General features: G+C 40.1%; 1 protein-coding gene across 1 annotated transcript; it reads left to right on the top strand.

The window, feature by feature from the left end:
- Positions 1 to 49,531: 49,531 nt before the first annotated feature.
- On the top strand, positions 49,532 to 276,281 carry LOC127633161 (BMP/retinoic acid-inducible neural-specific protein 1). The gene is made up of 8 exons (XM_052112045.1): positions 49,532 to 49,850; positions 100,654 to 100,921; positions 188,085 to 188,275; positions 210,057 to 210,226; positions 228,294 to 228,399; positions 252,334 to 252,570; positions 261,791 to 262,013; positions 274,116 to 276,281. Exons 2-8 carry the CDS (start codon positions 100,704 to 100,706, stop codon positions 275,254 to 275,256), a joined length of 2,286 nt encoding a protein of 761 aa, XP_051968005.1. The 5' UTR covers positions 49,532 to 49,850; positions 100,654 to 100,703; the 3' UTR covers positions 275,257 to 276,281.
- The last annotated feature ends 12,077 nt before the right edge of the window (positions 276,282 to 288,358 follow it).

The following is a 288,358-nucleotide window of genomic DNA, read 5'->3' as shown; positions in this document are numbered from 1 at the left end:
GCTTACTGCCGAAGAAACTCTTTTGCCTGGGAGAATTATGATGACCTGTGTGACCATGTAACAACAGTCTCAGCCAAAACCAAAATACAACCCCATGTCATGTTGTTCACAAAGGAGGACTAAAACCTTTGATTAATGCATTTCTTGGACTGGTCTCTGCAGAAATTAGTTCATAATCAATAAGAGAATGGTCTATATTGTTTTTCTATCGTTGTTAATCTACATTATCTCTATTCACTTTATGCCTGTTTTAACAGTTCCATGATTTTTTGAACAGAAGTTCTATTTTTCTTTAGTAAATGTTCTGTTATGTTATTTGTACCCTTATCTATTCATTTTAACACTTCTCTTACATTAAGTCAAAACATTTTTGTAGTTCTCTTATTTTATGGTTCTTTAAAAAAATATTTGTAAATTCTCCACAGAAATTGCTCTGTTATTTTTACATTAATTTGTTTGGATATGTTGTCTGTTCAGCTGAGAGAGCGTGAGAGAGAGAAAAACTTTAACCAGGTGGTTTGCTGGTATTAAATGAATACTTCACCCAACAATTAATAAAATCTCTATGACTTTCTTTGTTTAGTATGAAATGACAGAATCCTAAACTGGTCAAAGCCGGGAAGACGTTAAACCAGCTAAGAACAGCAAACTAACAAGTAACAGTCCTAGATTATTTGCTTTAAAAACATTTTAAACAAACAGAAACACTGCTCACCTGTCCTTGGTTCACTTCCTCCTTCAGAGAAAGATAAAATGCTCAGATTATTTTTTTATCATCTGCATTATAGGCCTAGATAAGGCCAAGGCCAAGATAATAGCCTACACATTTAAAACAAACTACAGTAGCCTAAACTTCCATCTGATAAATTAAGCTCGATTGGAATAAAAAACATAATAATATAACAAAGGAGATTAAGCGACAGACAACAACACATACAAACGAAGGGCGTGCGCAATGTTCCGACATGCTACAAAGTTTTCAAAAAGCAACGTGCATTTTTAAACAAGTGATACGCGTCAATCAATCACATACTGTTTTTTAATCTTGAGCTTGATGAAGGCACTGGCAATAAAACATTTCCTTATCTAAAGAAGAAAAGACAATGACAGAAGCGGCCATGTGCGAGCACAAACGCTCCAGACAGGTTTGTAGACGAGATGGATGGAGAGCGCGGCTTGCTTGCGTGACGTCACTACTCCTCCAAAGATTTTGTGATGTCTGAAGAATGGAATAATTTATGATGGTTCTTTCTACGGCACAAATCGAGCACAAACAAAAGGCACCGTTTTGGGGCGATTTAGATGAGGTGGGGTGGAGAGTGACATCACTGTCCCGAATTATATTTGTTATTTCTAAAGGAGGGGATATAGATACAGTGTTAATTTTAACGGCACAAAACAGCACAAACCGAGCACAAACGAACGACACAGTTGTTGTGCAATTTAGAAGAAATGGGGTGGAGAGTGACGTCACAGCTCCCGAATTAAATTTGCTATATCTGCGAAAGGAAAATAGATACAATGTTTGTTTTAACGGCACAAAACAGCACAAACCGAGCACAAACTAATGACACTGGTTTGGAGCGATTTGAACGACATGGGGTGGAGAGTGACGTAACACAACCAAAACAATAATGTTCAATATCTCAAACACCAAAACAGCACAAACGTTCGTTTTTGCTGCACAAATCAGCACAAACCGAGCACAAACGAATGACACCGGTTTGGAGCGATTTGAACGACATGGGGTGGAGAGTGACGTCACAGCTCCCGAATTAAATTAGCTATATCTGCAAAAGGCAAATAGATACAATGTTAATTTTAACGGCACAAAACAGCACAAACCAAGCACAAACGAATGACACCGGTTTGGAGCGATTTGAACGACATGGAGTGGAGAGTGACGTCACAGCTCCCGAATTAAATTAGCTATATCTGCGAAAGGCAAATAGATACAATGTTAATTTTAACGGCACAAAACAGCACAAACCAAGCACAAACGAATGACACCGGTTTGGAGCGATTTGAATGACATGGGGTGGAGAGTGACGTAACACAACCAAAAAAATAATGTTCAATATCTCAAACACCAAAACAGCACAAACGTTAGTTTTTGCGGCACAAATCAGCACAAACGCAGCACAAACCAATGGCATAGTTTTGGAGATTATTTCGTTTTATGGGGTGCCAACTTCACGGAGGTAACGCCCACACCTGCGAATGCCTGCCACTGCTAACGAGCCAACGCCTGCCACAGCCAATGAACCAACGCCCACGCCTGCCACGGCCAACACCCACACCTGCCATGGCCAACGAGTCAATTCCCACACCTGCCAATGAGCCAATGCCCACACCTGCCACAGCCAATGAGCCAACACCCACACCTGCCATGGCCAGTGAGCCTATGCTAAATCCTATAATACATCTTTAAAAAATACTTTTCTCCAGCCACATAAAGGCAGCTTAAAAATAATCCATAAGACTCCAGTGGTTAAATCCATATATTCAGAAGTAATATGCTTGTTTTGGTTGAGAAACAGATAAATATTTAAGTCAATTATTGCTAGAAATTCTCCTCCCTGCCCAGTAGGGGGCATATACATGAAGAATGTGAATCACTAAAAACACACAAAGAAGAATGTGAAAGTGAAAGTGGAGATTGACAGAGCAGGGAGGAGAATTTATAGTAAAAAAAAAAAAGACTTAAATATTGATTTGTTTCTCAGCCACACCTATCACATCACTTGTGAATATATTAATTTACCACTGGAGCCATATGGATTACTTTTATGCTGACGTTTGGAGTTTCACAATGTTGGCACCCATTCACTAGGCTTGTATGTACAAACAGAGCTGAACTATTCTTCTAAAAATCAAGTCATACTGTCACGATTGACGGTGAAGGCAGACACGGGACGAGGATCTACTTGCAGCGATATATATTTATTTAAATAAAAAGGCAACACGAAAAAACATGAACAAAGGAAACATCCACGATGGGAAAAGGTAAAACAAAACACGGAGGGCATACAAAGGGTTAACGAAACACGGAAGGCATACAAAGGGTTCGACGGGAAGTAAATAAAGACAGAGAGCACGGATAACAGGCATCCACATACATCAAAGACCGACAGGGGAATGGAGAAACAAACGGGGTTAAATACAGCGACACAGGAGGATAACAAACGATATTCAGGTGCAGACAATAATGCTGTGGCAGTGGTGATGAGGGCCGGAAACCATGGGAAATGTAGTTTGTACACAGGCAGTGAAACACGGGGCGGACAACAAGGAAAACGTGACATGGAACGTGAAAAGTGGCATGTGAAACAGAAAACACGGGGCAGACAACACAGGAACGTGACACATACACATCTGGGATATTCATTTTTGGCTAAACTATACCATCCATCCATCCATCCATCGTCAACCGCTTATCCTGTGTACAGGGTCGCGGGGGGCTGGAGCCTATCCCAGCTAACATTGGGCGAAAGGCAGGGGACACCCTGGACAGGTCGCCAGTCCATCGCAGGGCCACACATAGACAGACATACGGCTAAACTATACCTTTAAAGAAAATTAAACTTACGGTTTCCGATTTTAATTTCAAGATCTGTCTGTATTGACAGCATCTGAAATGTAAATGTTTTTACATACGACATACTAATGTTTATGAATTCTTATACTGAATTCATAGAATTAATACGTTGAATTTATTTGATTTATAATCAATGATGTTAATTATATATGTTTTATGGCATCACATTGTACACATTTACCTACAATAAATTGACATTATAATGGTTTCATTCTATTCTATGTGATTTCTGCTGCTATATTTAAATTGTTTCAAATGATTATATTTAAAGTGTTGAAATGAATTAAAATTCTATAATTGTTTAATTATCACTTAAGCATTTCATTTTTATTTTGTTTGCTGTGGGACATGATATTTTTTTTCAAAATATACTGTGCCTTAAAGCCATATAATAGCACTTAGAGAGGAACAGGCCCAAATTTAAATCTTTATTCACTGGTCGTCGTCCAGCTTATTTTACCTAAAATTGCCATAATACAATTTTGAGGGAACCCATAGCTGGAAAACGCTCCTTCTCTATTGGGTTTAAGACTACAACCTGAAAAGCTCTATTTGGCCACTGAGTGAACTGACTGTCACAAATGAAACCAGGTAAATTTGTTGTTGGATTGCCTTTACTGGTAAATGTATCAAATCTGTTATTCACACGCAACTGTTTCCATCTTTTATCTTTTTTGCTACCATTCAGCAACAAAATGCTATTAAACACTGAGATGTAGTTATTTTATCAGTCAAAACATTTTTCATCTGCCTCTTAGAAGCACTTTAAGGCTGAATTACACTAACCCATTTCTTAAAGGAACAGAACATAAAAATACTAATAATCATACACTTTCCGATTATGTAAATAGCTGCATATAAAAACTGGGCATCACACACCAAACGACTAAGGGTCACTGCGGCTGTGCAGTTGATCCGATCACAAACTCACAAGTAAACACACGCACCCATTCTAGGAGACAGATGTGAACAAACATAAATGTATGGGAGTGCTGCCGAACACTATTTTGTAACGGCACCTAAAACATCCCATGATATTTTGTGCACTGTGGTGGACCGTAACTACGTTATTTCTCTTTCTTTTTTTATCTCTCTTGCAGAAAAAAGACAGAGCCGCTCACATGTCAAAAACATGGCCTCACTTGTGATTTGAGGTAACCCCAAGGTCTCTCACCTTATTGAATATGATGCGTTGGCGTCCAGTCGATATATTACTTTAAGCAGATGACTTAACCTGTGAGCGAGCACTGCAAAGTGACTGATGCCCTCAGTATTGTCATTCATGCAGTCCCCTTAGGTCAAACACTTGCTCGTAATTGGCTGAGTGGTAAAGAGAGAAGCTCAGGTCTGGACCGCATGAGATACATTATCACGACAGATTCCTCATGAAACACCAACGTGCTGCTTTATATATACACTGCTTGAACAGAATGATTTTCACAGGTATCACATATTTTGGGTATATATATATATATATATATATATATATATATATATATATATATATATATATATATATATATATCATAAAAATAAAATTGTTATGTTGCTGTGTCAAGTTAAACATTTTAAACTTGGGGGGCCTGGGTAGCTAAGGTAAAGACTCTGGCTACCACCCCTGGAGTTCACTAGTTTGAATCCCAGGGCGTGCTGAGTGAATCCAGCCAGGTCTCCTAAGCAACCAAATTGGCCCAGTTGCTAGGAAGGGTAGAGTCACATGGGGTAACCTCCTCGTGGTCACAGTAATGTTGTTCGTTCTCAATGAGGCACGTGGTGAGTTGGGCGTGTATGCCACGGTGGATGGCGTGAAGCATCCACACGTGTAATGTCTCTGTGGTAACGTGCTCTACAAGCCACGTGATAAGATGTGTGCATTGCTGGTTTCAGACGCGGAGGCAACTGAGATTCGTCCTCCGCCACCCTGACTGAGGCGTGTCACTACGCCACTGTTATGCTTGAGTAACGAGGCTGACGAGGAGATGCGGATCCAAACGCAGTTTGAACTTTATTTAGTCAAGAAACACAAAGTAACAACCCACGATGGGGAAAAGAAACATAAACTAGTTAAGGAAACCACGGTAGACACAAACAGGGAACTGGGGAGAGAAGCACACACCAGGCTAACATCAAACGACGATCGACAAAGACTGAACAAAGACACGGGGTATAAATACACAAACATGGGATAGGTGGCCAATGAAAGAACAGAACTCAAACAAGATAACAAGGTGATTAACAGAAACCAAAGGCAAATTAACAAGGGCAGGTGTAAACAATGAACAGTGAACACGAACGCTAACAAGGACTATGGAGTTACATAAGGGACTAAAGTGAAAACTAAGAAGTGCAAAAGTGACAACAATGGTAAACAAAAGGGCAACAGTGAAACAAGACAGGGTATTCATAACAGAGCCCCCCCTCAAAGGATCGGCTTCCAGACGATCCTAAAAGACAAAAGACAAAAAACCCACAGAGAACAAAATGATGGCAGCGGGGCAGACAGGCAGACCAGGGGGGCACAAGAACAAGGAGGCAGTCCAAGGGGCACAGAGGGCAGGCAGGAAGTCCGGGGGGCCACGAGGGGAAATGAGACAGTCCACGGGGACACAAAGGGAGATGAGACAGTCCACGGGGGGCACAAAGGGAGATGAGACAGTCCACGGGGGCACAAGGGACAATTAAGCAGTCCATGGGGGCACAAAGGGACAGTTTTAGGAGACCGGGGTGGTATCGACCGGGCAGGGACAGGTTTCGATGGTCTGGGAGCTGGCCACCGGGGAAGGGTAGGTGCAGGAGGCCTGGGAGCTGGCCACAGGGCAAGGACAGGTTTGGGGGACCTGGGAGGAGGCCACTGGACAGGGACTGGGTCGGGAGGCCTGGGGGGAGGCCTCAGGACGGGAACAGGGTCAGGAGGCCTGGGTGGAGGCCACCGGACAGGGACTGGGTCAGGGGGCCTGGGAAGAGGCCACGGGACTGGGACTGGGTCAGGAGGTCTGGGAAGAGGCCACTGGACAGGGACTGGGTCGGGAGGCCTGGGGGGAGGCCTCAGGACGGGAACAGGGTCAGGAGGCCTGGGTGGAGGCCACCGGACAGGGACTGGGTCAGGGGGCCTGGGAAGAGGCCACGGGACTGGGACTGGGTCAGGAGGTCTGGGAAGAGGCCACAGGACAGAGGCTGGCAGAGCCGTGTGAGGCGGAGCCAAGGAGGACTTCAGAGGCGGAGCCGTAGAAGACTTGGGAGGCGGCGCCAAAGGAGGCTTAGGCTGGGCCGTGGCAGACTCAGGCGGTAAGGCCTTGGGCAGGTCAGGAGGCGGAACAGTGTTGGGCGGAGCCAAGGGAGGCAATGGTGTAGAAGGCTCAGAAGGCGGAGCCACTGGAGGTGGAGCCGAAGGTGGCGAGGGCGAAGATGGCTCTGAAGACGGAGCCAATGGAGGCTTCAGAGGCGGAATTGAAGGAGGTTCAGGAGGCGGAGCCGAAGGAGGCGAGGGCGATGAAGGCTCTGAAGGCGGGGCTGAGGGAGGCTCAGGAGGTGCAGCTGAAAGAGGCTCAGGAGGCGGAGCCGAGGTAGGCGGCACCGTGGGAGGCTTTAGGAGCGGAGACCAGGAAGACTCTGGAGGCTCTGGGGGCAGAGACGTAGGAGGCTCTGAGGGTGAACCCATCGAAGGCTTGAGTGGCTCGAGAGGCGGGGCCGGAGGAAGCTCGGGAGGTGGAGCCATAGGAGGCTCGGGAGGCTCTGAGGGCGGAGCCGTCGTAGGCTTGAGTGGCTCGATCGGCGGAGCCGTAGGAGGCTCGGGAGGCTCGGCGGGCTGTGCCGTCAAAGGCTTGAGTGGAACGAGAGGCGGAGCCATAGGTGGCTCTGGAGGCGGAGCCGCAGGAGGCCCCTGGGACGGAGCTGCAGGAGGCTTGAGAGGCGGAGCTGCAGGAGGCTCGAGAGGCTCTGGGGGCAGAGCCGTCGAAGGCTTGAGTGGGTCGGGAGGCGGAGCCGTAGGAGGCCCTGGGGGCGGAGCCATAGGAGACTCAAGAGGCTCTGGGGACGGAGCCCTGGAAGGCTCGAGAGGCCTGGAAGGCGAAGCCCTGGAAGGCTCGAGAGCTTCGAGAGGCGGAGCCCTGGGAGGCTCGAGAGGCTTGAGGGGCGGAGCCCTGGCAGGCTCGAGAGGCTTGAGGGGCGGAGCCCTGGCAGGCTCGAGAGGCGGAGTCCTGGCAGACTCGAGAGGCTTGAGAGGCGGAGCTCTGGGAAGCTCAGAGGGCAGAGCTCTGGAAAGCTTGGGAGGCTTGAGAGACGGTGCCCTGGAAGACTCGAGAGACTTGAGAGACGGAGCCCTGGAAGGCTCGAGGGGCGGAGCCTTGGTAGGATCGGAGGGTGGAGCTCTGGAAAGCTTGGGAGGCTTGGGAGGCTTGGGAGGCGGAGCCCTGGAAGGCTCGAGAGACTTGAGAGGCGGAGCCCTGGAAGGCTCGAGGGGCGGAGCCCTGGTAGGCTCGAGGGGCTTGGGAGGCGGAGCCCTAGAAGGCTCGAGAGGCTTGAGAGGTGGAGCTCTGGGAAGCTCGGATGGCGGAGCTCTGGAAAGCTCGGGAAACTCGGATGGCGGAGCTCTGGAAAGCTCGGGGAACTTGGAAGGCGGAGCCCTAGAAGGCTCGAGAGGCTTGAGAGGTGGAGCTCTGGGAAGCTCGGATGGCGGAGCTCTGGAAAGCTCGGGAAACTCGGATGGCGGAGCTCTGGAAAGCTCGGGGAACTTGGAAGGCGGAGCCCTAGAAGGCTCGAGAGGCTTGAGAGGTGGAGCTCTGGGAAGCTCGGAGGGCGGAGCTCTGGAAAGCTCGGGAAACTCGGATGGCGGAGCTCTGGAAAGCTCGGGAAACTCGGATGGCGGAGCTCTGGAAAGCTCGGGAAACTCGGATGGCGGAGCTCTGGAAAGCTCGGGAGGAGCTGACTCTAGGATGGGCACGACCACTGGCGCTGGCTCTTGGGCGGTCACGGTTACTGGCACTGGCTCTTTGACGGTCATGGCTACTGGCACTGGCTCTTGGACGGTCATGGCTTCAGGCTCTGGCTCTTGGACGATCGAGGCTACTGGCACTGGCTCTTGGACGATCGAGGCCGCAGGCGCTGGCTCAGGGACAGTCGAGGCCGCAGGCGCTGGCTCAGGGACGGTCGAGGCTGCAGGCGCTGGCTCAGGGACGGTCGAGGCTACAGGCGCTGGCTCACTGACGTTCGAGGCTACAGGCGCTGGCTCACTGACTTTTGAGGCTACAGGCTCTGTCTCACTGACGTTTGAGGCTACAGGCGCTGGCTCACTGAGGGCAGAGCCAAGGGGGGTTCAGAGCATGGGGCTGTGGCAGGCGGTGGCTGGAGTGCAGAGACCTCTCCCTTTCTCCTCTTCCTCCGGGCTGATGCGACTGGCGAAGCTGGGATGTTGTTCCTGGTCAGCGTGGCTTCAGGTTCGCTGACCGTGGCTGGCAAGGGCTCAGGCTCGCTGACCGCGGTTGACGAGGGCTCAGGCTTGCTGACGGTAGAGGCCGTAGGCGCTGGTTCGCTCACTGTGACATGCGTGGCCGCTGGCTCGCTCACTGTGACATGCGTGGCAGCTGGCTCGCTCACCGGGGCAGGCGTGGGCTCTGGCTCGCAGACCGGGGCAGGCGTGGGCCGGGAGGCGGAAGCCTGTCTTCTCCTCCTCCTCCGGGCAGACGAAGAGGGCCGCGCTGGCTCGTTTACAGGCGTGAAAGGACGAACCACGGGCGAATGGAGGGTCAATACTGTGGGAGGCGCTATGGGGTTCTCCTCGATGATGTCCACTGTTAGAGGAGAACCGCAGGCCTGTAGGGTCTCCTCTACGAACGCGTGGAGCGTCCAGTCGCGCGTTGGCGGTGGCAACCGCTCCTTCAGCCCGTCACTCAGGTTGCCTCGGAAGAAGACCACAAGGGAGGAATTAGGGAAGTCTGAAACGTTTGCCAGGACAAGAAAGTCGTGGATGTGGTCTTCTATCGGTCGGTCCCCTTGCTTCAGGCAGAGCAGTTCATGATTCGCTCTTTGGACTGCTGGATCCATGGGTGGTCGATCGTTCTGTTATGCTTGAGTAACGAGGCTGACGAGGAGATGCGGATCCAAACGCAGTTTGAACTTTATTTAGTCAAGAAACACAAAGTAACAACCCACGATGGGGAAAAGAAACATAAACTAATTAAGGAAACCACGGTAGACACAAACAGGGAACTGGGGAGAGAAGCACACACCAGGCTAACATCAAACGACGATCGACAAAGACTGAACAAAGACACGGGGTATAAATACACAAACATGGGATAGGTGGCCAATGAAAGAACAGAACTCAAACAAGATAACAAGGTGATTAACAGAAAACAAAGGCAAATTAACAAGGGCAGGTGTAAACAATGAACAGTGAACACGAACGCTAACAAGGACTATGGAGTTACATAAGGGACTAAAGTGAAAACTAAGAAGTGCAAAAGTGACAACAATGGTAAACAAAAGGGCAACAGTGAAACAAGACAGGGTATTCATAACAGCCACCACGAGGACTTAGAGCGCATTGGGAATTGGGCATTTCAAATCGGGGAGAAAACAAACAAAAAAACATTGATTAACATGAACTAACTATTAACAATATTTTTACAGCATTTATTAATCTTGGTTAATGTTAATTCCAACATATACTAATTAGGGCTGTCAATCGTTTAAAATTTTTAATCAAATGAATTACCTGGTATGCTGATTAATTAATAGAATTTATCGCAATTAATCGCATACATATATATTTGCTGAGAAAGACCCTCAAATAACAATAATTCAATATATAATGATTAAATAATTATAAATAGTTATATTTAAATTATGTGATAAGATGCGTGGGTTGACGGTCTCAGACACGAGTCAGCTGGGATTAGTCCTCCACCACCCGGATTGAGGCAAATCACTATGCCAAAACGAGGACTTAAAAGCACATTGGGAATTTGGGCATGCCAAATTAGGAGAAAACGGGGAAAAAAATTCCCTCAAAAAATCTAAACAAAAAAACATTTGAAACTTAGAAAAACACGTCTTGAGATCCCTGCCTTCGAATTTGTGCTCCATCAAGCTGTGTTTGTTCTCAAGGACGTGTTCTCATCTAGTGTTTTCTGCTGTCATTAAGTGTGGTTTGTTTTCTATATAAGCTGTGCATTGCCTATACAGCAAGTTTCGGTAACTGCCCCCTGGAGAAAACAGGCAGTACTCCATGCTTTAATTGCTCATTTGGAAGGAATATTCCTTATTACGGTCCGGGGACATAATTAATTGCGTAAATTGTTTACATAATTAATAACAATGAATTAACATGTTAAATTGACAGCCCTAAAGCTAATACATTTTCAAAATTAAAAGTTGAATAGCCTATATTTATAAAGCAATATCACGTGAGCAAAAGTGCTGTATGTCTATCTGTGATTCAGCTTTAGTGACGCAGATAATCACAAGTGCTGATAGATGGACAAAACAGGGCTAATGGTTTCTACGATCTACTTAGGCTTACAATGTTTTTGGGAAACAATACCCTGAAAAATTGTGCTTGTGATTTTTATTATACAAAAGCTCAACAAATAATAAATAAAAAAGTAGGTAAAAACTAAGGAATGCCTCAAAAAAATATCAAAATCTGCCATTGCTAGTTTGAAAGATGCACCCAAGCCTCCATTACTAATTTGAAAACCTCACTTTAGAACTAGTAACGACAGTTTGGTCTGTTTCTAACAATTTATTGTAGAAACAAGGTTGTGCGTGTTTGTATGTGTGTGAGAGAGAGAGATGGAGACTTAGCATGTGATTAACTTGCAGTGATGAAGAATAATCCTGCAACCGTTAGTTTAACTCTAATCCTCAGCTGTAGTGTGGTAGTAATCTATTTAGATTGTGGAGTTATGCTGCCAAATGTGCAATTGAAATTATCGGAGCATTTCACTCATGTTCAAGTGTTTTCTTGTTCCCCTTCTGTTGCTCTCTCCACGTTGTGTCGGAGAAGCGACACTAGGGGTCTCTTTTGAGCACCGAATATACCTCTGATCTATGAAAAAAGGCCAATGAGAAGTTGGCAGCTAGTATTTGCATACCCCGCCCCCGGACATACGGGTACAAAGGCGAGGCAAATACTAGAGTTCATTCAGAAATTTTCTTCGGAGCGCATGGTTGCACATGCGGTTCGCGTGAGATCACACCAGTTCCAGTATTCCTCTGACGCTCTGCATGCTGTTGGATTGATGGCGCATTACAGCGCCGATTTCATCTTCTTGCACGGCAGTGCAATTGCCCCTGGACGCTTCGACAGTGCAGAAACCCAAACTCTAAGAGAGTTGTTTAGAAGAGTGATTTTCTCTAAAAGAGCAATACACAGCAGCATTGAACGTCCTTTTCAGGACGCGTCTTTTTTCGGGACGCACCCTTGCCTCCCGACGCCACACTACCTGCTTTGCCCCGCTGCGAAGCCCCTGCCGGTTACGTCCAAAATACTCGTCCCCTTGGTACCCCCAGCACGGAGTTTGGAGGCGTAGCTTTCACTGCCCAACCAGTCACGCTGGCTGTACCGGACCATTCAACTCGGTAACGCAATTCACCCCCTTCGAGGGTGTCCGTTTCCGCAGTAGACGGAAACATGCCAAATCCCTGCGTAAAGACGTGATAGGGCCTGTTCCCCCAACCAAAATGGAGAAGGGTCTCTACAGCCCTTACTTCGTTGTACCCAAGAAAAGCGGCGGCTTACGACCAATCTTGGACTTGTGAGTTTTTCAACCGAGCACTGCTCAAACTCCCGTTCAAAATGCTCACGCAAAAGCGTATCTTAACATGCGTCCGGCACCTAGATTGGTTCGCAGCAGTAGACCTGAAGGACGCGTACTTCCACGTCTCAATTCTGTCGCAACACCAACCCTTCACGAAAGTTGCAGAGGCAGACCTTGCCCCGCTCCGAGAAGCCGGCATCCGCATACTCAACTACCTCGACGACTGCCTCATACTGGCCCACTTCCGGGATTTACTATGCGCTCACAGAGACCAGGTGCTCAAACACCTCAGCTGCTTGGGGCTACAGGTCAACCAAGAAAAGAGCAAGCTCACTCCGGTTCAGAGCATCTCCTTTCTCGGCATGGAGTTAGACTCAGTCTCAATGTCTGCACGTCTCACCAACGAGCGTGCACAGTCGGTGCTGAAATGCCTCGCAAAGTTCAAGCCAGGCACAAAGGTCCCTCTAAAACTCTTCCAGAGGCTCCTGGGGCATATAGCATCCTCCGCCGCAGTCACACCACTGGGGTTGATGCATACGAGACCGCTTCAACACTGGCTTCAGACTCGAGTCCCGAGACGAGCATGGCGCCACGGCACGCACCGTGTGATAATCACCCCCGCATGCCGCCAAACACTCAAACCCTGGACAGACCTCTGCTTTCTACGGGCAGGATTGCCCCAGCAGCAGGTGTCCCGATGCGTCCTGGTCACTACAGACGCCTCCAAATCAAGTTGGGGCGCCGTTTGCAAGGGGCACGCAGCTGTGGGCCTTTGGAGAGGGGCCCCGCTGCGCTGGCATATCAATTGCCTAGAGTTGTTGACTGTTTTCTTTGCCCTGCGACAGTTTCTTCTGTTAATTCGAGACAAACATGTCCTAATCAGGTGAGACAGCACCACTGCGGTAACGTACATAAATCGCCAAGCGACTCAGGTCACTGCGTGCCACTCACATCCCCGGCAAACTCAATGTGGTAGCGGACGCACTGTCACGACAATGCTTGCCCAGTGAAGAGTGGAGGCTTTACCCCCAGTCGGTCCAGCTGATTTGGGAACGATTTGGCAAGGCCCAGGTAGACCTGCTTGCCTCCCGAGAGACCTCCCACTGCCCGCTCTGGTATGGACGCAAGTACGCATTTCCCCCAGTGAGCCTTCATGCACAGGTGCTGTGCAAGGTCAGGGAGGACGAGGAGCAAGTCAAACTAGTGGCTCCATACTGGCCCACCCGGGCTTGGTTCTCGGACCTCGTACTCCTCGCGACAGCTCCTCCCTGGCGAATTCCCCTGAGGAAGGACCTTCTTTCTCAGGGGAATTCGCCAGGGAGGAGCCTTCCCTGAGGAAGGACCTTCTTTCTCAGGGGCAGGGCATGCTCTGGCATCCGCATCCAGACCTCTGGAAACTCCACGTCTGGTCCCTGGACGGGACGCGGAATATCTAGCTGGCCTACCACCTACTGTCATAGACCCGATCAACCAAGACAGAGCCCCTTCCACCAGGCAGCTCTATGCCCTGAAGTGGCGCTTGTTCGCATATTGGTGTTCTTCCCGGGCTGAAGACCCACAGAGGTGTGCAGTTAGGTCAGTGCTCCTATTCCTGCAGGAGAGGTTGGAGGGGAGGCTGTCCCCATCCACCTTGAAGACGCAGTAGACGGCAAGTCCCTTGGTAAGCACGACTTAATCATCAGGTTCCTAAGAGGCGCCCGGAGGTTAAATCCCTCCTGGCCAAGCCTGTTCCCCTCCTGGGACCTCTCGGTAGTCCTCACGGGCCTCCAGAGACCGCCCTTCGAGCCGCTAGAATCAGTTGGACTCAGGGCTCTCTCTCTCTTAAGACTGCCCTGCTGATCGCGCTCGCCTCCATCAAGAGGGTTGGGGACCTGCAAGCGTTCTCTGTCAGACACTTGCCTGGAGTTCGGTCCGGCAGACACTCATGTGATCCTAAGACCGCAACCGGGCTACGTGCCCAAGGTTCCTACCACCAGGTAGTGAATCTGCAAGTGCTGCCCCGGGAGGAGGCAGACCCAGCCCCATCGTTGCTGTCCGGTACGTGCTTTTCATACCTATCTGGACCGCACGCAGAGCTTTAGACACTCTGAGCAGCTCTTTGTATGCTTTGGGGGACAGTGGAAAGGAAACGCTGTCTCCAAACAGAGGCTTTCCCACTGGGTAGTAGATGCCATTTCATTGGCTTATCACACTCATGCCGTGCCCTTCTGGCTTCCTTCTTGGTTTACTGCCATGAACATGATGCCTGTTTAATGTTTTCAATATAGTAGACTCATGAACAGAGATGTAAACAGTTCCAATAATTCCTTAATTCTTTTAAGGAATAAGTCTTTAGCTGTCACACTAGGGTTCCATTTACCATTTATAGACAGTTTGTCTAACTGTGGACAGATGAATATCTAAGCTCTTTGAGATCACTTTATAACCCTTTCCAGCTTTATACAAAGCAACAATTCTTGATTGTAGGTCTTCTGACATGGTCCATGTCAGCAGATGATTCTTGTGAATAGCAAACTCAAAATGTTAGAGTGCTTTTTATAAATCAGTAGCTCTAAAACCCACCTCCAATCTCATTTCATTAATTGGATTCCAGGTTTGCCAACTCCTGAATTTAATTAGCTTTTGTCCAAACATACAGTAAACACCAAGTTATGCATGGCAAAAATTACAAAAAGCTACAATAGCACATTTCAAATAATAAATTGGACTGAATAAGCCAGTATATAAACAAGAAGCATAGCATTGCAAAATCCATCCAATATGTGAGAGAAATTTCAATTTATATGGTGAAATAAGGTTTGAATCAGTGGTTTATCTAAAAATGCATTACTGTACCCTAGAAAATGTATTACATTTATTTATCATGCTTCCTGCATATACTACTGATGACTGCTTAATTGTTAACATTTTGGGACGATTTGTTTAAAATATTGGTTTAACCTTTTAACGTCTTTCATAAGGTGAAACAATATGGCGGAGGACCTCCAGAAGGCAGAGATGTAAATTTGATTTATACAGATACATGTTTTCTGCTAATATATGTTACAAGTAACAATGCTATGAATGTGTATTGTTTTGGATGCCTAGTATATTACTATTAATTATACATGTTATTTTATTATTCTACAAGATTCTTAATAAATCTTTTGTAAAATAAAATTACAACTTACAAAAACTTTACCATTTTATCACATTTGTTTACAACATGGTTTATTTTACAACTGAAAATACTAACCAATTATGAGATAAAATGAAGCCAGCATTCCTGTAAACATGCACCAGCATTTGGGTTGGATAAACAACCCATCATTCTCACTTAAATGAACAACCCAGCTTACTGGTTCGATTAACCCAATGAGTGTTCTGTCCTTTTATTTAAGCAGCATATGGGTCCAAAATAAACAAATTGAGTTTTTAACTCAGCATTTTTAGTTTGTGATTAGAAAAAGTTGGAACTGATTCAAATGAAATATGTGCATGCAGTTTTTTCTTCAATGCATATTAGACTATTACATCATTAGCTTAGCAATTTGGAGTTGAAGGCCGCTGACTTTTTAGACAATTCACAAGATTTCACTAGGAACCTGAGCTGATATATTCTCCCCCATTCTCTCTCTCTCTCTCTCTCTCTGTATGTCTTCCATAATCGGTCTCAACCCCTCGTTCTTTTCCCATCTCTTCACCCCCTCCACCCCCCTCAGTTTTCCCGGCAGTATTCCGCGCGGGCTGAGATCCAGACAGTACAGGAAAGGCCGTGACGTTCAGTGACTTTAATGAGCAGAGAGACAAATTTATATTCTACCATCTGCCTCTTTATATTCATTGTTTTGAAAAGTTTCCCAACAAGACAATTGTTTGATTACACAACAATTTATGCAAGAACAAAAACCATGCTGTGACACTTGTATTTTGTAATTGTTTTTGCGAGGGCATATTGTTTGAGTTTCTTTGCAAAATGCATTGAGTTGTAGACACTGCAAGGTTGAATGCAGAAGTTATCACAGGACCCATGAGGCTTTGATCGCACTGCATATTTGTTCTCGTACTGATGTGCATTTGTTTATCGTAAAGCTTTATCTTTTGAGTTTTAAGTGTGGCCATTTTGGAAAGCACATTCATCATTGAAACACACAGATAAAGTCTAACATCTTACCAGCAAAATAGCAGCAGCTACAAAATATTAATGGATATTAAAAGACAAAGGCTCTAGTAAAGACGCAATCCCTTCAGCCGAAGTGTTTGGGGAGAATCAGACTGTTTGCATGGGTATCAAACCGGATTTGTCACAATACTCAACTGGACTTAGAAAGCTGCTTTAAAAACTGTGGCACAGTTCACAGTTGTGATGTGTGAAGCAAAATAACAAAAACATATAAATCAAATCAATCAAGTGCTAAACCTATTAAAACAAAAATAAGTCAACAAACCTGGAGTTTCTAACATGTATGGGTTTATTTTATTATAATTATTTAGGTCTGCATTATCTTAATTGTGTGTCCAAATCACGAGAAACTAGAACACATAGTGTAAGAAACAAAGTCACAATTATGAAAAATAAAGTCACAGTTATTGAATTCACAGAATTAAAAATTCTGTTCCAACATTTTTGTCTGATTTGATCACTTTTTTGGTGTTAGCGAGCACCTATGAAGGCCGGAACGGTACACAAGGGGGTGGGTGGCCAGCACCACGCCCAACCACCTTTGTCTCCCCAGTGGCAATGTTTTTAGGCTGAGTCGACCTAGGGGATTCAAACTCGGGTCACCAGGTTCGTAGCACAGCGTGCTAACCGCTACACTACCTCTCCACATTGTAAAAAGTAAAATTCTCTCATAATTTACTCACCCCTCATGCCACCCAACTTTCGTGTTTCAGCAGAAGACAAAATGAAGATTTTTAGAAACTCGGTTCCCTCGTGTGATGTAAGCGTGCTGGCATGTTCAAATGAAAGCAAAACCAATGAATATCGTGAACAGCATTCTCTTGTAAACAAATCGAGCTGCACTTTCGGTTGTATCAGGTCAGTTCTTGCATGAACACATCATGAGTAGTGGAGGAAACCAAGTCCCATTGTGGACAGGCACTGACAGGCACTACCGGAAGTAAACAATGATAGTGAAAAGGACTTAAATATTGAACTGTTTCTCACCCAAAGCAATCGTATTGCTTTATAAGTGTTGTGTGGATTACTTTTACTATGATTGTCTGTGCTTTTTGGGGCTTTAAAGTGCTAATCACCATCCACTTGCATTGTATGAACCTAAAGAACAGAAATACTCTTCTAAAAATCTTCATTTGTGTTCTGTAGAAGCAGTAGCAGTTCTAGATTATTTGGCGCCCTGGACGAAACCCCCTTCAACACGTCCCCAAATTTGTTGATGGGTGTTGGTGCTCCCACTGTAATCTACACCTAGTTTTAATTATAATTACAATTGGTTTCTGCATCAATTCCATACTTTCAATTTGTGTTTCCATATTTTGATGACTTAAAAATAAATAAATAAATAAATAAAGTCTAAATAAGCTACTATATTAAAATGTTTTTTCATAAAAAAGTCATTTGTAAAGGTCTGCTGCTTTCCGCGGTGATTGGTGATGTTGCACGACCTGACTCGTAAAATGAGCGTTCCCCCTCCCCATCTCGTACTTATGAGTGGGACAACTTCCCAGGTAGTAGCCTGCCTAGCTCACAAAAAAACTAGAATCAGGGCGCCCACTCCGACAAGGTTAATTGACCCACAGTCCCACACAGTGATATGATATTATTGACATGACGTGCAAATGAGTGATAGAAAATTGATTGCACAAATGTCACCATTCCGAATTTGTTTTGTGCGGGGGCCCCGTGATGCCCCCGGCATTGCCGGCAAGATGGGCACTTGCCTATGTCGCCTATACCTAAATCCGCGTGTGTAGAAGAGAGAAAGTCATAAATATCTGGGATGGCAAAAGGGTGAATAAATGATGAGAGAATTTTCATTTTTAGGTGAACTAACCCAAGATCTACACGCCTGACCCCACTGTGGAAAGAGTTTTCCCTTCCAGTTTATTGAATGGTGCTGAGTGATTAAAAAAATAGCTACACTTTGACAAAAATGTATTTTGTAATGCCTCAATATATATCCAAATGTATAACTTGTGATAATATCTACAAATTAAGTTACAGTATTGGGCTACGGACACCATTCAACATTAAGGTAACGCTGAGGCCACCTATAGGCTATACTTGACATTGCTAGGAAATGTAGCAGATGGCAGCAGACACTCATATCACATAGCAGCCTTTTCATAAATATTCAACTTTGGTTTTTACTGAATTGGATAATAAAATAAAATAAATAATTGCTTATTTTATATACAAATTAAATGGTGTAATTTTAACTATTCTAGTTCTAAATTCATGAAGTCCCACAAATGCAAACAAAATTGTTAATAACTATGAAAGCAGTTAGTTTAGAGGTGAAAAACAAAAAAACATTAATAAATGTATCGTTGTGTATTTTGGAGAAGACAGGTTACACGATGGCTGCACAAGTGTTACTCAAATATGAACAGAACAAAAGCGTTCATCATGTTCTATAATAAGAATTGTCATACCATTTGAGCAATCTGATCTTAAAGTACTACCTTAATAGAAAAACGAAATAAATAAAACAATGACAGCACTAAGCCCAAAGACATCTGTCCGACTCTTGTGTACATAGACCAACCATTAAAAATAACGCAGAAAGACGCAAATACGTGCCAGTGAGAACACCCCGAAAGTCTAAATTGGACCGATTGACAAACGGAATATAAAAATGGCATGCTCTGGACGGTAGGCCAATTGGCTTATGTTTAAAGAAATGGAAATGTCTTCTCAAAACACTTCTAAAAAATGTACTTCTCTTTATATGTCTATTCAATTCTGTTCTTGTCTCCCACAATAATGTTATTATGCCTGTGAATGAATTTCATTTTGGGGCTTTTCTCAATAAAAATTGATTTGTGATTCTTTGCAATTTATAAGCATATCATGTAATTCCATTGTTTACATTTTGTAATTGATTGAGAGCTCTATTTAATCCACGTACATTGTAGTGGTGACAACAGTGTAGACTACACAACATTAAAGCTGCACTAATGCGTTCAGACTATTAGTGAAGAGGAGATACCTGAGACAGATAACATTTCTCACTTATTTAAATTATTATCACATTGTGCTAACAGTAATTAGCACACACGCAAGCAGTGTCTTGTTTTTGGGTGTCAGGCCACTGCAGACTTCTCACTGACCCGGTCCAAGTCATTCTTGCACACACCTTACATAAGTCTTCATGAGCTACATTGACTCCTTCCTGGACCGCCTGTTCACACATTAATTGGTTGATCAGGCAGAACTCGCCCCTCTGAAGCACAAATAAATGGAAAGAACTCTGTCTGTGGCTCTCAGGTGGATTTTGTGCTTGTTAGTGGTGTAAATTGTCTGGCAGTGCCTCCAGGGAGTTTTGGATGAAACAGGTGTTTACTTAACCCAAGTCTGCAAATTGGCTTAGAGAGGACATTTTTTAGTGTAAAGTGTGTGTGTGAGAGAGGGAGAGTTATAGATAGTGCAGCAGGTAGTGAGGAGGAACATTTGCTTTGACAGGCAAGTCAATTAAGCAAATGTCCTTATCAAACAGGTTCGGGAATATGCCAGCGTTCACAGCTGTGTGCTGCATTCTGACGCTGCCATGAAAGTAGATTTAAATCACATTTGGCCCACATGGGTTAAGCGTGTTATCCAAACCATAATCGCTTACAAATCATGAATATGCTAATTGCTCCAGTGCTATTGGTTGACATGTATTACTGTAATTTGAGTTATCATTAAAGCCTATAACTTCATAAGCTTCTTTATAGTCCTGTTTTTATTTTTCTTCTTATATGGGTTTCTTTGGGCACTTTTAGCACTGTGGGTTTCTAGAAAGTCTCTATAAAACATTTTCACATCTCAAATTCTGTGTTTTGTTTAATATAATTCTATGCTGAAAAAATGACAGATGGAAATTACATTTCTAAAGTTTCTAATAAAATGGATGACTCATTTGTCTTGCTAATGCTAATTTCATAGCTAACATTTTATTTATCCTAAATACACACAATTAAATAAAAGATTTTATATAGACTCATCAATCGGAAAAAAAAGACACAAGGTTCAGTGTACATATTCTTAACTAATTTGATGATAATCTTGTTTGTAGCTCAGCCCAGAGCTCTGGAATCCTTATATTTTGTGTGAAAGGAGGTACTTAAAGCTTATATGTAATTGTTTTTGATGTTAAAATTATTTCTAAAATATAAAATTAATATGTAGAATGAATTTGTCAGTTGATTTCACCTAAAATTGTAACAATGTAACCTTGTGGTGCTATTAAAATACTCTTCTGATTGTTTGAGTGGCACGTCCAGGAGTTTCCCAAGAGCATTGTTAGCCAACTATGATCGCAAGTTCCATCATTTCCAACACAATTAAACAATTTGGTGTTTCCCAAAACCATTCTTCCAACCACACAACTTTGCGATGCTGTTTGCAAATGTTCGTTGGAACTACAGTTTCAGGAAATGCCAAATCATTGAATTGTGTTGGTAATGATGAAAAATCTTTCCGCCTGTGGTTAGAAGCATAGTTCCTTGATGCCGTGTGGACATCATTTGACTTTGCTGAAGCTTCTATTTCTTTATTCCATATATATAATTAATTCTGCTAAGACTTTGGCCACATTTACATGAACTTTTGAAAATGGCTTACTCTGGGGTTTCGCTGAAAGCTGCGTTCTGTAATGTCATGTAAACGCAAATGCAGCCATTTAATGGTTAAAGGCTGTTCAGATAAAGCGCTTTAACACACACAGTTTCACACTGGCTGTTAAACACCTTCTAACTACCATTGGTCCACGTCATGGGTAGTCAGAAGTGGACTGGTCATCAGGAAAAACTGGACTTTCTTGGTGGGCCGGTAGCGAAACTGTGCTGCGATATGCCAAAGTGGGCAGCGATATGATAAAGGGGTCCATGATAAGCTTAAGAGGTGCCGCTAAATGCCAAAGGGTGCGGTGATATGCAGAAGGGACAGCTAACCACATTGCCACAACCCCCCACACCACAAGACAAATTTTCTCCAGAGCCGATTTTGGTTTCTAGTCCACTCCTGCTGCTGGGTGTGACCTGAATCTCCACCTACATTGAGGGCGAAAACTAATTCTGTTTATCTTATTCAGTCAGTCAAAATCAGTCAACAAGAACATACTAGTGTTATTAACGAGCTGGTGCAAATTTACCTACATCAGTACGATCGTTCAAACAGAGACATTTTCCAAGACCTTGTCATTTGATTTTTTTGTTTAATTATTCTACAAAAGGAATCAAATCTGAAATAGGGGGCCTGGGCAGCTCACGCTGTATTGACGCTGACTACCACCCCTGGAGTCACGAGTTCGAATCCAGGGTGTGCTGAGTGACTCCAACCAGGTCTTCTAAGCAACCAAATTGGAGTAGTTGCTAGGGAGGGTAGAGTCACATGGGGTAAATCCTTGTTGTCGCAGTTAGGGTTCTCGCTCTCAGTGGGGCACGTGGTAAGTTGTGCATGGATCGCAGAGAGTAGAATGAGCCTCCCGTGCTGTAATTCTCCACGGCGTCATGCCTAAAGAGCCACATGATAAGATTTGTGGATTGACAGTTTCAGAAGTGGAGGCAACTGAGACTTGTGTTCTGTACTCCACCACCCGGATTGATGTGAGTAACCACACCACCATGAGGACCAACTAAGTAGTGGGAATTGGGCATTCAAAATTGGATGAAAAGGGGATAAAATATATATATATTTATATTTTTTAAATATACTCAATTATGTGCCCATTCACTCATTTTTGCAGTAGAATCAGTGTCATCATACATTACAATATCAGATTTCTCATAATGAAATGCTCCTCTTAACGCCTCCCGCAGCGGTGTGTGAATGTTCAGGAACAATATACCATTGCTCAGCTGTTTAGAACTTCTTTTTACCTCTGAATGAAGAACAACTTCTCCGGAAATATATCGGGGCATTTAGTGCTCAAGTGTGTCTTATGTAAAGGGAAGGATAAAGTGATGCTATTGCAATGTATCTGTCGCATTACACAGTGCACGCAGCTTTCGTGTCTTCAGCAGCTTTTGTGCATTAAACAGCTTTCTGGAGTACCTGTAAATGAGCTATTACAAATTCATTTAATTTAATAAAAGAAGTTATTACTCCACCCCCTGCATAACATCATTAACAAAGTTAATGTTTGTCTGTATTGTTGAACCAATGTGGTTCAAACGATAGATTTGCATCATAGTTACTACGGTTTTGGGAAACAGTTGTGATTAGCTAGTTAATTTCTCCAACGATGCATCATACTGTGGTGGTTCAGAAGTGAGTTACGTAGTTGTAAAAGAAACGCACCCCAGCCCGATACAACAACATTGGCTCAACCAGTGGTATGAGTTTGGTGCAGGACAATTTTTTATTCAACCAAAGGAGGGTATGTGTAGTTTTCTAAAATCTGTTTAAAAACAGTGGTGCACAAATCACACAATTCACCTTTAACTTATTTTTTTTACCCCCTTTTCTCCCCAATTTGGAATGTCCAATTCCCACTACTTAGTAGGTCCTTATGGTGGCGCAGTTACTCACCTCAATCCGTGTGGCGGAGGACAAATCTCAGTTACCTCCACTTCAGGGACAGTCAATCGGCGCATCTTATCACGTGACTCATTGTGCATGACACCGAGGAGACTCACAGCATGTGGAGGCTCATGCTACTCTCCGCAGTCCGCGCACAATTTACCACATGCCCCATTGAGAGCGAAAACCACTAATTGCGACCACAAGGAGGTTACCCCATGTGACTCCACCCTCCCTAGCAACCGGGCCAATTTGGTTGCTTAGGAGACCTGGCTGGAGACACTCAGCACACCCTGGATTCGAACTCGCAACTCCAGGGGTGGTAGTCAGCGTCAATACTCGCTGAGCTACCTAGGCCCTATTTTAGTCCAGTTCTTTCGCAAAACTGACTTTGTTACTTATACATAATACTTAGCATTAGGTTTGTCCAAATAGTAATAGATATGCTTGACAGAGCAAGCTCCACTAGTTATAAAGTTTAAATAATTGATATTGTATTATGCATTATTTTGGCTCTCAGTTTTAAACTCAACCCAGCCTTTGTCTAAGATGTCATGTTTACCTGAATATATAGTCGATGCACACACAACAGACGTCAATTTCCACTGTTCAGTGGTTGAAACATTTAATTATGCTATTTGAAAATGATTGTGTATGTTTAATTTCCTCACAGATTTGTCAACATAGGAATTCCTTGAATTATTCAAAAGGATAAGGGCTTGATAATGTTTTCTCTATCTATGCAGTTCCACTTTGTCCTCTAATTTTCAGTATGCAAATAGAAACAGAAGCTGACCTTCTGAACAATGACCATCTCTGGAGTTTGCATTAGTTTATGATAGATACAAAACTAAAAGTTATTTTAGTGCAATAAATGCAATAAGGCCACAACAATGTTTATTCCCAGTATGAAAACATCTTATGTCCACCACAGCTGAAGGTCTTGCACTACAAGTGTGCTTTCATGATTTGCATGAAAATATTACACTTTCATTTAACAATTTTTTCTTTTTAACTAGGTCTGTCAAATAGGACAGTTTCTATTTTTGTAAAAAAAAAAAAAAAAAAAAGAAATTATATATATATATATATACACACACTCACCTAAAGGATTATTAGTAACACCATACTAATACTGTGTTTGACCCCCTTTCGCCTTCAGAACTGCCTTAATTCTACGTGGCATTGATTCAACAAGGTGCTGAAAGCATTCTGTAGAAATGTTGGCCCATATTAATAGGATAGCATCTTGCAATTGATGGAGATTTGTGGGATGCACACCCAGGGCACGAAGCTCCCATTCCACCACATCCCAAAGATGCTCTATTGGGTTGAGATCTGGTGACTGTGGGGGCCATTTTAGTACAGTGAACTCATTGTCATGTTCAAGAAACCAATTTGAAATGATTCGAGCTTTGTGACATGGTGCATTATCCTGCTGGAAGTAGCCATCAGAGGATGGGTACATGGTGGCCATAAAGGGATGGACATGGTCAGAAACAATGCTCAGGTAGGCCGTGGCATTTAAACGATGCCCAATTGGCACTAAGGGGCCTAAAGTGTGCCAAGAAAACATCCCCCACACCATTACACCACCACCACCAGCCTGCACAGTGGTAACAAGGCATGATGGATCAAATTCTGACTCTATCATCTGAATGTCTCAACAGAAATCGAGACTCATCAGACCAGGCAACATTTTTCCAGTCTTCAACTGTCCAATTTTGGTGAGCTCTTGCAAATTGTAGCCTCTTTTTCCTATTTGTAGTGGAGTTGAGTGGTACCCGGTGGGGTCTTCTGCTGTTGTAGCCCATCCGCCTCAAGGTTGTGCATGTTGTGGCTTCACAAATGCTTTGCTGCATACCTCGGTTGTAACGAGTGGTTATTTCAGGCAAAGTTGCTCTTCTATCAGCTTGAATCAGTCGGCCCATTCTCCTCTGACCTCTAGCATCAACAAGGCATTTTCAGCCCACAGGACTGCCGCATACTGGATGTTTTTCCTTTTCACACCATTCTTTGTAAACCCTAGAAATGGTTGTGCGTGAAAATCCCAGTAACTGAGCAGATTGTGAAATACTCAGACCGGCTCGTCTGGCACCAACAACCATGCCACGCTCAAAATTGCTTAAATCACCTTTCTTTCCCATTCTGACATTCAGTTTGGAGTTCAGGAGATTGTCTTGACCAGGACCACACCCATAAATGCATTGAAGCAACTGCCATGTGATTGGTTGATTAGATAATTGCATTAATGAGAAATTAAACAGGTGTTCCTAATAATCCTTTAGGTGAGTGTGTATATATATATATATATATATATATATATATATATATATATATATATTGTGGCAGCGGGGGAGTGGTCGAGCGCCCAAACAAGTTGGCAGACAGAATTTGCAAGCCCCGCTTCGGACATACGGGTATAAAGGGAGCGGGCGAGCGAATGCCAGACAGGTTTTCACTGAGGAGCTGAGAATACGGTTACGGTGCATTACAGTGGTAGGGATATTGATGTGGCAAGGGGAACACAACGTCTCATTCCTTCCATCGGGAAACAGAGTATACAACAGTAACCATGATGTTCTGTCACTCACTTGACATGTGTCGATTGTAGTGACACAAGGTTTCCCACTTAAAAATGCCATGCACTACCTAGTGTTACGTGGCTGCCGAGCCAGGTGCAAGCAGGCTGTTGGCTTGCCCCCAATAAAAGGTGTCATATACCGCTCTTAGGCGACATGACTTGCATGGGAACCAGCTGGCCAGCCGCACCTTTTCTCGCTCTATGTTTCTCATCTTAGAGTTAAAAGCGAATCTTAACACTATAGATGCGTCCTTTCCTGTTCCTATTCTTTTAGGGGAAAAGGCCCTGCGGAGACCATGACCTGGCCATACTGTGGGGAGGTAACATGTGGTTAATACACACGGGGGTTGTCAAGCCACCCATGGACATGGTGCGGTGGTAGATCCTGCCTGACAAGGGAGGAGTTGCTACAGACACGGCAACCAGGGTGCAGAGAGGACTGCCCTAGAGAGACGTGGGTTCTTCCAGTGGGGGGACCGTTCCGTGGAAATACGTCACAGGGAGTTGCCTGAAGCGGGAACTATGCCTGTGGAGCCCAAGCCCAACACGGAGCACTCGACTTGTGGTGGGTGATGCACTGGATCAGCTTGGTGAAGGGCGCAAGGTGCAAGCGGAACACCCTGTTGGTTGTTCCATATTACCGATTTCTACCGGCTCTGACCTGTCAAAACATGGGACGAGACAGACTCAACCCTGAGGTTGTTGAACCTAGCAACCTAGCAAAGTTTTGGGTGTTGCCCAGCCCTGTGCGTACTTGTGCAGCCCCCAGGACCAGCTGTGTGACAGTACGTCTGTGCCGAGAGGGGCCTCCGTTAGGGAGTACCAGAGCGGGCAGTGGGAGTTGTCTTGGGAGGCAAGACAACTTCTGGGGGTGGAGCCTCCACTCTCTGCTGAGGGAGACCTGTCGCGATAGCGCGTCCGCCGTCATGTTGTGGTCGCCAGGGATATGAGTGGCAAGCAGTGACCTGAGTCGTGGCTGACTCCAAAGGAGGAGATGGCGGGCGAGTTGTGACATGACGGGAGCATACTCTGCCTTGGCGATTTATGTATGCTACCGAGGCGCTGCTGTCTGAATGGATCAAGATGTGCTTGCGGGATGCTCGATGTTGGGCCCAGGTTGAGGTGGAGCTGCCGTTGGCTTTTTCGCAGGGGGATGCCCACGGCGAGCAGACGGGGGACGGCCTGCGCTACGACGGTGCGGCATGATGTGGGAGATGGCCTCCGTCTGTTACTTCACCACCGAGAACTGCTATCCAAAGTCATCGACGGTGATGCCGAAAAGACCGAACTGGGAGATGGGGGCGTTGAGGAAGCGGGCTTTGTCAACGTTGCGTATCTCGACCAAGTTCAGCCATAGATGGCGTTCCTGTGCCACGAGGGTGGCCATCGCCCGGCCGAGTGCTTGCGCTGTGACCTTCGTAGCTCTGAGAGCGAGGTCGGTGGCAGAGCGCATTTCCGCAGCACGTCAGGATCGAGATTACCCAGGTGCAGATCTTTGAGTGCCTTGTCTTGGTGTACTTGCAGGAGAGCCATGGCATACAAGGCGGAGGCGGCCTGTCCAGTGGCGCTGTAGGCTTTTGCAGTCAGTGACGACGTTGTCCTACAGGCCTTGGAGGGGGGTACTAGATGGTTCCACCAGGTGGTGCCATTATCAGGACACAGGTGGATCGCAACCGGGCAGTAAAAAGGTGCCCTCCACGAACTCGTCAGCTCGTCATGCACTTCTGGGAAGAAAGGTACCATGGGCGAGTAGCCGTGAGGGGGCGGAGGTTTCCAGTCCACCTTGCGCTCACGGTGGCCCGGGAAAGCATAGTGGCCATCCGTGCGTCAGGCTCAGACTGGGCGTCAGCACCAGACGCCGCTGTGATGCTCTCCGATGCAGCCTTCCAGTTCCTGGGGCTCGAAGGAGAATGCCGGCTGGCCGCGAAGCGAACCGCACTCATACCGAGATCGTACGGAAGCAATCAAGCGTGCTGGGTGGCGGGTGGTTTTACCCAGCGAAACTGAGCCTGTCGTCATCCCCAAATCGCCTTCAATGCCAGCCGGGTCATCCTCAATCCCGTGGGAAGAAGGAACAACGTGGGGGGCAGCTGAAGTGGCTTTCTCTCGTGGGAAAAGAAAGCCGCGACCGCAATGTTGCCATGGCTATGTTCTCGCACTGAGAACGCAGCCCAGGCACACGAGACAGCTTTTATGACCGTCAGAAGTGGAGAGAAATCGACCACAAAAGAGAAAGCCACTGGAATGCGCCATCAGATCCAACAGCAAGCTCTCTTGCAGAGGTGGGTGAAGCAGTTGTGTGTCACACAGCTCACTGATCACACAACCGTTCGGCTCCGAAGAAAAAATCTGTCTGGCATGTGCTCGCCCGCTCCCTTTATACCCGTATGTCCGGGGCGGGGCATGCAAATTCTGTCTGCCAACTTGACATTGGCCTTTTCTCAAGTTCACGTTCAGAGGTACACAACGTCGAGTGAGTGACAGAAGGGGAACTGCATGTCTTTAAGAAGATATGTTTATGGAAAGTTTTTGTTATTTGTAAAGCTACCTGAGTGAGCTCAGAAAAACACTAAGAAGAGTGTACAAACTGTGCAGAAGGCAGAGAAGGAAAGCCTTAACTTGACGTTGTCTGTGCTTCCCGACTCATCCTTTCCATTACATATCTATAAATAAATAAATAAATAAATATATATACTGCATATATTTTAATGGAATAAGATTATGTATTGGTTAGCTGTAAAGACGCATGCACAGACTGACCAAATTTCTTTCACTGACCGGCTGTTGCATATTACACACACACATCTGGAAAGCACTTCCATAAACAATCAAAATTGAAATAATCAATAACTATTACTTTTGGATGGGCAAAAATACTGACCTCTACACAAATATTTTGCAATTTCTGTTGAGTTATACCACCGATTGCAGAGATGTGTGCGTTGTAAAAACTAACGACATCTGTAACTAATCAATGCTTGCAATCTACCATTGTATAAGTGGGATAATCAACAGCTCTGCTTAGCTTCGGGTGGTTCTTCGCCTTTAACTCTTTCCCCGCCAAACACGGAATTTTCCGTGTTTTATGAAAAAACGCTTCCCCGCCAAACACGGAATTTTCCGGGTTTCCGTGTTTTAGGTGTTATACGGTAAGGAAGACCCCTCCGCATGTTTTGAAAGAGTACGCAACTCTTTGATCAAAGAAACAGACTGCGATCGTCTCAAACATGAAGAAGTGGAGTATTGAGAAGCTCAAAATATCAGACATAAACATGCCTTTTTATCAGCTTTTTGTCTGAAATGTTGTTTTTGACAAAACCGACCTCTGTTCAAGTCGCAATAAAAAAGAACAAATGAAGATAAAATAAAATCGTTTTTGCCTAAAAGCAGAGGCTCAGATCTTTATTGTGATATATAGCATCTTCATATATTCATGGAAGAATATATTCTGCGGGCCATTAAAGTTTAGCGAAAATCGTCAAAAACCCTGGCGGTGGCTGGCAACTTTTTTTTTAAAACGCTGGCGGGGAAAGAGTTAAGGCATGTATTAAAATTGTTTAATACAATTTGTTTAACCTAGCCGTGGATTATCCCTAAAATATTTCATATATATGTAAACTATAAAGGTAGTAGAGCACATTTAAAAACAAAAACAAATTTAAATAATTCCAAATACAGATTACCAGTAACCATTTATGTTTTGGACACTGCAAACAGAGTCGATAAACGTATTTACGAGTGGTGGTGGTGTAGTGGTCTAAAGCACATATCTGTTAATCTGAAGGTCACTGGTTCGAGCCCCACAGCCACCACCATTGTGTCCTTGAGCAAGGCACTTAACTCCAGGTTGCTCCAGGGGGATTGTCCCTGTAATAAGTGCACTGTAAGTCGCTTTGGATAAAAGCGTCCGCCAAATGCATAAATGTAAATGTACGTATATTTTGGTATGTTGATTACACAAACTTCCAAACAATTGTAATATAGTGCATGAGTCATGTCAGGTATTTTAACTGTGGTTTTATGGTGTTTTGTTTTTTGTTATGGTGTTTCGTTCATACAGGATTGGAGTGACATTAAAGTGATTAAATGATGACAGATGTTTGGCTGAATTATTCTTTTAATGCTGACTGTAATATTTTAGTATCATATGTATTACCGTGATGATGTTGCTCTTTGTGTGTGTAACACTAGCTATGTTTCCATCAACGTTTTTTTATGCACATCTTGGGATATCACATAAAAACTGCTGGATGGAAAAACCAAGATGCAAATATATCTCCAAAATGTGCATAAAAAAAAAAAAATTATACGCTGGCTTGAGGTGGATAAATTATTTATGATAAGAAGAAATGTGCATAAACTATGGTGGAAACACATTTACAGAATTTAGATTTTCTTAGGAATAAAAGATATGCATCAAAAAGGTCATGTGACAGAAAACGCGTTCATTACTGGACTAACCAGCAGGCCAATCATCGCATCTGAAATGTTGCTTTTGTCAAAAATCCAAAGCCTACATAGCCATAGAACAGCTGGGACATGGCATGGTATTTAGTATTTGAACAGGTAATGTGGTGACAAATTATAAATAGGTAAATGTTTCAGTATTTGAGTTTAAGGGAAATAATAATAATAAAAAGAAAACTTTCAGTTATCCTGTGGCCTTATATTGCACCATCTGTAGTAATAGTAGTTATCAGTATATATATTTTTAAGAGTACAAATCAGATTTATTTAGTTCAAGTTATATTCAGGGTATGTTAACAAATGCCAACCCACAATGCCTAAATTGTTTTAAATAGTTTAAATACACATACATTTGTTTACAGTGTACATTGAATAAAAAATACAAGAAACTAGCCCCTGTTACTCATCAGGATAAGTTGATGTGACAGTATGATCACACTAGCTCACACTGCACATCTGCAGTGTTTAATCAAGATTTATCAGAGCAATTACACCTCAAATGCTCCATCACTCCACAGCTGTGTGTGTGTGAGAGAGAGAGAGAGAGAGAGAGAGCTGCCATGTTCATGTATCCCAGTTTAACAAGGTGCCAATCATAAGGACGAGGATCTATGTTCAGTGCTAAATATGCTACTATACAATTAGTTGTGATAACCTGACAGCAAACGCCAAAACTCATGAACACAACTGGCAGCCCTGTTCTGACGTTTGGGTGGATGGTTCCCAACAATAAACACCAAAATCACCAATAAAGCCTTCTATACAAGCAAAAATATATAAAACCACTGATGGAAACATCGCTGATATAAATGTGTCAGTGGTGCATTGACAGCTGTGATGCATTTTCCATCTAATTATTCACCCGTCCGTGAGTGTTCCAGATCCACCATGGAGAGCAGATCTGCTCCACTCTAATGGCATTACAGTAATGGAGGAGTTACACCCGTGATTGAGCGATCTGGAGGCTTGGCATTCTCTTATTTGTCTATCTGTCTGCTGGTAACAGAGATGGAGTTAAGACCACAAACCCCAAAACAAAGACTAATACCAGGCGCCATAAGACCAGATCCAGAATGATACCACAAACTCTAAGACCTAGACTGGTGCCAAACACCCAGACTCAGACTAACTGAGCAGACTATTTGCAGACCCTCTAAAACTACCAGATCAATGTCAGTTCCCCAAAGATGCAGACCAATACCACTCCCTCTAAAATCCAGACTAGTACCAGACACCTTAAAGTCAGATTCGGACGAATAGCAGACCCCTTAAAACACAGACCAATACGACCACCTCTAAAACCCAAACTAGTACCACACACCCTAAGACCAGACCCAGACCATTACAACACCCCTTAAGACCTAGACTAATACCAGACCCTCTGAAATCCAGACTAGTAGCAGACACCCTAAAACCAGACCCAGACCAATAAAAGACCCCTCAAGACCCAGACTATTTCCAGACCTTATAAAATCCAGACTAGTGCCAGACTCCTTTAGACCAGACCTCGACCAATACAAGACCCCTTACGACCCAGACCAATAACAGACCCTCTAAAAGCCAGACTAGTAGCACACACCCTAAGATCAGACCCAGACCAATACAAGACCCCTTAAGACCTAGACCAAAACCAGACCATCTGAAATACAGACTAGTAACATCCACCCTATGACCCGAACCAGACCAATACAAGACCCTCTAAAACCCAGATTAGTACCTGCCACCCTAAGAACAGATCCAGACCAGTATCAGACCCCTTAAGATCCAGACCAACACCAGACCTTCTAAAATACAAACTAGTGCTAGATACCTTTAGACCCAGACCAATACCAGATCATTGTAAACTTAGAACAACACAAGACCCCTAAGGCCAGATAAAGACCAATACCAGATCCTCAGAACTATACCAGATCCCCAAAGACCAAGACTAACACAAGACTCTCTAAAACCCAGACTTGTACCAGGGACCCTAAGACCTGACTCAGACCAATACCAGACCATCCAAAACCCAAACTAGTACCAGACCCTGTAAGGCCCTGATAAAACCAATCCTAGACCAATACCAGAACCCCAGAAACAGATCAGTGCCAGATCTTGAAAGACCAATACCCTCTAAGACCCTATCCCAGACCAATACCAATGATTGTAAATAAAAATTAAACATGGTGAACTTTGACCAAACATTTTTCCTAATAAGCACAAACTGAAAACTCTCTTACAGATGTGTACAGGAGCTGTGGAAACACCTTGGGACATAAAAACATACAGTATCGAAATGCAGTTTAAATAAAATCCAGTCTTGTCTGAAATCATAAGCTGAGACCAGGATTCAGATCAAGACACAGAGTAATGAGACCCAGACCAAGGCTATGTTTCTGTGGTGTCGAGAGATCTCAGGATCAAGACTCCAACTCTGGTTGGAAATTAGATCAGACTTCTGTGTTACCCATGAGACGATGATACACCCTGTGGACCCAGAGAGAGAGGATTTCTGCTGAAGAAAAAGAAAATGTGAACTAAAACCAGAGAAACAGGGCATGTGGAAGCTTACATAAAACGTCATCATAAATGTAAAGATGTATGTACTGCTAAGGGATGGATCTATTACACATAGATACATGGTTGTCTAGCAGTTCTGTGGACATACAATAAAAAAATGTAACTAACATAATCTCTAAAACACCTACACACTCACCTAAACTCGAATGTGCAACGTTTCCATAGAATTCCCCAGGCGACCAATGGAGGCCACTGAGATTCATTAACTCTTTTCCACACTCTAGTGAGCTGTCTAACTGCAGGCAGCATGAGTACACCTTTCTTTTGGCCAAAATCTAAGGAAGCATTGCATGTATCCTTAATCAATAAGGCAGTCCCAAAATGCATTAGATAGTGGACCAATCAACATTAGAAAAACATTTCACTCAATATGTAAAATTATCGATAAAAATAGTTCATTTTAATTGAAAATGGACCCAATATCTGTATGTGCTATTTATTGTTATGTTTATCAGATTTTTGTGTTGTATACTTAGCAACATGCTAATGTCAGACTATCTGTTTCATTTGACGTCATAGGGAACTAGGGAGTGTAACGAAACACTGCTTATGTTTGCATTTGACATCTACACCTAGTGTTCACTCAGTGTTTTGTCTGGTCTTTTAAATGTCTGCCAGCAGAGTCTTTGTATCTTTGAAGTCTTTCACCCACTCTTCACTCTTTATGTTCTTCTACTTTTTTGCTCGAAATAAATCTGACTCAGGCGGACATATGTCATGTGAATCTTACTGTAGGTGTGAATATCCAACAGTTGCACATCTCCTTTATCAGCCTGACATCATTAAAAGCTTAACGGCAGTTGAGTCTTTAGGGGCTGTCAGGGGGTGAAATGTACGGCGTTTCGCCAAATAGAGAAGCCTCTTTACTTTCACTGTACGCCTTTTGAAACATGACTCAACATCTTCAGTTGACACAAAGAGTTGTTTGTAGCTAAACTTCACAGGGGTCGGAGAGTACTGGGGTGTCGCATAGACGTGTCACATCCTGGCCCTGATGTCTAGATATTTCTGCCTAGAGAAGAAGCAACTGTATCAAGCATCTGCCTTAGATTAGGATCATGGCAGTGTTGTAATTGGGGTAAAAGTGGGTGCTGGGAAATAATGTGTCTGTGCACTCAACAACTCGAAAGTGTTTAGACAATGCAAGATTTGACTGACAGACTGTGATGTCACACGTCGCATTACGGTACACTGAATGAGAGTCATCTATCTTTTAACGCAGGTTATTTAAAAGGAAATTGCACTCCAGATCTAGAGAGCTGCCATCATGTAACCACGGTAATATCCTTGCAGTAAATAGCACTCTAACAGAAGATTGAAGCTGGAACAGCAGAACTGCAAAAATGGCTCTTGTATTGGGAGCTCAATCGTAGCATTACTGGATACATTTTTAATAAGTCCAGTGCAGTTAAACCCAAAGTGAATAGCACTTCATTAGGATGCCTAATTTCGGATGTGAATTCAGCAGCATGGACAGCTCACAGAGGGGCCGGTGCAATGACTGAGCATGCACATCTTTGTTCAGTGTTTAAAAGCAAAAATGATTATGCAAATATATGCATTGAAAACACATAGCCATCATGCTACTCTGATGTTTTTCATCCATACTGTGCATACTTTCATCGCTGTACATGTACCATCAAACAGTGTAGGTTCCTCATCACATATTTACTGCACACTGGAGAACATTCATCCAAACCCTGATGCAAATCAGCCCTTTCAACAAGGAAGTGAAAACCATCTGTCCATAATCGGGGAGTGTAGCTACGACTCAAAGCTCATTTATTAAAGAAAAATGGAGGATGCTGGGTTTATTAGTGAGCTCTACAAAGTGCTTCTGGATCATTCATACAATGCAAATGCTATTGAGACCTTTTTTATTTTATTTTATCATTTATTTACCTATATGACCTTGAGCTTGATCTTGAAAATGTACTTTTCTCAAATCCTGAACCAATCCTCATAAATGATGTACCGTTTGGAAGCTCAAGAATCAAACTGTATAAAAAAATGATTATATAAACCAGATGAAATTACAAGTATAAACACTAGATGGCTGCAGAGAGCTACTTATTCATCATTGGTTGAAGAGATGATTTCTAGATTTTGTTAAGTTCTGCATTTAGATATATATTTAAACATTATCAAAGACTACTTTTGTCAAAGTTTAGCATTTTGTTTGATTTGTTTGAGGTTATTTTTGTCCGTTTTTGCATACCTTAAATGAGTAGAATAACAAGTAATAACCTCATGTATCCCTCGTTGTAACGATGAATTGTATTGTAGCGTTGTAGATGTGTTATGAATTGTTACCAATACATTTTGGGGTGTGTGTGTGTTCTGCTCTGTGGCTTAAGGTTTAATAGTCTGACCGGTTCTGTATTGTATGTTTGTGTGTGGTTGTGCTTTGTACTCTTGAGGTTTGGCAGTCTCACCCCTTCATGTCTGTGTGTTTGTTCTGCCTTGTGGCTGTTTATTACCATACCACTAATAATAGTAATAAAACTAGTCACCTCTGCAGCGATGAGATTTCAAATACAGCTGCTGAGAGAGCAACAGTAAATTTAGCATCTCTGTCTCTTCTTACTTTTGTAATTCATCTCTCTCTCTCTATTTTCTTTCCTCTTTTAGAAAGCCATTGAAATGTAATAGTTTTTTCTTTTTCTGTTGTCACAAATGGGAATGCATAAATAATATTGAAACGTTTAGCCTGCTATAGTTTGGGCTACTTCTGCATTCCAAACCTGGAAATGTGAAAAGGGACTATTTGTTAAAAAAAAAATCCATGTTTTTCTATTTTCTTTGTCAAATTGATTAATGTTGCAAATAAAACGTTCCATCCTGTTAGTCTTACTCATCCTGTAGTCACATCACTTTTAACCTCTTCCAGTTATAGAAATCACTTTTGGTGGGGAAAACAAAGAGCACAAACCTCTGTAAATATTGTAATGCATTTTGATGAACTCTGAGAAAAACCAACTAATTCCACAGAACATCACACTCTAAACAATGTCATCCTGTTTTGATAAAGTATGATATTATCCGAATTTCAAAATATGGTTAAAAACCATTAAAATATTTCAAGTTTACACTGAAATTGTCACTCCATTACTGAGTGGCTGACTTTAGCTCTTTATTTGCATAAATTCATTTATGCTAATAAATGTAAATAATGTTATAATGACAGCTGTAAGTGCCTGAACTTGACCAAAACATAATTCTTGAATACAATTTTATTGAAATACTTCTTGAAGTACTAACCATCTAATGAAGTTGTATACAAAGCTAAATATCCATAAGCAATACACTGTACTCTAGAATGGATTTGAAAAGTGTAGATCACATTTCATAGTGTGTGTGGATGCAGAAACAAAGTAAAATCCCCAACAAAACCACAATGCAGTGCCATTACCAGAGTCATGAATTACAGTACAGTAAAACTGCCAGTGTACAGAATCCTTACTGTAAACCATCACAGATCGCATCTCATTGCATCGGATCACACACAGAGGGGCATTGCCCTGCACACGACATCACCAGACCATTGAGTAAAGCTCCAGCTGGTGTTACACATTTGATTGCTACCCTCCTCTGATCTTAGCACAAGTGCCGCTCCTGTTCTATTACAAAAGTCATCCACCAGTACAGTAAAGCTGTCTGTGAACAGCCATCAATCAAAATGCCATCATGTCTATATGGCAATAACAGTGGCTCTGACAAACTGCTAAATTCATTTAGGCTGATGCCACCGATTCCTGCCGCTGACATTGAACTGGTGTCAATGATTTACTGTTCTTTCAATCATTTCTTTTTCTCAAAAACCTGATCACTGCTGCTCTTAGAACAACTGCTGTTTGCATATAGACATCAACCGAAGGGATGTATGAAATATTTCACATAATAGCAGCAAAGAATATGAATCATTTCAATTGCAACTCCTCCTTGGTAAGCAACTGGAATTATTAAGACATTTTGAAGGCATCCCTCTGTGCTTTAATCTAAACAATTACTAACAAATTGCTATAAACAGCGGTAATCACAGTCACATGTGGAGTAGGGTTTGATGGGTTGGCGTTGTGCTGTAATCTTGATGGATAAGCTAACGTGTTGGATAACCTCTGCAGATGATATTGACTTTCATTAATGCACAAAGGAGGCCATTCTGTGCTGGCACTGCCATTTATTTCCAGGACTCGTTGACTGTTCCATATTCATTCTCAAACTCATCTCAGGATAGAACTGTCATTTCAGTTCAGTGATGGATGCTCCTGCTGGCTGTTTGAACGTCTGTCTGTTCGCCTGCAAATCCATTGTGATGTTACTGGGGAAAAAGTGCATGCCAGAGCAACAGGAAATAACACCGGATGGAGAATCATCTTCCCAAGTTTCAAACCTGAGCTTCTGACAAACTGCCATTAATAGAATGGCATCATTACCAATGCTTTGAACTGAGAGTGAAAATGGATGCCTGAGTATTTTTTATATCTTCATGAAAAAAAAAAAAAACATTTAAAGCATTACATTTATTGTCCTAAATTGATGAATTGACATTACTGACATGCACAGGTTTGGACATAGATATAATGCACAAAGTCATTAGTCCGTAGTGCACATAGTGTGTTTTGATTAGAAAGTTGCTGTTTTCTTAATAGCTTTTCTCATAAAAGGATGATTTCTGATGTGCTAAAGGTGGTAATTACCTCAACCACAAGCTAACACTGTATCCTCATTATTACAGATAATTCATAAGAAATTCATTACTTTTAATATATGGCCTTTATTTCAAACTCTGTATGAATTAGTCATTTAAAATGGTTCTTGAACAGACATTACTTGATTTCATCCCAGGTCTTGGGGTAAGATTTTTGTCTTGATCTGGGTCTTTAGAGTTCTGGTATTGGTCTGCATTTCAGAGGGTCTGGTCTGGGACTTGGTCTTAAGAGGTCTGGAATCCATCTGGTTCTTAAGTAGTTTGGTATTAGTATGGGTCTTGAATGGTATTGTATTGGTCTGGTATTTTTTCTGGGTCTTGGAGGGTCTGGTATTGGTCTGGGTTTTAGACGATCAGGTATAAGTCTTGGTCTTGTAAAACTTGTTATTGGTCTGGGTTTAAAGAGGTCTGACTTTATTTTTGTTTTAAGAGGTTTGGAATTCGTCTGGTTCTCAAGGGGTCTGGTATTGGTCTGGCTCTTGGATGGTCTGGGTCTTAAAAGGTTTGGTATTGGTCTTGTATTGGTCTAGGTTTTAAAAGGTGTGGTTTGGTCTCGGTCTTAAGATGCCTGGAATTCGTCTGGTTCTAAAATGGTTTGGTATTAGTATGGGTCTTAAAGTGTCTGGTATTGGTTTGGGTCTTAGAGGGTGTGATATTAGTCTGGGTTTTGAGAGGTGTGGTTTTGGTCTCGGTCTTAAGATGCCTGGAATTCATCTGGTTTTTAAGTGCTTCTGTATTGTCTGGCTCTTGGAGGGTCTGGTATTTTTTCTGGGTCATGGAGGGGGCTGTTTTCAGTCTTGGAGGGTCTGGTATTGGTCTGGGTTTTAGATGATCTGGTATAAGACTCTGTCTTGTAAAACCTGTTATTGGTCTGGGTTTAAAGTGGTCTGATTTTGTTTTTAGTTTTAAGAGGTTTGGAATTAATCTGGTTCTTAAGGGGTCTAGTATTGGTCTGGATCTTGGAGGGTCTGGGTCTTAAAAGATTTGGTATTGGTCTGGATCTTGGAGGATCTGGTATTGGTCTGGGTCTTGGAGGGTCTGGGTCTTAAAATATCTTGTATTGGTCTGGGTCTTATAAGGTCTGGTATTGGTCTTGGAGGGTCTGGTTTTGGTCTTGGTCACAAAAGGTCAAGAATTGGTCTAGTTTTTAAGTGGTCTGTTATTGGTCTGGGTCCTGGAGGGTCTGGTATTGGCCTGGGAGGGTCCAGTATTGTTCTGGGACTTGGAGGGTCTCATATTGTCTGGGTCTTATGAGGTCTGGTATTGGTTATGGTCTAGGAGGGTCTGGATTTGGCTTCTGTCTTAAGAGGTCTGTCATTGGTCTGGGTCTTAAGTGGTCTAATATTGAGGTCTGTGTCTTGGAGTGGTTGGTATTTGCCTGGATCTTAAAGGTCTGAAATTGGTCTGGGTTTTAGATGATCTGGTATAAGACTCTGTCTTGTAAAACCTGTTATTGGTCTGGGTTTAAAGTGGTCTGATTTTGTTTTTGGTTTTAAGAGGTTTGGAATGAATCTGGTTCTTAAGGGGTCTAGTATTGAGGTCTGTGTCTTGGAGTGGTTGGTATTTGTCTGGATCTTAAAGGTCTGAAATTGGTCAAGGTCTTATTAGGTCTGGTCTTAGTCTGGATTTTGGAGTGTCTGGTGTTAGTCTGACCCTTAAGTTGCCTGCTATTGGTCTGGGTTTTAAGTTGTTAGGTCTTGGTCTTGGAGGGTCTGGCATTGGTCTAGGACTGAGATGGTCTGGTATTGGTCTGGATTTTAACAGGTGTGGTTTTGGTCTCGGTATTAAGGTACCTGGAATTCCTGGAGGGGCTTTTATTGGTATTGTAGGGTCTGGTATTGGTCTAGATTTAGAGAGGTCTGATTTTTGTTTTTGGACTTGAATTCATCTGGTTCTTAAGGGGTCTGGTATTGGTCTGGGTCTTGGAGGGTCTGGTATTAGTCTGGTCCTGGAGGGTCTAGGTCTTAAAAGGTCTGGTATTGGTCTGGGTCTTATAAGATCTGGTAGTGCTATTGGTCTTGAAGGGTTTGGTTTTGGTCTCGGTCATAAAAGGTCTAGAATTGGTCTAGTTTTTAAGTGGTCTGTATTGGTCTGGGTCCTGGAGGATCTATTTTTAGTCTGGGTCTTTTGAAGTCTGGTATTGGTCTTGGAAGGTCTGGTTTTGGTTTCTATCTTAAGAGGTCTGTTATTGGTCTGGGACTTAAGTGGTCTTGTTTTGGTCTAGATTTGGAGGGTATGGGTCTTAAGAGTTTAGTAATAGTCTTGGTCTTGGAGGGTTTTGAAGGATCTGTTGTGCATGGAGTGCTGCATTTTGATTAGACAGTGAAGTCGCTGTTTTATACAGGCTGTTTTATAAAAGCTTGCTTCACCACTTGGTGACATTTGTCTTGTGTTCTTAATAGATTGAGTTCAGTATGTCCCTATATAAACCTTGTTCGGTAGGTCAGCAAAGGATTCCATACAGTTCCTGAAGAGAGCAGAGACCTGCCTCCAGACCAGAATTTGGCATCTTAAGAAGAACACAGTCTGTCAGTAGAGCTATCTGAACCCCACTGAGATATTTCTCTCTGTAATGTTATCTCTGCTCAACCCCGGAGATATTAATGGCATGACAAATCATAGCAGTTAGAATTTACAACATATTGAAGACGATCTGCAAGCCAAACCTGTGGCGAATTTTCATGAATTGTCATGTACATGTTGTCTGTATTTTAAACACGTCAAGGACTCACACACATGCAGCTGTGCGTAGTATGTTGTCATGTCAGACTGCTGGGTTACAAATGCTTGACTTCAGTATGGCCCACAACATCTAGGATAATGTTTGATCAAAATAGACAGATGAATACAGTTAATTGAGATGTTATAACCATTAAATGTTAGATAGCAGAAAAAAACAAGTGTTGAGCTTACAGTTCACATACTGTAAAGACAGATCAGAGGTGAAAATTTGCTGTGAAAACATAACCAGAAGCAAGAGCCTTTAATCGCATGTTTGAGTGCTATTTAGTTTGTGAATTTGAGATGATGGTGTGCAATCAAGCAGCTTTCTAGAAAATATAATAGAAAAAGCTGACACAAGGGTGGTCTTTAAGAAGAGTTTTGTTTGGTTTGCTCCACTATACATTTGTTGAGTAACTAGTATGTAGATGCGTAATGTGGGTTTTAACTGAGTTCTAAGTTTGTACTGTGGAACAAAATGTGTCTATTTAGTTCATAGTTGGGTCTTGATCTTGAGGTCTGGGGTTTGACTCGATGGCCGCTGTCACGGCCAAATAAATGGGGATTTGGTTTGGTCTCCACTTATGGTCTCAGGAAAGATCACAATCTATTTCCAATACAATAAAGGTTATAATTACCTAGGCTTGGAGAAGCCTTTGTCTGGGTTTTAAGGGGTCTACATTAGTCTGGGTCTTGGGGTTAGGTTTTAGTTTAGACTTGGGCCTTAAGGAGTCTAGTCTGGTACTTTTAACCACTTTAAAGCTGGGCATTAACTGTATTTGGTCTATACATATTATCCATTAACTTAATAGACCCCTTCTTTAGTGTTTGGTAGGTTTTTGGAGACTCAACCAAACTATTCCCCATTTAGTTGTTGCTGAACCTTTGGTCCATTTTATGAGTATATCTTATAATTTGGCATTGTAAAAAAGAATTAAAATTAAACATCTAGAAAAAAATAAAATAGCAGTAATTATTGGCACGGTAAGAAAGAATAAAAACAAACATCTAAAATAAAAGAATGAAAAACAAAATAACTGAAGTTCCTAAACGTAATTTCAGGAGGAGCGAGTCCATCTAATCTTTCAATTAACAGCCAGAGTATATAAGCAGCTCTTTACCTGTCTTCGGTCTCCAGCATTTGGCCCGGCCCACCCATGACAGATCCATGCAAAGTCTTATTACTCGCTTGAGACATTCATCCTCCTTATCAGATAAGCTATTTTATCCAAATGCTTATGCTATTCAACGAAAGCTTCCGCAGCAGCTCACTATATTCATACATTGTGATAATGGCAGCTGCCACTTTAACTGTGGTTTTCTACCCTGCCATTCTTCCTTTTTAATCATTACCCGCTGAAGCAGATGCTATTGAGGCTGCCTCCACAAAACCGGCCACTGCTTCGCCATAGACCAGTGCTACTGCTTCATATGGCCATGCACAGGTCCTTTCCTCTTAACTGTCTAAATTTTATTCCCAAACTATTGATTGTTTAAATCCCGTTCTAGCGCACAGGTGCTTCCTCTTAGCGGTGCTTCAGTGGTCTCTCTCGATCTTTCTCTAGCTCTCTCTTTCTCTGAATTTCTATGGGTAGTACGGAATATCTCTTCACAAAACTATTGCAATGCAGATACATCAATCATACAAGACATGTATTGTACAGCAGGTGGCGGTCATGTAGTACTCCTAAGGAGCGAATGGCCACAAGTGAATAATGATTGCAAGTCCATTTTCTCTGTTTGCAGAGTTAAAGCTCTTTTATTTTTTCAGATCATTTTGTACTGTTACTGTTTCTAAATGTCACTAATATGAATTTTCTCTTCTCCCTAGACTTATGTCCCCAAAACGTCGACCACATGCTTTCCCCTCAAATAAGTATTAGCAGAAGTTTTCCCTCTACCGGCGCTAGTGCAGCCCTCTCTCCAGTGGCCATGGATCTAACTTTTCACAGATTATTTCTTATACTAGGGAGACATTTCACAGCCCTGTGAATAAGTTTCACCTAAATATGACTATGTTGTCTTTTCTACAGCAACGCCTGAAATTATGCCTTCCGCAGGGGTTTCAACAATATCGCTTCTAGCAGGATTACGTGAGAGCCTATTAAAATTCCTGTCACTGGATTGTACGCAGGTTTACCTCTCGCTTTCTCTATCTAGGTGTTTTTCCAAGACTTCACAATTACCAACCAAGGAGCCAAAGATTGCAAACATTTTATTTGTTAAGAAAGCACAACTGCGGTGCCCCTGCAATTGGCTCAAAACATCCCTAAGCAGCACAAATGTGCTGTCCAGGTGCTGCAACTGCAGAACCTTTCAGGCCATGCCACTAAATCCCCCACAACACCACAAACATATTTCCTCTTATAAAGTCTTGGAGCATAGCTCCTTAAATGTATACCCATCGCAAACCTCAATTCGACAAGATTTACAAGTTGGAAAGCTATGCAGGATTCCTGTCAAATTGCAGTGTTGGCTCTCCCACTTGAATCGCAGTGTGGTCCCTCCCATTCAATCACAATCCAGGCTCTCCTGTTCAAATTGCAACGTGGGCTCTCCCATTCGAAGGCAGTGTGAAATTATACGTCATTCACTCAGTGGGATCTCCCACTGAGTCTGAAACACAGTATAAGCTCTCCTGTTTGAGTGCAGTGGTGGTGCAGTAATCTTAAGAGCCATTAGCATTTACCGTTAGCCTTTGGATTGGCATTTCTTTTGCTCATGGTTTCAAGCACCATATTTCCCTGTCTCTGGGTAGACCTTTAAACGAGGCTACTATCGCAAGCGATTTGATCTGAGAGTATACCTATGGTACAATTCCCTATTGTCGTACACTGGTCCTTTAATCTAAACCTTCCACCCGGATCGGGCACTTACGAGAGTCTGCCTCCATAAGCTGGCCAACTAGATGCAATATATCAATGGTACAGCCCCCTATAGCTGCATAAACGGCCTTCATTTAAAACTTCCACCTAGATTGGGCCCTTAAGTGAGGCTGCCTTGGTAAGCTGGCTGACTAGATGCAATATATCAATGGTACAGCCCCCTATAGCTGCATAAATGTCTTTAGTCTAAACCTTCCACCCAGAGCAGGCCCTTGCATGAGGCTGCCTCTGCAAGCCAGCTGCTTCATTTCAGTTTACCAAAATGGTACTTCAGCCACAGCTTTCGCTGCAAACGCATCGCTGGGATAAGCATTCCAAACAACAAAGGACCAACACAGGACCACATGAGACAACACAACGAAATAAAATACCTATATATAAAAAAAAAACCTACATATACCTATATAAAGTGCACGTGCAAACATGTGCAAAAAGTACAGGGCAGTACAACAAATTTCTTACAATGAACAGGACAATAGACAGTGCAGCGCCGACCAGTACTCAGTAGTGCAAAAAGATGACAAGTTTCTAAAAATGTAAACATAACATACTATGAGATAATGTTCTATGCACATAGCAGTTATTGAGGTAGCAGACAGTTCTAAAGTGACAGTAATTAAAGTGCAACTCAGGACACGTGTGTGTCAAACCAGTCTCTGAGTATTGAGGAGTCTGATGGCTTGGGGGAAGAAGCTGTTACACAGTCTGGCCGTGAGGGCCCGAATGCTTCGGTACCTCTTGCCAGACGGGAGGAGGGTAAAGAGTTTGTGTGAGGGGTGTGTGGGGTCGTCCACAATGCTGGTTGCTTTTGCGGATACAGTGTTTTTTGTAAATGTCTTTGATGGAGGGAAGAGACCCCAATGATCTTCTCAGCTGTCCTCACTATCCTCTGCAGGGCTTTTGCGGTCCGAAGCGGTGCAAGTCCCAAACCAGGCAGTGATGCAGCTGCTCAGGATGCTCTCAATAGTCCCTCTATAGAATGTAGTGAGGATGGGGGTTGGGAGATGTGCTTTCCTCAGCCTTGAAGAAGTAGAGAGCTGCTGGGCTTTCTTGGTGATAGAGCTGGTGTTGAGGGACCAGGTGAGGTTCTCCGCCAAGTGAACACCAAGGAATTTGGTGCTTTTGACGATCTCCACAGAGGAGCCGTCGATGTTCAGCGGAGTGTGTTCACCTTGTGCTCTCCTAAAGTCAACAACCATCTCTTTTGTTTTGTCGACATTCAGGGACAGGTTGTTGGCTCTACACCAGTTAGTCAGCCGCTGCACCTCCTCTCTGTATGCTGACTCGTCGTTCTTGCTGATGAGACCCACCACGGTCGGTGTCATCGGCGAACTTGATGATGTGATTCGAGCTGTGCATTGCTGCACAGTCGGTGAGTCAGCAGAGTGAACAGCAGTGGACTGAGCACACAGCCCTGGGGGCCCCAGTGCTCAGTGTGGTGGTGGTGGAGATGCTGTTCCCGATCCGGACTGACTGAGGTCTCCCAGTCAGGAAGTCCAGGATCCAGTTGCAGAGGGAGGTGTCCAGGCCCAGCAGGTTCAGCTTTCCAATCAGGTGCTGGGGAATGATTGTGTTGAATGCTGAGCTGAAATCTATGAACAGCATTCGAACGTATGAGTCCTTATTGTCTAGGTGGGTGAGGGCCAGATGGAGGGTTGTGGTGATGGCATCGTCCGTTGAGCGGTTTGAACGATCACGCAAACTGCAGTGGGTCTAGTGAGGGGGCAGCTGGGTCTTAATCTGCCTCATGACGAGCCTCTCGAAGTACTTCATGATGATGGGTGTAAGTCGCGACGGGACGGTAGTCGTTGAGGCAGGACACTGAAGACTTCTTTGGCATGGGGATGATGGTGGTGGCCTTGAAGCACGTTGGAACGACGGCGCTGCTCAGAGAGATGTTGAAGATGTCGGTAAGAACATCTGCTAGCTGGTCTGCACATCCTCTGAGCACTCTGCCAGGAATGTTGTCTGGTCCAGCAGCCTTCCGTGGGTTGACTCTACGTAGAGTTTTCCTCACATCTGCCGTGGTAAGACAGAGCACCTGGTCGTTGGGAGGAGGGGTGGACTTCCTCACCATCACGTCGTTCTGCACTTCAAACCGAGCGTAGAAGTCATTTAGCGCATCTGGAAGGGAGGCATCTTTGTCACAGGCAACTGATGTTGTCCTGTAGTTGGTGATGGCCTGGATGCCCTGCCACATGCGCCGCATGTCACCGCTGTCCTGGAAGTGACTGTGGATTCTCTGGGCATGTGCGCGCTTTGCCTCTCTGATTGCCCGTGACAGTTTGGCCCTAGCTGTTCTTAGGGCTGCCTTATCGCCTGCTCTGAAGGCGGAGTCTCGGACCTCAGCAGCGTGCGCACCTCCGCAGTCATCCACGGCTTCTGGTTGGAGCGTGTGGTGATGGTCTTGAGAAAGTGACATCATCAATGCACTTGCTGATGTAGCTGGTCACTGATGCTGTGTATTCCTCCAAGTTGGTAGAATCGCCATATGTTGCAGCCTCCCTGAACATGTGCCACTCAGTACACTCAAAACAGTCCTGAAGAGCAGAGATGGCTCCTGCTGGCCAGGTTTTCACCTGCTTCTGAAGCGGTTTTGTGCGTCTGACGAGCGGTCTGTATGCTGGAATTAACATAACAGAGATGTGGTCTGAGTAGCCGAGGTGGGGCGGGGCTCCGCCCGGCACGCGCCTGGGATGTTTGTGTAAACAAGATCAAACGCGTTCAGCCCCTCTCGTTGCAAAGTCCACATACTGATGGAATTTAGGGAGCACTGTCTTGAGATTTGCATGGTTGAAATCTCCGGCGACAATAAACAGTCCGTCGGGGTGAGCGTTCTGCAGTTCAGCTCATAGCCCCATACAGTTCACAGAGCGCTTCCTTAGCGTTAGCGCTGGGGAATGTAAACTCGGTTATGCAAACAGTGGTGAATTCCCGTGGTAGATAAAAAGGTCTGCATCTAACAGTCACAAGCTCCAACAGCGATGAACAGTAACTAGAGACTAGCATAGAGTTCTTGCACCATTCCGTGTTGATGTAAACACACAAGCCACCACCGCTGAGTCTTACCGCAGAGAGCTGTATTTCTGTCGGCACGAAACGAGGCGAGCCCGTCTAGCTGAATGGCGGCATCCAGAACTCTGTCGCTGAGCCACGTCTCCGTGAAAACAAAGACGCAGCAGTCTCTAAACTCACGCTACGTAGCCTGCTGGAGTCGGATATAGTCCAGTTTATTGTCCAGGGAGCAAACATTTGAGAGCAGGATAGACGGGAGAGCCGGCCGGCTAGGGTTTGTTTTTAGCCTAGCATGGACCCCGCCCTCTTTCCGCGCTTCGCTTTCGCACACCGCTTACGATGTCCTCTCCCCCGGCCACCGGCATCAGGCGACGCCGAGGGCTGGAGGCCTGGTCTCCGCAGCAAGCCGAGTACGCGTAGCGCCTCCTGCAGGTCATCATGCAGCTTGGTTTTTGCATGAGTCTTATATTTCAGTAGTGTCTGGCGATGGTAGACACGAACACAGGTTGCTCCGATGTCCATGTGTTGCAAAAGTCGGGCTTTTTTAACAAAAATAGCACCATTGTGGATCCGGAGTGGCCGCTGCGTGCTACCGCGCCGCCATCTTGGATCAATCAGCTGCCCCGCCCACAGCTCCTGCAAAAACTAGGCAACCACCATCCCACATCAAATACCTTCATCCCTTTCAATTCACTTTTTTTTTTGGGGGGTCTTTCCCTACAATCAAGTCTAATGATCATATACATACTCTAAGAATCCAACTTCCTGTCCTAAACTCCTCCTGCATCTTTTTTTGAGCTCGAGCACCTCTGTGGACAGCACAGCAAATAAGTTTAGCCTTAATAGCTTAAAGGTTACATGGGCAAACAAACTCTTGAATTGAAGTTATTTAACGTAATTTTGGTCCATCTAATCTTTCAATTAACAGGCAGAATATATAAGCAGCTCTTTACCTGTTTTCGGTCTCAGCTGTTTCCAGCATCCCTCCACCTCCCCAACTCCACTTTTACCCTAGGCATCTTGCCCCTCTTAATCATCTCCTATTAATAGTCCTAGGGGGGATACTTCAGAGCTTGAGTTGAAGCTGCTTCATCGAGCCCTTCCTCCGTGGACAGCAATCCAAATAAGTTTAACCTTAATAGCTTAAAGATGATATGGGCTAACGAACTCGTGAATATAGAAATTATATTATAAAAACAAAATATAATAAAACTACAGTATATAATTCTATTTACATATTTTTTTATGTATTTTGGCTTGGCTATACGCAACGCACAATTTAATATCATTTAAACTGACTGATCTCAGTTCAGGTGACTGGCTGTCATTAAAGGGTTAAACTTGCTACACAAGAGTCATGTGACAAAAAAACACTCCACACAACACTCCAGGAAACAGAATAAAGAATTTGATTAAAAAATAAATAAAATACAATATATAAATAAAAAAGACTGATTGGTATTAATTTAAAACTTAGTCCCGCTGTGCTATTTGCTATAGATTTTTTTTAATGTTTCTTTTCTTTTTATTTCTTTTGCTGTTTATTATGTGTTATGAATCAAAAAAGGAAAACAAAAATGCACTCAGCAGTTGAACTTGGGTTCAGGACGATAAAATATATTAAAAGTATATTTTTGAATAATTAAAATGAATAAAATACTACAAATGAAGATAGTCTCTCTGTCTCAATTCAGTCAAGTGGATTTATTGGCATGGTAAGTAAATCAATATCATATATATATATATACATACACACACACACAACATTTAGTTCCGGTCCTCAAATCTGATTGGACGAGAGACATTCCATGAGCACTGATGGTCTGACACCATCAGCACTAAGACTGTGTGTATCACTCTGCTTTTGTTCCTGCTGTTCTAAACTAAAGTGCAATAGCAGTGCAGATGTGTTAAGAGCTATTGTATGTGTGTTTTTACATGTATTTATTTTACAGTACATATGTTAGCCAGCAGGTGGTGGCAAAAGATAATTTTTTTGTGTAATGTGAGCCAGTTAGGTGACGTGAAGTGAATCTGCATTGTTTATACACAACAGCTCTTCGTGATCACTCGTAATATTAATACTAAAGCTAGGACATAGCTTTAAACAAACAACTTTAGCATTCCGACTCATCACAGCTGAGAGACACAACAGCGCTCACCTCTTTCTGGAGTTTCCACATTGGAGAAAAAGTACTGTTCAAAATGGCAGAGAAGATTGTGGTTTCTATAGTAAATGACTCTTGCGCACCGGCTACCGTGAAATAGGGAGAAATACCCCTGCTTGGATGCTATTTTTCCACTGAGAAAACTGATCTTCAGAAAGCTGACAGCATCTTTGCTTGGGAGTGGCAACAGGTGATCACACATGCTCCATCTCTCTCTCTCTCTCTCTCTCTCTCTCACCCACACACACACACATCCATCCTTGTTAATCCAATAACTTGTTAGAGACAACAATGATACTATTTCTGAAGTGACATTTTTGAACTACTAACGGAGGCTTGTATGCATCATTTGTTTTGAACCAGCAATGGCAGATTCTGATCCATTGCATTTTTAAATGTACTTGTTCATTGAACTGTTGTATATAAGAAATATCACACTCGCAATTGTGCTCGCAGCACGAGCAAGAGTGCGATATGGCCCTAAATCAGCAAACTACTTTGATTAACTACGGCACTCGGCCTGCGGCCGAATCATAGCAGTACTGATGTAGGACCATATCGCTGTCTTGCTCGTGTGATATTTCTAATATATTTATATACAGGGTTGCCAGGGTTACTTTTTTACAGATTACAGATTACATGCTGTAAAATGTAATTTGTAACGTATTCCGTTAGATTACTCAAGGTCAGTAACGTATTCTAAATACTTTGGATTACTGCTTCAGCACTGGTAGATTTTTTCACTTGTTTTGAATATAAAAACTTTTACACAAGGTTTATTTCTATTTCTTCTGCTCCAAACTTACTTCTCTGTCTGCTCGTATAAATGTAACACAAATTGTCTCACCGCTGTTCAAATGCACTTTGGTTCGCATCTTTTATATGGATGCATTTTTCCATCTGAAAGTACTAAATATTAAATGAAACAAATGACAATAAAATGCAAAGTAATCTCTTCAGTTAGTAAACTGTATTCTAATTACAAAGTATTTAAATTGTAACTGTAGTGGAATACAGTTACTTATATTTTGTATTCTAAATGCGTAATCCAGTTACATGTATTCCACTACTCCCCAACTCTGTATATATATATATATATATATATATATATATATATATATATAAATTATAAAATAATAACATTTAAATTTCTACAATCTTATAATAAAATATTATACTATATTATACACTAAAATATAATGGTATAAATAATATTTAAATAAATATTATATTTAAATATATATACAGTCTCTCTCTCTCTCTCTCTCTCTCTCTCTCTCTCGCAAACGTTGGATGCGATTGAGACACTCCCCTTTCTGTCTGCCATCAACTCCTCTACAATCCCCTCCACTGATACACGGCGCCTCCTCGTTTCTCTCCTCAGCACCAGACGGACTCTCTCTCTCTCTCTCTCTCTCTCTCTCTCTCTCTCTCTCTCTCTCTCTCTCTCTCTCTCTCCATTCTGAGCTGCTGCACCACTGTCGGATATTTCCTCCGCATCTGTTGTGGCTGACGCTCATTTTACACGTCCGGTGTCTCTCAAATGCTGCTCACCGAACTGAACCGCCGGATTTCTTCCTCTTGAGCATGAGAGCAGTCGCTAACCCGTCCGAAAGCCCGAACCAGAGCCCGAGAGCGCAGCATGAGCCCCGCAGCCGGACCCGGAGCCTCAGCACAACTTTAAAGCCCCGACACACGGGAGAATCCGATTCAGGTGAGTGCGATCGCTCGTTCGGATCTTCGGGAAGAATACGGAGCTTTTAAAAAGCGGGCTGTTCTGATGTGTGTTAGTGATGGCGCACTGGACTCGTGAGAAAATGAATGTTTGAAGGATTTTTAACGCATCACTTCAGTTTCAGATAAGCTCCTTCACCGGGTTGTGCTTAGAAATGTCGCATTTTAAGGAAGTAAATTATGCTATTTGTGCATGGATTTGCGAATAGCGGTACGGGACTGGACTGCAGATGATCCACTCCCAAATTTGAGTAAAGACACGGATGAGTGGTAATAATAATAATAATAATAATAAAAAACTGCAGCGTGTCAGGTTTGTTTTCATGCTCCTGGTCTCTTCACCTTCTCTGCATGCAGAAATACTCATGTGTTCAAGTTTAGATTGATCTGGAGTTGGTGTGTTTGTGTGTGTGTGTGTGTGTGTGTGTGTGTGTGTGTGTGTGTGTGTGTGTGTGTGTTTGTGTTTATGTATTTGCTGAGTCAACTCACAGCCATGGCCACATTTATGACACAAACAAAGTATCATCAAAATTAAGAGTATGACACCTAATGTGTTTAGTGTTTTGCAATTGAGTCAGAAATGTTGCTTCTCACTGAGCATAAAAAAACATCTCATACACGTCTTTGGCACATTATGAGGAAATAAACACACTTTCCACCTTTAAATATTTTCTGCTGCAACTGCAAAGTCAATAATCATGCCCTACTGTGGTTCAAAACAAAAACAACCTCTAATTCTTGCAACACAGGCCTTTATTACCCTGGAGATTTGATGTAGATTGATTTGAAGTGTTTACATTGACATTAAAATCAGTTCTGTGGCACTGAAGAGCATGGAGCTGGTGAAAAGAGGGCACATCTTCGTGACTGTGGCACAAGCAGCATTTCGAGGGCATTGGTGAAGCTCAAAGCTGGAGGTGAAGTCTTGCAAATGTGTTTCTGATGCTTAACTGTTGGGGGAGCTCTCGCACTTTTGAGCTTGATGTCAAATTTGACTTTGAAGCTTTTGGTAATTGAGTGATTATGATGGACACAAAGCAAATGGTGCTGCCGAGAGTTCGAAAGAGTTTTTCCGGGATGCATCCTATTACTGGCGCAGTGAATCAAATGTAGTCACTGTGCACTTTTCATCTGGGTGTATTATGCAAAATTATGATGTACCATCAATTTGAATGATTAGTCTGCATGTATGCTCTAACTGTAGCTGTTGTTTGTGGCCTACTTTGAATCTCTGTTTGAAACAACAGTAACACATAACATTGTTTTCTTTGTTAAGGGTTTATGAATGGCTTCATTAATGACTAATACGTAATTTACAAATGCCTTTTGAATCAAGAATATGCAGTTATAACAACATGAATAAAAGGGCGACTTTCATGCAGTACTTTCCAAACTGTGCATTTTACCCTGCATATTATAAATGCTTAATAAATAACCTTGTTCATACATATATTCATCAAAAACATAAAATGCCCTAATTCATGTTAATTATTTCACAGTGCAGCAAAAATAGACTATTATAGTGAGATTAAAAGAAGGCATTATGTGTGTTTATATTAATTACTGTAATGACTTGCCATGTTAAGAATTGCGCTACTCCGAGTGCTGTTCCAACTTACCTAAAGTCCACTGTAAAACACTTTTCAGATCTTAATGCACATTCACAGCAGATATCATACAGTACATAAAGACTTTTATGTACATAGGTTTCTAACGTTAATTAAGTCTTATTACGCATTTATAACACGTGAGTTAAAATGGCTCACTATTTGGTAAGTGCTGCATGACAGTTGCCGTCTTTATTCATGTTGTTATAGCTGAATATTAATGATTTATAATGCATTTGTAAATGAGTTATTGGGCATTATTGAATCCCTTTATAAACCCTTAACAAAGGGAACATCAGTGTTAAGTGTTACCCCATTAAGTGCTACAGTAGGGTTATTTTTTTCAAGTATATATTATAATGCAATAGATTTTGTTTTTAGCACTAACAGGAAAATAACAATCAGTTTGCATTATCTCAGCAATGCAATCAACTCTCAATGTTTTTATTTGCTCACTCTCGCAATAAATGCACACAAACCCAGATACACATTGATGTCCAATTACCCATAAGCACAAACAAGCTGCACTTGCGACTGTTTGAAAATGTCAGCAGAAGCTACAGGCAAAAATCTGCAACTTAACACCCCGCACGAACCAGCCCTTCACAACAGCCCAGGTGCACGCTGCAGCGTAACTCTCGCCACCGTCGCACCTGCGTGGTCGATTGACTGGTACCTACTCTAACCATCATTCACAAAGGCAAATAATGGAGCTGGTCAATTGAGAGCTAATGGATCTGAGGGAACTAGTCTCTCAGCTTGTCTCCGTCCACAGACATGGAGGCGAAGACGGTCGGTCTACACGCAGACCAAGATGAGAATATCAAGTGCGAGGTGTCTTTGGCAGAGGGAATAATAAGCAGTGTGTGACGCTGGCAGCAGTGGCATTGGCTGCGATGTAAAAGGGTGCAGCTGGGGAACTTGGCGTTCTAGTTCTCAGGAAAAACAGCTCCTGAGGTGCGGTTAGATGGAACGCAGGTTTGTTTATTGTGTGGTTCTTTAGTGTCATCAGAATTACCCACTGAGCAATTTTGTATTGATGGCTTGCCCCTTTCATGTGTTTAAATACATTCATCAGTTCTGATTTATAAATATTCTATTGGCTATTAATAACACATGTGAAAGGTCTTGAGGAATGTTGGAATTTAATATTCAATATTTTAACACTTTACATAAAGTTCAGTATGGTTTAATGTTCATCAGGATTTATTAGATGATATATGCTGTGAATAAGCACGGAGATCTGAAGTGTTTTTACAAAGGACTTTAGGTAACTAAGACTAGGTAAGTTGAGACTGGGAACACAAGTGAGTCCAAATATTACAGTAATGAATATAAACACAAATTTGCATAGTGGCATAATCCTTCCATTTAATATAATAGTTATTAAGAATGTATAACATGTTAGTATTTCATGAAAGTTATTTTTATTCATGTTGGTATAACTGCCTATCATTTATTTATTATGCATTTGTAAATGACTTATTAGTCATTAATGAACCCTCTTAAAAAACGTAACCCTTTACTTTAACGTTAACTCTCTTGAGGGTTTATAAAGGTGTTTAGTAATGACTACTAAGCCATTTATTAATGCAGTATAAATCATTGATATGTTGTTATAATTACATGAAAAAAAGTGGAGACTTTCATGCAGATTGTGTCGTTTTACCTCACGTGTTATAAATGCTTAATAACATTTATTCAACATTATTAACCTATGAAAATATATCTTAATGTAAAGCAGACACATTTCAAGGAATTGCCAATATTAGAAACCTGTTCATGATGTTCAGAATGGTTTAATGATCATCAGTTATTATTATATAAGCATGAAGACTTATTCATGTTGATATAACTGCATATAAATGATGTATAATGTATTTATAAATGAGTTATTAGTCATTAATGAACCCCTTTATAAACTGTTAACAAAGGGGAGTTATCGCCAAATCAGATACTTCCGTAGTTTACCATCAGTACTGCCAGGCTGCTACTAAATATAAGATGTAAGTGGCCAAAATGTAAATATGCACATTATGTTGGTCAGTATTATGCTCAGTTTCATTTTATGCTAAACTTTGAGCCCTTTTATTGCCAAAAAATGTCATAACTCGTGACTAGTGCTGCACAAGTCATTACACCATCACAGAGGCAAGAATGTCTCTGGTGTTGTGATTAATTCAAGACTTTAAGCAGATAATATGAGCAGCTCTCTCTGTGGGATCTAATAATTGCGAAGCAAGGCAAAAAGTCAGTCTCTGGGTTTCAGGCATTTTAGGTAATCTCAGAACACCTTGTGTTAACTGAAATTAGGATGCTGCTAAAATTAGTCCGCTGATAATAATCCTGCTATGCTAATATGAAATCTGCTCAGGGGACATTAAATGAAAACCGCTGGATCAATTGATCTCGCTTGCAGAATTCTTTTCAGCCTTGTAAAATTAATATAGACATCTGAATCGAACATTTATGGGTCAAATATTACACGTCCTCCTTTAGAGAGATTCTGGAGTTGCATAATAAAATGACAGTAAAACAGATCTACTGTCTTTATCAACAGACACTGAATTCATTGTGACACACTTTGCAGGACTTCTACATAATTGTAGAGCAAACCTTATGATATAATTTATCTTTAATGTTTTTAATGGTCATTAAAGAGCTGATGTTATGGTGCTCAGGTCTTTAATAGCTACATGTACAAATCGATCGATCTCATGGATATATGTGACTTCTGAGCTGTCCACTATGGCAGTATCCTTACCCAAATTGAATCTCAGAAGTGATTCAATAGGAGTGTTCAATATAGGCTGCTCCTCATGTAAAGCACATGAGAGTCTCAGCTCAAAATCGAGCGCAACATTGCCCGCCCACTATTTCAGCCATCATGCTTGCAAATGAAAGAGCTGTTAGCCATGAATGAAACCAACCAGCTCCAATGTAAATCACAACAGTACAAAACTTTGATTTGAAGCAGGAAAGTATTTGAAAATTGAAAAAAGACATAAAAAGACAAGATTGTGTACTTAAGCTCTAATGCAGGACTAAACTAAATTACCATGAAGCATTGTGAATAAAATAGTCAAATGAAAAACAATTGAAAATATTTTTTTATCCCCTTTTCTCTCAATTTCGAATGCCCAATTCCCACTACTTAGTAGGTCCTTGTGGTGGCATGGTTACTCACCTCGGGTGGCGGAGGACAAGTCTCAGTTGCCTCCGCTTCTGAGACCGTTAATCCAAGCATCGTATCACGTGACGTGTTGTGCATGACACTCTGGATCCATGCACAACTAACCACACGCCACATTGAGAGTGAGAACCACTAATCACCACCACGAGGAGGTTACCCGATGTGATTCTACCCTCCCTAGCAACCGGGCCAATTTGGTTGCTTAGGATTCGAGCTCACGACTCTAGGGTTGGTAGTCAGTGTCAATACTCGCTGAGCTACCCAGGCCCCAAAACTATTGATTCAAAGATGTTAATAAATAAACAGACATAGAATATTGTTAAAATTATTTTATAAGCTTACTTGGAGAGGTCACAGAGTGTTAATGGAATTGGAAAGACAACTCAGAATCTCCGGATGACCGGTATGATATAACTTTATATCAGAACACTTGATGTACCAACTGACCAACCAGAATACAGTATTCTAGAAAGCCATGTAATAAAAGTATAGAAAACAATTATTTGAATTTTATTACAAAATATTCAATTTGTATTTAGTTTGAGAGTCTAAGGAGATCAAATCAATTGCGTCAGTTATAGTGCGTCATGGGAGTGTGGGCAGTCGCTGCAGAACTCTTTTTCTGTGGTTTGTTTGTCCTGATTCTCTGATTGGTGGATCTTTCTCTTCAGGATCATGGGTAGTGTAGTACTTCACAAGGAATTCTGCTATTAAACATGACTTTGAAACAATGAACGTTAAAATATGGACTGATGGCTTCAACAGAAGCATATACCATCAATTAACAACCTTGGAGCTCACCGTATGTCTGTCTTTAAAGATAAAAATATGAAAATTAAAAGGTATTTATACGTCCGGAACCAGACTGTTGCGCTAAATTGATTCTAAAAATCTGCCGTTAGCATGTTGCTAGGCTAGCTACGTAATACTTAGAAAAGCACAAGAAATATATAAAGTTTAGGATGGCTTTATGGTCATCAGGGTTTTTATATGCTGTGAATGAGTATAAAAATGTATTCATGTTGATATAACTGCATAAAAAGGATTTATAAAGCATTTAAGAATGAGTTATTAGTCATTAGCATTTTTAACCTTAGCGGTTACCAAAGCACTTTACACTGTGTCCCATTCACCCATTCACACACACACTCATATACACCAATGACGGCAGAGCTGCATGTAAGGTGCTAGCCTGCCATTGGGAGCAACTTGTGGTTCAGTGTCTTGCCCAAGGACACTTCGGCATGTGGAGTCATGTGGGCCAGGATGAAAACCACCAACCCTGCAATTAGTGGCCGACCCGCTCTACCACCTGAGCCACAGCCGCCCACTGTTGAAAGAGTTGTTAGCATGAACGAAACCAACCAGCTCCAATGTAAATTCACAACAGTACAAAATGTTAGTATCATCACTATAGCTAGTTTTTATTGAAGTCATATGTATGTTACAATTGCCTCAGCTGGTCGCTACTAAATAGCTGCATAACACTCAGAGAAGCACAATAAATACATAGCACACATTTACAATAGTGCATTTTAATTAGAGTGAACTATTTTAACAACACGTTCAGGATTTAATGAGAAACATTATCAACTTTCTCTGGACTCGACTGCCATCCTGGGTTCATTTTTTTAGCTCATCAAAATGCATTCTTCGTGAGGGATACATGTGAAGCTATCTTCAAAATGTTCTAGGTTGGCAGCTCTAGAGCTAATGTCTGCTACATGCTGGATCATTTCATTTTTGCTGTATGGGATATTAGTATTGTCTTTGCATTAGTACTGAAGTATTTAAATATCTCTTGTTCTGTCTCTTTTCAGTGCTTGCACAGGCTAACCAAATTTGCTTTAGTAATTTTGGGATCAAAAGAACAAGATAGGGGAATACTTTACATTTAACTAACATGCTTTTCAGGGATAAACCTTCAAGCAGTTATTCTGTTGTAGCCAATGCTGAACTGCTGTTAAATTGGATTTTGGAAATGGAAGCCAATTTAAAGGTAATAATGAAAAGCCTTCACATCTGCAGGGGCTCTGCTGTTTATTGCTTTTGATAATTGCTTGTATTTATTTTCTTAATAGCCCATCTACATGTTTTATAATGTTCCTCAGAATTTCTTAGACAGTACGAGGGCATTTTACTGAGATTGCATTGGCTCATCATGTTATATATAAAATGATCCTGTGACATTGTGAAAATAATTGTATCTGAAACGCGTTCGCTCATATCTGAGCAGCCTCTGAGAATTGTAACTAGATTGTTGTGGGCATAGGGAGTTTTTGATTAGGCTATTAAGTATATTAGCTGTAATGAAAGTGCCCACTCTGACTGCAATATTGCCTTTGTCTTTGGTTTCATATCATTTAATAAATATCTGAAATACAGTATATCTACAGTGCGTGAAAAGCCGGAGGAAATATTTAATAATTGTGTATTTTGCAGTTATGTATCAAATGACACTTTAGATAACAAATAAATGCTCAGTGTTATAAATGGAAGTGGATAATACCATATAATTCATGTTAAATGTAAGTGCTAGTTACAAGGTGCTAGTTAGCGCAAAATACGCAATGTATGTAATAATGTTTGGAGTAGAAAAATAATTGTGATATATTGAGAAATTATTCCATCGACACAGCTCTACAGATTGTAACGTTTATAAACCAAATACATTTAATTCTTTAAAAATGCAGAAGTGACACTAAGCTCTTTAAACCTGCTGCTTTATGCAAATATCACTGCTGTAGGAAATCTTTTACTTTTGATTACAGGGCTCTTTGAAGGGAAGTGTGTGGCCCTGCATGGTGGGGGGTTGGGGGGAGCTGGGAAACGGGTTCCCGACAACTGTTTTCCCCTTATCTTCATAAATTATTAAAAGCCATGGTCATTTGCAGCGATTAACCTCAATAATTCATACAATTATGTAATTAAAGGACTGAATGAAAGGCGACCGTGGAGCTAGGCGGTCCCTTAACTGTTAGACTGTGGAGGGAAACACTCGTGACGGGCAGAGAAAATCTCGCCGGCTCAAGCCCATGTTCGTTTGAGGCCCACCAGCTGTTTCGCCATCGCCGTTGCCAGCGGAGACCGCTGGGATTATTAATAAACAATGGCAACCTGTAGGGGAAGAAGAGGTAGAGGTAGAGCTTGCCAGCTGGTGCGATTTCACCTCGCCGTCAAACCTTTTCCCCAAATGTAGCGGTGAGCGTCTGCCAGCCTGCTGGAAAATAAAAGGCCATGTGAAGATGTTCCATGTGTGTCTCTTGAAGTGTCTGTAGAATTAAGGCATTAGTGCATGTCTGCCAGTGCTGAGGCTTTTGAAATGTGCAGAAATAAAACCTTTCATCTGCTCTCTTAATTCTGAGGAAGGATTGTTTCCATATTCTGTAAACCTGCAGCTGTGGATTGAGCCACTCCTTCGTCTTTGAAAAGATAAAAGATAAAGGTTACATCTTCTTTCCCTATACGTTTTCTTAAGCCTCTTCCAAAAGTTTCAAGCAGTGGTTTTCAAGAGGTGGGTCGACACAAGCAATGTCAGACATTTCATTTGTAATAAATCATTTTTATTGAATTTTTAAATAAGCATTTTTTACATTTATGAGAGGATTTTTGTTTAATTAAAAAGAGCATTTTAAAAAAATGCATCTTGCATTCCAAATAAGTTGAATACTTTAAACCAATATTAAACTAGATGTTTATTACCAAAAATGGAATATTAGAAAGTATGGTAACATGTAACGATAAGGTTGACATTAGTTAACTACATTATTTAACACGAACTAACAATGAACAATTCTATTACAGCACTTATAAATCTTTTTTAGAATTAATTTATACATACACTAATTCATGTTTTATTAAAAGTTGTATACATTGGGTAGCTCAGCAAGTAATGACGCTGCGAGTTGCGAGTTCGAATCCCAGGGTGTGTCACTCAGCACCCAAATTGGCCCGGTTGCTAGGGAAGGTAGAGTCACATGGGTTAACCTCCTCGTGGTTGCTATAATGTGCTTCTCGCTTTCGGTGGAGCGCGTGGTGAGTTGTGCAGGATGCCTCGAAGATTAGCGTGAGCCTCCACACACACATGTCTCCATGGTAACGCACTCAACGAGACACATGATAAGATGCGCGGATTGACGGTCTCAGACACGGAGGAAACTGATGTTCGTCCTCCGCTCCCCGGACTGAGGAAAGTCAATACGACACAACGAGGACTTGGGAATTGGGCTTACCAAATTGGGTAGAAAAGACATTTTAAAAAGTTGCATATGTTAACATTAGAAAATGCATTCTGAACTTACAATGAACAATTAAAATTGATTAATTAACATCAACTAGTGTAAGATTAATAAATGCTGTTAATAACTTATTGTTAATTACTTAATAATGTCTAATAACATTTAATAATATATATAAAAGGATATTGGTGTAAAATGTTACTGAAAATATAATCAAAGTTTAGCATTTTTTGCCCCCACAATTAAAATATTTGGGGCATTTTTTTTATGTATTTTATTTACTATAAGTGCCATTTTTGCCTCGAGCCTTCTACATTTCTGAAACTGTTTGCAGGTGTCACTGACAGTCGGGAAAAACTCTGTTAGTTGCAAATAATAAAATGCAACTAACTATATAACAGCTGACCACTGATCCAAACCCCAAACCTAAACATTACTATAAAGTGTAATATCATATCCAAACCCTAAACCTTTAAAGGGACAGTTCACCCCAAAATGAAAATTCTCACATAATTTCCTCACCCTAATGCCATCCCAGATGTGTATGGCTTTCTTTCATTTGTAGAACACAAATGAATTTCAGCTTTGTAGGTCCATACAATGTAAGTCAATGGTGACCAAAGCTTTGAAGCTCCAAAACCACATACAGGCTGCATTAAATTAATCCATAAGTCTCCAGTGGTTAAATCTATATCTTTTAAAGCAATGAGATAAGCGAGAAACAGATCAATATTTAAGTCCTTTTTTACCATCAGTCTGCACTTTCGCATGCTTCTTTTGTTTTTGGCGATTCACATACTTCGTGCATGTCCTACTGGGCAGGAAGGAGAATTTATAATGATCGGCCAAGGACATCAAGCATCAACTAAAATACACTTTTATATTTTATACATTTGGACACCAAATGCTGGGGTGGCAATGCTTTTTCTTAGGGTTGCACTTGCCACCCAATGCCACCCTGATAAATCCACCACTGGAGACAAGGGAGGCATATTACAGGTTAAGCACACACATCAGTCTTTTTTTTTGCACAAAAAATAGCAAAATAACTGCTTTTCCACCAGCGGGCCAGTGTGAGCCAGGACTATAAACTGTTCAGCCTCGGACATCGAGCCGCAAGACCAAAATCGATCTGCGTTCCCACCATCGGGCCAATAGCCACGCAGCATTGCCCTAAAACCTGCCCTTAACACGCCACCCTGGTGCTAATGTCGAATGAAGTTGAGGCCTCATTTTATCTAGTTATCTAGAATATCAAGTTTATATCATTTGTAAAATTTTGCTAGCTAGCAAACTGCAATGGTGTCCCGAGTGGTTTCTCCACTAACAGCGGGACAATGTCCCAGCACCCCGTCCGATCTCGAACAGTGGAATGTTCCTTTACCGCTTTGTCCAATGTGCATTTTAATGGATTTGCACTGTACCCACAATTTTAAAATTTTTCCCGAACCTGAACCACTGGAGACACAACCTGCCAAGTTCGGCGAAACTCCACCTTTGACACTGAACCAACCTCAATACACTGTTAGCCTTGTTTGGCCCAAGGGTAATCAGCGGGCCAAAGCCCGCATTTTTATTTGATTCGCTATTTTCCTCAGAATGTTTTGCGTGAGCACGAGATTAATCCATCATTATTCAAAACTGTCCGTAATTTTCACACATAAAAAACAATCAAGAAATCATCTCTGATTCAACTGAAAGTCGGAACATTACTGTTTTATCAAGTACTGGCGGGTAAAGTTGTGCACCTTTTATCCCATATCTCAATAATAAGTAAGTGATTGGCCAGTCTCTGTACTGTTAGGTGCTAGTAAGCATCATCCTACTTGATTGTTGCATCTAACTGTATCATGCAGCAGATCACTGTCTTCACTCCCATTGGTTATCATCGCAACACATTGCTGCTCATTTGCATAAAGTTAAAGTCTACTCAACTTTGCCGCATAGCCAACGGTCGCTTTCACTCGTGTCTCATCAACCTTCATTGTAAATTAATGACTTCCGGTTGCTGTAAATCTCTGCTCGACTTGTCACTGCAAATAATTGTGCGTGAACGCCCCTTAAGGTGCCTTAAGTCTGGGTGACCAACACTCATTAGTTGAACTTGATATCACTTTGATAATTTAGAATCCCAGATCTCTGCATCTGAATGTTAATGGTTTCCTCTTACGTCTGTTATTTTTCCGCTGGCAGGTTTGGAGATGTTCGGTCGGTTGGAGTCTGTTTAATGTAGCAGAGAGAACAAGCGTGACTCAGCATACTAAATCAGCGTCAAGTATCCTCTCCACAGAACGTCTCTCGATCTACTCACTACTTGCAATTACTCTGTGACGGGTGATCCTTCGACCGAGATTTACATTCGACTTTAAAGTGAGCAAGGATTATAATTGAATCTTAAGAGTAGCTGTTTCTAGATCAGAGGTCATCATCAGGGGAATTGTTATCAGACAACACTCGAGGAAAGAGAACAGATAAAGCAAGAAAGCATTCATTGTGGGTTTTATTTAATCTGCAGTCGCGACCCGTCCCCTGTTTTCCAATTTCTTTACAGAGAGATGTTTTAGAGATACTAAACTAGTGCAGGAACAAAGATCAGGTTGTCTTCGCCATAGTCATCCTCTTTTAAATGAAAAAAATCACCAAAACAAAAAAAGTTTGTCATTATTTATTCACCGCCATGTCGTTCCAACCTTGTATGGTATTGCGAAACACAAAAAGTGTACTTGATCATATCATTATTCGTAGCTATTCCCACATAACCTTTAAACATATATTTGTATGTTTGGATAGACCCTGAATGACTTTAGAGATGAACAAATGTATACAAATGTTTTATATCACTAACATTTTTATTATTTATAGATATTTCAGATCCTTTATCCCTTCTCCTAACTATTTCTGAAAAGGATAGTTCACACAAAAATTAAAATTCCTCATCATTTACTCATCCTCATGCCATCCCAGATGTGTAAGACTTTCTTTCTTCAGCTGAACACAAATGAAGATTTTTAGAAGAATATTTCACCTCTCTAGGTCCATACAATGCAAGTGAATGGTGACCAGAACTTTGAAGCTCCAAAAAGCACATAAAGGCAGCATAAAAGTAATCCATAAGACTCCAGTGGTTAAATCCATGTCTTCAGAAGTGATATGATAGGTGTGGGTGAGAAACAGATCAATATTTAAATCCTTTTTTAATATAAATTCTTCTCCCTGTCCAGTAGGTGGCGATATTCACATAGAATGTGAATTGGCAAAAACAAAAGAAGAATGTGAAAGTGATTTATAGTAAAAAAGGACTTAAATATTGATCTGATTCTCACCCACACCTATCATCACTTCTGAAGACATGGATTGAACCACTGGAGTCTTATGGATTACTTTTATGCTGCCTTTATGTGCTTTTTGGACCTTCAAAGTTCTGGCCATCATTCAATTGCATTATATAGACCTAAAGAGCTGAGATATTCTTCTAAAAATATTTTTTTGTGTTCAGCAGAAGAAATAAAGCAATACACATCTGGTATGGCTTGAGGGTGAGGAAATAATGAGAGAATTTTCGTTTTTGGGTGAACTATTCCTTTAACAATATTAATATACAAATGAAATGAAATAACAGGCAGATAAAAGATTATTATTTTATTTTTATATATATATATTTTTTTTTTGCAGCGCAGAAGCTTAGACATCCTGTTAAACATTTTCTTTTGTGTTCTACAGGAAAAAATAAATAAAAGAAAAGAATAAAATATGTTATACAGCTTTGGAGCATGAGGGTGAGTACATGATGACGTAATTAAAATTATTTAAGTGAACTATTCCTGTAAATACCAACCAGGCGTATTTCAAAATAATGAATGGTCATAAAAATTGTCTGATGGGCAAATCTTCTTGTTTCATACAAAGTGTTGACCTCAGAATGACACGCTGGTTAATATTCTCTTTTCATCTGGCCTTTGGATGAGCCTTCATAATGCTTCATTGTTGTTCAGCTGCTTTCAAGTCGCAGACAAGCTTCAAAGTGCTAAAGCGTAGCTTCAGAGAACGTTGCTAGTCTGTTTTTCTAAACTAAAATGCAATATCAGTTCGGCAAGAGAGCGAGGCAGAGAGAAGAATAAAAAGCTTTGGATTCAAAGAGCCCGGCTGAGATGCGACTGTGGCAGTGTGCTTGATTTCCCCATAATTACCCCAAATATTTTTGCCCTCTCTTTCTGCCCTGCCTCTGCCGAATTCAGCAGCCATTCTTTAATCCTGTCACTTCTCAGGACTACAGAAATGGCTGTGGAAGTACCTATTAGAGGAGGGAAATTGCACAGGGCTGTCCCTTTGGCCCCACAGGATGCTTTGAGAAATGAAGAAAGAGGGGGTCATGGGAGAGAGGGAGTGTGTGACTAAAAGCGCGAGTGAGTCTGACGGTACAGAACACCCCTGAGAAACGCTCGACGGGAATCGTCCTAATGTGGATATGGAGAAGAGTGGAGCAACCTATAGTGAAAGGAAGTTAGCAATAGAGGGGGAAAAAACATAATTACTTTTGTGCTCTGTTCCTCACACAATGTTCTCTTATGACATCTAAACACTTTAACTATAGCAAAATGACTAATTTTAACGTTCGCATTACATAACCAACTAAATGCATGCGCTTGTTTGAGTGTGATCAAATTGAAGGATCATAGAAGCATTAAAAAATGACGTGGATGCTTCAGCAATTGTGTTTCTTCTTGCATTTTCTTTTTCTGACACTATCGGTTAGGTTTTGGTTTAAGGTTTAACCTGTTAACTAGGGATGCACGGATACCACTTTTTCGCATGATATGAGCACGAAGCGATCATCTGTGTTCCGCAACTGCTTTCAGGTCCTTGAATAACGTGTACCGTGCGAGTAAGGGCAGCTGGTGGACTCCAAGGGTAAGATGGTGCCCTATGCAGGCTGCGTAGTCTGCTTACAGGGAGCGGCTGTACTGCTTTTATGACATTTTTGGAGCTTGACAGTTACTAGCATCGGATATGGATCGGGCTCGTTGGACCGATCCGTTTAAAATCATCAGTATCAGAGCCAATACCAATCCAGGTATCAGATCGATGCATCCGTAGGCCTACTGTTAACTTTTTGAAGCGTTCTTTGTTTACATTTGTTCAAAGTCACTCTATAGTATTAAAACTAAAACTAGATATTATTATTAACGTTCTAGTCATTGATGTAAGACCACTGTTGTACAGTCGAAATGTTACGGCCAGTCAATGTCAATATGTCAAAATATCAAAGCAAGCATTATGAATTAATCAAGCCGTTGTTTTAAAACACCGACCTATTGAATGATGTAAAAGTCCAACTGTTTTGTCTTAAGCAGGCTTCAGTCATCCAATTGAACATTTAGTCCAAAAGTGTGCACATTTACAGAAATATTGATGGATTCTCATATTTACATCATGAAGAAAAATTATTTATGTCCATTTTCCACTCAGTTATGCGATGTGATGCGCTGACATGCTGTAATACACTCATATGGTGATTTCCAATCCTCCAGGAAGTTAGTGAGCCCACAAGTTCATTTCTTATTCCAACTATCTTCAAGCAAATAAGACTTGCTATGACATCAGGATAAAAGAATAAAGCATAACTTAAGTTAACTGTTTAGACTTGTTATAAATATATAGAAAAATACTAAAATATATAGTTTGTCTATTATTTCCATGCAGTCTCTGATATTATTTGATTATTGTCAGTTGTCAGTCAGAAGAGCTAAACATCTGCTTTTAGCTGCAGGCTGGATATTCTATAAATAATCTGCCTTCTGCCTCAATATATGAATGTAATGCTCATTATATCAGAAAAATAACTCGATTATGATTGTAAGTAAGAAATATGCACTAGATGATGTGTATTTTGTCCTGTTTACCATTCTGCATTTAGGCGCTAATGCTAACGGCTAATGCTACATGCGGTCATAATCACAAGACATGGTCTTGGAAAATGTTTCATATATAACTTAGAGTTTTAAAGTTATCATCCTCCATTGTGTTTCTATGCCCAAAGAAGTATATTATTTTATTTTATTTATGGAAATAAATTGTTGATAACTTTACAATACATTTGAGCTATTCTAACTTTTATTAATTCTGACTGTTGGATAACAAAACATTCATGTGTCTTCATTCAATAGAGACCACAATTATGTTTGTAATATGATGAACTACAGCAGTATGAATTTTGAGTTGGAATTTTTTGCTTGCGGTCAAAACAAGGGGACACAGGTTAAAAGGTTAGGGTGGGGAGGTCAGTTTTGTTGATTTAAAACTTGATAGAGCATTAACCTTAAAAACATAATCCGTTAGGGAGAACATTTATCTCGCTTTTAGCGCCACACAATGGACAGTGGACAACTGCCGCGATATGCGTTAATGAACCGCAAAATGTAATTTTGCAAAATTTTGCAACGGTCAGATCATTTTCATGAGATCAGGCTATTTTCCAGTAACAAATCTAGAAAACATGACAGATTTACTTGAGAAGCAAAATTGCGTTTGACATTAAAGGTGCACTCAGAAATGTGTGAGATGAAGACTCCAGTCACATCAATTACCTTATTAAAGCTGTTTTTAATCTACATTGAGAGGGTCTCCTCATGGGGGATGCCATGTTTGAATCACATGACCAGTCGAATACTACTCAATGAATCTTTGTTACTTCCTTGATATTGGACACTTTCCTCATAGATTATATTTTTTTATCATGGCTAAGTGTGAATAAAGATTTTCTACAATGGCATCAGAATATGAAAAATGTTGTGTTTGAATGATGCTGGATCCAAGTCATTAGGTGTCAGTGTAAGTGCAAGATTACATATTCCAAAAATTACTGAGTGCACATTTAAAGGTGAAATGTTTTGAGTCACTATTGCTAAACTGATCAGAATTTATAATAATTAGTACAAGATAGAGAAGGTGTACGAGTTGGCTCGTACAAAAATATACGACTTTTAATACCATAGAGAAAAATATATAAATCAATGAACAGTGTTATTAAAATGTTTCTTATGTTTAACACCCAAAGCCAAACCTAAATCTAACCATAATGTGAGACACCTCATCCAAACCCTAAACCATAAACAATAACTTTTTTGAATTACAGAAGAAAGAAAACATTGGTGTTTGGAAAGAGATGAGGATAGTGCATTACAGGTTAGTAACATTATTACATTAGGGATTTTCTTCCATACTCTTTTGGTCAGCCTGAACGTAGCTGTAGATGCCTTCCCAATTCGCTTGTCAATTTCTGTGACAAGGGACAAATTGCAGGTGATGGTGGAACCCAAGTAGGTGAAGTCCTGAATGGCTTCCAGGGTGTAGCTGCCAATGTTTATGGAAGGGGTGTCTCTGACATCCTGTCCCATGACATTGGTCTTTTTCAGTTGGTCAATTGGTATAACGCTCAACACAAAAGTTCAGGTGTACCGTGCCTGTGTCCTTAGCACCCTCCTCTATGGGTCTGAGTCTTGGGCAACATACGCCCATCAAGAACACCATCTAAACACATTCCAACTCCACTGTCTCAGGCGCATCCTCTGTATTAGATGGCAAGATCGCATTCCCAACACCTCAGTCCTCTACATGACCAACATTCCTAGCATGTATCTCTACTCAGTCAAAGGCGCCTGAAATGGCTTGGACACGTGCGTCACATGCAGGATGGCAGAATACCCAAGGCGAGCTGGCGTTAGGCACACGAGCCACTGGTCGTCCAGTCCTGCACTTCAAAGATGTCTCGGGATATGAAGAGCTGCGATATCAACGCGGTTGACTGGGAGAAAACTGCCGGCGACAGACTCAGCTGGCAGCAGGCTGTGAAAATAGGTCTCAGGAGAGATGAGGAGAAAAGACACACCGTCCAAAGAGGGAGCGACGCAAAGAAAAAGCAGCAAATACCTCTGGAGCTGTAACCACATTCACTTGCAATTACTGTGGCAAGGATTGTCACTCAAAGTTTGGCCTACTAAGTCATTCTAGGTGCTGCAAAACAGTTGACCTCGTAAGGTGCAAAAGAATTGTCTTTCGAGACATACAGGCGTATATAAAAAAAATACATTATTACATAAATAAATATGTAATGAGTAAACACATTTTTTTAAAGATATTACCTTTTTTTAAGATAAAGTGTTGGAAAAGAGGCTATTCTTAGCGGGATTCGAACTAGCGTCTCTAGCGTCAATCACTAGTGCGCCTCTTGAGGCCAGGGGAGTGAGGTTTACATACACTGCAAAGCATGTACCAGCTGGCTACCATTACACTCATCCCCCAAACCTCACTTCCATCCGGGTCACGGCACCACTGTAAACGTTCCTGCTTGACCTGCTCCGAGTGGGTTTTGAACCGGCATCTCTGGCACGGGAGTCGGGCGCTAACGAGGAGGATAAAAACTACAGCCTCTAGCATCAGTCGCTATTGTGCCACTTGAGGCCAGGGGAATGAGGTTTACACATACCGCACAGCAATCACGTACCAGCTGGCTACTGTTACACTAGCTAAAATTTGATGCCTGTTTTGTATTGATTTAAAATTCAGTTTGTTGATTGGTTGGTCTCTATAAAAATTGAAGTCGTCTGTTTTTGTACTAGCCAAATAATACGATTTCTTGTGATTTTGCCATCTTGTATGAGTTGTTATTAAGTTATATCACTTATAGTTATCTCTACATATTAAGCTTATTAAGCATAATATATATATTCTTGTTTTACTTTAATCTGTCTTGAATGCTACTATTCTGATGCTAGTGAAACTTTGTAATGCAGCACTATTCATACCACTGTCTGCTTAAGATGTATCGCTTATTATGTATTATTCCTCTTTTGTATGTCTCTTTGGATAAAAGCATCTGCCAAATGAATAAATGTAAATGTAATATAAGATGTAATATGGATATAGAGAACATTTAGAGAAACTGGAGAAATTGAAAATAGAAAAGAAAAACTTAAAATAAATTTCCTTTATTTTGCTTGTTAATTACATTTATCTTGTTTTGAGAAAGTGAATATATTTTGAATGTAAAAAGGTTATTTTGCTGTAAATATAAAGTTGACATAGCCCATTAAAAGGCCTAAAGACACCCGAGTGGATTTTTATTCCGCATATGGCAGATATACATGCCCACTGAACACTTTATAAATGTTGTTTGGGCCTAAGTTATTGTGCCAAATAATTTTTTTTGCTTCAGAGAAAGCATGCTACATGCCACTGCATTCTAGGGCTGCAACTAATGCTAATCCACTAATCTAACAATTATTCAAATTATTGCAATGATTAATCATTAACACTTAATGGACTATTCAGCTTGTTCCCCGACTTTAAAGATTGTATTAAACGTGCTTACTAACAATAAAAAGGACAAAATCATCTTTTAAAAATACCTCTAAATGACAATCACTGTATTAAAGGGGGTAAATACTTTTTAAAAATCACAGAAAAAAATACTATTGTTATCTAGTGTTTTTGTCATGTTTTCAATTTAAAATGATCTAAAAAATCCTTGTAAGAAGAAACATTTCCTTGAGAAGCAACATGTAAGATATTTAGACTTGCTTTCAGAGAATGTGTCTTGAATAGGCCTATACACTCACCTAAAGGATTATTAGGAACACCTGTTCAATTTCTCATTAATGTAATTATCTAATCAACCAATCACATGGCAGTTGCTTCAATGCATTTAGGGGTGTGGTCCTGGTCAAGACAAACTCCTGAACTCCAAACTGAATGTCAGAATGGGAAAGAAAGGTGATTAAGCAATTTTGAGCGTGGCAATTTTGAGACGGGCCGGTCTGAGTATTTCACAATCTGCTCAGTTACTGGGATTTTCACGCACAACCATTTCTAGGGTTTACAAAGAATGGTGTGAAAAGGGAAAAACATCCAGTATGCGGCAGTCCTGTGGGCGAAAATGCCTTGTTGATGCTAGAGGTCAGAGGAGAATGGGCCGACTGATTCAAGCTGATAGAAGAGCAACTTTGCCTGAAATAACCACTCGTTACAACCGAGGCATGCAGCAAAGCATTTGTGAAGCCACAACACGCACAACCTTGAGGCGGATGGGCTACAACAGCAGAAGACCCCACCGGGTACCACTCATCTCCACTACAAATAGGAAAAAGAGGCTACAATTTGCAAGAGCTCACCAAAATTGGACAGTTGAAGACTGGAAAAATGTTGCCTGGTCTGATGAGTCTCGATTTCTGTTGAGACATTCAGATGGTAGAGTCAGAATTTGGCGTAAACAGAATGAGAACATGGATCCATCATGCCTTGTTACCACTGTGCAGGCTGGTGGTGGTGGTGTAATGGTGTGGGGGATGTTTTCTTGGCACACTTTAGGCCCCTTAGTGCCAATTGGGCATCTTTTAAATGCCACGGCCTACCTGAGCATTGTTTCTGACCATGTCCATCCCTTTATGGCCACCATGTTCCCATCCTATGATGGCTACTTCCAGCAGGATAATGCACCATGTCACAAAGCTCGAATCATTTCAAATTGGTTTCTTGAACATGACAATGAGTTCACTGTACTAAAATGGCCCCCACAGTCACCAGATCTCAACCCAATAGAGCATCTTTGGGATGTGGTGGAATGGGAGCTTCGTGCCCTGGATGTGCATCCCACAAATCTCCATCAACTGCAAGATGCTATCCTATCAATATGGCCAATATTTCTAAAGAATGCTTTCAGCACCTTGTTCAATCAATGCCACGTAGAATTAAGGCAGTTCTGAAGGCGAAAGGGGGTCAAACACAGTATTAGTATGGTGTTCCTAATAATCCTTTAGGTGAGTGTAAGTGTTTTTTGTATGCAAGTGTAGTTTTTTACATGTTTCTACTTCTGCCAGTGCAATAAAGACAAAATATATTTAAATTCAAGATTTGAATTCAAGGTCTAAATATCGAATATGTTGCTTCTTAGGTAATTGTATCTTTTTATAAGAATTTTTAGATATTTAAAAATATTTACATATTAAATATTATGTTCAACATTCTCCAATAACATTTTTATCTTCTGCTGTATAGCACCTAAATGAAATGTACGTCATTTAGGTGCTATACAGTTGGAGTTTTAGATATTTATATTGGAAAACAAACCAAAAAAGACAAATCAAAAACCAATATTGTTTGCATTGTATAATGACTAACCTCTCTCCCCTTTTTGTTCTCTTGATTCCATTATTTTGTTATGATAACTACATCGCGATCCATCATGTTATAATCTAGCTGCAGCAAGCGAGCGAGAGGGATGAGCATCTCCGCAAAATATTTGAAAATCGGACATAAAGACAAATATACAAGACTGTGTACTTACCATCTTTAGGAGGGCACAAACTACAATCCCATGAGGCATTGCAAATGATGTCATTGAATAAAAAAACAATGGAAATTTATAAAACTATTGATTTGATTTAGTTGATTACGAGTATAGAAACATTATATTTGACTTTTATTGTGAAATATTTAGATATGTACGAATATATAAGTAGTTTAAGGGTGAAGGGAGACCAACTCGTTTACATCATTCACAGTGCATCATGGGAGCACACGGTCGCTCCATACACGGTTTTGCGGGTTTCTTTGGCTAACGTTGTCTGATTGGTGGATCTTTCTCTGCTGTTTAAAGGTTTATAAGTGATCATTGAAAATCAATTATTCTATGGGATAAATAAATGGGATTTTTTTACTTCCGGAACCAGACTGTTGTGCTCTATAGCACTCAAACATTTGGACACACTTGATTGAATTTGAGTTTCTCATGATGTTATAAACCATTTGCTCTGAAGACTCATACTTAAATGATTGTATTTAGTTCTTTAGGTAAATATAAATAATGGCTGTGTATGAATGTCCTTACAAATGTACAATTCTGAGCAGCCAAAATGTCTGTCCTCCTCAGAATTTCCCTGATTGCTGGTTGTTTTCTGCACCTCTGATTTGATGTGTCATTTTTTCAATCACCAGCTTCCAAAATGCGATTATATGTGTGTGTGTGTGTGTGTGTGTGTGTGTGTGTGTGTGTGTGTGTGTGTGTGTGTGTGTGTGTTTTTATATAAGCTTGTATATTCTGCTGACTTCTTCAATCTGTCTGACACACACACTCTTGGCAAAATCAACTCATTTGATATTTAAAATGTTTTATTTTATTTGATGTGTTACAGATGCTTTCACACAAACAGGATTTGACAGGATTTTGACTGTTGCACGCTGTAGTTAAATGGATAATGCTCATAAAACCTGACAAGAACATTTCTACATAATATAAATATACATATAATTATTAGTAGTAATATTATTTGAAATACTACGTGGACATGTTCTTGTCAAGTGTTTTATATATATATATATTGCATGAATTTGTTTTTTAACATTGCATTATTTTCTTTTAGAGTCTTGAAACACTAAAACACACTTGTTGTTAAAACTTTATCTGTTGAACATAATATCAGACATTATTTTAAATATTAAGTGAAACATTTTTCATTTTTTGATTTTCTATTTTTCCAGTATAAAAACCAAATTTGAAGCAATGTCACTGATTGTGTCCCATGGCCAGTCCAAATTATGATTGATGGACAAGTCTGTAAATACATCATCGGTAAAGAGCACATCTCTACAGTACATAAGAGACTGATTGATTTCTATCCAATCGCTGTGATGCATTTATACACGCCTGCCCCTCTCATTATTATAATTTGGAAAAATAATGATAGAAATATAAAGTATATTTATAAAGTACAATTGTACTATAAGTACACATAATTGTAGTATTTTTTTGTACTGAATTTTATGATGCCGATTTAATAATAATAATAATAATAATAATAATAATAATAGGTAATAATTGTGTCCAGACTGGATTATTTTTATTAGTGTATTACGGAAATGAGAATACGATTATTTAGTAATACTTTCTATGAAGCCCATATTTATAATGCATTAATAATGTCTCATTATCTTATAATAAATGATAACTTATCGGTTATACCTTAGAGTATAATACACATAACACAAGCAACATCCAATTTTAACACAGCAGAAGTTATAATGTATTATATATTTTTGTAATATATATATATATATTTTTGTAATATATATATATATACACATATACATATACACATATACATACAGTATATATAATAGGAATGCTTTAATTAAAGTGACAAAAGCTATGTTTTCTTATAAACATCCATAATATATTTTTCCGTGGTTATAAGTGATGCTGGGAATTTATATGCACACAATACAAAATAACTATTAATAATTATTTAGGAGAAGTTATAATGTTTTATAAGGAGTATTATGATCCATTATGAATGCAATATTCAGTAATTATAATTTTTGAGTGAGTGAGAGAGATAGAGAGGGAGAGAGAAGGATTCTTTTGATTTTTGGGTGATGTAGCAGCTAGCATTCTTTTTTTTTTTTTTCTTATACAGCATTTGTACAGTTATCAACAAAGGGCCTTATGATTTTACTTCACCCTAGGAAATGTTACATTTTCCTTTGTATCATCTTTAATATTGAATTATGAAGCCAGTTGTAAATGTATTTACAAAATATTTATTTATATATTTAAAACATTCTTTTGAATAAATATGTTTAGGAGATAAAAAAAAATGTTTTATGAATTCAGGTTTTGTTATTTTAGTTTTTTGTGGCTTCACTGATGCCTTCATATGATCTGAAGTATTCAGGATAGGCGTGTGTGTGTGTGTATGTGTGCTGTGTTTGACACGCACAAGCATGCTGATTCAGCTGCACACAAATCAAGTATGGCATGAATGCATTATGCTTGTGTTGGTAATGATCAGTTGAGCCCACCAGAGGGTAACGCTCACTTTACCAGAGTCAGCAGTACAACAATAAACCGCATACACGATTTAAACTAAAGCCTCAGTGAACCACAAACCTAAAGCAAGAACTGTTATTTTGTTTGATATGTCTAATCAACAGTTTCACAGTCTCACACAGCACACAAGTTCTTGAGAGCAATAAGAATTGTGATTAAATTGTTTACATCTAATTATTAGTTGTGTTTAGACAAAATAAGAAATCAGCTCAATTTCTCATGTTTTTGCTCATGGATATACAGTCAAATGAGTATAGGTCTGTAGGAAATATATCGCTAAGAAAATAAGATTATATACGTTTGTGACAGGGCCGAGTTCGGTGTGATATTACACACCTGGTCCCTAATCATGCTAATCAAGACTCTGAGAGGGATAAAGGCCGACTGCGGACAGTGGTGCGACAGAGAGAGAACGTTCCCGGCCTAAGAGAACAGGGGGGGATGTGACAGGGATGAGGGCGGTGCCAGGTCGTGGTTATACATGCATGGTCCCTTATCAGGCTAATCAAGCCTCCCAGAGGCATAAATGCCAACTGCGGATGGTGGTGCGACAGAGATAGATAATTTACGAGCAGCTGTTCATCATGTGTGTGTTTGTGTTGTTTGGTTTCAGTTTTACATAAAAATATTATTTATATTGTCAGGCCGAACTTCAAGGAGAAGTTCTCACCTTCTCCTTTCCATTGAACTGCTTTACAATGTTAGTTACATTACATAAGATATTGCAATATACTGTATGTTCATTAATACATTTACTGTTGTTCATTTATGTTTGTTGTATTATGCATTAATATATACAACTTTGCTATTTTTTTCTTTCTTTTTTATCCCCTTTTTTCCAAATTTGAAATGCCCATTTTCCACTACTTAGTAGGTCCTCTTGGTGGTGCGGTTACTCACCTCAATCCGAGTGGTGGAGGACAAGTCTCAGTTGTGTCCGCTTCTGAGACCGTCAATCCGCCCATTTTATCACGTGATTCGCTGAGGCTCATGCTACTCTATGCAATCCACGCACAACTTACCATGCACCCCATTCAGGGGAGGAGCCAGGAGTTTTTCACAGGTGTGGCCGGGCAGGGGCCAGCGATCAGTCTGTGGTGGCACAGAAATGTTCGGGCAGTACATGTTAAGTCTTTTGCTCAAAAACGGCAATTGCGAATGGGGTGGCCAATTGGGTGGCCACAGCCACCCCTGGCCACCTCCTAGCTCTGCCACTGGCCCCATTGAGAGCGAGAACCACGAATCGCAACCATGAAGAGGTTACCCCATGTGACTGTCGGGTCACGGGGGCAGCAGCTCCAGCAGGGGGCCCCAAACTTCCCTATTCCGAACCACATTAACCAGCTCTGCCTGGGGGACCCCGAGGTGTTCCCAGGCCAGTGTGGAGATGTAATCTCTCCACCAAGTCCTGGGTCTTCTCCAAGGTCTCCTCCCTGCTGGATGTGCCTGAAACACCTCCCTAGGGAGGCCAGATGCCCAAACTACCTCAACTGACTCCTTTCAACGCAAAGGAGCAGCGGCTCCACTACGAGCTCCTCACGGATGACTGAGCTTCTCACCCTATCTCTAAGGGAGAAGCCCGCCACCCTTCTGAGGAAGCACATTTCGGCCGCTTGTACTCGCAACCTAGTTCTTTCGGTCATGACCCAGCCTTCATGACCATAGGTGAGGGTAGGAACAAAAATTGACCGGTAGATCGAGAGCTTTGCCTTCTGGCTCAGCTCTCTTTTTGTGACAACGGTGTGATAGAGCGAGTGCAATACCGCCCCAGCTGCCCCGATTCTTCGGCCAACCTCCCGCTCCATTGTGCCCTCACTCATGAACAAGATCCAGAGGTACTTGAACTCCTTCACTTGGGGCAATACCTCCTTCCCTACCCGTAGTAGGCACTCCATCGGTTTCCTGCTCAGAACCATGGCCTCAGATTTAGAGGTGCTAATCTTCATTCGAGCCGCTTTTTGGCAGTCGAGTGTAATGTTAATGTGCATAACCTTATTGTATAGTGTTACCAGTACATCAGATGTTAACAAATCTGAGGAATTCAGTACTGGGGCATATTTTACCCTCATATTTGGATTATCTGTTCAATTTCCGTCACTCTCAGTGGCATTTCTGCCTGGAGCTGAGGTTAATTTCTGACCCTGGTCATTACCTTTTAGCACTAAACACTTCACACTGAAATGCTTTTAACATTTCATAATAAAGCATGTCAGAAAGTGCCTCTGGCCTCCCATTGCATAACATCTGTGTGTTCATTTGATGTTCTAAATAACAATATATTAAGCTTATGGCTTCTCAGTTCCATCTAAGAACTATATTAATTTAAATAAAGCTGTTGGATCACAGCCCATGCGGTTCGGGGTCATCAACTGACCGTTTATTATTGCAAAAACAGCAATAATATATTAATCCCTGCTGACAAGAGTAACTGCAACTCTCATTGCATTTGTAGCAAGTTTACAATATCCCTCTCACGTGGCCCTTGAGGATATAGGCATTAAATAATTTAGATTTTAACTTTCAGTATCTATAAAACATAAATTCATGGAGTTCCGGTGGATCATGGGTAAACCTCCAGACTCCAAGTGTCTTCTTGGATGAGCACTGTTATTGATATCTGTGTGTCATGAGGACTGATTGCACAGTGCTTTAAATTAGTGTTTGTCTTTGAGTCTTTGAGTTTACTTCAGGGCTTTAAAAAGATGATTACGGTCAGGGGAGTGTGGAGATTGAGTTTTCGGAGTTACAGGGGTCACGAATGTCTATTTTAAGCTGGAATAGACCATATAGCATTTTGGGCAAAACTTTTAAATACTGTATATAAATGCAAGCAGCGTACTTTAAATATAAGTATTATAAACATAGGCTTTATTTTATGGAAGTATAATTTAAGCTCTATTCAAAAACCTAGCGGACCTAGAGAGAATTTTATATCCTCATGGGTGCACTCCCGATACTATGGCTAATCTAAATGAAAGGTATCAGCGTTGTGGTGTCTTCTAAGATACTCAAATTTTAAGGCAGCATTGAATGTATCCATGGGTGGCACAAGGGATAACCCTGAATGTTTTTATCATGTTGTAGTGATGTCAAAAATACTTGTGCTTTGGAATCAAATTGATAGTAATATGAATATATTTTAATATTAAGTAATATATATATGTTAATGATAGTGGTCTGTCTACAGTAAAATGGCAAATTCAGAAGCAATTCAGTACCTACGTCTTGTTGGTGGCTGTTTGTTGCGTATGTGCACATGCAAAAATTCACAGCTTACGATTGTGGCAGTGTGTGAATGTTCAAAATACCGGTCTTGGTTAGGTGCCAGAAACTGTGTTGAGTTAGTCCATCCAGAAGCAGTAAGAACAAAATATTTAGATATGTAATCCTGAAATCAAAGAGTGATATATACAGATGCGCTTGAGGAATTTGCAAACTCTTTATTAAGAGACGATGTCATGATCTAGCAATTTCTTATAATCACCTATTTTAGCCTATTACAGCCTGCTATCTTCTAAGCTAAATTAAAACAGCTGACAAATCAATAATAGGATATTAAACTGATAATTGTACCAAAGTTTCTGTCATTGCAAGTCAGTACACTTGGCCGCCATCTTGGGAATGCAGCTATTTTCTTTGGATACAAACATAACATAGTAGCATTAGAGTACAACTCCTATCTATTTGAATGGGGAAAGACCATAATCTGGAAAACGGTTGATCAAGATTACGATCAAAGAACATATTTCAAATCAGCAGTAAAATCTGACAACAATGGTATCATAAAGTGTGCTTCTTTAGCTTAAAAAACATTCTTTTTCACGCTGGTCCAGCTAATGCTCATGTGCGTTCCTGAGTTATCTATAAGATGATTGGCTCTTTTACCTGAAAGGCGGAACTTCGTTTTCTACATTGGCCATATTGGGCGTTCTGATTTCTCCTATTCATTTTAATACAAGTGCTCCATTGCACACAATGTGCATCGAACAATGGAAAGCCAAAAGGGCAAAAATAGGGTGTGGAAAGTGTGCAACTTCTGATCATTGAGTGTGTCTGAGGTTGAGAACAAACATTTGTGGGAAAACCTTTCAGTTTTAGTTTCAGTCATATTTACAGATTTACTATATAAATGACTTCCCACATATTTAACAATAAAACCTTTATTATAAAGTGTATTATATTCTGATATTTAATTTCAAAGGATGGCCCCATCCACAAAGTTATTATATTATAAATATTGCACATCTGTGTGCTTTAGATCTTCAGGAGCTGCTCTTAGTCCATTCTGCAGTGCGGCTCATTAAGACTGAGTTCATTTGGAGTTTTCACATAATACAATAACACCGCAAAATGAGACAAACACACAAAAGTCATGGAATTTCTATTTTCCATTAAAATGAATTACTTGGACAGTAAAATCTGATCGATATTTGATGTGCACAATAATCACGCTTATCTCAAATTGTGGTTGGATCAAAAAATCCCAACAGGACTAGTTTGTTTGTTTGTGTTTTTTTTTAGCCTTTTAGAGTATCATATCATTAGCTTAGCAACATGCTTACATTAAAATCTATCCACATTCTTTTGCAATGCGGAACTAATCAGGCGGCTTCATTTCTAGCAGTGTGACACAGTTCTGCTGTCATTAGCTGTAAATAATTAGAATTATTATAATACTAGAATGTAGTGATCTGGGCTTATAAACTGTCACACAACTACAGGATGTACAGCAGAATCATATCCTTATGTCAGATAAAAGTCAGCATGTATAGTAAAAGAGTGAGTAGATCATTCACAGTTGCTGTGTGTTGTATTAAAGGGAGGAAACTAAATCTGTGTCTTACTTTGCTGGCAGTGTTACGATGCAGTATATCTTGTCTCCATGTAAACCTCCATTTTTACACCAATCAGCCTCAACATTAAAACCACCTGCCTAATATTGTGTAGGTCACCATCATGCTGCCAAAAATAGTGCCAACCCATATCTATATAATAGCATTCAGAGATGATATTCTTCTCACCTCAATTGTACAGAGCGGTTATCTGAGTTACTGTAGACTTTGTCAGTTCAAACCAGTCTGACCATTCTCTGTTGACCTCTGTCATCAACAAGACATTTCAGTCCACAGAACTGCCCCTCACTTGATTTTTTTTGTTTTTGGCATCATTCTGAGTAAATTCTAGAAACTGTTGTGTGTGAAAATCCCAGAAATACTCAAACCAACAATCATCCATGCAATTATCTAATCAGCCAATCGTGTGGAAGCAGTGCATAAAATCATGCAGATACAGGTCAGGAGTTTCAGTTAATGTTCACATCAACCATCGGAATGGGGAAAAAATGTGATCTCAGTGATTTGGCTAGCGAAAATGTTGAGTGGCTAGTGACCTTGAAAACTACTAGCCACATTTCAAACCCTGGTTATAACTAAACTATACCTGAAATATAACGGATAATTGATGACATTGTTAAACTATATAGTCTTTGTTACACATTTATGTTTTCTGTCGATGGAGGGGTACTTCAGCCTTACAGATGATGCTTTGGGGGTGCTGAAGGCAAAAAAGATTGGGAAACACTGCTTCGAAGATAGCTGCTTGTGTAGCATCAAGGCAGCAGAGAACAGAGATGTTATATTTTGGGGGGAGGGGGGTTAATTAAAATTCTTTTAGATGTTTTGAGAAGATCTCTATTTTTAGCAGTTTGATGTCGGAAGCATTTGCCAGGGATGGTTTTATAGATTTTCTTTTACAGAGGCACTTACTCATTTAAATCAGTTTATGTACACTTGCAGTCAAAAGTCTCGGCACATCTGCTCATTCTTTGTTATTACTATTTTGAAAATTTTAGAATAATTGTAAAGTCATCAAAACTATGAAATAACACAAATAGAAGTCTGGGAATTATGTAGTGATTAAAATGCTAAAAAAATTATTATAAGTAAATTCTTATATGTACAGCACTTCCTCAAATCCTTTTTTTTAGATTCCAGCTCCATTCACTCACAATCTCTCAAGTAACTTCACAAGATACATCCTGAAATACTTTTTAAACAGTATTGAACGAGTTCCCATGTATGATGGACACGTCGCTGTTTTTCCTTAACTATCCACTCCAACTCATCAATTACAATGTTTTTAAATAATAAAGTTAGTGCTCTAAATAAATTCACACATAGGAACAATTTATCTTTGTCTATAAGACTAGTTTCAAGCTTTACAGTATAAGCATGCAGATGAAAAGGTTTTTACAATTCAGTCGTGACGTAAAGACTGATAGTGAATTTGATATTTAACCCAGAGAGCAGATAATTGTGTAAAGAGACTTTATTGATACGTCCCCTCATCTCTCTTGCAGTTTCCCTCCTTGTAATAATTGACTCTAGCCTCTTTTGACATGATTTATATTGAACGCAACTCACATATTATACAGTATACTGCACATTACAGACCTGTATGACATCTGATATGGAATTTCCACATCTGATGCATTTACTCTGTAAGCAATCAGTGTGTTATCTAGTAGTGGAAGTGTAGCATGGGCCAGTGGACCATGAAATACTTCCATTCATTTGGTAAATTCACTTCCTCTGCGAGGTCTAGAGCAGTCACTCTTTATCACGCTGCAATTGACCTTGTCAAAGGCAAGAGGACTCTTTGTTTTTGTTCATTTTATTGCCGGTTAGTGTTTACATCTGCAGTGAAGCAAAGCCAAACTGTCTTGATAATCATATTTGTCCTCATTTGAAGCAGAGATGATTATAATTACCACTGGAGCCCTTGACACCAGGGTAATCACTCGTAAACAACTGCATCCAGCTCTTAAAAGCTCTTCCAGAACATTCCAGAAGTGTGATCGAAAAAACAAGAAAAAAACAAACAAGCGGAAGTACTGGAAAGACATTAATTATGATGAATCGGAACAAACAACACAATCAGTATGTCATAAATAAGGTGATCTAGGTTTTATATAAATGAATACTGCTAATTGGCTCCTGGCGTATACTGCACTTTTGAATTTACTGAAAATTAGGAATTTGGGATGAAGTTAAGGTCTATCAACAGCATGTGTCACATCATCATGTATGTATCGATATTGAATTTCTGTGCCAATATTGATAACCGATAATTATCAGCTCTTTGTGGCTGATACAGAACCGATAACTGATAATGTTGTTTGTTTGTTTTTTGCAGATGAAATCATTTAGATTTGTCTCTGTTTTTAAAAAAAGAAGAAAAAATTTGTTATTTACTGATATGAAATTCATGTGCCGATACCAATAACCGATAATTAGCAGCACTTTGTGGCCGATACAGATACCAATAATCAATCATTTTGATAAAATTTTTTGCGGAAAAAACTCTTTTGATTTGTCTCTGATTTAAAAAAAAAGAAGAAAAAATGATATATGTATCGATATGGAATTTCTGTGCCGATATTGATAACCGATAATTATTAGCTCTTTGTGGCCGAAACAGAACCAATTAACGATAATGTTGTTTGTTTTTTGCAGAAAAAAATTATATAGATTTGTATCTGTTTTTAAAAAAAGAAAAAAAAAATTATACCAATAACTGATAATTACATTTTTCGCATTTTTTCCCTTTACATTGAAGTTGCCAACTAATTAATTAAAACAATTTAAACAAATTTATTTTAGAATCTAGACTTTACAATCTGACCAACTCTTAACCATCAATATGACATGAACCAGAAGTGTGACTATTTTACAGATGTATGCTGATTTGAATAAGAAATAAATGACATTACTCGTGCTCCCTTACATAAATATTTATGGAAATCCTGATGAATCATTTAGTTTAACAGAGAGAATAACAAACTTAAATTAGACATAATACTGAATGAAACCAATATTAAAGCACGATGCAAACACAAATCTCAGCCAGAAGCTCATATTTTTGTTAAAGCACATATAAGAATTATTCAGTAAAAATCGATTTATTATTCTATTTTTCCCTTTTGAGGTGGAAGATTTTCTGGGAGGATGAGCTTTTGGCTTTATTCACCATCGTATCAATGTGAAATTTAGCGGCAGCGTGGTATTGTTGGCTGTATGTTGAAAGCTTGTTTGTAACTCTACATTGACATGGTTAGCAAGCAATTCTGTCTCTCTACTCTTATTTTAAAATGTGTAATATCTGAGGCTTGTGGCTATACTTTTTAAACTGAGGGGAAGTCAAAATTATTTTCTGTGGTAATCGACATTATGCCACAAATTCTGTCAAATTTATGGAACTAAAGAGCTTTCCTTTATCTAGCAAACTTGAAAGAAAGAACTGTCAAACCCATCAAGATGTCAGCAACTCATTACATCGCACAGGAGAAAACAGATTAAAACTGATTCTAGTCCTGAAAATGAGGCATTAGTGCTTAAGTAACTTGAGCATAGAGAGCATATGTTTATTATCATTTTCATGCACATATGCAGATTTTGAAGTGTGAGCCAACGAATTCAAATCAAACCACAGGCTTCATTCATGTATATTCATGAAATCTGCCAGCGCAAAAGCGTGGCATATTTCACCTAAAGGTGTAGATCTATCGTGAGCGGTCAGAGAGCAGAGCACAATCTGACTCCACCATCTGCTTTGCCTCCCAGAGGATCTCTGATTTATGAGGCCACAGTTTCCATTCTCATCCCGTTGGTTCCCCCAATTCCACACAATCATACTTAAGTTAGAACAATGGGCTGGCTGAGCGTGTATTAAATGTCTAGTTCTGGAATCAGGAGCGGTTGCGCCACACAGTGCACTGTCTCACAGCCGACATATCTGAGCTTGGAAGGGGGATGGGTGTGTGTGGGGGGAGTGATTAAATAAAGGATAAACAGCATGCAGTGTAAAAAATCAGGTCAGGAAAACAGGGTGTTTGATGAGGAAAATGACTGAAAATAAAGTTGCGTCGCAGATGGGATGGAAACTCTTCTTCATGATTCTCCAGAGGTCCCATCCCATGGGAGATCTGCATCTGTTCAGCATTCAGTGCCAGTGACAGCATTTGCTAATAACAAACGCTCACAGACACTGGAAACTTCTGTGTGAAAGGTTGCGACTGGGTCTGCTTTGAGTGGGAGAAGCTCAAAAGTCACCAAGTAAAAGTGCTGGCCAAACAGTTTTCTGTAGTATTATTTTTAGGCCACTGTTGTGATACAGTACATGGCAAAGTCACTGGCGTTGCTCGCTGAGGCACATCGTAGTGGGACAGCCTACGAAACAAATGTCAGCTTGTGACATTCCAGCATATTACATGCTGAGCAGAGATGACAGTGCTGCTCTTTCTGGCTTTGAAAGTGCAGTTTTATAGGGCAGGAGTAAACCGACTCATCCATCTTAGGCACTGATAAGCAGAGCAATTTCCAGCCAATATTTCAAATGATAAACTGTGCCCTCACAGTTCAATTTGAGACTCCTGATTACAGCACATCTGCTTAGTTACAGAAGCTAGTCTGACAGGATTGGCTGAGATGACTTTTTTTGGGATAGATGTTTACGAGTGCTTGCCCATGCAAAACTGCAGAAATTATTTTAGGGTATTGCGGGAGGATGGGGAGGATGGCAAGGGGTTACTATACAATTCCTAACGTTTTTTTTCTTTTATTGTTTTTATTGCTTTGTTATATGATTGCTAGATGTCAGCTTACTATCCCACTTCAAAATAGTCCACCCCCAAGGTTCTATGACAGGGATAGGCAATCTACAGGATGGCACGCAGAGGAGATATCACTGCCATACGAACAACAGTGAGAGAGATATATATACTGGATATAAACACAGATCAGCCACAACGTTAAAACCACCTGCCTTATGTTGTGTAGGTCCCCATCGTGCCACCAAAACAGCACCAACCTGCATCTCAAAATAGAATTCAGAGATCATCACAATTGCTGGAAATCGGTGTAATTCTTCCTCTCATCAGTCAATCGTGAACTGCAGTGCTGCTCTCAAACATCATTAGTAGAGTTTAATGTGATCTCATGTTACGTTAAATATGATCAAACGACTATTTGACAACTACAAATTTTTGTAGACAATTTTGAATTGTCGACTAAACGTTTCAGCCCTATTGCCGACCCGTGCTCTATGAGATTCTAGCCTGTAAGTATAGCTATTAAGTATTCACTCACTTAATGATCGTTCAGATTACTGCTACAAACAGCTTCAACATTACTGCCAATTATAGCTGAGAGTCGCGACTAATGGAGTATTCACTCACGCTCAGGGTGCCTACCTGATACAATTTTCCAAGTTATGAGGAGAAGTAAACTTCTAACATGGTGGTGGAGAGCATGGATTGTATAGTTAAAAATTCTTGCTTACTGGCAGCCGTATAAAGCTCCAATATGGTGTCTTGCTCCCATGAAATTCTCAGGATATTTCTGATAGCACATCCGATAGGCAGCATCACTTCATGATTTACCACAAAATTATACTACCACACTACAACTGAGGAATAGAGGTAAATTAACAGTTTCAACATTACTATTAATCACTGTTTGGGAGTTTCGACAGTTGTAGGTAAACACACATGCTCAGTCGTTTTCCCTTTCTCCATGCGCATGTGTGTTTTTTCAGACAGTCCTTTTTTATTAGTCATTAATTTACTTGTTCATTGAACTATTGTATAAAAGCAATATCACACTCGCAATTGTACAGTTTTGTCTTTATATACCCACTGCTGGCCATTACAGCACTCTTGCTCTTGCTCATGTGATATTGCTTTAATTAATTCCAGAATGTACTGCTGTATATTTAGTAATAATCAATAAGATGTCTCATATATTTTGACAGGGGATGGGGCCTTACTGTCTAAGACTTTGAAAACACTTGAATTAGAGCAGTGTTTACACTCTTCAGGAAGTCAACCTACCAGTGGTTTACTTGTTGTTGATCTAAAACATTACATTTGTTCTGCTCTTTGCATTCTTTATGCATTTAATCTCTTCATGCACACAAACCATAGTGCATATATTGAAGAAATGAATATAATGCAACCTCTTTTTGAAACTGTCTCAGATGTTCACACACACATTAAACACTCATACATATTTATGCTCACGTCTCTGCTCTCAGAGGTACGGCGGACATCGGCTCCAGCGGGAGCACGTCTCCTGACATTCACATGTGTATTCAGAGCAGAGCATTCTACAAGCTCGTCATTTACAAACTCAGTGCACTCCTGTTGCAGTCTGATTCTTGTTAGAGGTCTGTTGGGTTAACGTTACACTTGATGCTTAGCAGAAGTCAGCGTGTGTTCACCGCTGCAGCCTTCAGGATGCATCATATCTTACAAATGCATTTCCATGCGACACTGTGGGAGAAACCGGCTACCATTACACACTAAAAAACTCTGCATGCAGGAATTAACAATGAACAACATGTATTATAATACAGTACATACTAAAACACAAAAAATACATACTGAATCAGATTTGTTTTATCTTTATAGAGCTAATGAACATGGTATGAGACTGTATTTGCCAAAAATTTGAATTTGTGGGATGTGCTATATTATGAATGCAGTCACAGCTAAAGGCAATTGCTAGCACGACACAGTGAATAGTGTAGTGTACAATGGGGCTAAAGGCCCCCCTAACAGAAAATACATTTGTCAAATTATCATTAAATCCTTCCACTAGAAGAACTAGTCCCTGGCAAGTAAATTAAGGTTATTAGTTGGGCTCTTTGGGTGCTGTGCAGTGATGTACACATTAGCTGGTAAATTAAATGCTATTTCACGTTTTAGCTGTTACTAAGTTTTAGCACGACTAGAACACTATCGACCAATCTTTATCCAGGAACTTTACAATCACTTTCATAAGATGTGCACTTTTTGGAATATTGCATGTTTCAGGTGTGACTCACATTCATTGGGTTTAGGCTTCTGAAACAGTCCAACATGAACTTCATGTGTGCTTTGGTGCAGAAAGCTGCCTTCTAGACATGTTTTCATTAAGTGCATGATTTTTCTCCACTGGATGAGGAGCTGGAATCTTATGTATCTCGTACCAGTATGAGCTCACAAATGACTGGTGGTGCTGACTGATTAGCATATCTGTTGAAATTTGCTGATAAAAAAGAGACACACAGTGTTCACGATCTGTGAGGAACTGGGAAAACAAATATGTCTTTTTCTGTCAGTCATTTGTTTTCATGAAACTGCCATTTCTATTTTAATTTTTTTGATGAAAGCAAAGCAATTATAAAGATGCAGGTTCAACCATCCATAAAACAACACATAATTTACACAGAGTGTGTTTACGCAGCGTGGAGCATAAAGATGGAAATTTTAATAAATGAATAATAATTTAGATTCGACTGAAAACAAAAGTCACTCGAGATAATTATTAGCAGAGTTGGGCATCATTCAAAATTAAAGAATAGACTCTTTTTTTATTTAGGAATTGGAATTGGCCATGCCCAACAGGATGTAGAGTAGAAATGACAGGAAGAGGAATTTACTGAACTGCTGAAATATGGCTGAATTTAATGAAATTCAACACAGTCACACAAAAGAGGAATTTTTATTAAACAATTAGTTAATTTTTCACTAACCATCCTATAGTGTTAAAACATTGCACCTCCCTTTGGTATTCCTGGTGTTTATGATGATGATACCATTTCTTCTTCCCTGAAGTAAGAACAATAAATTGGTGCATTTCTTTTGGGATTTTATGCTATTTTATTTTATCTTATTTACATACACATTCCTAAATCTTACCATTAATTTGCATATATAAATAAGCTAATTTTGGATGGGAAAAAAAATCAGAACCTAATCAACTAAGTTGAAACTTCAAGAAAATAATAGAATGTGACATAAATTGGAGGCATACTGCTGCAATCTGGTGAATGAAATATAAATAATATAACTTCAAAACCATGTCATGTCAGTGATAGCCTGTAGATGGCTCTATCCACTTACTGTGTGGTCTGTTGGCTTGCTGTAACAATTTTATCTCAAGATATGCATTTGGATATATATATATATATATATATATATATACATACATACATACATACAGTACACATACAGTATATATTTTAGCAATATCACATGAGCAAGAGTGCAATATGGCCCTACATTAGCACTGCTGTGATTCAGCTTTCTCAATGGAAAAATAGCATCCAAGCGGTGGTATTTCTCCCTATTTCTTGATAAACCGTTTTCTCCTCTGCCATTTTAAAAAGCATGTCCTCTCCAATGTGAAACTCCAGTAAGAGGTAAGCGCCTTGAGTTGTGTAATTAATCTGTCTGTTGCGTCTCTCTGTGATGGGCCTTAATGCTGAAGTTGTTCGGTTAAAGCTATTCTCTAGCTTTAGTAATGTAGTAGTAATACGTACGATCATGAAGAGCTATTGTATGTAAACGGCTGATGCAGATTCACTTCACGTCACCTAATTTTACACACAAAAATGATCTTTTGCCACCACCTGCTGGCTAACATATGTAATGTAAAATACAAAAGACAAACAGTAGCTCTTAACACATCTGCACTGCTCTTACACTTTAGTTTAGGATGACGAACACAAGCGGAGTGATACAAACAGTGAAGCGTCCGAGTGCTGAAGGTGTCAGACCATCAGAACATCTCGTCCAATCAGATTCGAGAACTGGAACAAACTGTTGTGTATATATATATATAAAGTGGCAGTGTTTGCAGTTAATGTAATTATGTTTGAAATCTGGCCATGGTGTTACAAAGATAAAACACATGATAAGCATATCTCTACCAATAACTTATTTCAAACAGAAAAATATAATAACTCAATGTAAAAGCGTATAATATAAAAAAAACAAAATGAACATAATGAACTGCAAAATCAATTTGAGTTTACAACAGAAGAAGCAGAATTAACATTTTGCAATTTCAAACTTTCTGTAGGAAAAATTTATTTTGCAAACATTTTGCGTGTGTGTGTGTGTGTTTTTTTTTTGTGTGTGTGTGTATGTGTGTGTGTCAGATTGCTGTCATTGCTGGAAAACAACATATGATTTGCAATGCCAACAATGACCAAAAGATGACTGTAGAGGTCCACTTATTGATGCCCTGTTTCTGTGTGTGTGTTCTGCATTGTGGGTGTGTTATCGTCTTATGCCTTCATTTCTAAGTGTGTGTGTGTGTGTGTGTGTGTGTTTAGCATTGTGACTGATTTTTTTTTTCTTTTTCAAATGTATAAAAAAACCCTAAAAACTCTGTGTTATAGTCTCACCAGTTAATTTGTGTGAAAAAAAACTGTAATTTGTCTGTTCATTGATTGTATTTGATATATAAAAAAAATGATTTCCAATCATTTTCAGTGTTCAGACCATTTTGACCACATATACCAAAGGTGTCACTTTTTTATACGACCACTAAGACTTATTGAATCAAGCCCAATATATATAATGTGTGTGTGTGTGTGTGTGTGTGTATATATATTGTGTGTGCAGGGCCACCATCAGGATTTATGGACAGGGGACAACATTTTCCAAATTGGGCCCCCCCCATCCCCCCATCCCAATGTGCTCATTGCCAACCTGGATACGAAAATATTCTAATAAAGAACGTTGTCTTAATGATTTTTTTTTTACTAAATAATTGCTAAAAATATATAATTTTCTTTAAAGAATGTTGTTTCTAGAGTAGCAACAGTAATGTTTACAACAGCAAAGTCACTATAAAACTCAATTTCTCACTGGAAACAAATCTAAAATGCCAATAAAATAATTATATCCAGTGGCTGAGAAGAATGAGGGGTGTGTTTGATGTCAATCAAACTGTGCACACGTGGGTCAAGTGCAGGTGGACCTGTCACCATCTTTGCTGCCTAATAGGGGTGTAACGGTAAGATAACCATCACAAAAATGACCACGGTATTACAGCTTCACGTTATTTAGGTGCATTGATAATATAAAAAGCAGTTCAATGTTTAGTTATAAAATAGGCTATTTCTGATAAAACACAGATAAATATTTTTTATCTGTGATAAAACTTTTGATCTTGAACATAAGGACACTCTCTTAATCCTCTTAATTCTTTTCCAAAGAAAAAAGAAAAAGAAACATGTACAGCAGTCAGATGATTATAACTAAATATATTTTGTTATTGTTATTTTATTATTTATTAAATTGAATTGTAATTATTTGTAATGATTATTGTCCAGGATAACACTTCAAATATACATCTGCATGCATTCAGTAATTTGTTGCATTTGTGATTTAGTTCAATTCTACAATATCAACTGAAAATATATTTATTATTCATGTGCAGTTTATTTATTGGCATTTTGTCCAATACTGACAATTTCTGCCACAGTTTCACTGTCAATATCTTGCATTCATATGGTCAATGTCAATTTCCTGAATATAACTTTAGTCTAACTAGTCATTACAAATCATGTAAAACTACATTAAAGCTTATGTTTTTATGAAACGGGCTATAATGTATTATCCTTTGTACTGTATTTCCACATACATTCATCTCCGCAATTTCCGTGGGATGGTGCTCACGGAGATGGTGCTTACGGTTTGAAGTGTTTCCCGCCTGAGCCGATAATTTTTGCAGCAAACTTTACAGACTGGGTAGCCATCAACATTGATGGTGCTTCGTGAGTCTTTTACATAGCCAAGTAATCCCAGACAGTAGAAATAAAGGTTCAGGCTCGCCCGGACATGTCTGTATATGTTGTGCTCGTGCTGGATTTCTGATGTGCTTGAGATGCGCAGCGCTCGCGACACCTGCATGTCACCTTTAAAACTGAGTGACAGTCAAATGCAACATGAGGAAGGTGCAATTTAAAGATTTATTTTATCTAGCCAAGTATATATGATGATGTGTAAATGTCACAGATTCTGTCTTAATTAAACTAAATGTTCTGCAAACATCTTTATCTTCATGCAGTATCGTCAATGAGAAGATTTCCATTTTAAAACCGATGTATATAGTGAAACCTTGAAACAGTTACACCCCTACTGCCTACATGGCAGGAAAATTGTGATGTTTATTTTTTTAATTAGATAGTTGGTGAGGCATTTTGACTGTCTAGTCAGTCTCCGCTTTACATTAGCTGCACAATGCACAGTGTGTGTGTTCCGCACATCTGATTGGCCAGGTGTTTCGACCGCACCATTTACACAATAACAGCGGGGGGATGGGAGGCCAAGTTGAAATGTGTTTTAATGATAACAACTGATGTATTTATCATGCAAATACATATACACTCTATTTTCGGTGATATAAGTCAGTAAGTAATTTGTTGTACTTGATCCCATTAAATGTCAACCACAGACCTTCACATGGGCCCCCCTGGGCTTTGGGATGGGGTCATCTGTACCCTTTGACCCCCTCCTGACAGCGAGCCTGCGTGTGTGTGTGTGTGTGTGTATATATATATATATATATATATATATATATATATATATATATATATATATATATTATATGGTAAATGTATTTTTATTTTTGCTTACAGTTAATTCATACTGACAAGCAACAAGCATTTCTTATTGTTAATTCCTAATAAAAATGAAAAACTTAACTACACTGAATTACAATCAGTTATATTCAATAAATTTGATTTCAATCAATTTCAGTTTGCATCCTGTTTGCTGCCTCAGTTCAAATTCAGGAATTGAATTGTAATTTAAAAGGCATTCTCAGTCCTGAAAAGCACACAAGCCTGACACTAAAAACAAAGAATTCCTGAGAATCCTGTTGATTCAGAGGGTGATTAACGTTGAATAATCTTTTGTTTAATTTAATTCGCTACAAGTCTAGCATGTCTAATTTATCTGGAACAAACTCTGCAACACCTTGACCAGCCAACTGTCGGCCTGTGCCTTCGCCCGAACGTCATTAATTACTTGGCTTTACGACAGCGGCCATCCCGCTCACAAGCACTCCACAGAGTGACCGTCCAGGGAGTCCGCCGTTCCACTCGGAGGTGTTTGAGAGAGCCTCAGTCTCTGCTTCAATTCTTCATTGATCCTCCATCCCACATCACAGGGCCATAATTCACCGGCCAGGTAAATTGGAACAATAAGTCAGACCATTAGTGAATTAGTTTGTTTTGAGAATCATGCATTGATCACAGGCTGTGCTGATTGGCTGAAGACAGGCGTGGGCATTTAATTATGAGCTGAGCTCAGACTTCTGAAGGTCAGTTCGCTAGAACCAAATAAAGCCACGCAAATGAAATCCATTGCAAAATGAGTTAGGTTGTTTGTGTGTGCATTTGGCAATTATAATTGGCAGTGTTAGTGTATCCATCCAGCAAGGTGGGCAAAGCCTGGAGCATGTTCATAATTCCTTGTAACAAAATTGGGCTGCTCCCTCTTTATCCTCCCTGATTAGCTTTTGCTCTGTAGTGCAATGCATGACATGAATATAGTATAAAATACTGTAAAACAAGAATACACTCAAACCCCTACTTGCCAAATTTTGGGTTTCAATGGCAAATGTCCCAGTATCTGTCATTGCTGCCACAGTAGAGACATGGAGCCTTTAAACTCTCAGAACTACTACTAAATTGTACTTTATGTAAATGTGCCATACCTGTGGAGGTACACTCAAGGAGACCTTTTTTTTAATAAACTCTAGTTCAAATGTGACATTTATAACTTGTAAATAAACAATGTTTATAACAAGTTTTGGGTACACAATAATACCCGATAAACTGATTGTGTACCTTTAACTCCTTAAACTCTATGGAGAAAGGGGCGTGCTATATATCGTGAAAAAGGTTTAAAGCTTAAAACGTTAAAGTGTCCTTATAGAAGTCAGGCATATGAGGTATCATTTGAAAGCTTAGAATCTGAACTTTTCAGAGATAACAAATCACTTCTGCATTTATGTTACTTAAAATAATAAAATAAGGCCTCAAAACATCTCACTGAAAATTAGCGCCCCCCAGAGGTAATGGGTGGGAATATTTATATAAAAATAAAAGTCCTTCACATATCACCTAAATGGACAAGTAATATATCAAATAAAAGCTCTCATTCTCAGCAATGTGACTGTATAGTTTATATTTTCAAAAGAATCACAAAGTGAAATATGATTTCTGTAAGTCATCAAATACAAACATCTCTTTTATGCTCCTATAACTGCTGCTGTAAACCCCAAATAGACAAAAACGTTATATCTGCTTTTATCTTGGGGAGTTCTCTAAAAATAACATTTATATTTCTGTGAACTTGCATGGCTGAAAAATCCAATGTTATATTTTAGATGTCCAGAACTAAATATGCCATCCATAAGGAAAAGCATGCAAAACAAATCATCAGAAAAATATGTCTTTGACTATTGATGATAAAATGTTTTTATAATCACACCTAGATTGAGCTTCTAGTCCACTCAGAGCACCGATATATTCAATGAAACAACAAAGGTGGTGCTTGAACTGAAAATTAGACTGAATGTCTATGGACGAACACATCTGTGAGGGATAAAATACGTTAGAGCGCCACCTACATTTCAGATCTGTGTATAGTGATGGAATGTAATAGAGAAAAATACAATTCTAATCTTTGCTGCTATCTAGTGGAATAAAATTTGACTTTTCAAAGTGAGGTAGAGTGAACAGAACCAAATAACCAGAACCAAACAAAGAAACTTTGTTTATCATAAGATTATTAACACATACAATATTATTTATGAATAGTTGGGAGTATTTTATTTTATTATATGGGGATTCTCTGAAAAATATGACACATTTTTTTCAAATCAATGAGTTAATAGGTCAAAGCGCTGACCCGCCGAGGCATTGACTCTACAAGACCCCTGAAGTTTTCCTGTGGTATCTTGCACCAACACATTAGCAGCTGATCCTTATAGTTCTGTAAGTTGCGCGATGGAGCTGCCGTGGATTGGACTTGGTCCAGCACATCCCAACTGGATGTGCTGGTTCGGGAACTGTTCATCATGTTACTCAATCCATTCCCGAACAATGTGTGCAGTGTGGCAGGGCACATTATCCTGCTGAAAGAGGCGACTGCCATCAGGGAAGACCATTGCCATGAAGGGGTGTACCTGGTCTGCAATGATGTTTAGGTAGATGGCACATGTCAAACTGACATCCACATGAATGGCTGGAGTTTCCCAGCAGAACATTGCCCAGAGCATCACACTCCCTCCACCGACTTGTCATCTTCCCACTGTTCATCCTGGTGCCATCACTTCCCTAGGTATATGCCACACACGTACACGACTCATTGGACCAGGTGACCTTCTTCCACTGCTCCAAGGTCCAGTTTCTACACTTGCATGCCCATTTTAGGTGGAATGGGGTCATCATGAGCACTCTGACTGGTCCGTGGCTATGCAGCCCCATATGCAGCAGCACTGTGTGTTGTGACACATTCCTTCCACAACCATCATTGAAATTTCTGTTACTTGTGCCACAGTAGACCTTCTTCAGTTCTGACCAGACGGGATAGCCTTCGTTGCCCTTGTGCATCAATGAGTCTTGGGTGCCCAACACCATGTCGCCAGTTTGTGGTTGTTCCCTCCTCGGAACACTGTGGGTAGGTACTCACAACTGCTGACCGGGAGCACCCAACAAGCCTTGCTGTTTCAGAGATGCTCTGACCCAGTCGTCCGGCTATAACAATTTGGCCTTTGCAAATGTCACTTAGGTCTTTACTCCTGCCCATTTCTCCTGCATTCAACACATTGACCATGAGAACTGATTGTTCACTTACCATCTAATCTATCCAGACCGTGACATGTGGCCTTGTGAGGAGATGATCAATATTATTTGCTTCACCTGTGAGTGGTCAAAAGGTATTGTGTCATCAGTGTATTATTATTGTAGAACACTATAAGAATAATGTTGATTAATTATTTATGAAACCGATAAATAATAAATACTGACATATTTAAAACACATCATGTCATTGTTGCATTCATTTGTGATGTTGAACAGGTTGATATCTGGTCAGGTTTAAAGGTGTTTTGAAATCATACATACAGTAAACATACCGCAGTGTCGACAGAGGTAGTACAGTGTATGTGCTGTTCTGTGAGTGGTCAGGGAATCCTAACCAAACTCAAACCCGAGTTTTAGGCAGAAACAGTTTGAGTAAAATCTCATTCGGTTCAATCCTGCAACTCCTGGGACCCAGAATACAAATAGGGGACAAGCCTGCTTCCCTGTGAACCATCAGTAACAAAGCTGAGCTCATTCCCTTTGAAGGGAACAGGGATTGATTGAGTCCACAGAAGACCTGCATGAGGAATGAGATCCTGAATAAAGCCATGAAAACAGGAAACACAAAGAGTGAATGAGGCCATTTACACACACACAGAGAGAGAGAGCGAGAGAGAGAGAGAGAGAGAGAGAGAGAGAGAGAAACCCCCAGAGGATTTTCTGAAAGACCTCAAAAGGGTTTATCCAACAAAAACAATTCAGGAGAGGACAAGAGGATTTGGCTTCTCATTATTAAATTTTTTGTATTTATTTATTTATATAAATTCGATAAATAATAATAATAATAATATAATTAAACAATGATATACTTCTCATACTGATATTCTGTTTAAAATGTACTGTTCTTCTGAAACAAAAAATAAAAAGGCAACCAGCCAGAACACCCTAGCAACTACCGTACCTAACAATGTCCTAGCGACCGTCTATGTGTATGTGTATGACATCTAATATGTCAGTGGGAGCTACAGATACTCATGTAGCACAAAGATTGCAAACATATTTTTCACTGCATGGCTGTTTTAAGGCAGACATCAGAGATTGTCGAATACTTTAGACTTCCACTTGTCGATCATTTTCGCATCTGCGACACACATTCAGCCGTTGTGTATAAGTGGATTTACTTTATCTTTAAACGTCCGTAAATAAATGAATCCACATTGACAATACTCCGGTTCTTCAGGCAATTGTGTGTGGTTTGTAAACAGCGTGTGTCGTTCACAGAGCAAGATGATAAAAGCACAAGCGTGGGTAATGGGTTGAGTGTTTAATATGAAATATCTTTACATACAGCTTTTTTATTTCAAAAGTGGGACATGTTTGTTGATTCTGTCGCACAAAGAACTCATTTAAATAAATGTGAATTACCCTCTAGGTTCGTCTTACAAGTTTGGTCCACTTTGTAGAAAAATTGAATTTCATCATAACTGATATCTGTAACTGCATTTTCACTTGTAGAATTGTACAATAATCTGTCGCTCACTCATGAATATACAACTGTATACAGAAATATGCAACTTAATAGTAAAAACGATTTTTGTTAGAATTACATTGTTACTACTGTAAATGTCCATTCCTGATCTCAACTATGGAATTACAAACAGTGAAAATAGTAATTTTGGATATCTGTAATTTGGTTTTCACTAGTAGCAATGTTACTTTCAGATAACTGGAAATGGGAATCATATTTCATTAAATTGAAGAGTAACTAAAGATATTGTAAATACTTTCTTACTAGTTGCAATAACGTTAGATCATGTATCTCGGCCTATGCCTGCCGCATTAGGCCGAGACCACCTTTTTGGTTATTTAGCATTGTGGTTCTCTGGTGGGTCATGATCCAAAAATTGTCATGGAGAGCACAAAGGAACAATTATAAATGCAAATAATAATACAGCTGCAAGTGGACGTGATTGGTGTCCAACCAAATAGTCCAATTTTAAAGAATATATTCGGTGGATGCTGTGGACACAGTTGTTTTCGTGTCAAATTTCAGTTATATAATTAGGTTTTTCTTTTGTTATAGCGCCCCAAGCATTAGAAATAGATACATGTCCTGTTGTACATGTGAACCAAATAGGGGTGTGCAGTATCTGTAACAATAATGGATATAACCGGATGTGGACAGGGCTTAAACCAAAAGTATGTCAAAACTAAGGCCAGTTTTAAATGTACCTGTATTCTGTTTATAGTTGCTATATAGCAAATATGCCTTGTATTATTCATAATTACTTCTTGATTTTTATAATAATTATTACTATTTTAAGGCTAATTATATTATATATTTTTCTTACTATATTAGGCTAAATATCTGTTGGCAACTGTTGATTTCTCTTCCTCATGATCCATGTTGTCAAAAAAAAAGATAAAGATACAAATGTAAAAATTAAATAAAAATATAAAAACATTATTATTATAATAATGAAGTATTATTGTGGATTATTGAATTATTTTGAGGATTGGGGCAGTGCAGGCGTATTCATAATGCAGGACATACGTGCATTATAACATGGGAACGGTTTTCTGTTTCGAGAATGGAGACTTCACCTGCAAGGCAGGCTATATATGCATCAACTAATTTAGCAACAAATGACATTAAGTGTGTTACTCAAGGTAACAACAGTTTATTTCATTCTGTTTATAGATCACATGCTCCAGTATTTAAAGACTTTTGGGGTGAATTAAACCATGTTTCTCAAGGTGATTGTTTCACTTCAAACCGAAAACCGAACCTTGGCATTGTAGTATTCCATTGACCTACTGGCTCTGCAATGTTCACCGTAATGCATATGCAATTACCGTAATTAGATAGAAAGAGTTCCATTACTTAAAGTGAGAGGATGAATAAATTATGATATTGCGGCCCTGACAGACAATGTGACTCTTCATGCGCTCATAGTGCGCAATAAACATAAATCATGTCTCAAATTGAATTATTTTGCTGGACATCTAAACAGTTCCCTCTGCTCATGATATCAATATAAGTCACAATATTTTGCACACACTGCAGAACAAATGTGCTCAGATTAATTATTACATGTTTGTACTTGTCCGTAAGTGTGCAGTGGATTTGGCTGCGTGCCTTAGCGACTCTCTGCACGCCATATGGAATAATAGATGCTGTTTGTCACAGTCAGTTCTTGATGTTCTGTGATTGTTTATGGTTTGATGTGTGTTACAGTGGTTTAAAAGCTGAATAGCGACAATTCTTGTAGATTAAATAGTAAGGGATAAATCTGGAATGAGAGTTTGAGAGATGTACACTACACTAGCTGTATACGGAGTCCAGTTTTCCTACATCTGAATTCTGTGACAGCGTGCACATGCTCCCTAATGAGTCATAATAAGGGAAAAATATATGGTACTGGGTGTATGATTTGAATATGACTAAAACTAAAATTATATCCCTGTCAAATGTGAATATTCATTGTAACTATGTACAAAGGTCACTGCCAAACCTAGTAACCTCTGACCTCTGGTTGCTGATTTGCATGTTAGAACAGTCTGTGCAAAAATCATGTTTCTCCATGGATAGCTATTAAAAAACATAGCTACTCAACAACATTTAACAATACAGAAGGAATGTTTCAAATGATTTAGACAATATTGATCTTATGTACATTTCTACATTTTACCATTCATTTGCATATACAAATAAGGAAACTTTTGAAAAAATAAAATAATAATTCAGAACCTACACTTCTATAAGTTGAAACACGATGAAAATATGGAGACAGATTACTGCCATCTGTTAATACAAAATATAAGTAACATGACTTCAAAACCATGTCATGCCAGTAACAGCCAGAAGACACCTACTGTGTAGTCTGATGGCTTATTGTAACTTAATGTTATATATTTATCAGAAGATATGTATTTGGATGTATATTTAGACATTTTCAAACTAATAGTTTAGCATTTTAAAATAGATTTGAAGTGTAAGTTCTTGCAATGTCTTTATGCTTGCAATCAAACCTGACCATGGTGTTACAAAGAGAAGACACAGAATAAGCATTTTTCTACCAAAAATATATTTAAAAATGAAACTTTGATATCCGATCTCTGTTTCACGATAGCAATGCTCCAGAAACAGCAATTGAGTTATTTGTGCAGGAGTACAAATGAACACATGCAACATCAAAACGGGACTTCAAACCTTTATTATGAAAACACGATCGCCAGATGAATCCAGTTCAACACACTTTGGTCAATGGTCATGACAAGCGTTCAATGACAAACATCCAATAGCACTTTTTGTCCATAAAAGTGATAAATCTGAGAAATATTGATATATTCTCCATTGTTTACATGAGATCTCACCTGAAAGAATTACCCTTCGTCATTGTTCTTCAACAAACTGCAATCTGAGCAGCATTCATGCTGTAAAACTCTATATGATCTTGTATATTAGTGTCTCATAAACAAAATGAGCCTAATTTAATAGACTCAAGTCCATTTTTAAAAATGTGGCATAGTTTTATTCATTATAGCCAAGCAGTGCCGTCAGATTTTGTGCCGTCTTGAAAGGCGGATCCTTAATTTTACTCTGAACACTTCCAGAGATTTTACAGAGAAAAAAGCTGCAGGAACCTCATTTATTGTTAGATCATCTTCAAATTTGAAACATAACTTCTTTAGACTTGTGGATTTGAGAACATTGTATTTCTGGGTTGTCTTGTCACATTTATTATTGTTTTTTAGATTATAAAAACATGTTCAGCTCAAAATATTTCCATTACTATAAACTTCAGCTTCTCTAACTTTACAAAATAACAACAAATATTAATTCTGAAACTTGGGAAATAAAGACCAAAGTGTCTTCTTTCAATAGATACCACAACTGTGTCCAAACTCCAAAGGGTCCCGTAAATACAACCATTTAAATTCAGGTATGCCATTTTTATCACACATTTCATCTGGCAACATGTTTCTTTGCTTATTCTGACACAAAGTAATACTGCATTGGAGCGCTATGTTGAAATTATGTATTTTTAGTCTTTTTAAAGTAAAAGCTCACTGAAATAAGAAAATCATGATTTACTTGCCCTCATGTTGTGCTCTTTTCCATACAATGATAATGAATGGTGACCAGGGGCTGTTATGCTCCAAAAATAACACACACACACACACACACACACACACACACACACACACACACACACACACACATAAAACTTAATAATATTCTATTTACAAGCAATATAATTTATGCCAATGACTTTTGCAGGAATGTTTCCCTTTGACGTGACAATATTCAAAGAGTTAATGCATATCTCTCTATGTGTCTATTTTCAATGAAATGATGCATTGTTACATTCTGACAGGGAACCTCAAAATAATCTGCACTAATTAGTTAAAGGAGCCTCATTAGAATCTTCAGCTGCATATTTGTCATTGCCAACCTTCGCATGTGTCACTTCCAGCAGAAAAAATTGACTCAAAGAACTTCATTCATTAATGAACAGAATCAATCAAATATGAAGAAAGAAATTATTTCATTGACAATGAATGAATTGCTTTGAAAAGAGAATTTATATCTGAATTCAGTATCATACAGCCCTTGGCATATATGCTACCTAATTAATTACTTCCAAACACCTTTAAGATGAGTAGGATATTTGTGAAAAGATCTGCATACTTACGAAGGCAATGCCCAGTTTTTTTACAGATTTCTTACATTTTGAGTTGTTAGTGGTGCCTGTCCAAGTACGGTGTTTTGGGTGGTTGCCAGGTGTGACGAGGAGGAGGGCGGGGCCAAGATGTGATGACACACCAGGCTATGAACTGGGCTAATCAGAATAATATATAGTACACTTAAATTTGCACCAATAATTTTTTCCATAATAAAAGTTTAACTTCTAAAGACATGAATTGTAATTTTGCAGCATATGTAGAAAACCATGAGCATTCACATTCAAATGAAGTGGAATCCTGCTCGCATAATCTCAGAAACCGTCCTGTTATTTGACATTTTCACTCATTGAAAAATAAGTGAAAAGTAATCATGGCTGACTGTGAATACTACATTTCTACAATGGCATCTGAAACGGAAATGTATTGATTTTAAATGATGCTGCATCCAAGCCACTCGGTGTCTGTGTAACTCCAAGATGTCAAAGTTCACAAAAACTGAAAATGCACACAGCAGTCACGCAGGGGTCTCAGGATGCTAAAATACATAAAAGAAAAAAAATTAAGAATGGCTCTTTTTTTATTTAAATAAATTTACAGCATAGTACTCATTCGTATTGGCAACATCCGTAAAAAAAACCGATGGATTAATTATTTAAAATTCACGCATGTTTTCTTAAATGTGTTAATGTGATAAAAGAAAATAACTAATATGATTTCCCATCATTACAGAAGATTATACAGTAATTACTTTTATAATGAGCCATATTATGGTGAGTTATAAAGTCATAAATCAATCCCCCTCATTTTATTTTACGTCTCTAGACAGGTATTGACAGGTATTTACTCTTGCACATCTAACTCTCATGGAGGATATCTGCAGCACCTGATAGCTTAAATGCAGCTAATGCAATAAATTCATGTGTAAATATGCGCTGGGTGTTAATTAGCTAGTGGAGATGTGCTGGCCTACTCCGCTGCCAACCAACTAATTTCACAGCCTATCATAAAGCTGCCACACGCTCGCGTCTGAACTCTTCTCACGACCAATTATTCTGAATCAACTAGGTTGTACTCACGGCGTTTAATTCATTCTGATCTGTGAAAAGGGCAAGGGTCATGTTAGAATGGAGCTCTGCAAGTGGGGTGTGTTAAGCCAGGGATTTTAAAACAGCAAATAAAATATAATAGCGGCAGTATGACTCATGGCATGACTGCTTGATCAGGCTGCTATTATGGGTTATGACAACAGGATTAGCATTACAGCTTAAATACATGGTCACCTAAACTAGCAAAGTTGGTTGATTACACAACTGCAATGAATTAATAATTAACATAATTGTATAGTTGCAAATGAAGTTTACATATGATTACACATGATGTAGAATCAGGGGGTTTAAAACCTAGACTTTGTGGGGGGGGGCACACCATGGCCTACCCATAGCTACAGTCAGAAGAATTTAACCCTCTTTATTTATGTATAAATAATTACATATATATATGCATTGAGGACTTTATTAGGAACACTACGGTCCTAATAAACTGCCTGACATGGTCTTCTGCTGTTGTAGCCCATCCACCTCAAGGTTCGACGTGTTGTGCATTCTGAGATGCTATTCTGCCCACTACAAATGTACAGAGTGGTTATCTGAGTTACCGCAGCCTTTCTGTCAGCTCGAACCAGTCTGGCCATTCTCTGATGACCTCTCTCATCATGTGTTTACATGAGACTTGAAATCATCCGTTATTCTCCCCTTTTGACATCAAAACATAAATGGGCATGCAAGACAACACTTGCACACACACAAGCCAGTAAGTAAGGCAGTAAATATGTTTATTTCGTAAAATCAGGGTAAAGCTCAAAAATCTGTGTATTTGGTTTATGCTTAAACCGTTTATGTTTACCCACATAAAGGAAAACCGCTTAAGGCGTTTACATGACATTATGTTGTGGGCTTATTAACCACAATTTGTAAATGCGCTGAATGTAAAAATGATATTAATTTTAACAACATTAACAAAATACAAAGAACATTAATAAAGTGAGGTTCATCTAAAATTCATTTAATTTGCTGGAAGGCAGATGCTAGCCAGTTTACCACTTGTGCATCATACAGTCCACTTTTTGACAAAAAAAAAAAATGCTGTTGTTTGATTACTAGCTAGAAGTAGGTGATATTTAAGGTTTGCAACTGTTCGCCAAATTAATTTGGTACTTTGCTGCTTCAATTCCCAATGTTGACACCCACCACCGTGAAGATTATGCACTTAAATACAGGAAAATGTTGTAACCTTTACAGGACATCTTAATTTCTGCCAAAATATGGGACGTTCCAGCTACACGGGACAGTTAGCAACACCAGTGGTGTTAGGGGGAGGGATATACTCATGTTGTCCAATCAAATGCGCTCTAGAATGAGTAAGAGAAGTGTGATTCATCAATACATTTGGTCCATTTTACCAGAAGAGAACTGTACATTTTAAATGCAAAGATGACATGCATTAAAAGCCTTCTTCTCATCCTGCAGGTCTCCTGAGAATGGAGCGAGAATGAGCAGCGAGCGGTCGACAGTGAAGCATGAACTGGAGACTCATTGAAGTCACTTACTTCCTGCTTATATGGGAACATATAACAGTTCAGTCTTCCCGCCAAGAGCCCTCGGCAAATGAGCAGCATGTTACAAGGCAGTTTGATTGGCTCATCTCTGACCGTGGGCCTTTCCACCACTCGAAGGGGTATCTCTCCTTCATGGAACGATTCCGCCAAGGATTTACCACCCGATATAAAATCTATAGGTGAGTCAAAGAATTTACAAACTTTATTGCTCTGGTTCTCAACTACTTTTGCATCAGGACCCAGATTTGTTTCTTTCAGATTAACCAGCTTCTACCAAGTGACAGATTTGTACCAAAATACTGTAGAGTTTCACTGGATGTTTGGTCTTTGATGTCAACAACAAAAGAAATGGGAAGGGGTTTCTCCTCCCTTTTAAAGGTTATTTTGCTGCAATAACTATGCATGCATATGAACTTTGCAGTGTTTTGTTTAGGCTGGTAATAGTTGAATGTTCAGTTGGTCAAGTTTGCTTGGCCTTTCTCATGAACTATCTTTGTTTTCTACAAATATCTAAGGTTTGAAATTATCACCAGATCTCCTAAAATTGAGTGAAGGCTTAAGAATAAATTGCCATCAGTTTGAACCTGTTTTATCTTAAGGAGGCATGTGAAATGCCAAAGCTTTCTTAGTCTTTATCCATACCTATTCAGAGAGAAACACTCAATGAAAACGCTTACAATCTGATCGGTACTTCATTTATTGCATGTGCAGGGTTCCCACTGTCATGAAAAACCTGCAAATTTAAGGGAATTGTAAAACTGTGATTTCTAGGCCTGCGCTGTAAAAAGAGTTATCTTGAAATTGTTACCTTAAGGAGCTGTTTCTACCTGATATAATTGTACAAATTAGTTTTGTTGGAGTTATCTAATGTAGGCAGGTTGATTCAGACATGTTAAATGGAAGTATTGAAAGGATATCTGGAAGTATTTCAAAGAGGAATTGCCTTTATAAAACACTCAGACATAGAGTTGAGTTATTGCTAGTTCACTGTTTTACTTAAGAGTAAAAATTGAAAATAGACAGAAATGAGTCAAACGTGCTCTGCTGGCTGATTAATATTGTGGAGGATGAGAGTTTAGGTGATTTCATGCCTACTGCTACGAATACTCATCCTATGGGGGGGACTAGCTGTTTGAATTAGTCAAACTCCCAACTTAGACTTTGGGAAAAGTTTAACTTTAATTGGTGCTATTTCAGTGCATTTCTACCCAGGGACGGATTATGACTTGCAAAGGCCCTGGGGCCAATTATCTCCAAGGGCCCCCCCTCCAAAAGTTGTTCGTTTTCATTGTTGATGGGTTTTCGAGCAGGGGGTATCGCCAATTTGGATCGTGCAATCTTAAAGCCCAGGACCCCCCTGGGCAGTCAAGGGCCCCTGGGAACTGGCCCCATTGGCCGGGTCGATAATCCATCCCTGTTTATACTGTGGAAGGCTTTGTTTGGAAAATGTTAATAAAGCATTTTGACTGAAAAATATGTATAAATATATAGCAAAATTTCAGCTCTTGCTAAATCTGTGATTAACCACGAATAATTACGAAAAATTACGTGATTAATCATAATTAAAAACATTAATTGACTTACAGCACCAATATATATTAGGGGTGTCAATTAATTACAATTTTAAAATCAAACTAATTACACGGTATGCAGATTAATTAATTGCAATTAATCGCATACATAAATATTTGCTGAGAAAGCCCCTCATATAACAATAATTCAATATATAATGATGACATAATTATGCATAGTTATATTTAAATAATTATAAAATATATAATGTAAATGCATTACAAGTTTAAAAAGCATTAAATAAGACAAAACATAAAGTGGCTTTAGAATGCAAATATGTTGTTTATTTCTATATTATTGAATGTAAGCCTATCATTGGCCTAGAGTTCACAGCAATCCATTTTGTAATTGAATTCGTCAATTGGTCCAAGATTTATTATAAGGGCTTGTTTAAGGAAGCGTCAATCTACATCTGCATCAGACGGATGCTTTTGGAGTGTCACACTTTAGTTGCATTGACTGTCAAGTTAAAAAAAGCTTGAAACTTAGAAAAACAAGTCTTGAGATCCCTGCCTTCGAATTTGCACTCCATCAAGCTGTGTTTGTGTACAAGAACATATTCTTATCTTGTGTCGTCTGCTCTCGGTAAGTGTAGTTTATTCTCTGTCTGTTTGAGCTGTGCATTGCCTATACAGTGAGTTTCGGTAACTGCCCCCTGGAGAAAACAGATGGTACTCCATGCTTTAATTGCTCATATGGAAGGAATATTCCTTATTACGGTCCGGGGACATGATTCATTGCATGATAAAATGAACACATTATTTTTTATATAATTAATCGCACTGAACTAACACGTTAAATTGACAGCCCTAAAATATATGTGTGTGTGTGTGTGTGTGTGTTTGTGCGGGTTTGGGTGGTTTACAAGGACTTTTTTTTAGATTACAAACTGGTAATTACAAGGGTATTATGCTATAAATGTGGTTTATGAGGACATTTATAGTGTCCCCATAATTCAAATCACTTAATAAACATGTTAAACTATGTTTTTTTGAAAATGTAAAAATGCAGAGGGTTAGGTTTAGGGGTCGGGTTAGGGATAGAATCTATAGTGTGTACAGTATAAAATCATTATGTCTATTGAGAGTCCTCATAAAGATAGTCACACCAATGTGTGTGTGTGTGTGTGTGTGTGTGTGTGTGTATGTGTACGGTAATAAGATTTAAAAAAATTACATATAAATGTATTGTGGACACTTTGTTTGTTAGTGGTTAGTGGTACATGTCATAGTGAATGTGTTGAACTCCACTTGTGGTTACTCTGCAGGACACCTGTGTGAACTTGAGGGGAACTGACTCCATACATCCACTAAATATCAACAAGACACCAATTGAACAGTCATTGAACAAAAATCACTCTGAGAAAAGATGACGTTGGATCTACATATGCCATCAATGACATTGTTGACGGTATACTGTATGTAGTGAACTACTTGCTACTGTACACATACGGGTATGTGAATTAGCAACTGTAAAGCATAATTATTTTGTGTTTACCAGCCTCATGAGAGCAAAAATAAGTGGCACTTATCATCAGCATCATAATACTGGCATACTGTATATTGAAGGGATATTGAAGGATAGAGTCATTAAATGAATCCCTCATTCTCTACAAGAGGGCTTTTCTCTAGTGTGTAGTACCTCTCAGATCTTATCTGCCGCTCTCATCATCATATTGGACTATGAAGTAACATTCATTTTCATTTTTAACTCATTTGAAAATGTTACCTATTCTTGCATGTATGGCACGTTCTTGAATTCATTGGGTAAAATTACTCATGACTCAATACTGCGCCTGTATCACAAGCCATTGTGCTTAAAAACAAATTAAGCTTGTATCCATATGCTTGTGATGGTGCATATGTTAATGCACATTGCATGTACTTTCAACCTTCTTCTGAGGACAGCATTACCTCTCACATCACAAACAGCCTTTCTTTTTGCAAGAATAATGCCAGTTGCCGTGCAATGACTTTAAAAATAAGCTTTCAAGATAACAAAAAGCTGGAGTAAAGGACACATACAATAGGTCTCTATAGCTGTGCTGCATTAAAGGATAAAATGCCGTTGGGGCATGTGGCGCTCTAATGGTCTTAAGATCCGCACTGAAGAGAGAGATAGAGAGAGAGATGGGTTCACCTTGCACAAGGTCACGGGTGCAGTTTTGCAGATGCAACTTTGAGGTTTGTGGAACTTTCTTGTTTTAGAGAAATTTAGTGAGGTTTATGCTTAAAAATAAATCTGCCAATGGGGTGCAGTAAGAAAATAATAAAAAAGACTTAAGCAAAATTACATTAAGTAAATGTGTCTTGTTTCAAGGATTTTTAGATATTTCTACTGGAAAACAAGACAAAACTATGAATTTATTATTATTTAATTTTTGCAGACATTACACACTTGCCTCCTGATGGCAAAAACTGCATGATATTTATCACACTTGGTATGACAGCATCTTTTTATTATGTTACAAACCACCCGGCTCAAGTCAGAGTAACATGAAGGGGAGTCCACACGAGGATAAGATTTAAACAAATATATATATAATAATGTCAAAATCGAACATGTGATAAGAAATTAAATAAAAAGAAAGATGCTGGTGAGGGGAGGCCAAAACTCTGTTGAGAACTCTTTTTATAATCCTGCTCAGTTCTGGACTCTTCGGGTAACACATTGCACCCATTCCTAAGCTCCACCCTGGAAAAGAGACAACACCATCTGGTGCACAAAAATAGCTTCCAGGGCCGTAACACCTCTGGACACTGTAACCTTGGATACCTACCAAAAAACAAACAAAAACATACTTAAATCCACAAAATAATTTACTAATTTAATTTGTTCTATTAGTCTACTCATTCATTCAAAATTGAAGGCATTATTTAGACGCCTAGAGAAAGCAAGGAGAGCAAGACAGAAGACAGACAATCTGGCAAAATCAGTCAGGGAACTGGACAACGTATCGACCATAACATTGTACACCACCAGAATATGATGGATCTCCAGACTGTACGGATGTAAGAACAAAGCCCACTGAATAACACGCTGATTTGGGGTTCGCAAAGAATGTAAAAATGTGGATTGTGGTCAGAAAACACCACCACAGGTACTGAACCTCCGCCCACATATATGTTGAAATGTTGAAGTGCTCAAACATACTCTCCAACTCTGCCAATGTCTCTGAATTATGAAGCCAAGGATGGACGCAGTCATCAGGATCATTCCCCTGCTCAGCGCAAGCTGCCATCATGCAGGAAGAGCCAGACACTTTTCCTGTGACCAGCGCGAAGGAGTTCACTTCAGCACCTTAGACAACAGCCTCCGACCTGGACGCACAACTGTAATAAGGTTTTGATAGATTTACATGACAGAGTTGTTGATTTTTTATGGTCAAAATTACATAACTTAGTTTGGACACCTGATGAACAACTGTATAAGGGCCCTCAAACTTGGCTAAAAGGGGTGAACCTATAATGGGGAGCAACGCAAGCACTTGAACACCAGGGCAAAATTCTCTATAGGCCTACTCAGCCCTGCGATCAAACCAGGTTTTCATTTTTGATTTGGCCTTACCAAATTAGCGGAGTTGCTAAAGGACCTCTCACTCTATGCCCAAACTGTCATTGGGGCTAAAGCCTGTGCTCTCCTGGGTAACTTCTTGTGTTGCCAACATCAACCACGGGGGTCCCTCTTCCCAGTCTTTGTTAAGCTCATTCCAATAAGCCAACAATAACTACTTCAGGGTTTGGTGAAAATGCTTGAGAGCTGCATGACTCAACGGATTATACACACTATTTTTCTGATGGTTATCACGGAACTGCTGCAATATTTGAGCAAACATTCAAAATTTTTAATTAGACCCCTTGGTTTAATGTTTTCACAACCGACTTGGTGTTAATGGATCGTAATGTGTAGGCAGCTGGATCACATGAGTCAAAAGGTACACGAAACCAGATTTAGAAGGACTCCGTGGACTAATGCAATCAATAATAAAATGTTCAAACAGATTGCTCATGGTGGGAACAGGATATAATGGTGCAGGCGTTATGACCTGATTAGGTTTGCCAGTTAGTTGACAAGTACAACACGTTTTAAGAAAACTAGCCACATCTCTCTATAAGCGAGGCCAAAAGAAATAGCGCATCATTCGATCATAGGTTTTCTTAACTTCTAAATGTCCGGCTACATCACTGGGAGCAGTTTGTAATACCAAGTCACGCATGACTTGGGTTATCTGAAACACAGATTCGCCCACGACACTGTCATTTCATTGGGACTATTTTTGAACCAACACCACGTCCTGCATGAAATAGCCACTAGCAACACTTTCTACATCTTTGTTGGGCCTAATTTCAGCAAACAACTTGCCAAACCTATTTCTTTTTGTGACCCAAAATTAGCTCTCTACGGGAGATCGACGGAGGAAGAGCGGGCATCCTCGCTGGTTAAAACTGTTTTTCTTGCTCATTTAAATTGACATCTCCCGATGCACGGTTCATGGCACGATTTACAGCATAAGATACAAACATGTATGGAAAGTCTTGAAAACTTATCAGACTCCGTTGAGAGAAATGGGGTCGTTTTTGACAACAGGAGGCTGTGGGACACCACACGCATCTTCCGGCCAAATAATTTCCCAAAATAATGTCTGCACCTTTACAGGTAAAGCTTGTAGAGCAATCTCAACTTCTCCCTGCACAGGATCTGATTCTAAATTAATTTTAAGGATTGGCTCAGAAAATATGCATAACCCTATTCCTTGGATCAAAACACTACTCCCTGCACTCAACTCAGAAGAGAAAGGTAATTTCGACTCCAATATAAAGGATTCTGAGGCAACATTCTAACAGGTACTTTGTTAGAACAATTCACAATGGAAAAAAATCCAGTAGTGATGAAAGGACCATAGTCTGGATCTGACACTGATTGGTCAGCCCTACACTGACCCTCATCGATCTCAGCTGTCTCAACAGCTGATGATTTTTCACCAGAAATTCCTACAGATATGTTACGTGACTGCACACATTCAAGGAAAAAATAACTACTGGTGGTAGCAGACTTCTGCTTAAGCATTGGACATTCTTTCTTCCAATCCCCCTTTTCAAGACAAACAAGTAGAGTTTGGATCTATTTTTTGATCCTGATAAAACTTTGGTGAAGTTGACCTACCACCGCCCTCATATTTGCGATATTCCCTGCAATTATAGTCATCATTACCTCGGAGCCATTTTTAATATTGTTCCAGCACTATCAGATCACAAAGACTCTCTAAAGTATTTATGACAACAGAAGTACACCAATGGAAAAAAATTACTGGTAAGCTCTCTAGCCACCTCAATACAAGTTTGTTTTTCCCCCCTTTTCCAACTTGAGGGTAGGGAAATTATGACAAAAAATTCAATAATGGCTGAGCTACCACTTTAAAGAGATCATTTTCATTTTTGGTTAAACCATCTCCTCATTTATTCACCTTCATGCCATCCCAGATGTGTATGACTTCCTTTCTTCTGCAGAACATAAATTAAGATTTTTTAAATAATATTTTAGCTCTGTAGGCCAACATTTTGATGCTCCAAAAAGCACATAAAGGCATTATAAAATTAATCCATTAGACTCCAGTGGTTAAATCCATGTCTTTAGAAGTGGTATGATAGGTCTGGGTGAGAAAAAGATCAATATTTATAATTTTTTGCTAATCATTCTTCTCCCTGCACACCAGTGGGTGATATGCAGAGAAGAATGTGAATCACCAAAATAATTCACACCAAAGAGTGAAAGAGATCGTCTCAGGTTACTTATCTGTAACCCCTGTTCCCTGATAAAAGCGGAAAGAGATGCTGCGCTGATGGGAAAGTTTTTTTGGCGTGACCAGCTGTGAATATGTATGCAACACATCAATGAAATTGACTAGAATTTATAGCCTCTGCTGGTGACATCATAGCATGCACCTGTAGCAGGGCTATAAATAGATGTGTCACAGGTGCATCGTCAGGTATTTTGTCTGAAGAGCAGTCCTGGAGAATCCTCAGTGCAGCAATGAAGCACAGCATCTCGTTCCGCTTTAATCAAGGAACAGGGGTTAGAGTTAGCCCGAGACGTTCCCTATCAAAAAACTACACTTTGATGCTGCACTGATTTAGCGCTTTGGGAACGAGAATACCCACGCCGCCGCATTGTGGACGTCCGGACCCCTTACGGTTGTGTAGCTTGCAAGAGCGCGAGAGGTCTCAGACATGAGCTTGTGATGTAGACTCAAGGAAATAAGAGTCCGGAGTGGCATGAACATCCAAATTATAGATTCTTATGAATGTATGCAGAGATGACCAGCCCGCCACATTACAAACATGTTGCAAAGGGACACCTCTGGCCAAAGCTTTAGAGGTGGCGACCCCTCTGGTAGAGTGAGCCCTGATACCTACTGTCGAAGCTTGACCACGCACCTCGTAGACCAGGGCAATAGCATCCCTCACCCAATGTGACATAGTTTGCTTGGTGACGGCCGCCCCTTTGTTACGGCCTCCATGGAAAATGAATAGTTGCCCTGACTTACGCCATTGGCTAGTGCGGTGGACATAAGTCTGAAGGGCACGGACTGGACACAGTCTGTGAAGTCTTTCCTGCTCCGGCGTTATAAAGCCAGTCAGGGAGGTGTCAGTCGTTAGCAACCTGCGACGGCAAGACACAATTACAGTGGGACCCAAAGTGAGGAACCGGGGTTTGAACCACATAGAAAGGGTACGTAGCACGTGGTGCGTAACCCTTATCAGCCTTAGGGGACTGGCCCTTGGATGAAATCCCCTGGCGTTGAGGCAGAACTGAAATGGTCTCATGTGCAAAAGGCCCAAAGGAATCACAGAGGATGCAGTTGCCATGAGACCTAGGAATCGTTGACACTGACTGTAAAGCATTCAATGGAAAGGAGGAGGCGAGAACCGGCTTTACGATATAAATAATATTTTAATGAAAAATTTTAAACAAACACACACTTGACGGACATGTCCGTAAACTATCTCTCTCTCCCGCACAATCCTCCGCAGTCGACCTTTATCCCTCTCGGAGGCTTGATGAGCCTGATAAGGGGCCGGGTGTGTATGATCACAACCCGGCCCCGCCCTCCGCCCTGCCACACTGATGAAAAGTGCAACCTTGGTCTAGCCTGACGTTGCTTAGGGTGTTCTGAATGGACTCAATTCAACCGGGAGACAATTGTGCCCGCATTGTGTTCGAATTCCATACGATCCCCAGATAGGTAGTTTTCTGAGTGGGAGAGAAGATGCTTTTCTTGGCGTTGAGCCTCAATCCCAGAGAAGCCAGATGAGCCATGATGATATTCCTGTGCTGTAATGCCAGTTCTTGTGACTGTGCTAGTATCAGCCAATCGTCTATGTAATTCAGAATGCGGATGCCCGAAGTCACAAAGGAGCCAGTGCTGTATCCAAGCATTCTGTGGATGTGCGGGGTGATAAGGCTAGACCAAAAGGAAGAACCCGATATGGGAAAGCGTCGCCCCCGAAAGCGAACCTCAGGAACTTCCTGTGTTGTAGCAGACTTTCTATATGTAAGTGTGTGCCCATGAGATCGATCGTGACCAACCAATTATGATGTTAGATTTGAGACACAACTGCCTTGACAGAGGGCGTTCAAGTTCAAGATGCTAACTGAGCAATTCAAGCCTCAAAGGTCTAAAAATCCCACACAACCTTCCATCCTTCTTGGGGACCAGGAAGTATCACTGTAGTAACCTGACTCTCTCTCTCTCTGGAAGGGGAACATGTTCTATGGCCCCTTTGACCAAGGGATTTGCAGTTCTTCCCACAGAAGACATGCTTGTTCCGGTTTTACGGTAGTGGGAACCATGCCATTGAAATGCAGAGGACGGCAGACAAATTGAATTCTGTAGCCTTTTTCTACTGTTCTTAGGGCCCTCATAGAAACACCTGGCAGTAGTTTCCACGCTGCCAGGTTCTCTGAGATGGGTTTTTGCCTTATTTTTATTATTCTGACACTTCCTGTTGGGGGGATGTCGAGTGTCCCGTATCCTGGGCTACGGCAGGAAGCAACGAAACACCCAACATTTCGCTGGAAACTGCTAACTCCTGAAACGCCAGAGGCGACAGGAATGGAGCAGTTTCGTGGGGGTATCGGGAGGGTATAGGTGGATGTTTCACATGACCCGTCCCAAGGGGGGACTACCCCCATGACTGAGCACAAGAAGCTTCAGGGCTTTCTCTTCTTAGGGATGACGGTCGGGGGCTACTGAGGGCGACGAGACAGTCCTCAGTCTTTGCGAGGGGGAGTTTTTGAGCCTCCCTTCTAGAAAGACCAGGCGGGCTGGGTGGCTGGCAGAGAGGAATTGCCGAAGGCTTCCTCATGGCTTTTTGCCTCCTAGAACCTGGTGATAACCGTGTTCATGGCGTCACCAAATATTCCAGAAGGCGAAACCGGGGCATCGAGGGGGAACATGTCTTTGATGCCCGAAAGGTTTAGCCATAGATTACTTGGTGTTGACCAAACCAGCCATAGCCAATGGACAATGGTGCGAGCCAATGGTGCACAGCCAATGGTGCGAGCCGTCTGTTTGGTCGCCCGGAGAGACAGATCTGTGGCACAACGAAGCTCGGCAAAAGCCTCTTCGTCGAGCATACTGCCCGTACTCAAGTCCTTCAGCAGGTCAGCCTGCTGCCTGATAAGCTTTTCCCACAAGAATGGAGGTGATCATGCACGGCTTTGTGGGGAGAGTGGGTCTCTTAAGAGATGATGCCGAGCCAGGTAAGAGATAACCCACAAGTGTCTCTTCTACCGGCGGCATCGTGGAATACCCCCGTTTCTCAGCACTCACAATGGACGAATATGTCGACGCCGAGGGCATGAAGACACAGGTAGTATAAGGATTCCTCCATGAACGAGAAAGCTCGTTATGGCGGTCATCGAACAAAGTAAGGGACTGATATAGCATTCCCTTCCTTTTATTTATTTATTTTTTGGCCACAGACAGAAATCTGTCTTCTAGTTTAGAGCATTTTGGGGTCTCTTGTTCGCGTGGCCAGTCTAACTGTAGCCTGGCCACAGCCCAAGTAACCACCTCGAGTAATTCCCCAGCCGCTTTGTTATTGTGTGTGGAATGTTCATGAGGTGGTTAGCTCAAAGTCCGCAGACTCAAGAGATTCTCTTGAACCGAAGAGGCGGCGAAGCATGCTTCAGGCTCACGAGAAAGACCAGCTGGATCTGGGGAGAGAGAGCGAGTGATAGGGACGGACCAGTCTCTCGCTCCTCAGCCAGATCCATGCGAGAGCCCAACGATGAAAGAATGGGCGCTGGCTCTTGGAAGTAAGCAAGATGAGTGCGAAGCATTTTCACTGAAACTGATCGCAATGCTTGCACCCGCCCTAATGCAAGAGCAGCATGCTCTTCCCCCGAACACACAAAACAAAACTGGTGTGTGTCCGTTTCAGCCATAGAAACGTAAACACGGGAACACACACTGCTTACTTTACTTCCCACTCATTATTGGAAAGGAGAAAAGATTTTCTGCGCACTGCCTAACAAATTCTAACTCCTAACAGAGGAAAAGAAAGTTCTAGACACTTGAGAAGCACAACACACACAGAGTGGTCTGAAGACAAAAGACCTGATGATGCACCTGTGATGCATCTATTTATAGCCCTGCTACAGGTACATCCTATGATGTCACCAGCAGAGGCTATAAATTATAGTCAATTTAATTGATGTGTTGCATTGATTTAATTGATTCACAGCTGGTCACTCCTAAAGACATTCCCAAAGCGCTAAATCAGCGCAGCATCAAAGTGTATCTTTTTGATAGTTTCTCATCCACACCTATCACATCACTTCTGAAGATACTGAATTAACCACTGGAGTCTTATGGATTACTTTTATGATGACTTATTTATGTTTATTTAGCTTTAAAATATTGCCACTTTGCATTGTTTGGACCTACAGAGCTTTGAAATTCTTCTAAAAATGTTAATTTGAGTTCACCAGATTAAAGTCTTAGACATCTGAGGTGGCATGAGGGTGTGTAAATAATGAGAATTGTCATTTTTAGGTGAACTATCCCTTTAAGGGATCTTGTCAGATCTCAATAAATTTGTCAACAAGAGAGGTTTGAAGGATTTCTAGTATTCTAGGACATTATATATAATGCTGAAATATAAACCAAAGCAAGATCACGTTTTATTAATGCCTACTTTAGCCATTTCATTGCTTTTAACTCTTTCCCTGCTAGCGTTTTTAAAAAAAAGTTGCCAGCCACCGCCAGGGTTTTTGATGATTTTCGCTAAATTTTAATGGCCCGCAGAATATTTTCTTCCATGAATATATGAAGATGCTATATATCAAAATAAAGATCTGAGCCTCTGCTTTTAGGCAAAAAAAAACGATTTTATTTTATCTTCATTTGTTCTTTTTTTATTGCGACTTGAACAGGGGTAGGCTTTGTCAAAAAACAACATTTCAGACAAAAAGCTGAGAAAAAGGCATGTTTATGTCTGATATTTTGAGCTTCTCAATACTCCACTTCTTCATGTTTGAGACGATCGCAGTCTGTTTCTTTGATCAAAGAGTTGCGTACTCTTTCAAAACATGCGCAGGGGTCTTCCTTACCGTATAACACCTAAAACACGGAAAATTCCGTCTTTGGCGGGGAAAGAGTTAAAGTCCTGCATGGATTCATTGTATATGTATACTTAGTGTAGTTAGTTTTCAGTGTCAAAATAATTTTGATCAGTTGGCCTGTACAGCAGTATCGCATCTCTAAACGCAGAGTACGCAGCCTAGTAGGGCACCAGTTCCGGTCATGGAACACTCGCTGTGTCTTAAACTGCCCCATCCACTATATAGTGCACCATTTCGGGTGTCTGTCATTTTGTAGGGGTGTATGAATTCTGAGTGAGTCACTCGTTCCCTACTTTTGTTCACTCATTAGTATCCACAATGCACACCAATTTCGAGTGTACATACACTCGACAACGGTTAATTGCCCATAAACCACCATGGGGTAGACGTTCCAGTTGGGAGTTTACTGCTTCCTTCACTCCTGCAATGTTTTATTTCATGCTGAATGTAGTAAATTACTTTATGACAAATCATTACTTAATTAAAATAACATAATAATATATAGAGAGACAAAACATACAGATACATTTTAAAATGTACACTTTATTTGATAAAATGTGTTTACTCTTTATATTACCACACAGTATACATTAAAAATGGCAATCAGAAAGAAGATTTATTGTATTCATAAATTATTTAATAAGAATAACAAGCACATTTAAAATTTCATAAGTGAAGTTTCTACAACAGCCTCAGAATTTCGACACTCGGTGTATATACATCAGCGTCCGAATCACTCACTCATTACTTTCACTCACTGCCATTCACTTTATAGAAAATAGTGAATGAGTGAACAATTCACTCTTTTCACCATACGACTGTCTCACGCACGCACATCTCGCACACACAGAAATGCTGTCTGTTCGCACTCCAGTTATCGACCACATGAATGGCAGAGCAAAATGTATTTATTTTCTCTCAACTTGGATGTTTACATGGATTTATACAGTTAATCGGCCTGAAGTAGCTGCGATAGTTTCCAGTACCCCCGCAAGGGCGTGGGGTAAATATGCAAATACTGCACATGACATCCGGGACAAAGCGCAGTGATATATTGCTGCACTGATTTTAAAAATGTACACTTAAAAACTGATGTCATAAGACCCCAGTTACAGAATCACCCTGAAAATGACCATCTCATTACACAGAAAAGCCCTCATTAGCATTAGAGCCACAGCTTACCTCAGTGTGCTGCCTTAAATTGAAGCGGAGATTTTAATCTTGAAATATACGCTTGTCTTGGTGTTTAATTAACGTATTGCATGGTGAAACTATAATTTTTTTCACTCAAAGGTTAACACCAGTTTCAATGCCCACTACCGCATGCAGCTTTCGGTGACAGCACTTCCTTGTCAGACTGTGTATCTAAAGTCAATATTAAACTTTAAACCAGCTTTTCTTTAACCACTTTCCTAAGTTGTTTTAATTTAGTACTTTTAGTTAAAGATATCTCTATTTAAATGTTCAATAATACTCCATAACTGGTTCTTATTAAGACAATCAAGTCTTTCCACCATAAGCACAACAAAAACTCAGCCAAACTATCAATTTTCGTAATTAAAAAAAGAATAAGCCAAATTTCTGCTGAGCCAACCAAATTTCCTACCAATTAGAGTCAATTGAAGAGCCCAATCAAACAAATTATTGATCCCCACTTGCACTTGCATTATTGATTCCTTTGACATTTCACAACCAATGGAGCAGTGCACACAATGCCAGATGAAAATGACTAATTAACAAATCATAACTCTGGTCTTCGGTACGCAGTAAACCACACAAACTTTTCTCTAGCAAATGTCAATCAGTAAATTCAAGCAGCTCTCATCAAACCCAAATATGCTTAATTTACAATCAATCAAATATGACTGACATGCCAATTAATAAACAGGCCCACCCAAATATTTCAAACCAACACTAAACACAATACCTCTCACATAATGTGATGTGAAAAAACAAATATTTCCACGGGCATTACTGACTTGATCCCAGCTACAATCCCAGATGAGCCCCAATATGTTACAAACCACCCGGCTCAAGGCAGAGTAACATGAAGGGGAGGCCACATGAGGATAAGATTAAAACCAAATATGATTTATTTTAAAGTCAAAGTTACAAAATCTAACATGTAATAAGAAAATAAAATAAAACAAAGAACAATTAATCAGAAAACAAATTATGGAAGAAGAAGAAAAAAAAAAAAAACTCAAGATGCTGGTGAGTGGAGACCAAAACTCAAGGGAGAAGGGCCTTTTTATAAGCTTGCTCAATCCAGGACTCATCAAGTAACTCATTGCACCTGCTCCTACACACCCTGGAAAAGAGATAACGCCATCTGGTGTTCAAAAATAGCTTCCACATCCAGGGCCAAAACAATTACATGCTTCAGTAATAAAAGGTATGATTTAATATACACTCTGATGTACACTTCATACTGCATAAGCACATATTCACGGCTGTGTGGATGCAAAATATGTGATGTGGCCTAAAAAACTCACGCAACTGTTAAATTTAATGAGGTCAGATCATACATATTTTAGCATTTTTTTCCACTGAGTTCTACTTATGATGTTAGTCAATGTTTCTTGCACCTAAAACAGTCCTAGCTTAGTTTTTCATGACCATATTCCACCTTCTCTCTTTACAAATAAATGGCAAGACTTCACTGACCTTCGATTAGTTTACTCATCTTTAGTATTTCTGATGTTTAAGAATATTCTATCCTACTTCCTTGGCAGGCAAGTTTATAATCATCCAACAGTTGTTGTTAATGTGTAAATGTGGGCGATAATGTATTAATTAATTCATCTGTCTGATGCCGGAACATTGCAGAGGTTCAGAGCTAGTCGTTTTTGCAGTCTAATTCCAGTTAATGCTCTTTTTTGACTGCGAAGACATTTTTGGCTTCTGAATGTTATGGTATGTTTTCATCATACACTGATGTGCCAAAAGATTATGATCACTTACTGGTAAAGTGAATAACATTGATCATCTGCTAACAAGGCCACATATCAAGGTCTGGGTAGATTAGATGGTAAGCATACAGTCAGTTTTCATAATCAAAATGTTGAAAGTAGGAGAAATGGGCAGGAGTAAAGACCTGAGCGACTTTGACAAGGTCCAAATTGATATGGCCAGACGACTGGGCCAGAGCATCTCTGAAATGGCAAGGCTTGTGGGGTGCTCCCAGTCAGAAGTAGTGAGTACCTATCGACAGTAGTCTGAGGAGGAACAAACCACAAACTGGCGACAGATTGTTGGTCACCCAAGGCCCTTTGATGCATGAAGACAACAAAGGCTATCCTGTCTGGTTAGAACCGACAGAAGGTCTAATGATGGTCACTGGAAGAATATGTCACAACACACAGTGCATCACACCCTGATGCATATGGGGCTGCGTAGGTCAGAGTACCCATGATGAGCTGTTTCTACTGTCGAAAGCACCTACAATGTTAAAATGAGGATCAGAGCTGGACCTTGGAGCAGTGGAAGAAGGTTGTCTGGTCCGATGAGTACCGTTTTCTTTTATATCACGTGGACGGCCATGTATGTGTACACCATTTACCTGGGGAAGTGATGGTACCAGGATGTACTGTGAGAAGATGACAAGCCGGTGAAGGGAGTGTGATGCTCTGGGCAATGTTCTGCTGGGAAACCCTGGGTCCGGCCAGGTGACGTGAATTTGACACATGCCACCTACCTGAACATCATTGCAGACCAGGTACACCCCTTCATGGCAGTCGTATTCCCTGATGGCAGTTGCTTCTTTCAGCAGGATAATGCGCCCTGCTACACTGCACACATTGTTCAGTAATGGTTTGAGTAACATGATGAAGAGTTCAAGGTGTTGCCCTGACCTCCAAATTCCACAGATCTCAATCTGATTGAGCATCTTTGGGATATGTTGGACCAACAATTCCAATCAACAAATCTACTGTGGCTACACCTCGCAACTTGCAGGACTCGGAAGATCTGCTGCTAATGTCTTGGTGCCAGATACCACAGGACACCTTCAGGGGTCTTGTAGAGTCCATGCCTCGGTGGGTTGGTGCTGTTTTGGTGGCATGGTTAGGACCAACAGCATATTAGGCAGGTGGTCAAAATGTTTTGGGTCCTTTCTGTATAATGAACAATTTTATCTCAAAAGATCAAGGAAAATTTTATTCCATCATGTTGTGATCCATTTAAATGTGCATGTAAAAGAGTGAAACTGGGCAAACTGAAGTCTGGATATATAGTCTATATAGCCACAAGAGTGTGAATGTAATGTGTGAAGTATATAATGTTTTTTTTTAAGCTTTGATACAGTAACAGTGAAATACTGACATTGATATTTCTTCTTCCTTCATATAATATCATTCTGTTAGTTTGAAAACTTGCCTGTCAGCATCAGTGACACTTACATAAATCACCCAACACTCCTAATCTGTTTTCATCAGTATTTCACTCCACGGGTGTTAAATTAACATTATTCTAGTGTTTATTGCTGAGAAACTGCAACATTACCTGCACCATAAAATCTTTCTATGTTAAAACGAAACAATAAAACAATCACTACAGTAAGTTAAGATGACATTTTAAGGCATTGTCATGTTCATTGTGGTCCTTTGTTCTTTTGTGTACTTTTATTTTGAAAATTCCTGTTCAGTTCCTAGATTTGTCACATCCTGTTTTCCCTCCATGTTTTGTATCTGGGTTTTATTGGTTCATTGGTTGATTACCTTGATTCAGTTCTTGTTTGTGATTGGTTTTAGTTAATTATCTCGTTATCCTGTTTCAGAGTTCTGTTTGTTGATTGGCCTTGTTACCCTTGTCCTTGTGTATTTAAACCCTGTTTGTTCCTTCATTCCCTTGTTGGTCGTTGAATGTTGTTGTACGTGAATGTTATGGTTGTTTCTCCTGCCTGTGGATGTTGTTCATGTTGTTTTCCCTCGTGGATATTTCTTTGTTCCTGTTTGTTTGCCCTCACTTTGATTTATAATAAAGAACCTGCTTTTGGATCCGCACCTCCTCGTCTGCCTTCACTCCTGCATTCGTTACAGAACGACCGACCACACTATGGATCCAGCGGTTCAGCAAGCGAACTACCAGCTGCTTTGCCTAAAGCAAGAGGACCGACCGATGGAGGACCACATCCATGATTTCCTTGAGCTGGCAAACATCTCCGACTTCCCGGACTCGGCCTTGGTGGTTTTCTTCTGGGGTAACCTGAACCCCTCACTGAAGGAGCGATTGCCACCGGCGACACGCGGCTGGACGCTCTGTGATTTTGTGGCGGAGACGCTGCTGGTATGCGGCTCGCCACTTACTGTGGATGTTGTGGATGAGGATCCTGCCTCCCCTCCCACGGCGGTGACTCTCCAGTCGTCCCTAGCTCTCCCTGTCACGCCAGCCCCTACGGTCAGTGTGTAAACCCCCACGCCTGTTGCCGTCATCGAGCCTGCACGGTCCACTTCGTCTGCCCGGAGGAGGGTGAGAAGACTGGCTTCTGCCTCCCGGTCTCAGCGGCCTGCCCCGCGTCCGTGGCGAGCCAGAGCCCACGCGTGTCACGGTGAGCGAGCCAGAGCCCACGCGTGTCACGGTGAGCGATCCTGAGTCCTCGTCAGCCACGGTCAGCGAACACAAGCCAGCGCATGCCTCGGTCACCCAGCCAGCGCCTGTAGCCTCGACCGTCCCAGAGCCAGCGCCTGTAGCCTCGACCGTCCCAGAGCCAGCGCCTGTAGCCTCGACCGTCCCAGAGCCAGCGCCTGTAGCCTCGACCGTCCCAGAGCCAGCGCCTGTAGCCTCGACCGTCCCAGAGCCAGCGCCTGTAGCCTCGACCGTCCCAGAGCCAGCGCCTGTAGCCTCGACCGTCCCAGAGCCACGCCTGTAGCCTCGACCGTCCCAGAGCCAGCGCCTGTAGCCTCGACCGTCCCAGAGCCAGCGCCTGTAGCCTCGACCGTCCCAGAGCCAGCGCCTGTAGCCTCGACCGTCCCAGAGCCAGCGCCTGTAGCCTCGACCGTCCCAGAGCCAGCGCCTCCCGAGTCTTCCAGGGCTCCGCCACTCGAGCCTCCCAGGGCTCCCCCTCAAGTCTCTCGAGTCTTCTAGGGCTCCTCCTCCCGAGCTTTCCAGAGCTCCGCCTTCCGAGCTTTCCAGAGCCCCGCCTACCGAGCATCCTGAGCTTCCCAGGGCTCCTCCTCCCGAGCCTTCCAGGGCTCCTCCTCCCGAGCCTTCCAGGGCTCCTCCTCCCAAGCCTTCCAGGGCTCCTCCTCCCAAGTCTCTCGAGCCTTCCATGGCTCCGCCCCTCAAGTCTCTCGAGCCTTCCATGGCTCCGCCCCTCAAGTCTCTCGAGCCTTCCATGGCTCCACCCCTCAAGTCTCTCGAGCCTTCCAGGGCTCCGCCCGTCAAGCTTCTCGAGCCTACCAGGGCACCGCCCCTCAAGCCTCTCGAGCCTTCCAGGGCTCCGCCTCCTATGGCTCAGCCTCCTACTGCTCTGCCTCCCGAGCCTCCTACGGCTCAGCCTCCCCGGCTCAGCCTCCTACGGCTCCGCCCTCCCGAGCCTCCTACGGCTCCACCTCCCGAGCCTCCTACGGCTCCGCCTCCCACGGCTCTGCCTCTCCAGTCTCCTACGGCTCAACCTTCCTCGGCTCCACCTCCGAAGCCTTCCAGCTCACCGCCTGAAGAACCTCCTACGGCTCCGCCTCCTAAGCCCCCCACGGTCCTGCCTATGCCTCCTTCGATGCAGCCTCCCAAGTCTTCTACGGCTCCGCCTCCGAAGTCCTCCTTGGCTCCGCCTCACGCGGCTCCACCGGTCCCTATCTGGCGGCCACCACCCAGGTCCCCCAAACCTACCCACATCCCGTGGTCAACCCCCAGGCCTCTTGAACCTATCCTTGCCCTTTGGCCTGCTCCCAGGCCCCCTGAGCCCGTCCTTGCTCTGAGACCAGCTCCCAGACCTCCTGAACCGGTCCTTGCCCCATGGCCCTCTCCTAGGCCACCTAGATCGGCCTCTATCCTGTGGCCTCCTCCTAGGTCCCCTGAGCCGGCCCTTGCCTTATGGCCAGCCCCCGGGCCATCTAAACCTGTCCCTGTCCTGAGGCTGCCTCCTAGACCCTGTTCCCGTCCTGTGGCCTCCTCCCAGGCCTCCTGACCCTGTTCCCATCCTGTGGCCGCCTCCCAGGCCTCCTGACCCTGTCCCAGTACTGTGGCCTCCTCCCAGGCCTCCTGACCCTGTTCCTGTCCTGTGGCCTCCTCCCAGGCCCCCTGACCCTGTTCCTGTCCAGTGGCCTCCTCCCCGGTCCCCCAGACCTATCCTTGCCCGGTCGATACCTCCCTGGCCCCCTAACCCTGTCCCTTTGTGCCCCCCGGGGCTGCCTAATGGGCCCTGTGGACTGTCATCTCCATTTGTGCCCCCGTGGACTGATTCATTTCCCCCTTGGACTTCCTGTCTGCCCCTTGCACCTCCGTGACCTGCCTGTCTTGCCCTCTGCACCCCCCTGGACTTCCAGCCTGCCCATTGTGCCCCCCTGGTTTGTCTGTCTGCCCATGTGCCCACTTGGACTGTCTGTTTGCCCCTGGTGCCCTTATGTTGTTTTTGTGGGTTTTTGTCTTTTGTTTTTTGTTTCAGGATCGTCTGGAATCCGATCCTTTTGAGGGGGGATTCTGTCATGTTCATTGTGGTCCTTTGTTCTTTTGTGTACTTTTATTTTGAAAGTTCCTGTTCAGTTCCTAGTTTTGTCACATCCTGTTTTCCCTCCATGTTTTGTATTTGGGGTTTTATTGGTTCATTGGTTGATTACCTTGATTCAGTTCTTGTTTGTCATTGGTTTTAGTTAATTATCTCGTTATCCTGTTTCAGAGTTCTGTTTGTTGATTGGCCTTGTTACCCTTGTCCTTGTGTATTTAAACCCTGTTTGTTCCTTCATTCCCTTGTTGGTCGTTGAATGTTGTTGTACGTGAATGTTATGGTTGTTTCTCCTGCCTGTGGATGTTTTTCATGTTCATGTTTTCCCCTCGTGGATATTTCTTTGTTCCTGTTTGTTTGCCCTCACTTTGGTTTATAATAAAGAACCTGCTTTTGGATCCGCACCTCCTCGTCTGCCTTCACTCCTGCATTCGTTACAGGCATCATGTACAGTAGATGTTCTTTTAACAGACCATATTCACAGAAGCAACATGAGTTTTGACATGAATGAAAACAAGGCTGAGGGATAGAATTATTGTCTCAAGGCCATTCACTTTATAAAGCTGTACAAAGCTCCTAGATCACATCTTTCTCTCCCCAAATCATGTTTTCTGTAGTATTTTGGTCAACTGAAAACTCTTAGAACAATGTTTTCTTTTTATGTTTTGGCAGTAGAACGATCCAGAAAGTGTTTAATGAACAGTACAACCAATTTAAGAGACTGTAAAGCCAAGCTCACACTTCATGGCTTCCAGTCGGCACCCTGCCACTCACAACAACTCTGTCGTTTTGGTGCCCACACTACATGATTGATTGTGGACTGGGTGTATCAACTACATAACCATTTGTCCCTGACTGAGGCCCTCTGTACAATTGGTATTAAGATGCATTTTGGGTGATCTGGTCACATGTGAGCCTGGTCATCTCTTTTGACCTTGTATTTGGATTTCTAGGGGAGAGTCTCTAATTTCATGAGGACATACATCAAACATTACCTCAGGGTAAAAGAAGAAAAAGCTTTTCTTAATTATACTTGCATTTAATATAATTGCAAACATGACATTTAGACCAGAATTCTGATTTTTTTTTTAGTGGATTACATGTTTTAACTGAGCTTCTCATTCGCCTGCTTCTCATATCTGTGTCCCTAAATGTTGACACACTGAAGAATTGTGCATGTACATGAAATCTCTTTTTAAAATGTTTCGTTATCCCAAGTTATCCCATCCATCACCACTTATCTGGTGCAGGGTTGCAGGTACGTATCCCAGCTGTCTTGGCTGAAGGCAGGGAAATCACAGGGCTAACACACACAGACAAACACACTCACAATCTCACTTACACCTACAGGCAATTTTGAGTCTCCAGTTTACTTGACCGGCATGTCTTTGGACTGTGGGGGAAACCGGAGTACCCGGAGGTACAGTGAGGTTAAAGTACTACCCTCTGAGCCACTGTGCCACCTTGATCATTTGGTTATTTACTTTTAAATCTACAGGTAAGCGGCGAAGTTTAAACTCTTGTTTTATTAGGCATAGGTCCACTGTTGTGGCACTACAAACCCAGTGTCTAAATGTGTTTGAAGTGGACAAGTATCAAAATAGTTACAGTAAACAGACCCCGTTACAGCTGTCGTTAGCATTGTCCCGTTTAAAACAGATCACCCAGAATGCATCTTAAAATTACAATAACGAAGTTAAGCGCAGTTTATTTGTGATAACATTTCAACAAACGTGAAAGAATGGTTTGTGCCTGTTTTTGATAAAGACATAAAATAAAAATAAAATAAAGACACTGGTTCGGGAGAAGTGGGTGATGTTTTATTTTATTTTCAAATAATTTTTGTCTCCTGCTTCACAATACTTGCTTTCCTCTTGCGCTCTCTCTGTATTTTAATTGCTGAGGCTTTTTGTTGGTCTTTCACCATCTCGTCCAAATTATTACAAGTTCTCATGAGAATATGTTGAAAATACACTAGTGAGAAGTGAGTTCTTTCTCAGCGCATCCGCTGGTTTTCCACACAAACTTAGTCTAGTTTTAACACAGATGCCAGTAACAAATCAACAAACCAGCCCTCTGCCTTCTCCCTGCTTGCGCTGGCCTATTTACTGTTTTTGTCAAGAATTCTGGCATTCTGCAGTTTCACGTTCCTGACACTGTTGTCATCCAACAGCTTTAAAGTGTCGGGAACAGCTTGGATTGTGGGTGTCCTAGAGGAAGAAGAGGGAGAAAGAGATGAGATCTGTCAGAACACAATTCATAATATTAGTCCTATATCCCCGAGTCTCTTTGCATAGTAAAGCTCCACATATTTGACTGACACACCAGAGCAAATACAGACGCAGAACTTGCACTCTCAGCTTTCACAAGAGCTCTTTGATCCTTGAGTTTTATGTGAGTGGAGACTCGCACGCTAGACTTCATCTGGGTTACGCATTTGATATTCTAAGGGAGAATTTAGGCCGTTTTCATTCGCTGTGTCTTTGCTTTCATTCACATGTTGTTTGCTGTCGTCTCTATTTTCTCTCTGTCCTTTTTGTCTCATCCTGTTCTGTGAATGATTCTCCTCTACTTTTTTTCTCTTTTCACCCTGTCTTTAGATATTTTTTTTTCTTCACTGTATCTTTTTTGTCTCATGTGTGATGAGTTTTACTCTTTTCATGGACCCCAAAGGCTTTAAAACTGGGATAGTTTTTTTCTTCTATCACATCCATCACCTTAGAACCTTTTTCTCAATATAGATCTCGTTGTTTTTATTCGTCTACAAACAATCTACAAGAGCGCATGTAAATTATTATGTCTTTTTTTTTTAATGAAAATTCTCATTTTCTGAAAGTCATGAAAATTCCCACCACAGTGTCATTTCCAGCACACCTCCAATAGGGCTGACATGATTAGTCGACATTATCGGCAACATCGAAAATATAAAGTTGTAGACAAGAAAGTCGAATAGTCGTTTGATCTCATTTAAAGCAACATGAGATCATTTGAAGAATGAAGTAAGAGGAAGAAAGCACAGCTCACAGTCCAGATGCACTCCAAACAACTTAAGGCTAGGTTTTCAAACTGGGAGGCGCACATCCCCAGGGGGTGCCAGAGCATGTCGGGGGAGGTGCGGAGATTGATGATAAATTCACCAAGTCAAATCAAAAGATACATAAATACTATAAAAATGTATTGTGAAGATCAATGAAAATTATTAGCTCAATAGACCATAGTCCAGCTTAATAGACCCTAACTCCATGGTGTATAATAATGTTCATGTCAAGAGCACAACATGCATATCATGCGGGAGCGCATCCATGTACCGGTTGCACTCGCGCACTCGCATGTGGACGACCTTTGCTCTCCTTCACAACTAGAAGCGTGCTCTCAAATATACAGTACTATTATAGCTGTTAATCAGCTGATTGAGTCTGATAGTATACATTTAAGGTTATTGATCAGAATTGGAGAATTACACCTGAAATATTATGAATTTTTATAATATAATTCAAATAAGTGGAATTTAAGCTGTTTTATATGTAGATTATTATTACTTTTTTACTTTTAGTATTGGCTGTTTTTTATTATTCGCTTTGCGATGTTAAAGGCCTGTACAGCATTATTGTATGTTTGTAAATTATGGTGTTCAGCTGAAGCAAAACTCGCCTGTCAGAGTTTCTTAAAATGAAACACTTTGTCGTTATATCTTTTTTTTCTTCCAATTTGGAAAGTCCAATATCCAATATACACACCATAAGTACTTACTGTACACTACATACTGTAGTGACTCACCTCAGTCCGGGTGGCAGAAAATGGATCCCAGCTGCCTCCGCGTCTGAGACAGTCTACTCGAATATCTTATCACATTGCTTGCCGGGCACACCACTGTGGAGGCACAACGCATGTGGAGGCTTCATGCTACCCACTGCGGCAACTACACCCAACTCACCACACGCCCCACCGAGAGCAAACCACCTTATAGCGATCACGAGGAGGTTACCCCGTGTGACTCTACCCTCCCTAGCAACCGGGCCAATTTGGTTGCTTAGGAGACCTGGCTGGAGTCACTCAGCACACCCTGGGATTCGAAGCAGCGAACTCTAGTGGTGGTAGCCAGTGTCTTTACCACTGAGCTACCTGGGTCCCCGGCATTATATCTTTAATGCATCCTTTTATTAAAGTTCAAATAATAAGGAAGTGGCTTGCTTAAATAAACACAAACTCTGAAACTGCCATTTCTGTTAGTTCAGAGCCGCTTATATGAGTCATATGAAAAACCTCACGAGAGAGTTTCAAACTGGCTGATAAACTCTTATGAGCTGCAGCTAGATTATAACATGATGGCTCGAGACATAGTGAATCTTAATATACTGTATGTGTCACGTTGTGTATCTTATAGAGAAGAAAATTGGCGATACGCAGCTATATTAAGGAGAGAGATTTTTAAAGATTTAAAGACGGATCGAAGTTAACAAAAAGGTGAGAGAGTGTAGTCTTAGCCTACGGAGCCCTTTACGGTGAAAGTTTCTTGTGTGCACGCATAAATCTCGGGATTCTTTTTCCTCACAAATGTCACTTAAGGAGCTCCATACTTAGCCCAATATACAATGCAAAACAAATTGGTTTTTGATTTGTCTTTTTTGGGTTTGTTTTCCAATATAAGTATCTAAAACTTACTTTAGGAGCTATACAGCAGTTGAAAACTTTTCATCGGAGAAGGTTGAATATAAACACATTATAATATTTTTGAATATCTAAAAATCCTTAAAACAAGACGAAAGATAAATATTTAATCTTTACTGCACTGACAGAATTATGAACAAGTGAAAAAAATGCACCAATAGTCAAGATTCTCTGAAAGCAAATCTAAATATCTTATATGTTGCTTCTTAATGAAATGTATCTTGTTTGAAGGATTTTTAAATGATTTTAAATGGAAAACAAGAAAAAAAAACTCTTAATAACAATAGAATTATTTTTTGCAGTATTTTAATAAATTAAACTTAAATAATAATTACGTAATATTTTTCCCTTTGTATTTCAATGAATGTCATTTAGAGGTATTTTTAAAAAAATGTTTTTGTTTAGTAACAAAAATTGTTAGTTTAAAAACTTTATTGTTAGTAAGCACATTTAATACAATCTTTAAAGTCAACTGAATAGTCGGTTAAGAGCAATGATTAATCATTACAATAATCGCCAAATAGTCAAATAATTGTTCTAATAATCGTTAGATTAATCGATTATCAAAATAATCATTAGTTGCAGCCCAAATTTTGTATTGTGTTAAATAGAATTATGTGGTGAAATTGACATTTTTTACATTTTTGAAATACATTCAGACTCCTTTGTCTTGCTAAGGCTAATTTGAAAAAAAACATTCTGAAACATTTTTTGTATCCTAAATACACATAGTCAAATAATATTTTAACACGTTGTGCATAATTTGGCAAAATTGCAGCTTGATTGATAAATATATTTCCCTTGATATCTCTTTGTTTTTTCTTGTCTCGTATTTCATCTCAAGCTTTAACACTTTTGTCCACTTGGTACACAAACTTTTGAAAAAAAATTATAATATATATATATATATATATATATATATATATATATATATATATATATATAAGGCAACATTATATTTTGGGACAGTTGTAATAAATAAATAAATAAAATGATAGAAATAATTTGTACACAATAAATATTGAAATGGTTTGTTTATTTCACGCTCATAGACATATTTGTATTTTAGAATGGATTTTCATAGTTTAATATTAAAAGTGTGAGTCTGGGATAAGACTAAAACAGTCAAATCTGTACACAAAATACATTTGAAATGTATCAAAATCAACAAGAAAAAGTCTCCTGTTCATTTTTATTGTGACCTTTATATAACAAAATTAAAAAATCTGTTTTAGTACAAATCAAAGTTGAAGAAACACCCATAGAGTAGAGTAGATATTGAGTGTGTTTACATGCACACCAATATGCTGAAAAGCTGAAAAAAATGTAAAACCTTACAAAAATTCTAAACTACATGCAAATTTGTCACTCCTTATTTTCACATGCAAATGAGCTTGTGATTCACCACAAATGTTTGCCAGAAGTTTGCAGCTCTTCGCTATTAGTGGTGAACCTCCAGCAAACATTTGCCGCAAGTTTGCTGAAAATCCCATTCGCATGTGAAAATTGTCAGTGCTGAATTTGCAGCAAGAGTGCGGCAAATTTCCCATGAACTCTCGATTTTCATAAGGAAACATGAGATTTTGACGCATTTGTTGACAAATTGTAAACAGGCATGTGCTCAATACTTACGAACATTGAAGAAGCTGATTAGAATGCTGGTAAAGGGATTTCTATGCAACACAAAATTGGGGAACTGTGCAAAAATCTATGGGTTTTCCATAAACCGTTTATTGAAATGTATTCCTCGTCAGCGAAAATTCATCAAGATTGAACAAAATTCAAGATTGTGCGGATTCCCATTGAAATGACGATATTTCACCCGCAGGATTTCGCAGTGCGATGATAAATGTGACAGCTCATATAGAAGAAATACATACATTGTCAGCTTATTATGCATAATCGGTGTAAGATCGTTAATATAAACGCACTCAATGTTAATAGAACGAACAATGTGTCAATGCTTTATGATATATCACACTTTTATTCACAATATTAAAATGCCCCAAATACACATAACATCAAGACCTGCAGATTATGTGTACAAAGATAAACATCAGTGCCACATTTTTGACCAAATTTTATGGAAAAGCTGTGCTTGCTGTGTGGTCTTTAAGCAATCGTCACTGGTGTGAGTGATGACAGCTGGCGAGGCATGTGCTAACGGGATGTGCTTCAGGTGCACTCTATTCATAAAGTGCTGGAAAAGGATATGCATTATACATTTGGCAGAGACCTCGCCTCTGGCACGGCGACACAGTGGCATCACTGAGGATTGTGTCTCCACGCCTTCCCCAACAAAGGGAAGCATCAAATTCAGCCATCAATGCAGGATATCGCCTTGCTTGTGACAAGACAATTAAATCCTGCATCAATATGGAGTGCAATTCACTGCGCTTCTCATTAAAAATTGAATAATTAAATCTGCAATCACATCTGTCTGACATCAGCACCACTGTCACATAAGCGAGGATGTCTCATCCATCAAATGACAGTAATCTGAACAAAAGTTTCATTTTGATGCATTTAGAGTGAACGGTGAAGCCCATCAGCGTGTCTCTTTCATGGTGAATTTGGTCTTCTCGTCTAATTCTAGTGTCACGTCTAGCCAGCAGTCCAGTCATGATTTAGACTAAAACACGGTGAGATTTGATTGGGTGCAACTGCTCAGAAGACACAGATACAGCAGGTAAAGGTCTGTTGTCTTATGTTCAGAGTCACCCAGTTTTGATTTCTCAAATATAATTCTTGTTCTGACTGTAGGAGTATTTACCAGGAGACAAGCAATGATGAAAAAGTCTACCAAACCTGGAAAACACTTGTTTATGGCGGATTCACACATACTCCGTGTGCGGGGCGTGATCAACGTGTCGCGTTTGGACTTTCACATAGGCTGCGTCTCTTTCTAAGTTCCTACGGCAATGTGGGCAGTCACTTGCACTTGTTTATCAGCATTATTGGTCGTGATTGGTTGAAATATCGAAGCCCCTTTCAAGGCAAGTCAGTCCACTTTGCGTCAGCTTTGTGTTTGTTTGTATGCTGGGTGTAAATAAGCTGACCATGTTTGTGCTGATACGACACAGATATCAAGTTATGGCATTACAAAAATAATTTATAAAATGCCTCATGTGTCCAAAAGCCTCTCCAAACAAATAAAACATAATAATTGTACATAAAAACGTATTACACATGCAAACACAACATTGACTAAAGATATGCAATAGCATGGATCAGAATGAGTCATCATTGAGTCTGTGTCATGTATTTGGCGCCATCTCCTGGTGGACAAATATAACATTGTGCTTCATGTGGATTATCTAATGATCGCTACATCCGATTACCTTTTGTGTTAGCTCGTTTGAAAGATAATCACCTCCTCTAAGTAACTGTATGTGATATTGTATGTTCCGCATTATTCGTGAAGTTATAAGTGAAATCGCGGCATTTAAGCAACACCATCATAATTGTCAAAGATATATACTTAGCTATTACTCGCTATATATTTGTATGTGAGTAAAACAAATAGTCTTGTTGTATTCTACTCTTTGAGAGCTTTCCAACAACCTATGACACATGACTATTTGATAACTTAGATGTTTTTACTGATTGCAATAATGTGTACAGTGCAATTTTTTTTATACAGATTATCAAAACCAAACTTTTCTGATTTGTCTGCAAATTTCAAATCACTTGTTCAGTTTTGGTCATAATGTCTACATGCTTTGAAAAAGTAGAGCTTCTAAACTTTCAAATGATACCTATTTTGTGTCAAGATTGTAGTTGTTAAAACATTGACGATTATTTATTTTTTTCATCTGAGATTAAAGGGTTAATATTATGCAAGATATGGCTTATATAAATTCTGTTTAGATAATAATTAATCAAAATGCAAATTGTTTTAATCAGTTATTAATTCGTTAAATCGCATTAAATACCCATTGTTGATTTCAAAAATGTTATTTCAACTAGTGAATATATGTAACTGCAATTTTTTATTCAGATTATGTTAAATTAAAGACTAATTCAAGATAAAAAGGCTTTCTTACTAGTTAAAATCACATTATAGATATCTGTAATCAACATTGGATCTAATAAACACCAAATTACATATACCAGAAATGCAGAGGAGTGGCCGAGGACCAGGCGACTGCGTGCAACTTTTCTCTTTCTCTCCTCTCTCTCTCTCCCCCCCTCGCTCTTTCCCTCTCCCTCCCCTCGTCTCTCCCAGGGCTCCAGAGAGGTGGGGAACACCTGCTGGCAGAAAGATGGCCGGAAGGGCAACATCTGCCCTACAGGAATGGAGGGGATGCGAGTACATAACGCCAGAAGGTGCCCCGGCCTGAACCGGGCAGTGGAGTGTGACGAGGAAGAGGGCGGAGCTGGACTGTGAGGATGCACGCCTGATGCTGATTTGTCCTAATAAGCCAAGAGGGGGATACAGACGAGCCAGAGGTGCCAGTTAGAGAGAGAGAGAGAGAGAGAGCGAGAGAGAGAGAGAGAGAGAGACACGTGGCCGCTGTCTGTGTGTTTAAGTTGATTTATGTCATTAAAATTTTGTTGACTGTTCAGCCGGTTCTCGCCTCCTCCTTGCCCATCCTTACCCGTTACAAGTATCAGGAATGGATATTTGCACTTGTAACAATATAATTATTGATATAAAAAATGATAATTTTTAGTAGAAAGAAGCACATAGCTGATATATGTATATTTGGAATTTCAACTAGTAAAAAATTACTTTAAGATATCTTTAATTGTGTTCTGAACAGAAGTGAATGACAGATCATTGTGAAATTGATATCAGCAACAGAATTACTACTAGTACTACTACAGTTACAAATATACAAAATTACTAGTTGAAGTTGGTATTTAGCAAGTAAAAAAAATTGGTATACAAAATTTTAGTAGTAATTCCATTGCTGATATCAATTGTTTTAATTGTTCATATTCTAGACATAAGAGTTTCCATCTCTATGAAATTTACAGAGCGTGCCAGATAAGCACGAACATGAATCTTCATTCACTCTGATTCAAGTATTTAATTCACAGCTGCTCTGATCAACACATTGACATCTAGTTCTAAAGCTTCAAATACTGGCAGACATAAAAAGATTGGGCATTACAGCTAACTGATCATTCATCGGTACCTGGTGAACAGCATGAATAGACCCTAAGAAATGGTCCAATTATAAGGCAGATAGTGTACTCCATTTTCCAATGAATGACAGAACAGACTGCCATAATCATAAGATTGCTCCCCTTAAAGGCCACTGTAGATCAGCCAGAACCCAAGCCCAAATCCATTACCTCTGATAACAACAACCATAGCTAAGTCTGTTTTCCATTATTTTGATGTTGAAGAACACACACAGTTAAAATGAGAGGGTTGGTACCGAATGGGACATAATAACAATAGACATGTCCCTTTAGTTCTGTAGGGCGTGCTACTGTGTTCAGAGTCAGAACGAGCTCAGGGCGAGCGTGTCCCTGGGTGCTTCTTTATACAGCAAGATTAAATGGCAGCTTAATGCCGGACAATAGCTGAGCCCTATCAGCAACAAGCCAATCTCTGCGTCTCTAATGACCAGGGTGCACTGCCTCATTCCGTGGCATGATTTCACATGCTGCTACTCCAGCGTTTGGCTCAGCTAGAAAGGTCACAATCACTTTGAGGAAGATGAAGAATCGCGTCTATATGATTACTGGCCCAAAGGCACTTTAGCAGAGAATAATTAAACGGCTTTAGTTAAGTAATCTCTGCTGACACATCACTGTTGACTGTTCGCTTGTACTAAACTCACCCCATGAGGAGAAAAATGTTTACATGTTGTGAGCGTTGAGCAGTAATGCAGCTCTGTTGGTGTTGAACAGGGAGTTCAGGTGTCTCGTGCAAGTGCATTCAGGGTATGTTCTGGCTCTAACACACAGTCATCAAGTCAAAGCAAATAAAGTTGGTTGATTATATAATGCAAATAATGACATAATTTCATTTTACGTCTACAAAGTTTATATGAGTTATTCATCTTCTAAGCATCTAGAGCCTTTTTGAATTTGATTCAACATATTCTACTTCAAAATGCCATAAGAATCCAAACTAAATAAATGTAATTAACATATTTAGTAGTTAAAAGAGAGTTTTATTTTTGTTTTAAATTATGAAATACAGTATGGAATGGATATTTTATTAAATCTGAATCACACTCACCATTGTTTATGTAAACGCGATAACTTCCTGGTTTTAATGGGACCAGTGTCTCAGTGATTGCTTGCGCAATATGGTATCAGTGGTGCCGAAGGTAAAAGTAAACATGTTTGAACTGATGCAAAATTGGCATAATGGGGTCAATTTCATGATACATTAACATTCGGAATCAGCATGTCGATTTGACCTGTAATCATGTTTTTGACTACAGTTGGTGTTACTACAGCAATGGCACAATGTTCATGGTTCATCAGTGCTGTGCAGAATTTTGTGGCAATCTAGCCATTTTTTACTTCCTCGATAGTGCTTCAAAGTAGACAATTCTGGTGAGAATTGAAATGGGTCACAGAGGTGATCTGCAAGTGATCTGATCTGTGCTATCCAGTCAGTCGTGATACACTGTACAGTTTTTCAATCAGATAACTGGTCTGCACATATGGTTCAGTTGCTAAGCTCATTTAGTGCTTCTCATATAACAGTGCAGAACACAAGATGAAGACAATCAACTTTGGGGGGAAAAATATAATTTTTTTATATATTTTCTCTGGCACCTGGCCAGAATTTCACTTGGTTTCCTGCATTGAAAAGTTATCAATGCAGGAAAACCTCTGGCATAGCAGTTGGACTTCTCGGAAGATACAGGCTCGGATAATATGCACAAACTGGATGCATTAGGATTTATGAACTTCACACACAGTTTTAGCCGAAGTTCCATTGACTTTCAATCAAGCAACTACTCCGTCACTTTTAATCCATTTCCACATTTCAGGAATCACTCTCACACTAACACTACAGTACATGAGCTGGATTTACCTACGCCATTTACATTAACACTTTATGACACATGGTTCACCATTACAGGAATATTTCAGATTCAATAAAATGTAAGCTCTAGCAGTCTGTGACATGCATTCAATTACCACAGAAAGTCAGTTTGAATCATCCCCTAGTTTGTAAAAACAGCAATACACTTACAGTGCACAGACAGGCCACAGACAAACGAATGTGTTTTCGGATGGAGGAAAGGGTCATTCTAGTGGGGATGAGAGCTGTAAATGTAGCAAAATGAATGCATTATCAAACAAAAATGTGTCAGTAGGACGTGGCCTGAAAGTCTATGAAGCAAGTCTGCAGAACTGAAAATAAACATTTAGAATTTGCAACTGTCACACTGTTTTGAATTTTTAAACACTGTGTGCGTCTCAAACCACACACTTCTGCATAATTTTGAAGTGTAATTAGTGCAAGTAGTATGTTAATACTGAAAATGCAACAAAAAGAAGTGTACTTTGAGTAAACACGCAGTGTGGAATGTTGGACACTTGGCTTGCTGTACATAGAGGAAGGGGCACAGTTACCTGGATGCGTTGCTGCTCTGACAAAACAATTGTAAATAATGGAGAATATTGCAACTAGCGAAACTCAAGACAGCACTCAAATGTAAGTTGAATGCTTTACCATCACCACACACTGCGAATATGTACGTCGTTTGAGATACAAGTGTCAAACTGAAGTTGGCTAACCGCTAAAGCTAGCGGCAACACATCGCAGTGTTTGAAATGTCACTTCCATCAGCTATTAAATGGTGAATGCTTCTGTGTAGTAAAAAAAAAATAGAATCACCTCCTAGTATTTCTAATATGAGTAAGGGTAGAATAATATTATTAGAGACACAGTCAGTGTACAAAATGCAAATGGTCATGTTTTATACTGTAAAACATTTTATAAGTGTGCTGCTGGCTATGAAAATGTCATATGCTAAAAGACAAACTGAGCTTTTACTGTATAATGTAATTTATTCTATGGTATTAATCTTAAACCCAGCCTTAAAGCTTTGGCAGAGAATGTCTGACCTGTTTGGCATCTTAACATGGCCTGTCAAAAACCCAGACAACTGCACGATTTGTTTCTATGCATTTGCTTGAATACTGTCTCTACAACATAATTGTGAAAAACGTGCTGTGTTAGTTCTTAATGTTTGGTGTATAATGGTTTAAAATCATGGAAATTATTTTCTACATATGGATTCAGGTTTGCATCTTGGGCTTATCATAGTCCTGAATACCATGCCATTATAAACCTGGATAACACCATATTAAACAACTACATGGCATGATCGTTGGAAAGATTGTTTTCAATAGTCTAAAAAAAATTTGTAACCTCGAATGGCTACTTGTAAAAGGTTTCTGACCGCATCACAGCACAGAGACGGCATTGATAAAGATGCTTAAAGATACCAGCCGAAATACTGATTCAGACAAAATATCGGTGCTGATATTGCTAGATCTCGGTGCTGCCTTTGACACTTTAGACCACAATATACTCTGACAGACTGGAAAACTGGGTAGGGCTCTCAGATGGTTCAGGTCACATCTAGAAGGGATAGGTTACTATGTGAAAATAGGCAGCTTTGAATCTGAGTGGACATCCATGACATGTAGAGTCCCACAAGGCTTATTCTTGCACTGCTCCAGAACCCTTGTCTTGGAGTAAACTTGATTACATTCTGGTTTCCACAGGACCAGAATTCAACTCTACTCTACTTTCTATATCTACTTTCAAAACCACTACGTGGACCAAAGTGCTGTGCAATGAAGTACTGTTAAAAACAGTAGAAAACATAAACAAATACAACAATACAACACCAGATAACAATTTACAAATCATTTTCAAATGTCAGAGAGAACAAATTAGTCTTAAAGGCCCTTTGAAAGGCACTTAATGTGGGGGAAATCTTTATGGTCTGAGGTAACTCATTCCAGAGCCTTGGAGCTGCCACTGAAAATGCATGGTGTCCTTTACATTTAAGATGAGATTGAGGAACAGTGAGGCATAGCTGATCATTCGAGCGAAGCGACCTATGAGATTGGTGCAGACTGATTAAATCTGAAATATACCCTGCTGCTAAGCCATGCAAAGCTTTAAATACAAATAGCAGCACTCTATAATGGATTCTGTATTGTATGGATAACCAATGTAATGAAGCCAGCACAGGTGTAATATGATCTCTCAATTAGACTCAATTAATGCAGTTAAAGGAGAGAGGCCAAAAGCAGCTGTAAAATGACTGGCTGTAGATGGAGTAAGCACATAAGATACAAAAGCAGGAGAAACATTATTTCCTCGAACTTTGAATGGAAAAGTTGGAGTAAAAAACTGTTTTATGATCAGAAAACACAGTATCTGCAATTTGCACATTACCAACAGAAATTTCCAGAGATAAAACAAGGTCAAGAGTATGACCAGAAACACACTTTGAGAAATAAAATGACTCCAATAGATTTACAAACTCTCTGACCAAAGGTTTCAAAGGACTGCACGCATGAATGTTAAAATCCCCCAAATTAAAATATTATCAGAAGAGGGCACAGTAACAGATACCAATTTGGAAAACGTATTTTATTTGGCCGATAGACCAGCGCACATAACACAGATTTAGATGTGTTCAGTATAATCAATTAATTAATTGAGCTTCAAATGTAGAATATGACTCAGTAGGGTAAAGTCAGCATTTAAACTTGTTTTTAAAAATAACTGCTAGCTCCCCTCCCAGGCCAACATACCTGGGGATACTAAAAAAGTCACATCAAACAGGAGAAAGTTCAGTGAGAGGATTCAACTCACTGACATTAAGCCATGTTTCAGTAACAAATAAAAGTCTAACTCATGTGATAGAAAAAGATAATTCAAGATAAAATACTTGTTTGAAAGAGATCTCACATTAACCAATGCCATTGTCACTGAAATAGAGTCAGGTGAAGGTTGAAGAGTGGTACCATGTATGTCTGCCGGCTTTCCGTCACCCAGGTAGTGAAGATTTTGGCAATTGACTCCCCGGTCTCCAAACCGCAGGCTGCAGAAACTACCCACGACACTGACGCCAATGGCGCCAGGGAGACGGACACAATGTATGAATATCTCAGATTCAGCATCACTTCTGAGCTATTCACCACAGAGACTCCACAGTGAATGGAATCCTCCGGATCTTTTTTGATCTCACTAGGACTCTACCACTTTTCCCACACTGCCTTCAGTGCTTTCGCCACAGGCATAAGCACCCGGTCAAATGACAAACTTTCATCAGAGCAGATGGCACAAATTGAGGGTGCAATAGTATTCATCAAGTCAATCGATCATACACCAGAGGAGAGCAGACAGAGCAGGTAATAAAACACACAACAAAAACAAGAAAAGGTAACAAAGACAAACAGCAATGGCTAGCCGACACACATGTCGCCATCTTGAATTTGGACAACCCATGTCTCGGAGTGAACGTGAAGTGAGGTTTCCACAGAACCAGAACCCTTGTCTCAGAGTTAATGCAATAACTTCCTGGTTTCCATGGGACCTGAACCTTTGTCTTGGAATGAGCATGCTAACTTCCGGGTTTCCATGTGACCAGAACTCATCTCTCAGAATGAACTCAATTGATCTCTGGTTTCCATTGGACCAGATCAAATGTCTCTGAGTAAACATGATAACTTCTGGGTTTCCATGGGACCAAAACCCATGTCTCAGAGTTAGCACAATTATTTCCTGTTTTCCACAAGACCAAAACCCATGTCTTGGTGTGAACATCATTACTTTCTGATTTACACCTGACAAGAACCAATGGCTTTGAGTGAACTCGATTACTTTCCGGTTCCCACATAACCACAACCCTTGTCTCAGTGTGAACACAATTACCTCCTGTTTTCATGGGAGCAGAACCCATGTCTCAGAATGAACACAATTGATTACTGTTTTCCATTGGACCAAAACAAATGCATTGGGTTTTCATGGAACCAGAACCTATACTTCAGAGTGACTCCCAGGATGACTTCTTGTTTTTTATGGGATCAGAATCCATGTATCGGAGTGAACGCAATTACTTTCTGGTTTCCACTGGACCAGAACCCATGTGTCTGAGATTGTTTGCAGCATGCTATACGTAGCGCCACAGGGAAAGGTAAATGCTTTTAAATTTATGCAAAAATATCTGATGGGGGATTGCACTAATGAGTGATCTGGGAGATTTAAGGGTTCATGAACATTTGGATTTCCGAAGCAGCTTGCATGGCTTCCTGTTTGCGCAAGTTTACACAGACATAATAAGGTAACTACAGTATATCGCCCCCTTGATCACTGTGTTGTGTTACCACCATAGTACTGCAAGAACACAGGTTTAAAATGTATAACAAGACCGTGCACTTGCAATGGATTAGCCAAGCATTCCTGTTGTGTACTTGTGTAGAGTATGTTACTGGCCTAAGAGTTGCAATGTGAATCTCTACCAAGGTTGAGTTGCTATTTATCCACATCACACATTAACGGTCCTCAGATAGAATGTCTTTGGTTTGTTCAGTTGTCATTGTTCTTAGATGGCTACTCCAGAGCTTTTGTGGATGAGAAATCCAGAATAAATGGTAATCTGTCTATTAATGCAATTTAAATTCTGCAAGCGTCTAGTGTAATCAAAGCAAAAAAAAAGTTGGCAATTTCTATGTAAAATTTTAATATTTATGAGAGTGGTGATCAGGTTTTTGTGTGTGGAGTTAATACGGTGCCAGAAAGTCTTCGTTTGACAAACGGAGACTTTGAGCTTCAATTCAATAGAGTTTAATAGGAAGATGCATTGAAATAAGCTTATCATTCACTCTTTATTAAAGAGGTTTTATTTTAATCATCACATTGATATACAAGATGAAAAAACTTGGCTGAAATTCGGTGTCCAGAATAAACTGCTTTTGCTAATGCAGCAACATGGCTCTACCTAAACTTAAATAAAGGTAAAAAATGGCAGCTTTCTCTCTCCCTCTCTCCCTCCCTCTCGTTTGCTTTTTCTTTTTCTTTTTGAACTTCGACACATAACAGATGTAAAGCAGTATTTTCACAAGTGCCAATTTTGCAGAAGTCTTTGTGTCTTACTCGACAGCTTCAGCTCTTAAAGCTCAGCAATTTCTGCACTAGTGTGCTATTTCAAGCCATATTTCATTCTTGTGGAGACTTAAATCTCACATTTCTCACAAATTCACACAGATGTATTTACTGACAAATGAAGCAGCTCTTTTTCAAATGACACATCTGTTGATGAGTGGCAGCTGAGCCCTCATACACACAAACATATTCAAGAGTATTAAAGTAAAGGGTTATTCACACACAAAGTGGATTTTTGCCATGAATTGCATAATGAACTATGAATTCCAAAGGAATTATTTACACTGGGGATTAAATTATATGACAAAGCAAGTTTAACATAGAATCACATTACGATATTTTTACGTGGCTCATTATATTTATCACGGCAGTTTCCTGGTGAAATGAACACTAGAGGCGCTACAACCACTATGAATTTATTCACTTTCAAACACATCCTGAATAAAACAGCAGATTTGAACATTTGCATTTCATAACCAATAACATCAAGTTTGTTTGATCGTAATTAAATTGCGCAGTAGCTCAACTTATTTTTTTTTAACGTAAAGGACTGGGGTACGAGTCCTGAAGAGCACATGAGTCGACAAGTTAGTGTCATAGAAGCACCACAAATTGATGTGGTTGTTTCCGCAATTGTACTTTTTATGTGGCATTTGCTTTTTCTGAAACTGCCAGTTAGGTTTAGGTTTAAAGTTTAGATTATGGAGGTAGGTAGGAGGTAGGTAGGTTTTGTTGATTTAAAACTCGATAGAGCTTCAACCTTAAATCATCTTCTGTTTGGCACTAAAAGCAAGTCCAAACAAAGTGGGCATTTCAATTCCGAACTAGCGTGCCACAGTTTTTTGTCCTGTAGGTCAGTTAGGGCTGTCAATCGATACAAATTTTTAATCGAATGAATTACATGGTGTCCCGATTAATTAATCGCGATTAATCGCATATACAAATATTTGCTGAGAAAGCCCCTCATATAACAATAATTCAATATATAAAGATTAAAAATATTTATATCAATATATAATTATACATAGTTATCTTTAAATATGAAAAAATTATATATATATATATATATATATATATATATATATATATATATATATATATATATATATATATATATATTCAGATAATTAAAATGAATTCTTGTAGCAGAAGAGTTAATCATTGATAAGACAATACAAAAAGTGGCTTTAGAATACAATGCATTGTTTACTACCATATTATTGATCATGTCAATCATTGGCATACAGTTCACAGCAATCCATTTCACAAGTGAATCAGTCTATCTATACCTGTGTCAGACATGATTGTGTAGCATCTCGAGTGTGTTGCATCATAAACATAAAATGTTTAGTTCACTGTTTCAAGTTAAATATAGTTTAATACTCAATCTTTAAACACATCTTGAGATCCCTTAGTTTGCGCTCCTTCAAGTGTTTTGAACGCAAGAATGTAACGCATGTTTGCGTTGTTCTTCCTACTGAAGTGTTTTCTTCCCTGTATAAACTGCGCATTGCTCATTCAGCTAAATTTTCACTTACTGCCCTCTGGAGTAAACAGGTGGTACTACAAGCTTCCATTTCTCAGGAATCTTCCTTATTATGGTGCGATTAATTGCGTAAATAATTTTAACGCGTTATTTTATGTCAAATTAATCGCACTGAATTAAGGCGTTCAATCGACAGCCCTAGTATATATTAATGATCATTTCATTAAAACTGGTGCACTATTAATACTGATGGCACACATCTATTACACTGTGATTATTCCGGAAGTATATTTAATTATGACTTGCTGTGTAATGCTATTAATGAATGAATGTTGTCTACAGTATGGACAGTAATGGGAAAGTGGAGTTCTTTAATAATTGAAACAGGTCTTTATGAGAGCGATCTCATGTTACTCGTGTCCCCACTCGCCCTCAGCAAGGACCCCAGTCCGGGTCAGGATGAGATGTCAGGTGTTGGTTCACGTTACCAGACTGAAGTTTCATGCGCGCTAATCAAAATAATTGCTTCCAAAAATAAATGTGAAGTAGAACCACTCGGGCTTGGGGTGCAAGATTGCTAATTTCCACCTGTCAAACTGGCACTTGACTTCTTTCAGCACAGAGGCATATAATGACATGTTAACTAATTACCATGGTCATGACATGTTTTTCTTGCTCTGCTGATGTTAAGAGCTGTGTTTATGATCATCATACTCATTTCACAAGCAAGAGCAATTTATAATGATTTATCAAACTCTTCATGCAAATTTGTACTCAATGAGTTCACATTGACTGTTTAGCTGAATAAACCAAGGTTTAATCATATATATAAATATATATGAGACAGTTAGTCCAAACATGAGACAGTTAGTCCAAAATTTTGGCAGTTAGTCCAAAGTATGTATAACTGGTGAGCTTTTAAATTCAAGTGTGAAAAATTGTTGGCGGCAGCCCACAAATTTAAGACTTAAATACTGTAGTTTGCAGTTGAAGTCAGAAGTTTACATACAATTAGGTTGAAGTCATTAAGACACATTTTTTAACCACTCCACGTATTTAATATTAACAAACTATAGTTTTGGCAAGTCATTTAGGACATCTACTTTGTGCATGACATGAATAATTTTTCCAAAAATTGTTTACAGACTGATTGTTTCACTTTTAATTGACTATATCATAATTCCAGTGGATCAGAGGTTTACATACACTAAGTTAACTGTGCCTTTATGTTGATTGGAAAATTCCAGAAAATGATGTCAAGCCTTTAGACAATTAACCAATTAGCTTTTGATAGGAGGTGTACTGAATTGCAGGCATACATGTGGATGTATTTTAAGGCCTACCTTCAGACTCAGTGCCTCTTTGCTTGATGTCATGGGAAGAAAATAATAAAAAAAAGGACAAGACCTCAGGGTACCACGTTCATCTGTACAAACAATAGTATGCAAGTATAAACACCATGGGACCACCCAGCCATTGTACCACTCAGGAAGGTGACACATTCAGTCTCCTAGAGATTAATGTAGTTTGGTGCGGAAATTGCAAAACAATTCCAGAACATCAGAAAAGGATCTTGTGAAGATGCTGGAGGAATCATGTAGACGAGTATCTATATCCACAGTAAAACGTGTCCTATATCGTCATAACCTGAAAGTCTACTCCGCAAGGAGGAAGCCACTGCTCCACAACCGCCATAAAAATCCAGACTATAGTTTGCAAGTGCACATGGGGACAAAGATCTTACTTTTTGGAAAAATGTCCTCTGTCTAATGAAACAGAAATGTAACTCTTTGGCCATAATGCCTATTGATATGTTTGGAGGAAAAAGGGTTAGGCTTGCAAGCCAAAGAACACCATCCCATCCATGAAGCATGGAGGTAGCTGCATCATGTTGTGGGGGTGCTTTGCCGCAGGAGGGACTAGTGCACTTCACAAAATAGATGGCATCATGAGGAAGGAAAATTATGTGGCTATATTGAAGCAACATCTCAAGACATCAGCCAGGAAGTTAAAGCTTGGTCGCAAATGGGTCTTCCAAATGGACAATGACCCCAAGCATACCTCCAAAGTTGTGGCAAAATGGGCAACAAAGTCAAGGCATTGGAGTGGCACTCACAAAGCCCTGACCTCAGTCCAATAGAAAATTTGTGGGCAGAACTGAAAAAGCATGAGCGAGCAAGGAGGCCTACAAACCTGACTCAGTTACACCAGTTCTGTCTGGAGGAATGGGACACAATTCCAGACAACTTATTGTGAGAAGCTTGTGGAAGGCTACCCAAAATGTTAGACTCAAGTTAAACAATTTTAAGACAATGCCACCAAATACTAACAAACTGTATGTAAACTACTGACCCACTGGGAATGTGAATATGTGAATGTGAAAGAAATAAAAGCTGAAATAAAGAATTCTCTCTACTACTATTCTGAGATTTCACATTCTTAAAATAAAGTAGTGATCCTAACTAACTTAAGACAAGGAATGTTTTCTACAATTAAATGTCAGGAATTGTGAAAAACTGAGTTTAAATGTATTTGGCTAAGGTGTATGTAAACTTCTGACTTCAATTGTAGGTTCCACTTTAAGTTGTGAGTAGCTTGCATCAAACTACAGTTTCAAAGTAGTTTCACGTACATTCATCTTTTTTTAAAGATCTGTCGGCTTTCCTGGATGCTTTATTGTGCAAATTGCTTGGCATACTTGCGTTTTATTATTGGTTGAATAGTTCACTTGGATCAGATGTTTAATACTCTACACTTGTGTTCTCAATATCACTTGTCGTGCATTGTTGAACGCTGCAGATTCCAATATTCTTGACTTCTAAATGACAACATCCAGATATTGATCTCGTATGGAGACACAATGGCTTCGTGTGACCGTCCGAGTGGCCTCATATATTCAGAGCACTGCGAATGCCATGGTGCAGGGTCGGCTGATATCTCAGCCTTTTGTTTTAAAGCAGAGACAAATCCTTTGTTCACGTCTGCGGCACTGAATGAGTTTGTTTGATCCTACAGTAATTAGATGGAGCAGAGGTGCTGATTTAGATGCAGGCCACAGGCACAGACACCCTTTCACATGGAGTGGGAAGGCTGAGATGCCAGTTAACAGCCAGAGAGGGAATCAAAAAGGTCACAGTCAAGGTGAGAAATAATCAGAGAGGGATTCTGTCCATCTAAACGCACAGTGAGCATCAACAGCACTCTAATCAGTGTGCCACACACCAGCAATTCTGTCTCGCACTCAATTTGCTGTTCATCTTCCTTGTCTTGGCTTTTCTCTGCGTCTTTCTCATTAACCTGATCAGATTACAAATATTAATAAGACAGTATAATGAGACAAAAAAAAGAAAGTGCTTCAGTGTTTTTTCCTTTATTTGAACAGGTAAAATTGAAATGAGTAGTTCACCCAAAAATGAAAATTCAGTCATTACTCATGGTGTTACAAACCCAATTCAGGGCTGATATTTGTACATAACATTTGCATATACCTTTATGTAACATTAACCCTATAATGTGTTAATAGGGTTAATGTTACTGTGTATATAAAATAAGATAAACAATATTTAACAGCTCTTGTTTCACTCTTTGTTCAAGCTGATGAGCCAAACAACCTATGGTATTTAAATTTCACATGTTTATGGTTATCTAGTGGTTATTTGTGGAAAAACGTGGTTTCAATGTTTATATAAAAATATTTAAAATGCTGGTAAACTTGATAAATCGCAGCTTATTTTAATTTTGTATATTATTTTATTGAAGAAAAAAACCCTCTGAAATCAATGTGTCAAATATGATACAACAGGTGTTTGAGTTATATCTCTCAATCACCATTCCATTTCATTGATGCCCACCTCAAAAAATAAAACAAACAAAAAAAAATATGTCTGTGTAATTTCATATATGCAGACTGCTCTATCATTATAAAGATCTCATTATTTTACATTACAAGCTATTATGATGTCATCTTGTCATAAGTTCCTGAGACCCAGCGAAAAAAGTTTCCCTTTTTTAAATGTAAAAATATGTATAAAAAATTATACATAAAAATGTAAGAGCCCATATTATACTAATTTACAGGTTCATAATTTTATTTTGGGGGTCTACTAGAATAAGTTTACATGCTTTAATGTTCAAAAAACTTATAATTTTTCTCATACTCTACATTTCTTTTCGTACTCTTGCCGAAACGCTCTGATTTATCTACTATCACTTTAAAGCCCCCCTTTCTGAAAAGCCCAGTCTGCTCTGATTGGTCAGCTGGCCTAGTCTGTTGTGATTGGTCAACCGCATGTCGGAAATGTAACGCCCCTTACCATAACTGAGTTTCAGGCTTCCTTAACAGCTGTAATACTATTGTAACTATGGTAACAATGGTGTCAGTTTTTACCATACCAGTTTGTTTCCAATAATGAAAGTTTGGAAGAACAAGCTGATCGACCCGAACCACTTTCACAAGCATGACTTGAGCAGGACGTTTCACAGTGGTAAGTTTTCATTTAGTAGCTTTCTTACAAGTACACTGTTGATTATTGTGAACCTAACAAACCTTCAAGTAAATGACACGTAGTGCATCTAAGTTAGTCATCTTTTACTGGAATGAGTGTAGATGAACTTTTTTCAACAGAGCTATGAACGGAGAACAGAGGCTTACTCCCGGATGGACATTACCGGGTGTTTTAGAGAGTTAGTGAGCAAGTAAGCTGTGGTCTACTGATAGCTACTGTAACATTTCAGATTGTAATTATGTAATTATATAAGACTCTTGAGATTGACCATTTTGTTACACAGTTTTAGGTAAAAGCCGGCCCACAGCTGAATAGTAAACCCTTACCAAAACCAACATTACATAGCCGTGGACTACCGTAGATTGCAGACGTAAAATGACCGTTTGTAAAAATAAATCCATCTCCACACTTGATCATGATAGTAAGAATGACAAACAATCTGCATAATTCTACACAATTGTAGGTAAAAGTGGGCCCGCAGCAGATTTGCAAATCTATTTAAACAAAATAACATTAGCTAGCAGGTTAGCAGAGGCCTACAGCTGTGCACTGGGTGTACACCGTTACTACAACACAAAACTGCATCAAACATAGTTACAGGTTGTGATTCTGAAGCACCAGATTGTCCCAACAAACTGGGAACTGCACCATTTTTCAGAAGTAATCTTGAAAATCCAGCATTGGTTGTGGTTGCACTGCTAAATAATTAAGATACATTTTGACCTGATTCTTCAATTTGTCTACCTTTGGAAGTACAAACAAAGAGGGTTTTTTTCTCATCATCCCAAAAAGCATAATAGGGCCTCTTTACGATTTCTTTTTAAAGTTTGTCTAAAAAAAAAAAACATCACGTTTTCTGACAATTCTTTAATATGTCAGGTTTTACAGGATTAACATGTATTTTATTCTAATCATAAAAATGTTGTTCTAATGGTAGTTTATGTTTCAGATGCTGGCAAAATGACAATAATGTACATTTTGGTGTGTCAAACAACCATACTTTATGTACAAATGCCTGGGTTTCTCAAACTTTGTTGGACATCTAAAAAGTAAAGTCTTGTTAAAACATTTTTCACACTCTCACTAGTTTATTTAATGCCTTCAAACAATGTCCAACAGTGTATTTACATGTATCACTGGAGATTTATTTCATTTTTGTCTTGAAAATATTCACCACATTGTCATTTCCAGCACATCACATATTCTGTATTGTGTTCAATATAATTCTGTGCTGGAAATGACGCTGATGGAAATTACATTTTTAACAGTTTTGAAATAAAATGACCGAATTGCTAAGGCTAATTTCATAGCTAACATTTAATGTATCCTAAATAGACATAAATAAATAATATTTTCAAACATGATGTGGCAAAATCACAGCTTGATTTATACAACTATTCTGCTAAAAAGTGATATTTACTTTTTTTTTCTTCAAATATCGTGGCCACCATGGCCGAAGCCTGACCACCCCCATTGGCCACCCCACTCGCAATTGCGGTTTTAGTCACTCCGACGATATAAAAATGCTGCCCGAACATTTCTGTGCCACCACATACTGATCGCTTCCCCTTGCCTGGCCACCCCTTTGAAAAACTCCTGGCTCCGCCCCTGCAAGCATGCTCTGCACTTGCATGTTTGTCCATTTGGTTAACAAGGACCGTTAAAAAAAAACAAAACTAAAAAACAAAGAAAACGTTATTTTGTGCAACATGTGTTTGTTTGGTGGAAATGTCGCCACATTTATTTATATAAATAATTTTCACACAATCAATTTTAAGATATTTAACTCTTTTTATGATCATAGGTTTAATCGTAATAATTAGTATTTTTATAATGGATTTTCATAGTTTAATGTGAAAATTCTGAGCCTAAAACAGTATGTATGTATTTGAAAAGTACCAAAAATACATTAAGTAAAATAGTTTTAAAGTCAGTTTTAATGTGACCATTTAAAAAACAAAATTGTAAAATAAAAGTTTCATGATTATACATTCAATTACAAATGAACCTCTGATACATAAAACTTTAGTTTCAATGTTAAAGAAACATCCACCTACAAATACTCATGAGAACATGTTGGTTAATATTAATTTGTATTTTTTTATTATTATTATTTTTAGTTCTCAGAGAATTTTGGATCACTCTGCTTTTTTTATACAATGACAGTTCATTGTGACCTCATATTTAAACATAAAAGGACAAAAAACTTTTTTCGTACCATAAAACACCATAAAATAAACTCTTTTGCACAATAGTCCAAGTTTTCTGAAGTCAAAACCGGTGTAATGCACAGATTTGAGTGATGAACAGACCCAATTTCAGCCATTATTCACTGGAAATCTTCCTCTCTGCGGCAGCTCTCAAATGTCATGACATGTCCAATTCACATTTTGAAACCGGCACATTGTGTTCAGTTACGACACACGTGAGAACCATTGCCATTTTGACATCAACGTATAATGAACCAGTCATAAATGAACCAGCAAATGCTGTTAACTCCCAAACCTAGCCATAAAGTCTTAAACTGCATTTGACCTCTAAAACTATCCTTGATTACAGTAGACAGAGAACATCGGGTTTGGAACGAGAAGGGAATATATTTGTGAACGTTCAATTCTACGACATCTGTATTTCACCCGTAAACCGTTGTAGTTACTGCAGTCTTGAAGAAATCAACATCTGAATGAGAGAGGCAAATGATGTCACGTTGCTCTCGAACTGCAGATAATCATCCGGCGTGATGGGATTTGTTAATTAGTGGCAGGAAGAGCTGGAAGCCTGTACCAGCGAGTGGGTGAAGCGGCGTTCTCCAGGGACTGTTTTCACTCCAATCCAGGAAAAGAAACACACTCGGAGAAGTGCTGTAGACGCTCATCTCAAACGATTGTTTCTTTAATCACTGAATATGGAAAAGCAGATTTAACTTCAGCGATTAACTCGTTCTGATTCCTCAAATCATGCTGTTGTTGAGGAGAGGTGTGCTAATACTTTACTAACAGACCGCACTTTCCATTTTCACCTGCCAGACAATAAAACAAGTGAAGAAATCCCATTGAAGGAGGGACTCGAGTCATAACTAAAGACCAGAATATCAGAGAGACAGGACTCTTTAGATTTGGGTCAGTAAACAACCAACATGAAAACATCTATCTGATTTCACAATGACATTGCCAGACATGTATGTATCAAGAGACAGAATCACAAATCAGATTTGCAAAGTTAATGTTATTCTGTTAAGTACCTTTCATCAGTTGAGCACATGTACTCTCAGGCGATCTATGCTAATGAGCAGGTCATGAATATTTAGTTAAACATTGTTTTTTGAATGGAAATTGTGTTCAAGGAGCATTCTCATTTACATTTAGTCAAATACTATGTATGTTTTAAAGTGAAAAGAGTGAACCAAGGAAAAGCGCATCAATTTATAACACTATAATAATATATTAGCGGATATGTACTTCCTGCTTTCATTGAATTACCAACATTTTTGCTAAATTAATTTTACATCAATAGAGGTGCTATAACAACTAGACTTTTAATCTCTTTCATTCAAATCACGAGTTATGTCATCGAAACACTTTTACTATAGCGCATGACTCCTTTTAACAGTTGCATTAAATAATCAACTACATTTACAAGCTTGTTCAAGTGTGAACAAACAGTGCGGTAGCTCAACTGATAGAGCGCTGCACTTGCGATGTAAAGGACCGGGGTACGAATCCTGAAGAGCACACGAGTCCACACGTGAGCCAAAAGTGTCATAGAAGCACCACAAAATGATGTGGATGTTTCAGCAATTGTGTTTTTCATCTCACATTTGTTTTTTCTGACACTGTCGGTTAGGTTTAGGGTCGGGAGGTCGGTTTTGTCGATTAAAAACTCAATAGACCATTAACCTTAAAAACCTCATCTGTTTGGGAGAACATTTCACTCGCTTTTAGCACCACACAATGGACAGTGGACAACTGCTGCGATACGTGTTAATGAACCACGTAATGTCATTTTGCAAAACATGTCACCACAGTCACATCATTTTCATGAGATCAGACTCTATATTTACGTTTGGAAAATGTATCAACAGATACTGTACACCATCTGTCTAAAGAGTTGTTTTGTCTGTATGAGGTTCTTAAGTTGCTATATGGTTCTTTGAATATTAAACAAGTTCTTTAAGTTTCATTCTAGGTTCTTCAGATCAGAATAGTTGTTTCTTGGTTATTTTCAGCACCAGTATATAGATGCCTCTAAAAAGCAAGAGCAAAATACGTTCATTGTAGAACGTAAAAAGCTTCTCTGATAACATCAGGCTGTAAAAATATTTAAGCTCTAATCAGACCCTTTAGGTCATTTTTGTTTTCTTTCTCTTTGTCTGTGTGTCGTCATGAATCATTTGAGAGTTATTTAATGTAATCATTTCCAAAACGGATGAGGTGCTTGTTTTGTCAGATTGTGCAGAGCTGCATTAGCTGCGTGCGCGCGAGTGTGTCTGTGCGCACGCAGCTCAGCATCAGAGATAAGCAGCTCTGTTAGACGTGATTGTGTGATTAGACTCATTTTCACTGTCTGGTTTATATCAGCTCTTGTGCAGTTTATTAATGGAGCTGCAGCACTGTGGTTTATCTCCCATCATGAGTAAAATAGGGCTTTATTGTAGCTGTTTTAGATGTACATGTCTTTCACCAAATGTATCAGTGATGGGGTAGAAAGAGATTCTTTTCATTTGCCATTATAATGTCTGTCTGAATTTATAAACGATTTCTCCTTATTCACATTGTTCAGCAGTTGTTGTAAAAAAATATGGTCACATCCACATTAATATATTTTAGTTTGAAAACGCATCTTTTTCTCTACGTTTTGGCCTTTTGTCCACAGTGAGACAGCGTTTTTTGACAGCAAAAACTGAGCTTTTTGAATATGCTCTCCCAAGTGGAGAAATTGAAAACGGTGTCTTCAAGTGTGGATGGGCAAGATGGAAATATCTGAAAATTAGAACATATTTGTTGTCATGTGACTCATGTGATCTATTCAGCCCAAAAACAGTCAAGACAGTGGCCCACATTGTAGCAGCGTTATTGTGCCTATTATTGACTTTGATAGCCTTGTTAAAGATAAATGTTACTTTGTACAACCTTCAAATTGCATTCCTTCAATGGTGACACGAAGTTAACTTGGAATTGTTTCTTCGCTGTCTGGCGAAGAAACACAAGGACAATTGTATTTCAGCTCATACTTGAAACGGCAATTTTTTGCATGCGCATTAAGGGGATTTAAGCATTTTCACATGTTTTAGTGTGAACGAGCAGCTTGTGGAAAACGGATGAAAACGGCAGTGTGAACAGAGAGCGAATGTGAAAACGCTGTTTTAAATTATTTTAGGATTAATGTATCCACTGCGCATTAAGGGACTAAGCTACTGTCACATTGCACATAGTGTTCATTGATTTTAATTGATCATAAAACGTTAATATATTCCACATTATAAGACTGAAAAGCCTTTAAACTTTGTGTGAAATCAAATGTCATGTACTTGAATATGTCATGTTCAAATAAGCTAGTCGATTTAACGTGTTGATTTAGTGTGATTAATTATTGAAACAATAACACTTTTTTTTTAAAGTTTTTTAATTAAAATTAAATTAAAAAGTAATGCAATTAATCATGGCTCCTGGCATGAAAGTGCATATTTCTCTATCATCGGGGCAATTCAAGCTTGAAGTATGTGTTTTTTTACAAACTGCGTCAGCAGAGGGGAGTCAGTACACCTCAACAAACCTCACCATCAGTTTCAACTTTATATTTAAATGGGTCATGAAGTACTATTTTTTTTTTTATTAATTGCATTATCTCCCATGAGGTCCACTGATAATGTTATACAAGTTTTTTTTTCTTTTTTCAATTTAGTAATTTATGATGATTTGCCACCCTTTTTTTGACCATCTGTCTGAAACTCGTGGTTCTCTTACGAGAGGTTCTCTCATATTGCGTAAGCTAGCTTACGCTACGGGAAAGATTCATCTTTTCTGAGATATTGAAGCCAAAAAATTATCCTTAATTTTGTATCATTTGTCAATGCAGTGCAGCAACTGCAGACCTTGAGCGGGCTAGCTAGCGAGCTCATTGGTTGCTCTGCGGCAACTGCTGCAGCCTATAGACGAACTTGGGCGAACTCGCGTCCAATGAGAGGCGTCCACGCGCTTACTGCATCAAAGCCCGCCAAAATGGGCGTGGCTAGAGTGCATATAAGCGTAGTTCGTAGGCTGGAACCCTGATTTTCATCTCTTCAGCGAAGCTCTTCGCATCTCTGGAAGCCGCGTCACCGTTCGAGGGGCATCTAGCAAGCTTGGACAGCCCTCGAAGAAGCCGGCCGTCTTCGCCACCTTCAGCCATCCTGCGAGCTACGCCATCCGGTGACGTATCCTTTTTTAGAGCAAGCTAAGTTCCTCAGCGAACTTCACAAAAAGAGTATCGAGCGTCTTTTTAAAGATGTCTCGCACTTCCTGCGGCTCATGCCACGCTCCTCTCAGCACCGGAGACCGCCACCTCATCTGCACTCTCTGCCTGGGACGGGAACATGCAGAGCTCGCCCTCGCTGACGGCGGATGCGGCCTCTGCGAGGAGCTTCCGATGTCGACCCTGCGGGCTCGACTCGAAGCATGCAAAACCGAAGCCGCCATGCCGCCTTTCGTTTCGGCGCTCAATAAGAAGCGCCGCTCCCAAAGGCTGCCGGAACCGGTGTTAGAAGCGACTGCCTTGCCGGAGCCTCTCCCTCGAGTCTCGCTTTCACCCCCCCTGCCCCCCTGGGACGCGCAGTTGCCGCCGAGCGGCCGCACTGCTGCCATCTGGGATGATGAGGCGGAGGATAAGGGTTGCTGTTCCATCATGGCTTCGGACAGCGAGGAGTGGTCAGGCTCCCAAGCCTCCTCCTCGGCCCAGGAATCCAGAGGATTCGGTAGCAGCACACCTTTGCCCGCCCTCCGCGAGATGGCGGTCTAAACCGGTGCTCCCGTCTAGGCCTGCAGAACTACTTCCGTTCGAGAATGGGATGAGAAAGGCAGACACCCAGAGGCTGTTTCAGATCGAAGGAGTGCGACGGTCTCTTCGGTTCCGCGGTGAGTGGCATTGTTGACCGTTTCATGGAAGTCCAGAAAGCCACCCAAGCCATGAATCTCTTCCTGCCTCGTCGCGGTAGCTCCTCTGCAGGCCGCCCACGTGACCAGCCTCCTGCACGAGCCTCTTCACAGCGCCCAGCTCAGCAAAGCCAGACTTTTCAGCGTCGACAGGGCGGCCGCCCTAGGTTGCGCTCAGACAGCCGCCGCAGACCGCCACCCCCCCGCGGGCCTCGGCCTAAGATTGCGTTGAAACCTGAGCAACCGAAGTCCTCCTAGCTCTGTTGAGAAAACGACGGCTCAGTCCCGCCGCAGCCGGACAGCCGTCAAAGCTTCGCCCTCTGTCAGTCCCCTTCTCTCAGGCTACTGCAGTGGTGGATTCAGCAGCCAACAAGCCGGTGATACTGCCCGCTTGCCTGCACTCAAACGCCGTTTTCACGGCGACCCAAAGAAATCTTGTAAAGAGCAAACATGCCTTATGTGTAGAAAATGTGCCCACAATCCAGTGTTCACCCCTACACACAAGCATTACACTTCCCGTGTTCCTATCAGAGCCCACTCACATAAAGCGGACACAGCCCGCTCGAGTGTTAGAGTCAATAAACACGCCCACCGAATCCGTGCGGCGCCTCTTCTCTGGCCGCTCTGTCACACGACCAGCCTTGTGTAGAAAATGTGCCCACAATCCAGTGTTCACCTCTACACACAAGCATTACACTTCCTGTGTCCCGATCAGAGCCCACTCACATAAAGCGGACACAGCCCGCTCGAGTGTTAGAGTCAATAAACGTGCTCACGAATCACGCGCGCGCCCATTCTCTGCCCGCTCTGTCACACGGCCAGCAAACACTTCTCTGTACGTAAGTCCCGTGCCTCGTGACTATGCTCGCAGCATCACTTAACAGATGTGACTATTTCCCCATTCACCTCAATCGGAAGTCACTCACAGAACAGCCTGTCCCTGCTGTCTGCGTGCAGTCATGCATAAGCACAGTAAGCCGCTCACACATTCTGTTCAGCTGCTGTGTGTGGCAATCAGGGCGATTTGGCCATTCACCCTCTAGCGCTACGCTTCAAAGCGTGGTAAGCTATCCCAGGATATCCAAATGGGTGTTAAGCACAATAAAACAGGGCTATTTGCTACAGTTCGATCGCCGCCCTCCCGCTTCAGAGCTGGCTCGAAACTATTGTGAACACGGAAGCAGCCTGCATGCTTCGCTCAGAAATAGCAAACCTTCTGTGCAAAAGGGCCATAGAGAAAGTGCCGCCGCTGAGCTGAGTTGAGGTTTTACAGCCGTTATTTTCTTGTTCCCAAGAAAGACGGCGGCCTCAGACCAATATTAGATCTCAGGGTTTTGAACAAGGTGCTTGCAAAAGACCGCTCAAAATGCTTATAATCAGGAAACTCCTCGCGCGATACGCGCGGGGACTGGTTTATCTCTCTCGATCTGAAAGATGCCTATTTTCAGATTCAGATAAATCCCCGTCACAGGCCATTCTTGAGATTCGCCTTCGACGGCCAGGTTTATCAATACACCATCCTTCCGTTCGGCCTGTCTTTAGCACCCCGTACTTTCACGAAGTGCATGGATGCGGCGCTCGCACCCCTGTGGAGTCAGGGCTTGTGAATTCTGAACTATTTGGACGACTGGCTGATTATGGCACAGTCACATACGGAGCTTCTGTCTCACAGAACAGTTCTCCTCAGCCATCTGAACAGTTTGGGTCTTGCAGTCAATTGGACCAAGAGCTCACTACAGCCCAGTCAGGCAATTTCCTTCCTTGGAATAGAACTAGACTCTGTGGCAATGACGGCTCGCTTATCTACACAGCGCGCGTGCCGTGTTCAGCGACTAGCCGCGTCCTTTCAGATGAACAGCCTCACGCCTCTGAAAAAATTTCAGAGAGTGCTAGGTTACATGGCCTCAGCCGCAGCAGTACTTCAGCTGGGTTTACTGCACATGCACCCGCTTCAGCATTGGCTAAACACCCGCGCGTCTCGCCGGGCTTGGGCCACAGGCCGCCAGCCGATCAAGGTGACTCAGACCTGTATTTCAGCTCTGCAGCCCTGGACAGTGGCCGAATGGTATCAGCGGGGAGTGACGATGGGAGCTGTATCTCGCCGAAAAGTCATCTCGACAGACACGGGTTGGGGCGCGGTCTGCGAGGGCTCTCCGGTTTTTTTGGCCTATGGTCAGGAAAAGCTCCTTCACATAAATTGTCTGGAAATGGTAGCGGTCGAGTACGCGCTCGTGCGCTTTCTCCCAGTCGTTCAGGGTCACCACGCCCTGGTCCGCTCGGACAACAGATCTGTGGTATCCTACCTAAACCGTCAGGGCGGTGTCAGATCCAGGAACCTCTTCCATCTGACCTAAACGCATACTGAGTTGGTCCCAGTGCCACCTGCGCTCGCTGAGGGCGATGCACGTGCCAGGCCACCTGAACGACGGCCCAGACAGACTGTCCAGAGACAGTATTCCCCCAGGGGAATGGTCCCTGCACGCTCAAACAGTCCAGAAGTTATGCCGCATATTCGGCAGAGCAGAGATAGACCTCTTTGCGTCAGAAGAGAACTCTCACTGCCCAATATTTTTCTCGAAATGCGAGGACGCGTTGGCCCAGGACTGGCCCAACTGCCCGCTTTACGCCTTCCCTCCCGTCTCGCTATTGCCACAGGTAATGCAGAGGATCAGGGAAACGCGTCACTCTGTGCTCCTCATAGCCCCGCGTTGGGAGAATCAGACATGGTTCCCGGAGCTTACGCAGCTGTCACTGACAGCGCCGTGGCCCATCCCAGTGAGAGCAGATCTCCTCTCTCAAGCTTGCGGCACGATCTGGCATCCCCACCCAGAGCGCTGGGCGCTGCACGCGTGGGTGATCAACGACTGCCAGAAGGGGTAATAAACACCATCATACACGCTAGAGCCCCTTCCACGAGAAGACTCTATGCGTCAAAATGGTCTGTGTTTTCAAAATGGTGCACCGACAGAGACCTGGACCCACGGACATGTGGGGTGTCGTTGCTGCTCGTGTTTTTACAAAGAGCTGCTGGATAAGGGCAGATCCCCATCCACGCTCAAAGTGTATGTGGCGGCCGTCGCGGCGTTCGCTGAACCCAGTCACTGGGAAAAAACTGGTGACTGGGTTCAGCGTCGCGGCGTTCCCAGCCAGTCACTGGGAAAAAACGAGCTGGTCATCCGCTTCCTCAAGGGAGCTAGAAGGATGAAACCCCCGTGTCCCCCATCGGTTCCTATCTGGGATCTTTCTATAGTTCTCGAAACTATGAAAGCCCCCCCTTTCGAACCGCTTCAATCCATGGATTTGAAATACCTTTCACTCAAAACGGTTTTCTGACTGCCCTGTCATCAGTCAAACGTGTGGGAGACCTTCACACGCTGTCTGTCAGCGCTGCGTGTCTTGAGTTTGGACCAAGTGACTCCAAGGTCATTTTAAAGCCTAGACACGGCTATGTTCCCAAGGTGATCGGTACTCCTTTCAGAGCACAGGTCATTTCCCTATCGGCGCTGCCAGCATCTGATAGCGAACGCGACGCCAATCTCCTTTGCCCAGTCAGAGCACTGAGATTGTGTACTGCGCGCTCCGCCTCTTTCAGACGCTCTGAGCAGCTTTTCGCTTCGCTCGAGGGCGCACCAAAGGTCTCGCCACGAAACAGACACTGTCTAGATGGATAGTGGACGCTATTGCTGCCGCGATACGCGCCAAAAGACCTGCCATGCCCGTTGGGCATTAGGGCTCACTCCACTAGAGGCATGGCCTCATCGTGAGCATGGTCCAGCGGGATTTCCATTCACGACATATGTGTGGCAGCTGGCTGGGCTTCCCTCCACCTTTGTCAGATTTTACAATCTGGAAGTGCCCGCCCTGCAGGCAAAACTACTAGCGGTTTAATACGCTACAGCTCCCCTGGTGAGCTGCACTGATGGGACTCATTCCACACAGACCGGCACCGCCGCTCTGTCGCTCCCTTCCCACAATGTGCTTATGTATTACACACACACTGGCCCGCACTCTTGCCGGCCAAATACTATTTCCCCACTCACAAGGGCTCCCCAGGTCCCCCCACCCCGGGCTCATGCAGTGGATGCTTGGCAAGACGGCGCTGACAATGGGTTCCCGTGAAGCGTAAGCTAGCTTACGCATACGAGAGAACCTCTCGTGAAGAGAACGAATCGGTTACCTAACGTGACCTCGGTTCTCTCTAGACGAGGGAACGAGTATTGCGTAGCCGGCCGTGCTCGCGCCACCTGGCGACTTTCGCTTCATTCAATGAAAACCAGGGTTCCAGTCTACTGAACTACGCTTATATGCACTCTAGCCACGCCCATTTTGGCGGGCTTTGATGCAGTAGCGCCAGGACGCTCTCTCATTGGACGCGAGTTCGCCCAAGTTCGCTCTATAGGCTGCAGCAGTTGCCGCAGAGCAACCAATGAGCTCGCTAGCTAGCCCGCTCAAGGTCTGCAGTTGCTGCACTGCGTTGACAAATGATACAAAATTAAGGATAATTTTTTGGCTTCAATATCTCAGAAAAGATGAATCTTTCCCGTAGCATAAGCTAGCTTACGCAATACTCGTTCCCTCGTCTAGAGAGAACCGAGGTTACGTTAGGTAACCGATTCGTTTTGGCCTATGTGCCTCCTTAAAACTTCAACATATACGGCCCCTGTTATGATTGACTAACATCATGCATCCCCTCAAATTCAGCAAACTCAATCGGAAAAAAAGAACAAGCCCCTCACAAACAAAATTTCAGGGTTTCAGGGTCTGCCCCTCCTTCAATTACAGTTCCTTGGCAAAGCTTAAATTGTAGTATGAGGGTTCACAAACAATAGATGCTGACATGAACTGGAAAAAACACCGAACACATCATCGTAGTCCAAAGAACAGTGACATGACGCACACATATACTGAAAGCGCACATTGCCGGAAACCCTCCTAAATGGTCAAAGACATCCATCGTCAAATACGACCTATGTTTATATACATCAACATTTAAAAATAACACAGATGGGAGAAAGAACGCATCCATAACATGCCTGTGCACAAAACAACAAGAGGCAGCAGCTGAATGAAAGAGAATTGCTTCTCACTTTCAGAGTTGTAACTTGACACTGCATCTTTTAAAAGCAGCGAGATACATGGCAGTGGTCTATGAGGCTGTGCAGTTTTTTATATACATGGCCTGCTCTCTTGACTCAAGTAGGCGGGGTCAGTGGTGTGGTGACGCATGTTTTGGGATGTGTAAATGAGCAATGTCTCATGATGTCTCAAACAGACATTTCAGCAGGGTGGCTATAAATGCTCTTTTTAGGCTGGGGAAGAAGTTTTGAGTTCTGAAATTTACAGTCGGTTTTTATCTTATATGTCTAACTATAAAGGAAAAAGTGATTCTCAATTTCATGACCCGTTTTGGTGTTAAAATGGGGCGGCTGTGTCTCAGGTGGTAGAGCGGGTCGGCCACTAATCGCAGGGTTGGCAGTTCGATTCCCAGCCCACATGACTCCACATGCCGAAGTGTCCTTGGGCAAGACACTGAAACCCAAGTTGCTCCCAATGGCAGGCTAGCGCCTTGCATGGCAGTTCTGCTGTCGTTGGAGTGCGTGTGTGAATGGGACACAGTGTGTAAAGTGCTTTGGTAACCGCTAAGGTTAAAAAAGTGCTATATAAGTATAGACCATTTACCGTTTAGAATACTTTCTCCTTTCCCAGCTTAATATGCAAAGACAAATATAAGTGAGCTATAAGAGTAGGTTAATTTTCTTGAAAACTGTAAACACTGTGTCTCTGTGGAGCTATGAAATTCCCTGTTTGTTTTGAGAGACCCGTATATGCCTACATAACATCATTGACTCAACCAATGGCGTGAGTTGGGGTAGGATTATCTGTTTGTTCAATCAATGGCAGACGGGGAGTGTATTCCGAAATCTGTTTTGAAAACAATATTTATTTTCGCATTTCCGTTCGGTGGCACAGAAATGAAATGCTAAAATTCAGCTTTTATGATGCTGAAAACCATTGAGACTGTCCAAAAGCATCCGTCTGTACGTCCGTATGCACATACAACCATTGAAAATAACACAGACATAAGAATGCTTCCTGTAAGAACAAGAGAGATTGATTAAATCAATTGCGAATAGGATTGCTGTCAACTGCAGGCTTATGTTCAATGATTTGAGAATAAAACAATACATTTACTTCTAATGCCACTTTTTGCATTGTGTAATCAATGTTTATATTGAGTTATATTGTGTATTTGGGGGCCCTTCTCAGTAAATATTGATATCTGTGATTAATTTGATTAATTAATTGGCATGTCATGTTATTAATTCAAGTTAAAAAAAATATATATAAATATATTATTATATATATTGATTGATTGACAGCCTTATAAGCCCATGATAAAGTCCTGTAGGCTCATCAGTTCATCAGTGGTATTACTTATTTTTGTTTTGCATCAAATTAATATCATCACATGTGACACCTTGTATACTACTTACACATTTGTAAAATGTCATATTTGTGTCATATTTTTATACATTATACTTCTGCAGCATGTTGCCTTTAATAACACATAAAAGAATGCATGCATAAATCAACATATTTCAGCTGGAAAGCCGTTTTTTTTAGAAGCCCTGACAGTTACTGACTACGTTTACATGCACTTTAGAAAATGGTTTATTCCAGGGTATTTGCAGAAAGTGCCATTCTGAAATGTCGTGTAAACAAGAACTAAAATGTTCTTAAACCATTTAACGGATTAAGAGAAAGCGGTTTAACACACCTGGTTTTCTCCTGGAGAATGTGTCTTATATGGTCATGTGAATGTATAAGCAAGGTTCTCACAGGTTTTGGAGGAGTGTGCCTGAACAGACCAGATAACAAATGTCATAGGATGGAGCCCGACAAGTTAAAACAGCGGAAAGAATGCAACATTTCTGGGACTACAGTGGGAAAAAACACATATACTATAAATTATACACATTTTTACACACCAGTATAAAATATCGGCAGTCCCGCACATTCACGTTGTACAATGCGGGAATCCCAGAGTTTTATATAAGAGGGAAACCCCACTATTGCAATGCAACTATAGCACTGCAATAGTGTAACATGTAAGACCATAATATGTTTTACAGGTCATGATGGAAATAAACACGGCAAAAACTCTGGAATATCTGGAAATAAACTGAAGCAACATGGAATAAAATAGTGACGTCTACCTCAGATGCCATGTTTGTTATTTACACAAGCATCACAGGGAAATGATGTTACTGTGGAGAAAGCTGCTTACTGACCGAGCCGCATGTATACAGGAGTAAAGGGTAGGCTGCTTATTCAGTGCATGTAAACCGGAACGCAGTAAGTCGCTTTCTCTTAATAAGCTGTTTTTTTGTTTTCCATGTAAACATAGGCACTGTATGTGCTCAACTTTTGAGGGAAACTTCAGTCATACATCACCTGCTGTGTGCTACTTTCTTTCCCTGCCCTAAAAAACAATCACATTTTTCACAAAATGGAAGGTGTTCTACTGTAAACTCTACAGCAAAACTTTAGGTGAAAATAATAATAATAGGTAGTTTCAGGGACAACTGGAATGGAACTGCAGTTGAAAGCAGTGGTAGATTGGAATAAAAGGAAATTACTGTCACTTTGGATTCAGGCATTACACTTGAAGTGGATATTCTGTGGTTTCCTTACAGAAATGATTCAATTCGTCTGCTGTTGTATGAACAGGACAATTTGAGAGTCACAGCTGTTAGTGTTTGTAACTGAGAAATGGAATTGTGTGAACACAACCTGTATTTACTCATTTTGAAGAGCAGAATGATTTGTTCACACTTTCAGATTTGCAACTTTTTCAGAATTGAAAAAGAGGTCTGAATACTTACCATATTATTTAGTGTATGTGAACCTGAAATATATATATTCTACCATATTTACAGAATTTATGGCATGTATGAAATGTCAAATCCATAAGCATATTCAGACAGTACAATAAATTACTAAAAGGAACAGGACAATAGACACAGTATGAGACAGTGCAGTGCTGACCAGTACACATTTGTAATCGAGTAGTGCAAAAAGATGACACTTTCTAAAAATGCCAAATGTAAACATTACATACTATGAAATAGTGTTCTATGGACATAGCAGTTATTGAGGTAGCAGCCAGGTATAAAGTGACAATGAATTAAAGTGCAACTCTGGACATGTGCGAAAGTTGGATGGTGTACAGGTGTGTGTGTGTGGCAGTCCAGTCTCTTGAGTATTGAGGAGTCTGAAGGCTTGGGGGAGGAAGCTGTTACACAGTCTGGCCGTGAGGGCCCAAATGCTTCGGTACCTCTTGCCAGAAGGTAGGAGGGTGAAGAGTTTGTGTGAGGGGTGTGTGGGGTCATCCACAATGCTGGTTGCTTTGCTTTTAATGTATATTTGTATGTATGTTTAGGAAGGTCTAAACATTACTGCAATCAGAATCCAGGATTTTCTCTGGAAATTAATCACCATTTTAACAGTAAAAAAAATTATTGTTGACAGAAACACATCTGCATGTATTCAGAACTTCACACATCACTTAAGTAATTATTAGACTGCTCTCTTCAGACAGACGGACACAGCAGCACTGTCACTCACAACCTGCTGTCACATATTGAAGAGTATTTGTGCTGTAAATGACACATGCGGCTGAAGAAACAAGGCATCAAAACTGAGAGAGTGAGAGAGAGAAAGATAATCTTTTGAATTTTAAAAGTCCTTTTAATTCAAAAATTATATTTCAAACAAAAAACACAATAAACATTGCAATCATACAACTGCACCATTTTGTTCTTTCTGCTTACATAAACGGCCATTTTAGCTTCACCCAAAATAACATTTTAAATCTGACATTTAAATTTCCATCTCCGTGTATATTTAAAACCAAAAATAAAAACCTTTAAGGAGAAATTCTCACCAAAACCATTAAACAATCTGTGTAGCACATCAAACAAGGTTTTTAGCCTGTAACAATCCATACAAGCATGAAACACATTTTCATACATCGAACAGAAGGGACATTTTTAACTCACACAGACACAAATGTGTTAGCAGCAAATGCTCCATGCAAAAGTCTCCACTGTAAATCTCCCACTTTTTCCAGACCTACCACTTCCCTCCATGAAGTCTCAACTCTTTTATCCAAAGCTTACTGTGGCAGCGAGGGCGTGGTCAAGCGCCCGTCCGGGAGAGAAAAGCGGTAAGGGCGCTTACACCTGAGCTAAATTATGTCTAACACCTGTGTCTAATTTCAGTAAGCATGGGGAGAGCGGCATATAAAGCAGCAGCGACAGAGCCTCGGGGAGAGAGAGAGTGACAAGGGAACCCAGTGTGTGGAGTTTTGCTTGAAGATCAAGAACGTATTGAATTTCATTTTTACTAGTCGAAGGTCCTTCCTCCCATGCTTCGCGGATGACGTCAAGCACCCCGCGTGGGCGCCACCCATACAGCAGCTGAAACGGGGAAAATCCCGTAGAGGCTTACAGGACCTCTCGTACTGCAATAACAGGGGGTCGAGCCATCTATCCCAATACCTAGCGTCTTCGTGCACGAACTTACGAATCATATTTTTGAGTGTTTTATTAAATCGTTCCACTAGGCCATCCGTCTGCGGATAGTAAACGCTAGTGCGAATCGATTTAATGCCCAACAGTCCGTAAAGCTCGCGAAGTGTACGTGACATAAACGTCGTGCCCTGATCGGTGAGGATTTCTTTCGAAGAGTGCCCCTGCAACACTACGTGCTGAGGTGTTGCTCAGAGGCACTGCTTCCGGATATCGCGTTGCATAATCCACCAGGAATAATACAAAGCGATGTCTGCGTGCTGTCCGTTCTAATGGCCCAATGAGGTCCATTCCAATTCTCTCAAAGGGGACCTCGATCAGTGGAAGGGGGCTCAATGGCGCTTTTGGTCGACCAGCCCCGCCCCCCTCCGCTCCACACTTACTTATTCAGGGCTTTAACACAGCTCTTGTATATTTCTTTACCCTTTGTAGGGTTAGAACCCACAATCATTAGCTCTTTTGTTTGCAAAAGTATGCCTGAGCAATTTTCTAGATTTGCAGTCAAAGTTAAACTTGGAAAGGAATCATGGCAGTCAGGTTTTAAAACACCCGAACAGAAACCATTCAACAGTTCTGTCTCTTCTCTCAAGATCAAAGCCTTACATCTCTCAAGTAATTGCCCCCCTGTCGAACCGATCTCATTCCTAGGGTTTGTGCAACTAGTTCCTCATTTGAGAGAACTGGACCTGTTAGTGCAACCACGTTTCCCAAAGTTGTTACCTTAGCACTCAAGTTTTTCAGTGAGAGCAAAAGAATGTCCATAACATTACACATCCAAACAAGAAAATCAGGGGCTCCTGTAAAAGCCAAAAAAGAGAGTCAGTGTAATTGTCCCTCCTTACTGTGAAAAGTGTCCATACTTTGGAACAAGTTCCGAAAAAAAATTGGTAGCTTGGAGAGGTTCATCTTTGCTGTGTCCATCCAGAATAAAGTTTTATCAAAGCGTAGGCCTTCAAAGTTCTTCAAAATGATGGAGGTTGTCGCCCTCCAGTTTGAGTCCAATGGCCCACTCAGAAATCTTTGAATGAATTGCATGCGGAAAGCCACCGTTCTGCTCTGAATATGAACAACTCCATGTCCTCCTTCATCTTTGGGTAAATACAATAGACTTTGAGGAATCCAGTGCATCTCATCCCAGAAAAAATTATTCAGAATAGCTTGGATCTTTTTCAGAGTTTTAACAGGTGGATCTATGCAGGCCAGGCAATGCCAAAGTGAGGATGCCACCAAATTATTTATCACCAAAACCCGTCCTCTGTACGATAGCTTTGGATGTATAAAACTCCATTTTACAACATTTTCCTCAAAATTCTTTTGAACAAACAACTCATCTCCTTAAAACCCCCTCTAAATCAGAATCAGAATTTTTTAAATGGTTTTAGTTCTGATTTTGAACTAGCAAATGCACTAAACGATTTTTACTGTCGTTTTGACAATTTGAATTTTAGTAAAGAAATCCAGGAATTGAGCGTTAAGTTAATGGATGATCAGCATTTTAACATTGACCTTCAGGATGTTGAAAAAGCTTTCAGACGTGTAAAGGCAAATAAAAGCCCAGGTCCTGATAGCATTTGTGGCAGACTATTAAAGTCATGTGCAAAAGAATTAAGCCCTGTATTTCATGAAATTTATAATAAGTCTCTGAAAACACAACATGTACCGATCCTTTGGAAGGATGCGGTGGTCATTCCTGTCCCAAAATGTAGAGGCCCTAAGATGATAAATGATTTTAGGCCGGTCACTTTGACTTCCGTTTTAATGAAAATCCTTGAGAAATTAGTACGGTCTGAGATTTTGAGGTGGACAGAATATTGATTGGACCCTATGCAGTTTGCATATAGACCTCACAGAGGAGTACAGGATGCTACAGTCACAATGTTAAATTTGCTATTAGGACACTTGGATGGACAGAGGACACATGCTAGACTTTTATTCGTTGACTTTTCTTCGGCGTTCAATACAATTCAACCACACATTTTAATTAAGAGGCTTTTAGATCAGTTTGTGTTAAGTAATAATTTGATTGGTTGGATTTTGAATTTCTTAACTAATAGAACACAAAGAGTAAAAGTTAATGGTGTCTTATCTAAACAGATGAGTTCCTCTACAGGGTCTCCTCAAGGATGTGTGCTGTCCCCACTTTTATTTATTTTATATACTAACATGTGTCAAAGCATGTATGAGAACAGATTTATTATAAAATATGCGGATGACTCAGTAATTTTGAGTTTACTTAAGGATAATGAGACCTCACATGGTCCAATTGTTGAGCATTTTGAAAACTGGTGTGATGAATCTTATTTACAGTTAAATATATTAAAGACCAAAGATATGCTCATCGATTTTAGGAAAAGTACTCATCCAAGTGATCCTACTTTAATTAAAGGCCAAAAAATAGAGTATGTACAATCATACAAATACCTTGGGACCATAATTGATGAGAAACTAAAATTTGAAGAGAATTGTGAGGCTCTGAACAAAAAGGGGCACCAGTGTTTGTACTGCCTAAGGAGATTATCTGCATTCAATCTTGATAAAACAATAATGAAGATGTTTTATCATGCTTTTATAGAATCTGTTTTGTCATTTTCCATTTTAGTATGGTACGGTCATATATCCTTAAAGGCAAAAAATCAGCTAGACCAGATAGTAAAATGGTCTGGCCGTTTGATAGGCTGAGTCAAAATCAGGAGTGGCATCACTATATGCCAAACAATTACAAAGGATGGCCCTTTCAATTTTAAATGATGACTCTCACCCTCTGCTGAAATGAGTTTCAGTTATTACCGTCTCATGAGGAGGTACAAAGTCCCTAGGTGTAGAACGAAAAGATATAAAAGCAGCTTCGTAACAAATGTGATTGATATGCTTAACAAATTGTAGAGGTGTTTTTTCAGATATGTACTAGGGGTCTTATGATTTTAAGACGTTAAAAAGATTATATGAAATGCTCTTGAGAGCATTTTTTTTTTTGAGAGCACTTCACTAAGTTTATGAGTATTTTTTTATCTGTCCTTAATGTGTAGTGTAGTGTCCTGTGTTTTGTGTTTTTTGTATTGGATGCCATAGAATTGAATGTCATTGCACTGTAAAACAAATTTACCTATGGGTACAAATAAAGTAAACAAACAAACAAAAAATAATCCATCTTAAATTATCTAAAAGATATGGCTCTCCATTTGCCCACCTTCCTATTAACAGAGCTTCTCTTTTTAACCAGTTTACTTTAGTGGAAGAATTTTTTTAAACTCATTTAAGGTCTCTAATAATATTTCAATGTCACTTTGTCCATTTATTAAAACCACAATGTCATCAGCATGAAAGTTTAAAAGTTTGTTCACCATTTAAAATGCTCAACCCACTTAATTTTGATCTCAGTTTGCTTAACAAGGGCTCTATTGCTAGTATATATAGCATTCCGGACAAGGCACATCCTCGTCTAACTCCTCTTTTTACCTTAAAAGGAGCACATAAATAACCATTGACCTTAAGTAGACTCTCAACATCACAGTACAAGACTTTGATCATATTTATAAAACTGGAGTTAAAACCAAAAGCTTCTAAAACATCCCATAAAAAACAATGCTCAACTCAAAAGTTTTCTCTTGATCAAGTGATACCATGTCTAATTGAGCAGTTTTCCAATATCAGGATATTCCTGACAAAAAAATAAATTGTCAAAAATAAGTCTCCTGGTACACAATACGTTTGGTCAGAATGTATTACCTGGCCTAACACTTTACTTAGTCTGTTAGCCAGAGTCTTTGAAAGGATCTTGTAGTCAGTGCATAACAAGGAGACTGGTCTCCAATTCTTTATGTTGTTTAAATCTCCTTTTTTTGGTAACAATGTTAGCACAGCCCTACGACAGCTCAAAGGCAATAGACCCTCCTTTGTGCTTTCATTAAATACCTCCAGTAGGTCTTTATATAACTCATCTAAGGTCAGATTTTTGCTGAGTAAAGCATTTGCTTCAACTGAAACTTTTAGTAAGTTTGCAAGGAAAGGGTTGACATCTGTTTCACCATTACGAATTTCACATTTATACAGTTCTTTATAAAAATCAGTAGCTCTCATTCTGACTTCAGAGGGGCTTGTTAATATATCTCCATTCTCTGCAAGTAAGGCATGTATAACCTTATTCTGCCCATTCTTCCTCTCTAAATTAAAAAATAATTTAGATGGTGCATCCATCAATTCAATATTTTGAAAGCGGTATCTTACTAGAGCACCCTTAGCCTTTGTCTCTAGTAAGTCAGACAGAGTTTTTTCTTAACTTTGAAAGCCTCCAACACATGTGGGTTTTGATCTCCCCCAAACTGCTCCTGGAGACTAAGTATATCTTTTTCCAGTGACTTCATTCTGTTTATGATGTTTCTTGTGTTTTTGCACAATTCCACCATTGCCTCAAAGATTGAAAACTTTTTTCCTCTCCCTTAGATTTTTCCAAACAAACTTAAAAACCTCTCTAAAATTCTTATCACATAACAAGCCATTATTAAAATGCCAATATGCACTTTTTGCTTTTATAAAATTAAGCGAGAGAACACATTGTACCATACTGTGATCAGAGAAAGTAACCGGGACTATGTATTCAGCAATTAAACTAGTTGTGCTTTCTGTGATGTCAGTAGTTTGAACAGTGCACTGCTAAACTACATTAACACTTTCATCCATATGTACCTCAGCAGGGATTACATCAATGTTTTGCAACCCCACAGTGTCAATAGTTTCAACAGTGCACTGTTCAATGTCACTAGTTACTACACTGGCACATTCAGCCATATCTAACTCATCAGAGATTACATCAGGTTTTTGGAACCCCACAGTGGTGTCAGTATTTGTTTCCAAGGCCTGAGAGTCAGCAGACTGGGCAGACTCTCTTAAAGCAGAGACTGGAACATTCTCCATTAATATACCTGCATTTTCTGCCTCTCTTACAGAGTTTACTGCATTTGTTTCCTGTCTTTGTGGACAGGCACAAATGAGATGTCCTGTTTCACCACACCCAAAACAATTCATATTCTGAGTTGTTGCATAAATGATATAGCTGAAATTGTCATATTTCAAATTCAGCTTCACATCCAGATCATCATTATTTATCTTTCAGAATCATGTATACATGTCGCCTGAACAACACTACATGCTTGAGCATTGGGGATTTAGAGAGAGAGAAAGAGATAGTTTGGTGAAATGAAACATCAGTCATATACAGTATCTCACTAATGGACATGAAAACAAATATGCTTCATTTCAACTTTGGGTCATTACTAACATAAAATAAAAATTGCAATTCATACAAACAATGTCTTGAACACACCTCTTCTGTGACTATTATATAAAAATATTATATTTATATTACATTATATTATAAAAATAAATAATTAAACTTAAATGCAAAGCATTCTTGATTATGGAAGCCCTGAACCGCAAGGTGAAAATATATATATTTTTAAAATGTTTTTAAATAATGGTTAATATGTATAGTGGATACACCACATATGAACGTAAATTGTGGAATTGAACCCTAAATGATGACGTATAATTTGCATCTTTAAGTCTTTAAATCATATTTGAAAGTAGTATAATTTATTTAATTTTATCATAATGAAATCAACATGAAGACAAAGATAACAGTTTTTATGGCAGGATGTTATTTTGGATATTTCTATTTGTCACTGATGTACATTAAAACATTTTATTCTCAGTAAACTATAATCATTTAGCACTCCACGTGTCATAAAGTACAAATGAACAGTGATCTAGACAGGAACATTGAGTTTCCACTGCAGTTTTCAGAGAAAAAAAATTAAAAGAGTATTATTCTACAGCAGTTATGTTGGTCTCCATAGTGATGATCATTACATGTGCTTGAGTGGCATCTCTGCAAATGAGCTTGAATGATGTTACAGCATGAATTGAGCAAATTATATGTGTGTATGCATATAATATATATATATATATATATATATATATATATATATATATATCAGGAAATAACAGTTTCAGAACTGCAGTGCAGAGTAAAGGTTTTATTCCTCTGCTATATACTGTGCACTTCATATCTTTTTAAATGCAGACACAGAATTGTAGAAAGTAGTTGTTGACAAACTATATTTTTAGTAGAGCTGTCAGAATTAACGCATTAACGCATGCGATGAATTAAAGTTTAATGTGTTAATTTTTCTTAATCACGATTAATGCATTTACCGTTAATACAGCATAAACACTGGCGAGAAGGGCGGAACCTTTATAATGTGTCCACTCGGAGTCATTACACCGATACACACCACAGCGCCAGAGCCCTTCTACCATGAAAAGTCTACAAGCTAAGAATAAAATAACACAACACGGCAGTCTCATAGACATTCTATTGGTGGTATTGTCTTAACACTCTAGTTTACTGTTATGCTCTCTCTCTTATGATAGAGCCGCGGAGGTTGTTATCTCAATAAATAAAACAATCTCTGACACCGCTTCCCTGTCAGTGATGAAATGATGGAGAAATGAGCTCTTAGCACTATTTGATGTACAAAACAACCCCAGATGGGACTTGTGATATAAATCAAGTATTTTTCAGACTATGTAAATAGTATTGTAATTATAACAGAAGCACACCAAATCTTAACTATCACCAAAATGCAGAATAAGATGTTTTTGTATGCAAGCGCTTTTCATGGTGAGTTCAAAGTGGCGCACGACGCTGGCATTAACACTCTGATGTGAATGAATGCAGCTTCACGATTGCGGTAAGAAAGTGGATAGCCACAGTCTACTGGCAGATCAATATTTTGGAGGATGACGTTTAAGAGATTTAATGCCCATTGCAATGATTATGAAACCTATGTTGGGACTAGTTCTTTCAATTAGTCAAACTCCCACTTAGACTTTGGGAAACATTTGATGTGACTTGAATTGCTGCTATTTTAGTGCATTTTTATCTTCATACTGTGGAAGGCTTTGTTTGGAAAATGTTAATAAAAAAGTATATCGCTACATATTGTTTTGTTTTCTTCCTAAGATAGAAATAAATAAATTTTGACAAGAAGTATATATAATGTCAAATTTCAGCATCTGCGATTCATTGTGATTAACTCCAACAAATTATGTGATTAATCAAACAAAATTTGAATCACGTGACAGCACTATTTTTTACATTTTATGAAAAGGTTATTTACTATACTATACTGTAAACAATAATGTTAGTGATGCTTGACTTAGAAGTCACCAATTAGGAAGTAGTTATTAGGTATTATCAATAGTTAAGGTGTTAACAAATTTGATAAATATTACAACTTCAATAATAAGGACCCAAAATACATGAATATTGCTAACTGAAAGGAAGATTCCTAAGATTTTTTTTTACATCACTTTTGTTAGCCAAAAACTGAAAACATGCCCATCACATTTAAATACTCACCTTTCATCTTTCAAACAGCTTTTTTCTGTGGCATTTATAAATGGCTTGTGCCATTTCCTTTCCATTAAGCCACATTGAAAAACACTTTTGCTCCGCTGTCTGCACTTCTCCAGGGTTGCAGCGGCATTGACCCGTTTGAGCAGGATGAAAATGAGGCTGGAAAACTTAAAGAACATGAAGCAAAAATAAAATGCATTGAATTTCAAAGCTACTTTCAAAGCGGCTGTATATTTTAGGGTGGTGGATTGTGCGGTTTGTGCCGCAGTGATTTATGAGTTCAGTTTGACCAGACGCGTGACACACTGTGCTGCTTCTCCAATGTCTGTTTTCACAGGAAGTTTTTAAGAGGCCAGAGAGAAAAATGACAAGAGAAGCATAAATGGACTACAGAAAATGTGTCAGACAGTAAGAGAGACAAAGAGCAGTGGTCTGCTGTTTAAAGCTTACCAATGACAACATGAATGAGTTCCTGCAGGAGTGAAATGCTGGCTGCAATTTTAAAATCTTGTATAGTCATAAAGAGTTGAAAGAGCCTTTATAAAAAGAGTTCACCCAAAAAATGACAATTTTGTCATTATAAACTCACCTTCATTCCATCTCAAACTCGCATGACTTTCTTTTACCTGTGGATTACAAAGGAAGATTATATGAAGGATGTATGATGTGTATTTGTCCATACAATGTAAGTCAATGGGGTCTGAAATTTCAAGCTCCAAAAAGGACATTAAAGCAGCATTAAGGTAATTAAGATGACTCGAGTAGTTTAATCCATGTCTTCAGAAGCAATACAATTGGTTTTGGGTGAGAAACAGACTATAATTTCATTCCCAGTCTCCTTGGCACGTTCATAAGAGAAGCTCATTCACACTCCTTTGCTTTTGACAAATGCAGAGAGCGCTGCACACAAACCAGTCTCAGTGTTGCCAGGTTTGTGGTTTTCATGCCCGGTTGGGCTATTTTAAACACAGATGGAAATTGAAAAATCGGGTTGATATTTTTGGGATACTTTTACAGACATTGGCGAGAACGCTCTTTTCAACTATATATGGATGTTCCTATGTGATTCACTGCAAAGGTCAAGTGTGGCTTTTCCCAAGCTAATTTACAGAAGGTATTATAGTTTCTCGATGATATTATTAGTTCACATGCCTGTACCTCAAATCAAAGTTTTTTTAGCCAGTGGGGCTTAATCCATTTAGACATGAGATCAGTTCACATCAGTGTTGGTACAGTTCAGTCATGAAAACTCTCGGAAAGATTTAGCTTGTTAATGTGGGCATGACACATTGATAGGATACAGATAAAATGTGTAGACTTGCTACTGCTATACAATCCACATATATTCTGAGTTAAAGGGATAGTGCACCCAAAAATGAAAATTCTCTCATAATTTACTCACCCTCATGCCATCCAAGGTGTGTATGACTTTCTTTTTCTCATCAGAACACATTTGAATAAAACGTAAAAAAATATCTACGAAAGTTGATGGTGATCATGTCCTGAATCTCAAAAAGAATAGACCGTCAGCATAAACGTCATCCATACAACTCAACAGAGCAAAACGATTGCTTTTGGTGTGAAAAATATAAATATTTAAGTACTTTTTACTATAAATAATTACTTCCAGTCATCAACAGTATGCGTGTGTGACATAATCGCATTGGCACCCGGAAAAGCAGTGCGGCTTAAAACTGAGTATGAGGAACGCTATACAGAAGCTTTGTTGGTTTAATCTGTTTGTTTACTCACAATGGGGCATTTGTGTGTTGATCCGGGTTGTCTCAACCAATAGAAAACCAATGTTTATACGTCAAACAAGATCGTATGAACTCTGCCCTCTCGTGAATACGCATAGGGCTGCTTACCGGAAGCGAACAGTTAAAAAGTATTTAAATATTTATCTTTTTCACAACAAAGGTGATCGTTTCTTGTATCATTATTTTAACCAGTGGAGTCGTATGCAGGGCTGCCAACTTTTCAAAAAACCTTGGAGTGAGATTTGGTGGGGCCAACCAAAATTGCCGCATACAAAGCAATTTGTTTGGCTCATTCAGCATCATTACCGTACAGCAAAAAATAAAATAAATTATAATAAAAAAAAAAACACACAAACACACACACACACACACACACACACACAGGTTCTAAGTGTAGGAACCAGGGTCCCAAACTTAAATTAACATTGGTCTACCAAAGGGATCTACTAGGACCACTGAAATTCTAAAGAATGAGAACCACTGATTTACATAAATTCTAATCCTTCAAAACTAAATAAATAGAAATAACCATTTATGGACACCAGGGGGACTGGTGGCCAAAGACCAAACCTCATTAGATTAGGCAGTGAGGGAAATTCATTCTTCAATCAAGGCCTTTCCCCACCACAAGGTCCAGCAGAAAAATACCACCAGCAAAACAAAAGACACAGCATGGCTCCTTTTGTGCATGTTTACTTTGGAATAAAGGTCATGTTATTTTAACATTCACAAACTACATGCAGCTAATAACAACTTAAATACAATAAGTTTAACCACTGTGTGAACATTGTATTTAAGATCTGTGTCTTGTTGTACTGAACTGTGGCCTTCTTAGAGGCCTTGATGATTGCTGGGGGCTCCCACTTGAAGCAGGGCTCCAGGCCAGCCATTTTTATTGTCATTATTGATGACAGGGTGCCATCCAGGGCAAGGCTGTTCCTGGTCTTTGTCTTGTTGAGTCCCACCACAGAAAACACTCTCTCCGCATCAGCATTTGAATGGGGTAGCACCAGGACAATCTTTGCTATGGTGGCAAGCCTCGGGAACAGGCCTACACTTGTCACCTGTGAAGAATGAGCCAAGAACACAGTGGAAATAAGCTCTCAAGTAGTATTGTTTTTGTTTTGTTTTATTTCTTTTTTGCCGTTGATAGATAAGTATAGGTTGATGCATAATTAATTCTGTCTATTAAGACAAAATGCATGCATCTATATGATCCTTTGTATATACAGTATATCCTATAGACAGTCCTATAGCATAATTTTAAAGCACTATAGAGGCATGATTTTATCTAAATAGAACAAATTGATTAACATCAACCTACAGCATACTTTTACAAAAAAAAAAAAAAACTATTTCCACTGTGTTTTTGGTAAAGAATAATTCTTACCTTATGTTTTAGGCTAGCCATTTCAGCCCAGAAGCTCTCCATCTCAATTTCCTCTGGGACCTGCAGGTGTGGTATTGGTATAGTCTGGTATTCCAGGAACTCGTCACTGAGTTGGTTATACTCCTGAGGCCCATGGTAGGGGAGCAGGTTGGGAAACCTAATTTAAGAAAGCGATATATATATATATATATGGTCATCAACCAAAAGGATCAAATAAGATCTTTTAAAAAAAAAGAAGCCACTTAGGAATGGCTCATGTGCTTAGAGTCAAAATTCTGGTGTTAATGCCTTTGTATTAAATTCAGGGTATTTAATGTCAGATAACAAGCATAAATTGCTGAAAAAATAACCTAACCTCTCAACAAAGTAAAGGGCATCTTCTACACCGCATTCCAACCTCTGCCGAAAATCAACAAACTTTGCGTGCTTGAGCAGTGGCTCTTGTAGGGGCAGCTTTTTTAGAGCATAGTCCACAGCATAGGTCAGAAATGCCAAGGCAGCTTCATGGAATTGCTCCATCTGCTCTGGCGTGATGTCTCCATCATCCAGTAGCTTGTTGAGCTTCACCCTGGTGGTGAATCCAATATTCAGCTTTCTTCCTGTCACAGATACAACAAATCATGTTAACAGAAATGCTGTGTCATGCTGATCATACAACAGCATGACACTAGGCATGAAGTCCAATGTTTTTGGGCTAACCAGAAGGTCAGTGTTAATGGAAGATGTGGATCAATGGATGGATCCTTTAACACTGAGCTTCTGGTTAGCCCAAAAAAAACTAGGACAACTTTACCAGGCTAAGGCTAGGTACAAGGCAAAGCATGACATGGGGTTCCCCTGTAGTCTGATCTCATCACTTGTAAAATTAGAAGAATTAAAAATAATGATAGTTAATGATCAAACACTGACCTGGCAAATGGTTTGCCTTTTCTTTAAAAAGCAAGAATTGTTTGTCTTCCTGCAGCGCTGTAGGCACCATGAACTTGGCGCACAGCTTGCGAATGAAGTTCATCATCTACAACACAGACATTTACAGGTATAAAACAGTGGGTGAAATTTGCATAAGCTCCCAGAAGCAGCAAAAAAAAGAAAAACAAAAAACACAACAGCAGAAGCATATCCCACCCTCCCATTGTACCTCATCGTGTAACAAAAATATTGAGGACTGTTCTCTCTGGAGCAGAAGGTTGAATGAGGTGAATACTGGTAGGGTGGCCTGGAAGAAAAGTAAGTACACCTCCGTCATGGGGTCAGAGAACGCCTTCTGAAGTCTCCTGAACCTCGCCTGACTATCATCTTGAATAATAAAAAATAAAAAAAACAAGGTTGTCAATATCACAAGTGTACAGTTAACAATTCTGTGATACTTGTAGTAGCTGCATAATGAAAATAGTATGAGGGATCATACTAGCAGATTTGAAGTAGCTGGCCAGAGGTTCATATAGCCTCAGAATCCGGGTCAGACAGCATTCCAGACTTAACCAATGAACGGAGACATGCATGAGGATCTCCATATACTCCGCCTCATGGAGCTCAAAAAATTCTGTCACAGACATTTCATTATAAATCATATGTATTCAAAAACATTTCAATATTATAATTGGTACTGTCAAAAGTGCATACCTGTCAAGTACCCCTTTCTGTTTGTGCTACCCTTGAACCAGTAGCCAACATCAACTACCAAGTCCTCCAGATCAAATTTGGACACCTGCAATATATGAATCAGACCGTAAACATTCAGTTAATGCATGTAATCAGTTGACAAAAATAAAGTTGTATGTAAAGTACAATTAGGCCTATACTCACATCCAAAAATCCCATCCCAGCTCTTTTAGCGGTGTTGAGGACTATATGACATGGGCAACCATGAACGTAAATACTGGAGTGTTCTTTCAGGATTCTGGAGGCGATGGAATTCTTTGAACCTATGTTCACAGCAGCATTGTCCACAGACAGACCAACACAGTTTTGCCATGGGATAGCCTTTTCTGCTAAGGTGGCATTTATCTTGCTGAAGATGATGTCTGCTGTCCCACACCTTGTTCCGCTAGTAGTACACATCCCCAGGAAGCGGTGGACAACCTTATCTTTCATAAACATCCGGACAGTCAGGGGGTTCATCTTCTCTACTCCTGCAATGACAGCATGTAAGCATATAAAGCCTTCCATCTTCTTATATACATGTTTAAAAAACTATATCATGCCTGATTATTATGGAGAAGGAGAAAAACATCATCATGTCCAATAGTTTGGGAAATACCTGTGTCATTGGATCCATCTGTAATGAGGGTGTATGGCCCTTCCCTCATTTGTACCACCAACTCACTCATGAAATGTGGTTCCAGTGCTTCGTTAACTATACATGAACTCTTGGTTCTGGCACACTTGTACTCCTGGGCTGTTTTGGAATCCTTGAAACACTCCTTCAGAAGAGGGCCCAGGTGGTCAGTCAACGCAAGTGGCACATTGTGCTGAACTAATGTTGCTGTCATTTTAACCTCAGCCCTTCTTGTCTGTAAGAAAAAAGTGAGTTTAAATAGACACCAGAGCCAACAAGGCACAGGTGAACACAATGGGCAATTAAGATGGAGATGGAGATAAAACTAAGAAAACCTGACTGTGAAATAGAACACAGAAATACAAAACCTAAACAAGATAGTAAATTAGTCAAAACTATAAACCATGCAGAACAGTATATTACACAAAACTCTTGAACCTTGACAGGACCATCCATGACACATAGCATACCTTAGCCTCTTGGTCTGACATCCAACCAACTGAGGGAGCGGACATTGAAAATCTGTCAATTTCATCCGAAAAAAGTACATTGGACCACTGAGCAACAGTCCAGTGCTGCTTCTCTGTAGCCACTGGTTCAAAAGTGGCTTGACCTGGTGAATGCGGCACCTGTAGCCCATTTCCTGCACAGGAAAAGGCAAAGCCTACCCCAGCACCCCCCTAGATCCAGCTCCGAGGTATAGTAATGCATTTCAAGACCAGGTTGACACTTACAATGCATTGGGCAAGCATCCACTTCTGCGTACTTACATAGAGCATGTTATTCCAAGTTAAAAAATAATAATAATAATTCATTTTTAGAATCTTTTATCAAAATGTAAAAACTTACTTCGCCTTAGACACTACCACCTGTCATATAGAGATGGATAAATGTGTTCAGCCCTACATTTTGTTCTTATTTGAATATCCTTTTTTCATTCCATAATACACCTTGAGCAGTGTTTCACATTGACTTATTTGAATATTTTACTGCCTTTCCCAATTTGTGGCTCATAAAATGTTTCAACCGCAGCTTCAGATGCAGTCATTAGGTGAAGTGTCGCTGTAAGGTTTAGTTCTGTGCTGTAGAGCGACTGTCTTTGATTATGCTGCTGTATGTCTGAATACTATGATGAGAGAAAAACAAACAAACCCTGCTGTAAATGCTCAGGACACATTCTGCTGTTCCCTTAGAAGTGAGCACAGGGGAATTCACTTATGACAGGAAGCTGGTACCGACTCACAGTACGACTTCTGAAGGGTGTAATTACATAACAACAAACAAACATGAGTTTTGTTTTTTGGTGCTGACGTCTTTGTAAAAGACACGCTTTTCTGTGATCTGTAGTTTTGTCATGTGTCTGTGGTGCAAACAGATACATGGTGAGGGCACAAGCATATTTTGGGAGATTATTGAAATGTCACTTCACTTCACTTTGGCACAAATGGCTTTTTTTCCTGGTTTTTGATTTGCACTTCTAAAAGATACAGCCTATACTTAAATATTATCGCTCAGTGGTTGCTTTCATCGCTTAGACTTAATGTTCTCAGTTATGTTACATTTAAGCATCAGTTTTTGTCTCAGATGTTTCTCCTGTCATTCCCTGACAGGAGCTATTAAAATGATTGCGGATAGCATTGCTCAGACAGTTTGCTCTTGGGAAACTTTTATGAGAAACATTCGAGTTCATATTGAGATCTCTGACTTTCGCAATTTAAAATTTTTCGCTAAACCGTCTTTGCCCAATCAGAACCAGACCAGTGCAAATAGGAATCAAAGAGTCCAAATCTCAATTATCAAAAAGAGTTTGAACCTTCAATTCATCGTCGCAAAAGTGTACCAAAAACGTACGTAGCATGCCTAGCCACTTTTACCAAAAGGTTATAACTCGTAAACAGATTGAGATATTACCAACACATCTGGTAAACTTTTGTAAGAATTCATTCTGAGGACTTACAAAAATAATTGCGCACATCTGCCTCTTGGTGGCGCTCTAATAATTAAAAAGCTACAAATGGCAATAACGGTGGAACTGTTATTCCAATCGTGTTTTTGTCCAAGGTGCCATCAAGGTCTATGAGGACAGTCGAATATTTTTAAAAACATGTTCGCCAACTTTCAGTAGCTGTTAGGTAGGGTTAAAAGGGTTAGGTAGGGTTACTAGTCCTTGGCCGTTTGCCCGATCGTAACCAAACCAGTGAAGACCCAATATTAATAAGTATCAAAAAAAGTTTGAACTTTCGATTCATCATTGCAACAGTAGTCCAAAATGTATAAAGTTGCCATGGCCTATTTTACATAAATGTTTATCGATTTTGAATGGAACGAGATATTTAAACATTTTAGACACATTAGGAGGAAAAGTAATTGGACAATTGCTTCTTGGTATCTCTGTGCTACCTAACCTGATGGTTCTGAAAATTAAAGCACTTCATCGTTGTTTTAGGTGCTAATGGACTGCCTAATTAATACTTAATATCGGTTGCTTATGTACTGTACTTAAATACCCAGAAAACTTGAACCCTGTTAATTGCTGTTTTCAGCTATATTGTTTTTATTATTATTGCAGTGGGAGATTGAAGACTTTTTATTTCCTTTAAAACGACATAGTTTACGGTTGTGGGAAGAAATTATTTTAGTGTATTTTTGTGAGTAAAACATCAGAGCAAAAAGTCATCAAAAAGTTTTCACTAAAATGCATTCTAAATTTATTATATAAATTATAATAAAAAAATTGAAAATGTCTTAAAAAAAAATTCTGACAACATTTAGCCTTTTTTTTCTCTTTGTCAAAAACTGAAAATGCAATTCTTTGCAATTTTTGTTAAAAATGTTTGGTGGTGAAATTTTGTATGTATCCCTAATATGTATTTACAAACTGAAAGACCCTACAATAAGTTTTACAAATTTTTTTAAACTAATATTGTGCATAATAGTAGAGGTCAACCGATATAGGATTTTTCCGATACCGATAACTAAGTTGGGAAGACAAGCCGATTTTTTAAAAGTGATACTGAATGAAAAAACAACATTTAAAATAAAATAGTGCTCAACTTTATTACAAAAATAAACAGTACTGACTGAACCATGAAAATGTTTTGTACTTTTTAAAATAAAAAAATATATATAAATATCAATATATGAACTATATTAATAAATATTAAAGTAAATAAAAGATGTACATCCAAACTGAACTGCTGGATGGCTGTGCTTGAGATGAATCCACATGTTGGTTGAATTAACCAATTATTGCACTGAGCTTTTCCTGGCGACACTTCAGTAAAATACTCCCACACTGGTATTTGCCATCTGAAAATAATTAAAATATTAATAAAATATTACAGGTCAAATGTGTGAAAATGTCATTGGTATGTAACACTTTACAATAAGATAAATTCATTAACTAATGTTAAGAGATATAACTTAAAACATTTGAAAAATGCCCTTCCCAGCCACTCCAGCACCGGATACAAAGGGGGAAAATTATCGGTGCAGAAATCGTTAGCGGTGCCGATTAATCAGCAAAACCAATATATTGGTTGACCTCTACATTATAGCCTGATCTGGGGTCGATTCTGCAAAACAATACAGCTGACTTTAGTTCTATATATAAGGTGTTAAATGTGTTACAGGTTTTGAGAATGACACTCGGCTTTACTCAACAATCTTGCCTCATATGCTCTCAGGTGAGAGTGCATCTTTAAGTAAACGTTTGCAGAGAGTTGGGATCACTGTACTGAAGAGGTTGTGTGGAAAGCCCTTATATGGAGATGGTACGTGTGTGTTATGCAAATCATTAACTGCGTTGACACGCTACTTCATTTTGAACACTCCGGATTCATCAAAATTAAAATGAAGAACACATTTAAGTGAGGACTCTGGGAACCTACAATTGTTACAATATTAGTTTTGTTGGTGTAACTTAATGTATTGAGGTTGATTCAGACATTTTAATAATATTTCTGACTTGAATCAAACCATTTTATTTAGATGTACCTCAAGAAGCATTTCCTTTTAGCTTAACGTTTTTTCAGTGTTCAAGCCTGTTATGAATTAGGTGGAAATGTTGCTTGCGAACTCTGTCTGCACACATTTATTTGGGAATGAGACCCATTAACACTATAAACTAACCCTTTACACACATGTTTGCACAATCTTGAGCGTGTAACTTGTGGCGGCTCTTTCTAATAGCTTTGTGGCATGATAATCACTTCTGTCCCGTGCATTCAGGCGCTGGTTGTGTGGGCTATTTGTTATCGCAGAAGTTCCTCTGAGAGGTCATTAAATCTGCCGTTGAGCTGAGAAATAATGCGCTGAATCATATCGCAACTTCCACCCGACAGCTTTTGCTTATCTGAGCATATGGGCCTAAATACATATGGCTCTCACATATGGCTCTTCAGTAATGGCCAAAGCTGACAGCAGATATACTCCGAGTTTAACTGATGTGTGAGTGAGGTTTTACACCTGAGGCTGAACTGATAATCTTCGGTTACACACATTGGTAGTAGTAAACTTCCTCATTCTGTACAAAAGCACTGCAGAAATGCATGTTGCTTATACTGTATAATTTAAGGATACACATAGTATGATTTAAAGATAAGAAAACTGTTATTGAATAATGATGCATTTCTATTAGCACAAGGTGTAAATAGGTCCAGTCACTCAGCACTGCTCTTTGCACGGCAATAGTTTGGTGGAAACAGAAACTGAAGACATACTGCACCCCACCGAGAGCGAGAATGACATTATAGCGACCAGGAGGAGGTTAACCCAACGTAACTCTACCCACCCTAGTAACTGGGCCAATTGGATGCTTAGGAAGCCTGACTGGACAAATGTAATATTATTAAAAGGCTGTAAAATGTTTTATTAATAATTTGTGTGTATATATATATATATATATATATATATATATATATATATATATATATATATATATATATCACTATATCCCCTTGCCACAGTAGTAGGATTATGAACATTTTATGAAAAAACATCGAAAAAATATCCCACACTATTGTGCATCTTACAAAAAACACTCACGTTTACAAGAAGTGTGCCAGAAGCAGAACTATTACCTAAATGTTTCTCTTGAGCAGAACGCACCAGCGATTGTTGAGTGCTGGCAGTGGATGAATTTAGCAGTGATGTCAGTGAAATTGGACTCAGTCCAGCAATGTGAGAGCGGAGAGGCAGAGACGGCGGCCCGACCCGAATCACCTGCAGAACAGCTGCGGCCGCACTGGAGCTATGCAGCAGAGATCGACGCAAGCAGAATTGGAGATAAGTAATAGGTCAATTTAAGGGCCCATGGAGCCTTTAACAGCAAAATCACTGCAACGCTCTTGTGATTTGAGGAGTGGAAGAGAAAAACACGGCAATATACAGAGTTTTTTTTTTCCTTTTCTTTCTTTTTTCACATATGTTCAGCCAAAGAGAAAACAACAGACATTATCTATAAAAAGTGCTGTTTTGGTTTATCCAAAATCTATACAATCAAATTATGTTTTGTGCTTGATAACATGCTGTCTGTATTTCATAATTGGCACTATACATTTTAGGTTACTGTAAGTACTGATTGATATCACTGGGATACCATGGTACACTGAAGGTATCATTTAAAAAAGCCAAAGTACTTTGATAAATTCTGGAACTAGATGATTACCTTGTTCATTTACCATGGTATTTACATGGTACTCCAAGATATTTCAAATAATACCATGGTACGACAATGCTTGAAGCAGTATATGGACTAAATGTCAACATTATATTTGTATTACTTCATAATACATTCCTTTGTGGCTGGTCAAGAAACGTTAGACATTGTCATATTAAACTGGTTTATTAAACGTGTATGTGTGCGATTGAATGAACCGATTATGCTTTATAATCTAAACTTGTCATGTAAACACCTTAAACATTTTATCTTTAGCAGGGTAATAAACGGTGCAAAACGGGGCGCTACGTCGTGACCATTTTTTACACTTAAAATTATGAAGTCTCCGAACAAGTAAAGAAAATGTGGTATCGTTTGAAAGCTAATAATCGAATCATTACTTCTGCATTCATGTTACAATTAACAAAATAATGCAATGCAAATCAGTATCACATAGAGGTAATGTGGTTGAAATATTAATATTCAAGTAGCACTTAAATATATGAATCAAATTAACTCTCTCATTCTTGGAATTGACTGTACAGTTTATGTTGTTACCCCAAAACCAGCCTTTGAAAGTGAAATATGGTTTCACTGCAACGTGAATCTAAACGTCTCTTTTATGTGCAGATCACTGTTGCTGTAACTGTCCAAATAGCCGAAAACATTATAGCTGCTTTTATCTTCAGCGGTTTTCAAAAAAAAAAAAAAAAACAAATTGGCCATTTTTTACACCTCTCTGAGCTTGCTTGTGTCAGCTTTCTAATGACACCTAGACTAAGCTTCATATCCACACAGAGGCCGGGATATTCTAAGAAACTATGGGGATGATGCATGAACTGAAAATTAGACTGAATGTCTATGGACGAGCACATCTGTGAGGGCTAAAATGCGTTAGAGTGCCACCTATATTTCAGATTGGCAATTTGTAATGGAAAAAATATATATTTTTTCTAGTACTTGCTGTCATTTAGTGGAATAAAATCAGACTTTTTGGAGAGAGATGGAGTGAACAGAACCAGGGCTCATATTCACAAAGATTTATTTCTCCAAAGAGTTCCTAGCTTGGAGTTTTTCATTAAACCCGATTAACAAAACTGCTAAGAGCAAGTTTTAGGAAGGCAATCTTAAAATAAGAGTAAGGCGGAGTTGACCTCATTGCTATGAATGATGTCACGTTTTATTAGCACACTATTTTAAATCACCTTCAGTGATTGGTGGACATGGAACGACAGACAGACAATGATATACGTGTATAGATAGATAGATAGATAGATAGATAGATAGATAGATAGATAGTTTATATGGAAACTTTAAGTTTACAATAATGAAACACCATCACCGTTCAGGCAATACCTTTTTAAACGTCAATGTCATAATTATTTTCTAACATATCGTTTTTAATGTGGATTGATGACAGCAGCCATGCTTTGGATTGTCTTCTCTTAGGGAGTTAGAAGTCCTCAGGATGACTACTTTTAGTGTTAAAATGCTTCATGAATTACTCTTAGATTACATTTTTATGAGTCCTAAAATTATTAGTGACACGCCCCTCGTTTTTAAGAGTTGCTCCTAAATATCAACGTTAGGGGCTACTTTTAGCCCTGAGATTTTTTTGAGAATACGGGCCCAGAATTACATGCTTACAAAGTTAGGACAAAAAAATATATATTTATACAGTTTACACACACACATATATATATATATATACACATATATATATATATATATATATGAGACCAATTTTTGTCAATTATTCCACAGTATGTGTAAATGGTAAGCTTTTAAATATGAGCGTGAAAAATTGCACGGGGCAGCCCAAAAATGCAGTTAAAGAGGTTTAAAGTATTTTCTTTATCAGGGTAAGGTCATAAACAGTTTATGCATAAACCGATCGACACAGGTAGATTTTTGCACATATCCCCAATTTCATGGTGCATGTAAACACCATAGTTACCGTTCTTACCGGCTTATCCAATGTGCGCAATTGTTGTTCACATTTGACATAAAAGCTGAGAATCTCATGTAAACCCATTTATTCCGATTCTTTGAATAATTCAGAGTACTGAAGAGCATGCTAGTCAACATGTGGCCGAAAGTGTCATTTATGTGTGCACCATGATTGAACAAAAAACCATGGTTGCTCTAGAAATTGCCTTTATCATCTCACATTTGCTATTTCTGAAACTATCAGTTAGGTTTTAGGTATAGGGTCGGGAGGTAGGATAAGTTGATTTAAATATCAATAGAGCATTACCTTAAAAACCTCATCTGTTTGGGAGAACATTTCACTTGCTTTTAGTGCCACACAAAGGTTATTTCACCTCAGAACTGCTGTCGCACTTATAAGGAACCAGTAATATAATTTTGAAAATATGTCTCATGAGATCAGGCTCGGTCTGGTCTGTGTGGTGCAAAGCCAGATCTCAGATTCATCGAAGTTCATCTGTAGTCTATTGTCATTCTCATCTTCATTCTTCACTGTTTCTTTCTTTCTCTTCCTCCTCCTGTTACGGCTTCCACTCCGTTTCCTCATCTCATTTCCTTCCCATCTACTCAAGCATCTATACACGTGCGAGCACCCGGTGCACCTTCTCCACCTCCTGAGTGAGTTCATGTGGAGTCTTAATGCAGCTCATTATCTACACTACTTTACCTTGAGATTTGTTGATGTTAAAGCAGCCACAATGCAATTTGCATCTATTTGTTCCTGCTCCCTTGAAGAGCAGTAATTACGGAGCTCTTAGAATGATTACCAAACGCACAGCTCATCGAGATTCAGCTTATGCAGAGGAAGGCAGGGTGGGGGGGCTGGTTTGCTACCCGCTTTATAACTGAATTATCGTTGTGTTTTGCTGAAGTGTCCTTATATTTTTATTCTCATGACAAACCTGCTGATTACAACTTGCGACGTGTCTGAAAAGAGCATGTCAATGCAAAATTGTTCTGGGGCGTGCGGCACAGCGATGGTCGACTTCACGCAGGTAGATTTAATTGTACGTGTTTGCCCAGATATCCCTTATACCTGGTGATATTTTTATTACAAATGCGACCCCAAAGACATTAAAAGCAAATGTAGAACACGATCGTTCAACTTAAATCTTTGTGCAGCTCCTTACAATTCATGATTTGTCTTTAAAATTAGCAATGCACTCCATAACAGAAGTAAAGAAAATAAACTGTATTTTCAATCGTTTACGCATTCGAATCAGGTGCATTTTAAGTTTGACTTTTAAAATCCAGGAGCTCGGGTTTTCTCATGTTGTTATTCTTACATATTAAATATATTCATCTATTATATGTATGATACATTTTGCACATTACTGTCAACTGAAAAATGTCATGTCTGTCAGCTAAAATTGTGTGCCATTTTACTCAAATGAATGAATATGACATGATTGTCACTGATATGAGTGTCACCATCTGACTGAATACATGAACGTTTAAAGGGATAGTTGTATTGAAAATTCTCTCATAATTGACTCACACTCATGCTATCCTAGATGTGTTTGAACTCAAACAAAGATTTTTAGAAGAATATCTCAACTCTGCAGGTCCTCACAATGCAAGTAAAATCTGGCCAGAACTTTGAAGGTCCAAAAAGCATATAAAGGCAGCATAAAAGTAATCCATACCACTCCAATGGTTAAATCCCTTCAGAAGTGATATATAGGTGTGGGTGTGAAACAGATTTAAAAAAAAAAAAAAAACTCATTTTTTACTATAAATTCTTCTCTCTGCCCAATAGGTGGTGATATGCACAAAGAATGTGAATTGACAAAAAAGTTGTATGTGCTTTTTGGACCTTCAAAGTTCTGATCTCCATTCACTTGCATTGAAAGGATCTATAGAGCTGAAATATTCTTTGTGTTTAGCTAAATAAAGAAAATCTTCCACATCTGGGAAGGCATGAGGGTGAGTAAAGGCCAAAGTATTCTTCGGGTTGTCTGCGTTGCTGATCGCTCCACACGCAGTATGTGTGACACAAATTTCGTTGTCAGCATCGTTTGTCTTTGTGCAGCCCAGATTGCACCTGTCATTGACTGTACTGAGCAGTCATGATACACATGCATCGAATGTGTTAGTAGGTATACTTTGAAATGCAACGTGGTATTTGGGTGCAATCTGATCCATCAACACACAAAAACGAAGTACACCGAGACCTCTAATGATGAGAGAATTTAGATTTTTGGATGAACTATCCCTTTAAGATGGAGGTTAAGTTCAACCAGGGGTCAGGCAGGGTTTGACTGGCTTGTTTCAGTAGCTAACCCCTGCTGTTAGATGCTGTAATGACACCATTTGGAGACAAAAATAAATAAAATCTTTCCCAATAGAAGCCCGTTTAAAATTAGGCAGGTATTTAATTAAGTCAAGATTTTTGCAAGCAACATTTTTAATGATTTAAGGTTGTAGGGCTCAACCTCCTGAGACCCGAGCGCGACTGCTGCGAGCATTTTCCATTCCCTTTGTTAATTTATGTTATTCATGTTTTTGAGACATTACTGCAGATTTTCTATAAAGCTGACTAATTCATTCTGATTCAAAGTCCAGCATCATCCAATCACAGTCAACCATGTTCAAATAAAATGATCCATTATAAATTGTGAATCTATGTACTGATTATCGTTGTCCCACGTCTACCAAACATGTTGAGTGATTCAAACATCATCTGCCATCTGAAACTTAACTTTTGATCAGATTTTAGGAGCAAATGCGCCCTTGCTCCCTATTTAGTGAATGACTTAACCTCCAGTGCGCTGTCTGTCTGCACTGATCTCAGAACAGTTTGAAATGCGCCTTAATTTCCTAACTCCACATGAAGCCTCTGAAAGCTTTTGGATGCATCATTTGATTCTCAATGTGATCAAATATTTCATATTTTAAGGAGAATTAGCCTATAGTCCACATACATGGTTTTGTTTTGTGATAAACAGCCTACATGGAATTTTTTAAATGGCATATCGGACGAAACTAGAGACTCTAATCTTTGACTCAAACAGGTCTTAATGTAAAAACTTAATGAGGCGTTTTTTACCAGATTTGACCAGTTTTGCTGCCATTTCTCCCATAGACAAACTCAGCTGAGATCAGCGGCATTTTGTGTTGTCACATGACTCGGTGCGTCGAAATTTTATCCCTTTAATGACTGCCTGAACTGAGTTCAGTTGGTTTACATGAAATTGAATTATGCATAGCCTATAGCGAAGCCAAAATGTAATGTCCACGCATGTGGACGTGGGGTCTCAGGAGATTAAAAGCGTAAAAGAGACTTTCTTTCCTGTCTGATGCCTTTGATGTCAAAGCTCAGGATATCCTGTTCCTTCGTAATGTAATTTCCATGTCTTTTAAAATAACACTTAAAATGTTTTAAGGAGCTTGCAGTCTCTTGTAATTCCATGGCCCACAGTTGGGAAAACCCTGCTGAAGATAATTAATACCAATTATCATGTCGTTGTGTCCAAGGTATATGGATTTGGAAAGCGAGCAGAATTACAAGCAGATAAGCCCGTGCAACTGTGTTAACCGGCTGTTTTATTTGCACATGTTGGAAAGGTGGATCGATGTCCTTAAAGGTCTAGTCTATAAAGCAGTTTTGTGGTTTTCTTATCACACAACCTGTGAGGTCACTAAAGTCGCACATGTTTCAGGCTGTTGTTCGATCAGGAAGCCATTTGTACTTGGTCTTAACATGTTGTTATTGAATTCAGAGTTGGAGTCAATCTACTATCATATATATATATATATATATATTGTCTACTTTGTAACTAATGTAATGTATTCCTATTGACTATATTACATAATTTACAACTTAAAATAACTTTACAACTCCTGTTGTTGGAACTCTGTGAACATCTAACCAACGGTCAGCTATCTTTTGCCGAATCAACAGTGAGAGCAGTCTGATTGGTTGGTCTGTATTGGAATAAAAGAGGAACTTTTTCATAGGAGCAAAGTCGTATGACATCATATGATGGTCAGATTCTATTTCTTACATGCTATGAACTTTTTTTTTCATTCTGCTACCTACATAATATATTAGATTAACAAATGAAATTAAATCTGAAAATCTATCATTTGAATGTTAAAATCTGTTTATTTTTTTCTGGAATGGCTTATTTTGAGTTTTAGTATTTAATTAAGAATTTAGTATTTATAGGCCACTGGGATGGATTTGATTGATCATTAAGCAGGTTTAATAGGCCATTGGGCTGGTTTTCTTGCTATTTTTGATTATGAATTATTGTATATAGCAAATATATATTTGTGAGAGTTCAATGTTAAAGGTCCTAGAATCATCAACTTTACAATCAATCACGTCTTTCAGTGGATAGCTGTCTGGGATATTCTAGCCTCTATGCAGCCCTGTCAACATTAACCCTGACAGCTTTAAGATCTGAGGTTTGTTTTAAAGGGTTCTTGTTTCAGTGGCATATCCAAAATTAAAGGCTTAAAATGGTAAAAAAAAGAAAAAAAAAAGGAGGGTAAAGTGTTTGGCATCATTTTATAGAAAACTTCACGTTTTTTTTTATAATATTGCTTATGATAAATTCAGCCTCAGCCTAAGAAACTTGAGCTAAAAACTTTTTTCTTATTTTTCCGATTTGACATTATATATCACAGGGTGTAAAAAATGTGGCTCTGAGAAACTGCGTTTGACATATTCCCATCATGTCACCTGTTACTGAGTACAATTTTCTATTGATATGACAAAGCAATCAAAAGTTATAGCATTATACAAATAATGTATCCAAGTTTCCAAAAAAACCTCCAAGTATCCAAAAGCCTTTCCAAAGAAATTGAACATAAAAATTATACATAAGAACTAATTACACATGCAAATACAACAATGACTAAATGTATGCTCTCTCTCCAAAGCATCCGAGCATGAGTAATGAGATCCCATTCAGATTCATTCTGTGTCAAATGAGTCATCATTTAGTCTGTGTCATGTATTTGGCGCCATCTGCTGGTGGCCATATGTAATTAGAGTGAACGATCCTTTCTGCCCTTATTTGGATGACTTCCACGTCTGGTTGCAACAATCTGAATCCTAATACGATTGGTTTAGAGTTCCATGATGCTGGACATGTTTTACATCATTTCCGATAAAGTCATCTGATCCAGGAAAGATAACGTGTTTTTAACCAGATAGCACATTATGTGCTGTGTGTACATTGAGCTTCGTGTGGATTATCTAATGATCTCTGATTATGTTGTGTGTGGGCTTGTTTGAAGATAAATGTGATATTTTATATTCTGTTTATTTTTCATGAAGTTATAAGCGAAAATGCTGCATTCAAGCAACATCTGTTTAGATGTAATGTACTGTATGTCAAACACATACATAGTATACATAGCTATTACTAACTACATTTGTCTTTGAATAAAACAAATAGACTTGTTGTATTCTACTCTTTGAGAGCTTTCCAACAACATATAACACATCGCTATTTGATGAGTTTACAATAATATGTGGTGCAATATTATTCCTAAATTATCAAAATGGAACACTTCTGATTAGTTTAGGTCATAATGCCTAAATGCATTGCTTCTAAGCTTTCAAACGACACCTATTTTGTGTTGGTCAAGAATGTAGTTATGAATATGTTGTTCTTTTTTTTCTTATCTGAGCTTAAATGGCTAAACAGAAACTTCTTACGATGTTACAGCCTAACCTAGCTGTAGACCTGCAGAAATAAATCATTTATGAGGAACGATCAGCATGTTACCTGTAAACATAATTTCGGTCTTCCATTAAACATGTGCAGCAACAGATCACCATGTAGCACCAATCAAGCTTGTCTCAGAGATGAAGGAGGGCTCTTAACATCTTCATCTGCAGTTGCCATGAATGTTTAGCCTCCCCTGAAACACCATCACAGGTTTTAACAAAACTTCAGCAGACATGAGCAGTCATTTCTGCTGCTGTGGCACGATTTGAGTCTTTAGACAGCTGCTGAATGGACACATCCAATAGATTCAGCGTTTATGAAAATATATGCTGTTTTAAACAAGTAGTAACTGCTGGGAACTCCATTGATTTGACTCTTAAGTAGAAAATCATACATTGACTGTATTTCATATCTTATTGCCAAGACTTTTCCATTCTCAGCTCATTACAGGAAATAGATGCATTTGACACTGCCAAATGAGATGCTAATCAAACCAATTGTAAGATTAGTGAGACCAAAATCTGGCCAATGGCAAATCAGGCTTGATGCTCTCCGCTCGTTACTTTGTTAGCACAATCATGCCAGATGACAGTAGCCGCTAGCCGCAGATGGCAATTGTGTTGATTAGATAACATTGTGGATGCCTTGATTTGGATTGAATATCAAAATGTGTTTGCTTTTGTTTTCCATTCTTTCAAACAGGACAAAACCTACTGATTGCCGCATGATTGTTGGTTTTTGCTGTGTTGGAATTGTCAATGCATGTGGATTTGTATTTTGTTGAAAGTGTCTTTCAAAATTCAAGCAAAATTATGCTGCAAAATTCATTTTTGAGATTATGTGATTATGTGTCCTGAGAAAAATGAGGGTTTGTCACTGAATTTATAACATAAAGCTCTCTTTTAAACTAGTAAACTGTTTAATGAGGTACGTCCAAAGATGGCGGACAAAGCAAGCGATATATTGATTTTAAAATAAATTTCATTCAGTGCTAAAAATGTTCAAATAGTTTGATCTGAATAAAAACATTTGTGAATGTTATGTATTTTCATGCATATTAGAGTATCACGTCTTTAGCTTAGCAACATGCTATCATCAAAATCTTTATAAATGTCTATCGTGCACTTAACGTGACAAGCACTATTTGTGTGTAACACAGAATGCTGCCTGAGTAGAGCATTTCAAATGAGCTACTTACAAGGTTTCATTTGGGTCATTCCATGTCAAATCAACCAAATTTAAAAAATGTGCCTTTAACTCCAGAAGTATTAAATATATATTAATATCCATTTAGATTCTGGTTCAGAACAAATCTTCATTTTTATGTCTCTGTATGGTTATATCTAAGAGGTATTGGACTCTCAATGTGGCTCCATGCGTAAATTCTTCAATTTGACCCATTTTCGATGGTTGAAAACCAAATGTGGGTCACATGGCATAAAGTTTGTCCAACAAGACAAATTTATTCACAGAAAACAATAATTTTAATCATCAAATTTCGTGAGTCAAAAATAAACTTTTATAATGAAGAAGCGACAATTGTGGCTCATCAGTTTGTGCAATACCTGTATCTAGTTTTTGTAATTTACTAATGCACATATGCAAAGCTCCAAACATCTAAGGTGCTGAAACTCTACTGTAAATGTCAGAAACCGTAAATCGCAGAGATTTCGAACGTTGTGGTATGTTCCCAGTTTTTCGAAATTGTCATAGGCCGATTGTCTCGCTGATGTTTGGTCAGCGACAGCTCAATCCCGCAGTCATTTTTGACATGTCCTTCACAGTTTTGTTGGGTTATGTTCTCCAGGGAGTTTGCACGTTGGAAGGTGAGGAATACAGCCATCGAGAGGCGGGATCTGATTCGGAATCCTCTGCCGCTGATGCCGGAGTTCCAACGCAGTATGCGGATGCTGGGGCGACGGCCGTCCACGCAACAGTTCATCGACACTATCATCAAGAAATATGGAACGCACATCCTCATATCTGCCACACTGGGAGGTAAGTGTTCTTACCAGTCCATGCAAATACATAGCATTTAGCATTTTCAGTGTTTTCTTCTGATGAAGAATGCAAATGCCAATTCAGTGATTCTTAACTGGTTTTGCTTTAGACCCAATAGAGAAGTGATTCCCAAATGGGGATACGCACACTCCAGGGGTACATGGAAAATAATTAAATTTTTCTATGTTGAACTTCTAAAACAAATGGTATGACTTAAAATAAAAATAAGAGGGATTAGGGCTGGGTAAAAATATAGATTCCATAATTAATAGTGATCTTCATTTCAACGAACTCCATTCTGAAAAACCCAAGATCGATCTTATAAAATGCAAAGTTCAGCAGCAAGATCCTTTCAATGCGTGTTGAGAGTAAAAGTTTGGTTTGACTTGTTCTGTGTGTCTAAATATGAGATTCATGCTATCCATTTGCCATTGAATAATGTCTTGTTTAAATCCTTTCTCTTCTTTACAGTCAGTTGCTGTTCAAAAACAACAAAAGTAACATTTGATGAATATAATACAATATAATAAATAACATATGCCACTCCACACTCTATTCACGTTAATATTTGCTCAACCAAAACAAAACACGGAACAGCCGGTTTTCTTAAAGAGACGGTACCATTTTAACGTTTCTTCTACATATCAGTGTAAATACTTGTATATAGTACAAGGTAACAATAATGAATGTTAACAATAAGCATTCAGACCTAATAATATAGTTTGGCCTACATGCTTCTTATTTTTACATGTTAATATGCTTTCTACCAAAAGGGTGAAAAACTATTGATAATTTTTTTTGGAAATAAATATTTTCCAATGTGCTAAGATAGAAGATCCCCTGCCCTGTGTAATTAACACCATTAGTCTGTTCTAATTGCACATTTCACAGCTCATTTGGCCTGGTTATTTTTTGTTGATGATGATGAATAAACACATACAGTGGCAAGTACATTTATGTGAACCCTTTGGAATTATCTGCATTTATGTCTTAAAATCTGGTTTGAACTTCATCTAAGTTACAATAATGTACAAACACAATCTATTTTAACTAATTATTGTATTGTTCTTGTACATATTGAATACATAATACAAACATTCACAGTGTACGTTGGAAAAATGATGCGAACCCCTAGGATAATGATGTCACCAAAAGCTAATTAGAGTCAGGAATTTGCAAACCTGGCATCCAAATAATAAAATTAGATTCGAGGTGTGGGTTAGAGCTACTTTGCCTTGTAAAAATCACGCTAACATTTTAAGCTTTCTATTCACAAGAAGCACCTGCTGATGTGGACCATGCCTCGCAAAAAAATAGATTTTTGCTTTGCATCAAGACTGAAAGGGTTACAAAGTTACCTCAAATAGCTTAGATATTAATTTGTCCACAGTTAGACAAATTGTCTGTAAATGGAGATAATTTGGTACTATGGGTACTCTCCCTAGAAGTGGCCATCCAGCCAAGATGGCTCAAAGGGCACACCGCAGAATGCTCAATGAGGTAAAAAAGAACCCTAGAGTTACAGCTAAAAACTTGAAAGAATCATTGGAACTGGTGAACATCTCTGTTCATGAGTCTACTATACGGAAAACATTGATCAGGCATGGTGTGTGTGGCAGGACACCATGAAGGAAGCCGCTGCTTTCCAACAAATACCTTACTGCATGCCTGAAGGCCACCTTGACATTGAAACATTTTTTGTAGGCTGATGAAACCAAGGTTGAATTGTTTGGGAAGAACACCAATAATGAAAACTTCATCTGAGGAAGCATCATGGTTTGGGGCTTCTTTGCTGCTTCAAGATAACCTTGTGGGTGGCTGTGGCTCAGTTGGTAGAGCGGGTTGGCCACTAATCGCAGGGTTGGTGGTTCGAATCCTGGCCCATATGACTTCACATGCTGAAGTGTCCTTGGGCAAGACACTGAACCCCAAGTTGCTCCCAATGGCAGGCTAGCAACTTGCATGGCAGCTCTGCCACCATTGGTGTATGAATAAGTGTGTGAATGGGTGAATGAGACAACAGTGTAAAGTGCTTTGAATACTGATAAGGTTAAAAAGGCGCTATATAAGTGCAGACCATTTACAGGATAATGTCAGCGTGGCTTCACAAAAATAAATTTCACCATTTGGAATGGCCCAGTCAGAACCCAAACCTTAACAAAAAAGAGATGCTGTGGAATGACCTCAAGAGAGCCGTTTACACCAGACATCCTAAAAATTGGAGCTGAGCTGATACAAAATTCCTTCTGAATGTTGTGCAGGTCTAATCTGCAGATACCGGAAACATTTTGTTGAGGTTATTGCTGCCAAAGGAAGATCGGCCAGTTATTGAATCCAAGGGTTCACTTTTCAACAGCACTGTGAATTTTTAAGGGGTTGTTTTCAAGAAAGACATGAAATATTATAATTGTTTGTGTAATTTTAGCTTAAGCACATTGTGTTTGTCTATTCTTGTGACTTTGATTAAGATGAGATCACATCTTATGACCAATTAATGCAGAAAACCAGCTAATTGCAAAGGGTTCACATACTTTTTCTTGCCATTGTAAATTATATTTATATATAAATATATAATGCTTATTGTACCAAAGTAAACACAAATGTCCTTAAAATCAAATATGGAAAAGTATTGATACTGTATTACAATGAAGAGCACAGGCCCAATGTAATCTCTTACCTTTTAAAAGTTAATTTCATTTTAATTTTGCTATTTATTTTGCTATCTTGTGGTTAGTTACATATTATTATTTGCATTTAGCATTTTTTTTTTTATGTCCTTGACCCTATCTGATCTGTGGGTTGCAACGTACAATTTGAGAACCAATAATTTGGAGTAAGTTCTGTTAATGGAATCTGTCTCTAATAGCAATTCATAATCACAGTTTGCGTATTTGTGCTGAAATTAAATCATTTAAAGGTTTGATACCTTTTTGCCCTTTAAGGGGTCAGTTTCATATAGATTCTCAGCTGTCAAGTGTAATAACTCTGATATGCTGTTGGTTGGTTTGCATGGAGACGTCTGTATTGTGGGATTGCAATGTTATATCTGTTTTGACTGAGTGATTAAACCTGATGCTCTAATTATGGAAGAGAGAAATCTGATCGGAAGAAACAATATGATGCTGAACAACCAACATACATGAGGGTCATTGTCAGGAAACAGTGTCGTTGTGTATTTAACGGAATACTTAACTGTTTAGTGTGTAATTATTCAAATTTTGTTAAATGTATGTTTTTCATCTAATTACCCAACATGTTTTATGCCCCAATTCATCAACATTACATTTTAATGGGTTATATACAGTAAAAAGAAAATCAGGCTTTACCTAAATTTGTTTTTATTGACATTAAACTATATTTTTTCTGTCTGTGCATTTGTATAATGCTTTAAGTGTTTTCTGAGAAATTGCAGAATTGGTCTTCATCCTTCCTTCATTCGCAGTCTGTTCAATCCTGTTATGCTGTGACTTTCCCCCTATTAAATTAATGATTTGACCATCCAGACAGTATTTAAGAGAGTGACATCATAAAAACATCAGCCTTTATTTAATCTAATTTATATTACAGTCTCTATCTTTATTGTGTGATCTTAACACTTAAAGTATACTGACCTTTACAAGCTCAATAATTCAACTCTGTGATGTGAAAAATAATGGTGATAATATTTTTACAGAAACGTATTGTTCTTGGGGCAAAACATAAGAATATTGACTGTGAATGTGGTACGATGTGTTAATACTTGCTTGTTAAGGTGGTTTTTGCACTGACCTTCAAACCCGCAGTATTCAACCCTGAAACATATTGAATGTTTGAGTTGGCAAATAACTTTTGTCATGGGTTCAATCAATTGAAACTGAGTTATTGCTAAATTGAAATAAATCCCAAATTTACTGGGATGGGGTTGAAATAATGTAGTGCTTTAGTTAGTAATGATAAATAAATATTGGTACTTTGCGTGGCTTTAAGCACATATTTAAGATTAGGGGTAATAGTTTCAGAATCATATTTGTGGACCACCATTCTGAATATCCAGGAAGGGTTCTCAATGTCCTTGTTGGTAACTGGCCCTAGTACTTTAGGCCTGAGGTCGAGAAATATTCTGGTAACACTTTACAATAAAGTTCCATTTGTTAAAGCTACACTATGTAAGACTGTTTTGTTAGAAATGAACAGCATTTACACCAACAATCCATATTCCAAACCATGTTTTTGCCTTACCCCGATTCACTGTGTTAAACCTATAATAATGATTTATGTTTTAGAGCTGCTGGGACAGATTTGGAAATTGCATACTTCCGTCATTCGTCCGTGTATTTACCTCATGTCCATAAAGAAAGTAAGATCCAGCTACAGTGTATGGATATGTGTGGTAGTAGTTTGAAGCTGAAAACTTGTAGACACAACAAATGAGTGATATTGACCATGGATCATTCAAAAAGGCCCCACGACTGTTCCCCGGCCGGCCGGTTCTGACGAGTCTAGAGGACACCTCCACCAGACCTCCTCCTCAGTCAGTAACCCGCCCCCTGCTGGGTGTCCGGAGCAAGGTAAGTGCTTTGAGCCTTTTCTTAGCACCAGAGGCTCTGGATGCACCTTTGCCTCCCGATGCCGTACTACCTGCTCCGCCCCGCTGCGAAGCTCCGCCGGGTGTGTCAAAAATAATCATCCCGTTAGTGCCGCTAGCACGGAGCTTGGATGCGTGGCTTTCACTTCCCAACCCGTCACGCTGGCTGGCCAGGACGATCCGCCTCAGTTATGCAATTCAGTTTGCCATGGCGCACGGAAATCGCGACCCTCTTACTCAATAACGTGATAGAGCCTGTCCCTCAAACCAAGATGAAGAAGGGTTTCTACAGCCCTTACTTCATCATACCCAAGAAAGGCGGCTGCTTACGACCGATCTTGGACTTGCGAGTTTTCAACCAGGCTTTGCACAAACTCCCGTTCAAAATGCTCATGCAAAAACACATCTTAACTTGCGTCCGGTATCTAGATTGGTTCACAGCGGTAGACTTGAAGGACACGTGTCCCGATGCGTCCTGGTCACAACCGGCGCCTCAAAATTGGGCTGGGACAGATTTGGAAATTGCATACTTCCGTCATTCGTCCGTGTATTTACCTCATGTCCATAAAGAAAATAAGATCCAGCTACAGTTTATGGATATGTGTGGTAGTAGTTTGAAGCTGAAAACTTGTAGACACAACAAATGAGTGATATTGACCATGGATCATTCAAAAAGGCCCCACGACTGTTCCCCGGCCGGCCGGTTCTGACGAGTCTAGAGGACACCTCCACCGGACCTCCTCCTCAGTCAGTAACCCGCCCCCTGCTGGGTGTGTGGAGCAAGGTAAGTGCTTTGAGCCTTTTCTTAGCACCAGAGGCTCTGGATGCACCTTTGCCTCCCAATGCCGTACTACCTGCTCCGCCCCGCTGCGAAGCTCCGCCGGGTATGTCAAAAATAATCGTCCCGTTAGTGCCGCTAGCACGGAGCTTGGATGCGTGGCTTTCACTTCCCAACCCGTCACACTGGCTGGCCAGGACGATCCGCCTCGGTTACGCAATTCAGTTTGCCATGGCGCACGGAAATCGCGACCCTCTTACTCAATAACGTGATAGAGCCTGTCCCTCCAACCAAGATGAAGAAGGGTTTCTACAGCCCTTACTTCATCGTACCCAAGAAAGGCGGCTGCTTATGACCGATCTTGGACTTGCGAGTTTTCAACCAGGCTTTGCACAAACTCCCATTCAAAATGCTCATGCAAAAACACATCTTAACTTGCGTCCGGTATCTAGATTGGTTCACAGCGGTAGACTTGAAGGACACGTGTCCCGACGCGTCCTGGTCACAACCGGCGCCTCCAAATTGGGTTGGGGTGCCGTGTGCAACGGGCATGCAGTCGCAGGCCATTGGAAAGGGGCCCCGCTGCGCTGGCACATCAACTGCCTAGAGTTGTTGACTGTATTCTTTGACCTGCGGAGGTTTCTCCCGCTGGTTCTGGGCAAACACGTCTTGATCAGATCAGACAGCACCACCGTGGTAGCGTACATAAATCGCCAAGGTGGCGTACGATCCCGCCACATGTCACAACTCGCCTGTCGTCTCCTCCTTTGGAGGCAGCAGCGACTCAAGTCCTCAAGCTACTCACATCCCGGCAACCTCAATGTGGTGGTGGACGCGCTATCACGACAACGCTTGCCCAGTGGAGAGTGGAGGCTTCACCCCCAGTAGGTCCAGCTGATTTGGGAACGGTTCGGGAAGGCTCAGGTAGACCTGTTTGCCTCCCAAGAGACCTCCCACTGCCCGCTCTGGTATGCCCAAACAGAGGCTTCCCTCGGGGCATACACACTGGCACACAGCTGGCTGACGGTGCTGCGCAAGTACGCATTTCCCCCAGTGAGCCTTCTTGCATAGTGGCTGTGCAAGGTCAGGGAGGACGAGGAACAAGTCACTCTAGTGGCTCCCTATTGGCATACCCGGGCCTGGTTCTCGGACCTCGTACTCCTCGCGACCGCTCCTCCCTGGAAAATTCCCCTGAGGAAAGACCTTCTTTCTCAGGGACGGGGCACGCTCTGGCATCCGCACCCAGACCTCTGGAACCTCCACGGCTGGCCCCTGGACAGGACGTGGAAGATCTAGCTGATCTACCACCTGCCGTCGTAGACACGATCAACCAAGCCAGAGCCCCTTCTACCAGGCAACTTTACGCCCTAAAGTGGCGCTTGTTCGCAAATTGGTGTCCTTCTCGGGCCGAAGACCCACAAAGGTGCGCAGTCAGGTCAGTGCTCTCATTTCTGCAGGAGAGGTTGGAGGGGAGCCTCCCCGTCCACCTTAAAGGTGTATGTAGCTGCTGTCACAGCCCACCACGGCGCAGTAGACGGCAAGTCTTTGGGTAAGCGCGACTTGATTATCAGGTTCCTAAGAGGTGCCCGGAGGTTAAATCCCTCCCGGCCAAGCCTGTTCCCCTCCTGGGATCTCTCAGTGGTCCTCTCGGGAACCCCCTTCGAGCCGCTAGAATCAGTAGGACTCAGGACCCTCTCCCTAAAGACGGCCTTGCTGATTGCGCTCGCCTCCATCAAGAGGGTCAGGGACCTGCAAGCGTTCTCTTTCAGCGACACTTGCCTGGAGTTCGGTCTGGCAGACACACATGTGATCCTAAGACCGCGGCCGGGCTACGTGCCCAAGGTTCCTACCACGCCCTTCAGTGACCAGGCAAAGCGATGCCCCGGGAGGAGGCAGACCAAGCCCCTTCATTGCAGTGTCCGGTATATGTTTTGCATACATACTTGGACTGCAGGCAGAGCTTTAGATGTTCTGAGCAGCTCTTTGTCTGCTTTGGTGGATGTCCCCTCAGAAAAATAATTAAATAAATAACTAAATGAAGAAAACGTCTATGTTACGGATGTAACCACCATTCCCAGATGGAGGGAACATGACGTTGTGTCCTCCCAGCCATGTCGCTGAGTCGAGCCACTGTCGGCTCCTCAGAAAAATCCTGAATGAAACAGACGTATTTCCCCGCCTTTATACCGGCGGGACATGCAAATTCTGTCTGCCAACTTCTCATTGGCTTTTTTTCATAGATCAGAGGTATATTCGGCACTCAAATGAGACCCTAGTGTCACTTCTTCGACACAACGTCTCTTTCCCTCTATCAGGGAATGGAGGTTACATCCATAACCTAGATGTATTCTTCATTTAGTTATTTACTTAATTATTTTTCTGAGGGGACGGGGTGAGTTTTGTTGTCGTTAGTGACATTCATTCTGATATGATGACCACCTGTAATAATGGTTACACCGGTACACTTTAAACCATAAGATTCATCTACGAGTTGGACAAAAGTTACATAGTGTAACTTTAACATTAGTGTATGACATTAGATAACACGATATAACAATAAACATGAAAAGTTGCATGTGTAAACGTTAGCTGATGCACTATGCGCTAACAGGAACTAACAATGAACAAATGCATTTTAAGTAACTAAAATGAACAAAGATTAATAAATGCTGTGAAAATAGATTGTTCATTGTTAGTTCATGATATCTAATGCATTTAACTAATGTTAACGAATGGAACCTTAGAGCAAAGTGTTTCCAGAATTGTTGAGAATTGCAGGCAATGTCTTAAGAGAATAACCCATATAATACATGATCTGCGAGATTATGATCTCTCTCTGTCTCGCATCATCATCTTCATCTGTGTGTGTAGTGTCAGGGTCATGAGACATGATTACAGGCCTGAGGTCAGTGCTCTCAGACTGCTCTGCTCTTTAGAGCGTGTTATTATATTGACAGATCAACATCAACAGAGAGAGAGACAGATACTGTCTGAACAGACTGTTCTACACCACAGTCATTGGTGTACCTCTGTGAAATTGGCTTGTTAGTTACAAAAAATCTGTGGACAAATTCAAATACTTTTTTTTGGCATTTATTTTTTTTGAGGATTGTTTGATAGTCTTTAAAATTGAAATGGTTCTTCGTAATTGTTTAATGTCAACATTCACAACCCCTTTTGCTTCTGTAATATGATGTATTTCAGAGTACAACTGGATATTTAAGGAGAAAAATAAAATGTTCGGCGGGACCAGTCGAGAATTGATTACATGGTGAAAAGTGGTATCTTACGAAGCCCCAATTTATTTTCTGAAATAGCTTGCATTCCCTCACAATATTTGTGTTTTCTCAGAATAGTTTGAGTTCCATCACAATCTACCCCTTACAAAAATGCACCATGGTTTTACTACAGTAACTATAATTTAACTATGGTATCTGTAATAAAATCATTGTAACTACACAGTTTACCATGGATTTACTACAGTAAATGGAAGTGCAGCATAGATCTAGCGGGAAGACCAGCAGGTGTACATCATCACATCATCAGATGGGTAATTCCTAGCCAATCGCATGTAAGCCATTGCTTTATAAGTTTGCTCACAATCTATCACATTGCAGTTTCAGTGTGCTAACACGGCAACCTCCACCAACCCACCATCACCAGTTGAGCTCTGTCCCACACGGGGGTAGGCTCCTCACCCCTGCCTCCGATCTCTGGCAGGACATGACGGTTCCGGGTACAACTCCCTCGGACCGCCGGACAGGGCCTACGCCAAAGAGAGAGACATTACTTTCTGTTTTACATTTATCAAATAAATGGCATCTTAAACTTCACTCAAGCCTGTGTGTCTTCCCAATAGAACTATAGTTATATGGCACTTGTATTAAAATCATATTTTAACCATTATATTTGTAGTAAAACAATAACTCCAGTACAACCAGCTGCGCCTCGTCTATTCAGGAAGCGCAGAGCCCCACCTAAATATTCATTCACTTGAAAACATAGATCCACTAATGTAAATGTTTTGCCCATAACTGTGTTCAAATAGCAGACATTATGTTTTTAAAGCAAGTCTAGTATAAGTTTTGATCCTATTTCTAAGTCGTTAAGTGTCTGAAAGCTCTGTTACATAGTGTTTGATAAAGATACAGAAGCATGTGGGGTAGAGAGTCTGTTGCCCTCCCGAACTCCACAGTGCCCCTTAGTTATTTTTCAATTGAAATCTGTGGTCAAATATGGTACTGCAACGAGCCCTCATTGGGGCAGAAATTAGTCTGTCCATCGGTAGTGCCAAACCAAAGATAACTTTAGTATCAGTACGCGCCAGCAGTGTGAAAGCTTGCGAACATGGCGAGCAATGTGTAACAGCGTGTCGTTTCTTTATTGTCTATCCAACAACTTGGCTCTGACAAGCCAGACAAAAATTGTCAATCAAAAGATAAGGGTAGGGGATAAGACATTGTATGTTTTGTGTGATTAAAAATTATATGTCAATAAGCCTTGGCTCTTGAAACTTTCTATTTTAATGATTTATTTTCATTATAAAACATTTATTTTTTAATTTTTTATTTAAGACTTTAAGACTGTGGAAACGTGTAAATAGCATGTAGATATTTCTGTTTCTATCCTTCTCCTCCTTGGGGTTCTTCAACAACAATTCACAAACAACTATAAAATAACATTACATTTACATTATGATCTACAACAAGTCAACATTTTAAGATAAATCTTTCTTTTTCAGAATATTAGTTTCAACATGATGTTCTAAGGGTGCTGCCTTGTGGTGGAATAATGCAAGGATACCACATATTGTGTCAGTGCATTTGTGTTTGAATAATTAGTTGAACGAGTAGAATAATGTAAAAGAGAGAGAAAGAGAGAGAGAGAGAGAGAGAGAGAGAGAGAGAGAGAGATCTGACCCATCGATATCTGTGGTGATGAGCCACTACTGGAAAATCGAAATCATTCTGCCAAAAAACAAACAAAAAAAAAAACATGGTTGCTACAGTCATGGTACTGAAGATTTAGAGTAACCATGGCTAATTTTAAAAAGCCAATTTTTTGGTAGGAATCATGGTTTCAAAAATGATGGTACATTTATTACAAATGAACATGGAGTTACTGTAGTGAAACTGTATGTTTTGTGGCAGAATTAATATGTTTTGGATTACCATTGTTTTGAATATGCTGTATTATTATCATGGTTAAAATATGGTTACTGTACATTTTGTACAAATGGTACATTTTGTGGTTGCTATGGGTGCTACTGCAAAGACCATACAGTAGATGATCTATCGTTACCTTAGTAAAACCAAGGTTATTTTTTGTAAGGAATGAATTGCGAAGGAATCCAAAATGTTTTGTGAGAGATAGCAAAGCTGGTTTAGAAATAAATTCCCTCCTTGTCCTCCGTAGTCTCAATATGACAGGTGATGTCAGCCAAAAAGGAAAGTCAAGTTATTACATTATGTACAGTATTATATATACTGTATATTGTTTGGAATGACATGCACTCGTGAATCGTTCACAATAAGACAAGGAAAGTGTATTAACAAAATAAACAGAGTTAATATTGATGGCATGTTGACTTTGAGGTGTTGTGCAGGTCAGGTTGTGGTGCTAGTCATTAAAGTCATTACTGCACTTATTGGTCTTTTCGATGTTATTGGAATCCAAAGAAAATTGGAATGGTGACTAAGAATTTCATTACATTCAGAAGCTGTGTTAAAGGGAATCCATGAGTACAAAAAACACTGGACCTCCCTCACCTACAAGGTATGACCATTAAACTGAATGGGAAATCGATATAAGCAATATGGCTGCTCTAGTCCAAAGCACGACTGTAAATCAAAGCACTGTATAATCTAGAGGGCTAATATCAGAGTGTGCCTCATAATATCAGCGATTACAAACCCAACAAGTCCACCATACAGACACTCATGTTTTGATAACACAGCCTGAGGAAGCAAGTCGCTTTATTGCGGACAGACGGGAGCATGTAATTATACTGCAGCTCAAGGTCGCATTAAGGTTCTTTGTTCGTTGTAGGCGTCCTTACATTGATTAATCGGTTGATTAACAGGAAATTTGATATATTAACACCGCTTTAAAGGTTAGTCACATTAGCGTCAGGCTTTACTGTGCAACCTTGGTGTACCCTCTTTCTCTTAGAGACACATTTCGTTGAGGCTGAACAGTATAGACACAACTTAAACGAAAGGATGTGGTAATCGAAAGGTTGATGTTAGCAGGTTAATGGATGTGCTCATAACATTAACATGCCTTTGGGTAGAGCTGGTAGATCAGGGCCTGTCCATCTCACACAAACCTGAACCAAAAGAGACACAAGACATGAGCGATGACTGCGGCCGCTGGATAGCAGTTTAAATGATCGATCGCTGTCATCACTAAACGGGTTCCTAAATGCATTTGACGCTATGGGCCCACGATATTCTCCACGGCATCCATGCACAACTCACCACATTCCCCACAGAGAGCGAGAACCATACATTGTAGTGATCACGAAGAGGTTACCCCATGTGACTCTACCTTCCCTAGCAACCGGGCCAATTTGGTTGCTTAGGAGACCTGACACTCAGGACACCCTGGATTCGAACTTGCGAATCCATGGGTGGTAGTTAGTGTCAATACTTGCTGAGCTACCCAGGCCCACCCTGCGGGCTATTATTCATTTTAACCAATAGCTATTTAGTCATTGTTTTAGGCTACTGTTGTAGGTAATGCAGTGTTTCTAAAAATATGATTGAAAATAGAAATTGAAGCCAATGTGGCTCTTTTATCAGATGTTATAAATTACTTTTGGTTTAGCGCACGCAGACAAAACACTAATTTTGATGACCATTTTAGAATTACCTGAGCAACATTTGAGATGTTATGCAATGAATTTAATGATATTCTCTCAACGATTCAGTAAATCTGTCCATTGTAGGTAATGTGCAAAAAAATGTATCCACATTAAACAAGAGTATACGTTTTTATGCACATTTTAGAAACTTTATTCACATCTTGGTGTTTCCATACAGTTCAATAGTGTTATGTATACCCTGTCTTGTTTTTCGTTGCCCTTTGTTTGTCATTTTTGTCACTTTTGTAGCTCCATAGTCTTGTTTTCCCTCGTGTTCACTGTTCATTGTTTTCACCTGCCCTTATTAATTTGTCATTTGCTTCTGTTAATCACCTTGTCATCTAGTTTGTGTTCTGGTTGTTCATTGGCCCCTTTGTCTCACATTCTTGTATTTAAACCCTGTCTGTTTGTTCAGTCTCTGTCAGTCATTGTTTGTTAATGGAGGTATGTTGTTAGCCTGGTATGTGTTCCCTGCCTGAGTTCTCTGTTTGTGTTCATCGTGTTTAGTTTTCAGTTTTATGTTTTATTTCCCCATTGAGGGTTGTTCCTTTGTGTTTACTTGTTTATTTAATAAATTCTTAACTGCATTTGGATCCGCATCTCCTCGTCTGCCTCTCTGCTCAAGCATTACAGAACGACTGAACCAACAATGGATCCAGCGGTTCTCCGGGCATGCTGCCGCCTCCTGGACCTGAAGCAAGGAAGCCGCCCGGTGGAGGATCACATTAGGGACTTCCTGTACCTGGCGGGCGCCACCGACTTTCCTGACTCCTCCCTGGTGGTGTTTTTCCAGGCTAGCCTGACCGGTTCGCTCCAAGAGCGGTTGCCCACGACGACGCGTGGCTGGACGCTCGGCGAGTTCATGGAGGAGACACTTCTGGTATGCGGCTCGCTGCTTACTGTGGGTGTGGTTGAGGATCCTGCCTCTACTCCCACGGCGGTGACCCTTCAGTCGTCCTTGGCTCGTCCTCTTCCACCTGCCCCACCGGTCAGCGAGCTCGCCCCCACGCCTGTCGTCGTCCATGAGACAGCACGGTCAACTTCGTCCGCCCAGAGGAGGAAAAGAAGACGGGTTTCCACCTCCCGGCCCACGCCTGCCCCGGTCTGCGAGCCAGAGCCTACGCCTGCCCCGGTCTGCGAGCCAGAGCCTACGCCTGCCCCGGTCTGCGAGCCAGAGCCTACGCCTGTCACCGTGAGCGAGCCAGAGCCTACGCCTGTCACCGTGAGCGAGCCAGAGCCTACGCATGTCACGGTGAGCGAGCCTGCGCCCACGCCAGCCACGGCCAGCGAGCCTGAGGCCACGCTGACCAGGAACAGTGTCCCAGCTTCGCCAGTCGCATCAGCCCGGAGGAAGAGGAGAAGGGGAAAGGTCTCTGCTCTCCAGCCTCCGCCTGCCGCAGCCCCGTGCCCTAAACCCCTCTTGGCTCTGCTCTCAGCACCCAGCGAACCCAAACTGGCGCATACCACAGTAACCCAGCCAGTGCCTGTCGCCTCAGAGGTCAGTGAGCCAGTGCCTGTCGCCTCAGAGGTCCCTGAGCCAGCGCCTGTAGCCTCGACCGTCCCTGAGCCAGCGCCTGTAGCCTCGACCGTCCCTGAGCCAGCGCCTGTAGCCTCGACCGTCCCTGAGCCAGCGCCTGTAGCCTCGACCGTCCCTGAGCCAGCGCCTGTAGCCTCGACCGTCCCTGAGCCAGCGCCTGTAGCCTCGACCGTCCCTGAGCCAGCGCCTGAAGCCTCGACCGTCCAAGAGCCAGCGCCAGTAGCCGTAACCGTCCCAGAGCCAGTGCCTGAAGCCTCGACCGTCCCAGAGCCAGTGCCTGAAGCCTCGACCGTCCCAGAGCCAGTGCCAGTAGCCGTGATCGTCCCAGAGCCAGTAGCCGTGACCGTCCAAGAGCCAGAGCCAGTAGCCGTGACCGTCCAAGAGCCAGCGCCAGTAGCCAGGACCGTCCTAGAGCCAGCGCCTCTAGAGCATTCCAGGGCTCCTCCTCCCGAGCCTTCCAGAGCTCCGCCTTCCGAGTTACCAGAGCTTTCCAGAGCTCCGCCTTCCGAGCTTTCCAGAGCTCCACCTTCCGGGCTTTCCAGAGCCCCGCCTTCCGAGTTACCTGAGCTTTCCAGAGCTCCGCCTTCCGAGTTACCCGAGCTTTCCAGAGCTCCGCCTTCCGAGTTACCCGAGCTTTCCAGAGCTCCGCCTTCCGGGCTTTCCAGAGCTCTGCCTTCCGAGTTTCCCGAGCTTTCCAGAGCTCCGCCTTCCGAGTTACCCAAGCTTTCCAGAGCTCCGCCTTCCGGGCTTTCCAGAGCTCCGCCTTCCGAGCTTCCTGAGCTTTCCAGAGCCCCGCCTTCCGAGCTTCCTGAGCTTTCCAGAGCTCTGCCTCCCGAGCTTTCCAGAGCTCTGCCTCCCGAGCTTTCCATAGCTCTGCCTCCCGAGCCTTCCAGGGCTCCGCCCCTCAAGCCTCTCGAGCCTTCCAGGGCTCCGCCCCTCAAGCCTCTCGAGCCTGCCAGGGCTCCACCTCCCAGGCCTCTCGAGCCACCCAGGGCTCCGCCTCTCGAGCCTTCCAGGGCTCCACCCCTCAAGCCTCTCGAGCCTGCCAGGGCTCCACCTCCCAGGCCTCTCGAGCCACCCAGGGCTCCGCCTCTCGAGCCTTCCAGGGCTTCGCCTCTCAAGCCTTCCAGGGCTCCGCCCCTCAAGCCTCTTGAGCCACCCAGGGCTCCGCCTCTCGAGCTTTCCAGGGCTCCGCCCCTCAAGCCTCTCGAGCCTTCTAGGGCTCCTCCTCTGAAACCTCCTACGGCGCCCCGCCTCCAGAGACTTCTAGGTCTCCGCCTCTTCAGCCTCTTACGGCGCCACCTTCCTTGGCCCCGCCTCCTGAGCCTTCCTCGGCGCAACCTCCAGAGCCTCCCACGGCTCCGCCTCCTGGGCCTCCTGAGCCAGCATCGGCTCCGCCTTCCTCAGCCCCGTCTCCTAGCTCTTCCAGGGCTCCACCTCCAGAATCTCCCGAGCCTCCCACGGCTCTGCCTCCCGAGCCTCCTTCAGCTCAGCCTCCAGAGCCTCCGACGGCTCCACCTCCAGAGCCTCTTAAGCCTCCTACGGCTCCGCCTCCAGAACCTCCCACGGCTCTGCCTCCTGAGCCTTCTATGGCTCTGCCTCCCGAGCCTCCTACGGCTCCACCTCCAGAGCCCCCTACGGCTCTGCTCCCAGAGACTCCAGAGCCTTCCAGGTCCCCGCTCCTAAAGCCTCCCACGGCGCCGCCTCCCTCAGCTCCGCCTTCTGAGCCTTCCAAGCCATCACCCCCCTCGGCTTCGCCTCTCGAGCCTCCCTTGGCTCTGCCTCAGAAGTCCCCTTTGGCTCCGCCCCTCGCGGCTCCGCCGGCCTCCCCAGTGGCCACTCCTCCTCCCAGGCCCCCTGAACCGGTCCTTGCACCACGGCCATCTCCTAGGCCACCAAGACCGGCCTCTGTCCTGTGGCCACCTCCCAGGTTCCCCAAACCGGCCCTTGGCCCACGGCCTCCTCCCAGGCCCCCTGAACCGGCCCTTGCCTTATGGCCAGCCCCCGGGCCATCTAAACCTGTCCCTGCCCGGTCAATACCACCCCGGCCTCCTAAACCTGTCCCTTTGTGCCCCCGTGGACTGCCTTATTGCCCCTTGTGCCCCCAGGGACTGTCTCATCTCCCTTTGTGCCCCTGTGGACTGTCTCATTTCCCCTCGTGGCCCCCCTTGGACTTCCTGCCTGCCCTTTGTGCCCCCTTGGACTTCCTGCCTGCCCTCTGTGCCCCTTGGACTGCCTCCTTGTTCTTGTGCCCCCCCCCCGGTCTGCCTGTCTGCCCCCGGTGCCATCATTTTGTTCTCTGTGGGTTTTCTGTCTTTTGTCTTGGGTTTTTAGGATCGTCTGGAAGGCCTTTGAGGGCTCTGTTATGTATACCCTGTCTTGTTTTTTCGTTGCCCTTTGTTTGTCATTTTTGTCACTTTTGTAGCTCCTTAGTTTTCACTTTTGGCACCCTTGTAACTCCATAGTCTTGTTTTCACTCATGTTCACTGTTCATTGTTTTCACCTGCCCTTGTTAATTTGTCATTTGCTTCTGTTAATCACCTTGTCATCTAGTTTGTGTTCTGGTTGTTCATTGGCCCCTTTGTCTCACATTCTTGTATTTAAACCCTGTCTGTTTGTTCAGTCTCTGTCAGTCGTTGTTTGTTAATGGAGGTATGTTGTTAGCCTGGTATGTGTTCCCTGCCTGAGTTCTCTGTTTGTGTTCATCGTGTTTAGTTTTCAGTTTTATGTTTTATTTCCCCATTGAGGGTTGTTCCTTTGTGTTTACTTGTTTGTTTATTTAATAAATTCTTAACTGCATTTGGATCCGCATCTCCTCGTCTGCCTCTCTGCTCAAGCGTTACAAATAGTGTGTTTTAGTCCTCCACAACCCACTGCAAACTTACATTTAACTCTGATTTAGTCAAGTTTATGTCCTTATATCAAGTTTATTTATTCTTTTATGACACGCCAATCAACTCAATCTACATTATTTTCTCATTTATTATCTTGTTTAACTCAAAAGTCTGTCAAATTGTGGAATCTAAATTGTTAGAAAGGCCATTTCATATTTTAAGTTCTGCTCCAGAACCTTGAACTGCCTTTCTGTCTACTGCCTACATAGGCAGAAACCTTATAAGGGAGCATCCCAACTGTCATTTAATCTAATCTTTAATTGATTGGGAATGCTCTGCATAGGTCACATACGCTGATGAGCCAAAACATTATGATCACCCACAGGTGATGTGAATAACATTGATAATGTCCTAACAAGGCCACATGTCAAGGTCTGGGTAGATTAGATGGTAAGTGAACAATCAGTTATCATAGTCAACCCGTGTTAAATGCAGCAGAAATGGGCAGGAGTAAAGACCTGAGTGACTTTGTAAAGGGCCAAATTGTTATGGCCAGATGACTGGGTCAGAGCATCTCTGAAATGGCAAGACTTGTGGGTGCTCCCGGTCAGCAGTGATGAGTACCTACCGACAGTAGTCCAAGGAGGGACAAACTACAAACCAGCGACAGGGTGTTGGCCACCCAAGGCTCAGCTATGCATGTGGGCAATTAAGGCTATCCCATCTGATCCGAAACGACAGAAGGTCTACTGAGGCACAAATTATGGTTACGGTAGGAATTTGTCAAAACACACCCTGCTGTTTGGGGCTGTGTAGCCGCAGACTGGTCAGAGTGCCCATGATGACCCCTGTCCACTGTCGAAAGCACATACAATGGGCACACGAGCAGTGGAAGAAGGTCGTCTGGTCCGATGAGTCCCATTTTCTTTAACCCTCTGGGGTCTGAGGGCCCTGCTTTTTTCAGTTGCTTAAAAACACATTAATAGCTAAAGTCTGATAACACTGTATTCAGCACAAACTGGTCTAAAATAATATGTGATCAACATGTGTGTACAAGGTTGAATTTTCTATAGTCTCTAATGATGTCTTACACTTATCTGTATGCCCCAAAATGACAGAGAATTTTATGTTTTATTCTGCTGTAATGACGTAAAAATCCAGCAGGACGCGCCGGCACGTCCGTCAATCCCAGAGGGTTAACATCGCATGGACGGCCATGTACATTTTCAGCGTTTCACTAGGGAAGTGATGGCACCAGGATGCACTTTGGGAAGACGACAAGGCCTTGGAGGGTGTGTGACGCTTTTGGCAATCTTCTGCTGGGAAACCCTGGGTCAAAAATGGACATTAATTTGCCACGGACTATCTACCTATACATCGTTGCAGCCCAGTTACACCTTTTCATGGCAATCGTATTCCCTGATGGCAGTGGCCTCGTTCAGCAGGATAATGTTCCCTGCCACACTGCACACGTTGTTCGGGAATGGTTTGAGGAACATGATTAAGAGTTCAAGGTGTTGCCCTCAGATTCCCCAATGAGCCTCAATCCGATTGAGCATCTGTGGGATGTGCTGGACCAACAAGATCAATCCATGGAGGCTCCACTTCGCAACTTACAGGACTTGAAGGATCTGCTGCTAATGTCTTGGTGCCAGATACCACAGGACACCTTCAGGGGTCTTGTAGATTCAGTGCATCAGCAGGTCGGTGCTGTTTTGGCTGTGTGTGGAGAACCAACAGCATATTAGGCAGGTTGTCATAAAATTTTGGCTTGTAGTTGTATACTCCACTCCATAGTGAAGTGCACAAAAGACTTAACTAGAGCTCACAGTGGACTCCAACATTTCAGTCTACTGATTGCATGTTGCTAAGCTAACAAAACCATACCCTAATAAACAAAATGCCTACCACACAAATACTAGGTGAAATAGTCCTTTTTTATTTAGATGAAACAATCTTTACTGTACTATATTATGAGTTATGACGACTGAAATCAGGTTTCTCGGATCCTGTGACAGATGCGTTTAGCTCAACCATGCTCAGATACAGAGAAGCAAAGTGAAACTATTTTATAGTATTCTGGCTGCAAATTTTTTTTATCATTTTCAGTGTTGTCGTAGTTATTTTTAGGGCAGAAAAGAGTAATACAAGATGATGCGAGTGACAGAGATAGAGAGATAGCAGTGGTTTTTGGCTGTGTTTGTCTGTCACCACATTGCTGCTATTTTTTGCTGGCTGGATTTGACTGTTACTGTGCGAGTAGAGATGTACAAGTGAATGGCTTATTTAATAAAAGGTCAGTGGTGCTTTGCAAAATCAATCACAGCTTCTTTTCCCTCTTGACTGCATTCTCGAAGAAACCTTTACTGTCGAGAAGTATGACTGAAAGAGAAAGACTTGGGTCGTGTTAGTTTGACATTGTAAGCTGAATTTTCCCTATGACAGTATGTGAAGTGAGTCACCAATACTTACTGTTTTGCCAATGTGACAGTGTGTCTTACAGTTCTTACACACCAGCAGGTCCACATTGAAGAAACATGTGAATAAAATGAATTGTTGGCTGCATGAACCAGAGCCCTCAAAATTATGTATGCATGAGTTGTGACAACCTGAATGGATGACTTCATAAAAAATGACAAAAACTCTGGAAATAGAGTATTGCCGTGGCATCTCAGCATCTTTTATTCTTTTAAAGGAATAGTTCACCAAAAATGTGAATTCTGTCATCATTTATTTGCCCTTTCAAAACCATTTTACTTTCTTTCCTTTGTGGACAGTCAAAGTAAAAATAAGAAATGTAATGGCTATATTTCGTAATGGGCACTGGAGTTGACGAGCTCCAGAGATGACATAAAACATCCATATGACTCCATAAGACTTGTGCATTACCTTACTAGTCTTTTAAAGTCATATGATAGCATTGTGTGAGGAACAGACCCAAATTTATGTCAGTTTAATTAACTGAAAATCTTCTTCGCAGCAGCAGATCTCACATCTCATTTAATTTAAATATGGCGTAGTGCTCGGCGGGATGACCAAAATCGTATATTATGTTATGAGTAATTTCATATCACTGTAATGGTATATACCCTGATATAGTCATTTTTGCTGATATTTTTATGCATCATTTGAAGCCTATATAAATGCACCAAGTTGTGACTTTGCTTTACAAGCATAAACAAATAATTAGTCTCACAGTATCTACACCACATGAACAAATACATTATTTCCGACGATCATCTGTGACACAGTTTGTTGAGTAGACTGTATTTATCTCCTTGGTATTGTTATAGAATGAATAGTGTAACAGAGGGCTATTCAAATTTATCAACAAGTGGGCCAAATGGAAAAAATACATTTTTGTGGTAATCAATATTATGCCACAAACGCTGTCGATTGAGCTTAACTCAGAGCAGTTTAGCATGTCAAGGCTATACTTACCATCTACCAACTACAATCCCATGAAGCATTGTGAATGATGTAATTGAATAAAAAAAACTAATATATATATATATATATATATAAAAAACTATTGATTTGATGTTGTTGATTATGAGTATAGAAACAATATATTAAATTTTTATTGCAAAATATTCAGATTTGTACAAATATATTCGTTGGCCAAGATTTATAACTTATCGTTGAAAATCAATTTGTCTATGGGATAAACGAATTAGATTTTTACTTCCGGAACCAGACTTTTGTGCTCTATAGGACATTAAACAAGGAAATTCTCACTAAAATGTAAATTGTCGCATCGGTTTTGTGGTCTGCGGCGCGATATTGAGGGAAGTCCCGTTAACACGCATGCTCCAGATATACAGTAGGTTAGAGCAGAGCAGACCATTGGTGTGAGTGGTTCTGTGATGGCTTGCACGAAAACCAGGCTTCATTCACATTGCACAGATACCACGTTTCAGATGAGAAGCATATTGAGTGTGTATAAAGCCGCTGAAAAATGTTCAATAGAGGGATACCCTGGCTTTGTTCTTTCCCTGCTGTCCTTTACCCTATCCAAACCGACCTGCTCCCCATTTTGAAAATGTTTTTCGAGAAACACTGGTCTGTTGCATTTCTCTATGTTTGAAAAACCCCCATAATAAAGGATTTTAGGTAATAGAATTGAAGAAAATTAGGTGAGAAAATAAAATTTTAAATCATCCCAACAATCAGAATGAGAGAGATTTGAGTGACGATTTGGGGAGAGAAACAAGAGGTGCTGGGTGTTGACCAGTGGAATAATTAATAAATCTGTAACATTGCAAGGCAGGATGAGACGATGATTGCCGAAACCAATTCCAGTTCAAGTTTATTCATAACAAGACTTGACTCAACTTCAAGATTACAATAACAGTATTCTACACTGGAAAAGAGAACATAAGGGCTATAAATACACAAGGACTAACAAGGTTAACAAGAGCTGGGGGACAATCAATACAGGGAGGAAACAGGAAAAGGAAACAGTGACAAAGCAACACAAAACTAAACTTCAAAATTAAAGTCCAACATGAGTAGCACCCCTACTGGCCACTTAACATAACACATACGTTACAAAATCAGGTCTGTCAGATCACTGAGTAAGAGATGTAAGTTTGTCTTTTAAATCGAATGTTTTTGTGTTGTCCAAATGCTTTTCAGTCACTCATGATTTTAGTTAATCTTCCCATTCCGTCAAAATGACAGATAATGATTATTTGTAGCGCAACCTCTGAAATGCACCATACTGGCTTTAAAACTGAGACATTTTTCACAGTGCAGGGCGAATGTTAAGAGCTGTGCAGTAAATAATAATACATACAGAATATATATATATATATATTTTATTTATTTATTTATTTATTTATTTATTTATTTATTTTTACCATAGGGAAATCTGTCTAAGTGAAATAACTAAACCTCACAAAGTCACTGAAAATGTCAAAAGGTCTGGACTTGGCCCACATCATTTCTACTGGTTGACACATTTATAATCTCACATGGTATTTGATGACAATGACAAAACAAAAACCAATGACATTTGACATTATTGGTGGAAAACATGACACAACATGGGTTTGTTGCAACATGAGAATTTTCATTCAAGGGTGAACTGTCCCTTTTAAATGTGTATGGGCATTCGAGAATTCAGCTCTTGGCATCAGAAACACGACACAGGATGTGAAGTCTTGTGTTAACTGACCATATTGCTCTGTGCCATTAGGTGAGGAAGCGCTCACCATGTACATGGCCAAGAACAAGCTGGACCGGAAGATGGTGAATGCCACCCAAGGAGTCGAGGCTCTGCACCAGCTCGCCTCATCGTACTTCATCGACCGCGATGGCACCATGCGCAAACTCCACGAGATCCAGATCTCCAGCAATGCCATCAAGGTAAGACAGACAGACAGACAGACAGACATAAACTGCCTCTAGACAGACATATTCCACCTCCTCCTTGCCCACCATCCATCTGTCAGCAGAGCTAATTGTTGTTGGAGTTGACGGCTCGCTGAAGATCTTCCGGCAGTCGGGGCTCAAGGTAGCAGGAAGTCAATCATGGCAAAATTTAACAGAATGGACAATGGCTGCTGAGTCAGGAGGAGAGGAGGAGAGCAAACGCAGCACTTAAATACACATACAGACTTACACAAGACTGACAGGACAGGCTAATGCTCATGCTGATGTGCTTTGTGTTCTGGACTAACAGGACTAGCTCTACATTCACATATTGTATATTTCATCGATGTGTATTTCTTTGTGTTTTGAGTGTGCGTTGATGTTTCAAGAACACAAAAAAAAAATAGCTCTTTGGCTGAAATTGGTTCAGTCGTGGACAGTGGTTTAACGTGTTTGAAATGTGTTTTCTTAACTTAATATTACTATGTAATCTCAACATATACACTTTGCATAGAAAGCATCTAGTTCAATTGTGAAAATGCAACAAAATTAGACATACCATTGCAACTCAAATAAATCTGTTTTATTTCATTATGAACTAACTACTGAAAGTGAACGTTAGCATGCTAAATACACGCTAGCTGGAAGCACTACAGAGTAGTGATGGGTTGTTCATGAACAATTAGTTCTATTTGAACGAACCTTTTATGTGACTCAGAAGAACAAGTAGTCTCAAAGAGTGATTCGTACATTTTGTGTTGGCCATCACGCGACAAAAGAACAAATGACTAAGACAAGAAGATTCCAAAGGTGAACTAAACATTTCTGTTTCTCATAATTTGTCCTTGGTCGCATTATAACACATCGGGGGGATTTGGCTATTGAAAATGTAAAATTCTTATTTAATTCTACTCAAATGAACGAAATGACTTGATTTTTAGGGTTCATTTTGCTGAACGAGACTCAAACAGCCACGTCATTACAGAGTGTAGTTTAGTAACTATGCTATGGTTAGCGCAGCATTTGCTAAGCAATTGGTCATTTTCATGTTCGACATCTCATCGTTAGCTCAAGCTCCACTCTTCACCATAATGGTAACCCCCAAAACACCAACATATCAGAAACTCTTCAAAATCTCAACATAACAAAACATTAAACACTAACAAGTATTCCAGAAAAACACATTAAATAACACTTAATTTCAACATTTACTCTCCCTATCAAGTCCCATGGAAAATGGAGATCCCCTGCCCAGTTTCATCAATGCTACATTAACAACACAATAAGTATTCATGTCCAACTCACATGGATTAAGTAAACTTCCATTTTACACAGTTTAAGTGAATAGAACACAATTAAATAATAAAATATTAATAAAAAAAAAAAAAAGGGTTTTAGTAGAATTGTTTTGCTTTGTCATTTTAGACTTCCCATGCTGAGAAATCTAGGGATAATAAAATGTAGAATGTGGCTATTTTCAACAGAAAACTATTTGATAACACATTAAATTAACTCTTAAATGCACACCTCAGGTATTTAGGGACCCGAGATATTTAATATTATTGCAATATATATTTGCGCTCCCATAAATCATATTTTTATGACTATTTCATATCTATATATACTTACTATCACAGGATCTCTATTTAATTGATTTTTACAAAATAAATGAATACTGTTTTCATACAAAACTGCTACATCATATCATTTTTCTGAACAAAGATTGCTTATTATCATACTTGTGTACATATTATACAGTACATGCTATTTGTTACTCAAGGTGGCGCTGTTGTTTCAGCGATTGACTTGATTTACATTTGACATTGATATTTGATGAAGAAGCAACAGGGAAGTAAACTATATGATTTGGCTATTGTCCTCTCTCGCCATAAACTTTTCATTTAAATTAACTTTTTTATATATAAATATATGTAAAGGATCATTGTATTATATAAACATACTGTAAGTTTCAGAACTCAAAACTTCCTCTCCAGTCCAAAAAGTGCATTTCTTTTTTCCCCCTGCAGTAACGACTCATTTTAAAATCTGCCCCATTGTGACGTAAAAAAAGGGATTTTCATTTGAATACCCAGAAAATCGTCACGGCAAACTGATAGAGCAGCTAAGACACTTAGACTCTAAAGGTGGTGTTATTGGTACTCTAGTTTGCTTTAAGCCAACCAAGCTAAAGATTAAGATGTTAAGTAAGGTCCTCAGACTTTGTTGTTTGTCTGCTTGTGGAAAAGACTGCCAATCTGCATAGCCTTTTGCAAGGATCACAACATTAAGAATGACGACTACCCTTTGTTTGATACATTATATCGTATAAGCAATGCGATCATTTTGGGTGAGAAACAGATCAATATTTAAGTCTTTTTTTTTTAAATCTCTACTTTCACTTTCAGGGTCTGTGAGATTCATTCTTCTGGTTTTAAAGCTAATTAAAACCCCTAAAAGAAAACTTGTGCCCCCAAAATATAGCTAATACACACAGTCACTGTGACAGCCTCGCGTCATATTTCACTCTCTGGGGGCATGAAATCAGTGGCGTATGTGTCAGCTCGCTTCTCTCTCACCCCGGCCCGCGGCAGGGGGACGTGCCACAGACGCTTCAGTGTGGATTTAGGGGCTCGTAGCAGACAAATGAACAGTGAGAGAGTTTGAAAATGGCCTCCCAGCAGCGGCTCTGCTATATTTGTCAGTGTCAGCTGTAGTGTGAGCACAACTAAAGAGCTCTGTGCACTTTAATCTAAGAGAAGACGTCCTGTCACTGAGGTGGGGCCTTCAAAATCAGGCCCTTATATTTGAACATCTCTCAGCGGAATCCAGCCGCATCAGTCCATAAATCTTCTTCGGAGGGAAATCTTTAATGGAAAAGTTCTCCCGAAATTAAAATTCTGTCATAATTTACTCACCCTCATGTTGTTTCAAACCCATATGACTTACAAAAGGAAAAGTGAAAAGTCATTTGATAGCTTTGAGTAACACACAATGATTTTTAATTTCCATTTAGGAAATTAGAACAATTCCAGACATACTGTAACAGCCCTTGACATCTCAGCGCTGTTCTAGGGATATCAGGAACAGAATACACAATACAATCACAGATTTTTATTTTGTGGATATGAGTGTTTGTACTTTTTTTAAAAGTAGGATGTCACCCGGCGGATGGCAGCGGTGCTCCCCTGGGTGGACGGCAGTGTCGAGGACTCTGCGACGGGCATACCTCCTCCTTCCTGGGTTTAGGCACCAGTGTAAGGGGGTTAAAGGCAAAGGAGGAGGCGAGAATCGGCTTAACAATATAAATAATATTTAATAAAATAAAAAGACACACAAACACATACAGGGCAGCTGCCCGAAATTCTCTCTCTCTCTCTCTAACTGTTGTCACCAGCCGCCTTTATCCCTCGTGCGCCCCATCAGGCTGATTGGGGACTGGGAGTGCATCATTTCAGCCCAGCCCCGCCCTCCTCCACTCACACACCCCTTCATATCTTTTTGTTTTTTCAGCATTGTGACTTATTGTATCTGACAAATAAAAAAAAAAAAGCTCTGTTTTTTATCTTTCCCGTTCATTTTCTATGGTCAGGCAATTGTGTAAATTTTTGTTGTTGTTTTTTATGACTCTTTGACTTTTATATAATTTTACATATGAACAGCTTTAGAAAATAATTAATTTATGGAATTAATCTATTATTAATAATCAATGAGATTAAATAAATGGTCAATGCCATCACATTAATTTAACGCAGCTGATGTATTTATCTAATTTGAAGTTTTATTCTGTTATGTGGATTTTTGGTTGGATTGTATCACTTAAAGTAAACTTTACATTTATAGGTAAATGATAATTATGTAATTTTTTTGTCTCAGCCATTTTTAAACAGTGTGTATCCAATGTGGAAACTCTTTAAGCCCCTCGAGTTCTGTAATCAAACAGTCCGTTGTGTCTCTCAGCTGCAATGAGCCTTAATCCTGAAATTGTCCATTTAAAGCTGTTTAAAACCATGTCCTAGCTTAAGTATTGTATTGGTAATATGTGCGATCACAGAGCGCTGTTCTATGTAAACAGTGACTAACGGATTCACTTTATGTCTCATATTACACACAAAAATGATCTTTTGCCACCACCTGCTGGCTAACATATGTAATTTGAAAAATAAAGACAGTAACTCCTAACAGATCTGCACTGCTCTTACACCTTAGTTTAGAATGGCACCAACACAAGTGGAGTGACGCACACAGTGAAGCGTCCGAGTGCTGATCCTGTCAGACCATCAGTGCTCATGGAACGTCTCTCGTCCAATCAGATTTGAGGACCAGAACTAACTGTGGTATATATATATGTATATATACACACACACACACTCACCTAAAGGATTAATAGGAACACCTGTTCAATTTCTCCTTAATGCAATTATCTAATCAACCAATCACATGGCAGTTGCTTCAATGTATTTAGGGGTGTGGTCCTGGTCAAGACAATCTCCTGAACTCCAAACTGAATGTCAGAATGTTAAAGAAAGGTGATTTAAGCTATTTTGAGCGTGGCATGGTTGTTGGTGCCAGACGGGCCGGTCTGAGTATTTCACAATCTGCTCAGTTACTGGGATTTTCATGCACAACCATTTCTAGGGTTTACAAAGAATGGTGAGAAAAGGGAAAAACATCCAGTATGTGGCAGTCCTGTGGGCGAAAATGCCTTGTTGATGCTAGAGGTCAGAGGAGAATGGGCCGACTGATTCAAGCTGATAGAAGAGCAACTTTGCCTGAAATAAACACTCATTACAACCGAGGTATGCAGCAAAGCATTTGTGAAGCCACAACACGCACAACCTTGAGGCGGATGGGCTACAACAGCAGAAGACCCCACCGGGTACCACTCATCTCCACTACAAATAGGAAAAAGAGGCTACAATTTGCAAGAGCTCACCAAAATTGGACAGTTGAAGACTGGAAAAATGTTGCCTGGTCTGATGAGTCTCGATTTCTGTTGAGACATTCAGATGGTAGTGTCAGAATTTGGCGTAAACAGAATGAGAACATGGATCCATCATGCCATGTTACCACTGTGCAGGCTGGTGGTGGTGGTTTAATGGTGTGGGGGATGTTTTCTTGGCACACTTTAGGCCCCTTAGTGCCAATTGGTCATCGTTTAAATGCCACGGCCTACCTGAGCATTGTTTCTGACCATGTCCATCCCTTTATGGCCACCATGTACCCATCCTCTGATGGCTACTTCCAGCAGGATAATGCACTATGTCACAAAGCTCGAATCATTTCAAATTGGTTTCTTGAACATGACAATGAGTTCACTGTACTAAAATGGCCACCACAGTCACCAGATCTCAACCCAATAGAGCATCTTTGGGATGTGGTGGAACGGGAGCTTCGTGCCCTGGATGTGCATCCCACAAATCTCCATCAACTGCAAGATGCTATCCTATCAATATGGACCAACATTTCTAAGGAATGCTTTCAGCACCTTGTTGAATCAATGCCACGTAGAATTAAGGCAGTTCTGAAGGCGAAAGGGGGTCAAACACAGTATTAGTATGGTGTTCCTAATAATCCTTTAGGTGAGTGTATATATAAGTGATTATGTTTATGGGTAGGGTCAGGGGATCTAAAACATCTGAAACTTTATTATATTTATACTATAAAGGATTTGTAAATATTTTAGAGTGCTTCGTAAATTAAAGCGTCTATCCAAATGTACAAATATGTATGTTACATCAAAATACATATGAGTAAGAAAGACATCAGGCTGTTATATTACATATTAGTTTGTTTATGTAATGTAAATAACATCTGCCAATATGGATACACATGCTGAACGTGTGAATTATACACAGTGAAAAATGGACTGCTGTGTTTTTTCTACCGTATCAGATTGAATTTCATTTTTGCATATAATGTCTACATTTCCATACTGTTTTTGAATGGCTACTCAAGAGAAGCTGAATTAAGGAGAGAAAATAAGAAAATACATGCTTCATATCCTGCAGAGGAAGATGACACTGTTTATCCTGTCAGATGTTGCAAGGTTTTTTTCCTGTCTGATATCATTTAAGAATAAAAGTAAGAGAGTCAGCTGAGCGTTTTAATAAGAAATGCACTTTTACGATTGGGTGTTTTGGGTGACAGAGCACAGATTGATTATTCGGGAGGGAGGCCTGTGTTAGTGCCCCTCAAGGGCAACCGGTCTTCTCTGAATAGCTTTCAGCTGATTTAGTCTTAAACTCCATATGCAAATTTATGATGATGTAGCGAGCATTTCAAAGGCATAAATTTCAAATCTATTGTTTGGCCAAGATCCCATTTAGCCGCCTGCCAGAACTACATTGACAGAACAGGTGCTGTTAAAGTGACCTGCAACGGTTTTATACAGCTGTGTCATTATACAGAAGAGCTGCATGACGTCATGTGTTTGACAGCCTGCAAGCATGCTAGATTATTTTGTGCATGCGGTATATAGGAAACAATATTGCATTCTGTTGACAGGCCAGTGAAAACAATGCAAGATAAACGTTCTAATATTTCTTGCGATATCGAAATTTTCGGGTAATCCACCCCTGCGATCACTTCGCAAGTCTTGGTTTCTCCAAAGGTTTCTTCTTCATCTACTTAACTTGCCCCTGTTATCTTTGGCTTACTCACTGGGGGATTTGGATGCCAATATTTAGTCAAAAGTAGCAATTCATAGTAAAAATTTCAATGAATTGTTTCAATGAACAAGTATATTTTAATAAATCAAAACTGAGTACAGTCATAAAAATTAATTTGTGCATGGAACTACATTCTTACACGATGGATCAGAATCTGCCATTGCTGGTTCAAACCAAATGTTGCTTCCAAGCCTCTTAAAAACATCACTTTAGAACTAGTATCATGGCTTGAACTGTTTCTAACAAGTTATTGGAGAAACAAGGACATAGATGTGTGTGTGTGTGTGTGTGTGTGTGTGTGTGTGTGTGTGTGTGTGAGAGAGAGAGAGAGAGAGAGATGGAGCGTGTGCCATCACCTGTCTCTGTTGCCACTCCCATGCAGAGATGCTGTTGTGTGTTAGTCAGCTTTCTGAAGATGATGTCATTTTGGTCAAATGCATCCTATATTCTCTGTGGAAAAATAGCAAGCGGGGGTATTCCTCCCTATTTTGCGGTAGCCATTGTGCAAGAGTCATTCACTATAGAAACCACAATCTCCTCCATTTTGAACAGTATGTCCTCGCCAGTGTTGAAACTCCAGTAAGAGGTGAGCGCCTTTAGTTGGGTAATTAATCTGTCTGTTGTGTCGCTGTGATGAGCCATAATGCTGATGTTGTTCATTTAAAGCTGTTTAAAGCTATTTTTTAGCTTTAGTATTGTAGTAGTAATCCGAGAAATCACCGATGAATGAAAATACTACTGACTGAATGGCGAGGTACCAGACTCATTAAAAAAAAAAAATGGTCTTTTGCTGCCCACTGCTGGCTAAAATCAGTGATGTCACCACATTTTTTAAAGATACACATCTAGCTTTATACACATCTGCACTGCTCTTACAATTTCATTCAGAACGGCTTGAACACAAAATTCATGTGATACAAACAGTGAAGCGTCTGAGTGCTGATGTTCTGAGACATGGAACGTCTCTCGTCCAATCAGATTTGAGGACCGGAACTACCTGTTGTATGTATATATATATGTATGTATATGTATATACACATACACTTATAAGCCAAAACATGATGACCACCTGCCTAATATGCTAGTGGTCCTCCGAGTGCCGCCTAAACAGCGCCGACCCGCTGAGGCATGGACTCTACAAGACGCCTGAAGGTGTCCTGTGGTATCTGACATTAGCATCAGATTCTTTAATTTGCAAGATGTAGCTGCCGTGGATCACACTTATTGGTCTAGCACATCCCATTGATGCTTTTTTTCGGATTGAGTTCTGGGGAATTTGGTGGCCAGGGAAACACCGTTAACTCTTCATCATGTTCCTCAAACAATTCACAAACAATTTGTGCAGTGTGGCAGGGTGCATTATCCTGCTGAATGAGGCCACTGCCATCAGGAAATACCATTGCCATCAAGGTGTCTATTTGGTCTGCAACAATGTTTAGGTAGGTGGCATGTGTCAAATTGACGGACTCGGGGTTTCCCAGCAGAACATTGCCCAGAGCATCACACTCCCTCCACCGTCTTGTCGTCTTCCCACAGTGCATCCTGGTACCATCACTTCCCCATATAAACGGTGCACACGTACATGATGTAAAATCATCATGGATACTCTGACCGGTCTGCGGCTATGCATCCCCACACACAGCAGGGTGTGATGACACATTCCTCCCATAGCCATCATTGAAGTTTTCTTCGTCTTGTGCCACAGTACACCTTCTGTTGGTTCGGACCAGACTGGATAGCCTTCGTTGCCCTTGCACATCAATTGGCCTTGGGCGCCCAACACCCTATTGCCGGTTTGTGGTTTCTCCCTCCTCAGACCATTGTTGGTAGGCACTCACCACTGCTGACCGGGAGAATGGCTCCAAAAAAAGAAAATCGAAATTTTGCAGAGCCCAGACCTTAACTCAATAGAGATGCTGTGGAATGACCTTAAGAGAGCCGTTCACACCGGACATCCTAAGAATATGGCTGAGCTGAAACAGTTCTGTAAGGAAGAATGTTCCAAACTTTAGAACATTGTACAGGTGTAATCCGCGGATACCGGAAATGCTTGGTTGAGGTTGGGCACGTTGTATTTGTCTATACTTGTGACTTTGGTGAAGATGAGATCACATTTCATGACCAATTAATGCAGAAAACTAGCTAATACCAAAGGGTTCACATACTACTTCTTGCCACTGTACATGTACAATACATAATAATGACCTTAGCCAGCAAATATCAGTGCACTACACCACATTATTTATAGTCAATATTCTTGTGTATTGTGCCAAGAACCATATTTGTTTTTCCTGAAAACATAGATCAATTCCCAGAATAAAAAGTTGAAATTTTGAATTCGAAAAGGTCAATAGACGTAGTGAAGTACTGATAAAGACTGAGAGAAACTTACCTCGTTTTTTAACCATTCAGTCTATTTTAATGGCGTCACTACCTCAAATATGATAACAGAAAGATCACACCATTATTTTCAAAGGGAGAAATGTCACAGCATAACAGAAAGTGTAGGGTGATGTTTTATATCCAATAAAAGCTAAATTTAGTTAGATATCACTCCATTACCAAATGTACAGTAATGCCACAGTTTCTTGTGAGTTCTGTCTCTCATTTGAGCTATCTTTATACTGAAAAATAAAAACTACATGGAAGACGTCATTGAGCTCTTGGGTAGCTTAGGTTCACTTCCCATCACTCTCAACAGCTCAAAATAGACCTTCATTATGGGGCTGACAGGTGACAGGTATAAGAAGAAACCATCCAGTGTTGCTCAGCTACATCACAGATCTCTCTAGATCCAGTGTCTTCTTTAAAGCTTCTGTACAATATCTGCTCATCTTCCCATAACACAGAACAATAGCGACGCACTGAGCTGTATTTGTGTTTCTGAAGATATTAAAAGGAATACATGAAAGCACAAACTACATAAACACAGGCGCAGTCATATGGATGCCTGTTTACTAAATGTATCACACAAAATGTCCTTGTTGTTTACAGTAGATGTTTACATGAATGTTTGTGTGTGTGTTGATTCTGTGCATGCAGGAATTAGCATCATGTGGCTTTTCAGCATTTGTATGTAATCCCAAAAATCTCGGACTTCATTAGACATGAGGGCTTTGATGTAGTTTTTACTCTGATAATCTGTGCTTTAATCCAGTTGATCATGTGTCCTATAGCTTTGGATTCAGAAGATTATTTCTTTTTCATGCCAAGTGATGTCTGTTACAAGGATTTCTTCAAGAACTGTAAAAGAACAGTTCATATACATAATGAAAATTCTATCATCATTTACTCTCCCTCATGTTGTTTCAAAGAGTATGAGGTGTATTCTTTTGGTAACACTTTACATGTATGTTCCCTTGGTTAAGGTTTTATAAATGGGATCATTAATAACGTATTATTAATTTACAAATGCATTGTATATTTATATTTATGCATTTGGCGGACGCTTATATCCAAAGCGACTTACAGAGCCCCTATTACAGAGACAATCCCCTGGAGCAACCTGGAGTTAAGTCCTTACTCAAGGACACAATGGTGGTGACTGTGGGGATCGAACCAGTGACCTTCTGATTAACATTTTAGTGCTTTAGACCACTACACCACCACCACTTATTCAACATAATTAACTTATAAAAATGTGCCTTAATGTAAAGTTGACAACTGTGAAGTATTTATGAATTAATGATTTACCAATGCTAGAAATGCATGCACAGTATGTTCAGTATGGTTTAATGGTCATCAGGCTTTATTATATGATACAGTGGCAAGAAAAATATGTGAACCCTTTGGAATGACCTGTATTTAATATAATTTGTCTTGAAATCTGGTTTGATCTTCATCAAAGTTACAATAATGAACAAACACAATCTGTTTGAACTAACACAAAAACTAACACACACAATTATAGTATATTTCTTGTACATATTGAATACATCATTCAAAAATTCACAGTGTAGGTTGGAAAAAGTATGTGAACCCCTAGACTAATGACATCAACAAAAAATAATTAGACCAGGAGTTGGCAAACCTGGCATCCAATTAATGGAGATGCTTCGACTTATGTAAAGCACTCGAACATTTTCAATTTGCTATTCACAAGAAGCATCTGCTGACGTGGACCATGCCTCACAACAAAGAGATCTCAGAAGGCCTACGGTCAAGAATTGTTGCTTTAAATAAAGCTGGAAAGGATTTCAAAGTTATATTGAAGACTGTCTGTCAACATTTAGACAAATTGTGTTTGGAGATGATTTAGTACTGTGGCTACTTTCCCTAGAAGTCGCCCTCCAGACAAGATGACACAAAGGCACACTGCAGAATGCTCAATGAGGTAAAAACAGAACTCTAGAGTGACAGCTGAAAACTTGAAGGAATCGTAGTAACTGGTTAACATCTCTGTTCATAAGTCTACTATAGGCATGGTGTCCATGGCAGGACACCACAAAGGAACCCGGTGCTTTCCAACAAAAACATTGCTGCATGCCTGAAGTTTGCCAAAGGCAACCTTGACACTCCACCACGCTACTGGGAAAATGTTTTGTGGAAGTTGGGTGATGCAGCAGGACAGTGACCCTAAACATCAAAGTAAATCTACTATAGAATGGTTTCAAAAAAAGAAATTTCACCTTTTGGAGTGTCCCAGTCAGAGCCCAGATCTTAACCTAATAGAGATGCTGTGGAATGACCTCAAGAGAGCCGTTCACACCAGACACCCTAAGAATATGAGCTGAGCTGAAACAGTTATGTAAGGAAGAATGGTACAAAATCCTTTCTGAACTTTGTGCAGGTCTAATCCGCAGCTACCGGAAACACTTGGTTGAGGTTATTGTTGCCAAAGACGGATCAACCAGTTATTAAATCCAAGGGTTCACTTACTTTTTCAACATAACTGTGAATGTTTAGTGGGATGTGTTAAATAAAGACATGAAATATTATAAGTGTGTGTGTATTGTTGTTACCTTAAGCACATTGTGTTTTTTCTGTACTGAGATCACAATTTATGACCAATTAATGCAGAAAATCTGCTAATTCCAAAGAATAGAATGTGAACATAATATTTCTTGCCACTGTATATGTGACTAAAGGCACTATTCCACTGCATGCTACGGTTTGACTAACCTCAACTCTACTCACTTTACTTTTCTGAGCTTGTATTTCCACTGCAGTTTAGTGCCACCTCAACATGGCTGGGATTATAGGCTGATCTTCATAGTTCCACCGCCTCTACTGCTGTGACATCATCTTAAACACGACACAAACTGACAAAAACAATAACACGACTGCTAGCTGTTAGCTACTAGCTCATTGTGCTGCATAAAGCCATTGTTGCATGGTGATTTTAGTGTAACAGTTAAATTGGCCTGGTTGTTTTAGAAGCAAGCTTCCAGTAGCTGGTCAACTAAATAAAGTGAAGCTATCAAGCAGAGTATAAAGTTAACATAACAAAACATAACATCCTCCATTGTGGATCATTTAATGGACGAAAAAAGTCCATTTTGCAACGGTGACATGAAGCTGAATAAATGGTGAAAGGATTTTCATTTTAGGTAAAACTATCCCTTTCTCCATTAACTAACATCTTATGGAGTTTTGTGTTCCTTACCACAATCACCTTCAGCTTGCTCACTGGGGTTATTAATACAATTATTATTTAATTACTATTACATAATTCACAATCGTATTTTATCTAATTACACAATGATGACTCTTAAGACATTATAGATATTACAGTTGTATCTTCTGTTAATGTCTGATCTTCTGTAAAGCTGCTTAGAAAGGATGTGTTTTGTGAAAGGTGCTATACAAATAAAAATGACTTGACTTGCCGTGACTCAAGTGCTAAAATATCGGGTGATTTCTTATGCGTAAGTTCTTAGTGTTTTTGTAACGGGGACAGACAAACACCTCTTTGTTTTCAGATGTTTTATTATGATTCACTGTGAAGTATCACTTGTATCTCATGTTGTGTTCACCTGCCCACAGGCACAAAAGGTCAAAGATCAGCCGCAGTGTCATTGCAAATTAAGTGACCCTTAAAGCGGCCAAATCTCACAGCGTCTGCATAAAAAAAGAGGATATTTATTTGTTTTATTTAAAGCACATATATTTAATTTAGGTCAAAAGCTGCTGTAATTGAAGCTCTAGTGTCTGTTTAAAGATGAGAAAGTTCAACTGACTGAACACAAAAAGAACATCCAGATTTTTAATGGGGTCTTTTATAAACAGGTGAACTCAATCTTGACACTTCTCGGACAAACATTAATTAAATCTACTTTTGTTCTAACGCTCAGGATTAATTGAGGGTAGAATCACTTTAAAGTGATTTTATAAAGTCAAGCAGGCATCAATATTATTTCTACGTAATCATTTTTTCTATGTAAATTAGGCTCATAACTAAACTCAAACTGTAATTTACAGCACCAATTTTGTGGGTGCATTTACGTCATTGCCCAATCTGCATAATTCCTTTGGTGAATCAGGCGTTAAACGAGCGCAGTTAGCGTGTGTAAAAAGAATGGTTCAATTCATCATTAGTGAATCTGCCCCACAGTGTTTAAAGTTATTGCTTTAGGGACTGTTATTCATTTTCCATGTTCTAGCCAGTTTAGGATATTGCATGTAGCAACCAGAATACATGTGAACATACATGTGAACTTGATTCATAAATCAAGTTATGCATTCTGACTAGCACGTAACTTAGTTCAAGTTCACATGTATTCACTTCAAATGTAAGTTATATTACATTTTAAATGTAGATACTGTATTGCTAATAAATCCCATTCAGTATATACTATGCATGTATGTGAGGTAATTAACCATTTAGTAAGCAGTTCAATTCAGCTGTTCAGCTCTTTCAACTCATGCACCTCAAGCAAAGAATTCCCATAAGCTACTTTTACAGGATTAATAAAACAAATTATTTCTATATTTTTCTTCTTCTAAAACATTGATAGTGCATTGTTGATGTCTTGCAGTATTTTTAAGCTCAAGAAAATATAAGATACATTTTAACAGAAGTCACAATCACAGTTAGGAAAAAGAAATCAGGAAAAGACAAGCAGGAAAAGACTAGGCTTTTTTTTGAAGCTATGGGAATCGACAGACCAGGCAGTGAGGGCAGGTCGAGTCCAAGTCCGAACAGGCAAAACTTGGAAGGTAGAGGAGGTTGTCAACCAGGCGGTATCAAGACTGAAGCATCAAGAGATTGTTTGAAGAACACAGTCAGGAAGATCATGCCTTGAATGGGGGATGGCTCCCAAAATGTGATCAGCATCCTCCCGAAAACAGACGTAAGCAATGTAGTTACGGAAATAACTAGGATGTAAGAGGTTAGGGCAGTCAGCCAGCAGCAGCAAGGATGCTGGACCATATGGGAGAGGACATCTGATAGAGTGTTAAGATGGGCTGACCTGTGGAAGGTACCCTGGGCCATGCTAAGTTTTCTAATAAGATCCACCTACGATACCCTACCTGGGAATTTGTCTCTGTAGAATGGCAAAGAGGAGGTTCCCCCCTCGGTGATGCCCCAAGAACAAACTTGCAGCACATATTGGCACAAGGACGGTACAGGTGGTGGCATGATCAGGTCCTGCGGAAGCTGGCAGAGATCCTTGAGATGCTTAGAGTAAAGGCAAACAAAGGCAATCATGCTACCCAGAGGCAGGGTTTTGTTAAAAAAGGGACGTGCCAAACAAGACACAGTACGGAGGGAAGCCAGACCAATCTTGGCACCTGGAAGTGATAGGTCAGTGATGGTCGACATTGGCCTGCAGCTACAATTTCCTACCGAGGTAGCCATTACCTCCTTTAGACCATATATACTGTTGTGGTTTCAGCTAGGAAAATAGTAATGATTGAGCTTACTGTTCCATGGGAAGTGGGTCTGGAGACAGCCAATGAGAGGAAGAAGCTAAAATATGCTGATCTGGCTGCAGAGTGCTGGGAAAATGGATGGAGGACTGCCACCTACCCTGTGAAGGTTGGGTGCCGAGGATTTATGGGAACATCAGTGCAGCACCTATTTAGAGACATTGGCATCGTAGACGCAGCTTTAAAAAAGTATCCAAAGGAATTGGCAGAGGAAGCTGGCTATAGTTAATAAGGAAGGACAAAAAGTGGGGGGTTCAGAAGTAGGAAACTGAGGAATAGGGAACCTGTGTGATATGTGGTGAGGGCTTGGGCTAAGGTAGTATGCCATACGGAACCAGTGGAAATGAGTTACCAATAGATGTGGTACCAGTGCCAGTGCCAGTGCCAGTCCAAAAATCATGATCTCTGTCATGATCTTTTTTTTAACTTGTTCATCTCATTATTCAAATACAAACGCACTGACACAATAAGTGGTGTTCTTGCATTATTCCACCACAAGTCAGCACATTAAGAACATAATGTTGATTCAAATATTCAAATTGATCTGAAAATTAGGGCTGTCAGTCAATTACAAATTTTAATCAAATTAATTACATGGTATGACAATTAAATAAACATATTAACTGCAATTAATCACATACACAAATATATGATGAGAAAGCCCCTCAAATTACAATAATTCAATAAGAAATCAGATAATATGCTGTATAACGCATCAATGTATAGCAGAGCATCTCGGTTGCATTGTGTTATAAACACACCATTTTAGGTCGCTGAGTCAAGTTAAACGAAGTTTGAAACTTACATCTTGAGATCCCTGCATTCGGATATGTGCTCCAACAAGCTGTGTTTGTATGCAAGAATGTGTTCTCATCATGTGATGTCTGCCCTCAGTAAATCTAGTTTGTGCTCTGTATAAGCTGCACCTTGCCTTTACAGTGAGTTTCGCTTACTGCCCCCTGGAGAAAACAGGTGGTACTCCATGCTTGAATTGCTCATACAGAAGAAATATTCCTTATTACGGTCATGGGACATGATTAATTTTGTTAATTTGTTTTATGCATTATTTTTTATATAAATAATTTCACTAAATTAACACGTTAAATCGACAGCCCTACTTCAAAATTTGACTTGTTACAGATCAAAATGTATCAAAATAATGTAAATTGTAGTTGAAGAACCCCAAGGAAGAGAGGGAGAGAAAATAACTATCTACATGCCATTTCCACACTAAAATCTAAAAGTTTTCTAATGATAATGTTTTAAATCACAGTAAATAAAAAAAAAAGAGCCAAGGCTTTTTGATAGACAGTTTTTCATCATACAAAACATACAATGTCTTATCACCTGCAGTACCCTTATCTTTTGAGTGCCAAACTATTTTTTATATATATCTGTTTTAATGTCTTTTCAGGACCAAGTTGTTTGATAGTCAATTTATCTTGAATCTGCAGTAGAAACTACATGCAGTTACACACACATCCATTGATATTGCTCACCATGTTCGCACTAATACTAAAGTTACCTTTGGTTTGGTGCTACGTTTATGGGCAGATTAATTTCTGCCCCAATGTGTCTCAATAAGGGCTCATTGCAGTACCATATTTGACCACAGATTCCCATTGGGAAAAAGTGAGGGGCGCTGTGGAGTTTAAAACTTTGTATAAAAATTATACTAGACCTGCTTTAAAATACATACGTCAGCATTTTTAACACATTTACGGGACAACAAATTACTTTATATGTAATTTCATTATCAAATTTCGGGAGGAGCAAATTAATTTATTCCGACCAATCACACAGCCAGAGCAAGAGTATATAAACAGTTGCATACCTCTATGTGACACAGAGAGTTTTCGGCATTCATCCCCATCCATTGCCCACGAACAGACCCATGCGAGTGACTCGGATCATCGGATACAAATTCACTGTAAAGCATTCGCCTTCATCAGAAAAGCTCTTCCATTTAAATAATAAAATGTGGTTAATTTATATTGACCCGTTCGCGGCCCATCGCACAAGCTGCCACCGTGAACGGGTGCCGTTCCAGCTTCATGCCATTCGAGTTCAATTACAGCTTTATTCAAAAGCGAGAGAAACGACACAGGTGATTCCTGTAAGCCTCATTACCTCACCGTACAGCTCATTTAGGGTGTGCTCTATTCAGCTATTTAGTTTCTTCCAACATTACTACCACAATTGTTTCTCCCTCCAATGTGCCCTTCGGAGTGCGATGGAACACGTGGTGCAATCATGCAACAAGCAAACTCCCTCCCAAACAACCGCTTCTATAATTACAACATCTTTTTTAAATCAACGCAGATGTTTTAGCTCAAGGACACTGCTGCAGCGACACCCGCTCCAACCATGCTAAAGTTCACTACATATATATACAGATTCTGTCCAAACAGACATGAGCCAAATGCAGCTACGTAAGAGGCAGACCATGCGCCGTGTGACAAATTATTCAGAATCGTTCTGCAAGCATGTCTCGCCTCCTCACAGCTTCAGAGTTCGCCTCGCCACGCAGCCTGACAACCATTAAGCAAGCGATTCGAAAAACTTCTACTCATCTGTTCACTATAACATGACTTTGCTCCTGCCCTAGATTAATGCTTCATGCAGGTAAACAACTCATTAGTTATATTCTTACATACGAATCTCAACTTTTGCTCAGATCATTGGCTTATAAACCCTTAACAAGTTCAACCATAGAACCTAATTACTGCATGACTTTAAAAGCATTCAACAATCTACCAATCTTACGCTCCACCCAAGTTTAAAAATAATGAATTTAAATTAAAGCTGGATGATTCGGCTTTGCACTTTGCTTCATACTCACATTATTTCAGTTTTTCTGTAGAATTTATTACAGGTCATCAATATAAACAAGCCATTTTATTAATCTCACTACTGCAAATGGCACCCATATAGTGTCTTTTAAATCAATCTTCCAGACACAAACTCTAAATGATTTTACACGAGACGAGTCACCCTGTGCTATTTATACAGAGTTATGAAATTACTCGCCTCACTTTAGTTTAAGTTAAATCAACATTCAACTATGTTGATTTAAAAAGGTATTTATATGGATACGTTGTTTCACGTGCCTTCTAATTTCACAAAAAACCAACCTTAAATAAGGTTGTATGTTCGTACACACAAGCATGTTTCCTGACATATCGCTTCACATATGATCACGACATTTAAACTAGCAACCAGTTATGCTAAGGCGTCCACAGATGCTACACACATCCCTAAGCAACCCAACGGAGACTCTGGTCAAGTCTCGAGCCCTTTGCCCAGGACAGCGACTTGAATTATCCAATCACGTTACCACTGTCGAGTTCAGCAGCTCTTGCCAGTTTTGTGTGTAATATTCATCATATAGTCAGTGAGACTATTATGCTGCTAATGAATAAATGATGCCCTGCTGCCGCTGTGAATTTCCCATTGAGTCTAGTTTATTGTTTTAGAAATCACGTAAAAAATTATTTTAAATGTTTTCTGTCTTTGTTCAGGTGACGGAGACTCGGACCGGTCCACTTGGCTGCAGTACATATGATAATCTGGACTCGGTCAGTTCAGTTCTGCTCCAGAGCCCAGAGAGCAAACTCCATCTGCAAGGTATGTTAATGCTGTTTTACCTCCTTTATTACATGCAACAGCACTAAACCTACACTTACAAAATCAGCTGTTAAAGGAATAGTTCACTTAAAAAAATTGTAGGTCTGTTCCTCACACAAATCTATTGTATTGCTTCAGAAGACTTGTAATATAGAGTTGTATGGACTACTTTCATGATACTTTTATGGTGCTTTTTTGTCCTTACACTGGAGCTTGGCAGTAAAAATCACCATCAATTTTAATTGTAAATAGAACCTCAGACATTCTGCCTTAAATCTCCTTTTATTTCATGGTGGAAAGAAAATAATAAGGGGTCATTAGTGTGTGATTAAATTTTGTCAGAATTACATTTTTGGGGAGAACTATTCCTTTAAGGTGTGCAAAGACCCACGAACACAACAGAGAATAGTAAGTGGCACAATAATGAAGATATATATCACTGTAGAAAAGGGAGCCTTTGCACTGAATTTATCATGATTCCAGCTGCTCTATGTCAAATTAAGCACCTAAAAACAAGTGCAGAAATGTGGATAGAAAGTTTTTCTTTCCTTTTACCATTAGCATATGAAAAGATCATTATGTGGTTATAATTCTTGTCTCTAAAATATATTTTTGTAGAAGTTGGCCTTTGCACATCTGCTATATTGACATGCTTTTGAAAAGAAAAACATGGTTGCACAGCTGTGATGAGTCGCATCTGGGAAAATAAATGCGTGACACTATGTCTGGCAGGGAGGTTACAGCTACGGCTAAGTGATATATGTCAAATAATTCACGGTTTAGGCATGATCATTTTGCTGGCAATATAATAAATTAGGCAACATTGTGAATATCACAATGGTTTTAATGCGCTTCTTATTTGGCCATTAAGTTTCCTAAAGAGCGTGTCATCGGACTAGTTACACAATACTTCTTTGTCTTGCAACTCGTGAGTCCCCCCCGGGAATCTACGCCCCTGGCAATATGCATCAGATGGGCAGTGAACAGACTCTGGTGTTTCAAGACTACAGTGCACCAGCATTTATGCTAATAATCAAAAGTCCCGTGTAAGACTAGCTCATGGACAAATATGTTGCAGATGATTTGATAGCGATATGGTAATTTTCATCTCTGTGAAGATCATTCAGAGTCCATCAAGTCCATTTTGTCCAAACATCTCAAAGACAACAACCTGATAGCATAGTGTGACTTTTATCTACTGGATTATCACGATGAAGAGCGCTCTGCCTTAACAAGACGTGCTGTCATCCTGCGCTCATGATGGGATGTTTTATGCAGTATAATGACATTTAACATCAAAGGCGTTTACCTCGAGAATGCTTTCAGAGGGAATTTTCAAAATCACACGGCCAGATAAAAGATGGATAAAGTCAGCTGCTCGTTGCCTGGGACGCTTTCTTTCATTACACACCGGCAAATGTGTTAGTGATAATTATAACAAGCATTCTTATTTCTCATTAGGACAAAAAAATGTGAGCTAACCAAAGTGGAAACATACATAAATAAAACAGTAGAGTACCCAATCTACTGTAGCTAAAATTAGACTATTAGGAGAATTCATGAATCACGCCTCATGCAATTATACACAAGACACTTGCAACTAGTTAGACATCAAACTTTATTAGATCCGACTAATGCAAAGCTGACAACATCAGTACTTTTGATAATATTCAAGTAAAAAATGATACTTTTAAGCCATTTCAGAGCAAATTTACTTATCAAATAAATGTATTTATTTATTTTTCAACCAGAGAAATATATACTGTAAAAATTAAGAGACCACTGCAAAATTATCAGTTTCTCTGGATTTGCTATTTATAAGTACTGTATGTGTTTGAGTAAAATAATTTTTTTTGTCTTATTCTTTAAAGTACTGACAACATTTCTCCCATATCCAAAAATGTTCAGAAATCAATATTTGGTGGAATAACCCTGATTTTCAATCACAGCTTTCATGTGTCCTGGCATGCTCACTACCAGTCTTTCACATTGCTGTTGGGTGACTTTATGCCACTCCTGGTGCAAAAATTCAAGCAGCTCGGCTTTGTTTGATAGCTTGTGACCATCCATCTTCCTCTTGATCACATTCCAGAGGTTCTCAATGGGGTTCAGGTCTGGAAATTGGGCTGGCCATGACAGGGTCTTGATCCGGTGGTCCTCCATCTACACCTTGATTGACCTAGCTATGCCGTGTAGAGCATTATCCTGCTGAAAAAAGAATCCTCAGAGTTGGGGAACATTGTCAGAGCAGAAAGAAGCAAGTTTTCTTCCAGGATAACCTTATACATGGCTTGATTCATGCGTCCTTCACAAAGATGAATCTGCCCAATTCCAGCCTCGTTGAAGCACCCCCAGATCATCACCGATCCTCCACCAAATTTCACAGTGTGTGCGAGACACTGTGGCTTGAAGGCCTCTCCAGGCCTCCGTCTAACCATTAGATGACCAGGTGGAGTGTCGGTGATGATCTGGGGGATTCTACTGATATGAACAGTCTTCTAAACCAAAGTATTAAAAGTTTACTTTGAAAGTTTCCAGCTGCGTTTGTGCTACAGACATGAATGATACCTCAAATCATGTAATTTGTTTAGGAGAGGTGTGCTGTTTCTTTACTAAGAGGTCACACTTAACACTTTCAGAACACTCTATCATCTTGGAGGCCGGTTTTACACAAGTACACTTCACAAATAATATTTTGTTATTGTGCTTTAATACACTGCTTTAGTTTACAGTTCTGGAAGGTCAGAATGAAACTGCAAGGTGTTCAAGTTTTTATTTTCAGTTCTCAGAATTTTTCACCGGAGATAAAAACAGCAAGTTAGTGAGAAAACATCTGTGGAAAATGATTATGAAGCGTTTATGAGGACACTATTATGAGCTATATGCTGCTGCACTTTCTCTTCATCCACAAACTTTTACGCTCAGGAAATTCATTGTTCATTGTGAGTCATTGTTCATTTCATGTGATGTGTTACAGCATTGTCCTCTGCTGTTTGACACTTCGGCTATGTTTGGTACAGAATACTAGCTTACTACTTATTATACAATATGCACTGTATACTGAACACTGTGATTATAGAAGATAATGAAGATAAACGTTTCAAAGTGTGTTATATTTTCACTTGACCTCATCAAGGTGCATGTTTAATTCAGCGAGTGGCATCCGTTATCATATCAGAGATAAATATGGTTATAATCCAATTTGAATAATAATAGTAACAATTATATACAGTATATATATATATATATATATATATATATATATATATATATATATATATATATATTTAATATTTGGCTGTCTGATTAAATAATGAGACAAGAAAGAGATGCACATTTTTTTGGTTGCTAATACTTCCTGTTCATTCATCACACTAGAAATGGAAGGTTAAGTGTAGTGTATTGTTTTGACTATTTTTTGTTCGACCAATGGCAGACAGATGGAGTATCTGTTTGAAAACAGAGGTTTTGTTGCGGCTGGTGGTGCAAAAATGACTTCAGCTTTAAGGAAGTGAAATAAAAATGAATAAAGCAATTCAACTATATTTATATACATTTATTAATTTCAATTTTCAATGTTTTTTCAAATATTACAATTCATGTAGTGTGTTATATAAATGTTTGTGAATGTAAAAAAAGTTGAGTTATTGACACCCAAAAGAAAGGATCGATTCTGACCATGAGTCGTTAGTAATTCCAGACTTCCTGTACTAACCTACTTAATTTGGTTACAAAAAACCTGCCTCTGGTCTTCATTGGCTGCTCGCGAACAGCTTTGACCCGCCCTCAAACACTACAATAAGCGTTAGACCAATCGCAACAGACTGAGGCATCTGACCAATCAGAGCAGAGTAGGCTCTCTGAAAGGAGGAGTTTAGAATGAATGCTTTAGAACGGATCATTGAATGAGTCGTTTTTGACACTGGGAAAAAAAAGGTAATGCTACAATTTAGATTATGAGCAAATTAAAGTGTTTTTTGACCTTGGATGCATGTAAATCTGTTGTATGAGACCTTTAAAACTAAATTAGGCACGTTAAAAACCCATAATAGGTGCCCTTTAATGATGGAAATGCGAATAACATATTGAAATGTGTATTTATCATTAGGGCTGTCAATGTAGCACGTTAATGTAGTAAGTAACACACTAAAACAATTAACGCAATCAATCATGCTTCCTGACCTGTTCGTAAATTTCAGAATAAAAGAATATGTTTTCAAGAGCCACATCAGCAGTGGGCAGTCAGCGCGCCTCAACAAGCCTCACAGCCATAGAATGAGAGCCGGTCAAAATATGACTCAGAACAGCTGGATGAAGTTTCAATAATCAAAGTTTCAGCTACTTTTAAGTAAACACAGCATCTGTAAAACAAGCTGTTTATGATGCTAAAAATCAGTTAGATGATCTTAAAGCATCCATCTGATGCATATGTATAGACCAGCAATTAAAAATTGTGCAGATGGAGCGCAAGAATGCACACAAGACAGATTGACAAACTCAACTGCAAAATGGATTGTTGTGGACTGCTGGGTTTCTAAACCCTATGGGAATACAACAAACAACGTTGACTTGTAAAGCCACTGTTCGTATTGTCTAGTCACTGTTTGTATTGTCTAGTCAATGCTTTACTCATCTGCCACATTAATGCAATATATTTCAATCTGAATATCTGAATTGTTATATATATGTGATTGCCCTATATATTATAGTTTGGATTACTTTAATTATTATGAATTGTTCATTTGAATCATATATATATATAAATTAGATTAAGTTATCTAAAACAATATGTAGTGGACAATGTGTGGTGCTGTGTGCCAACATTTATGGTTTAAAATCATCTTTTTTTTTTTTTTGGTCAAAATTTTAATCTGAATTGATCTATGTTAATTGTTTTGACAATACTGAACCTAATTTAGAGAAATATGTCTAGTCAGTTGAGGAAAAAAAATTCATATACAAAATAAATAGGCAGAACTGGTCCAAGTTAATGATGTTATGATTTCTGTTATGTCATACAACTTGTGTTAGACTAATGAAATTCCTCTGTTGTGTGACTGTTGTCCTCTGTTGTGTTGAATTTCTTTGAATTGCATTTCAGTAAGTTCCAATTGAACATCCTGTGGGGCATGGCCAATTCAATCCAACCTGGCGCTATCTGAAAGCTAAATCATAATGAGCCATTCGACAGATTTATTCTCCAGACAGGCAGTTATTTGTGGTTTAACATGTAATTAAAACTGCTGTTGTGGCAGTAACGCCCTTTTGCACATGTCAAGACCTGATCCAAAGAGCAGGCAAAAAATACACAAGAAAGCTGCCAATGACTAAAGTGGCTGGCATTTAATAAACAGGCATGACATTTCATGTTTGATGTACAGAATGTGAGAACAGACCTGTATCTCTCATGTTGAGTGGCATTTGGCATGTGATTGACAGGTACTGAGATTTAACACACCGCCATGGGAGAGATCGCCACGATCACTGGACAAGTGTGGAATCTGTCGCCTCACATTAGCTAGTCGACTCGTCCGCCTGCATGTCTTAATGAATGAGGAGAGGTCACTTTGAAAGGCATTGTTGTTGCCATTAATAAAATTGTCTGACAGTTGTGTCAGTGCAGTGCACACTGGGGCAGGTAATAAACCTGATGGAAATATCGAAGGACAAGAGAATAAAAATGACACAAACATCAAGCCAAAAAACCTGTAAATAAGATCCAGATGAAGCTTCAGCTTTAATTGTTCACAGAGTTTACGGATGTTTTACAGTGTAGGGCGATTGATGTTTTTTGGTCCTTTTGGTCTTGTTCGTGTTCAGAGAAAGACTTGAGTCGGGTGACTTTGCCTCGGGATATCTAGCGGAGCGTAATAATGACATGCTGTTATAATTCTAAACGCAATAAAGTCTATGCCGCTATCGTGACGGCATCACAGGCAAGGGCTAATCAGCCTCTCTGCTGCTCCTGCGGGCTCTTTTATTTTCTTATTTGGAAATGATTGTTAGATTTGTGTAGAGCAGTATGTGATGAAATAACCGTGTTCTGTTCAGCGGCCTCATTGTGCCCCTGACGTGCCGTCTCGGCCAGATGAGATTGTAATTGTGGCCTGGAACGATGAGAACACCCTGACCTTCAGCCCAAACTCTCATGGTAACTCTTCATTTTATTACTAATCATGTCAAAGGTTTTACATACCATGAACTGGTCTCAAAACATATGCTGTAATAGAATAATATAAAAAAACTATTTACACTCGCTTCATCGGAATTGACCTCACACAGAGTCAAGTTTGAGCAAAAACAACACAATGCCTTTTTTCACAGCACAATACTGAATGTTTAATGGATTGTTCAGCAATCCACATTTGTGGTCTACACTTTAGTGATATAATTTTAAAAACAAAATCAAAAGTAATGTACTGTTCACACACCTGAGACTGCAACCCAGATGTATTCTATCCATTGTAATCTCACTAACCTCTGGGCAGCGGCATAATGATTCGAATTGCTGCTGGACTGTTTTCTGGTGCCGGTTTCCAAAAGAAACTAACGATATGAGCGTTCTTGATTGAGAACAACCACTTGAAGTGTTAGTTGGACTAAAAATTTGTTCTACATATTTATAATGTACAGTCGATTTTATAAACAGCTACTGTCATCATCCACCAAATGTAGCTAACAGCTATTGATAAAGCTAGCTAGCTAACGCTGACATAGGCTATCATATAAATGCAGTCAATGTATCATGCAAAGAAAAGTGATTACTACAGTCTCGTATAGTCAGACCTACTGTATATCCACACTTTGTTTTAGCCCTGTTCCAGCACTGGAGAGTCAAATATAATATACAGTCTCAAAGTTGGTAGTAAAATAATCATAACTGTGTAATTTTAATTACACTACCTCATCTGGTAGCATGATGCCGGTGAATCACGTTCAGTCTCTTTGTACGTTCCGTCATTGTTTTGGTCTTTGCTCGTTCATGTCCCTATGGAGTGTGTGCATGAGCGCGAGCATGAACAACAGATAGCTACTGCAGTTCACTTAACGGCCACAGGTGTCATTAATAACAAGGGTTTCTGAATCTTACATACTGCACCTTTAAAAAGTTAAAAAAAACTCCTACAGACATGAATTGTAATTTGACAATGTATGTAGGAAATCATGAGCACTCACATTAAAATGAAGACTCCAGTCATATCAGTAACCTTATAAAAGCTGTTTTATTCTACATGTTAGAAACACATGACCAGCCGAATACTACTCGCTTAATCTCAGTAACTGTTATTTGACACTTTCACTCACTGATTAAAGGAATCATGGCTGACTGTGAAAACTACATTTCTACAATGGATTTCTACTAACTGAAACTGAAAACTATTGATTTTAAATGATGATGCATCCAAGGTGTCAGAGTAAATCATTCATGTTTTGGAGATGTTACAGCTGATTTTCTGTAAAGCTGCTTTGGAACAATGTGTATTGTGAAAAGCACAAATCAAAAACTAAAAAGTCAAATCAAGTCAAATCATTTTTATTTTTAATGTTACAATGTTTTTCCTACTTTGGTAATAAAACATCAATGTTCTCTCTTTGCACTGTCAAATAAACAAGTGATAGCCGGTGCTGAAGCATTTTACCAATCTGAAATTAGCATTAATAATTTTGATTCAAAGTAATGTCCAGCATCATCCAATCACTGCCAACCATGTTCAAATAAAGTGGTCCATTATCCATTATAAATGGTGAATCTATGTACTGGTTATCATTGTCCCACGTCTACCAAACATGTTGAGTGATCCAAACATCATCTGCCATCTGAAACTGAACTTAGAATAAAACTGTATCGAAAGCTACAGGATGCTCCCTTGCTCCCTATTTAGTGAATGACTTAACCTCCAGTGTGCTGTCTGTCTGCACTGGTCTCAGAATAGTTCAATATTCACCTTATTTTCAACCTTATTCCATGTAAAGCCTCTGAAATTAATATTTTTCAGCTTTTGGATGAGCCCAATTATTCTCAATTTGAAAATACACAGTGAATAAATAATTGTTTTAGGGGAAAATAGCGCTATAGTCCACATATGTTGTCTTTGTGTTTAACAGCGTGCCGTTTCACAATAAATGACTCAAATTGTTAAAATGGCATATTGGATGAATCTAGAGACTCTGATCTTTTGACTCAAACAGGTTTCAATGTAAAAACGTAATTAGGTTTGTTACCAGATACTAGTTTTGTTCGTGTTTCTCACATAGACAAACTCTACTGAGATTGGTGCCATGTTGCTTTGTCACATGACTCATGCGTCAACATTTTAACCCTTTACTGATAGCACAAAGTGTCCTGAACTGAGATCAGTCATTTTAAATTAAATTAAATTATGCATTGCGTATAGCAAATTATGTAGGTATTATTTTTATCTAAACCAAGTCTATCTATAAAGTTATCTAGAAATATAAATTTTATTTAGAAAGTACTCATTGTATATAAAAATTAATTGCAAGTATAATCAAAATCCCCAGTTCAGACATTAGAAAATATACAATCTAGACAATTCGTGTTTTTTTGTTTAGTTTTTTTCGGTTATGATCAGGAAATGAACGTACTTGTGAAAATATGGACATGGAAAAAGGAAAAAAAATGCTGTGATACCTAGAGACACCATTATGGTATCCATTTAGGCCGCACGATTGATTGAATTAAGATTTAAATCGCAATATAGCATTGCACGTAACGCATCAAGCCAGTTATATTAAAAAATAAATCTTCCTTATTCAGCCATTGGCGGATTGACAACGTATCTAACTATAGCATTCGCTAATATTTTTATGGGAAACATTGATTCCATGATTAATAATAATAATAATAATAATAATAATTAAATGATGCCAAAATGTGAGTTATAATTAATTGTTAAATTAAATAAATAGGCAAGCCCAAGTTGGCTGATATAAGGCAAGTGAATGGGTACCAAAACTTGAAAGCTCCAAAAATCACATAAAGGCATCCATGATACCCTGGTGGTTAATTCCATGTTTCAAAAAGCGAAATGATAGGTGTGGTTGAAAAACAGATCAATATGCAAGTCCTTTTTAGGATCAATCTCCACTTACACATTCTTCTTCTTCTTTTGTTTTTGGTGATTTTTTTCTTTGTGCATATCGCCACCTACTGGGCAGGAAGGAGAATTTATAGTAAAAAAGGACTTAAAGGGATAGTTCACCCCAACATTTTTATTCTCTCATCATTTCCTCACCCTCATGCCATCCCAGATGTGTGACTTTCTTTCTTCACCTGAACACAAATGAAGATATTTAAAAGCATATCTCAGCATTTTAGGTTTGAATTGAATGTTTAAAAAGCACATAAAGGTACCATAAAAGTAATCCATAAGACTTCAGTGGTTAAATTAATATCTTCAGAAGTGATATGATAGGTGTGGGTGAGAAACAGATCAATATGTAAGTCCTTTTTTATCATTTTGTGGTGCGCTTGCACTTGAGGACTTTTGGAGCTTTGCACTGCAAATGCAATGCTCTATAATTTGAGCTAACATGCAATATAATTCAGTTTGAACAAGCTTGTAAATGTAGTTGGTTATGTAATGCAAACATTAAAATATAAAGTTTAAAGTCATGCGCTGTAGTAAAAGTTTTGAGATGTAAGAAGATAGCATGGTGTGAGGAACAGAGCAAAAAGTATGCACCTGGAATTATTTGCACTTAGTAGTGTGTCTACATGGTGGCAGCACTCACAGTCGAGCAGTTGCTGACAGAAGCACTAGAAGAAGCTGCTAAACAACAGGAGACGATTGTAGAAACAACAACAGTGGATGTGCATGTCAAGAGCTTGTGTGTGAGTATGTCAGGAGATACCTGCATCAGTATAACTTGAGTATGAAAGAATATAAAGATGTGTCTAAACTCTTGAAGACAAAATAGTCCAGCCTCTCATAGCAGTCGAAGCGTGCATGTGCACAAATTCAAATGAAGTATACATTGAAAGGCCAGCTAAGCATTCACGCCAAGTTCGAAGTACACCTTGGGCTAAAGATTTTATAAACGGATAATCTTCTGTTTTACTCGTGATATGTGTGAAAGGAAATAAAATTAATTGTTGTTATATCTAGTGTTCATTTTATCAGGAAACTGCCACGATACTGTATGTACAGTGAGCCACATAAAAATCATTTAGCAAAAATATATGCAGTATCCTGATTCTATTAGACAAAATAGAGAAAACATGTGTAGTATAACTGTAGTGCACCAGCATCTAAACCAGTACAAATAAAATACTGTATACCACATACATGTTTACCAATGTCATGCTGAGAACGTTAATTTTCCTCCTGAAAAGCCTGACATATTGATTCAACAATAATGTCCATATTTTCATGTCAAGGCAGCTCGCCTTGTTTTCCCACCTCGTGATTTTCTCACTCGACTCGAAATATGGCAGTCAGTGTTGCCAGGGTAGTGGTTTTCCCGCACAATTGGGCTATTTTAAAAAAGGAGTCGCGGGAAAAATTACAGAGTCGCGGGTTGCGTTTTTTTGGGCTAGATTTATTATGTAATGCGGCCGCAAAAAAAATAAAAAAATAAAATAAAATTGTAGACAAAGAAAAAATTAAAAGGGAACCGTTTATTAGTGGGTATTGAGCCCCGGGAATTGGCAACAACTGCTGCGGCGGGCGAGTAGACGCGTCACATGTGTTTTTGACGTAACATCAAACATCATCACGTCACATGAGAGCGTCATAGAGGTTGTAGAAGCGTCGGTTCGTTTGTCCGTGGATGAACAAGCAGCATTCTAAAATGTCAGGTAAATGGGGAAAATATGGAAAGAAATATCACAAAGAATGGGAGACAGAGAAAGGATTAAAGGAGTGGATTCGAAGTGTTCCAAATGATGATAGAAAAGCGTTCTGCAAATATTGCAAATGTGAAATCAGAGCCCACTACGGTGATTTGGTAGCTCATGCTGGACTGAAAAACATAAAAGAAATGCGGCTCCTTTCTCAAATGCCAGAACATTATTTGACACAGGCAGTTCCTTTCTAAGAACTAATGTTGCTGTGAAAGAGGCAGAGTTGAAGCTGGCTGCCCACGTTGCTTGTCACTGGACAAGTTCTTGTTTGACCTTTATTGTATGAGATTGTGTTAAAAAAAAAAAAACAGTGTGTGATATTAAGAATTTGGGTAAGACAAAAGGACAAAACTTTAAACTTAACATATATATATAAGTTTATTTTAAGGTCCTTTGTGGGAATCCAGCTGTTGTCTAATCTGATTAGACACTGGACAATTGGGCTAGTTTTCATTACATTTGGGTGGGTTTTGAGTTGTCATTGGGCTTGAAATATTTCTGGCAACCCTGATGGCAGTGAACGTGCAATTCCTGCATCCTTCACTCAGTGATAACAGTGTAGCCCTAGGAAAGGACCGTTCATTCAGTCTGTTCAGTGCACAGAGAGGCCGGGGGGCTGGACAGGATATGAGGTCAGTGAGATCATTCCTGCCCTTAAGAAAATGAGGTGCAGACCAGTGCAAAATGACAATATAGTGTTATCTGTGTGAGGCAGCCGCAAGAGACCCAGTGCAGATATGCAGGCGGATCAGTGCTCTATCGTGAGCTGAGGTCAAAGGATGGAGTTAAATTGCAGAGAGTGACTGAATGACAGAGGCTGACACTCTTGCATCCTGTTGCTATGGAGAAACTGGTGATATTCATTGAGGGAAAAAAGTATTTGATCCCCTGCTGATTTTGTATGTTTGCTCACTGACATATAAATGAACGGTCTATAATTTTAATGGTAGGTTAATTTGAACAGTTAGAGACAGAATAACAACAAAAAAATCCAGAAAAGCGTATGCCAAAAATGTTATAAATTGAATTGCATTTTAATGAGGGAAATAAGTATTCAACCCCCTTTCAATCAGAGATTTCTGGCTCCCAGGTGACACTCTTAAAGGGAGTGCTCCTAATCTCCGCTTGTTACCTGTATAAAAGACACCTGTTCACAGAAGCAATCAATCAATCAGCTTCCAAACTCTCCACCATCGCCAAGACCAAAGAGCTGTCCAAGGATGTCAAGGACAAGATTGTAGATCTACACAAGGCTGGAATGGGCTACAAGACCATCGCCAAGCAGCTTAGTGAGAAAGTGACAACAGTTGGTGCGATTATTCGCAAATGGAAGAAACACAAAAGAACTGTCAATCTCCCTCGGTCTGGGGCTCCATGCAAGATCTCACCACGTGGAGTTGCATGAGAACGGTGAGGAATCAGCCCAGAACTACAGGGTAGGATCTTGTCAATGATCTCAAGGCAGCTGGGACCATTGTCACCAAGAAAACAATTGGTAACACACTACACCGTGAAGGACTGAAATCCTGCAGCGCCCGCAAGGTCCCCCTGCTCAAGAAAGCGCATGTGCAGGCCTTTCTGAAGTTTGCCAATGAACCTCTGAATGATTCAGAGGAGAACTGGGTGAAAGTGTTGTTGTCAGATGAGACCAAAATCAAGCTCAACTCGCCATGTTTGGAGGAGGAGGAATGCTGCCTATGACCCCAAGAACACCATTCCCACCATCAAACATGGAGATGAAAGCATTATGCTTTGGGGGTGTTTTTCTGCTAAGGGGACAGGACAACTTCACCGCATCAAAGGGATGGACGGGGCCATGTACCGTCAAATATTGGTGAGAACCTATATTATATCAGATTTGTTTAATCAGATTTGATTAAAGCAATAAGCCAAGAGAGGTCACACATTACTTCTTATTGTGCCTAAGAACATCCCTTAACCATTGTAAAAACACTGCATCACAAAGCCTCAAGTGTCGAATTGCTTTTATGAAATGGTGACAACATCAATATGATAAAAGACACAAATTTTTCAATAAATAGTGTAATAATAATTGTATATCTTGAAGGAAATATTAGCGCTTGTAAAGCAGAAATAGAAAGTGTTAAAGTTGGAGGAGGTTTTGGTTATGTGTAAATATAATGCTGTGCAGGATATGCAAGGAAAATAGGACCTCTGTGGCCGAGGACACTGGCAGCAGCATGGGAATGGCCTCTGTGGCCAATGACACTGACTGTGGCAGAGCAGCAAATGCCCTTTTCCTCCTCCTCCTATTCTGGATAGTCGGCAGCACAGCAGTGGAAACAGCCACCACCTCCTGGCGAGCGACAGCGGCTCGACTGGCGCATCGTGGCGGATGGCACTCGGAACAGCCACGACCTCAAGGTGGATGGCACTAGGAATGGCCGCTGCCTCCTGGCGGGCAGTAGTGGGCTCGACCGCCACCTCCTGGTGAGCAGTAATGCCGAATAATGAGCCAGGACTGTTCTTCCTCCTCCATCTCTGTCTTGTAGAACGGGTCATCGGAGGACTGGGGATCTGGCTAACCAAGGGTGGGAAAGTCCACATGCGGGAGCTCTTCCTGGAGTGGATTTTCAGGCTTCCCAGAGAGGGCTAGGACTCATAAAATGAGATGATGGCTTTATTTAAATAAAAAAACAAACAAACAAACAACCCCGAAGAGGAAAACTCGAAAGTCCAGGGCAGAATACTACAGGACAGACTGGATTTGATGCTCCGGGCTGGAACTGACAAACAGGGCAGGACAGGAATTGACCCCCAGGAGAACTTAGCAGAACCAGACCGAAGAGTCAGGATCCAGACATCATGCTCTGAACATGAAACACGGACTAGACAGGAGAGCACATGGCCAGAAAAACAACCAAAGCACCATCAATGATGATTAGCCAATCAGTTAACTTTGTATAAAAAGTGTTGGATCAGGCAGGGAACAATTCCAACCTGAACAGTGAAATACAGTATATAGTCTTATAAATTATAAAGATATACAAGATTTCTATGGCTACCTGTATTTTACTGAATATAAGTCACATTTCTTTTATCATCTTATAGCACCTGCTACATATAGTCCAAAGCGACTTCTATAAATAATTTATACATAATTCATATCAGCTGCTCAAACGCATGCACATCAAAGCACATATGCTTACAAGCAAACAGATGAAAACATCATTTTAAAGTGGCCAAATCAGAATATTCTGCCTTGGTACTTATTTTTCTAACATTTCATCACACTTGTAGGACCAAACATTCAGTCAGTGAACCAGATAATTAATGCACAGAATAGAGGGTCCAATTATCAGAAATATCCACAGATATACAGTATTTGTACAGTATATAGTATACAATATACAGTATTATTTACACTTTTGAGCGGATGTAGTGAAAAACCTCTCAATAACAATTCAGACATTTCAGCCGAAAAATAGACATTAAAATATTATTGAATCTTTTGAAATTCTGGACATGTTTTCACTCTAGTTTGCGTCTAATTCACATTAATAACTTCAGTATGTTGATTTGTATAAATAAGTATAAATATATATTATTTGAACCAGTAAACGGCATCAAATCAAGGAAATGCAATTTCTAAGCAGTTGTATTTAAAACTAGTCACTTATCAGTTAATTCACAGCGTAAACTCTCAGACAGACACTAGATTCTTACGAGTCAATGACCATGTTTACCAGCCGCTGCAATGAATTCAAGGCCATACAGAGGAAAGAAACTTGCTTTTTGTTGCTTGTGTTGCTTTTCTCTTTCATGCTCACACACACACACGTCTGTTCTTGCAGGAGTCATAAGCCCATCCGGGAAGATTTATGAATACGTTTGAATATACTGAGCCAACAGTTTTCAAAGAAGTGGAATGAAAATAAATTAAATAGCCCCAAAGGCAATTCATCTGCTGTCTGATGGATTACAAAATCATCTTCTCTCTCTCTCTCTCTCTCTCTCTCTCTCTCTCTTCTGAAGGTTGGCAAACATTTGACAAACAAATAAAAAAACACAAAACAACTAAATTAGGACGTATGTGCAAAGAAGTCTGTCAATGATGAATCATGGATGGAAAATATGTCTTGTACTGAAAAGACGACAATTTACAGATGATTTACGAGGTGGGCAGATCAATGCGTGACATGGGTATCAATGGCCGTCTTTGTCAGGAAGGAAAAATGGCAAGCATAACTGGCTAGTGATTTCTGGGGAAAGTTTATTATTTCAGTGTTTAGGATTTATAATATATATATATATATATATATATATTAGCTTTGTATTTTTCCCTGAGGAGCAATGCTAGTCTTAATATACAAAAATATATAAATAAATCATTAAGTCTCTATTTAGGTCTGATGATTCTAGGCGTTTTATTTTTTTTATATAAAATTAAAATAAACTGCCAATACATTCTTGGGAAAGTTGATTATCTCATTGTATAGGGGTTTATATAATTATATATTTATTAGCCTTTTAGAGGTCCAGTGCTTGTCGTTTATTATTATTAATATTAATAATAATAATAATTAATTATATAATTAAATAAAGTGCCAATAAATTCTGGAGAGAGTTGATTATTTCATTTGGGGTTCAAATATACTTTTATAAAGCCTTTCCCCAGATGTTCAATGCTTGTTGTTTTTAGATGTATTTATTTATTTATAAAATAAAGTGTCAATATATTCTGGAGAAAGTTGATTATATCATTATTTAGGCGTTCAAATATGTCTATATAAATATATATTATCCTTTTTTTCCCCCAGAGGACAAATTCTTGTCGTTTATTTTTATTTATTTATTTTATTGGAAATAAAGTACCAATAAATTCTGGAGGAAGTTGATTATTTAACTGTTTGGGGTAAAAAATAAAATAATAATAATAATAATAATATATATATATATATATATATATATATATATATATATATATATATATATATATATATATATATATATATACATAGCACAGTTAGTTCCGGTCCTCGAATCTGATTGGACGAGAGACGTTCCATGAGCACTGATGGTGTGACACATCACTGTGTGTGTGTATCACTCTGCATTCATGCTGTTCTAAACTAAAGTGTATCTGTTAGGAGTTACTGGCTTTTGTTTTTGACATATGTTAGCCAGCAGGTGGTGGCAAAAGATCATTTTTGTGTGTAAAATGAGCCAGTTGTTGATGTAAAGTGAATCTGTTAGTCATTGTTTACATAGAACTTAGCTCCGTGATCGTTCGTATTACTAATACATTACCAAAACTAGGAAATAGCTTTAAACGGACTTAAGGCTCATGCTGGGAGACACAACAGACTGATTTATTACAGAACTCAAGTGCTTACCTTTTATCGGAGTTTCCACATTGGATACATACTGTTTAATGTCGGAGGACATCGCTGTTTCTATAGTGAATGACTCACCAGCTACCGTGAAATAGAGAGGAATACCCCCACTTAGGCATCTATTTTCCACGGAAAATGCTGACAGCATCTCTGATTGGGTGTGGCAACAGGTGATTGCACACGCTCCATCTCTCTCTCTCTCTCTCTCTCTCTCTCTCTACACACACACACACACACACACACACACACATATCCAGCTGTCTATCCAATAACTTGTTAGAAACAGCACAAGCCGTGATACTATTTCTGAAGTGAACTTTTTGAATTACACGTGAGTTTTGGACGCATCGTTTGTTTTGAACCAGCAACGGCAGATTCTGATTCGTCGCGTAATAAAGTAGTTCCATGAACAAATGCTTTTTTATGACCTTACACGGTTTTCCCTAATTTTTTTAAATGTACTTGTTCATTGAACTGTTGTATATAAGCAATATCACAGTCGCAATCATGCTATATGGCCCTACATCAGCACTGCTGTAATTACCTACGACACTCGGCCTGCGGCCGAATCACAGCAGTGCAGATGCAGGGCCATATTGCACTCTTGCTCGTGTGATATTGCATATATATATATATATATATATATATATATATATATATATATAAAAATGTAATGACATTACCAAGACAGTAATGATAATTGGGGACTATGGTCATGAAAATAATGTCACAATCTAACAAAATAAACAAATAATTATCACCCTAAAAATAGCCATCATCTTTTCTGGGCAAAATATATATTTCTTATTTATTTTGATTTTGGGGAAAAATAGGACCAGGATATTTTCCTGACAGGTTTCGTGACAATCACCCAAAAATGCTTGTGGGTTTGCTGTTGCAAAATTGCAAAAAAAGATTTTAAGGTGGCTTTTAAGGGTGTACATTATAATTAGTCTAGTCTTAAACATAAACATCTATAGTAAAACTTCAACCTCACAAACATGGCAAGTTTTGTTAGAATAATGCTTAAAACAAGAAAAAAGTCTATTTTGTTTCTGGAAAATGATGACAATACTGATTAAGAAAAATATTTTTTTGCAGTGCAGACACTCAGTTGTTTATGCCGTACAGATCGAAATACAATCAGTGCAGTATGACGGGCAATGCAATTGCGTTTCACTGCAGTGGCGTGAGACTGATGTCTGCGCAGGAGATGGCACGGGTGTTGGCGATCATTCTCTTTATAACCGCACAGTCGCCAGACATAGCTCTTCTGTAATAGTGCATCATTTAAAAGATTGATGCCAGCATCCTCATATTCACCTTTCCGGGTTGCCAGGCATCGGGACGCTGATGAAATCCTTCCTCTGTGACCCTGAGGTCAATCTCAATCGGAGGTGGTCATACAAGAGCCGGTTTCTATTTGGACTAGTGGGGCCAATAAATCAGCCTCTTTCTGTCTCCTTGAGGCCCTTGCTTACAGTAAATATATTCTCTCATCCTCCAAAGCAATTCCAAGATGTTCTGTTTTTCCATTGCTTTAGTTCTCTGATGTTCGTGACAGCTGAATAGGACATGCCATTCAACATGGTTGCATGTATTTACAACACAACATCAAATGTGAATTCTCTAATCTCATGGAAAGGTGTTTTGATTTGTGCTTGTAAGGTTGCCACATGGTGAATAGTCATTCATATAGTTGGTGACTTTTCTGTGCCTTTCCTATAAGTTTTCTTATTAGAGCTCACAATGTCTTTTAACATGGTGATATTTTGTCTTTTTTTCTTTGCCATTGTGAAAGTATGGCCTAGATACACACACACACACACACACACACACACACATATTTACATATATATATATATATATATATACACACACAGCGCCTTGCAAATGTATTCAGACCCCTGACCAATTATCTCAGATTACTGAATTACAAATGATGCACTGAAATGTCATTATGTTTGATATTGTATTTTAAAACACTGGAACTCAAAATCAATTATTGTTAGGTGACATAGGTTTTATGTTGGGAATATATAATATAAATATATAAAAAGCTGAAATATCTTGCTTGCTTAAGTATTCAACCCCTGTGCTGTGGAAGCTGCCAGGCTATTCCGATGAAAAAATTGCCCTAACGAGGACAACATTACTTCACTATTGGCATCCACCTGTGAATCATTAAAGTTGCAATCACATTTTCTGGATAAAAAACCCATTGTTGAAGGATTACTGGTCAGGCTGTGAATTTGAAGGAAAATGAAGACCAAAGAGCATTCCACAAAAGTTAGAGATATTGTAATACAAATGCATAGATTAGGGAAAGGGTACAAAATGGAGTGATGGTGGCGTAGTGGGCTAAAGCACGTAACTAGTAATCAGAAGGTCGCTAGTTCAATCCCCACGGACACCACCATTGTGTCCTTGAGCAAGGCACTTAACTCCAGGTTGCTCTGGGGAGATTGTCCCTGTAATAAGGGCTCTGTAAGTCACTTTGGATAAAAATTATAATATCCATATGTTTGGATATCCCAGTGAGCACAGTTGGATCAATAATCAGGAAGTGGAAGCAGCACCACACCACCCAGGCACTGCATAGAAAAGGTCATCCCTCAAAACTTACAATAAGGAGACGTGTGAGAGAAGCCACAGAGAGCCCAACAGTCACTTTGAAGGAGCTACAGAGTTCAGTGACTGGGAGTGGAGTAATGGTCCACCAGTCAACCATTTCAAGAGCACCATACTGGCCTGTATGGGAGGATGGCAAGAAAGAAGCCGTTACTCAAAAAGTACTATCTGAAAGCACATCCAGAATTCGCCAGAAAGCATATGAGTGACCCAGCTGTGATGTGGGAGAAGATTTTGTGGTCAGATGAGATCAAGATAGAGCTTTTTGGCTAAAACTCAAAGCGCTATGTGTGGCGCAAACCTAACACTTCCTATGGCTCCAGATACACCATCCCTACAGTGAAGTATAGTGGTGGCAGCATCATGCTGTGGGGATGCTTCGCATCAGCAGGGACTGGGCATCTTGTTAGAATTGAAGGTAGAATGGATGGAGAAAAAATATAGGGAAATACTGCAAGAGAACCTGCTTAGTGTGTATAAAGCACCAAAAGCGAGATTAATATAATAAAATTTCCATTGGCTGCCACTGAAAATTGTTCAATGGTGGAATGACCCTGGCATTGTTCTTTCTCTGATATTTGCAAATCCAAACAATCCTGTGACCCATTTTCAGGTCCCGACCCACCAGATGAGAAACCGACCCACCAGATTTCCTGACCCACCAGATGAGAAACACTGGTGTAGATTTATTGCTGAAGTTTAACAATACAGTTTTTGTGTTGTTTAAATCCCTAATCCTCAGTATTAACAAGAGTAATCGTGATGCTTGCCTTACTACCACCACTAATGAATCCCCCAAAATTCATCCAATTATTATTATTTTATGATTTTATTATTCCATTATAAAAACAAATGTCTGATGGCCCAGCTAAAAAAAAAATGGTTTGCTATTCTTAATTGATTTAAACTGGTCAGAAAAGTACCCCAAACCCCTCTAAAACCATTCAAAGGACCAGCCTGACAAGTTGGAGACTAGCTAAGACCAGCAAACCTGCTTAATCTGGTTTGAAGCATTCAAGCCACTGGTGAATTGCCCACTTGTTTTTCATTTCTGTGAGGACAAATAGACATTGCTGCCAACCCAATCTGCATTATTGAGGCTAGTGTGACCACTGACATTATCATTGGTGCCTTGATTCTGTGCACTCCCTTGAGTCATACATGTGTGTTGTATGGTAAGGCTATAAAAGAGCAGGCAATATCTAATGCGTTCATTGTTATGAAGCTATGACCCCTTAAATGAGCATCTAGTTAGTGTGATTACACAGGGCAGTAAACGACACATACAGTTTAAAAGTCTTCATTTTTTATCTGAGTGTAACAGCAACTAAGCCATAATTTAATACCTTATTCAAGTAATGCCTCTCTTTCCATCAGTGTATTGGGTAATTATTATTTTGTGAATTTTGGGGCATGCAGTGCTCAATTAATCTTTGATAAAACCCTTCCTTATGAGGTGGAGCGTGGCACCATGACCAGTACAGTTGCCAAGTGCCTGTGAACACTGGAATCAGGCCCATTCTATATGCCAACAGGATGCATAAAAATAGCACTCTCCATGCTGAACGGTCAAAGCTAGGTCCCATGGACACAGTTTAGCATTTAGATAACCAGATTCTCACCTGTGTAAAGGGCACAGAAGACTAGAGCTGGTCAATAAAGACTCAAGAAGAAATACCAGAACCTTCCAGAACTAGACCAATACAAGACCCTTCAAAACCCAAACAAATACTGGACTCCATAAGACCAAGACCAATACCAGACCTCTTTAGTTCCAGACTTATATCAGACCCCCTAAGACCCAGAGTAATTCCAGAGCCAATTAACCCAGACCAATGCCAGACCCTCTAAGATTCAGACCAATACCAGATCCCCAAAAAACTTAAGACCCCCTTAGACCCAGACTAACACAAATTCCAGACCCCCCACACACACACACACAAAAAGAGAGAAAACATGCCAAGACTAATACCAGATCACCTGACTCAGACCAACACCAGACCCCCCTGAGACCAAGACGAACACCAGATCCAAACATTCCCAGACCAATACCAAACCCTCTAAGACAAATACTAATGCCAGACCCCTCAGACCCAAACCAATAGCAGACCCTCTAAGTCTAATGCCACACCCCAAAAAAACAATACTAGACTCTCTAAGACCCAGACCAATACAGACCTCCTCAGACCTAGTCCAGTATCAGACACTCTAAGACTCAGTCCAATACTAGACCTTCTACCAGACCTTCTAAGTCCAAGACCAATACCAGACACTCCAAGAACTCGACCAATACCAGACCCCCAAAAACCCCAGAGCAGTACAAGAATCTCTAAGTCCCAGACCAATCCCAGACTCTCTAAGACATAGACCAATATCATACACTCCAACAGACCAATACCAGACCCTCTAAGACCCAGACCAATATCAAACCATCCAAGACCCAGAACAATACCAATACCAGACCACCTAAGACTCAGACCCAGTCCAACACCAGACCCTGTAAGAACCAGACCAATACCAGACCCTGCCAGAACTTGACCAATATCAGACCCCCAAAAACCAAGACCAATACCAGAATCTCTAAGTCCCAGACCAATATCAGACCCTCCAAGACTCAGCCTCAGACCAATACCAGACCAAAAACAACCCAGTCCAATATCAGACCCCCAAAGAATCAGACCAATAAAATCAAATAAAGTAAAACATATATTACATGAGAACGTAACTGCAACATAATGTGAAACAACTGACTGTTCATGACCTCTTATGATGAAATACAGGGCAGACAGTGTCATACAGACTTTAATAACATGAACCCAAATGCTTCATAACACTAAATGATGTATGATATGCAATTTGTGTGTTTAGCCACAGGCAGAACAGCCCAAAAATGCTGTACTTTCAAAGGAGGATATTCAAGTTTTTTTTTTTTTTTTGTGCAGTTTTACCCCAATAAACTGCTTTAGAGTTTGTCATTTGTCTTTCATGTTTGATGGTGGTAGCTGTGGGTGCTGCTGGCACGATAACGCCCTGCAGATAAATCACTGGAAGAGATCTCTCGCTCAGCATACAGAGCTCTGCCTCTCGTTAGTATTTTTACCCCTGATTGCTCATCACACACTATATTTGTCTTCTCAGAGGAGGGTTTTTCACATAATTTCAGCGAAGTGAGATTCTGTGATCTGCATATCACACGACAGTGTTTACAAGATTTTACCAGCATGGTTTTCTCTTGTAAGTGTGAAAATGCAAGAAATAGCTGTTAAAAGTAGAGACTTGATTGAGACATACAACCTGTCAAAATATTTAACTGTAAAATCAAAATAAAGAAATAAGAAATTGTATCTTTTGAAAGATAATGAAGTCTATTTTAGGAGCATTAAACAGATTTTGCATTGTGAAATTATTTATTAAATGTATATTAAGCACATTTTCTCCCCCAGTTCTCATTACCATGCAGTAATCTATTTATACATGTATATTATTTACATATATAGTAATAATAATAAAAAACATGTTGTGCAGTTTTTTTGATTGTTTTGTACTGTAATACAGAGTGGAAAATACAAAATTTTGGTATTGAGAATTGTAACGAGAATTTTTTTTTTTTTTTTTTCTGTTTGTTTTCAAAATAGGCTTCATATTCTGTATATCTTTTATGGAGGAGAAATACCCGAGCTGCTTTATAGAAAGAAAGAAAGAAAGAAAGAAAGAGAAAGAAAGAAAGAAAGAAAGAAAGTGTGTGTGTGTGTGTGTGTGTGTGTGTGTGTGTGTGTGTGTGTGTGTGTGTGTGTGTGTGTGTGTGTGTGTGTGTGTGTGTGTTATTGTGAACTCAGGGCTGCTGGAACCATCACTGTTGTCCCGCAGCACCCATCCATGAACTCAACATCTGTATTCTCCAAAAAATCACATCAAAGCGGTAGGAGCAAAATACATCAAATTAAATGAAGTCTGGCTCAGAGGACCACTGACAGACTGATGGACAGGCAGACAGACTGATGGAGAGAGAGACAGGCACAGAGAGGTGGTTACTTACTATCCCAAGTTAAGTTGTAGGATGGTTAGGAGATGGTTGTTAATATGTTGTGGGTGATTGCCAGGGTGTTGCTATGGGGTTCTAAGGTAAATGTTCTGAGTGGTTGTTAGCACGTTGTTATGCAGTTGCTGAGGTAGGTTTAGATTAGCTTTTAACGTGTTGCTATGTGGTTGGTAGGTAGGTAATTGCTAGGTGGTTTCTAGAGTATTATAGGTGGTTGCCAGAGTGTTGCAAGGTGGTTGCTAGGATTTTCTGAAGGGTTTTCTGAGTGTTGCTATGCTCCTGTTAAAGTTCTGGATGGTTGGTAGGTCATTGATAAGTGGTTTCTGGGGTGTACACATATATATAGCTTTAAATGTTTTGCTATGTGGTTGCTAGGGTATTCTGAGTGGTTGCTGGGGTGTTGCTAGGCAGTTGCTGTGGTATTCCGCGTTGTTTTTAGGACATTGCTAGGGTTTTTTTAGGCTGTTCTGGGTGGTTGCATACTGGCCCAAATCCAAAGTGCCTATCACTTAGTCTCTATGATATTCTGTCACTCACACACACACACACACACACACACACACACACACACACACACACACACACACAGAGAAGGATGTGATGATAGCGCTGGTAAATAAGATGAAGCTGATCAAGACAGAATACATCAATCACTTCTTCGATTTATTCCATTATGTAAAGTCCTCGACTCCAGAGGGGACAGTTCAAAGTCAAGTGGACCCCTGGCTAAACTTTTACAACAAACTCGCTGTTCACTGACAGCATGATACACAGTCACTGTCAACACTGCATTTTGACCTAATTTAATGCAGCTAAACTGTATACAGTCTATATACAGCCCCTACGTATGTACACATCAGACACATTACAGCAAACACGCACAGTGCTCATATACAGAGCTCCTGATAAATTGTTTAATGTGGAATTAAAAAAGTTCTATCTCTTTCTGCAGAACTTTCTACCTATTGCTGGCTGATGTAAAATCAATTATATTTTTGGATACTTGTAAGGACTTAATCTATTCTCTTTCCCATTCACAGGTTTGCAGGTAATTTTTCCAGAGTACCTGCAGGAGAAGTTTGTCCAGTCTGCACTGAGCTACATCATGTGCAACGGTGAGGGTGAATACGTGTGCCACAGCAGTCAGTGCATCTGTCAGTGTGCTGACGAGTTCCCACAATGCAACTGTCCCACAACTGACCTACAGATCATGGAGAATACGCTTATGGGCATGGCTGAGACTTGGGAAGCATCGTACAATGACTTTGAGAGCTCAGGTAAATCACAGAGGCCTCTCTTAACTTGTCATGCTGAATTAGAAGTTAATAATAAATTAGCTAAGATTGATTTCTAATTGACCTAACTCATAAAACATTTTTTTGGTTTAGCATAATTTGTCACTTTCAGCTAGTCGGATTAAATAAAACTATATGTGTACATGAAGCACATATGTATATTTATGTATATTTATTTATTGATTGCAATTCCAGAGTAAATACATAAATACCAAAGTTAAATATGGAATTTCATACTGTGGTTATATACACCACTAAAACATCTCTCATACTCATTATGAGGCAAGAAAGGGTCGCGAAACTAGTCTTATGACACATTCTTTACTAAATGTAATGGCCAAATAAAAATCACGTCAAATGTATCACAATTAAGTCGTCATCATTTTGATACATAACTGCTGCAGCTAAACTCTATGGACCCGCTGGCTGACTATGGACCCAAGGTAAGCACTATATCATGAAAAAAAGTTTACACGTTGGTCACCGAATATAAGTCAGGCATGTGAGGTATCGTTGAGAATCTGAACTTTTCAGAGATAACCTTTTCTTCTTCAGTTATGTTACTTAAGCTAACAAAATGAAGACCGCAAAATATTCGAATTGAAAATTAGCGCCCTCCAGAGGTAATAGGGTAGAAATATTTATGTAAAAACAAAAGTCCTTCACATAGAACATAAATGGCCATGTCATATATATCAAATGAAAGCTCTCATTCTCAGGAATGTGACTGTACAGTTAAGTTTGTTCCTCTAATGCCACAGTTCAAAAGATGTTCAAAAGAATCAAAGTAAAATGTGATTTCTTTAAGTCATCAAATACAAACATCTCTTTTATGCTCCAATAACTGCTGCAGTAAGCCCCAAATAGCTAAAAACATATATACATTTTTAGCTATTTGGGGCTTACCACACATTACTGAGAATGAGAGCTTTCATTTGATTTGATAACTTGTCCATTTAATTGCATTTACGTTACATTTACTTGACCAAGGTTTTAACTGAAAACTTTTCATGATGTAGTGCTTACCTTAAAATGTTATATCATCGCAAAAGGGTGGATCTTGGCTTTCTAATGAAACCCAGATTGAGCTTCTAGTCCACTCAGAGGCCGAGATATTCAATTAAACAACAAGGTGGTGCTTGAACTGAAAATTAGACTGAATGTCTGTGGATGAGCAAATCTGTGAGGGATAAAATATGTTAGAGCGCCACCTACATTTCAGATCCGTGTATTGTGATGGAATGTAATAGAGAAAAAACATATTTTTATAGTGCATTTTGCTCAATTTTCGTTCAATTTTTTTAATTAAAGAGCATCATTCTATTCTTGTCATTGCTATCTGAATTCATTAACACACTTTCTTTATAAAACCCTTATGCTAAAGTGAGTCTGCACAGAAACAGCAACACAATAATCTGACAGCATTAGCCAGCCTGTTATCTTGTCTGCTACCAATTGTGCAGTCTAGTGTCATATATGACAGTTTCTTCATGCTGCACATCATGACTAATGAGTGGGCGCAGTGACAGCGAGTATTAGTTCAGGTGTTGTAATCCCATCCACCAATCGATTCCCACAATGCACTCACTGCTGCACACTTCCATGGCCGCGCTAATTGGGCTAAATGATGTTTGAAGATATCTACATTGATTTTGCTTGAATTAAACAGCAGAGGTATGTTTGTCCTTTCAATAGCAAAGCTGCTCTGGTCTCTAGACCACATGAAGTCTGTGCTTGTAGAATATTTTGCCTCACAAGTGTCATTTCTGCCATGGATAATTTTATTCCCACCACTTTATGAAATAGATTGCATCCTCAAAATCAATTCTAGTCAAATTGCAAAAAAAAAAAAAAAAATGTGTCTCCATTTCTGATATACAGGAGCTGAAATATAAAGTTAAAACACAGGACCTCTTGTATTCAAAATGACAACGACACCACTTAAGTCATAATCAATATTTGTTCACTGACTATCCACTAATCAACAAAATCCCGGGACTGACCGAGGCAGATTTACATTATCTACAGTGCATCCGAAAAGTATTCACAGCGCTTCACTTTTTCCACATTTTGTTATGTTACAGCCTTATTCCAAAATGAATTATATTTATTATTTTCCTCAAAATTCTACAAACAATACCCGATAATGACAGCTTGAAAGAAGTTTGTTTGAAATCTTTGCAAATTTATAAAAAATAAAAAAATACATGTATATAAGTATTCACAGCCTTTGCCATGACACTCAAAATTGTGCTCAGGTGCATCCTGTTTCCACAACTTGATTGAAGTCCACCTGTGGTAAATTCAGATGACTGGACATGATTTAGAAACGCACACACTTGTCTATATAAGGTCTCACAGTTAACAGTGCATGTCAGAGCACAAACCAAGCCATGAAGTCCAAGGAATTGTCTGTAGACCTCTGAGACAGGATTGTATCGAGGCACAGATCTGGGGAAGGGTATAGAAAAATGTCTGCAGCATTGAAGGTCCCAATGAGCACAGTGACCTCCATTATTCATAAATGGAAGAAGTTAGGAACCACCAGGACTCTTCCTAGAGCTGGCCGCCCGGCCAAACTGAGCGATTGGGGGAGAAGGGCCTTAGTCAGGGAGGTGACCAAGAACCCGATGGTCACTCTGACAGAGCTCCAGCATTTCTCTGTGGAGAGAGGAGAACCTTCCAGAAGAACAACACTCTCTGTAGCACTCCACCAATCAGGCCTGTATGGTAGAGTGGCCAGACGGAAGCCACTCCTCAGTAAAAGGCACATGACAGCCCACCTGGAGTTTGCCAAAAGGCACCTGAAGGACTCTCTGGTCTGATGAAACAAAGATTGATCTCTTTGGCCTGAATGGCAAGCGTCATGTCTGGAGGAAACCAGGCACTGCTCATCACCTGGCCAATATCATCCCTACAGTGAAGCATGGTGGTGGCAGCATCATGCTGTGGGGATGTTTTTCAGTGGCAGGAACTGGGAGACTAGTCAGGATCGAGGGAAAGATGAATGCAGCAATGTACAGAGACATCCCAGAGCATCACACCCTTGGCCCCGCCCACTGCAGGACAAACAGGCCTAGTGTGGCCTAACTATTCTTGAAAACCAAAGGGGACCCTTTTTGACATTTTTAAATAATTTTTTAATAAAAACATGCACTACACAGACATCTATGACCACTGTCATGTACCAGGCTGCTTTTAAAAGATGTTCAAGTTACATCTCTGAAAAGGAGATGCCATTTTCTTTCATTCAGTTGCTGTGCCTCTTGCTGTTTTGAGCATAAGCACCCCCTGGACGTCTTGGTTGCACATCTCTGCACTATTTTAAATTGTCTGTGTCTGTAAACATGAACTAGATGGACATCTTTGACCATAATTAACTGTATAATGTCGTGGAGCCTAAGTTTCAAATATGGCCAATCAGAACAGTGGGCATTTACATTGAAGTTTTAAGGGGGCGCTTAGGCCAAAACTAAGCGTTTTAGACAGAAGTCCAGAGACAGGGTGTAAAATTATCAAAAAATATCTATAAAACATAATAACTTCATCAGTGGACACCGGGGAAGGCAATACAATTATTTAAAAATAGTATGTCATGACCCCTTTAAATTAAAGATGATTTTCCTAAAGCAGGATGGGCAGTTGACCCTAAACAACATAAGCTTTAAATGTAATTATTGGCAGGTTTAATGCAGTCTGTTGTCATTTTAAGTGGGCCACCTTGCACTGAAACTGCATAAACTTCTTTCTTTAGGCCAATCTGCAAAAAAGCACTCATGAATAATTCATCAGCCCACAATGTCTTCTGTGGGAAGAGGGGCTTCTTGCGCTTATTGTAACAGTAAATTTCACTTCACCAGCAGGACTCAAATCACACGCCATGGGCAAAATCTCCGCTCGCTCCCCGCTTCCATAAGATGCATTCAAGGAAAGTTGTGCAGTTTTATGAATGAACATATTATTCTTACAAACAGTTTTTCTCATATCAGACTTTCCACTGTTATATACAGGGCTGTGTGGCATTCTGAACTGACTTGATAATGCCTTTTAAATTGGAATAAAATTCATGAAATGGAATTGAGGTAGCAAGCAGGACAGAGAACAGAAATTGGAATTTGAATTTCCTGAGAACTTAGAATTAAATTATATTCAGTATTGTGTGTATATATATATATATATATATATATATATATATATATATACATACATACATAATACATACATACATACATACATACACACACCCACAAACATGTTATTATACAACATGCAGTATCTATTTCTAGAAACATTACATAATAATAATATTTGAAATGCCATAAAACCTATTTAGAAACAATAAGAACAGCTGTATTTGATTTACATTTATACCATTAAATTTAATAAACTAACTTAACAATTATTAACAATACAAAAACTGAATGACAATTCAGTAAATGGGGTGGGGTAAATTCAGATTCAACATCTCGTGAGGCATGGCCAATTCAAATTCAACATAATGTGGGGCGTGGCCAATTCAATTCCAGCATCCTGTGGGGTGTAATCAATTCAAATTCAACTTAATGTGGGATGTGGCCAATTCAAATTCAACATCATGTGGGGCGTGGCCAATTAAAATTTAGCATCCTGTAGGGTGTAATCAATTCAATAAAAAAATGTACCTCATGTGAGGCATGGACAATTCAATTAAAATTAAGCATCCTGTGGGGCGTGTTCAATTCAAATGAATCTTCATGTGGGGTGTGGCCAATTCAACATCCTGTGGGCATGGCCAATTCAAATTCAGCATCCAGTAGGGTGTAATCAATTCAATAAAAAATGTACCTCATGTGGGGTGTGGCCAATTCATAATCATGTGAGGCATGGCCAATTCAATTAAAATTCAACATTCTGTGGGAAGTGTTGCCAACTGAATTGAAATTCAGCATCCTGTGTGGCACGGGCAATAATTTTTTTTTTTTAAAACTGCAAGCTCACGCACTAACAGACATTGTTTTACTCAACAAATCAAATATTTCTGAACCAAAAACACCAAAAGCACAAATAGGTTACTGCCCAAGGTGAATATCCACCGTATCAGCATGCTAGCTTATATATTATTAACTGGTAATAAAAAGTGCAAATAAAACCAGACAGTGCAATATATTTATATACAGCATAGGACACTCAAATTGAGTGCATGAACCTGAAGGTCAACGTAAAACTCCTCTGGACCAGACCGAGCCTGAAGAGAATGCACAAATGCTAAGTGAATGGATGAATCAGTAGTGTATTCTAGGGGACACACAGCCATATGTCGTAATCCCACCTAAAATAAGTGATGATACGAATGGCCATTAGTACAACGAATAGGCTTTTGTGTTTTTATTTGTACTATTATTATTTTAAAAAGTGTACAGATATTATCTCTAAACGCGCATGGAGCAGCAGCAGGCAGGAGCACAACTGATGGCACTGGCAAGACAGACAGAGGCAAGCTGATCCACCAATCAGAACATTTATTTCAGACGCAATTGGATATTTGCTAACCAATCATAATTTCTGTTTCAGTAAGGGGAGGGATATTTCCAGCATCTAATGCACAAGCATTCCTGGAGTAACCATAATTTGTGCTCTAAATTAAATTTCCAGCTAAACGTGTGTGTGTATATATATATATATATATATATATATATACACACACACACACACACACACACACACACACACACACACACACACACACACACACACATCAGCCACAACATTAAAACCACCTGTCTAATAATGTGTAGGTCCCCCTCGTGCAGCCAAAACATCTCATATGAGTTACTGTAGACTTTGTCAGTTCTAACCAGTCTGTCCATTCTCTGTTGACCTCTCTCATCAACAAGGCATTTCCATCCAAAGAACTGGCCCTCACTGGATGTTTTTGGTTTTTGACACCATTCTGTGTAAATTCTAGAGACTGTTGTGTTTGAAAATCGCAGGTGATCAGCAGTTACAGAAATACTCAAACCAGCCCTTCTGGCACCAAAAATCATGCCACTGAGATACATTTTTTCCCCCATTCTGATGGTTGATGTGAACATTAACTGAAGCTCCTGAACTGTATCTGCATGATTTTATGCACTGCTGCCACATGATTGGCTGATTAGATAATCGCATGGATGATTGTTGGTGTCAGAAAACTGAAAAACTCTGCCAGTATGGCAAAATACACATGTTAAAAATACATTCTCTGAAAAACCAAATATGCAGTGGTGTTTCTAAAACAAGATAGATCAAATTCATCTTGTTTTAAGGATTTTCAGATATTTTTTATTATTAAATTATTAAAGATTTTTTCCCTAATATTGAAGGTCTTACTAGAAGAAAATAAATTATCATCTAACGTGAATTGTCTTGATAAAAATATATGACCGTGCCTGGTAACATGTGCATGTAAAATGGCTAGAAATAGCATTTTAGCTTAGCGAAAAGCTGATAATTTACACAACTTACTTCTCTGTCTGCTCGTTGTAACACATCACAAGAAAGCATTTATATGAATAAATTTTTTTCCATCTGAAAAGACTAAATATTAAATGAAACAAATGACAATAAACTGCAAAGTAATCAAAATACTTTTTTGAATGTAACTGTATTCTAATTACCAATGATTTAAAGTGTAACTGTAGTGGAATAAAGTTACTTATATTTTGTATTTTAAATAACAAAACAGGGAAGCTTTTGGCTATATATATATATATAGCAGAGAGTCTTTTTCTACCATTCCCTCAGTGAAATCTGCTGGTGGTGAAATATTTACCTCAGACATTGATTTTAATATTGCTTTTAAAGTATTCTATCTTGATCTCTGTGGTTCCACATCTTCATCTACTGATGAGGATTTTAGAAACTTTGTGGAACCATTAGAAATTCCTAAACTGACAGCTGAGATAAACCTTAGAGGAGCTTGGGGAGGTAATTAAGGCCTTGCCTGCAGGCAAGGCTCCGGGGCCAGATGGATTTGCCACTGAGTAGATCTTATGCTACAGAACTGGCTCCACTTTTGCTAGAAGTTTATACGGAATCATTAAAGAATGAAAAACATCCGCCAACCATGACGCAAGCCCGGATCAGTCTGATTCTTAAAAAGGACAAAGTGTAAGAGTTACCATCCAATTTCCCTGATCCAGCTAGACGTTAAAATATTGTAAAAAAAAAAAAAAAAAAAAACTCTGGCTAACCGATTAAGTAAAGTTAAGAAATCTCTTATACATATAGATCAGGTGGTATTTATTTGGGGCATAGCTCTTCTGATAACATCAAATCAAATCACTTTATTGTCACATATAAACATTAGGCGTTTCAGCAATATCATGTGGTCAGTGGTGAATTATCAGTTGCTGCCATCTCACTTGATGCCAAAAAGGTGTGTTTGATATGGTAGAATGGGATTATCTTTTTAAGATTTTGGAAATGTATGGGGATCACTTTTATTGGTTTGATTAAGTTACTTTATAGACACCCGGTAGCAGCGGTACAAAATAATTGATTAATTACAGATTTACCCTCTTTCCCCATTCTTGTTCTGTCTTGCACTGGAACCATTTGCAGCCACGTTAGGTGGTGGCATGTAGAAGGCTGGGTATCTGGGGTTTGTTTGATGGGAAATGGGGCAGCTATTTGGCATTTTTGGCGGGCTCTCGGGGAGGGGTAGTAGAGAGAAACAGTTTTAAATGTGTGTGATTAGATATATATATATATATATATATATATATATATATATATATATATATTATTTTTTTTTTGTATACTTACATGTGACCACGGGAGTGTTTGTTCAGGCCCAGGGTGTGGTTGGGGGCTGGGTTTAAATGTTGATTCTGTGTATATAGGTTTAGCTTTTCTTTGTTATATGGATGAATCAATAAAAAATGTTAATCTAAAAAAACAAAAACAAAAAAACATCTTTTCTGTGCATGTGAGTGTGTGTGTGTGTGTGTGTGTGTGTGTGTGTGTGTGTGTGTGTGTGTGTGTGTGTGTGTGCGTGTTTTTTTTCTATATTCTTTCTGACTATTGGCATAATTTTCATCAAGCAATTTCCACAACACACCAATAAACAACGGCACTCTACTGACAGTCATGTGTCGTTGCGTTGAGGCCCGGGGTGGTTTCTGCATTCAGATGCCACACGGTTTCATTTTAATAGTATTACAAAAACAAATAAAATGAGCAGAAATTGTTGTGTTCTTAAACACTGTGAGCACATGTTCACATCATTATATTGACATTTTCAATATGACTGTGCTGCAGATATTTACATGGACAGTCAAGCAACCTGGATTACACTGGAAAAGACAGTTTCCTTGTATGTCTCGCAGACACGTCATAGTTAAAACATGTATTAATGCATGTTAATATGTATCAGCACTCAGAAGATTCGAAATGACGTCATAAATGTGCAAATATGGTTCTTGAACATGAAATTGACTGTGTATTCAGACCAGTGTATGATATTCCAATGGAAAAAAATATATATATTATTCATAATCTTTCATTCAAATGTAATAACGAAACAATTTCCTTTTCAGATGATGTCACAGAGGCTGTGCCATTGGTTAATGTTAGTCAATAGTTAAATACAGTATCAATTTAGGCATTATTTTAGACTACTGTTGTAGGTACTGCAGCCTTCCTTAAATCATGCCAATAGTTACCATGGTAATATAATGGCAATGAGACACCCACTTTTCACCATCCAATCAATTCTCATAGGATAAAATCAAGTCCCGCCCCTCCCATTTACATCAAAGTCTCAAGCCTTGTTACGTAATGATATTAACATATAGTGTTTTTTGGTATAAATTAATCCACATTTGTAAAAGTCAATATTTTTGTTCATCACTCTTTGCAGGTTTCACCTACAATGGATTCCATGAATCAGTATGTGGAAAAAAGCATAGAAGAGTAAACAAGCATACTGTATAATGGATTCCTGTTCTCCTAGCCTGGTCTGTTTAAATGGTTTTAGAGGGTTATGGTTTTCATGGTAGCTGGTCAGACTCGAAGATAACAAAAACTTAAAACCTTTTTAAACAGGGTTGACATATTACTTTGCATAAAAATTTTTAGTTACTTTTTCTACTGAGTAAAAGAATATTGTAACATGCTCCTTTTAGAAGTAACATTCCCCAACACTGCTCTCTCTCTCTCTCTCTCTCTCTCTCTCATTTAGATGAGTTTAAGTCATTTCTCAAGCGCTTACCTGCGACTCATTTCTTGCCGGTGAGCAGTGTTCATCTGCTGTGGGGCAGCGACTGGGATCTTCAGAACCGATATCGGCTCCTGCAGAGTTCACTGGAGGTCCAAAGACTGAAGATCCAGCGTACGGCCCGCAAACTCTTCGGTCTGAGCATTCGCTGTCATCACAACCCAAACCACCAGATGCCCAGAGAGAGGTGAGCACCAGTGCACACACTCAGGACCAACCACTCGTGTTACTTTACATGAGCAATCAGCTGGAAAATGTGATCATAGTCCATTGATTGTTCTCAATAGAGCTGAACAATCACCACAAATTTTTACCATGCCCTTGGTTCCAGAAGTATTTTACCTCCACAGGAATTTAAAACATTTCATAATATTACTCAATAAATAGTTCAAAGACTTGAACCAAACCAACTTGCATTGCAATGTTTTGTTTGAAGCAACTCATATCCATGTTCCCGTTTCCATTGAAATAGTGACTTTTCTGATTGGTGGATCTCTCTTCAGGATTATGGGTAGTGTAGTTTCACTGGGAATTCACAAATTAAACAGAATATGGCTGCACAATTAATCGGATTAAGTAACTAATTCCCTTTAATTTCCCTATGCTCCAGTTGTGTCTAAATGTTCTATTTATTTAAGTGTTTTTTTATGCAACATTGATCATTGTAACCAATCAGAGACATGTCCGTTGTGCACATGAATGCAGTGATCAGAGTGTTAAGATTAGTCGTGTGCTAGACACGTTTGAATTTTTTGCATTTTCTGTGCTGAATGGATGTAAACATGGTAAAATGTGTTAAACTGAGTTGAGGCTTAATGGCTGCTGATAGGTTTATCAAATTAACTGAAATATTGAAACAAACCAACATAGTCTCATAGAATAAACGCAACCATAACAACATTTTTGCAAACTGATTTTTGCATGTCGAGTTCTGTTTCATTGCAGTTTCCTGATGAAAATAACACTAGAGGTGCTACAACAACGTTTTATTCACTTTCCCAAAATTCACAATTGATTTGATTTGAACTGATTTTGACTTTATAAACACTTTTTTACACTATTACTCGCACAATTCTATGTTATGATATCAAAACACTTTTACTGTAATGCACCTTTTAAAAAAAAAAGTTAAAATTTGTAAGCTTTTATTACAGACCCACCTACAGTTACACACTTATTCCAATGCGATTAACTTCCACGGTAGCTCACATGATAGTGTTGGACTTTGAAATCGGAAAGCCGAGGCTCGAGACCAGTCAAACACGCAAATTGACGAAAGTGTCATAAGCCCTATTTGGATGGCAAAGTTTTCTCAGGGTGACGTCTGTATAAGTACATTTGCATGCCAACTCTGTGATAAAACTCATGCGTTTGAATGATAATTAAATCAAGAGGGACAAGCGAGACTGTTCGTCGGTCACATAATTCCAGTTGCGCTTGTTATATGGAAAATTCCTGAATCTACACACTGTGTCCTCTGTATTTGCATTCAAATATGTTTGGAATTACACTAAAGTGAAAATAACATTTTCAAAGCATGTATGAGGGAACCACGCTGCAGACATTTACAGTGTAAATGTTCACATACGGCACAAGCCAAAATTCTTGTGAAAAGCAATTAAACTAATCAAGAAACTGTAGGGGCAAGACTGTTTGACAACACAAGCCAAATAAATCTGTCAATGGGGTACACTTGCTTCGTTTCTCACCATTTTGTTTTATTGCATCTCTCTCTCTCTCTCTCTCTCTCTCAAGTGTAGGCAGGGAGAGAGAGAAGTCGCACGTATCACGGACAGTAAAAATAGTTAAAATGACATTTGAGGCGCTATGGTTAAAAGGGTTTTATTATGTTTTGTCTATCAAAATGATGGACCTCATTTGGAATTATCCGTCAGTGTTTATTTAAAATGGCAGGGGGAATTAAACCTTTTAAATAAGGTAGACATTAACCCGGCCACTTTTCTGGGACTAGTCAACCCGTATAAACGAGTAGTTGTGCAAGCCCGATGTATAAATATGTATATACAGTATAGTACAAGTTTCTATATTCAAATGTTATATATTAGAATTGTATTACTTACCTGTTGCTGCCATAATAATGACCTGTAATAATGATCTGGCTCTGGTTTTTCTTTTACTTCTAATTAAGAGTTCCCACACACTGTGGTGGAGCGGCGATGTAATTTTATTATTGTGAATTATTTCAAACATTGCTGTTACACAATCCAACATTGTTCACAACTGTACATGACTCCCAGAGCTGTTAAAGCACAGTGGAACCACACGCCACTTAGCAGTCGTCAAAAAGGATTTCCAAAATGACTTTTGGATTATAAACTCTGAGATTTGGATTGGTGTTTGTCAAAAAACAGCAGGTAATTCATCCGTAAATTTTCTTGCGGGACAAAAACACTGACATTTCGGATTCAGACAGCAATATAATCGCCGACTACCCCTTGTAAATGCTGGAATTACCTCGTGTCCCCATGTAAAATAATTGCCATCCGAATAGGGCTACAGAGCTGACACAAAATGAATATGCTTTTCATTTCTCATTTTGTTTTTTGGACACTATCGGTTAGGTTTTGGCATTGGTTAAAGGTAAGGCTGTCTGTTTAGTGTCTACCTCTCTTTTGATTTTAGATCACTATTGGTTTGGCTTAAGTTAAACTTTTAGGTTGGGGAGGTACATTTTACTCATTAAAACCTCCATCTTATATTCACCTTAATTCCACTCGCTTTTGGCACCCCCTGCTGGACATTTCACTGGAAACTGCAGCCAAATGTGCGGAATTTCATTTTGCAAAATGATACCATGGTCACATAATGTTCATGAGACCAGGCCGAAACATACACACAAGAGGCAAGAAATGTGTGGAAATTTGTGAATGAAATCTGCAGTTTTCTGTAAATGTGTGCGCACGGATCCCGTATGTCTCCCGGTAACAGTCGTAAAGAGTGAGCATAGACAGTTCTCAGCTGGTATTGGGCATGTAGCCGAAAGAAAGAATATGGTGTGAAGTTGTCCTAAATAAAATAAGTTTCTTCATGTAAATTCTGTTCATCAAAATTTATATTCGTGAATATCAAGGTAAATAATTAACAATTGGGTCAATGATTTTTCTCATAATCCTGCAGAAAAATGAATTATATACAATATATATATATATATATATATTATATACAGTAAAATTTGGTGAACAGTGTTGGGTAGATTGCTTCTGAAATGTAATCTGGTACTTATGGTACACAACTAAAATTCTTATCAGTTATGCAATCTTTTAAATGCTTTTTGTCAGTCCTGGAGCAATCAATGGTGTGAGTTTGGGGCAGGGCGGTCTTTTTATTCAACCAATGGCAGATAGGGAGAATGTTCAGAAAACATTAAAACAATCATTGTTTTTTGCATTTAGCGGTGCAGAAATGACACACTTCAGCTTTAAAAGGCATAACATTTGGTTGAACTAAACAAATGCAGTTATGTGGTCATTAGCGTAGTTAGCAAATAGCGAAGAATATGCATAATGAGAGAGAGCAAATAACCACATGTACTGTACTTTAAATAAATAAAAAAATTAACTCTGCACATTTTATAAACATAGTTGTTTATGGGCGAAGGAATATGAGAGCGTCAGCTAACACTGATGTGGAAGTGGCTCACCCACGCTACAATGTGGCTTTGCCAAGCTCTGAACTGAAGCGTTATCAAGGCCGAACAGAGCACAGGCACAGCTCTACAGGCCACACGGCAATGACGTCTGATGGCAACGGCACAGAGAAACAGTGTGAGACAGAGAGGAATACCGAATGGAATGAATGTTTTAATTTCAGGTGGACTCAGGACTCAGGTCTGTTCACTGTACCTCAACAAATAGAAAATTTCCTCTGATTTTGAGGGCTCGAAAAATGCTGGACTTCAAAGTACAATGTTGTTCTGTCTCGAAAGAGTGAAAGTAAATTTCTGTTTGTGTGTAAGACTATATTCATAGGCTACTTCAAAGTCAAAGCGGCTAGTTTAGCTAACTGATAACAGTGCAGCAAATTAGCATCCAATTTGAATAAACTAAGCAGCAGGGCATGCAATTCTTCATGGTTAACAACATCTGGGGGAAGAGACAGCTTGACTGCACTTCCCATGGTTTATACAGCTCTTCTTGAAACTTATGCTTTCCCATTGAACATACTTGGTGCGGCTAACAAACCTCAGCACACAAGGTAGTGATAGTTACATGTCTATGCCATTAAACAGGTAGTTTAATGGCATAGTTTAGTTTAACTGAAATTATTCAGGTGGCTAACTATAAATGTGTCAGCACATTTGTAACTAAGCACGATTCTCTTCAAACATTTGCTCTATCATAAAAGTAGTAATTGTTGGGGGGGTAACTAAACACACACATCAAATAGATGTCTAAGTGATGTAATGTGTGCTGTTAGAATTGTCACATTATGTTGTGAACGCAGCAATGGAGCCGAGGGAGTAATCAACCATTTCCTCAAACTTAGTATTGGGAACTCGCATGAACTTCGGTTCTTTCGGACAGTTCATGTAAATTAAATAAATTAAATTGACATTAGTGATTCAATGATTCACTTGAGTTTCACGCAGCCTTAAAGGGACCTTGCCTTTTTTAAGCTAAAAGTTTAGTTAAAGCGATTTTAGCCATTCTACTTCTACAAGACTGAGCTGTTGAATTAGCCACGCCCCCTCTTTCCAAAACCTAGCACTCGAAAGATACCAAATGAGCTTTATTGAGACCCACATAGAGTAGAATCAGTTGTCAAAAGCAACAGCAACAAAATAAAAAAATTAAAAAATCAGCGTCTTAATCTGGCAACTGTTATGAACAACATGCCATGAAAGTGGCATTAAGCCTCAATAATTCGCTGTTACTACAATACTTCGAGAATGCGCAAAATTATTGACAGTGAGAAAGCATCAGAGTACGGGGCCCACAGACACATTTTATTTGCTGTTTACAGAGTCTAGAGCTGTCACTGAGACCGGTGAGAAATCTCTCGACACATTCCGGGACTTTTTTCATACCTTTTTTGCATACTTTTCCTTAAAAAATTGCTCACAGCACCTTTAATTGCTGCTATTTATCACAATATTGGTGGTGGGCCACACTTTATTTGAAAGTGTTCATGTTACTGTGTACTTACATAGGTAATAATTACAGATAAATACAAATCAATGTATTTGCTATGTAATTATTTTGTAGAGCTGCTTGTATTACAGATTATTTGTATTACTACTGTAGTAATTAATAATAATAACAACATGTAATATGTGTAACATGGACACTGTAAAACAAAGTGTTACCAGACACAGGGTTCCCACACATCCTGGAAAACCAGGAATTTTGCAATGCAGTTTTCCAGTCATGGAAAAGTCATGGAAAATTAGAAAAATTCCTAAATGTCATGGAAAATAATTATTTGTCCTGAAATAATCCTTTTAGTATAATAGAATTATTTGACTGTGTTGCTAACAAGGTTTCTGTTACATGTACAAAAACATTGCCATTAGCGAATCCTTTTTGGATACTTTCTCTTCTCATCTGTTGTCATCCCTACTTTTACCATAGAAGAATTTTTACTGTTTTGTTGGTCAAAGTGACCCTTTGCAGTAACACTGTGGTGGTTTTCATACTGGTACATTTGCTGAATCTGAGTGCTATCGTTCCCGACGATCGTCAATGTTTTGTGGGGGGCTCTTTGGGAGCCATGCCATCTGTTGCTCCCTATTCTTCTATTCTATTCTATTTGCAAGTGGAATGTTTGGGAGTCTAAAATTAATATTTCCTATTAACACACTTAAGATGAAGATATTGATAGCCATATTAAGAATTTTTTTTAAAGATTGTTGCACTGTACTCTGTGTGTGTGTGTGTGTGTGTGTGTATATATATATATATATATATATATATATATATATATATATATATATTAGTATATACTGTTTTGGTGTCTATGCAAATGTTGGTATATTGGCTGTTTCACAACTTTACAACGACTTCAAACATGGCTCACCCAATCAGATTTTAAAGCTAGAACTATCTGTTTATTACCATTTGTTCTAAGCTTGCAAGCTCAGATGGCTTTTATACAATGGCATGTATCCAAGCTGTTGTTGTCCCGCTGTGCTGTCGTCAGCCTGTCGGTCCGGTCTCTGTTGACCTGCTCTCTGGCCTCAAGGTCCTGATGAAGAAAGATGGCTGCTCGCTTGAGAATGAGTTTCCTGCTGATGCTGAACAGCCGTTCGTTGCTCATTATTAGCAGCAAACTGCCTCCATCCGTCTGACAGACTCCAGAGACAGAAGCTGAGAAACACCATTCTGCTTCCAGTTAGATGGCACACCAATTATCAAGAGGAATAAAACATAATTTTGTTCCAAACTTTGGTTAATCGAGATTTTCGAGTAATTATTAATTATTTAGTAATTATTACCACGGATGGCTTCTTCGTTGTGGAGCTCTCCAGCGCTTTTGTTACTTGCCAAGTCATTTTTTGTCACTCTCAAAACCCGATCAGTTTACCAAGGGTGAACTACTGAAAATTCAGCAGAGCATACCTGATAATTTTTTACTGGTTTCTGATTATTCAGATGTTTTATTATACAGCTCAGTTAGAGGAGCATTGGTGTTCTACAAGTGCTCCAAGAGACGTAAGTGAGGGAAGTCTGCCGGCACGCTTGTGCAGCTTCATTAATGAACCTTTAGGACTCCACTGCACAGTATTCATCTGGTGAATGTCTGCTCCCTCGCCAACAAATGGACGAACTGCTTCTGCTCACTCAAACAAATAAGGAATTTTCTAACTCCGCTGTGCTGTGTTTCACGGAAACCTGGTTGAATGAAGCCATCCCAGACTGCGCATTGCATCTGCCGGGCTTCCAGCTATTCAGAGCAAATCGTCTTGTGGAATTAACTGGGAAAACGAGAGGTGGTGGAACATGCTTTTACATCAACAAAAGTTGGTGTACAGATGTTGAAGATGATGTGCTGTCCTAATTTAGAAGAGCTCTTCATCAACTGTAAATCTTTCTACTCGCCACAGGATTTTTCCTAGTTTATTCTGGTGAGTGTGTACATCCCGCCACAAGCATGCGTGAACGCAGCGCTGCAACAGCTGGCTGATCACATCACAGAAATGGAGCAACAACACATGGACTCTCTAATCATTATTCTGGGAGATCTTAATAAAGCTAACCTCACCCGTGAACTGACAAAATACAAACAACACATCACATGCCCCTCCAGAAAAAGAAATATACTGGACCACTGTTACACCACAGTAAAGGATGCATATTGCTATGTCCCACATGCAGATTTATGACTCTCTGATCAATGTTGGATTCATCTTCTACCAACCTACTAACAGAAACTAAAATCAGCTAAGCCTGTAGTAAGGACTGTAAAGAGTTGGATTAATGAAGCAGAGCTGGAACTACAAACTTGCTTTGAATGAACTGATTGGAGTGTTTTTGAAGCAGCAGCCTGGACGAGCTCACAGAGACTGTGACATCATATATCAGTTTCTGTGAAAATATGTGCATTCCTACTAGGACATTTTTATCATTTAATAACAATAAACCTCATACAGCTTTGTCATGCCAAAGAAGATGAGAATTCAGTGTGGCTAAAAGAAGCTACTCTGAAAAGCTGAAAAAACATTTTCAGCCAACGATCCTGCATCTGTGTGGAAAGGTCTGAAAAGCATTACCAAGTATAAGACACCTCACCTTCGCTCTGTAGGTAATCAACAAATGGCTGATTAACTGAATGTGTTTTACTGCAGGTTTAAATCCCAGTCTCACACCCCTCCCCTGCCCCACTCTGATCTTCACTTCACTTCACACACATCTGGGACCTTCACTATTAGCACTCGTGCTCCCTGTACATTCATTTCTGCACTGCAAAGGACCCTCTGTCAAGCTCCTGAAGTTTGCAGATGACACCACGGTCATTGGCCTCATCCGCGAGGGTGGCGAGTCTGCATACAGACGAGAGGTTGAACAGCTGGATGTCTGGTGTGGTCACAACAACCTTGAGCTGAACAAGCTCAAAACAGTGGAGATGATAGTGGACTTCATGAGAAAATTACTCTAGACCCCACACACCCTGCCCACTCCCTTTTTGAACTGTTGCCCTCTGGCCGGCGCTACAGAGCACTCAGCGCCATGACAACGGGGCACAAGAACAGTTTTTACCCTCAGGCCATTTACCACATGATCAATTAAACTGCCTTCAGGACTTCCATAGTGCAGTAATGTATAAATATGTAAATTCACTCCTATTTAATTAAATAACTGCACATACCCCTACCTTGCGCATATATTGCACATATGCCGTTCTATGTTATATGTCCTATTTTTTTTGAATGTCTATTAATAGCCTTACCTTGTTTTATATTCTGTGTCTCTGTGATGTTCTGTTTGCACTTGCTTGTCTCTCCTATCCCAAAAACATTTCCTTGTATACGTGAGCACTAAACTTGGGAATAAAGCTCATTCTTATTCTGATTATTGCTGTATTAAAGTCCTCATCATAATTACAAAGTTTTTAACCTTTAAATGATTTTGATCAGAATGAAATAGATGCGTTGGACAATTTCATATATGTCTATTTTTCACCAAAAAATGCTAATACAACAAAATGAAGAGTTAAAGATGTGCATCAGGTGTGCAATTGATGCTTTATCTATCTGTTTTATCATTCTTGTGCTGCCTGTTGCCTCTTAAAGTGGCTAAACGTTGCCATCCATTGCGTAAAAGACTGGATCATCCTGTTTTAAAGATGAAATGATACGTCCCGTTTCGAATCAACAGACGCGATTTGTCCCATATTTGAACTGGTCAGATGGTGTTATGGTAAAATCGTTCCAGATCGCTAATTTAACGTTTATATAAGTTGGAAAATGTAGGCTACAGTGGGTAAGGGACTGTCTGAAAATTACACACATTGTGCTAAAACTGTGGATTTTTAACTGAATGAACAAAAAAACAGGTGAAGGAAAGAAATTATAAAATTCCTTTTATATATAAAATTCCTTTTATATATAAAAATATATTTATTTAAATTTTTCGATTATCTATCTTCTTTATCTTATTTATGTATACATTACATTTTGGTTTGTTTATGTCATGGGTCAGGAAAGTTCTCATTTTAGCATATAAGAAAGAATATACAATTGTTATTATTACTAACTCTTTAACACATTTATTGCTAAAACTGTGGGGGATGCGGTAAGGAGCCGACTGAGCAAATTTACATTTTAGGCAAAGAAAAAGTACACAAGCATATTGGCTACCCAATTACACATCAAAGCACCTACAGTATTAGCTTACACTATGTGAGCAGATTGACTTGACATTTCACATGTAAGCAAGCTGATATCAGCTTACACCATTCAGAATTTCAAGACTGAACTTTGACTGAGTTCTGAATTGCATCCTACCCATACTACTCCTAACACTGTACCTCTGCCATATATGTCTATAGCAAAAAAAAACTATAAATAGTATGGTAGTATGCCGTTCCGAACTCGGCCTTAGGCATTTATCAGCATATTGCTGTACATGTAAACGCACGCAATGAGGAGGAACCACAGCTCAGCTTAACCTCATCTTTGCTCAATTTTTGTCCTTTTGCACATGGTGCAGTTTCTACTTTTAGAGAGCACCTTAGAGTCAGCTGTTGTTTATTCCTGAGTTGGGGAAAAGCTGATGCAAGTTTTACATAAAATATTGTCTCTAGAGCTGCATGTTTCTGAGAAGCTTCCAAGATTAGTTAACTGTAAAAATGTCTGGTTGAAAGTCCTCATACTAAGTCTTTAAAGGCTGTTTTTGGTTGGTCCAAACCCAAGTTCAAACCCTTACTTTTTGGGGCCAATCTATGTTTTTAACACATACTGTATGTAAGCAGATGTAAATGGCTTTAAAAGTAATTATGGTAACGTCTGATGAATTGCTCTGATCAGACTACTTTAAAGAGCACAGTTGCCTCGACTGCAGTGACAGATAGGTTCACACCTCAGAGATTTCTGTGCCATTTGACTAAAGGATGCCTCTCTCGGCAGTATTTAATCAAACCAAATGATGCAACTAAATGAGTAAACAAACTATGCCGCCTGTCTTTGCTTATGCAAAGTCCCAAAATTACAGTAACCAGCCTATCTGATGGCTTGCTCTAATTATAGATATCTGTCATTAGCAGTGAGCTCTACCTTCTAAAGCTGTGATATTGTAAATAAAAAAGGCTTGCAGCAGCCTTTTCGATTTCATAAAAGAAATGAGCCAAATGCACAGTCCTGTATATGGCTCATTCTACAGTCTGTTCTCTCTCTACCTCTCAGTTTTTCATTAGAGTAATGAACATCATACAGTCTGTTCACTAGAGCTGTGATGCGCCATTACAAACATGACAATGTGCAAACAAACAGCATCCGTTTGCCATCAATTCCATCTCATTCCCCACGGCAAATCCCAGTCAGCAAAACAAATAATAATGCTAAATAAAACCAGCAAGCCATTCTGAAATCCATATTGGGAAAGCAGTTACAGAATATAACATATTGAAGGCTTGTGTTTTACATCACATAAAGCTTTCTTATTGGAAATAAATACAAACAAATACAATACTCCACAAGCGAGTTTATACAAGACTGTATATGGCTTCAAATTGATTGGGGCCAAACATCAGCTATTTATTGATTAAGTAATCTGGACTCAATTGAAAGTCAAATAAGATTTTGCCAGGACTATAGATTATTTATGTAGATTAAACGCCACATGAAGTACAGTTTCAACCATCTTAACTGTAGGATATTTGGTGCAGAAGAGCAAACAGTTGCTGGCAATATGACTTGAATCTCAACCCAACCTTTTAATCCTGGATATCCTCAACGTCATAAATTAAAAGATTCAGCTCACTAGGCTCAAGAAGCCTAGCTGAAGCTCACATCTGGCCAATAAAACAAACAAAAGAGGCCATTGGTCAGAGGACCCTCAACCCATGGGATGGTGACATAGAGCAGACTCAGCATGACCTTCTGAACTTCCACACAGAGCTAAAGCATGCTTTCTTTGAAATGTTTCCTTGTTAAAGCCCCTCGTCCTCGTGTTTGAGCAATCCAATGTGGTGGTGGTGGTGTAGTGGTAACCACATAACTGGTAATCAGAAGGACACTGGTTCAAGCCCCACAGCCACCACCATTGTGTCCTTGAGCAAGGCACTTAACTCCACGTTGCTCCAGGGGGATTGTCGCTGTAATAAGGGCTCTGTAAGTTTGGATAAAATCGTCTGCCAAATGCATAAATGTAAATGTAAGACTTCTCATATACATATAATACAAAAAATACTGATGAAATAGCCTTTTGTTGAAATTTGATATATATCTTTTTAATTATGTATTTGCTCTAAAATGGCTTATTTTTTTGTTTTGTTTTGGGGGGTTTTATCAGAGGAACCATAGTTTCAACCAATTTAATGCAATTGCAGCCTTTTGCAGTTTAATAATCCCATGACCATATCTCAATTTTACTGTAAATTGGATTAATTGTGCAGCCCTGAAGGATCGTGAATTCAGTCTTATGATGAGCTACTTAGGAAACATACTGGCAATATAAATATACTTTAATTTCACATTTACATTTATTCATTTGGCAGATGCTTTTATCCAACATCTTACGGAGACAACAGTGTGAAAAGTGCTCCATTACAACGTTTTATTAGCATCAGAATAGTAGTATCCAAGACTGATTAGAGTGCAACAATAATATATATGGAAAAGATGTGTTTTTATATCGCCAGCAAAATCATCACAATAATATCATGAATATTTGATATATCACCCAGCCCTATGTCTGGCTAAATTGGTTTTAGACAAAATTGTAATATCTGCCCAAAATTATTTTCATTGGCACAGTCTGAGAGCTTCTTGGATGTTCACGGTCTCTGCTCACTCTCTGGGTTCATTAACATGTCATCTTAACCTTTAGTACTTTGTCTTCCAGAAATCAAAATGTGAGCACTCAGTTATCCCTCATGCAGCAGAGAAACTCCAAAGCCTTTCAGAATGACAAGGCAAAATGCCTTCTGGAAGAGAGAAGATGAGTAGTGCAGGGGGAAAATTTGACAGAATACATTATCCATTTTAGTGATTAGACTGTAACAAACGTCAGGAGGCTGAGGCGGTAGCTTTGTGCTTTTGGACTTAACGCTGCATTATTAATGGTTTCTTCTACCTAGCTGCCTGACTCTGTTGTTATCTGTCTGTTTGCAGATCGGTGCTCCAGTGGCTGAACCGGGTGCAGTCATTCCTCTACTGCAATGAGAATGGTTTCTGGGGCACATTCCTGGAGAGTCAACGCACCTGCGTGTGTCACACGGGGGCCAGCCTGTGCCAGCGGCCGATCCCTTGCATGATCGGCGGAAACAACAGCTGCGCCATGTGCAGCCTGGCCAACATCTCCCAGTGTGGCTCCTGCAACAAGGGCTACAAGCTGTACCGCGGCCGCTGCGAGCCGCAGAACGTAGACTCGGAGCGCAGCGAGCAGTTCATCAGCTTTGAGACAGACTTGGACTTCCAGGACCTGGAGCTCAAGTACCTGCTGCAGAAGATGGACTCGCGTCTGCACATCCACACCACCTTCATCAGCAACGAGGTGCGCCTGGAAACCTTCTTCGACCCGCGGTGGCGTAAGCGGATGTCCCTGACGCTCAAGAGCAACAAGAACCGCATGGACTACCTGCACATGATCGTGGGCTTGTCCATGAAGATCTGCCAGATGCGCAACAGCAGTGTGGACCCCATGTTCTTCGTGTATGTGAACCCGTTTAGCGGGAGTCACTCAGAGGGATGGAGCATGCCTTTCGGTGAGCATGGATACCCGCGCTGGGAGAAAGTGCGTCTCCAGAACTCGCAGTGCTTTAACTGGACCTTGTTGTTGGGAAACCGCTGGAAGACCTTCTTCGAGACAGTGCACATCTACCTGAGAAGCCGTGCCAAGGTTCCCACCGGCCTCCGGAATGATACAGGCCAGGGCCCGGTGGACTTGTCCGACCCCAACAAGCGGCAAATCTACATTAAGATCTCAGACATACAAGTGTTCGGATACAGCTTGCGATTCAATGCTGATTTGTTGAGGAGTGCCGTGCAGCAAGTAAATCAGTCGTACACGCAGGGTACCCAGTTCTACTCGTCCTCATCCATCATGCTCTTGCTGTTGGACATCCGTGAGAGAATCAACCGTCTGGCCCCTCCAGTGGCCCCCGGGAAACCCCAACTGGACCTGTTCTCCTGTATGCTGAAACATCGACTTAAGCTGAATAACAGCGAGATGATTCGAGTGAATCACGCCTTGGACATGTACAACACAGAAATCTTGAAACAATCAGACCACCTGACTACCAAACTTTGCTGAAAAATACAGTTTGAGAGAAGAAAATGTTCTATAGAAAAATGTTTGAAGACAAAAAAATAAGTCTTTTTATTTGGAACATTTTAGTTTGCTTTTTGATGTATTATTAACAACTTTGTAAGTGTAATTGTTAAACGGAAGCTAAAAATACAGATAAATCATTTTAGTTCACTAAAGATGATAAATGAACAAAAAAAAATACTGTATCATATTTGTCAAAGCATGTCTGTCATTTCCTAAAAGAAAATTACAAAAATATATATATAAAAAAAACAACAAAAACATTAAATTCGACATCCCCGTGACACAGAGGCCTTGATTTTACTTTGAGGGGAAAAGGTAAATTTTAAACTGCCATTCTTTACTGGTTAACATGTTTTTAAAGATGTGACAAAAACTCCATAAGGACAGAACTTAAATTTGTTTCTGGAATATCAGTAAATTACCCAAAAGTCATTTAGGCCACAACTAATTTAAGTTTTCGAAGGTATCTGTTTCCAGTAGAGGAAAATGCTGGTCTACTGTGGATGAGAGGTGTAAACATCAATGCGTTTTCAAACGAAAATGGATTAGTGGAGACGTGGCCTTACTCACCGTCCTATCGTTCAAAAACCACATTAATTTCTTGTGTGAAACAAAAAACTTGAATGTTTAAAGTCCTCTGAAGTCATATGAAAGCTTTGTGTAAGGAACAAACATCAATTAAAGCCATTAAAGGAATATTCTGGGTTTAAGACAAGTTTAGCTCAATCGACAGCATTTGTGGCATAATGTTAATTACTACAAAAACAATTTCGACTTGTCCCTCCTTTTCTTAAAAAAAAAAAAGAGAGAAATTCTGAGTTACAGTGAGGCACTTACAATTAGAGATGCACAGATATAATGGCTGCCAATATTTATCGGCTAACTATTGACCAAATTAAAACCATCAGCAAATAGGTTTTAAGCATGAAAACGACAATATGAAAATAATCGTGTATTAACACACGGAAATAATGATAGCAACAGAATATAGAAGGGCTGGCTCTCCTAAGAACATGTCATGTTTAATTTATAATCATTCTTTTTCTCAAATTGAGGAAAAACGAATCGGTTACCTTACGTAACCTAGGTTCTCTCTAGAAGAGGGAACGAGTATTGCGTAAGCTAGCTTACGCTACGGGAAAGATTAATCTTTTCTGAGATATTGAAGCCAAAAAATTATCCTTAATTTTGTATCCATTGTCAACGCAGTGCAGCAACTGCATACCTTGAGCGGGCATGCTAGCGAGCTCATTGGTTGCTCTGCGGCAACTGCTGCAGCCTACAGACGAACTTGAGTGAACTTGCGTCCAATGACAGGCGCTCGCGCCGTCACTGTATCAAAGCCCGCCAGAATGGCCATGGCTAGAGTGCATATAAGCGTAAGTTCGTAGGCTGGAACCCTGGTTTTCATTGAATGAAGCGAAAATCGCTCGTGGCGCGAGCACGGCCGGCTACGCAATACTCGTTCCCTCTTCTAGAGAGAACCGAGGTTACGTAAGGTAACCGATTCGTTCTCTTACGAGAGGTTCTCTCGTATTGCGTAAGCTAGCTTACGCTACGGGACCCCATTGTCAACGCCGTGCGCACCAAGCATCCACTGCATGAGCCCCGGGGGTGCGGGGACCTGGGGGAGCCCTTGTGAGTGGGGAAATAATATTTGGCCGGCAAGAGTGCGGGCCAGTGTGTGTGTAATACATAAGCACATAGTGGGAAAGGAAAGACAGAGCGGCGGTGCCGGTCTGTGTGGAATGTGTCCCATCAGTGCAGCTCACCAGGGGAGCTGTAGCGTATTAAACCGCTAGTAGTTTTGCCTGCAGGGCGGGCACTTCAAGATTGTAAAATCTGACAAAGGTGGAGGGGGAAGCCCAACTCGCTGCCACACATATGTCGTGAATGGAAATCCCGCTGGACCATGCCCACAAGGAGGCCATGCCTCTAGTGGAGTGAGCCCTAATGCCTAACGGGCATGGTAGGTCTTTTGACGCGTACGCAGCAGCAATAGCGTCCACTATCCATCTAGACAGTGTCTGTTTCGAGGCGGTGAAACCTTTGGTGCGCCCTCCGAACGAAACGAAAAACTGCTCAGAGCGTCTGAAAGAGGCGGAGTGCGCAGTGTACAATCTCAGTGCTCTGACTGGGCAAAGGAGATTGGCGTCGCGTTCGCTATCGGATGCTGGCAGCGCCGATAGGGAAATGATTTGTGCTGTACCGATCACCTTGGGGACATAGCCGTGTCTAGGCTTTAAAATGACCTTGGAGTCACTTGGTCCAAACTCAAGACACGCAGCACTGACAGACAGCGCGTGAAGGTCTCCCACACGTTTAACTGATGACAGGGCAGTCAGAAAAACGGTTTTGAGTGAAAGGTATTTCAAATCCACGGATTGAAGCGGTTCGAAAGGGGGGCTTTCATAGCTTCGAGAACTACGGAAAGATCCCAGATAGGAACCGATGGGGGCGGGGGTTCATCCTTCTAGCTCCCTGAGGAAGCGGATGACCAGCTCGTTTTTCCCAGTGACTGGCCGTGCAGGGGTTCAGCGAACGCCACGACGGCCGCCACGTACACTTTCAGCATGGATGGGGATCTGCCCTTATCCAGCAGCTCTTGTAAAAACACGAGCAGCGACGACACCCCACATGTCCGTGGGTCCAGGTCTCTGTCGGTGCACCATTTTGAAAACACAGACCATTTGGACGCATAGAGTCTTCACGTGGAAGGGGCTCTAGCGTGTATGATAGTGTTTATTACTCCTTCTGGCAAAGCGACGGGTAGTCGTTGATCACCCACGCATGCAGCGCCCAGCGCTCTGGGTGGGGATGCCAGATCGTGCCGCGAGCTTGAGAGAGGAGATCTGCTCTCACTGGAATGGGCCACGGGGCTGTCAGTGACAGCTGCGTAAGCTCCGGGAACCATGTCTGATTCTCCCAGCGCGGGGCTATGAGGAGCACCGAGTGATGCGTTTTCCTGATCCTCTGCATTACCTGTGGCAATAGCGAGGCGGGAGGGAAGGCGTAAAGCGGGCGGTTGGGCCAGTCCTGGGCCAGCGCGTCCTCGCTTTTCGAGAAAAATACTGGACAGTGAGAGTTCTCTTCTGATGCAAAGAGGTCTATCTCTGCTCTGCCGAATATGCTCCATAACTTCTGGACTGTTTGAGTGTGCAGGGACCATTCCCCTGGGGAAATATTGTCTCTGGACAGTCTGTCTGGGCCGTCGTTCAGGTGGCCTGGCACGTGCGTCGCCCTCAGCGAGCGCAGGTGGCACTGGGACCAACTCAGTATGCGTTTTGTCAGATGGAAGAGGTTCCTGGATCTGACACTGCCCTGACGGTTTAGATAGGATACCACAGATCTGTTGTCCAAACGGACCAGGACGTGGTGACCCTGAATGACCGGGAGGAAGTGCACGAGCGCGTACTCGACCGCTATCATTTCCAGACAATTTATGTGAAGGAGCTTTTCCTGAACTGACCATAGGCCAAAAACCGGAGAGCCCTCGCGAGACCGCGCCCAACCCGTGTTGGACGCGTCTGTCGAGATGACTTTTCGGCGAGATACAGCTCCCATCGTCACTCCCGCTGATACCATTTGGCCACTGCCCAGGGCTGCAGAGCTGAGATACAGGTCTGAGTCACTCTGATCGGCTGGCGGCCCGTGGCTCAAGCCCGGCGAGACGCTGGTGTTTAGCCAATGCTGAAGCGGGCGATGCGCAGTAAACCCAGCTGGAGTACTGCTGCGGCTGAGGCCATGTAACCTAGCATTCTCTGAAATTTTTTCAGAGGTGAGGCTGTTCATCTGAAAAGACGCGGCTAGTCAGCTGAACACGGCGCGGCTGTGTAGATAAGCGAGCCGTCATCGCCATGGAGTCTAGCTCTATTCCAAGGAAGGAAATTGCCTGACTGGGCTGAAGTGAGCTCTTGGTCCAATTGACTGCAAGACCCAAACTGTTCAGATGACTGAGGAGAACTGTCCTGTGAGACAGAAGCTCCGTATGTGACTGTGCCAAAATCAGCCAATCGTCCAAATAGTTCAGAATTCGTAAGCCCTGACTCCGCAGGGGTGCGGCGCCGCATCCATGCACTTCGTGAAAGTACGGGTGCTAAAGACAGGCTGAACGGAAGGACGGTGTATTGATAAACCTGGCCATCAGGCTGAATCTCAAGAATGGCCTGTGACGGGGATTTATCTGAATCTGAAAGTAGGCATCTTTCAGATCGAGAGAAATAAACCAGTCCCCTGGCGCACATGCGCGAGGAGTTTCCTGATTGTAAGCATTTTGAGCGGTCTTTTTGCGAGCACCTTGTTCAAAACCCTAAGATCTAATATTGGTCTGAGGCCGCCGTCTTTCTTGGGGACAAGAAAATAACGGCTGTAAAACCCTGACTTCGCTCAGAGAAGGTGGCACTCTCTCTATGGCCCTTTTGCACAGAAGGTTTGCTATTTCTGAACGAAGCATGCAGGCTGCTTCCATGTTCACAGTAGTTTCGAGCCAGCTCTGAAGCGGGGAGGCGGCGATCGAACTGTAGCAAACAGCCCTGTTTTATTGTGCTTAACACCCATTTGGATATCCCTGGGATAGCTTTCCACGCTTTGAAGCGTAATGCTAGAGGGTGAATGGCCAAGTCAGCCCTGATTGCCGCACACAGCGAGCTGAACAGAATGTGTGAGCGCTTACTGTGCTTATGCATGACTGCTCGCAGACAGCAGGGACAGGCTGTTCTGTGAGTGACTTCCGATTGAGGTGAATGGGGAAAGAGTCACATCTGTGAAGTGATGCGTGAGCATAGTCACGGGCATGGGACTTACATACAGAGAGGTGTTTGCTGGCCGTGTGACAGAGCGGGCAGAGAAGGAGCACGCGCGCGGATTTGTGGGGCGTTTATTGACTCTAACACTCGAGCTGGCTGTGCCTGCTTTATGTGAGTGGGCTCTGATAGGGACACGGGAAGTGTAATGCTTGTGTGTAGGGGTGAACACTGGATTGTGGGCACATTTTCTACACATAAGGTATGTTTGCTTTTCACAAGCTTTCTTTGGGTCGCCGTGAAAACGGCATTTGAGTGCAGGCAAGCGGGCAGTATCACCGGCTTGTTGGCTGCTGAATCCAACACTGCAGTAGCCTGAGAGAAGGGGACTGACAGGAGGCGAAGCTTTGACGGTGGTCCGGCCGTGGCGGGACTGAGCCGTTGTTTCCTTAACAAAGCTAGGAGGACTTCGGTTGCTCAGGTTTCAGCGCAATCTTAGGCCGAGGCCCGCGGGGGGGGCGGCGGTCTGTGGCGGCTGTCTGAGCGCATTCTAGGGCGGTCGCCCTGTCACGTGGGCGGCCTGCAGAGGAGCTAGCGTGACGAGGCAGGAAGAGATTCATGGCTTGGGTGGCTTTCTGGACTTCCGAGAAACGGTCAACAATGCCACTCACCGCGGAACCGAAGAGACCGGACAGAGAGAGCGGTGCCTTGAGGAACGTGGAGTGTTCAGCTTCTCCCATGTCGGCTAGCGTTAGCCATAGGTGTCTCTCGGTCACAGTCAGCGTGGCCATGCACTTCCCTAGGGCTTGAGCTGCAGCTTTGGTGGCGCGAAGGGCGAGATCCGTCGCGCTCCTTAGATCTGAAACAGCCTCTGGGTGCCTGCCTTTCTCATCCCACTGGAGGATCTGTAAAACGGCCATGGAATGCAGAGCAGATGCGGCTTGGCCGGCGGCGGCATAGGCGCGGCCAACACAGGCGGAAGTAGTTCTGCAGGCCTTAGACGGGAGCACTGGCTTAGACCGTCATCTCGCGGAGGGCGGGCAAAGATGTGCTGCTACCGAATCATCGACCGGGGGGGATGGAAAAGTAGCCCCTCTCGGTGGCGCCGTCCACTGAAGCGATGGAGACATGGGATCGGTTCCTGGCCGAGAGAGGCGCGTTCCACGATTTAGAAAGCTCGGCGTGGAGTTCCGGCAGGAAGGGAGAAAGCAGCCGTCAAGTCTGTTGGGAGCCTGCTCAGAGGGCGGTGACCACTCGAGCCCGAGGCGGTCGACGGCCTGTGTGAGGAGGCGCGTTAGTTCTTCCTCGACTCCGGCGCGAGTCCTGCTGGATTCCTGGGCCGAGGAGGAGGCTTGGGAGCCTGACCACTCCTCGCTGTCCGAAGCCATGATGGAACAGCAGCCCTTATCCTCCGCCTCGTCATCCGAGATGGCAACAGTGCGGCCGCTCGGCGGCGACTGCGCGTCCCGGGGGGGCGGGGAGGGTGAAAGCGAGGCTCGAGGGAGAGGCTCCGGCGAGGTAGTCGCTTCTAACACCGGTTCCGGCAGCCTTTGGGAGCGGTGCTTCTTTCTGCGCGGTGAAACAAAAGGCGGCGCGGTGGCTTCGGTTTTGAGTGCTTCGAGTCGAGCCCGCAGGGTTCCAGTCCCAGGCAGAGAGCGCAGATGAGGTGGCGGTCTCCGGCGCTGAGAGGGGCGCGGCCTGAGGCGCATGTGGTGCGAGGCATCTTAAAAAAGATGCTCGTTGCTCTTTTTGTGAAGTTCGCTGAGGAACTTGCTTGCTCTAAAAAGGATACCTCGCCGGATGGCGTAGCTCGCAGGATGGCTGAAGGTGGCGAAGATGGCCGGCTTCTTCGAGCGCTGTCCAAGCTTGCTAGATGCCCCTCGAACGGCGACGCGGCTTCTGCAGTTCAGAGATGCGAAGAGCTTCGCTGAATAGATGAAAATCAGGGTTCCAGCCTACGAACTTACGCTTATATGCACTCTAGCCACGCCCATTCTGGCGGGCTTTGATACAGTGACGGCGCGAGCGCCTGTCATTGGACGCAAGTTCACTCAAGTTCGTCTATAGGCTGCAGCAGTTGCCGCAGAGCAACCAATGAGCTCGCTAGCTAGCCCGCTCAAGGTATGCAGTTGCTGCACTGCGTTGACAATGGATACAAAATTAAGGATAATTTTTTGGCTTCAATATCTCACAAAAGATGAATCTTTCCCGTAGCGTAAGCTAGCTTACGCAATACGAGAGAACCTCTCGTAAGAAAACCATTGTTACAGACATGACAGTTGTGAAAGTGGCACTTACCTATAGCCTACATGAAACCATCCAAAACGCTTTGAAAATGGTAGCAAACTTTGACTTCTGAGACATTGGTGTGGCATCTATTAAGAATGCACGACTGATTGAGTTAAGATTGAAATCAGAATATTGTCTTGCTCGATTGAGAAAGCTTGAAAGACTAGTTTAAAAATAGACTGTAATCGGTGATTCAGTCAACGCTTCATTCAGCATTGTGTAAGCAAGCGGTGCCCTCTAGCAGTCTAGATGGCATTTGTCATTATCCATTACACCACAATAAACCTTAAAAGGACATTTTGTTCCTTTGGTAATTCTTTGTTTTTCCATGACATTTTTTTGGTTGACATTTCTTTGGAATTGCCCAACATATGCATGATATGAATTTGTGATGTTCTATTATATACCGTACAAACATGTAAAATGTGAGTTTTATTGTTTTGAATTGAAAAAACATATATTTTTCATTGTGGCTCTCTTTAAAATTTTGGTCTGTCATCTGTTCAACAGATCTAATCCATGTTTAATGGAAATTATTTATTGTTAGAACTGAGAAAAAAGCTTTTGTTGCTCTTAAAACATTAGTCCTGAGCAAAACAGTGATCAGTGATGTCAAAATAAGGTAAGTAGCAAAATATCAGTATCGGTCAATTGTTTTTTGTTAAAATCTGTAGCGTATCGGACAAAATTTTTCATATCGGTGCATCCATACTTCCAATAGAAGTGAATGAGGCAAATCCATAAATGGTAAAATACTCACTGTTTCAAAAGTATAGCCACAAGATGTAAACAGTACACAGGTTACCATGATTTTAGTGTGATAAAATTGCTTACTAACCTTTAAGTCTATATTCACTTTTACAACTTCATAGCCATAACAATGTAAGGCCTTAAACAACCATAACAATTACAATTTAAACAACTGTACAGCTCTAATAATTCGTTATATATTAAATACCTTTTAATGGAAGCATTACTGTAAGTGCTTTTATATAATAATGAACTTTTCTAAAAGAAAAGTAGGGATGTCGACATTTTTTTGTGTGGTAATCAACATTATGCTACAAATGCTGTTGATTGAGCTTAGCTTGTATTGAACCTGAAATATTCATTTAAAACCACTAAAGTCATATGGCACATCTGCATTGGTTCTTGCGTGTCATGTGACTAAAGGTCATTGACGTCAATGGTGCTATTTTTTATTTGATTTTGCTAAAAAAACTTTTCGTTTTTTTTTTCTGCTTCTCATACAAAGCTTTCGTTTGACTTCATGAGACTTGGAACATATGGACTACTTTCACGTGCTTGATTGTCAGTTTCGAGCTTGACGCCCCTGGTCCCTATTCACTTTCTTTATATGGTGAAAAGCAGCCAAGATATTTTTCAGTGTTCCACAGAAGACAAAGTATTTACAACCACATGAAAATTAGTAAATGACAGTATTTTCATATTTAGGAACACTGAAACACAATGCGAAATCGTCCATATTAAAGATGAGGTTTATACAGCGTGTTCATTTACTGAAAAGTCTTGTCGTTTCATACAACCGTTAACATCCCTTTGAAGCTTGCCGGTGATTTCAGTACAGAAGTCCTTTTAGTCTACGGGACAGATTTTAGCTGGATGTCCAGTTTTCTTCATGCCTAACTTTTATTGCCATTTGCCAGGCGAATTGAATCCTGTTTGGCCTCCCTCTGTTGTATTTTCACATTTGAGCCCTTCTTCCGCAGCCCGAGTGCAGTCTCTATGCTTAAACATAATCGATTCATGCTATTTCGTACAGCTTCACATAATATGCACGTTGTATTTGCTGATGTGTCAAGCTTTTTTGCTGCAATAATTATTATTTTTTTTTACATTTGCTGGTACTCATGTCTTCAAGGGTCAACAAAAGCCATGCATTTTTCAGAGGGATGATACATTAAAACATTTAAAAATAAATAAATAAAAGAGGCCGGGCACATTTTGTGAGAAATGTCCTATAAATTGCTTTTGCATTTTTGTTTACCAAGCTTTTTTTTTCTCATGAAATATAGCACAGTGGTCTGACAAATGAAATTTGTACTGTAGGATTACGGCATGACATTGTAAAGCCATTGCATTTTCATTAACAAGAGTGAATCCACAAGAACGCTATATTATTGCTTCAAATATCTATGATGAGTTTAATCTCAAAATCTGCTTGTATACCAAATGTACACTTTACTTTTATAAATTTTATTTGGGTTTTATATTCCTTGATGCTATTCAGGTTTAACTTTTGACATGCCAATTGATTAATCTCTCTAATCTAAAGTCTTAGCTGAGATGGGGGTCATATTTTATTTATTTATTTATTTATTTTCCAAATAACCTTCTCTAGAGTTATTTCTAGGATATAGGGGATACTATTATTATTATTATTATTATTATAATTATTATTATCCAATCTTATTAAGTGCCTGTTAGCTATCCCTTTAATGCTTTTCCACCACTAATTTTTATTATTATTAATTTAATAGAAACAATGCCATCTGAATCTAAACTCATGCCACATGACTCAAGAGTGAACAGGGCCAAAAGCAAAGCTTTCTTGCTGTTCTCTGCATGGATTGAAAATAACCTCTCAAGGGGAGACTTAACTCAATTAATGAATTAAAGTTAAACATGTATTATAAGTGTAAATACCTAGTTTGTCTTAATATAGCCATGGAAACAAAAGCTTTTCTTAGATCAATGCAAATGAACTCACAAGAAAACCCCTGAGCACAAGTTCTGTTGATATGGCAGGTCTCCCAGAAATCCTTCACATCTGGAGAAACATCAACAGCCCAAACGTATTTTGTCCTAACTGAATCTGTTGATGTATGCACGAGCACATGCTTACAGCTCCATACAGTACACACATACAGCCTTCCATACGCTTCTGTTACACTACTCATGTACAATACAATCAAACTATTCGATAGGTTGTTCAGTGGGTCTGAGAAAATGCTTTCAAGTACTTTATGTAATTTCTGCTGTTCTGTTAAAAAAAAAAAAAAAACTATATCAGCTTTCTTCAAATGAATGTTACAAATATTAATCTATTTCTCATTAAAATGCTATATTTAATAAGAAGAGCAGTGCTTGTTTGTACCACATATAAACTAGACTCACAAGTAGAAGGTAGTTGATGCATAATAGCTCCATGGATTGTTTGTTTGTTTGTTTTCTTTGAAGATTTTAGTTTCAAATGTATAAATAATTATTCAATAATTAGTTCCAGTCATCAAATCTTATTGGACGACAGGCATTCCAAGAGTGCTGTTAGCTCAAACCATTAGCTCTGGGACGCTTCACTGTTTGCATCACTCTGCTTGTGTTTGTGGCGTTTCAAAACTGAAGTGTAAGAAAAGTGCAGATGTGTAAAAGCAGCAAGATATGTGAATTGTCATTCATTCCTGTGATATTAAATATTTTAGCCAGCAGTTGGCGACAAAAGACCGTCTTGTGTGAGCTAAATGCAAGTTGAGCTGACGTTGACAAACTGTGTTGTCATTCAGTGTGCAAAAATCTCTGAAGTCATCCGGAATTGTCTCCCACTCCATGAACGCTCGGATTACTCTCACACTATAGCTGAGAAATAGAGTTAAACTAACAGCTTCAGCATTACTGCGGATCACAGCAGAGTCGTGACAGACAGAGTAATCAATCATGCTCACCTGAAGTTAAGAGATGACGTAAACTTTTAACATGGCAGAGGAGAAAACACTTTCTGTGTTGGTGTCAAAATAAGAGTTCCCCAAGAAATATACAAGAATGAAACTGGCATCCTCCATGTTTTCTCAACACAATGAAACACTTGAATGTGAGTGAAATACTCGTAGAATAATTTTCATACCAAATATGGCAGCATCACTCCACGATTGGAGTGGATTAAACACACACTACAGCTGAGGAATAGAGTTAAATTAACAGCAGCATTGCTTTTCATCACTGCAACAGACAGAAAATCACACGTTCAGTTGCTCTCTTTCTCTTATACTGTACACACACACGTACTTGTATATACGATAACTTTAGAAACAGCACATGCTTTCATTAATAGTTCTAAAGTGTGGTTTTCGAATTAGAAATGGAGGTTTCAGTGCATATTTTGAACTAGTAATGGGAGATCCTGAAAGTATTTCTACACTCAAGAACTTTTCTTTTAGACATTCCTTAGTTTTCCCCTTCTTGTTTATTTACTTGTTTTATAAAAGCAATAACACACTTTTAATTGTGCTGTCCGAATCACAGCCATGCTCATAGATGGACATACAGGACAATTGCTTGTAGGATATTGCTTTAATAAACACCCCTTTCACACCTGGGTGGTCACAGACAGGTGTAATAGGCAGGTTAAAATTTAAACCTGATCTCATGAAAATTACGTGGCTGCTGCGACATTTGTGTAAAATTATATAGCATGTATTGTGGCTGTTCCAAGGTGAAATGTCCACTGTGTGGTGCTAGAAGAGTTAAAAACCTGTTTGGGAGAACATTTTGTATTAATGGTATATCAAGTTTTAAATCAACAAAACCTACCTCGGTTAGCCTACTCTAAACCTAAACCTAACCAATAATGTCATAAAAAGCAAATGTGAGATAAAAAAAAACAATAGTGGAAGCAACCAAGTCATTTTGTTGTACTTCTATGACTCTTTCCATAACAGCTTGAAAATGTAGTTGGTTATGTAATGAAAACATTCAAATGTATCATCTAACAAAATGTACTTATAGTAACAAGATGGTAAAAGACAAGGTTTTAAAATATATGTGAATGCATGAGTAAAAGCATCAACGTGATGTCATTGGTATACTTAGATATTCGTAAGTAATGAATGGTTCTAGCAAAATGTAATTTTTTACATTTGCATAGACAATGAAACATACAATATCAACATACAGATCTTTACAAACCCTTTGCTGGGTTTACGAACCCATTAAGCTTTGATGACAATTAAATTCAGACTTACAAAGAATGCAAATGACAGTTCTTTAATTAGTCCCACCTGTATGTCATTTAAACAGTACATAAACATGCCAATAAAAATAACTTTCTCTGACAAAATTTCCAAGCCAGAAATGTTCAACTGATAAATGAGCATGATGCACTTGCAAAGGTTCCGGCAATTTCAGTTCTGACCAGTCATTAGAGTATTAGTTCAGTCTGCCTCTAAAAGCGATAAAAAAAATTATGTTTCAGTGTCTGTCTAATTGAATAAAAATTTATGTGTATACATGAATATCTACGAACACTAGTGTGTTAGAAATACTAATGTAGTAGAAATATTCCATGTAGTCACTCAATTACTATAAAGTTATCAAAGCTGCATGCATAATATGTATGAAAAGAATTGGCAAAATGCTGTCTACAACAGTTTTGGAGTATAGCATGTCATACCGAAGGACATATCAACTTTCCGAACGAATGTCATGCCATATATCCACAAATTGTTTGAGGTAGTTTGAAACAAAATTATCTTAAACAGGTAGTAAACAGCAGTCATGAATAAAGAATGAGTTTTGCTGAACAGTTTTGATCTGAAGGTCAAGTTAACCCTCCAGAGCATCTCCACATATCCCAGTATGCCTCTTTCTCAATATCATTGCTGTTATTTCTGTAAACTTAATGTCTAGGTTACTACTGTAACCTCCGTTCCCTGATGGAGGGAATGAGACGTTGTGTCGAAGAAGTGAGAAAAGGCCAATGAGAAATTGGCAGACAGAATTTGCATGTCCCGCCCCTGGACATACGGGTATAAAGGAAGGGAAATGCATCTGTCCATTCAGGATTTTGCCTGAGGAGCCGAGAATGAGGTTCGGCCATAACAGTGGCTCAGTTCAGCGACGTGGCCAGGAGGACACAATATCTCGTGCCCTCCATCAGGGAACGAAGGTTACAATAGTAACCTACACGTTCCCTGTCTGTCGCTCACTTCGACGTTGTGTCGCAGAAGCGACACTAGGGGTCCATTTTTAATCATGCCATGCGCTGAACCATGTACGCATGCTGCTGACGCAGGTGCGGGCAGGCAGTTGCGTGC

This window comes from Xyrauchen texanus, chromosome 3 (assembly GCF_025860055.1).
Source record: "Xyrauchen texanus isolate HMW12.3.18 chromosome 3, RBS_HiC_50CHRs, whole genome shotgun sequence".
In the NCBI taxonomy this organism is placed as follows: domain Eukaryota; kingdom Metazoa; phylum Chordata; class Actinopteri; order Cypriniformes; family Catostomidae; genus Xyrauchen; species Xyrauchen texanus.
Note: the sequence above shows the minus strand (reverse complement) of the source record. Positions and strands in the feature narration are given on the sequence as shown.

Excerpts from the sequence above, each read along its gene's own strand:
- LOC127633161 (XM_052112045.1), top strand. The coding sequence starts at position 100,704 with ATGAACTGGAGACTCATTGAAGTCACTTACTTCCTGCTTATATGGGAA. Across the intron at positions 210,227-228,293 it reads TCTCCAGCAATGCCATCAAG|GTGACGGAGACTCGGACCGG; the intron begins GTAAGACAGACA and ends GTCTTTGTTCAG. Across the intron at positions 262,014-274,115 it reads CACCAGATGCCCAGAGAGAG|ATCGGTGCTCCAGTGGCTGA; the intron begins GTGAGCACCAGT and ends GTCTGTTTGCAG.